The sequence below is a fragment of the Bombus vancouverensis genome, chromosome 16 (genome assembly GCF_051014615.1).
Source record: "Bombus vancouverensis nearcticus chromosome 16, iyBomVanc1_principal, whole genome shotgun sequence".
Lineage (NCBI taxonomy): Eukaryota > Metazoa > Arthropoda > Insecta > Hymenoptera > Apidae > Bombus > Bombus vancouverensis.
Window position 1 is genome coordinate 8912568 of NC_134926.1, and position 230063 is coordinate 9142630.

General features: G+C 35.3%; 18 protein-coding genes, 7 long non-coding RNA genes and 1 other non-coding gene across 67 annotated transcripts; 13 read left to right on the forward strand and 13 right to left on the reverse strand.

Moving 5' to 3' along the window:
• Positions 1–11923: 11923 nt before the first annotated feature.
• Positions 11924–17229, reverse strand: LOC117161508 (uncharacterized). Its single transcript, XM_076625612.1, has 4 exons — positions 16850–17229; positions 16292–16444; positions 14965–15036; positions 11924–12427 (listed from the first exon to the last, which is right to left on the reverse strand). Exons 1-4 carry the CDS (start codon positions 16898–16900, stop codon positions 12092–12094), a joined length of 612 nt encoding a protein of 203 aa, XP_076481727.1. The 5' UTR covers positions 16901–17229; the 3' UTR covers positions 11924–12091.
• Positions 17230–27109: 9880 nt separating this feature from the next.
• On the reverse strand, positions 27110–28605 carry LOC117161514 (uncharacterized). Its single transcript, XM_033343097.2, has 2 exons — positions 27473–28605; positions 27110–27194 (listed from the first exon to the last, which is right to left on the reverse strand). Exons 1-2 carry the CDS (start codon positions 28274–28276, stop codon positions 27189–27191), a joined length of 810 nt encoding a protein of 269 aa, XP_033198988.2. The 5' UTR covers positions 28277–28605; the 3' UTR covers positions 27110–27188.
• Positions 28606–31708: 3103 nt separating this feature from the next.
• On the reverse strand, positions 31709–34674 carry LOC117161511 (uncharacterized). The gene is made up of 2 exons (XM_033343094.2): positions 34346–34674; positions 31709–34007 (listed from the first exon to the last, which is right to left on the reverse strand). The coding sequence occupies exons 1-2, from the start codon at positions 34510–34512 to the stop codon at positions 32021–32023; spliced, it is 2154 nt and encodes a 717-aa protein (XP_033198985.2). The 5' UTR covers positions 34513–34674; the 3' UTR covers positions 31709–32020.
• Positions 34675–34814: 140 nt separating this feature from the next.
• On the forward strand, positions 34815–41009 carry LOC117161513 (uncharacterized). The gene is made up of 5 exons (XM_033343096.2): positions 34815–35841; positions 36508–36705; positions 38573–38781; positions 39687–39827; positions 40698–41009. Exons 1-5 carry the CDS (start codon positions 35724–35726, stop codon positions 40713–40715), a joined length of 684 nt encoding a protein of 227 aa, XP_033198987.1. The 5' UTR covers positions 34815–35723; the 3' UTR covers positions 40716–41009.
• Positions 41010–49609: 8600 nt separating this feature from the next.
• On the reverse strand, positions 49610–51559 carry LOC143303747 (uncharacterized). The gene is made up of 2 exons (XR_013060348.1): positions 51309–51559; positions 49610–51234 (listed from the first exon to the last, which is right to left on the reverse strand). It is a non-coding gene; the product is annotated as an uncharacterized LOC143303747 (long non-coding RNA).
• LOC117161510 (protein maelstrom) lies at positions 50833–54773 on the forward strand. 2 transcript variants are annotated; one of them, XM_076625459.1, is made up of 10 exons: positions 50833–51164; positions 51543–51741; positions 51832–52215; positions 52296–52459; positions 52538–52786; positions 52901–53029; positions 53132–53174; positions 53245–53313; positions 54382–54438; positions 54525–54773. In XM_076625459.1, exons 1-10 carry the CDS (start codon positions 50895–50897, stop codon positions 54539–54541), a joined length of 1581 nt encoding a protein of 526 aa, XP_076481574.1. In that variant the 5' UTR covers positions 50833–50894; the 3' UTR covers positions 54542–54773. The 2 variants fall into 2 exon arrangements, with proteins under 2 accessions (XP_076481574.1, XP_033198984.1); XM_033343093.2 differs by having other exon boundaries at positions 50834–51164; positions 51540–51741.
• On the forward strand, positions 53890–54081 carry LOC117161517 (U2 spliceosomal RNA). The gene has a single exon (XR_004465036.1). It is a non-coding gene; the product is annotated as a U2 spliceosomal RNA (small nuclear RNA).
• Positions 54774–55987: 1214 nt separating the features above from the next.
• On the reverse strand, positions 55988–58562 carry LOC143303793 (uncharacterized). The gene is made up of 3 exons (XR_013060449.1): positions 58007–58562; positions 57880–57949; positions 55988–57809 (listed from the first exon to the last, which is right to left on the reverse strand). It is a non-coding gene; the product is annotated as an uncharacterized LOC143303793 (long non-coding RNA).
• A 945-nt stretch (positions 58563–59507) lies between these two features.
• Positions 59508–67674, forward strand: Pp2C1 (protein phosphatase 2C). Of its 7 annotated transcripts, none has more exons than XR_013060442.1 (8): positions 59508–60132; positions 60502–60852; positions 60934–61154; positions 61226–61372; positions 61504–62888; positions 63016–63389; positions 65448–65505; positions 65603–67674. XR_013060442.1 is itself a non-coding variant. In XM_076625695.1 (7 exons), the coding sequence occupies exons 1-6, from the start codon at positions 59829–59831 to the stop codon at positions 63386–63388; spliced, it is 2781 nt and encodes a 926-aa protein (XP_076481810.1). In that variant the 5' UTR covers positions 59508–59828; the 3' UTR covers position 63389; positions 65448–67674. The 7 variants fall into 7 exon arrangements, 3 of the variants coding, with proteins under 3 accessions (XP_076481810.1, XP_033198991.1, XP_033198990.1); XR_013060441.1 differs by having other exon boundaries at positions 59509–60132; positions 65057–65892; positions 66837–67674; XR_013060443.1 differs by having other exon boundaries at positions 59509–60132; positions 65057–65709; positions 66837–67674.
• Positions 67675–70456: 2782 nt separating this feature from the next.
• Positions 70457–129892, reverse strand: LOC117161516 (beta-1,4-glucuronyltransferase 1). 3 transcript variants are annotated; one of them, XM_033343101.2, is made up of 6 exons: positions 129337–129891; positions 84185–84731; positions 79946–80323; positions 76518–76853; positions 74409–74651; positions 70457–73774 (listed from the first exon to the last, which is right to left on the reverse strand). In XM_033343101.2, the coding sequence occupies exons 2-6, from the start codon at positions 84548–84550 to the stop codon at positions 73577–73579; spliced, it is 1521 nt and encodes a 506-aa protein (XP_033198992.2). In that variant the 5' UTR covers positions 84551–84731; positions 129337–129891; the 3' UTR covers positions 70457–73576. The 3 variants fall into 3 exon arrangements, with proteins under 3 accessions (XP_033198992.2, XP_076481811.1, XP_076481812.1); XM_076625696.1 differs by lacking the exon at positions 129337–129891 and adding an exon at positions 98454–98595; XM_076625697.1 differs by lacking the exon at positions 70457–73774 and adding an exon at positions 73896–74082 and having other exon boundaries at positions 129337–129892.
• LOC143303792 (uncharacterized) lies at positions 80372–84171 on the reverse strand. Its single transcript, XR_013060448.1, has 3 exons — positions 82527–84171; positions 81878–82435; positions 80372–81751 (listed from the first exon to the last, which is right to left on the reverse strand). It is a non-coding gene; the product is annotated as an uncharacterized LOC143303792 (long non-coding RNA).
• Positions 107161–118006, forward strand: LOC143303791 (uncharacterized). 2 transcript variants are annotated; one of them, XR_013060447.1, is made up of 5 exons: positions 107161–107288; positions 107973–108152; positions 108508–108813; positions 108893–109305; positions 117023–118006. It is a non-coding gene; the product is annotated as an uncharacterized LOC143303791 (long non-coding RNA). The 2 variants fall into 2 exon arrangements; XR_013060446.1 differs by lacking the exon at positions 117023–118006 and having other exon boundaries at positions 108893–116470.
• Positions 129893–132043: 2151 nt separating the features above from the next.
• LOC117161506 (carbohydrate sulfotransferase 4) lies at positions 132044–136647 on the forward strand. Of its 4 annotated transcripts, none has more exons than XM_076625698.1 (9): positions 132044–132227; positions 132933–133078; positions 133745–133792; positions 134160–134293; positions 134363–134598; positions 134671–134869; positions 134943–135122; positions 135227–135561; positions 135637–136647. In XM_076625698.1, exons 2-8 carry the CDS (start codon positions 132941–132943, stop codon positions 135546–135548), a joined length of 1257 nt encoding a protein of 418 aa, XP_076481813.1. In that variant the 5' UTR covers positions 132044–132227; positions 132933–132940; the 3' UTR covers positions 135549–135561; positions 135637–136647. The 4 variants fall into 4 exon arrangements, with proteins under 4 accessions (XP_076481813.1, XP_076481814.1, XP_033198981.1 ...); XM_076625699.1 differs by having other exon boundaries at positions 132045–132227; positions 135227–135583; positions 135752–136647; XM_033343087.2 differs by having other exon boundaries at positions 132047–132227; positions 132933–133060; positions 135227–136647.
• LOC117161507 (uncharacterized) lies at positions 136110–139844 on the reverse strand. 4 transcript variants are annotated; one of them, XR_013060444.1, is made up of 9 exons: positions 139722–139844; positions 139316–139407; positions 138898–138956; positions 138535–138682; positions 138278–138338; positions 138044–138092; positions 137808–137864; positions 137477–137630; positions 136110–137307 (listed from the first exon to the last, which is right to left on the reverse strand). It is a non-coding gene; the product is annotated as an uncharacterized LOC117161507 (long non-coding RNA). The 4 variants fall into 4 exon arrangements; XR_004465033.2 differs by having other exon boundaries at positions 137391–137630; XR_013060445.1 differs by having other exon boundaries at positions 137567–137630; positions 139722–139843.
• Positions 139845–140257: 413 nt separating this feature from the next.
• On the forward strand, positions 140258–144020 carry Xpc (DNA repair protein complementing XP-C cells homolog). Its single transcript, XM_033343082.2, has 5 exons — positions 140258–142215; positions 142287–142492; positions 142562–142826; positions 142910–143078; positions 143205–144020. Exons 1-5 carry the CDS (start codon positions 140524–140526, stop codon positions 143555–143557), a joined length of 2685 nt encoding a protein of 894 aa, XP_033198973.2. The 5' UTR covers positions 140258–140523; the 3' UTR covers positions 143558–144020.
• A 343-nt stretch (positions 144021–144363) lies between these two features.
• On the forward strand, positions 144364–146864 carry LOC117161502 (uncharacterized). 3 transcript variants are annotated; one of them, XM_076625218.1, is made up of 5 exons: positions 144364–144752; positions 144968–145016; positions 145110–145773; positions 145844–145974; positions 146055–146864. In XM_076625218.1, exons 2-5 carry the CDS (start codon positions 144982–144984, stop codon positions 146518–146520), a joined length of 1296 nt encoding a protein of 431 aa, XP_076481333.1. In that variant the 5' UTR covers positions 144364–144752; positions 144968–144981; the 3' UTR covers positions 146521–146864. The 3 variants fall into 3 exon arrangements, with proteins under 3 accessions (XP_076481333.1, XP_076481332.1, XP_076481334.1); XM_076625217.1 differs by having other exon boundaries at positions 144365–144752; positions 144828–145016; XM_076625219.1 differs by lacking the exon at positions 144364–144752 and having other exon boundaries at positions 145110–145226; positions 145340–145773.
• Positions 146693–157281, reverse strand: tho2 (THO complex subunit 2-like protein). Of its 3 annotated transcripts, none has more exons than XM_033343081.2 (28): positions 157106–157281; positions 156922–156965; positions 156244–156335; positions 156034–156147; positions 155821–155936; positions 155600–155730; positions 155143–155522; positions 154901–155079; positions 154202–154794; positions 153887–154121; positions 151124–151241; positions 150880–151042; positions 150611–150792; positions 150192–150476; positions 150001–150113; positions 149723–149918; positions 149512–149640; positions 149320–149448; positions 149012–149257; positions 148780–148931; positions 148573–148702; positions 148392–148497; positions 148164–148198; positions 147982–148092; positions 147856–147916; positions 147718–147779; positions 147109–147173; positions 146693–146990 (listed from the first exon to the last, which is right to left on the reverse strand). In XM_033343081.2, exons 1-28 carry the CDS (start codon positions 157168–157170, stop codon positions 146960–146962), a joined length of 4263 nt encoding a protein of 1420 aa, XP_033198972.1. In that variant the 5' UTR covers positions 157171–157281; the 3' UTR covers positions 146693–146959. The 3 variants fall into 3 exon arrangements, with proteins under 3 accessions (XP_033198972.1, XP_033198970.1, XP_033198969.1); XM_033343079.2 differs by having other exon boundaries at positions 149000–149257; positions 150195–150476; positions 157106–157280; XM_033343078.2 differs by having other exon boundaries at positions 149000–149257; positions 157106–157280.
• A 1121-nt stretch (positions 157282–158402) lies between these two features.
• RpL31 (ribosomal protein L31) lies at positions 158403–159413 on the forward strand. Its single transcript, XM_033343077.2, has 3 exons — positions 158403–158510; positions 158890–159116; positions 159230–159413. Exons 2-3 carry the CDS (start codon positions 158896–158898, stop codon positions 159378–159380), a joined length of 372 nt encoding a protein of 123 aa, XP_033198968.1. The 5' UTR covers positions 158403–158510; positions 158890–158895; the 3' UTR covers positions 159381–159413.
• Positions 159414–159816: 403 nt separating this feature from the next.
• On the forward strand, positions 159817–165024 carry LOC117161498 (protein phosphatase 1 regulatory subunit 14B). Of its 2 annotated transcripts, none has more exons than XM_033343075.2 (5): positions 159817–159936; positions 161050–161265; positions 161346–161435; positions 161521–161562; positions 161798–165024. In XM_033343075.2, exons 2-5 carry the CDS (start codon positions 161059–161061, stop codon positions 161837–161839), a joined length of 381 nt encoding a protein of 126 aa, XP_033198966.1. In that variant the 5' UTR covers positions 159817–159936; positions 161050–161058; the 3' UTR covers positions 161840–165024. The 2 variants fall into 2 exon arrangements, with proteins under 2 accessions (XP_033198966.1, XP_033198967.1); XM_033343076.2 differs by having other exon boundaries at positions 162620–165024.
• A 278-nt stretch (positions 165025–165302) lies between these two features.
• Bap60 (Brahma-associated protein 60) lies at positions 165303–172104 on the reverse strand. 9 transcript variants are annotated; one of them, XM_076625208.1, is made up of 8 exons: positions 169782–170331; positions 169150–169261; positions 168421–168555; positions 168173–168348; positions 167486–167831; positions 167203–167400; positions 166741–167003; positions 165303–166444 (listed from the first exon to the last, which is right to left on the reverse strand). In XM_076625208.1, the coding sequence occupies exons 3-8, from the start codon at positions 168532–168534 to the stop codon at positions 166042–166044; spliced, it is 1500 nt and encodes a 499-aa protein (XP_076481323.1). In that variant the 5' UTR covers positions 168535–168555; positions 169150–169261; positions 169782–170331; the 3' UTR covers positions 165303–166041. The 9 variants fall into 9 exon arrangements, with proteins under 9 accessions (XP_076481323.1, XP_076481321.1, XP_076481326.1 ...); XM_076625206.1 differs by having other exon boundaries at positions 168421–168552; positions 169782–170330; XM_076625211.1 differs by lacking the exons at positions 169150–169261; positions 169782–170331 and adding an exon at positions 171984–172104.
• LOC117161497 (uncharacterized) lies at positions 170890–172094 on the forward strand. Its single transcript, XM_033343074.2, has 3 exons — positions 170890–171016; positions 171605–171836; positions 171900–172094. Exons 1-3 carry the CDS (start codon positions 170910–170912, stop codon positions 172092–172094), a joined length of 534 nt encoding a protein of 177 aa, XP_033198965.2. The 5' UTR covers positions 170890–170909.
• A 104-nt stretch (positions 172105–172208) lies between the features above and the next one.
• Mp20 (muscle-specific protein 20 transgelin) lies at positions 172209–174202 on the forward strand. Its single transcript, XM_033343073.2, has 4 exons — positions 172209–172369; positions 173024–173235; positions 173499–173619; positions 173869–174202. Exons 1-4 carry the CDS (start codon positions 172340–172342, stop codon positions 174058–174060), a joined length of 555 nt encoding a protein of 184 aa, XP_033198964.1. The 5' UTR covers positions 172209–172339; the 3' UTR covers positions 174061–174202.
• A 13069-nt stretch (positions 174203–187271) lies between these two features.
• On the reverse strand, positions 187272–190503 carry LOC117161512 (uncharacterized). Of its 2 annotated transcripts, XR_013060435.1 has the most exons (4): positions 190378–190503; positions 189380–190314; positions 188298–189287; positions 187272–187291 (listed from the first exon to the last, which is right to left on the reverse strand). It is a non-coding gene; the product is annotated as an uncharacterized LOC117161512 (long non-coding RNA). The 2 variants fall into 2 exon arrangements; XR_013060434.1 differs by lacking the exon at positions 187272–187291 and having other exon boundaries at positions 187313–189287; positions 190378–190392.
• Positions 189826–205922, forward strand: LOC117160204 (muscle LIM protein 1). Of its 8 annotated transcripts, none has more exons than XM_033340798.2 (9): positions 189826–189960; positions 192901–193025; positions 194936–195098; positions 199129–199255; positions 201123–201219; positions 203151–203238; positions 204240–204536; positions 204902–205222; positions 205567–205922. In XM_033340798.2, exons 2-9 carry the CDS (start codon positions 192911–192913, stop codon positions 205841–205843), a joined length of 1485 nt encoding a protein of 494 aa, XP_033196689.1. In that variant the 5' UTR covers positions 189826–189960; positions 192901–192910; the 3' UTR covers positions 205844–205922. The 8 variants fall into 8 exon arrangements, with proteins under 8 accessions (XP_033196689.1, XP_033196693.1, XP_076481788.1 ...); XM_033340802.2 differs by lacking the exons at positions 201123–201219; positions 203151–203238 and adding exons at positions 202432–202528; positions 202966–203050; XM_033340799.2 differs by having other exon boundaries at positions 189942–190082.
• Positions 205923–206059: 137 nt separating this feature from the next.
• Positions 206060–228194, reverse strand: LOC117160207 (uncharacterized). Of its 5 annotated transcripts, none has more exons than XR_013060430.1 (5): positions 210510–211272; positions 210291–210375; positions 210130–210207; positions 209703–210050; positions 209419–209555 (listed from the first exon to the last, which is right to left on the reverse strand). XR_013060430.1 is itself a non-coding variant. In XM_076625674.1 (3 exons), exons 1-3 carry the CDS (start codon positions 227650–227652, stop codon positions 209160–209162), a joined length of 945 nt encoding a protein of 314 aa, XP_076481789.1. In that variant the 5' UTR covers positions 227653–228194; the 3' UTR covers positions 206060–209159. The 5 variants fall into 5 exon arrangements, 1 of the variants encoding a protein (XP_076481789.1); XR_013060431.1 differs by having other exon boundaries at positions 209429–209555; positions 209923–210050; positions 210510–211265; XR_013060433.1 differs by lacking the exon at positions 209703–210050 and having other exon boundaries at positions 209416–209555; positions 210133–210207; positions 210510–211266.
• A 276-nt stretch (positions 228195–228470) lies between these two features.
• LOC143303787 (uncharacterized) lies at positions 228471–229659 on the reverse strand. Its single transcript, XR_013060436.1, has 3 exons — positions 229451–229659; positions 228819–228894; positions 228471–228755 (listed from the first exon to the last, which is right to left on the reverse strand). It is a non-coding gene; the product is annotated as an uncharacterized LOC143303787 (long non-coding RNA).
• Between the last annotated feature and the right edge of the window lie 404 nt (positions 229660–230063).

Genomic DNA, 230063 nt, shown 5'->3' on the forward strand with positions numbered 1-230063 from the left:
GATCGGCCGCACCGACATAGTTGCCATCTCGATCGGCCGCACCGACATAGTTGCCAGCTCGAGCGGCCTCACTGACATAGTTGTCAGCTCGATCGGCCGCACCGACATAGTTGCCAGCTCGAGCGGCCTCACTGACATAGTTGCCAGCTCGATCGGCCGCACCGACATAGTTGCCAGCTCGATCGGCCGCACCGTCATTGTTGCTATCGTGAGCGGCCGCACCGACTTATTTGCCAGCCCAAAAAATTCGTATTTTCATTAATTTTGTCAAATGGATGATAAATTGGTTTCTAAAGAGATATTACTCTCGTCTAGCAAATGCTCGACGAGTATACTCGACGTATTGCGAATCTTTACGTATCCTCGTACGTCTTTATGTATTTTATGTAAATTTTAAAGAAGCAGAAGGCTGGCAAAGGGCAGCAGAGTCGTAAAGGAAATGGAAAACGCAGAAACGTGACATTACGAAATTAAAAAACTTTCACAATTGGAAAATTGAAAGAGTGGGAATTTCGAAACTGGTGGCAATTCTCGAAACTTTGTTTCGATTTTAGAAAAGAAGCTGCAGGTTTTAAGCAGCGAACGTACGACGATTTCGAAGCTGAAAATTCTTCCGATTTGCTAATTTGAGAATTTCTCAGTCGTTGAATGTTTGAGATTCTGAGAAGTTTATTCTGCAAGGCCGAAATATTCAGGCGGAAATTTCGCGATTTGGAAGCGTAATAGAAATTTGAAAATTGTTGAATCTCAAAATTAATAAATTTTTCTTTCCGCGGGCTTCGAAAATTGAAGAATCTAAAATTCGAGAATTCCATTTCTGTGAAACTTTTGGGGTCTCGTGAAATTGAAAACTTGTCAACCCCAAACTCCCAGTGTCGGAATTTTGAAAATTAAAAACTCCAAGATACGAAAAGATATAAAATCAATGGTTTGAAAAATTGGAACATTCAGAAACTTTAAAAAAACAAAAAAAGAATATTCTAAGTTAAAATTAAATATTATAAAATTATAAAATTCCTCATAGATGTTACTTTCAACCATCAATGTGTTAATCAAATGTTTTATCGAACCTGATTTACCTACATTGTAACGAAACGTAATGATCATTCCAAGGAACAAACCACGATTAACGTGCACCGCAAATTAATAGCTTGTCGTCACGAAACATTCGCGTCGACGATCTTCTCGTCTTTTTCTCTTCTTTTCTTTCCTTCCACCGGAAGAATAGCCTTTTCGTTTTGTCCATCCGACACGTAATACCTCGGACCTGGTTCCGGTTCGTACAATTAGGTTGGCAACTAAGTGATTGCGGATTTTGTCATTAAGTGGTATTGACAAAATCCGCAATCACTTAGTTGCCAACCCCAACCTAACCTCAACCTGATCCCAACCTAACCTCAATACTATTTAAACCAATTAGCGCGAAAAAATTATTCTGCAAAACTTTCTCATATTTGATTGCTTCGCGTAATAAAAGATATTTCCCGAGAATTTCTTCATTCAAACTTTAGACAAATTGATATTTTCTTATCCCGTTATTTAATCGGAACTTAATTTAATTTATTCCCCAAGTAAATCTTCCACTCGTCCGAGTTTATTTTCCAATTACCTAGCACTCTTTACCAGGAATGTTCATTAATTAACGTGAAACTTAATTCCATTTTCCTCACAAGGGAAATCTGAGAAATCTGATCCAAGAAATTCCACTCCAACCTCGCTCGAGCCAACAATATTTTGCTTCTGTATGTGGAACGCAACACTGATGTTACGAATCGTTGGTTTTAAAGCTCGAGTATAGTACCCGGACTGAAAAATATTCGGCCAGAATGACAGATTTTAGTGGTTTTTGAGCTCGTCGAGGCGGAAAATCTGGGTCTTCTCTCACGGAAATGAGACGCAACAAATTTCGTTCAACCTGTTGATGTGTCACATCCTCGTTAATTTTGACCACGTGCTTTTTCTACATTTGCTACTCTTAACCTACTCTGTGGTTTATTCTGTGCACATTTGAATCGCGAGTATCGAATTATTATCGAATAATTTTTATTTTCCGACCGTGATCGTGTACAGTTTCCACAGTTGAAACGTTCGTTGGCCAAACCCTCGTTCTCGAGGCCAAATTTTCAAAATCGTTCGTTTCCGTGAAAAATCGTCCTCTTTAGCTTTCCGTGAAAAATGACACGGCTCAAAAATTTTACAATCCCGATACCTTCTTATCTTGGATTAATTTTTATTTTTTAGTTGTTCCTTTCTTACTTTCTTTTTTCATTTCAATGAAAATCAGTAACTGCAACTCCATTTACTTCGAGATAAGTGCGCTGCTACTAGCACAGTGCTACTTAGCAGCCTATCGAGCGCTCAACTTTGTAGTTCTCCTGTCGTTGGAGTCTTATATGCTTTTAGATCAGACGTTTGAGTGCCTGGGATGGCGAATCGGCCCCTATATTCTTCCCTTAACTGGAAATAATCGCGTCTCTTAAAGGCACTCAAGCTTCCTCAAGTATTGCCCTTAAGTGGCTCCCTCTATTTGGACCATAAAAAACTTCCCGACTATCTGCGTACTGCAATTCTCAGTAAAAAAAAAGCACTCCATTATGGAACTTCCAACTTGTTACTTGTAAATTCTCCTTTATAAGGTGAAGCGATCATTTTCTCTACCTTGCGAAGAGTTACCTTATAAAACTTTCTATATTACGTTCCTTTCCGTCTCTTTCTTTATTTCCGCATTTGCCACGTTATTTCACGCATAGGTAACCATTTCGCAAACTTTTTATATTAACCTTTTATATAATATTTTATAATTTCGATGTTATAACGCAGCCGTTTCACGTCCAGTAAAGTAAAGTACCGTTCGCTGAGTAAATAAATATTGATAACCGTTAATCAGGCATTTATTATATCCTAACCTTAAATCTGTGCGCAGTCGATATTTTAACGCGCAAAGTATTTATTTTGCGCGGCCGGTAATTCAGTATCTTTCAGGGGAACCACAGCCAGTCGTTAGCGATCTACGAATTGCTTTTATCGCTTTTCTTCCAGTTTTGTCACTCTGTCGAGGTGATGAATTAAAATTCCTCTAATGATTGAAGGGCTGAGGTTAAAAAGGTAGCGATTTAAGGGAAAAGCTTGGAATTTTATGTTTCCAGAGTATCTATTAGGTTGGCAACTAAGTGATTGAGGGATTTTGTCAATACCACCTAACGACAAAATCCGCAATCACTTAATTGCCAACCCAATAGAACAACATAGAACTGAACAATCGTCTCGTTAAATTTCACGTATTTACAAAATTTCTATTGTTTCACCAATTTTCCGATTCAGTGGGTTACTTGCAAGGCTGGATGACAGAAAATTTGCCTAATCCGTGAATCATTCGCTAGGAAGCCAGATATTTTTCCAAATGTCGTTACCTCCTTTTCAAGTCCGTGACTCGAGCATTTCATGCAGTCGATGATTCAGAAATTTCCGAATAAACGACCAAATAATCATCTAGGATATGTAGTGACGAAACAACGAAGGAATTTATTCCGGAATCGGCAATTCCATTTACGCGGCTTTTCGTGTTCGTCGATCGGACGAAAAATTCGTGGAATTTCGATACATTCGAAAACGATTAACCAGGCCGAAATTTACATCTTGATGTCTGGGGCTCGCTAATTGAACAACAGGCCGGATTTGTGTTGTGCCGAAGCCTCGAGGCTGCCAAATCATCGAGCTGCCGTTTGCGATCGCGCCGGCAACAGAGAGCCGTGGAAATTAATTTCTAATTAACATTGATTGAACGTGTGACACGCAGGCGTGTGTTCGTACATTCAGACAGAGTATGAAACGGCCAACGATTGGACTGGAAAACTTTTCAAGCATCGAACAATATATTTCGCACCGTACGCATATTATGGAAAATGTAGGAAAATTAGTATAGGAATGGGAAATTGCTTTTCTACGATTGATGACGTACAATTTAGGAAACGTACGGAGCTTAGAGTTTTCCGGGCTTTCGGAATAACTGAGATTTTCCAATCTGTGTATCTTCAAAATCGCCAGATTTTGTATTCTTTTAATTTTGAAAAGCTTCGGCCTAGGAAACATCGCGATTTTCCGAGTCTTTAAATTTGAAAATTCTCCCGCGAGCTGGAAAATCGTCGACTCTCCGGGTCTCGAAATGTCGCATTTTCAAACCACCGATTTCCTCTCAGACTTCTAAAAAACTTGTCCGTACGCGATGTGAAACTTTCGAATTACGAAATTTTAGAAAATTCGAAACTTCTAAAGTCGTCGAATCTCAAGTTTCGCATTCTCGAATTTTCTTTCTAATTCAGAAATTACAGAGTGCAGAAAATTTGCCACTGTTCGAAGTTTCGATTCACTGAATTTTCAAATTCGAAATCGAAAATTTCCTACCATTAAACCACTGAACCGTTAACAGGGAAATTCGTTCGAGGAAATCGTGGACTTTGCTCGAAGGTATTCCTGTTCCTCCAGAATGAGATTAAAATCCTGTTTTTCACGAAGAGCTTTTTATTTCCATCCAGCATCCCTCTGTGAACCACGAATATGCCACACTTAGAGAGAACGAGTAGAAAGAAGATCGTGAAGGCAATTAAAATACCTTCCAACACTGTGTTCTCGTTTTAATGAACGACGCCCCACGAATTGCAACTAATCTGCCTGGGCGCTTTCCTGACAAATGGCTACTGTAACCTTGTGAACAACCGTATTACAAATTCGTCTGGCCACGTGGGATGGGAAAAACCCAATATTGTAGTTAGCCAGATGTATCTTCTCTCGAAAGCTATAGGTGGATTTTCTAAAGCTCTAATTTTCCATCTTTCTTGTTACGTGGATTTTTAAGGATGGAGCTGATTCAGACACAGGATTTATCTTTTATTGAATTTCCCAAGTATGAAGTTTAAATTATCACAATCTTCTGCAATAGTAATTACACCTGTTATCGATGGGTTGTTTTATTTCTTTTCAAATTGTTCAGCTTCGAACAGGTAATCCCCTTTAAAACTGTGATAAGCTTGAATTTTATTTAAATAGCGGGATTTAGTTGTTGTAAACGAACATTAAATTCATTAGTAATAACGAACACATTAATTATTGTTGATTGACTATTAGAATATTTTGATACTGCTAAGTAATTAACGTAAATAATGTTTATATTGTTACATTCAGGGATTTGCACAATTTATAATTTAGAGATATTCGACAAATTCATAATTACCAGATTCATAAACTTCGTTTTGTGGTATATTATTAATATACATGTATTTGGTATGTTTTCTCGATTTGTGGAAAATTTGAATGTTTTTCTTGTTTCTTGGATTACTCTGATAATTATGATGAATAACCCTCTAATACATTTTTTCACTACCTTAACATTTTTGTTTTCCATTATTTTTTCTTTTCATGCATATGAGAGCTTTTTTATTTTGACTTTTATTTTTATTTTAAGACGTACACGCGCATCGTGCAATGGGAAAAGTATTTTTTGACGTTGAAAAAAAACCAGATGGGTGCGTTGGGATTAGAACACGAGCCGTTTGGATGGTAATCGGAGACATTACTCGCATCCCCGTATTTCCTCATGTTTCTGCGTGTTCTATTCCAAGTTTATACCACGTATCGATTTATGATTCAACGTTGAACGTCTCAAATTTCTTTTAACGTAAAAAAAAAAAAAAAAAAATAGAAATACATATCCAATTTTATTTTGTAAATTATTATTACAATTTCTTGACAGAAATGAGTAATTTTCTTTTACAGTCGATTAGTTTTCGACGGATGGAACGATGGAAGGTTTAGATGAAACACAGTTACAAAACGCGCTGCAACTACGACTAAACTCGTAACTGCCGTTGTCAAAATTTGATCAGTCGCGTATTTGCGACAAAATGGTCCGGAACATTTCCAAGAACTCGTTGAAAACGGTTTCCATGCCGGGGATGGTTTGTTTGACGCACCACTTCGCCGTCGTCGGGCAAATCAGGATTATGGCGATGACAGTGATCATGAGGGGCGCGAGGAACACCCAGATAAGCTACAGATAAAGGACTTTTATAATTCCCAATGAAATACAGTATCGTCAAAAATGATCAAATTTTATGAACACTCTTTACAGAAGCATTCGAACCAAGGACCATAATAGTTATAGTCGAGATGAGTAAAGTTGCTGTGTAAGAAGTAGTAGGTTGGTTTAATTGATTTTTTTTTTTTACGAATAACTATTATAGTTTTTTTTCTAATAAATAAATAATCATCGTTCGTGGCAAAATTCTTTTTTGGTCACCAATAACCATTATCTAGAAGGGGTGGAGGGAGGAAGAATGAAAATAAAAGTGGAAAGAAAATAAACAAAAATGAAATGTTTCATAAATAATAAAAAAAAATGTATCATATGCAATGCTTATGGACAATGAAGAACATTCTGATGGTCACTAATGGTAATTCGTAACTAGAGTATTTAAAAATTAATATTTTTCAATTTTTTCTTTAGCAATGACTTTCGTCACCAAGATTTTAGACATAACCGTTATTTTTGATCCCTGACTCGAAAACACTTGTAGAATATATCGTGTGTTTTATAGGAAACATTTTGAGATTTTATTGCCACTAAAACGAAACTCTTTTGAATAATCGATATTCGATAATAAAAGTGAGATTTGGGAAAACTTGGGATCAAATCTTGCGAGACTACATGGTTAATTGAATATTTTCACATTTATGTAAAACACGCTGTCGTTCGGCAGGATTACCACCTAATGGCAAAGCCCGCAATCACTTAGTTGCCAAGCCAATACTTGAAAGAAAATCTCGTGCAATCAAATTCTGATGCAGAATAAAAAATTGTTCTGAATTACTGTTCGAGTAAACGATGACGTTGACATATTTAACGAACGAATGCAAATGTTAAACCGAGTATGTTGTAAATGCGACGATGCGTGAAAGAGCAAACGACGAATGGAAAAATACCACGGATTAATTAACGGTACGAAACAGATTTTCATTTGTTCTGCTTTAATCAGCCGTGTAATTGGAACGTTCGTTGAATAAATGAAAATAAACGAGAAAGTAAGTGAAAATAAAAATGGGCAGAAATTTGGCAGATATTAGGTTGGCAACTAAGTGATTGCGGACTTTGTCATTACCACCTAATGACACAATCCGCAATCACTTAGTTTCCAAGCCAATATATCCCAGGAAAATCGCGAGTAAATATTTGTAAATTGTAAAAGATGTATGAAATTGTGAAAAAGGATAGAACTTACGTAAGAAATCCAAGACACTATCAGCCAACCCAGCAACACTGTACCAGCTGTATTCAAATATGGCGCGTACTCCGGTCGTACAACATATTTTAAGCCGGGGAATTTCGCGCTCAAATCTGTCAGGATAACTTCGAGCTGCGTGAAAAATTGATAGATAATAAATCTGGAAATTTTCCTACGCTCTAATTATTCGCGTTAACGAGGTTACCCGTACGCATTGTTATAATACGATTAGTATGATTTATGAGTATGTTAGCCAGCGAGTACAAATTTTCCAAAGTACGTAAAATACAAACAGATTTACAGTGTCGATCGAGAGTGTCGTAAAATTGAAAAATTGCAAAAAGAAATTGCACGAAGGAGAAGACAGAGAACGTCTAATGAAAAGCAAAATCAAAAATTGATGGTTCTATTCGATTCTTAAGAAGCAGGATCGAAAAATATTGTAAAATACCATCAAACAAGCGTCTAAATAATTATATTAAATAATATCTATAAATAAATAATTGCAAACGCAAATAATTCCTATAATCAGATATTTTGTTGGTGATATTTTGTCATTTTTCACCTTTGCGATAATTAGATAATTATTATTTGCCCATTCGTGTTAATATTCGATCGTGAAACAACTTGCTTTCTCTTGGCTAATAGCACGAATGTAACGTATAATACGAGTATTTATAATGCTGCAGTTGAATATATTAATTTAATTTTTTACACTCAGTAGTCAATGTATATGTGTATATATTATTTATATAATAAATAAACATTTCCTGAAGCAACATGTTTCATATTTAATAGTTTCTTTTTCACTTTTTATGTATTCGAAAACAACTTACGTAAAACTCCAATGTATTTAAATGCATACAGACGTACAATCGACTAGTCAGATATATTTTTCTAACATTTAATAAAATAAAATATAATAAAATAAAATATAATAAAATAATTGTCTACAGACAAATGTTAGAAACTGTCACACGGTTTCCACGATATTCGTCATTAATATTTACTTACGTTCATATTTGTGTATCTCTATTACGAGATTACGAACGCTGAAAATTTACCATAATTCATAAACGAATATTTTCATGCTTTTTTCATCTCGCGTTACATTGCTCACTGTCCGTCGACTCAACTAACCTACGTGAATTTCATCATAATTGACAATCGTTCGATCTCTTTGAATATCGTAAACTTCAATTGAAACGATAATAATAATAAATCTCGAAATATCGAAAGAACTTTTAATGAAATTTTTATTAAATAGAAATAAAATGAAATTGTTTAGAAATTTCTTGGAAAATAATTTTGCCGAATTAACTAGGGGAAAAAATGTCCTTTATGATGTCGAGATTGAAAATTCACGTGATAAAGGAGCATGTTCTTCGATTTCAATATCCTTAGAGGATTTTAACGAAATTCTATGAAAATCTTGTTGCAATGTAGTAAATAATTTTTTAGAGTAACTATTTCCTTTACTCTAAGAATGTTACAATGGAAAAATACTCTGCTGCAATTTCGTTCATTTTCCAAGATCAAAGGGAAAGTTTCTTCGCCCTAAGTTAATATTCTGAGGTACGTTATTTCATGTTCATAACATACTGCTCCTAATTTACTTTGAACACAGCATGGTTCCCATATTTTAAAGCCATCTTCTTCTCTTTGTTGCCAGGCGAAATGAATTTCTCTGCGCGACCTGAACTCGCAGGATGACCTAATGAAAAAGAGAACGCATTTGACAGGAAATGAAAAAAAGGGGGAGGGGACAAAAAAAAAGTAAAATATGGGAAAAGAAACTGACAGAGTCCACGATGAAAATATCTTTTATGCAAAAATGTTCGCGCCTTTTTTCCTCGGCTTCCAGTTTCATTTTAAATCTTCTGGAAAACCGGGGACGAGCATCGGAAAAATAAAACTGTTGAAAATTTTCACATTGTTAAGACGTTTCAAAAAATATCTTCGAAATTTTATTTCAAAATTATATATTTTTTTTTTCTTTAATTTCAACTCAAATAACAGACAGATAGCGTTTTGTGATGTTACAGAAAGAATTTTTTCGCATGCTTTTTGCTTGGCACATTTTCTTCCAACCTAATTATCTGTGGCTCGTTTGATAGAAAATAAAAGTAGCGAAGATATAGGTGAAAAAATTCTCATTCGCGATGGAAAGCCATTAGTCGAGCGTGCAATAAATCTAATTATCCTGACATCAGAATGATGTATTATAATTCGCGAAACTGTGGACCGATCATAAATTAAGCCACTAATTATCGCGAAATCTGAATTCATCCAAAATTCCCTGATTTTCCATGAATATTGAAAATAACGACAAAATATTTGATGCGAAAGTTCTACCAATTTTTCTATAATCAAAATAATAAAATACTAATATTCTTTCTATCTTTCTTGTTTTTCTTTTTCTTTTTTTGCATTTCTAATATTATTCATTAAAGGCTGAGAAGAATTTTTATAGAAGAATTAGATGAGAAATAGGATTTTCCAAACTGCAACGGTGAATTCTTAGAATTAGAATTTTTTTGCAATTCTAATTAAAGTTCTTGGAAATTAGCATTGTTTAATTCCATTCTTCTTACATGTAGAATACATGTTAACGAGATCCCTTGGAAATTAGACGAAAAGAGAAGAAAATGAAGAAAAATGATCAAATTAATGCGATAATTTTTCAAATTTACAATGACGATACACTAAAAAATATACTTTATTGAAAATTTAATTTAATAAATATTGCTCTAATATTTCTTTTTCATAACTGAATATTTAGCTTTTTATATAAGTTTCCATGTTTATAAATAAATTGCAAACATATATTGAAGTATTATATCCATACAATATTTCTTACACCAAATAATGTTTTTTTATATTTATTTATCTGACATTATTATACATGCATTTTTTGCTGTAAATAAGATTTTTATATACTTCTATTTCTACTTAACAAATAAATATTATTACAAGAAATGTTAATACTTTTATGCAGTTATTGACATACAACCAACCAATCTTTTGATGTTTGAAATCTACTATAATGAACTTAAATTCAAATGTAAATGTAATGTTGAAATGCGTGAAATGTAATATATATGAAGTGTAGTGTTGTTGTCCGCGATACTTGTAGATGCTGAGCTGTAGATGTATGTCGGCTGATGGGGTACTGCTATTTTCCTTCTAATTTAGATGCGTGGAAGAAAAATCGGACTACGGGTGACCGGGATTCGAACCCGGGTCCCGAATGTTCGTAACCTAAGGCGCTAACCACTGCGCTGCCGTCGTCCGGTAGAAATTAGCGTCGAGTGGTGGTATTTGTTGTCGAGTGCCGCCATATATATGAATCTTCGATTATAAATATTTATTTGTATTGCAACCAGAATTTTTTCGTATACGTAATCAAATCTTCTGCAAAATAAAAATGAGAAAAGGAAGGGGAAATAGTCGATGTAATATGGAAGTTTCTACTAAAGTGAGTATTTTGCTTCGAATGAAATTTTGCAGTTTTGTTATGAAGATATTTCGCGACTTGGGAAAAACACGAAAAAAAAACGATATTTTGCATTAAATAGTATTTTTGTCACACCGTTACCGTGATCTTTCTCGAATTAGGAAAAGGACAAAGAGAAAACAAAATTCCTAATAAAAGGAATATTTTGCACAAAATACAATTTTCTTGTATTTTTAACCGGATCTTCCAGAAACTATGAAGTGGAAGGAAAACAAAAGTAAAGGGAAGGAGAAAAAAAATGATCGAAGATGTCGAAAAGCAAGTGTAACAATATCCAATTGTGATCGATTATCGCGTGAAACGTATCATCCAACGGTGTAAAGTCGAGTAGACGATGACGTGTTTTTAATTGGAATTTCGTGAGAAAAATGAATTATCGACGGATGACGAGATTTTAAAGACATTTATACGATTACTTCAATTACAGAGAGAATCCGTGATATCAAAGGGACGCTCAATTTTAAAGGCGTAACGTTTGATTCCCTTTGAGAAATTTGTGAGAAAATTGTCCGCGCTTAATTCCCATTGAACGATTTATCACGATTTGTGCAATTTACTTTGGATTTGATTTAGGCATGCGTGAAAATCGGAAAACGGAGGAAAATTTAATTTCACAGGTTTAACGAGAATCGGAAACCAGAGTGTCAAAAGTACTTTAAAAAGCAACCATTGGACAACGTGATATTATAATCTGGAAACCAGACTCGAACAAAATAAATGAACAAGTTTATCGGTGGCAGGAAAAATGTTGGGAATTTGGATTTTCCCAGAATTCAGTCTTATGAATAAAATCTTATAAAACGTTATCGATACGAAAATTGATCTGCTGTCAGATCAGTATCTAGTCTTATAATTTGCAATTAATACCCTAACCTAACCTAAAATTCTAACTTAACCTAAAAAACACTGCTATAACCTGAAAACAAAATGTTTTCCAACAGTGAAAGATCGAAGTTTGTTAGAATATCGGTCGAATTTTATTAAAACATTAATAAAAAAATTTCTTTTGAAGAAGATAAGAGATCAAGTTCTATGAAAAATATAAATAAAATTATGTTCTATTTAATATTGATAAAAATTTCTTACAAAAAGGTAAAAACCAAATTCACTTGCAAACCGAATAACAACACAATTCTTTTAATTCGTCGAAAAGACATGTATATATTTCAAAACAGACTGACGATTTTCATTAAACACCATGGTCGTTATTCACTTCAGAGATTTATTCTCCCATGGACTCTTCAAGCGTTTCGTTTGCTTCCTTGTCGCTGGTCTATCCAATTTCTTCGGAAGCAGATTTTTAAGTTTCACGATCATCATCAGCCTCTTCGATTTCTCGGTCCTCGTCAACCTTCTCGACTTCCACCTCGTTGGGACTGTGAACTTCTATCTCTTGCTCGTCCTGCTCCTCGTCATCCTGACCGACGCTAGCCACTTCTGACATTTGTACGGCCCTGTAGTTATCACCCTCGCGAGGGAACGTTTCTTCCATCAAGCCTGACACCACGTTTCTGTTGTAAAGCACTTCCGGTTGACGTATACCTATCTCTAATTCTAAGACAGGTGCGCGTCCACGATCCATGCGCATCTTATGGTAAGCGTTGGATGTCAGCTTTTTACTCTTCCTCAGCCCAAACTGCGGACAGCCAGGCATTTAACATTAACTGGCCACGAGCTCTCCGGCCCTGCCACTTATTTTCCATTTATCGACGTATTTTAAATATTTCGTTTGATCCACACAGCGGTACAGTAACCACGAGCCTTTGTCCGATAGTCGGACAAAAGGATGTTTCGAACAAAGGTTTTCAGCTGTCGGACGACTACGAATTGAAACATTATGAATATCAAAGAAACTTTTATTTCGATGGAAAAATTAAAGTCGCTGTATTTTTTTTTCAATTATACGATACGACATTTTTTATATGCCAGATAGGTTATGTTTTTTAATTCTTCATAAAAAAAGTGTTAAGGTACTTGGATCGAAGTATGATTAGTTTGAAAGATATTTGAACTTTAATATCGCGAAACTTATCGCATAAAAAATAAGAGAAGATAGTGCGGTGCTGTTTCGGTTTAACGTTTTCCCCCTCCTTCAAGCGATAGGTTTCACGACATTAAAGTTCAAATATCGTTTAAATTAATCATTCTTCGACTCGAGTATTTTCATACTTTTTTCCTAGAGGATTAAGAAATGCATCGGATGGTGTGTTAAAAGATGCAGTGTTCTGTTTAGAAAAATACGTATGACCTTGACTTTTCGTGCAAGTGAAACCTTCTTTGAATTTCTTAACGTTGTAGTCGATCGGAAACTGATTAACTTTTGCTCGAGATATCTTTCTATCCGACTATCGGAAATGCCTGAAAAATCGTAGGAACTGAATTTTGAACTACCCTGTATAATGACTTACGAAAGTATTTCAGCACTTACTATAGGGAACTTTTACGTATACAGTGGGGAACAAGAGAAAGTTTAAAATTGGTAACTATGAATTTTAGTAACTTTTGTATCAAATATTGTTTACTGTTGTTTGGTCATCTACTCCGTGTTGTACACAAATTGTGTAAAATTATAATGTCGTTTTATATTTCTTATTCTATTCTACAAAATTCTTTTTGTTCGCCACTGTATATTATTGGGTTGGCAAATATACGTGTTGTGTAAAACATTTTGGAATTTCGTTAACACTATAACCAAATACATAAATGATTCTTGATTTCGAATTAATTATTACTAATTATTGTTAATTTCGAAAATATTTGGTTATTCTGTCACAGAATAAAGAGAATATGAGGATCCACAGTAGGAAGGTTTCTTCCGTTCTTTGCAAGATAATGACAATAGGCACTAAAGACTAGGGAATTTGCAAAAGTAATATAACTTAGAATCCTACAAATTCACCAGATATCTTCATTCTATACGATAAAACGAATTGAAACAGGAGAAACAATGGAAAAGAAGTAAGAGAATTTACAAGTTTACCAACCAATATTTGCACCTTGTGTAATAGAATAAAAAGAGAAACAGATGAGAGGATCTGAATATTTCAAGAACAGAATATTTCATTGCACGCATCGAAACAAAAGGAAAAGCGATAAAAGAGTCTATAAATCTAAAAAGCAATATTTTCATCTCTTAGAAAGCAATGAAAATAGACGAAGAACGAGAGATAAGAAATAAAAGAATTTATAAACTTGTGCAAGAATATTTCCAACTTTTATAAAAGAACTAATCGAAACAAGGAAAAAAAAGAGGGCAAGAAATAGAACAATGCACGAGTTTGTTTCTTACGATTCGTTTGATTATGATTTGTCAGTTTGGTGACAATGTAGAAAATCTGTATATACCTAGTTGAATCTGGCAAAAAAATATATGATGATTCGTCGGTATAAGAAATTATTAACGGCTGAAAATTCCGGGAGGAGAGCATGAAATGGATGATCTAATTTCCGCGAATAATCCGCACGACGAGGTCCTACGACGACGGTGGTATTACGAAATCGTGTAATAACCTAATATTTTAGCTGGTTTCACACAGTCCTGCAGACAGTTTTCCATTTTCTCTAACGTTGGCAAACTGCACACGACAAACCCTCGTCGACGAATATTCAACGCGACAAACTAATTAATCCGAACGACATTAACGATCCTCTTATCTTACTTTAACGTGATTCTCTTCTGTTTTCCACCACATTCGACCATCACATTCCAAGTTTAAAATCATCTGAAATCTGTTCAATGTAATTAACGATAGACTTAAGTGTTATGTCTATGAAATCTAGGAATTATTACTATACTTTAGTCTAGGGATTTTTTTATACATCAAATCAGATTAAAAAGGAAATCTTTAAATCCAGTCCAATGAGACTAAACCTTTTAAGAACCTTTTCTCTGTGGCAATACTAAATTGAGAGTTTCTATAGATCTTGTAAAAAATTAAATTAATTAATTTAGTTAGAAATTTAGTACGTATCTTAAAAAACGATCAAGAACACTGGCGTTAAATTCACTAGAATATCACAACATAATTCCCTAGATCATTCCACTAATTCTATTATAGATGGACTAAATCCTAACAAGCTTCCTAACAAGTTTCCCAACAAGTTCTCCAAATATTGAAACACAGGATTAGTAAAATAGAAACGAATTTCTCTTCAGTTTTATGTGCTGCTTACTTCTAAAGTTTGATAATATACTTCACAAACAATCGTGTCCCTCGCTTCCTTTATCCAGGCAGATAGATAGATCTGCGCATAGAAACGTGAGCTAACAAATTTTAATAAAGTTCCTTTCGTTAAATTAAAATACAAAATTCCCGTGTACATTGGAAACAAAAAAGTCACTATCCTAACTTCCATCTAAATACAAATTTACTTTGCTCTAAAAAATTTATTTCAAATCAAAAATCTTTCTCCCGATAATTTTCTCTTTTTAAGTATTTAAAATAATTGTCATTTCGGTCTCTGGATTATAGTCTAGTGAAATTGAATGCAAAATTGGGTCGACCTGTCGAATAGCTACCTCCTCACACATTTCGATGCTCTTGAAATATGTTGTCAAGGTCGTCATTCTGAACAACCTTTTCCTACACATATATCGGGTGTTCGGTTTTCAAGTTACAAACACAAGTAATGTTCGTTACCTTCGCATGAATTTTAACAGCGCTCTTTCTAATACCTCTGTGGTGAGGTATTAAAGGAAAAATAATAAAAATTGAATTGCAAATGGAAAGTAGTAGGTGAGGTTAGGTTATTTAAGTGATTGCAGCCCTCGTGAACGGGAACAGTCGCATGGGGGCGGAATTAATGTGCGATTTAAATCCAGTGATGTTAAAAAATAGGGGAAAATACTGACACACACACGCGCGCGCGCAATAGTTCTAACATCTAACGTACAAAATCGTATAAAAAGTAACAAAAACAATATTAGTATAAAATACAGAAATAATACGAATGTGTCTTTTCGTGGATATTTTAGGCGACTCGTTTTTCAGGGAAACGTTTGGTGCAACAATGCCAATACTCGAAATGCCAATTTTCTCGTTTACCATTTTCTATCATATGCGATCATAGCCGGGAAATAAAAAAGAAAACCCCAAATCAAAATGAATACTCGCGATTCAAATGCACACAGCGTAAACCATACGATATGTTTAAGAGTACCAAATCGAGTCCCACGAGGACGTCGCGCATCAACAGGTAAACAAAAATTTGTTGTTTTCCTGAAAAACGTGTCACATTTCCGGCTTCGGCGACCTGCTAAAAAAATGCAATTCTTTCGTGTATAACTCGATAACTATATAAACACTTTATACATGTATAGGAAAGAGCTGTTCAAAATTATGGCCTTGAGCACATATTTCAAGGACACCGAAATCAACGAAGAGTTAGCTGTATACGGCAGGTTCATCCAACGTTGTTACAGTTCCTAATGGTCCAATAATATCAGCCATTGATAAAACAGGTGTCTAAAAGAATTCTATTACCTCGTTTTCATACTCACAATGATTATCTTGCCCGATTGGTGAAGCATAAAAACGGTGAAAGGATTGATCAGGGTGATGGCCAGTTCCACCAATCGCAACACGGCAACGAGGCAGACTAGAACGCCGGTTAATGCCACTAGCCCCACGAACTGGAGCAGACACGTTACCGCCTGAAATATCGGACACCATTTAGCAGAGGCAATGACGGCGAAAAATCTTCCAGAGAAACAGGAAACGCTGGGTCTTTCGAGTTAACGTTTGACGTTTCCGGCATCATTTTTTTTTTTTTTTTTGCTACTAACAAAATTGAAATTGATGACCAAGAAGACAGTAAGCCGATATTAATCGTTAGCTGCTATTGTTGCATTAGAGTATCCCTTTTATCTTATTCAATGTTTTATATTTGACGAAACGGCAATTATAAACGATGATCTTTGTCGTGTGAAGCGTACGATATTGAACGAAAATAAAATATACGTTCTATGTACACCGGCAACCATAATTATCGGGACAGCTTCGTAGTAGCAATGAAATATTTTTCATTATTCTTACTGTTACGCCGGGCGACTCTCTACCTGGACCAGGTCATACACCGCGGGCCGGACGGACACCAGATGCCCGCTCATCCTTACGGCGTACCCTCAATAGCCTTAAGGACCCGTCATAAATCCGAGTAATTCGCTAGCTAAGGTCCTTCAAATCCAACAAATGTCTTTTTCTAAATCACTTTCTAAAGACGATTGTTTACTACGGCTTGACAAGGGAAAGTTGGGTTTTCTCGCGTACGATGCTTCCTAATAACAACTTTCTATCGAGGGCAGCTAAGACCCTTCCTAGTCCACCAACCTTCGTTTAACCAATTAACAACGAAGCCTATTTCCCTCACTCTCTTAGCCAAAATCGTCACCAACAAATCCGATGGCCCCGTGCGCTAGACACGCCCATCGCTAGCTTTCCTACGACACAGCACCTTACCTTACTGCTCCTACGACCTCACGAGAGTCAAGTCAAACGTCTTCTGCAACATCTGGAAGGTCAAGTCAACTACACAGTCTAAATCTAACGCCTAACGGTTAAGTCTAAACACAACGCTAGAGGAGCGTAAGTCACGTAAACTATCTAAGTCGGTTGTATCTAAGTATCGTCGAACATCCATCTCCTCTACCAAGTCTACTATAGTGCTACGTCCACTAATACACTAAATTCAATTATAAGAGACCTGCTCTAGCGTGCATATCTATCTTATCTTCGTGCGATAAGTTGTTATCTATTTATATCTACTCAACAGTGTAATCTAAGTGTTGGAAATATATAACTTATAATTCTGTGAATCACAGTGTTATACTAACTGAATCAGCCCTATTATCTCAACGGAAATCAGGGGATCGATCAATTCGTGGTGTCGATTGCTATAATCGTAACGGGAATTTACGACTCCCGTTGACGTCTCTCCTCGCGATTGCGTCTCCCCGAAACTACACTTACTTTCTAATTGCTTTACTATAGGCCTTATATCTTATTATTAATTATTATTATTACATCTTGTTATTATATAGGCCTTGTAGCTTATGAGCTGAACTATTATGCGAAATAACATTTTTAAAATCTAAAAAAACTGGAGCAGAAAGAAGAAGAGGAATCACTTTCGCTTTTAAAACTTCGATTATCAAGTAAAATCGGTATCAAGCATTTAAAGTTTTCGTCGTTATTGGACGTCGTTATTAGATCGTTAAAAGTTTCGAAGATATCCCATAATCTATATTACGTGCCTGAACCAAAGAGAAACTTAGAAAAAAAAAAGAAGAAAAATGAATCAGTTGGTTTTCGTTTTGAAACTTTCGTTTCAAGTAAAACCGATATTAAAAGTTTTCACTGACATTAAACATCGCTATTAAACATTCAAAGTTTCCCAGATATCGCATAATTGAACGTGCTTTCGAGAAAGCTAATCACATTCATCCCGGAAAATCTTAAGGAAATAACCGGCCAAATTCCTTTTGAAGTCCGTCAATTTTCCTCCATAGTTTCAAATTGTATTAAGTATCGTTGTTAGAGCGCAAATATTTGTACAAATTCATAATTCACTGAATGCAATGGAAGAAATGAAACCGACGCAGAAATTGTTTACCATACTTGGAATATTTTATAGATTTTTGCAATTTGAAATTTCCTTAAAATGTATAAAAATCCACAGTCCAAATAAATATTCCACTTGCGAGGTCTTCTATATTTTCGTATGCTATTTTAAAAATTGTTGAAACTCCTGAAACTTCTCAAAATAACATAAATAATATAGAAATAAATCTGCTGAGAAATGTACGAAGATCTGCAAAAATATTTCTTAATAGTGGTGACATTAAATACCGCTATTGATCATTCGTAACATTTCCCACTTTTCGCGCGAATATAATAAGCGTTGCGTAACTTTTGAGTGCGGGTGTAACTCGTGGCTAGAATTAAAAAATTGTAAAAAGAAACTGCACGAAAGAGAAACTAAAATAAAAATACTGATGTTCTATTAAATTCTTAAAAAGCATCGAAAAATATTGTAAAAGACCAAGAAATACGCGTTTAAATAATTACATTTTATACTATCTATAAATAATTAAAAACACAAATAATTCCTTGAATTTCTAACAAGTTTCAAATCGAACAGATCCTGTTCAGTTTCTATCGAAAAACGTCAGAAATTTGTCATATGAATAATTTTTCACATTTCTAATAATTAGATAACTATTATTTAAATAATGATCAGATTAAAGCAAGAATTTTCGAACAAATATATTCACGAAAATTGATTCAAGATAAGACACCGTATATATGTCGAAGCTTTGCTCGAATCGTCATAACCTCTAAGTGAAAACCTGTCTCCTTGGTCGTACATATTCCAATCCTCATTCGATACGAAAAATCAACACCGGTGTGTGTGTCTATCTGGTAACAGACGATAAAGGGAAAAACGAAGACAGAAGAATTGTCTCACGCAGAGGATCGTCATTTCCGGTGGTACGTGTTTGGCTGGCTGGGAACGCGAGAAGCGAGCGAACTGCTGATTCCTGTCGATTTCATGGATAGAACGTCAATATCCAGCTCATTCCGTAGGTTTGAGCGACGACGAAGCTACATTCTCATCGTCGTCGCTTCCGGTTCGAGCCGCTGCACCAAAGAAAACGATGCGTATCTGAAACTGGAACGAGACTTGCGGAACACGAGACAAGGAATGAGGTGAAATTGTAGAGATTTCAGCGAGATACGTGCATTCGATGGTGGTTCCATCTGGTGATGAAAATGATGGAGAAAGAAGTCGCCAAGTTTAGATGTGAATCGTTATATTTATTGTTTATCGTATGTTATTTATTACTTAGAATTTTATTTATCTACTTGCTTGCTCATTGATTGCGCGGAATAAAAATATATTGCAAATTACTATGGTTGAACGTGGAAATTAAACAACAATAGATCCTCTAAATTATTATTATAATATTAGTGTCACGTCCCAAACTACCAATAGCGCGAGTGAGCGTTTCAATTTGAGACTCAGATAAAATCTAAGAATTTGTATAGAAATCAAATTCGAGCCTCACAACCCCCACGGAATAACCCGTCACATGACGACCCCTCCAAGGTCGTAAGGTAATTATAAATAACCGTAGCGATATAGAAGATAGAGAGATAATTCCTTAGTTCAGAGTAGTTAATTCCTCAGTTGTGTGTGATTAGTTCCTCAGTTCTTGGTGATTAATTCCTTGGTTCTTGGCGATCAGTTCCCCAATTCTTGGCAAGTAATTTCCTTGTTCATAGCGATTAGTTCTCAATTCCTTTAGCTCTCAATTTCTCAGTTCCTTTGTCTTTCAATTCTTTAGTTGCTTAGTTTTTCAGCTCTTAGTTTTTTTGCTCTCAGTTCTTAAGTTCTTTAGTCCTTTAGTTCCTTAGCTTTTAGTTCTTTGTTTCATTAGTTCCCAGTTCTTGTCAGTTTTGTTAATCGACGTGTTTGTATCTGTCAATTTGTAAATTATTGAAAATCAATCAAATTAAAATCTTGTAATTAATAAGAGTGAAAACGCATCGCGAACGATCGCAACTTCGAGTATTCGAAATCTCAACGACAATTCTGTCAATATCCAATTAGAATTAGAATAAACATTTGTTGTAGAGAATATTTGTCTAATAATATAATAGGATTAAGCGAACATTTACTTTCACCAACTTTAATCCTCTCCAGTGCCAGTACTCCTGCGCGTAGCAGGTTAGCCGAAACGTGCAGTTTAATTGCCAAACGCATTAAACATCAGACAGTGCTACCATGTAATCTAAATTGAAAAATTAACGGCAACACAACCAAAACAAACCAAACAAAAACGTAACATTAGACAATCGTACATTCTCTTTGAACAGCATAGAAAAAAGTATTGAAGATGGTAAATTCTTAGATAGAGGAAAAGATTTTTTTTTTATTTATTTATTTAAATTTTACAATTTGTCCAGTAGGACATTTGGTAAAGTATTATAGCGGTATACTAATATATCATGTGGGTGGCTACCCCCAGCGGGGTACCATCATCGTGTTTGTTAGGTTATGTCCTTTGTGAGATCTGGGAGGAAAAGATGGCCAACCAATTGTGATGGTTTAAGGTTAGGTTAGGAAAGTGGGAGAATTCTGAGACATAAAATCCGACATATGAAATATCGAGTATACGTGGCTGAGAAACTTCACAACATAGCGATTCAATGACTCAATACGTATCGTGGTAGTAATAAACGATTATGCCGGAATAACTTTTAATAAATTTCTATTGACATTTACTCGAACAAACGTTCGCTTAACGAATTACCTGAAAAAAAAAGAAACAAATAATGAGATGATTCAGTGATAATAAAATCTGGAAGAAAATTGAAATCTACATTTCACTTTCTTCTGCAAGGTTTTAAAATAGAAAAATATTTGTTCGTTCTTATCCGTTGACGGAACAGGAGAAACGAAAATCCTGGCTGATGTTTCGCTTCTATCCGTAGACTTGGTATCTTCTCGAAACAGGCAATCGAGGTTTTCGAGCCGAACGTAAGTATTTGTGCAGCTAGTCGACAGCAGGAGAAGGAAAACGACAATGACGACGACGACGACGACAGGTTGTTATTGGAACCGCGGGAATAAGATATCTTCCATCGAATAAGAAGAAAGAACACTGCCTGTACGTGCTCTGTACCGAATAGTAGAAAAGTTAACCTCTCTGTAACACCATGTGACTCGAACGTGTTCCCACTATCGATGAAAAGCTTTCGAATCGTCAGCATATTTCTCTAGGTTTTACGTTTCTTTGTGGTCATATGAAAGATTTCTCTCCTAATGATCTTACAACTTAAGATTCTAACCTTACGTCGTTCTATTGCAACCACGTTTCGTACTTTCTTCTATGCGTTTGAATAGGAAATGATATTGCGTACGGAAAAATCAACGCTTAGAAATTAAACGAATATATTACTGTATATGCTTGTAGGAATATACGTTGGATCGTTGGATTTTCATTAGAAATGAAACATTCATAGGTACAAGTAAGGAAGAGTATAATTTCGTAAATTCAGATTTCCTGTAATTATATACTTTTCAATAAATGTTATCAAATTTTAATATCACAAGTTCCAAGACGCTATTGAAAAGAAAAGATTGAACTTCAACTATACGTTTTGCGGTATCTTACTGTCAGATTGTATTATACTGTTAGATCGTCATTGATATTTCAAATTCTACATTAAATTTAGAATTTTATTTAATTTGATTTTAAAAATTAAATTCCAAATTAGATTTACGTAATAAATACCAATCATCGAATCGTCGCATTGGTTTAAAATTCGCCTAAAAGGTTTCCCCAAAATCCATCTAACCCCTCCAAAAATAAAAATTTCCAAATCACGAGAGGTGTCTGTAATTAAAATCCGAAAATTAGAAAAACTGATAAAAATCTTCTTAAAGTACACTCGGTTCCCTCGAAAAGAAAAATGTTAAAATTGCCAAAAGTTTCTGTAATCGGAGGACAAAATGTAAAAGTAGAGGCTTCGATTGTATCGAAACGCAAAGAGATACGATGGATTAGTGAATTTCGCGTTATTCTTTAGCATAGAAACCACGAGAGCGGGACAAAAGACTGCGTTCGCGTGCGTCGCTCGCAGAAAAATATAGACGCGGCACATCGTAACCTTCGTGGCCCGAATGAACGTTTAAAAATTCCACGGTTGACTATCAGACGTCGTGACCAAGCGTAAAACGATATCTTCTTCTCTAAGAATCGGCACGTTGCTCTCAGCCACTGGGAATCGAATTATGGGCATGCAAAATTCCAAGAGGTTAGTGTCTTCTGATTCACAATTTTCATCTGCCACGTACTCGCCAACCCACTCGCCGAAATCTTCTGTATATTTTATAACGAGACTACTTTTTCCGTTAAAATAAATTTCACAGAGACTAAAATATTTTATAAAACACAAGACTACTTTCTGATTAAACTGAATTTTTTACAAATTTTATAAAATACAATTTCGTATACCGTTTGGTTTTTCAATAAAAAAAAAAACCCGTAAAAATTAGCAAATTTTATAAAATACGAGACTATTTTCTCGTTGAACTAAATTTCCTAACAATATCGTAAGATGCGATTTCAATAAACGTGACAGATTTTTCGCAATGTTAGCATGTTTTACGTAAGAAGAGCGATTGTTACGTAAGATTGTTACTTTAAAAGGCAAAACAAGAAGGTGTTCGTGAAATACTAAATATGACCTATAGTCGAAATAACCAGAGTGCACGAACTATTCGAATTAGTACTACGATTAGTCACCCACGAGAGTATACGCATAACCTATAAAAATTTAGTTGTCGACCTTTGACCTGAAATGTGAGTTATAATGGAAATTGCTTCGTGTAATCATTTTGATTGCTTTTGATTTCCCTCTTCAGTCTTGATACTCGGTCATTTTCTACGTTCTCATAATTATAGCTATAATTTTCATTGAAATGATTGAAGCATAGATATTTTTATCTACTCAAGAAATTTTGATTAGGTACGTCGTTTTTTTAGTATACAAAATCTTGAGTAAATAAAATAAAAAAATATTTATTGCATATAGCGAAACTTGAAATTTTGGTAAAACCGTGTCCATCGAAGTAAAAAGATGTTTATTAGCTTTAAATTAATCTTGAAATTTTGATAGGATCGTGTAATAATTCAAAAGATCTTAATTAATAAATTTTCTCTACAAATTTCTCTTGAAATTTTGATAGGATCGTGTAGTAATTCAAAAGATCTTAATTAATAAATATTCTCTACAATTATCTCGAATCGATATTTCTTTTGATAATTCAGTATCAGCTCCCTATGCATGGAATTTTAATAAATCAAATACGTTGATTATTTCATCCTTAGAAAATTATGCATGACATTACTAATTATTCGTTCTTTACATTTCCATGGTAGATGCAGCGCTTCCATGAAATGTAGTAATGAACAAAATTATTAAATACGTGTGACTCGGCGAAACAGTAACATTTATGAAAATCATGCATGAAATGGAGAGGATCGTACGTAGGTAAAATAACTTGCAGCGAGATTCCTTCGCTTATTTAGCAATATAGCTTCGTCCGAAAAAAAAATGTTATCCTACTCTTTCTACTTGTGTCTTCGTGTGCGTACGTGTAACATATGAAGTGTTATTTATACAAAACCTCAATTTACGTAAGATCTCAATTCGTCGATTAACATTAACACTTTGACTACCGCGTGGGTCATATATGACCGGCCAACGGTTTCTCCTGTGACGCCACAGTGGTCATTGATGATCGTAGCGCTCGAACTTCTTACCATTTTAAAAATTGTATGAAAATTGACAGTTAGGACAGTTTTGAATATAACCGATAAATAGAAGATACTTTGAAAAAGAAGTGCCTCATTGAACAATTAAACATTTTTATTAAAACATCACTAAAAAAAAAAAATAATCTACGAATATTATTGCAAACACACCTTAGAAAATAACTGTAAATGCTGCTTTATAATCGTATAATTGAAGTTAGAAATATGCACATACCTTACTATTATATATAGTGTAGGATCTTACTACAATTAGTTTATTTACAATAAATGGATTAAACAGATGTTGGTTAAACAGGAAACGATGGTTGTTTAACGTGAACTAATCACAATAACGTACTATAATTAACACTTTACCGACCGATAGCATATTCGGTTTTTCATGGCCGACGCTTACCGATCGATGGCCTATTAATCATCTTTTTGTCGCCGACGTTTACCGACCGATAGCCTATTAATCGGCTTTTTGTCGCCGACAATCTTTCTCATTATTTGAACAGTAATTCGTTATTTAATACTAAGATACCTTGCTTAATTGCGTCAGTCGCGTTGCTCTGTAAGCTCCCACAGTTTTATACCAATTTGAAAAACTTGCCGTTCGCGATGAACGAAAAGAATGGTATTGGAGAGTCTAAACGGAAACAGAGCCGGCGCCAGGGAGAATCTGCGCCTGAGATGCCAATCGGACATACTGTTGACTCGCTAGCAGTCGGTAAAGTGTTAAGATAACTAGATGGTTAATTTGCAACTCTCGTCACTACGGTTCCAACGCTCTCTCTCTCACGCGGACCACACTCTCTCGACAACGCTAGTAACATTATCTCTCTGACTTCTCGATTTACACTCTCTGGCTTCTCAACTGACACTGACTGTTAATTCGTCTTTGTCCCTTAGCATCCCTTTGCCTTCTGTCTTATCCCCACCACGCACGCGTTCCGTAACCGCTCGTGGCCAGGGTCACGCACACCTTTTCCACGAAACTATCCGATCGAAGGACCGACGATACATCGTTGGGCCTGTCGACACTTCGACTTTCTCGCGACATTGTTTACAGTTCGCCCGATATCTCTTAGGCCTTTCGTCCATGATACTACCACAGAATGAGCAAGTACTGTTTACTAATATCTTCTACACGTTTCAACAATATATTCTGCACGTTCTGCTTACGACGGAATAACGAATGCGAATGGTTTGTTGACATAAACGAAGCCTTGTTATAATATGTCGCTATCGAGTGTTACCAAGGCGCCACCTAACCCCAATAAGATAAATGGTCCATTGGGTAAAAATTTATTATTATTTTGCCATTATATGCTTTGAATAATAAAAATACTGCCGTGGCGTCCTCAGTGAAACATGTGATTTTCGCGTGGCAGTCAAAGTGTTAATGTACAATTTGTACAAAAGAGAAACGATTTAAAGTTGCATTTAAGATAATTTTAAGGACATTTAAGATAGTTTCGCAGAACAAAAAATAGGAAAAATTTGATTGGTCGTTCGATACGTGGCTAGCCGGAGGCGAATACGTTCCATCAAAGCCAAAGTTAAAAATATGGCATCGATTATCCATTATCTGGCGGAATTTATATTGGTAAAGAGCAGATAATGACTCACACCTAGAACACCGCGAATAGTAATGCGTCGGATAATACATATGTATATTAATGGAAATGCATTCGTTCAACTTAATTACTCTTCATCCTCCTCTGCGTTCTATCGATACCCTGAACGATGCTAATCGAGATAATGTACAGAGCATTTCCAAAAAAAAAAAAAAAAAGAAGTATGTTACTAGATATGAAGACAGTGGAGATAATTCATGTACAAAAATCATTTAAGAAACTATCGGGTTGGCAACTAAGTAATTGCGGATTTTGTCATTAGGTGGTATTGACAAAATCAGCAATCACTTAGTTGCCAACACAATATATGAGCCACTTGTTTTCTGATTAAAGTAATTAAGCATGGTTGATATATTGATAAACATAAGATTGGAAAAAGCAAATATAAATGTAAGGGAAGCAGTTGTACAGAATTTGTAAGGAGTCAGGTATAAAACTTGCTTGCCAAATTAATTGATTTCACAAAATGAGAAGCAGAGGAAACTGATGAAATTATATAGAAATTAGGTAAATTGGATAAGTCGATCGATCAATAAACTCGCACACAACACTGTTTTGACTCAAAACTTCAAAAATTTCAGAATGTCATCTACTTTAGTCTATGAAAGGCTTGCATAACTTAAATCATGTAACTTGTTTGTCAAGTGACGAATAAATAAATGTTACATTAAAAATACATTAGTAACTTTAACAGCCTTAAATGTAAATAAAATATTGATTGTGGGATTTTAACTAAGAAAAACAATATAAATATCCTCCACAATTTTTTAACACGCTCTAGATGATGTCATTGGCTCCATTAGCGACCAGTGGCATTCAGGGCACTTTAGCATTCCCTTAGAAGATTCCATAGTCCATTTGCTTGAACGTAACGTGATAAATTGTCGAAGATTCGTTGACGACGATCGATTCTTCGTGTTATAAGTGATTCGAAATATTCTCGAGTTTGGTAAATGAATCTTGCTCGTGGCTGTCATCCTAGCTAATTCTAATTATTATGATTGCCCAGTGAGTGGAAAATCGATCTGTGGCTCGGTTTACGAAGAATTTCATAAGTTAGCTCGTATGAAGGCTGCTGATGATATGATGTCGTTCCTGAATTGGTAGCATGAATTTACAGTAGTTACAAACAGTATTTACACGCTGTTATTTCCATTGGAGACCATTTACATGCTAATTACTTAGGACCAAATGTATTAAAGTTCGTCTCATTTAATGGTACTTTTATGTGACTAAATGTGATTAAATTTGGTGAGGTAAATTTTAGGCAACCGGTAGATCTGGTAGTTATTTGGAAAGAGAAATCAAGACGCGTGTATGTTTCTTCAAATTTTATTCATATTTTTCACAATCGTATATTTTCTCTCATTTTTGATCTTCTTAACTACTCTAGGTCCAGCTCTGGTGGTAACCCCTTCTGCTAGGTGCACACATCACATCTGAAAAAAGGCAAAATTTGACTTAATTGATCACCTCATCCAGAGAAATCGAAAATCCTATCACAAAAATACTGATCAAGCCCTGAATACTTATACAAATTTACGTTTTTATAAACACAGCTGAAGAAATGAACGGGAACCAAAACAAAAGCTTTCTCACTCAGTGGATACCAATAGCACTACATAATATTAAAATAGTTCAATACCGTTAGAGTAATATTGTTTGTACCAACATTGGTAAAACATTGCTAAGAGTATCGCCAAATACTTCAACTTACATGATGATGCATACGATGGGTCATGGGAACCATATGGCGGCCCATACTTCTCTCCTTATAGATCCTCATAGCAGGCTCCATGAAGACAGCCGAGGCCAAAGTAGGAACTTGCTGTTTAGTGCAGCTGCACTGCATAATACTCTGTTGACATTGTTGACACTGAGGTACCTTGACATAAGCGGCCACAGGTTCAGGTTCAGTAATCATCACAACAGGCTTGGGGGGAACCACCATCATTTGTTCCTCGTACGCAGGCCTAACAGGCTCTATTTTAGGGGCCACGATCTTCTCTGGTTTAGGTTCAGGCTTCACAATCTTCTCTTTGATAATAGTTTCAACCACTGGTTTCACAGGTTTCTCTTCTTTTGGTGGTTGAATGATGTTGACGTTGGTTTGAGAAGGTGGACAAGGTTGAGGCTGTTGGATGAATTTCAAGGAAGTTTGAGCAGGAGGTTGAATCACGTTGAGGGTTTGAACTGGCTGAGGAGCAGGTTGGATGCTGAAAGTTTGAACTGCTTGAGGAACAGCTTGGATATTAAGTGTTTGCATTCGTTGGGGTACTTGTTGAATGTTCAACGTTTGAACAGGCTGAGGAGCAGCTTGGATGCTATAAGTTTGTGCTTGAGGTACCATGCTACCTGAATCCAGACAGATGACTGATTTCTTGGATCTAGCCTGGTCGTCTTCTTCTGTCTTGTCGATCTTCAGATTATGGCCTTCGTCCAGTGATTTCTCGTTGATGTTCGTTGGAACTGCCTGGGTCAGACCCAAGAAGAAGAGGAAGAAGACAACTTTGGAATTCATTTTTTTAGTTGGATTGTTCTTCGAAGTCGAACTGTGAGGATCCTGATGAGAAGCTCGGTTTTTATAGGGATTTGGTGAAATACAGTGACCTGGTTTTATTTAGGAAGCACGCGTATATACGCAATGGTGCTGAGTGAGCGTAATTTGAAGGTATTGAGCCACTTTGTTGACGCGATAGTGGATTATTGGTTTGTCGGCGTGTTACCATGCGTGAAACGGTTCCGCGAAACTTTCCAAGATAGAGAATTTCTTGTATTAAGTTGCTTTACAAGCATTTTATAAAGTATGCGGCAATATGCAAATTATACGATATTTTTGGAAATACAAGACACAAAAAAAAGATAATTTCTCCAATTTCTTTAGTTTCTTTAATTCTCTAAATTTCTTTAGAGCTTTTCACTTCCTCAATTTCTTAAATTTATTCAATTACTTTACATTTTGCAATCTTTTTAAATATCTACAGTTTTGTGCAATTTCTCTATTTTTGTAAATTGCATTTTTTTCTAAATTCATAGCTTTAAAATAGCGTTAGTGACCAGCAATGTGTAATAAATGACTCGTGTAAGTGTAAGTAACGGGGTGTCGGTTAATTTTATTCGAAGCAACGCCTATTTGATCGAGGTTAGACCTTCGGGAACAAAAAAATCGAAGTTTTGCTGGAAAGGAGCATTAACTCGGTATCTTTTACGGAATTCTACTTGCAGAAAAAAATTTTTCAAATTTTGAACATAAAAATAACAGTACGTGCGTCAGATCTTGGTACCATTTTAAATTAACGGAACAGTATGTTTGACGATGATAAAATTCATAAATTTATTGTTATGACCGTAGAAGTTTTAAACGATCGACTGTCATTTTGAACGTTAAACGATTGATTGACGTATTTTTACGATTTAAATCAAACGCAAATTAATTAAAAAAAACACAAGTTAATTATTTTATTCATTTTTTATTATATTATTCGCAAACAAAATGGACGATTCTTCGCTAGGCTTTCTCGGTTACTTTATTTCTGTCTGGTTTTGTTAATGCATATAATAGATCAAAGGGTTAATATTCATCGTTGTTGCGTAGCCGTGTGTTTGAGAATAATACGGAAACATCGGATGCAGTGACATTACGTTTTACTGCAAGAACATGTAACTCGATAAATAAACTCGATTAAGAAACACGATTAATAAACTCGATTTCGTCATCGTCATGGTTACGATGATTATTGTTATTATTGCATAATGTTTCCAAAATAAGAATGCATGTTGCATACAGGTTGAACAATATTATTCAGCTGATATTCGTTTCGTAATTGAAAAACAGTAGTGAGATATTTCGTCAAGATCACGCGTTCGTATTTATGATTTAAACAAATAAAATAAAAGGAAGAATATCGGGAGTATATATTATTTCTTTCCATAGCTTATTTACATTTCCCAATTTCATTTATTTCTATTTATTTCCAATGTTATTATTTCATTTATTTACTGATTTTCTTTCTCACATTTCGATATGTTCATCGTACCATAAAATCATCAACAGTTTATTACTGTATTTATTTGTTTATTTATTTCCAATTAAATTTATTTGCAAACGTACCAAAATTCCACCTTGTCATAATTTACATCGTCATAATCCAAAATCGCTCGATAAACTGTTCTATTCTTAAGTCCTCATTTCTATTGGCAACTAAGTGATTGCGGATTTTGTCACTAGATGGCATTGACAAAATCCGCAATCACTTAGTTGCCAACCCAATATACTACAAAAAAAGAAGAAAAAGGAATGAAATTTGCTAGCTTGAAAGAACCCATTCTCTGCCAGTTTATTTTTCACAATACACCGATCCTTCTACGGGAAAGGGGGAAAAACTCATTTCACTGACCATTTTCCTCCGACGTCCAAAGTTGAATCAAACCAAGGTTACACGAAACCCTAACCTGCTTTGTAATTCTCCTCAGGAGTCTCTCTTTTTCCTCTTCAATGATCGAATTGTTTCTTCCCCGTCGGTTTGAAGAGAGAATACGTTTTAATCTCAAAGCAGTGCCTTCTCTCTTCTTCCAAGAATCACTGTGCTTCTTCCTCCTCTTTGATTAGAACACACCATTGTAGGAGAGCTTCATGGAAACTTATATATATATAGTAGAGTGCACGGCGTAACGAGATCGTAAAAATAAAAATCGAGTAAAAGTAATAGTACTTTACTTGCCTGCTTCCGTTTTACGTTGCATTGGTAGATTCCTGTTACTTGTTGTTGTTTTACTACCTTTGGTGCCTTCTTGCAATTTCTTTTCTAATGTGTTCCTTAGCACATTTTTCATTGAATTGTTCCTTTGGATGCCTTTTTATTATCGGGATTCACTTTTTGCTGTTTTCGCACTCCTTTTCCTATTTTATTTCCTAACTACTTTATTTAAAATGATGCTTCAGAATATCGTCTAACTGGAGTTTTCTCAACTGTAGCAGCCTAATTTTTAGGTTAGGTTTTCAAAGAAATGCGTCCTTTTATTATATAATATTCTATAAGAAGAGAGATCTCTTTTGATCTCATTACAAAACGTAATTCTTTTACTTAAAATGATATTTTAGAACATATGTTTTTTTAATTATTTTTAATTATTGTCATTCTAATTTGGAGGTTAGTTCTACAGAAAATGAATCGTTTCTTATCGCGGTGATAAGTAATCTTTTTAAGATTAAAGTGGCTATTCACATCTGATATAGAAAAATTTATTTTCTTGCACTGTTTAAAACGAGCATTGTAACGATCGAATGCCCCAGTCGAATATTTACTGTATCGAGAATTTTTCGCGCATCAGAAAACGCGTACATTAAAATTTCATGAATACGAATATCCCGGAAGATTTTTATTCAAATATCCGGCGAGTTTCACGATGTGGTAGATAAAAAACGATGAAGATATTCTGCAATTTTGTTTACCAAATATTGGCGATACATTTCACTAATTTCCATTTTTAGTCCAACCTTTCAAGCTATTATTCCAAACAATACGTAACACAAAAATAAATAAGAGGATAAATGTTGCAAGAGAAAAACACCTTCTATGAGAATTTATTCCATCAAAAGCGACTCTTCAAATTCCCATCTAACAATCAAATTATTCACTAGCTTCTGTAAAAATAATTCCCTAGAATCTAAACTACATAATGAAGATACGAAGAAGTATACAGGATGTTTCACATATGGTATAATTTAATGGGTAAAATATTCTTATCACAATACAAATTTCATAGAAATATTTTGTACAAAAGTTAGATAGTTTCTAATATTTTTATTCTGCTCGTAAAGCCAGCAATTTGGCATATTTTATTTCGCGTAACAAATAAAATCTCCAGATCAATAACGAATAATGTTTTTATAAACATGGAAACAATTATTCGTCATTTTTAATTAAGTAACTTCGTTTTTTATTCGCAGCTTTTACTCGAACATGACTCGAGTAAAATTGTTTTCAAATAACTTTCAAATAAAGCGCACGAATAAAACGAACTTGCCCAAGAATTATAACTAATTTCTTGAATAAAATTTTATCTAGATGATTGTCAAATAATTAATCACTTTTTATTAAATATTTATATATGGAAAAATTCCTCAAATAAAATTTCATTCGAACCATAGAATTCTTCGAATAAAATTTTATTCGAATTCTGAAAAAATTCTTCGAACAAATTTATTTTTATTCCAGTCTTCTTTAATAATGTTCCATTCTAACTGATTATCGTTTCCAAACTATCAAACACCACTCATAGTCTCTATCGTGCTTTCTTCAGACACATCGTCATCTCCTATCGTCTCCATTTGCATCAATCTAGTCTTCGGGGAATCTTCGCCCAAGGACCTGTTCCCCGAGAATCCATTCTTGTCCCTAGAATTATTATCTTCGCTCGTGATGTCTCCTTTCCTCTTAATCTCTTGCTGCTGCATCGCCTCGCGAGATTCCAGTTGTTCATTACCCTGATAACTGTCATCCATCTGCTCCACCATCTCAGCTCCCATCTGCTCGCCATTTTCATCGATCTCGTAAGACTCCTGATCTTCATGTTTCTCCAATTGCTTCTCCCATCTGCTACTATTAACAATCTCAACGCCATTTCCAACAACCTTCTGCGTCGTCCTGAACACGTTCAACTCCCCTGGAATATCGTAGGAACTGTGTTTTACTTCTGGAGCATACATCTGTCTGCTATCATCTGATGTCTGAGTCCTTTGAGATTGGACAAATTGGGACCGTACTACTTTTGGTTCTCTTTCATAAGGAATTCTAGGATTTCCCATTGCAGATTGTTGGTTGGACTGAATTTTAGGATATTGGGTATGTTCAGCTTTGGAATATTGGTTGGTTTGAGCTTTGGAATATTGGTTGGTTTGAGCTTTGAAATATTGGTTAGATTCAGGTTTGAAATATTGCATAGGTTCAGGTTTGGTATATTGGACAAGTTCAGGTTTGGAATATTGGACAGGTTCAGGTTTGGTATATTGGACAGGTTCAGGTTTGGTATATTGGACAGGTTCAGGTTTGGTATATTGGACAGGTTCAGGTTTGGTATATTGGACAGGTTCAGGTTTGGTATATTGGACAGGTTCAGGTTTGGTATATTGGACAGGTTCAGGTTTGGTATATTGGATAGGTTCAGGTTTTGAATATCGGATAGGTTCAGGCGTGATATATGGGCTAGGTTGAACCTTAGAATACTGGTTAAATTCAGTTTTAGGATACTGGATAGTTTCAGTTTTGAAATGCTGGTTAGGTTGAACTTTGAAATATTGATTAACTTGAGTTTTAGAGCTAGATTGACTCATAGGATTGCCGTGTATAAAGGAATCACTAAAATACCTATCAGACCTAGAGCTCATTCCAAAATCCTTCTTCGATCTAAAATTTCCCAAATCTTCATTATCAGATGACAGGCTGGATGGTCTTCTGATATGATTGAAATAAGGTTCGTTATTGGAACCAGGCAAATATTTACCCATTCCAAAATCCTTCTTCGTCCCAAAATTCCTGAAATATTCTTCATTACTGATTGACAGACCTGAAGGTCTTCTGAAATTATTAGATGAAGGCTCGTTATTGAAGCTCGTCTCAAAGTCCTTCCTCATTCCAAAATTTGAAGGTTTCTTTGGATGACCAAAATCAGACTGACTACTAGACAAGCCATAATCCCCAAAATACTTGTCAGGTCCTGTGCTCACGCTAAACTCCTTCCCCGCTCCAAGGTTCCTCAAATCTTCTTCATCATTAGCTAAGGCACTTGATTGTCTTTTGAAATTATTCATAGAAGACTCACTATTGGTCAGGCCATAATCCGCATACAATTTGCTCGAAGGTACCAAGTCAGATTGGTCTTTGATGAGGTCGTAGAAATTAGGCTTTCTGTATGGTGTTCTATTTGGAGTTCTTGAAACTGGGAAATGAGATTGATACGAGGATGCTGGATTATTTATACTGTGAATAGAGGTGGTTTGCGAAGGAGCCACGTCAAAATCGAAATCTCGTCCGATGGTAAAGGGATTCTCGCGTTTGCAGGTGGCTGTTGATTTAGTGACAGGTGGGGTCCCTCTGCTTCTGATGGCTCTATCATACGAGGCTCTATCGTATGGGTCATTGAATGGAGAATTGTAGGGTTGCTGGAAGATTGGGTTACGTCTAAATGGTTCGCTGCTCTGCCAAGGACTGCTTTCTGGCTCGAGTCCATGATACTCTCTTCTGGACGTGTCCCTAGAAATTTAGGGTCAATTCTAACGTTTCAGCGTCAATTAAAATAAATTGGGAGTTGTAAGGTAAAAAATATCCTTATGATGAAAGGTCTAAATTCTTTCAAATTTTCGTCAATCTCTTGGAATTCAAAATTTAAAGGATTCTTTAAATTTTTGTTAAAAAGAAAATTGTTCTAGATAATTTTTTCATTATTCTAGGTAATTTTCATGGTAGAGTCTATCGCTCATTCATTTTTCGGTAAAATGGAAATGGAATTTCCTAAAATTTTCAAGAATTTCAAACAGTTTGATATTTATAAGCTGATGAAATTAAGAAACGCGAAGAATTCGAATTCTCACCATGAAACCAGGGTGTCTGGTCGTTCTCGACGACACGAGGGGCAGGAAGCATGCCTCAGATTTCTCGTTTGCTCTTCTTCGTCCCACCTTCGTAACTGTGGCGATCCAGAGATCGCATTCAAGAACAGACAAAGTAGAAGAAGTCGTCTAAAAGATCGTTCGAACATGCTTATATGGTTATTAAAGATCAGACCTCGTCGAGACGCTTTTATAAGCTACAAACGCGACGAGGACATATACTTCCTCTTTGTTGCGTCAGAATCTCGTGTTTCCTTTACGTGGCCGGAAATGAAGATGCATTAATGATTTACTGGCTCGGGTTAGCCTTGATCTCCTTTTCCCTGAGTAAGATCAACATTATGATGATGCAATAGCATAAACGTTGAAATACTATTATTATTAAATATTATTATCGTTATTATTATTATTACTATATGTTGTACAAAAAATAAATATTCGTTTTAAAGCTATCGTCTTCCTGCCATAATTAGGATATTTTTTAAACACATTTCGCTCATCGTACGTCAGTTTCTGGACAATTTCTTGTAAATCGTTTAACTTTCTTTCTACGAATTTATTAAAAATACCATAAATTTAACATATTTAACGTTGATAAGAAAAATTATTCCGACGGTATATTACACAATAAATGACAAATATTCTTGCCATTTTCTGAATAAGAATTATAAATATTATGGATTCCCTTAACGTTCGACCGATTTCATTGCAAATTGTAAATTTGAGTAAATATGGAAGAAAGTGGGGGAACTGAAATTCAGTCTGATATATGAGACGTCATCAAAGTGAAATAATAATAAATAATCCGATTATTTATTGTTATGTTACGCGCAATGTTTCCCTGTTGTTGACAAAAGTGATTGGAGTGAAATACGAGCTGCCCCTAGTTCTCGTTCCACGAATATTTGCATATGTATTTCCAACTAATTTCACACGCGTCGTACAAGCTGTACCTTTTCTTCTTATTAAACCGTCTTCCTGTTCCTCTCAATTTTCACTTTGATCAGGTTAGAAAATTCTTCTTTGATTAGAAAACAGTCCGTAACAATGTAATGAGAATAATTTCAAAAATAAATTTACTTTATAATAATTGACAATAATAACTGAAAGTAGATGAAACTCGTCCATACATTCCTCTTTCTATTTTATTTCACTTAGAATATAATCTATAGGGAGAAACGATGCAAAAATAGGAAAATTTTGAAATTGTAATTGTCGGAATTTCTTGGAAAATTATTCTAAAAAAAAAACTCTCGAAATAACGAATCATTACGTTCCCAAATTTTAAGTTCTGGTTTCTCAATCATCGAACTAGTGTTAAGTATCTAGTTACTTTTTCAAGGATCCTTCACAATCGCAGATGGCGCTACGAATGTTCATCCACCGAATGTTTCTTCGCAGACAGGACACAGACGATGACATAATATCGAAGAAATCACTACAATCAGTCAAGCAGATCATCAACTTTCTGAAAGAACGTAAGGAATTGTGAATTTACAAAGCAAATTTACTGCTAATTAAATTGTAATTATTCGAACGATACATCTTTATTCTTTATTTCCAATACTGTTAATTCTACCGTATAAAAGCTAAATACCGTAACTTCTACTATAAAAGTTAAATGCCATAAATTCTACCGTTAAAGCTAAATGCCATAAATTCTATCACAAAGGCTACATAACATTTTCTTGCTGTTATTAACGCACAGAATTTTTTATTAAAATAATGAACACTGTTTTGATACCATAATTGATTAAAAATTATATATACAGGTTGGTTGGTAACTGGTGGTACAAGCGGAAAGGGGGTGATTCTACGCGAAAAAAGAAGTCGAAAATATAGAATAAAAATTTTTTTTTTTTAATTTTTCCATCGAGACAACGATCTACAGTGGGATCCGTTATAACGTACCGCACGCGTACCGAGCGAAAGTTCAAAGTGGATTTTCTCGAGAACAAAGCCTCGAACGAAAAATTGTTATTCTATATTTTCGACTTCTTTTTTCGCCTAGAATCACCCCCTTTCCGCTTGTACCGCCAGTTACCAACCACCCTGTATATTTATTTTCGTTTTCTTCTGTAACGCAGTCTGACGTGATTAGGTTAATTAAAGACTCACAAAACTGCTTTCTGTCTGATTTCAAGATGCTAGAGAGGAAGGGCTATTTCGACGTGCTGGTCGTCGCGATCTTAGAAGACGAATTCTGAACTCGTTGAAGAAAGGCGAGAAACCTCATTTAGGGAACAACGACGCGGCTCTGGAATGCGCAGCCGCGTTGCAACTTTTTTTAAGCCATTTGAAGAAACCTGTGATGCCTCAGCACGTTCAACAACTTCTTCTTGGTAGACAAAAGAGTCCTACGTCTTCTTTTAATTGAAAGGATTACCAGGGGAATTGCGAGTCAAATTAATTTTGCCATTTTTTCTTTCTCTTTTTTTCGTTTATTGTTTTTTAAATAAATTTTAGGAGATTCTGAACATTCCTTCAGTGATTTGGGAAGTTTCGTCTAATTTCGTGAGGTTTCAGTTTCTTTAGAAAAAATCTCTAAAGTGATTGTGATTTTTCGCCTAATTATTAAAGTGAATTAAACAATTGAAGAATTCCGTATAACAGTTCATACAATTATTCACTAACATACAAGATAGAATTTTTGAAAAAGCACTTTGGTATTTTAATTACTGAATGGATTAAAAAAATTGAAAATTCTTTGAATAATAGTAAATGCAACTATACGTTAATTAGTAAAATTTCATAGAATTAACATTTTTATCCTATAGAGAAGAATACTAAATAATTAAAATCTGTTTTTATTCTTCATCAACGAAAATTCTTTAGAGATCTAATCGAAGTAGGATTTACGTTTTATTCTCATAAGCATACAATTTTTTTCTTATATTTGAATTTTCCTTGTGTTTCCTTCCTTCTTTAATTAAAAACCACCCTGGCTTCTAACTGTTACGATCTCTATTTAAGCATCGTAAAAAAGGAGGTTAACTGGTGGGGAATCCTATTACGAAGATCACGAAATCTCAAGCGGCGATTTTTCTCTGAATTCAAAAATTTATTTACTTTATATTTGGACAAACATTTTTATTAAATCCATTGAAAAATAATTAAGAATCTGTTGGAATCTAAAGAAAAATATAAGATCTATAGAAATCTGAAGAAAGATACGAAATCTACCTATCTGTTTGTCCAATAGAAATTAAAATCCCTAGAAATCTAGAGAAGATCGTGTTATCTACGGAAACATAAAGAAAAAATAGAAAATCTAATCATGTCTATGTCGGATAAAAACTAAAATCTCTAATAACTCAATGAATGTTATAATATTTAGTATATCTTCATATCCAATAAAAATTAAAATCCCTAGAAAAAAGGTTTACCAATTTATATATCATATGTTTATGTTCCCTCTCACTTCCACATGAAATTACTCTTACTTAAACAAATCCATGAAACGCGGCATATCTGTTTGCGATCTAGCCAAACGATACGAATCATCGATTAAATTAACGAGTCCAGCCATCATGGCGTTAAGTAATAATTCCTCGCGTTACCTAACCGCAGATATTTGGAAACAATATGCACTCGTGTTCCCCTCCTGACATGGTTTCGAATGACCACGTTTCGACACGATATTCTACGCTATAAAAGATCCTGATACATGATACGTGCTGGTAATTAAAACCGACTGACGCTCGTTATAGAAACAAACGAGAATTACCAAACTGCCTATCCGCGAAATTTTATTGTTATATCACGTTTCATTTCCTCTTCTCTCTTCTGTGTAATTTGTAGCAGTACTTTTATTTACATATAATTGAAATAATGATTTTTGTTTTATTTTTTAGTTTGAGAATTTTACTTTCTTGAAATGTACGATTATCGTATTTTATAGAGAAAGATATTTGTAACTTATAAAATCCATATCTTGGTAATACAAAGATCTAAGTGAATAACTTCAAGCGTACCACCTAACTAATATATAACTAGAATATAACTAGAACGAGCGTTACCAACGTTAGGTACAAATATTTAATTTTTATTTTTCTTAACTTGGTCATTCGCAGATAAAATTTGTCTATTTAAGAAAATAAATAAATAAAAATTCATAATTCCTTTTCTTCGCATATAAAGGTATTTATCTGCATACGAGCATCGAAATAAAAAGAACCAATGACTGAATAATAATTTTTCGTAAAACAGCTGATAATCCCGGAGTGACTGCGCACATGATCGCCAAGGATGCACTAGGATTGATACGACAAGACGTCGGTGGTCGTCACGGAGAGCTTCTAGCCGGCCTTCTTGATTTACTCAGACACTTGACACTCTCTGGCCCTCCATCCGAAAGATCAGAGCTTCGTGGATCACCGCTTCCAATCGCACTTCTTCCAGTCTTTTTTACTTTGACGGTAAATCATTCTCGACACAATCGAATGAATAGAAATCAAAATTGTTATACTACGTAAAGATCAGATTCTATTTTACGATTTCCCTAAATTTGTTAAATTATCGAAACTATGATTTACAAGGTTAGATTCGTTTCCATTGTTTGACTACATTGTTAAGGCTAGACTATGGATGTTCATGCAAATTCATATTTTTTTTTAAATTTAATTATCAACACTAGAACTACTGCACTAAAACACTAGGGAATTCCATGTTATGCAGTGCATTTTTGGTACTATTTACCCAACTAGGACCATGATCCCTAAATGAGCGTTGGCACATTTATAAAATTGTAAACCCAGTCGTTTTCACTGGTGTGATAGGTTCCAGTGTTGAGAACAGACTGTGCATGTTTATGCAAATTCACATTTTTTTTAAATTTAATTATCAACACTAGAACTACTGCACTAAAACACTAGGGAATTCCATGTTATGCAGTACATTTTTGGTACTATTAACCCAACTGGGACCATGATCCCTAAATGAGCGTTGGCACATTTATAAAATTGTAAACCCAGTCGTTTTCACTGGTGTGGTAGGTTCCAGTGTTGAGAGCAGACTGTGCATGTTTATGCACATTTATATTTTTACGGGGCATCTTATGTTACGTATATGACGTTAACTGGCCCAATCGAAACCGGTGTCAGCTTCCTCTTTGTGAATATATATATAGATATACACGTATATAACGCTGCTTTGTTACAGCGTATTCGCAATTTTTTCGAGGCTGTGCAATTCTTGAGATCCCTTCGAGCGGAATGGATCGTTGATTCGGTTTAACCCAAAGAACAGAAACAGCCACGAAACGAATCACGATGCAGATCGACAAGGATTTTAACGCGACTGATCGATCGTTTTGCTGTTACAGCCGGCCGATCTGGTGAAATGGAAGCAAGTGGCCGCCAGATTCAACGAATTAATTACCGAGGCCCCCGAGCAACTGCAGCTGAATGAAAATCGATCGTGCGAAATGGAATCCGCCAGGCTATCCGTCGAGAACACGGACAACGTAAGAAACAGAAACTTTCTTAAGGTTTAGAAAAGATTAATAACGATCTTGCAAGCAATCTCAAACGTGATTCTTCTTCATCTAACGGGAGAATTTATTTTTGATGAGAAATCAAATAGATATATATGAGAGAGGAGAAATTTTCGTGAAGAGATCAGCTTTTCTTTCTTATTTGATGGAAAGAAAATTGTGGTTAAGAATGTGGTAGAGATAAAAGGTTCTTTCAGTAGATTGAAAAGATGGTAATATATTTGAGAGAATCCAAATATAATATTGTGGAGGATTCGAAGCTAACTTAAATTTAAAACGAGTTTTACTGAAACATAGTCTAAGAATAAACTAAATTCAGACCTAACCTAAACCGAGTCGATGCTAAACTTAATTTTAATCTAAGTTAGACGTGAAACATATTCAATGCAAATCTAACCCAAATTTAAATGAAATTCGATTCAAACCTGTCTCTAAGCTAAATCAGTTCAATCCAAAACTAATCTAAATCCAGAATAAATTCAATTTAAAGTTAACCTAAATTATCAAACTAAGTTCGATCGAAATCTAGCGAAAAGTAACTTAAATTATCAAACTTAATCTGAATTAAATTCAATTCGAATTCTACCTTAAATCTGAATTCAGTTGAAACCTAACCTAAACTTAATACAATTATGCTATGTCTATAGTTGAGCGCTTCTTATAACCTAGAAATGGTTAATATAAAGCAGATAAAGGAAAAAGAAGAAGGATAAATAAAAAGTGCCATTATTCCAATATCGTTTCTTTCCTGTATAATAATTTTTTGCGTGAAAGAATTCGCTGAAGCACAGCCACGATTTTAATAACAAATTTACACAAATGTCTCTTTTACCGTTTTAGGTTAGGTTGGGGAGATAACTAGGATTCTTGCTGTGCCGTTGCATGGCCCGCCGGCAAGTAGACTTCATCCAGTAATTTCCAATTCGAATCGAAGCAGCATACAAATGTAATTCTTTCGTATAAATGTAAGAGAATTGTGTAAATTACTCGTACTTCCGTTCAACCGATGACAATCACAGAAACCTACATTTTCACCTAAATTATTTCTTCTTCTTTTTTTTCTTTTTTTTTCGAAAAAAAGCAACTATTATAATTTCATTTTTTTTTTTACCATTTATGGTTTACAGTGAAAAAATCTCTGGTTCATGTGTAATGGGATAAAAATTGAAATACATATACGTTACTTTAAAAATATTGTAACGATTTGGAGGAGTCTTATGTATTTAGATTAGACATTGTTACTTTGTACTTGTTTGTTTAGAAATATACAGAAATATACACACATTGTGCATAGTAGAAGTTTAATTGTAACGTCAGTCTACGTAAAGAAATGCCTTGCCTTGTAATGCTTTTTATAGTTACGCTGCGATTAACAATAACAATCATCAAACTATTGTACGTACTTTCTATCAAACAATATTCACTTTTTATTCCGAAACTAAGAGGAAAAATTAAAATAAGTATTCAATGAGTCATGGTCTGTCTCGTGTTTGAAGAACCATTCAATTTCTAGAATTCAAATGAAATATTCAAATAAATATTCAATGGGTCTTGATCTGAAGAAATCAAAAGAAAGAAAAGATCATACACGCGATCAAAATGATCATTAGCAATGCTTAGGACGTTCTAACGTGTATCTGAACGTCAGCGTGATCGTTAAGGCATTCGAATAATCGTACCTAACCTCTAAACTTAGCAGAAGGATTTCACGAAGCAGTTGACGCGTCTCATACACGCCAGAAGCCCATTGTCTAACCCGCTATTGCTCCTCGATATTCCATTAAGGCGTTCGACAAAGCGTCACGCGAGCTAAACTGAGAAAATGGCCCTCGGAAGCGGGCCATTTACAGGCAACCATATGAGCGTCCTAGAAAGGGATGTGCAAGCCTGAAAACGCGCGATACGCTTTCTATCAGGACGTTTAGTATTCCTCTTAACGACGTTGCTCGAGACGAAAATGCAGATCAGAAATTGGGATCTCGATGGAAGAGCCTGTGCAACGTACGAGGTCTGATGAACGACAGGAAATTTGACACGACCGTAACGACGATCATGTCGAATGAACTTAAATTGTATTCTGATGGCAGGAAGAACATGCAGAAGATGGCGTCGAGAAATTGCGCTCGATGGCATTTTCAGATAAGACGTTCGTTGAGTTGCACGAATTCTGTTGATGGTATTGGGTTCCAGGATGAAGCGAAGGAGGTAAATTAACCTATTGTGCTCTATGGAGGTATACACATTACACAGGGTCGAATTCAAGTTTTCGAGCTCTGGGACTATTGACACAGCGGAGACCTTGGTAGAATTAAGTGGGAAGAAGTTAAAATGAAATTTTACGTAAATGTGAAATAAAACCTATTTTCTGATAAGTTATACTTAAAATTTGTTAAAAGACATTATACACTTTTAAAAGAGAGTTGTTCATTTTTCAATTTTTCCTAAATTAAACGAGTAAATTAATCATTATAGTCGTAATATAAAATGTATTTTTATCGAATAGCGACGCCCGTGGAAAGGCAAGACTTGAAGCTGTAGCTTCCCTGAAGCGACACCTGACATATGCAGAATGTGCCAGTAACCGTGATATAGTCGGCAAGGAAGTAATTCTGTATGAAAAGATAAAGTGGAACAGTTTAACAGTCGATAACAAGAATCTTTTTTATGAGTTTCTAATTGCTTTTTTTGGTTTATGGAAGGAAAAGAAATTGATGTTGTTCTTTTTTATCTTCGATATACGAGTTAATGGTGAAACGAAGATCGGAAATAAGACTCTTAAAAATAATTTTGAATCGCGATATACGCCTTATATAGAATTATACGACTTATCTACTTTACGCTACTTTATCTACTAAAATACCACTCTTAAATTATGCATGCACTTAATTAAATCTTACTTATAACTTATATCTTACTTATATATTAACCGTTGATACAAATAGTAAGCACTTATTTAAAAATACCCTACCTAACCATAAATCTAACTTAAAAGTATCCTACCTACAAATTTCAAAAATCTCTACCTTATCGAAAATCTTATTTCATCTGCATCGTAAAATGTTTTCATGAGCCCTATTTATACAAATATCTAGTTGTAGTGAAGCGATTGGAGGATGGGGAAGGGGCAAGGACTGCTGTACAAAATCTTGGACACTTATCATGCATCTAGAGTCGTTACGGTCGAAAATACTCAAAATAATAGTCAACGCCCCATGGTATATCAGAAACAAGGATATACACAAAGACCTAAAAATACCAAGGGTCAAAGAAGAAATCAACAGATACGCACAAAAATACAAAGAAAGAATGACAACACATTCAAACCAGCTGGCTGTTGAAACGAGCAAAACCCACATAAAAAGAAGACTAAAAAGAAAACACCCCACTGATTTCACTAAAGAAATAAAATAAACAAACTCGAAGATGGTATCCATCCACATGTTATTTAGCAATAAAATTAGAAAAATTTACCAAATGTCCAGCTGGACAAATTGTAAAGTACAAATTAAATAATAAAAAAAACTCTAAATAAAGAACACTGAAAAAGAAATGACTCTACCAGCCAAACGGGCTATCAAAGGGTATCCACTCGATATAAACCCGAGCAAACCGTGAGTGGAACGTGAATTCTATGTATTTCGCAACTCAAATTTATTACACGTAACTTACGAGTGCTTTATTACATTTTCAATGTTAATCAATCTACTATTGACAAAAAAAAAGAAAAAAAGATAGAAGATTCCCGCGTGAATTATTTATTTGCGCAACACTAATAGCTATTAACCTATGCACTCAGGTGTTTAAATATTCGCAACGCTAAAAACGAGACATCCAGTGCAGCCATCTGTAAGACTGCTGGCGTAACTGCATCGGATCATGCAGGATCGTGTTTCCACAGTCCAGTGGAAGAAGATTGGGCATGATACAGGCGCAACACTACTTCGAAGAACGCGGTCATTTGTCAACGCAACTCAAATTAAAAGATTAATCAAAATAATCGCGATGGGAGTCCGCAACACTAATTCTTAAAACAAAAATAAAGTTAATTTCCATACGTGAATGCTACATACTAATTGCAATGCTATAAAATTAATGAGAAGTTAGCGTTTCTAAATTTAGCTTTAAACGACAGGTAACAAGATAAACTCTAACGTATATTACTCTGTAAACAGTTCTAACAACTCAAAATCAAAATTACTAAAGACAATCGCGATGTGATAACCCGCAACACTAAAACAAACACGATTATCGTCATCTCGCAACTCTAATTCAAACCGTAATCAGTCTCTCGTGACGCTAATAGAAAGCCGCGAAACTTTCCCGCAACTCTGACTCAATTGTAATCAATCTCTCGCAACACTAATGAGAAAAGTCACAATTTGCCCAATATGGTGATGGACCGACATGTACATCGGTCAAGAAAGAAAATACTACAACTACAACTACAGATGGTAAAAGCGAGCATAGTGACAAAGTAGTAACATTAATGACTTCCCATGCTCTGGATGACCCAGAGGATGGGAAGCCATTGGTAGTTGCCCTCTTGAGTGGCAGTTTGCCGGGCCTCTTCGGCTTATAGCCTCCTCTTCTTTCTTCGAGCGCAATGCCCGCTGAAACTTAAATCTAAGCTCGAGACTTCTAAATCGCAAACAAAAAAAAACTTATAAAGGTGAAATAAAAATATAAACCGCGGAAGCTGATTGAAGTGCGCATGGACTGGCCAACGATCACGGCCGTGATCGTTGCCCACTCGTATGTGCGTGCTCGAGCGATAAACGTTCGTTTCGAGCCCATTCGCGACCGCGACCGCGAAATTCGAAAAATCGATAGGCAAAACCAGAGACGAGAGCATGCTCTGCTCGTGCCAGTTTCACCGTCGATTCTTCAAATAAATTTCCAGAAACAGGTTGGTCACGCGAAAACGCGCCTACCCGACCAGAGACTGTGCCAACCTGCCCGGCCCTACCTACTTATAGTTATAACAGACACACCAGAAAGTATACTACCTATCCTACCTAGCGCTATATTTAAAAAATGGCAAAACAGGCACACCAACACACACGCTCCACGGTTCTCAGGCAAACGCTCGGGCGCAAAGGTCCTACACTAGAGAGGACGTCCCGGGACGCCTCCGACACCCGAGCTTAACACACACCATGCACACTCTAAGGTACGTACCGTTTTCCTGAAATCGACTGACGAAGGCTAGAGACCATTGCGTGCAAACACAATAAAAATGAAAGAATAAAAAACAAAGAGTGTGTCTATTTCTCAAAAAAATATTAAATGATACGAAATCTGGTATGATTTATTAGAATTTGATGACAAAATTAATAATATTGCTATCTACAGTTCCATATTTAACAGGGAGTCTGTTTCTACAATTTGTGATTGAAATAATATTTGTGTAGATTTATTTTGTTATTATTTAAATTTATAATGTACGAAATAATTGAAACGACGCAATTCCACAGCCTAACAACACACACACAATGTGGAAAGTACGTCGTGCACGATACACTAACGCGTCGTCAGTCGCTCAAACATTATCATTTTATAAATGGTCATCGTACCCATTGCCTTTCTCCCACCCAAGTAGCACCTGGACACGTGAGCGAGATCCTGGCAATGATACGGAAAAGATCAAACCTGAAAATCCTAACTAAAAAAATTATTAGTACGTCTGTTTTGTATTTAACAGGCTAATCTTTCTGCATTCTGCATCTTCGAATTTTATCTCAAGTTACTATCACTGTATTTTCTATTTTGGCCAATTTAATAAATTACAACAATTCTAATACTGAAATTATTTATAGAAAACACAAACAAGACCAATACAACTTAATGATTCACTCAAATAACTGACTTTATATTTTAATTAATTATTAAAATTCTAATTTTCTAATATATTTCTAATAATTCTAATTCGTATTAAAACAAAATATTAACAATAAGAAGTTTGTTTAATAACTGACTCTAAATTACATGTTAATGCAAGCCTCAGGCAGTCCCTTTGTCAAAGCATATTTTCGAAAGCACAAAAGCAATGTTCAGAATTTGTAGCTTTGATTCCGAAATCTGCCAGTCGCGAAGTTTCTTCTTGCACAAGAAATTGAATACATCTTTGTACGGTACGAATTGAACATTAATATCTTTATATTTTTCTAATTAATACTTAAATTCAAATATGAAAGACAAACAATTAAATTCTTTAGAATATTATGTTCAGAGAACACAAGATGAAATGAAAAAAATTTATTATTGTCACTATCATTATGCAATAATTGGAATTTTTCATGCAACGAAATCGGAGGGTATTCGATTTCTCTGCAAGGAAATATTTAACCAAGTCATTTCAATACATATTATTTATTCAAATATTCACATTTCATTTATATATGTATATTTGGCTTTTGCAAATATTTAAATTAATGCTTGATATAATACTGTTTGTATCAATTAATATCATTATATTAATGTTATGTAATAATATAATATTTCAATCGTCAATGACATTATTATTAATATAAAAAAAGCGACGTGCAAGAAGATATATCCTGAACTAATATATAAAACACAGATAAGAAAATGTTACTACTCGCGGGTATAATAAATACCCGTGGTCACTATGCTCGTCAAAAATTCTACGTAATACAACCATTTACCCGTGTCGATTCGGACCTTTCATCCTACGACATGATTGAGTGACTAGAGGAACATAAATACATGCAACTTACAATTACATGCAAAGAATGTTGTCCTTTATATCGTTGTGAACCAAGGAAAGTCATCGTGAAACCACCATTAAATCAAAAAAACGAAATCTGGAAGAAATTTGTAACAAAGTTTTAACAAATATCTGTATTATAATTTCTTCTTAAAGACAGCGTTAATTATTTAAAAAATTTGAAATAATGAATTTCATGAAATTCTAATAACACTATTCCATTCAAGAATGAGTTTAAATTTGTCAAATTTTTGATGAAGTTGTATTTTTTAATTAGTAATAATAAACGCAAGGAATAAAATTAAATTTAAAATACAAAGGTAGATACTTACATTCTCAACTTTTGAAGCACTACTAGGTCCTTTTGATGGAACAAGAAGAGGGAGGAGTGAAAAACCTTTAACAAAAAATGAATTATTATAATTAGTTCTGGAACACACAATGATGATTGTTCAAAAAATTTAAGATAATGAAATGTGGCACTCTATGAAAACTTGAAATTTTAATAATAAAAAATACTCTAATATTAAAATTAAAAATCTGACCTTATCCTTTAATAAATATGTAAATACAGCAAAATACGAAGAATAAAATTAATTGGGATAAAATATACAAAGATTCTTACATGCTTAGTTGCAAAGCACCACTCCATCCTTCCCAATGAACAGGAAAAAGTGAAAAACCTATAACAAAACGCGTGAAAAATTATAGTCTGTTCTGAAATATATACTGCTTATTGTTTAAAAAGTTCAAAATGATGAAAGATAGAACTCTATACAAGTTCTAAGTTCTGATAATAAGAATTGAAATTCTTATAAAGACTGATTACAATTAAAACCTAAATATTGTAAAACTAAAATAAAAATTTAAAATCTAAAAATGATAAGAATCTAATGATTGCTAAACCATGTTAAACAATTCTATTGTATATTTTAATATTGAAACTTTAATATTCTATCTCAACAGAAACTAATAATAAATCAATTAAAATACGAATAATAAAATAAATTAAAGTATAGTATACAAAAATACTTACGTTCTTGGACTCCAAGAGAGGCTTTATCCTCTTACGAGACCAGCCACTCTACCATCGAAAACGAACGTTTGAAAAAAAGGATTCATAAAAAAAAAGAAAAATAAGAAACTACATATTACCGCGCCCGTTCAAATAACAATCGGCGAACACTGACTCTAATTTCTTGTATGATTATTATGATGAAATTTAATGAGAGCTATGTGCTCTAAAGAATATTGAAAATAATATAAGGCAACAAACACTGACTCTAACGACCGCATTGCGCGCGATCACAAAAATTCTCTGAAAGAAAAACTTTATTAACGGGTAGGGGTTAAAGAAAAGAAGCAATATATTTTTTTCATATCTCTTTTTCTTCCAACAACTCCGAGAGTTTGTTCATGAAAATATTACTACTATATTAACAACACCAAATATTTAATTAATACATTAAAAATATTATTAATATTGTTAAATAATTGTTAAATGTTTACGATTTCATAATATAATTGATTTGTAAAAATCATACAGTGAATGTTCGCCATTATAGTTTCGAACATAGTTTATACCGATAAAATATGGCGCGCTCTTTTTTACGGTTAAACAAAGCTGCGTAATACGAAAAAGACGCGATGCGCAAAATATGTCCATCTTAGTATTCGTAATGAACCACAAAATTAATTTAGAATTTCGTTCTATTACGTATCAATTATGTTAAGATTATGAATTGTTCGTTAAAAATGTATACTGATCGAATACTAAATAAACGTTACCAATTGTTCAATAATATTAGAAAGCAAACATGTAAATGACTTTGTCTCTATTAAAATGAATCAAATGTTACCAAATCTCCACGAGAACTTGTTGAATTCATCGCCGATCACCTTCCATCCTTTTTCATTCCGCGCCATGTTTGTTAATTTCGTGGCGTCCTTCTAATGTTTCCTAAGTTTCCTCGTAATCTGCTGGTAATCTCAACAACGAAAGACCAAAACAATAGAATAAATGTATTAAAAGAACAAATTGTATAAAAGTGAAACAATGGTCAAGGTCAAATTGTTTTTTGAAAGTTCATTATACAAGCTACCGGCAAATGTGACAACCAAAAACATGGTAACGCAACAAAGATAATCAAATAATAGGTTACAGAAGATTGTAATAAATTATTGAGTAGAAACGTACGTTAATTAAAAAATAGCGTCGGTTCCAGCACTAAAAAAATGTCTATAACAGTACTACCAGGAAATTCCACTTTGCTATTACATTGCAGAAGACAACACCCATCACGAAGTAATAATAACAAAAACAAACGTCTGGCTGCTTCGAGTTTCGACTCTAAACTGACCCCGGCGCCACAGCTTACGCAGCGAATTTCGGTTTAAGAAAAGTGAGAAGAGAGATCGCCGACAAGTCGAGCGCGCACTGATATGGTAGTCGCCAAATTCCTAGAAAAGATACCTAATATGCTTTCGAGAGTTAGCATACTCTGTTCCAACTAAAGAGATCCATACGTTAGACTGAAATGTAAAGAAAATAAACATGCAGCTAATATAATTTCAACAAAGAAAATTTATCGGTACTGAAGTATTCTCACAAATTTTAAATTCATTTATCTTCGATTTATGTTTCAGTACTCAGTTAATAAATCAGTATATTCTTTTTTTGCTATTTACATACAATGTCGTAAAAGCGTATAACATAAAATATTACGATACAGTTCACAGATATCAGAAATAAAAAATTAGATGATTTGTAATTTATCGAAAATAAAATATTTATTAATTAATTATGTACTATTGCCTGAGCATTACGAGATAAACCGAAGAAAGGCGCATTTTTAATTTGCAAGAATATTGGACATATTGGTATATTGGCAGGAGCAACAATAGACGCTAAAGGGAAATTTCGTATAAATTCATTTAGAGGAGGAAAAAAATGCAGTATCGATTATTAATTAATGTTAGATTTTAATCTTGGGATTAAGATTAATAATCTGTGGAAAACACAATGTTTGTGTTTGAAATAATATAATGTGATATTTATTAAACAATTGTTACACGAATTGTAAATGTGCGTTCTAGAATGTAGACAGTTGGCTAGTTATTCACAGACTAACTGGCTTAGTGACCCATGGCCCTTGAAAAGGTTTAGAGCCCCACTCTCTATGCAGTAATGAGTGTGACCTGTGTGGGTGTCTGTATGGCGTCACATGCGGCACAGAACCTAGTAATAGCTTCTCGACTTGCCCATCTAGAATGTTCCATCCATATCCTCACGTTTCTTCCGGCGTTTTTTGAAAAAGCATGCACTTGGTGCCGTGGTGCATCTCACGAACGCACGCTAGTGGGGATGGCGCTGGGCAACGAACGGAAGAATCCGTACGATCAATCACCTTATCTGCATGCGATTGATATCGTTGTATTCCAACAATTAAACATTAATCTTCAACATATTAAACTGCTTGAGACATATTATTGAACAAATGGGGTATCGGGTAAAACATCAAGTTTTTTAAAAAAATTACCACTTTAGTATTTTTAACAATAATTTATAAGGTGTCCGAATATTTTTGTGGGATGAAAATTCACTTTGTTCTGACATTTCTTCTAATACTTAAATAACGGTTTGTTTGAAGTCAAAAGTTCTTTAGTTTCTGACATCTAAACATACTATACCTCAATAGATTACAAAATATTTTTGTTTTTTATGTGTATTTATTTCAGACATAGAACATAGAAGTCAAAGTTATACTAGTGCCCGAATATTTTCGAGATCGACTGTATGTATACATATACAGTTATATACAGTTATAAGTATATGTAACTCTAACTTCGTTTTTATTACATTATTCACTCATGTAGTTAATTTTCATCAACTATTATTATTTATATGTAATATTTATTTACTGATAGTAATTATTTCTATATATATATTTATACGTTATGAATTGTCGATAGCATAATTCTAATTAATACTATTGTCAATATATTATTGTATAATAACTTAAAAATGAAAGAACTGCTTCATATTCTCACAATAATAAATTAAAATTATCTTTGAAAAAGATTATTATCTAAATCTCAATATATAAGGATTATATATTATAATTTCACTATTAATTCTCAATAAATCTGTATATATTATAATTTCATAACTAATATGTATATTATACAATATATTAATAATATTAATATTTTTCATATTCTTTGCCTCCAACCTGTCAATATATGTCCTATCCAATATTCATATAATATAAAAATTCCATAATTTATAATTAATAATCAAACAACGTGTGATGGTAATTCGTATTTCGAATTATTTTAATTCCTCAGTATTGAAGATGGCACTGCCAACAAATGTCAGCTCTATGCGATGTAAAATCAAACAAAGGAACAGTTCTTCCCGGTTCTCCGTCGAATGTGGATTGTTGAGCATTATATACAATATGTCAAAAAATGCATTTTATTTCTTTGCTCTTGACTGGGCAAAAGAGCAACAGAAGCGTGGCATATCTGTCCCAAGAAATATGAAAGAACTTTCATCGCTTTGTAGCGAAGACTGGAAGGTGATATATTTCATATTTCGGCTATTTATTTAATAATTTATTTCAATAATTTAACTGACCACGTACCATTCTTTGAATAAAAAACATTCCAATTTAATAAATAATTCTAATTTAAAAATATATATCATTATTTAAAATACTTACATAATATGAACATTTAGAAGAATTTGAATGTAAATGTTTGTGTTAACATACAAAGGTCATTTTAACAGTAGAATAACTGACTGAGAAATTTCTCAAACTAATTTTTTTATGTCCCTATGTATAAAGTGATATGCAAGAGAATATGTGATATTAATGATTTTTAATAGTTATTTGTTGATAAAATTTTTTAGTGGAAATTACAGTATTTTGTATAATTCTATGTTATCATAGAAGCTTCCTCCACATGAAAAGGGAATTTATAAGTCTAGAGCAAAAGACAACAAGATTAAAGCTCAAATGACAGTAGGTAACAGAACTACAATTGGTGAAAGTGTAGCTGAGTTAGAGTTAGAGCAAAAGAGACAGGAGGAATTTCATCAAAACATGCTTCAATACATAGAATCTATAGTTGGTGTAGGTGTAAGACATGATAGTAAGTATTCCAAATTAAATCTTCTTTTCTAATAAGAACTTTTAAGATATTGATTAATTATTTAACATTTAATATTGTCATTTGTTACAGACTTGAAAAATTTAAAATTCATATTTATACATGTCAATTGGTTTTATAGAAGAGACATAGGAATTAACAAGTATGACTTTTGTCCTGCAGAATTTGCAATTGCAGAATTTAGTATACTACATGGTATTCAAAACGTATACCATGAAATATTAAAGGTAAAAATACCTTTAGGATGGAAAAGAGATGCACTAGAAACTAGTCAGGAAACACACCAAATCCCTATAGAATTAGATGATGGGGAATATGACTTTGCACTTATGTATGATAAGTTCTCCAAATTTATGGAACGTAATAAGACTGGGAGAAGGTATCCTCCATTGTTCACTCTGAAAAACTCATATCCTATTGTGGAATCACTGCTACAGAGATTGAATGAAGCAAGTGGTAACTATAGATATTTATAACAGCTTACAGAAGATAATACAAAATTTTGGCAACATTTTTAATTAGTAATTGTATTTTAGGTCAATCTGTTGACGACTATCTAATCTATTCAATAGAAGCACTGTTTGGAGAACTACGAAATGCTGCTGTAAAGAGCGTAGACGAACGTGGCATTCCTCTTGTTCTTGCCGAAACGGAATTTGCAAAAGACTACTTATCCACTATGCGTGGCTTCGAGTGTGAAGTATGCATACAAAAAATACTTCTAATCATTAATACTATATAATACCCTTAATAACAGCTTATTTTGATTTCCATATAGTTCCATAAAATTGTAGATGTAGCTCAGTACTGCAGTAAATCCATAATAACAAGATGGGGTATGACGATATGTGATTATTGCTGTGAATACCTGAATGTTAAAATGATCGAAGGTGTGCATTGCCCATACAAGAATTCCTTCGACATTAATAGACAAGATACTGCTAGCGGAAGAACTGATAACATTGATCTGAAGATGAAGACTTTAAAAATACTGGAAAACAGGGTAGTAATTGCTGATATGAATGGAGTGAGTAATAAATTATTGATTTTTAGTATATAAAATTATGTGAGAAAAAGAGAGAGAGAGAGGGTGATATTGTTTCATATTCTGACAAGTATAAAATTTTTTCAATATAATTAGGTATCCAAAGAGTATAGGGATAAGGTATCTACACGATCTTACGAAGAAGAGAAAAATAGACGAATGGAGAATAAAGTGGTCATAGTTGATCATGCTAAAGCTAATACATCCAAATCCAACACTGCAGCTGTAAGTACAAGTGTTTCAAACCGTCACGGCTAAACTTCCAAGCAGTTAATTAGAATGTACAAAGTATACAATTTGAAAATAATTTATTTCTCGAACTTTTAGCTAAATTTGCCAATGCGACCATTGCGTGCACCTAAAACAATGGGTAAGTATATTTTTGTGTCCTACTTACATCGATTTTGTACGATTTAACTAAATATTTTATAATATTTTAGCTAAAGCTCTTAGTGGAACACAGGAAGGCTTCGAGCTTCTTAACGATGTTACCAATTTTCCACCAATTGGTGAGACATTAATTTCTAGAGATTATTTTTTTCTTTTTAAATATATTTTATGAATTTCCAATTACCTATATTTCAAAGAAGAGTTAAAAAGCTATAATGTATACAACAAACAAAAAAATTATAACGAGTATAAAGAAAGTGTCAATGAAAATGTATACTTTGTACACGGTAGCCTTGAGACATCACTTACCCTTAATGGTGAGGTTACAGTTTGGCTAGGGTTAGGTTAGGGTGTCCAACTATTCTACTTTGTGTATAGAGTGTAAGAAAAATATCAGATTATTTCCGTATTACCAGTTTATTCGGTGAAAATTAATTAGATAAAAATACCACATAATTGACTTTCCCTTAAAATTTCCAAAAATTTATGATATGCAATATCTTTATTTACATAATCTCTCTTAAATCAACGACAGAATCAGTTTTATGAACCGTGACGTATGCTTATCTTACACCCTATACATAAATAAAAGTAGTTGAAAACCCCACCGCTAGGTGGTTTCTTTAGAGTACCATTTCTCGCTAGGAAATTTAGGAGATACAGATGTTATATTCGGAAAGAAAATCAGAATTGGTATCGCTTCTCGGCCTTATGGCTAAGATCAAAGTGTAGTATCTGTTCTTATCAGCTTAATATCTGATACACTTCCCATTGGGAAGTCAGAATATTAAACTGATTTTTGGAATCTGACGGAGGGTTGGTGCTTGCTCCACCTCTGTCGTGAGTCAGCCTAGCATTGCAGTGCCGCTAGGATTGGCTTGATAATTTATTTAAAAACATAAAGCGACTTTTGAATTTATTGCTTTGAACGTTATTTTGAACATTATTTTTCTGAGTAAGATATAAGGTAATACTTGTTTAATTGTAGTGCCTTTCTATCTACAAAATGTGAAAGTTAATTATAGTAACTTAAGAAAAATAGTGCACAAATAATTTCAGTAAAATATATTATAATAAAACATATTAATATTTTGTGTAAAAATATTTTTCTTTACTTTTAACGGGTTGTATGGTACAATTTATGTGAAGTATTTCTAATTTTTTAATTTTTATTTGTTTCAATATAGGAGGACGAGGTACAGTTAAAAAAGATACTACAAGGTTCAAGCTGCCTTTGGGCAGAGGTAAAATTTTATATATTAAATTGAATCTTAATATACAATTATGTTTGAAGATTTTATAATAAGTTTTACTTTACATTTGTATGCAGGACGTGGAAATTGTTAGGACAAATAGCTTTTGGTACGAAAGAGATTGGACTTTTTCTGTGACAACAAATTCGTATGGAATCTTTGAAATACACTCTTACAAATAAGACTTACATAACTTGTGTGTAATTTGTTTTATGAAAAAAGAACAATATTTTGTTACAAACTTAGACATAAAAAAAGATGAAAGATAAAGACACGATCTGTTACCAAAGTTCATAAAGAAAATATACGATTAATTTTTAATGAAAGTGAATTTTATTATCTAAACCTTGAATCTCAAAATAATTTGTAATTTTGTTATTACAAGATTTAGAATGCTAAACTGCTTTATAAAAGTTTTTGTGATTTTAATTCTCGTTCTGTTTTCATGCCGTTGTGTTTTGGATATATCTTAGACTATGTATAAATTTTATTCAAGAAAGGTTAAAGTTATCCAAGAATGCGAGGGTTTCCATAAATGATAATATATTTCGTGGAATTAGTCTTACTTCTTACAAGTGGCTGATTCGTACATTCTTTGCGTGCATGGCTGACTCATACATTTCGAATTGGCGACGGCGTGCCGCCGAGTTAGATAACTATCTATGTATATATGTTATTTCGAAACATAATATGTATAAACAAAAATTATTTATTAAAAATAAAATGGATGGAATTCATTTAACAGACCTTAATTTTTAAGTCATCAATATGGTAGTACTCTATGAACATATAGCTTCTTACTAATGGAATTCTTTATTATACGTTATATTTTTATACTTACACTTGAGTAAAACTTTATTATTAAGAAAAATTCATAAAAGAATGGCCTGAAATTATTTATTCATTATCAATTTCATTGGCTAATGGGTCGATATTGTTAGATCGCGAAATATAGATATTCTCCCTTCTATAATTCCGTTTCCTCGTCCGATGCCTCCATAATGTTCCTGTGCCTCTGTTGATAGCAGAGCAAATAAGTAGGATTTCATAATACAAAGATATATGCTTAATTTTCCGTTCTTTTCCCAAGTATATACATATACCCACTTTTCTTGAATATACCTTTACCAATATTTTGATTTTCCGTCAAGTTGCCATCAAGTCTAGCAAGAATCTATAAGACAAAATGACGATCGAAGAGAGATTCTTTTATCCTTTTCTATAGTGCTTTTGATAAAAATACAAAACGTTCAAAATTATGTAAGAGAAATAATTATATATAATTTGTACCAAAATGTTGTTTTTATATGCTTATTAAATTTGTATTAAAATAAACAAAACTGGAGGGGAAATATTGTATATAAAAAAATCAAATTATCAAAATAATTGTAATTACGTATTATTAATATTACATTACGAGAATTTATTACAAGGTTTAGACATATATTTATTTGTATAGATTTTGTTTATATACAAATTTGGTTATATTTACATCGTCTTAAATTTTATTTACAAAATGAGAAATTCTTACAAACACCAACATATAAAACAAAATAAAAATTAAGGAATCAATTTATCCGTAATAATAATTTCACTCATACTTTATTAATAATATAATACAATTACCATCAATGACAAAACATTATGTTATAACACAGACGACTTGTATGTACTTATAACTACATATATTTATTAAATGTAACATCACATTTCAAGTAGGATATTCAGTTTACTTTGATCTGACATACATACTGATATACATAATATGTAAACATAAAGGTTAGTATTAGCATTTAAGAGAAACAAATTTCAATTGCAAAAAGGATACACATTACACATGAGAGAATCAACGCATAAAGCGAAGTGAATGATACTTTTGAAATAAAAGACCGGTATACTGTATCACGAAACAAACGTCATCAAGCAATTTTCTCTGACACAATCGATGCATTCGGCTTGGCTTAGTAACACAACACGTCAGTACTTTGAAGATGTCGTTAGGTCTGCCTGGACAAGACTGAACCTGCACCGACTTGTTCCTAATTCCTGAGAAGGTTCCTGAATCATCCAACCCGTCGCGTTGGAAACAGATTTAAAATTCGCATCCCGTTGTTCCGCGAAAGAATAACTCCACTCATACTAATAGTAAATAAAATAATTTCGTTAGTAATTAATCATACATTGTCTTATACTTACTACATAAAATATGAAATATATCTTAAATTTGTATTTTGCTAACACTTCTCAATAATTGTTCAATTATTTAATTAATTCAGGAAGGATTAATTAAAGATTTACATTCACTCTATTACTTATCTTGAATTATATTAATTATATTCATGAAAATGGTTCATTATCATTATTGTAATTATATACCGAATATTATAAAGATATATATATAATATTATTATAATATTATATATATTATATTATTATAGATAGATTGTGTGTGTGAGCGCACGCGCTTGTGTGTATGTGTATATAAGACAGCGCAATTTTCTGTTTGCAAAGTGTTCTGCATTGAATTAAAATATGCGTCGGTATAATAGAACCATTTGAAAATTTTCATATAGCAAAATTTTGTTCAACAATTGTTATATATACTGTTTTTGCAAACAGATATTAAATAGACTTCAGTGCTTTGCGAAAAGCAGCTTTATTTATTTAGTTACGCGTTTATTTTTGTATCATTTTCTGTTATCTGATCTTTCGGTAATTCTGCCAATTGTCGGTAGATGGTAGCGCGACAACTGTTCTGACAGTTCCAAACTTCATTTACTTTTAAAACTATTACATTTATTAATTTAACAGTACAATCAGTAATCAAGCTTCAACAATAAGGATATTGCAATAGTTATATCTTTGGAAAATTAACAGTCCTAATCACATAACAAATCTAATATTAATAATAAATTCGAAAGAAATAGCTTAATTGCTGATTGCCGTGTTTCCGCATAACTGTTTCCAAGCAGAAAAGAACAGCCATCTTTTCGAAGAGATGATGCAATCGATGACACATATCGACCGTATCTCCGATCGCTTAGCGAATCATAGAAATTGTTAACCGTGGATTTTGGCGAACGAAATCAGAAAACAAAATATGAACGAAAACGGTTCTACTTTAGCGATAAAGTAAAAAACAGTTCTCATCAAACTATAGCCTATCGGATGTTAAGCGAAAGCCGCCAGCTGGGAGTGCTATTTTGAACGAAGTACAACGTTGCCAGTTCGTGAGGCGAACAAGTTCAAACACGTGCCCCGTGTTTTGCTCTTGGAAAGAGATAACTGCACAGCCTGGCAAAACAGAATGTTTGCTTTCCACTTGGTTCGCATTCATTTCCCGTTTACGTCCGCAAAACCACCTAAAAAAACGAAACAATAATTCTACGCTCCTTAACAGCAAATTATATTCTCGACATATCTATATCTTACAAACTTGTGTCACATGTTTACAACATTAAAACATGCAAATATATATTCAAACGAAGAGGGAAACTTAAATCTGGAAACGACCAAAGATATTATGTATTATAGTATTCCATATTTTATTTATCCTTACCCCAATTTGGTTCTCTTTTACAAAAAATTATCATACTTTGATAATTAAGGTGATTGTATGTTATAATGTGCATTTATGTAAAATAATGTTTTAATTTTGGGAAGAATTTTGCAAAAGACATGTTCGAGACTTCGAGAGTCACCAGCTGGACAAGAAAGTTCAGGTTCGTCGGAGAACACATGGCAACGCAGCAACTGCGTGAGCCGAGATGCGCGGCATGAATAGCACCGCGACGTTGATGGGCCGGCCCTATGTCAGGGGAATGGTGGGGGAAGGGAAGGGGTAAAAGTTTCCACGACAGTGGGGATGGGCGGAAACGGTGAAACGAAAGGGGGATGCGATACCGCTCTGCGTGTGGTGGTCGTCGGTGAGGGTAATATAACCGAGGTAATGTTACCAAGTTGCTGTTTACGGAGAGTTTTTGGAAATTTCAAAGGGGCACATCTAGTTTCCCGGTTAAATTCGAAGCGCGGCAAATCGAATCGTCCAATCGTGATTATGGAACCGCTATACGTTAACTTATACGTCGGGGAACATATGCTACATGAGAATCGAACTAACGGGAATAGTTATCTTGGAAATACGTATACATGATGCGTTTTGCAAATTATCGAACGCATTGATAATGTATACATATATCGTATACGCTTCCGCGTGGAACTTTCTGCGCGCCAATCGATTTGAAACCCTGCCACTGCAATTTTTCTGCCTCAGAACGGAAATTCAATATTTTACAAAAATGTTTAACGTAACGAGTGATTTCAGTATTTTCATCAAACTTAAGAAATTTGTTAACAACTGAATCGAAGGACGTAGGACTAAATTAGAAATATAAAATGTTCAGATGCAACCAATATTACGTTGTAATTACAATGTATACTAATATCTCGAAAATGCTTCTATGTAAGTGGCTGATACTTATCTGGTTCAAACTCGAACAATTTACTGAGTCGAAAGCAACTTATAATGAAAGATGTAGTAGGGTTAAGTTCAAAACCTAAAATGTTCAAAAACTATCAATACTATGTATTTACATTATAATTATAGACTACACTAATAATTTAAAGAACTAATTTTGTATAGGTAGTTGATAGTTATAACTCAGACTTAAGAAATTTGTCGTCACGAAAGTAACATGTAATAAAAGACATAGCAGAGTTAAGTTGGAAGTCTAAAATGTTCAGAAATTACTAGTACTATATACATTGTAATTATGAAATAATAATGGTAATAACTTTAAGAATTAGGCTTATATAGGTGGTTAATATTTATAGTTGAAACTTAAGAAATTTATCAAGTCGAAAGTAACTCTTAAGGAAGGGCGTAGTAGGGCTCGGTAGAAAACCTAAAATGTTCGGAAGTTACTACTACATTATAACTACAAACTATACTGTACCAATTTGAAGGATTACTTCTACCTCTTAAGGTATAATAAATAATTTTTCTATAGTTCTAAGATAGACTAATCAAGGTGTGTTTATAGGTTAAGGAAGGTTCCCAGTTAAATAAATTGCGTTGCTCAAAAGCACTCGGTTTGAAGATTCTCGAGAAACGTCGGAGTATAGTGGTAGGCACATTGGTGACGGTGAAATCGTGGAGGGGACGACCCCTCCTGCCCTACTCCGGTGCGCGCAACGTCATTGTGCCGTGTGGGGCCATGATCGTTGGAGTGTGTGTGCGTCCCTCGAGCTACGCGCAGACCTACCCAGTAAATACGAGGCTTCCGTTCCCTGTGCGTGTCGAGTGTTGAAACAGTGCGTAGTTAAAAGAAGTGATAGACTTTCGTCTTCTTGACATCCCGTGGTCACCGGCGTGTTCCATCATGCCGTTGAGTATTGGGGTTAACCTAAGAGTGACCGGACATTGTAATCAGGGCGGTCGTAAGTACATGGAGGACATGTTCAGCGTGGCCTTTCAATCGACACCGGATGACAAAGATCTGGAGTATGCCTTCTTCGGAATATTCGACGGCCACGGAGGCGGCGAAGCTGCCACATTTGCTAAAGAACACCTGATGAACGTTATCGTCAAGCAGAAGAACTTTTGGAGCGATCGGGACGAGGATGTGCTGCGAGCCATCAAAGACGGATACGTGAACACGCACTATGCGATGTGGCGGGAGCTTGGTAGGAATCTTATTTCCGCCATTTGTTCCGTTATTTCTACTACTTCACTCGTTTCCCGCCAAATCTCATCACTTTTCACGCGTATTTACAAAGAAACTTAATGTATCTACTATTTTTTGAAGAATTTCTCTCATTGTCCCGCGTATTTCCCCCACCACCTATGCTCGATTAGGTTAGAATTTAGGTTATGTAATCCGAGCTAACCTGAAAGTTCAAACTCTGAGAAAAAGTAGTTGAAAGAAAATATTCGATATCTTTTGTTTTTCTATGGGCTATTTGTTCGTTATAAAGCAAAGAATCGTAGAATGTGGTTTTCGACAGGAATTCTCAATGAAAATATATGTTGACGAGGATGTATTTTTGTGATAGACAAGTGGCCGAGAACCGCATCCGGATTACCATCTACGGCCGGGACCACGGCTAGTATAGCCTTTATTCGTAAAGGTAAAATTTACCTGGGTCATGTAGGAGATTCTGGCATAATATTGGGATACCAAGCAGATGGTGATCCTCAATGGCGTGCAGAAGCTTTGACCAAAGACCATAAGCCGGAAAGTGGGCCAGAAATGATGAGGATACGTCAGTCTGGTGGTAAAGTTGTTAGCAAGTCTGGGGTTCCAAGAGTTGTTTGGAACAGACCTCGTATTGGGCACAAAGGACCTGTTCGAAGGTCAACTCATATAGATGAAATTCCATTTCTTGCTGTTGCTAGATCCTTAGGTATATTGCTATTAAAATATTAGGGAAAAACCTATAAGAATGTATGGATCATTAGATGATTAACAACTTTGTATTTTATAGGTGATCTTTGGAGTTATAACTCAGAGTTGAACACATTTGTTGTGTCTCCAGAACCAGATGTTAAAGTAGTTGCGATTGATGTGGAATCACATCGTTGCCTTATTTTTGGAACAGATGGTTTGTGGAATATGTTGACACCCCAAGCTGCAGTGGCTATTGTCCAAGCTGCAGATAGACATAATGAGAAACATCTGATTGCTTCTCAACAAACATGTAATGGGGTATGTTTAAAAGGAACTTGAATAAGATATTAAACGTACAGAGACATATTTGTAATTCCTATTTTAAACAGCAAGCTGATAATGTTCAACTGTGGATAAATCCTTCGAAAAGTCTAGTAGATAGAGCTTTGGAAAAATGGTCATTAAAGAGGCTACGTGCAGATAATACAAGCGTGGTTACATTAATGTTAGATCCACCAGGTCCATCTCGTAGTGAGGTATGTATGGTTAAACATTATCCATCCACTCTTTAATAATATCATTAAAAAAAGGAAAAAATGATTTGGAAGATACAAAGAAAGATGTTGGTTATATTGTTAAACAAATTTGTTTTTTTTGGTTCTTCAAGATTATATTGAGCCAGAAAGAGTGTGTTGTAACACATCGTACTATGCACACACCTACAGCTACGCTTGCAGAAGCCCCAACAAGACATACCTGTAATCAAGTCTCTCCAAGTACACCAAGGCCTTCCCCTATAATAAATCATTATGTTGATCTTAACCGGTCTGTACCAGCTTTTTCAGATGAGATTGAGGGGAATCGAAAGGAATCATATGTGGATAATATATGTACACCTCCAGATAAAATTGAAGAAAATCAATATCAAAAAGATGAAAAACATGCAGATATCTCAGAAAATTTGGTCAATGGAAATGTTCAACCTGTAGAATTATCATCCAATGAAATATTAAAGAACAGTATAGAAGTAAATAGTCTCGAATTTGAGGCAGAAGTAGAAAAAACCAAGACCAACGAGGGACAGCCAACAAAGATAACTGAAGATAATACACTAAATGAGCAGAAAAATTCGAGATCATCTCGGCAATCACCTGAGATAGAAATGAAAAACGATCCTGATGTTTCAAATGTGATACACCAAAGTGCATTTTCCAGTGAATGTAATGGTACACATTCTTCCACAGTCGTTACTAATACCACAGAGAGCAATGAAGTAGTTCTAGCGAGTACTAGCTCTAATGAGAATGAAGTAAAAGCTAACATATTAAATGGATCTCGTCACAGACAAACAACATTATTCTCAACCTCAAGAAGAGACGTTCGAAGCACGAGAAGGATCAGCCTAACCACACATCCGCGAAATACTTTGGGGGATGCTAGTTCGTTGGAAACAAAAACATATGTAAATTCTAGACTTAAATCGCGTAGTACGAAAGTGTCAGTATCGGGAAACACGGTGGAGGAAGGTGTGAGAAATTCGACGAGCAAAACGAGCGGTAGTGCTGTTGCTACTAAACGAAGACACAGTGCAATATCACAGAGTGTAGTTAACACGATTGAGGAGTCATGTATGTTACAAGAACCATGCGTTAAAAGGAGGACGCGATCGGAGGATCGTCCGAACCCGGTCGATGAGAACGATCCAGCGAATCAAGCCACAAAGGACGCGAGTAGTAGTATGAGCTGGCCTAGCACGGATTCCAATATTGCTCGTTCTACGGCTGTTGCTACCACTGTACCTGTACACGAAAGGCTACTGTCGCTAAATAGCTTCCAAAGAAATTTGGAGAAAAAAGCTACGCCAGTGAAAGCTATCAGAAGGCCGTCTTTCAAAGGTCTGTTGAAACAATTGTGGGCTGCTAGTCTCAGCGCAAGAGAGTGGGATCAGGGAAGAAGTAATCGATCGAATAATTGTAACGAGCGGAGGATAAAGCGAGCCGTGTCTATTATAGGTCCTTCAGATAATACGACTGTTCCGCAACGTTGGCTCAGGTTAGTTTCCTTATCGTTTGATCTTTTTTTATCGTGTCTACTAACTTGTATTGAAACTAAGCTTGCATTTGCGCGAAGTGATTTTGCAATTCCTTACCTGATATATTTGTATTTGTTTTTATTCCAGGTCAGATACTATCGCAGCGACACCTGTAAAAACACTACGTTCACGTAATGTAGACATAACTGGTCACACGATATCTCCACAATTAGTACATCAGTACGGAATAGTAAAGCAAAGTCGACTCTCTTTACCGTGTAAATTGAAGCATTCTAGTAATAATGGATTTCTACAGTCAAATAGAGTAAGGTCTTCCTCCTTGTCGTCCAGTATAAAGCAAACTAGCAGTAATACTGCGAACGGAGCTTGCTCTACGATTAGTCCTACGAACACCGGATGTAACTCTAGTTCCGGAATGGCTAAGAGAGTCAAATCACCCTATAACCCAAGTGCTAGGTCATTAAGCACGCGATCTCGCATTAAACGTCTTGGAAAATGAGGTAGGGTAACGTATATTAATTACACTGCTTGTTACATTAAACAGGGTATCATTTGTTACCCTCACCAAATTTTTCTTCACTTTGCGTCTTGCTTTTCATCTTCATGGAAAGGTATATCTAACTGAGAGAGATTAACTATTCTCGTTTATACTGTTGCATTTTATCTTGAAACTTGAAGATGCTATAGGCAAGCTCTTGTCTCAATTTTCCAAATGTCTCGATGGAATTGGGTTTGCATTTTATGGACCAATTGTTAAAAAAAGCAAAGAAAAATAAGAATCATCAACGATTTCCATCGTTTCCTATTTTAGAATAGTTCTAACTTCTTCTTAAAACAATTTGCTAGTAATAAGTATATGAGGATACTAAGTAGGATAACAATTTTCTTATCGATACATAGTAAAGTTTTACTACTTCCACGGCACACTACGGGTCAAGAGTTGATCGTATTTTTCATATTTGCATAGTTTCACACGTTGAAAGATATTTAGCAATAATGTAGAATCGATCGAATAGTATAACGTATTTCTTCATGTTCCATTTAGAAAAATGCATACATTAATATGATTATTCAAAACAAGACATGGCACGTCCATACGGATAATTGAGTAACTCTGTTTTTATACGAACGAAGATCATTTAATGTGAAATATTTTGTAGATACATACAGATATATTAGTATTACACAAATACAAAAGCTTTTGAATCAAGATTTAACAATTTTCTTTAGTGTTCATTTTTGTCTCCCAATCTTACTTAGCTGCCAACTGGGCGACTTTTTTCAATGTTATTATTTCAGTAGCCGTACTCTATCTGTCTCTCTTTCTCTATCTCTATCTATATCTATATCTATCTATCTCCCTCTCCCCCCCTCTCTTTCTCTCTCTCTTTGTGCTTTGAACCATCTTAAATTCGTTTTTAAAGCAACGAATGCTTCTGAGTGTGTAGTAAGCAATAAGAACGTTACTAATAGGATCTAATCTATAAATGCTAATAATAACCCAAAGACATCGTACATACCTACATACAATGAATAGTGATTAGAGAGAAAGAGGAAGCATAACCGAAATGAAAACACAACATACATACACGCATTGAACATAAACACATATTTCTCTTGTTTACATCTTAGACAACCCGTTCGAATAATCGAACGTTCCGTTAAATAATCGATGTTCCAATAATCGAATTTTTCGTTAATCGATCGTTCCATTAATCGGGGTTTCGATAACTGAGATTTTAACGTCATGTCAATCATAAATTGCATGTGTATTTCTTTCCAATTGTATATACTATTCCTGCAGATTGTAATTTATACATTGGAATATCTCCACTGTTATCCACGTATGTAATTTCCCGAATGTAGCAATACTTCCTTTTTTTCATGCCGTGGTAATAGTTTCTGAATAGTTTTTGATTTTCAGAAATCAGTGTTATCGGTTTTCAAGTTTGAGTAAAATATTCCTCTTTCTCAAGTAATAGATCACCATGCTACTTCATTTGAACAGATTTTGCCATCAGAAAGCTAACTAGGTACATTTCTATCACTTTTCACTTTCTTAAGAAAGCATAGCACCTTGTAGGATTAAAATGAATACTATAATCTAAACATTTGCTTTATCTAGTAATTATTTCATAATATATTAAGACTTTTATTATTGTTTAAGATTACAAAACCAGTTGGAACCCAGTATTACCAACAATTGGAACAAGAAATTACTATTTTAACATAAGTAAAGTTAGACCTTTTACAATGTAATGTATAACGAATATTAAAATATTAGAGAAATTGTACAATACATTATAGATGATTTTGTAAAGAACAATTTGTAAAAAGTTGAATTTGTTGTATGAATAACTTAAGACCTGCTGGGTACTAGGTCGAAAAGCATAGTTTTAAAACAGGTTCTGTTAAAAAAATTTTTTTTAAATAATTTCCAACTTTTTGAAACCAATAAGACGGCGTATCTCATTAATTGTCAGCTTAATATTAAATGATTCCTTTCTTAATTCTATGCTTTCTAATGTTTGACTAGCTTGTTAAATTGTTAATTATAGAGTTTGAGGAAGCTTGAAACAGAAAAAGATAAAGAACACGAACATGTGTATAAAATATGTGAGTATGAGAGTAAAAGAAGTAAAGGATAACTGTAACTACAAGTGTGTATGTGATTTGTAGAAATTATTTTGAATGATTCCTTTAAATGTTCCAGTGTTTTACGTGGGAGCGACTTTCAAAGAGGACTAACAAGTCATTAAAGAGAAAATGTGATTTGCTTACAGTAAGATTACAAAGAAAATGAAAATATCTAGTACGTAGGTACGTAAAACAGCGATCCGCTTTGGCCAAGCATGGAGGTGACTGTTCAAGATTCGTTCGGTCGACATTAAGGGAAAACCGGCGTGTATAATCATGAAATTTTTATATTTAACTTTATACAATGGCAGCACAAAATCTAAGAAAGTCTTTCGATATAATAAGGAAAAACGAAAAAAGGGACTCGTAAGTAGTTCGATTCTATTGTATTCACTATTGTAAGTATTTAGTCGTTCGCTTAATTACGACGATAATTTTGAATAGCGTCTACCTTGGTACGAAGCGGTACGAAAAATGACTGTCTGTTATACGATACAAAATTTAGATTATATTTATAGCAGCTACAAAAAAGAGAAAACGAACGAGTGAGTGAAAGAATTGAAAAATTTATTTGTTGTATGGATATATAATAATTCTTCAACAAATTTTAACTTTTTCTCAATTTTGCAACAATCAGAAGGTGGTTCATATATATTTTTATGGGCGAAACACGGCAGACTGTGGGTACTGAGAAAGAACGGTTCGCAGAGTCGCGTTTTGCTCGCAAAAATGTACAAGAGTCGCCTTTCGAAGTTCGCAAAATTAGAGATGTGTTGAACAGTGAATCGTTAAAACGATGATTGAGATGCAGATGTTTCGTATAATTATGCGCTTAAATCGTTAAATAGAAATGTATTCTATTGGAGGCTTTTTTTCATTTATTACGAATGCGGTGATTATTTTTAAGTTTATTTAAAATTTGCGAATAGCGTGAAACTTACTTCAGGATAATTTTGAAAGTTTGATTGCATGTGTGCTGAAGTAATAATATGGTCAGAGAGATTGAGATGGTAAATTCTCATCCACATGTTACAATTTTGTTCCATATACATATGTATATCCTCTAGAGTAATGTTTGTTGAAGATTAGAGGGTGTTTTATGTTAAAATAAGATTATTCATAACATGGTTTTTAGTTGACTTCTATCTTTTGGAATATTTTTTATAGAAATAGTACAGTGATCATACTTGATGAAAATTTACCATTTCTCCGGGATTATTTGACCAAGTGAAAAAAGAAAATGAAGACATTCAGAAGCGTAAGCTTGTACGAATTTATTAATATTTTTATATCTTTCTGTTTTATTATAGACAGTGCAGAGAGAGACATAATTATTTCAAAAAACAGAGAGGAAAATAGTATGACAAAGGAAAGAAAATAATGACACGTGCCTACAATAGTTACCATTGAAATTTGTATATATATATGTATAAAGTGTATTCATACATATATCATGAGCCAAGAAGAAAGTAATTTTTTCATTGTTACCCAGTGAAAATATAAACACCAAATGATAAGAAAGAAATATATTACAAGGTAGATAAAATCTGAGATACATAAAATAAGAACATTTCACTATCGCTTCTTGGTGCATGCGATCAAGTAGCACTATCTATACATATAGATATACTGTATATGTATGTAAATATATATAAGTATATAGGCGCATATATATACATACATATTGTAAAATAAAAACGCATATATTTGTAAATCATCTACATGTAGATATAATTAAAAAAAAAAGATTTAGATGATTGTGCTCATAAGAGACATAAAGAAAATCTTCGCTAGCGTTTATTTATATACATGAGAAATTATAATAGTAACGAAGGAAATGAAATGTAGGAGTGGACGAGGAAAAAAGGATCCGTCTAGTTCTGCGTTTGTAGATTTAACATTCGTTACATAGGACGTGAATTAAAAACAAATAAATAGAAAAACTAAGTATTTTCTCTGAGAGTCAAAATAAACGGGAAAAGGAAGAAATAAGATTTAACAGAGGAACACAGAATTGTATAGAGAGTGGAAATTTATAGCGGTTTATCTCAGGTTAAGCATAGGTTGAAGGAGGCATACTCGAACAAATGTGTGATCACGTTTCAAATCTGTATATTTTAATTAAATAAACTGAAATATACAAATGTTTTTAGCAAATATTTTCTTCGCGAATACCAGCATAAGCCTTCGTTGTACTTTGCCTAGAAACTTGAATATAACTCTTGAATTATGGAAAAAATATTTATCTACTTATTTATGTTGTCATAAAAATGTTTAAAAAGTTTACAATTCTTAATAAAGTACAGAATCAAATTAATTCTGTTCTTTCTATTGTTTTAGACTATACTTCTTAGAAGACTGAAATTATGCTTCAATAAAATCAAATAAAATAAAATTCAGCAAACTTATTTGGTACTGAGATGCAAATTGGATATTTCAAAAATAATTTAAACGATTGTTTATATTTCTATGCTGTTATTTGAAAAAATACAATTTTACATATATACAGAGACACAAATAAGTCAGATTTTTCTTTTTCTGATTTCATAATATTATTTATAGGCATTTTCACGAATATGCTTAGCTCATATACACATACATTTAAAGGTATAATGTTAATTTATATATCATACATAACAATGTACATGCTAGATATTCATTTAACTTATATATCAATAATAAATACTTTCCCTTTGTTTTGAAACCATCACTCGCACAAAGATATCCAAATACAGTATTGGTGATGGATTACAATTTAAATAGAAATATAAGAAGCGACAGAATATGATTCCTTAGAAGAATTATCATTCGTACTTGTATATAATCTAACACAAAGTGCATATTTTTTCTTTTTCTTTCTTTTTGTCTTTTTGTAATTAAACTCACAGATAGAATATCCAAAGCTTATAAAAGTTATCTGCAATTTTACAAGATAATACTGAAACTTGTAAACCTAAAATGTATGCTAGAAAGTATGCATTACTATTTTTTTAACATTATATTTATATCTTTTTTAATTATTTTAATATATCTTTCAGAATTCTATGCAAGGAAAACATTCACTTAATAATTAGTGTAAATTTTGAGAATTATATCAAATTCTGATTATTCAAACTTTCATTTTAAGAACACTGAATTACTTAATGCATCTATGCCAAAATGTAAAAACAATTTTTTGATAATAAAATGTATTGACAATGAAAGCAGATTTTATATATTTTTACAAATATGGTAAAAGATAGTGTGATTGCACAATTCTGCTAATTTAATTTTCATGACACGCGGAAATTGTTACAAGTTTTCATCAAATTGAAGATATTTGAATTGCCATAAAGGATCATAGTCTAAAATTATTTAAGAGCAATACATTGTTTTACGAACAACACTGTAACAACACAGAAAATTTGTATCATTAGTATTTGTAATACATATATGTAATTTTATTTATTTTTTCCATAGTTTTATAATGTTTTTGCAGCTTGGTACTCATTTATATAAAAGTGCCTAATTAAAAAAGATTAATTCAGTATACAATCAATGAAGTTTAAAAAAATTGATACAATAACAGACTGAACATCCAATAGAAGGAGAAATATTAATCCTTTTCTTGTTATTACAAAAGGTGTATTGAATTCATCAATGTGTTAGTCATAATAATAAAATGTATCACAAAGTGTTACAAATCATTTGAAAATATTTCATTAAAAAAAAAGAAAAAATGAATTATATACAAAGGAGAACATTTTGTAGAATATTTAATTATATCTTAATGAATCTCTAAAGAATTAATAATCGGAAAATGTTAAAATATTCGATATAACGATGTCGTACAGTAAAATTTACTACGCTATTAGAAGAATTAGTAGCAATAATTAATTATGCATTATCGATTATCAATTATATGTTAAAAATGTAATTCATTTTTCTTTTTGTAGCCATGAATATTTCAAAGATTTATTACACCATGAAACTCATTTATTATTACAATTAACTATCTAGAGTAATTGAATCGGCATTTTAACGTGCTTCAGTTCAAACACACTCTCATGCACCATATGTATACGCATACCCATTAAATGACAAAGACGATAAGGCACAGAATACACGTTATTACTTATGAGCAATCATTATACGTGATTGCAAAGCCCCGATAAATGGAAAAAAAGGCAAGAGGATGAAAGGAACTTGTTTCATAGAATTCTGAGTTTTCAAGAAAATAAAGTAATCACCCTCTTTTCGTATGTGAAAATACCATGTCACCTACAATTTCATTTCTTCCCAAATTATTTATATGAATAGAATATTATAAGAATCGTCTACTAAATTTTCAATAATAAGAAAAAATAATTAAAAAAAAAAATTGTTTAATATTTTCATATATGGATCATGGCAAATGATATTTTATGATTCGTTCAATTGTCATAAGTTATCCTTGCTAGATTCTGATTACGTAATTTCTTGCTAAAGAAATAAAATAATCCATGAGAAGGCTTAGAAATTTAAAAAGAGGACTCAAGTACCGCATGTAGAAATGATATTTTCTTCACTGTTATTAGAAATTAAATAATTTGCTAGAGAATTGAATTTGTTTTTTTACAACCAGTGAAACATAATTACTAAAATAGTAGTCAGTTTGTGCCCTAGGGTTATCACAAAAACACGAGTCAGACTCTCGTTTTCCCTAAAAATTCATCTCAAATATCATTTGAGAAATCTTTCACTAAACTCATTTGCTACATGAGTCTTATTATCATGAAAGATCATATGTACACGTGTATAGCCTTTTTCAGATTATACGGGGCGGTGATAAAAAAAATATTGCAAATATATGTATGTAATGTTATATGTGTGTGTGCACTGCATACGATTACACGCCATTAAGAGTACTCACATTAAAAAAGTTATTTATTCTTTAAAGAACGAGTTACTCTTATGGAAAAGATTCTAAATTTTATTTACAATTCATTACCTAAAAATACATACTTAGTTTTTTCATTAATGAAAATATCCTTAATGATATAGAATATGCACATTTTTCATCGTTATCTCACTCATTTACCGTCATTGTTTGACAATCTTTTCTTTTTTTTTTTGACACGGTATCCATTACGATGGAAATTAATTGCACAATCCGATTAAAATAAAAGTTAAAAATTAAAATTCATCCCTAATCATTATTTTTCCCACCTTTCACAAGAATGTTCTTTTCATATTATACATATAACATTTAAATGGCTAAATAAAAGTATTACATTAAACAATGGCATTCTCTTTTGTTGGCTTTACATGATAAATAAAATAGAAAATGGGAATACTACTTTGTTGATATAAGTAACTAAGCCGTCTCAGATACATACAAAGTTTTGATTATCGAAAATAGCAGACATAAATATGTACCATTATGCTATCTTCTTCGATAATATATTATGATTTATCATCTATAAGGCTTGAAAAATAATGTTACTGAAAATTCACAAATATCTCGATACGTCGAACATTTCATGACAATATATCTTTTTAGAATTCCGAATTCCCATTTAGTGACTAATTAATCGTGTAAAAGTAGTACCGGTTACGTCATACTTATGTACTTATACTTAAACATATAGAGATATTTACATTGTCCTTTCATACACCATTCGACACATTTATAAAGAAAAGTTTTTCAAGTTGATCTCGTATAATGATACACCAAATAGCAATTGCATAAAAATTCTTGCCTTCCTTCTTCAACATATTCCGCACACGTAATCCTCGCCAGTAATTATCGAGTAAAAGTATTAGCACAAATAATGTACAGTTACGAAATAGATCTTGCACGATTTCGTGGGAAATGATACCAAATGATTAGTTAGCTGAGTGAAATTCATCACGAGACTTATTATTACTCTCTTCAATTTCCATTGTATACAAAGTGTCTCATAATCAATGGTAAAATCGATAACAATTCCCTATTCTATAACTAAAAATATATCGAAAATCTGGAATAACATTCTTTAATCGGGGATTTCATTTTTGATAAAAATGGGATTAAAACTTAGTGAGCTATACGTCTAATTAAATTTTGATTGTGTTGAAAGTTGTATTTATCAAGGCCGAAAAAATAATTCCTTGCTTATTAAAAATATTTTACGTTTTTATGAATATTTCTTATTATTTCTTATATATAATGATACAAAATTTAGGTGCGCTTTTACGTGCCAAAAAAAAAAAAAAAATGTTTGAGAGCTTAATTATCGATTTTGTTATTAATTATGAGAAATCTTGTATAACGCAATGCTCGTTTTAATGGTAAAAGCGAATGCAATGTTCGTTTTAATGGCAAAAGCGAATGCAACGTTCCATTCATGATTGCTGTAATTGTTATCTAGCATTGGAAGCACCAATTCATTTTTATCAGACATAGAAGAAAGATATACAAAGAAAGGTTAATATATTAGCCTTAATTGATTATACTATAATAAAAGAATCATTAAATAACTAATGACTTGACGTTCTTTAATTAAAGATCTTTAGGATAAATGTTCTAGTAAACTGTTATCAAATGTTTCTTCAGTCTTGGGAGAGTAAAATATTCGCGAATAGTCCCTGTTTGATTTTTTTTTTACCACGGTATTCGTTCAAGAACGAAACTATATCGTTAATTAAATATAAGGGTAGTTCATATGTGTTGTTCAAGTGCGTAATGGATCATCCTTTTTCATATCTTTTTCGTTCCACTACCTAGTAGTTATATTTGGTTTCGTATGTTTCTATTTTTTAAACAAGATACTTGACTTTAAAAACAATGAAAAACTGCTTCGAATATGTTCGTGTAAATGCATAAAATTAAAACTTAAGTCGACAAAACGTCGGCTTCAGTCGGTTTTGCAGTAAATTGTATAAAACTCTGCACGCTGGTATAACAAATAATTTTCTCATAATTTCCTTTTTTTTTTTTAAGAATAAATTTTCTAGGCAGTTATAGAAACCAAATTTTTGAGTCTAATGCAATTTTCATCCAAATTCGAGCTACAGAGTTTTTGTTTGGTTACTAACATCCACTGCTCCAAATAATAATATTAACAGCAATTAAAAAGGTAAAAATACTTTCTCTCATTATGCGAACACTGTGTTCCTTAGTCGACTTGAGCAGTGTACCTTTTTCTTTTTGGCATGTTTTTATGACCACAGTCGTTCGCGTTAGAAACGGCTTCCGTTTCCTCTTTGGGGAAATCGTGGAATGAGAAAAAAAATGCACGCGTTCACCGACAAACCACACAACACTCTTGTAAATGTACAAGTATATACGAGGCACCGTTTTAAAACGCTAAATATGTACAATTGTTCGCCCTAACGCGTTCTCAAGTGAAAATATGCGCAACAAGATCCTTTCATAACGAAGACGAACTACGTAATATGATCATCGTGAGAAAGCAAAATTTTTTACACCACTCTTTGAGTCTCTCTGAACAAATCGATTTTTCATTAATATTCCCTCTTTTCTGTAATTAATGCTGCCATCACACTTTTGTACTGCAAAGAAGATGAAGAAGTCAGCGATGAGAAACGAGGAACTGCAGGAACTAACGATCATAGGAGAAATTTGAAACCATAAGTTGTGTCCTCGTCGAAGCAATAACAAGAACCTTTTTATCGATGTTCCATGCATTTTGAAGAAATCGTTTGGAACATTCAGCAACAAGGGGAGAAACAAGGTTCGTCGTTGTTGCTTCAACGAGGAGAGAACATTAGCGAGGTTGCGTCCTCGGAACCTAACCTGCGTAACTATTACTTTCGGCACCGTTCAATTGGCATTATTTTCAATCGTGGACATCTGTTAGTCACACTGAACGTTCTTTAACTTAGTTTCGACACCGGAAACGGCCAGAAATGGCTGACGAGCGTGGTCCTTATGGTCACGGGCGATTAAAACGAGTCTTTGAGCGCTATGACCGCCGTTGATCTTCTGCCGAGCTTCGGACATTCTTGGTGTCAAGAATGATCTCAGGTGCTGCCGCTTAATTGGAAAACACCTGTGGAGCACTCGCTGTGCTCGTTTCTCCACGGGCTACACGGCACAGCCTTTTCTCGTTCCATATAGAATTTTTAACTCTGGAACGATGATCTTTCTTATCAAGGCGTTCGTTTTCGCTGTCAGCATCTCCCGGTGAACATCCTTCTTGAAGATCTTAATGCCTGGACGATGGACCAGAAATGCGTTGTCCAAGATGAGGAAATCGTAGTCAAGGACGCACAACGCGTAACCCTAAAACGAAAGTCAAACTGGGTTAATGATTCAGAGAAATCGCATTGGAGAGGTTGTTTTATGAATATTACATGAATCGACGGTTTTTCGGTCATCTTTTATTTTCCCATGCATCACTGTCGATATCTTATTTTAGCAAATCTTGTATGTATTTTTCTTTTCTTTCCCTCTTTTCCTTTTCTTGCCGTTTTTAAGTTTATGAACTTGGCGTATATGACGTGAAATCCCTTTAGAATTGATCAATAAATCTTTCTTACAAATGGCGCCATTTTCGTTTCATAGTCTATGAAACGCATTGGCGGTAATTTCTTTGAAAAAATTCATACTTGTTAGTGCATCAAATGTTGAAATATTTTTTTTATAAACGGTTTACACTTTCACGAATTTAGGGACGAATAGACTCTCTACGTAGATTAACTCTGAGAGTGTCAGATCACTTTCTACATGAAATTATTTCTCACTGATATTGATATATGAACGAATCACTCGATACATGAAAATAAATACACGAATTTTTTGCGAAATATTTATTGCCTGCGATTCTACCGAATATTTTGAAAGTTTCGAGTAAAAATAAAAGTAGGTCGTGACTGTATCGACACAAGTTGTTTTATAAGCCGGAAATCATTTGTACCTGTGTCATTTTGTCGCTTTTTCCTTCCCAGCTAAGCCTCTCATCGTACAGAGGATCATTATTGCTGCCGATGAAAATCGGCTCCCAATGAACGAAACTGCCTGTCCTCTTACCGACGTGAAACACGTGAAGATCCTCCGTTTCCGCAGCTTCTTGCCATTCTTTACTTCGAGGAACGTTATGACAGCCGGAGCACAACTTTTTGTGGAAGGGAATTGCCGTGCCGGCCTTCAGCATCTGAGCCTGAAATGAGAATTATTTGTTAAATTATTTCGTTATTTTTTATACGAAAGGAGAACATTTTTTATTTTTTCAAAATTTCTGAAAACATATTTTTAAGTATATAAAGTAGATATAAATATATATCTACTACTATATATATATACATATGCATATATATGTTGTTCAAGAATACGTAGGAAGTCCACATATATAGAAATATACTTATACCGTTTACTTCAGAAACACGTGGCTATCGCATAATTTATAATTTATTGAAACTTTAGCAAGGAGAAAAGGACTCTTAAGTTGAAAATTGTTTATTATAATTTTCATAATTTTACTAACAAGAAATTGACAATAGATAAATATAATTTACGGTAATATTGAGTATTGAAAATTTGGAAACGAAAAAGTGATTTTTCACATTTGAAACTTTTATCGCAATTCATATAAATTTTTCTCTTTTACAAAGATTAACTTAATTAATCTTTATTATTAATTTAAATGATTTTTAAATATGCTAATATAACTAAATACTAATGTTTAAGAACTTTTGATTTAACTCAGTCGTATACTATTATTTATATAACATCATTTAGTGTGTTATTTTCATTATGTTTAGTTGCACAAGGTAGTTTTCGTTACAATATAATCATAAAATTCTGCCATAAAAATAATTCATCGAAAGGATAACGGTTTTACAACATTTTTTACAAAAGTATCCGGGTTCAACGTCTTCTTACGCGACTATAATTTCACCGTTTCTAATTACAGTTTTACCACCGTTTGAAGAGGCGCAGTTCTCTGCTTATGCTTTGAAAAAAAAGGGGGCAGGAGGCAGCGTGTATCACGGTTAATGAAATAAGGCTTGTTCGACGTTTGAAAAAATGGAATGAAATTGAATAGTGCATAGAAGTGGTGGAATTGAATTGAATGTTTCATAGAAGTGCGGCCAGCGACCAGCTGCACTTCACAGCAACGCTGCTAATTGTACGTATCAAGGTCCACGGTCAAAGGAAGCGCCACTGATTAAACGACCCTCGCGTTCATGCCATTTAACGCATTGTCGGATATTATGCAGCCGTCATTGCTCTCTTCCCTATCCGTTTAATTAGCTCCAAGTTCAGTTTTCAACTAAAATGTCAAATGCGAATGAACCAAGTTCAGCAAAATGTATTTCTCTGATTAAAAAACGTGAAGATCGCTTCTTACTGGTAATTAAATACGTTTCATCGTGCAATTTCACTGCATTCAGCTTAAAAAGAATGATATAAAAATTGTATAACGATGGTGCAGACATTTCGCATTTTTTGCCAATTAAAATGCTAATTAGATTAGGTTAGATTTAGATTATATCTGGAGCGAAATTAAGTTAGGTTAAGTTAGTTTAGGGTAAATGTAATTGAGGTTAACTTGTAACGATGAGTAATTAATAGCTTTAATCGTAAATAAGATTTTAGAATAAAGAATATTAATTATTTAAGTTATTTAATCTTCAGCTTTTTGGATATTTTGCATACTATTGATATACCGTGCGTGGACTGAAATAAAATCCTGTAGTGAACGGTTGCATAGCGGCATTTGGTTGTATGCGAATGTCACAACGTAAAAGGTTAACACAAAATAAAAGTTTTAGATCGAAAGTACAATCCGACATGGTAGTTAAATAGAACAGTGACAATCTAGTAACTTTCTTCTCCAATATTTCAACATCTGATTAAAAGATAAATATGCTTATTTCAAGGCATGCATTGTAATATACATGTATATACTAATACTGAAATACCAGCATTAAAAATATAAAATGTTCTTATATATATATAATAAGAATACTTTCATTTCATTTCTAACATTAAAAATTTGCAAGGTTTTCCAATTCTAACTTACCAAATGTGTTTTATTATTAGGCGGTTGACTCTTCTCGTCCACCTCGAAGATGGACAATACAAAAACTTTGGGGTTAGGTTTGTAGAGGGCGGGCTGATCCCTCTTTCTGATCATCTCGAGGAATTTCGCGGGCAAGTCTGGATTCGGGTAAAGCTCGATATCGCTTGCTAACACGTAGAACGTCGGCGCCGATTCACGGGCTATGTTACGTCCGACGTTCACAGGGTACAGCAGCTTCTTCTCGTTTTTATACATCTTTGAAAGCGTGACATTCACCCACGGTGGTCCCAGCGTGCAGTTATACGAGTCAGACATAACTTTCTCGGTCGGGGGTACCTATTTCAGAAAGCAGATTGTGCCACACATTATAATAACAGCTTACAGACTGGACGGTATATGTATAAGGTTATACTTGATAATTTTATAGCTATTTTATTTTTTGATTATTTTGTAGTTATCTAAATTTTTACTAGAAAATAATTTCCAGTGACCAATATTTTTGAAAATTCGTAATAACGATAATGGTGGTTATTTCTTCAGTGAATATAATAAAACAGATATCTAGTACGTTAGTAAATTCCCTAGAATATATTTTTCTCGAACGTTCATTTTCAAGACTCTAGGCGAAGATAGTAGAAAAGATGAGATGCGTATCGAATAGGCAGAATTGGAAAGACGATGCAATACTTTCTGTCGAGACAGAATAAAAAGTGGAACAAGATGAAAGGTCGGGAAAGTGGTAATTAAACCGTGGAACCAATCAGCGGCCGATAGGGAATGCCTGTTTATTTCTTTCCGCAGTGCATGCATAATACGACAGTAAGAGAGTCGTCCTGGAAACAAAGTAGAGCCTTCACACGTGTAATTGGTACACGTATTTCGAGGTACTAGGAGTCGCAATCGTGATTTCGCGTTCTAATTAATTACGTGCACGTGTATCGACGTTACGTCGTGATACAGAAGGAATTAATAACAGAGTTTCGCCACAGAAAAGTACAGCCGCAGGAAGTGCTTCTCTTGCCAATCTATTTTCTCATGCCGCCTGTCTCCAAGTCATTTCACTTTTGCAAAATATTATCCACTTACCTTACTTAATTCGTTCAATTCTATTTCTGTAACTTATTACCAAAGATTTGACGTGTTATTAACGGTAGTGAAAGGACAGAACGATTTTGAAAATTTTTTAATTTTTTTTAAACATGTTACAGTAAAATGTTTGATTGCAAAGAGGTAGAAATAGACCTGAGCTCTTGTTGTTAGTCCCATCTTCTTAAGACTAAGACTGTCGAAAAGTGAGTTATATAACTATCTTTTTATATTCTTTTTGGATCCTTAGGAAAAAGTAGGCCAATTTTTTAGATTATTATTTTCTGTAATTTTTAAAATATTTCTGGGATGTTGTTCTATTGATAAGTTTTTAGAGTTTTGATTTTTAATTTAGTCTTCATTACATTACACGATCAATTTTTAAGTCAAATGTTCAACAAAAATGTTTATTTATTCGAAAATTTTTATTATTTAGAAAAAATAAAAGTTTGCTGTGAAAAAGTTTACAACCGAAACTTGACGAAATACAAACGACACTGCGATCCCTATCTGAAGACTTGAATACTGGACCTGGTATCACAAGTAACATCGTCATAACATACGTCTAAATACAATGAACAACATGAAAATAAAAAGCAAAATAGCGGAAGATGCGTGAATGTCACGCAGTGGAAACTCGACCGAACTGAATACACCGGCAAGCGTCAACAAGTGACCCGATAGCATCGAAATTCTGCACGATCAGCACAGTCTCGTGTTTTCAAAACGTGAGTGGTTTCCATATCAAACGTGCCGAGAAAATCTCGTGGATTCCTTTAAAAACCAGCCTCATCTCCAGAATCTTCACAGTTTCACGGAGAAATACATCAAAAATTCAACAAAATGTATTTTAACACGTATTTCGTGCTTTCACTACTTGGTTTGACGATATGTCAAGCAGTTCCAGCGGAGAAGAAAGAAGAAATCAAAGAAGAATTAAACAAGAAGGAGCTAGAGATAGAACAGACTGGAGAAGACACCGAGAGATCAAAAAAATCGGTATTCTTAATGGACCAAGCATTGGGAGAAGCTCAGAGTTTCGGTATTCAAACTTCTTCACAACATATTCAGAGTCTGAATATCAAACAAGCTCCAGGAGTTTCTGAGACTGTCAGCATCCAGAATCCACAATCTGTTCAAACTCTCAATATTCAAACTTCACAACCTGCTCAAACATTCAGCATCAAAGATCAATCTAGTCCAACCTTGAGTATCAATCAGGATTCAGGAGTTTCTGAGACTATTAGTATCCAGGATTCACAATCTGCTCAAACTGTCAGCATTCAAACTCCACAATCTGTTCAAACACTTAACATTCAAGGTTCGCAACCTGTTCAAACGTTGAACATCAAGCCAGGTTCTCCGGGAGTTCAAACACTAAGCATCAAAGGTCCACAAGCTCTTCAAGCCTTCAGCATCAAACCAGGTTCTCAAGTCCAAACCTTCACCATCCAAGGGTCACAACCTCTTCAAACATTCAGCATCCAGGCTCCAAACTCTGTTCAAACTCTCAGTATCCAGCCAGGTTCGCAAGGAGTTCAGACTTTGAACGTGATTCAGCCTCAACGCGATCAAACTTCTGCAAACGTGATAATGGGTCCTCAGCACACCAAGACTGTCCAGGTGATCCACCCTGGCCAAGGTGGTTCTCAAACCAACGTAAACATCGTCCAACCTTCACCGAAAGAGATTGACGTACCTGTTGTTGAGAAGATTACTCGTACGGAGAAAATTGTGGAGCCTATACCGCAAAGAGTGGTTGTTTCTGAAATGGAAGAGGAGATCGTGGCTCCTGTGGTGCCTATTTTTAGGGAACAGATGGTTTTTGATCCAGAGTGTTCTTGTTTAGTAATAGAACCAGAAACCTTGCCAACCTTTTTTAAGTACTTTCATTTTAAGTATGGGAAACCAAAATTCTACTCAGCTGTGAAACCTAAGATGTTGATCAAGCAACCTATGAAGGTTTTGGAGGTTAGGGAACGCGCCTTGATAGGTGTATAGAAAGCAGCAGTCGATGTAAGAGAATATTTATTTATTTATTTATTTATTTATGTAAATTGAAATCTCTAAGGATTGTGTGAAGTAGAATAATTTATTTGCTCTTTCTAAGATCTTTAAGAGCAGTTGAGAGAAACCCATTGTAATTGGAGAAATAAAGTTGAAATAGCACCTAAATTCGATTATACTTATTACTTTTCCAATATCTCAAACCGTACACTTCCATAATAACGATCTACCGAGGATAGATACGATAAAGTAATTTAAAGTAGATGCAACACTAATCGGTCCAACAAATAGGACATAAATAAGGTACAGAGAGGAAGGAAGTCATTAATACTCACCATTTTTGGCACGTGTTTGCTGCTGAAGAATACATGAAAGGTGACCAGCTGGGAGACCAGAGAGCTGCCACAGTTTCTCGAGTACTTGATGGCGTCGAGGGTCGCCGCGAAGTCTGTGCCAGGGGCGTGCATTGCAATCGATATCGGCGCTCTCCATCGCTCCAGCAACGGCTCCAGATTGTCCAGGAACGTGTAATCCGCGTGCGTGGTGTACGTCACGCTTTCCCAACATCTCACCGTTATGCTCATCGGCACGTAATTATAGAGGACCCAGTAATCACCTCGCTGCGCCCTCCTCGGTTCCAAGGATTTTTCGTTGCACTGCACCGCTTCGTTTAGGCTCATCGCTGATTGAACGACCGGCAAACCGCTCTTTGCCTGTAACAGGAATGCCAAATTGGTTAATTGGCGGAACCGAGACGAGGCCTTCTGACCCTGGCAAAGAATATCGGTCTTCAAATCTGACTCAAGCGAGAGGTAAGACATCGCTTGAAACTTATTGCAAACCAAAGTCAATTAGAAAATCTAATCTAACTTAAAACGTGATTCCAATTGAAAGGAAAATGTTTGTCAATTATAGGGATCCCTAGACAAACTCCTAGGGAATAATGGTTCCTTTACATCGAGATATAGGAAACAAATACGATTTCAAATACAATGTAACAGTATATAAGCAGGTCACACGATGCAATTTCACTCTTGAACCTATTCTCGATAAAACATAATACCACAACGGTTGCCTCGCTTACTTCCTCACAATCTTCTATACTGAATTTTGCGCGTGACATTACCGGCATTCCCCTTTATTACTAAATTATTGTTAGATACAGTTTCTTGCAGCAGTATCCATCAGAAAGGTCGTAGAAGGAGATGGTAAAAGCTTTCGCTCCAATTTTGCAGAGTGACGGGATGGGGAAAGGCGAAAGGGGGCGGGCGGAGATACACGTTGAAGTTTTCCCTTTTGAAATATTGAACTGCAAAGCGGTAGGAGGCGGCTTCCGAGCCCGGTTTTACGCGACTTAATTCCTCTACGCTCCCCTAGGAAACTGCGAGAAACTTGATTCGCGAAAAAAGGGAACCTAACCTAACCTAACCTTAAACGACTAACCTTAGACCTACGTATATCGAACAATTGGTGAATTATACAGACATTACAGACATACAGTAATTTCAAGTGTCTCGAAATTGGACACGAATATTACTTATTTTAAATTTCGTCTCTTTTTATATTTTTACCGATGGAAATTTTCCAGTCATTGCCGTTCCCATTATCAACGAGCTAAGCGAACTAAAGTTCTTCTCGAAACGTTCGAAGGTAAATAGTGTAACTTGATACTTCAGATATTCATGGTAGATTAAACAATTTCAACGCGGTTACTAGAATGATGTTGAACTGTTATGCATGTGAATGGGTAATCAGGTAACGTACAGTTAATGTTAAAAATGGTTACACTGGTCGCAGCTAGTATCTGGAATCTCAGTTCACGAACGTTATCGTGACTACCGTGCATGTAATACGACAATGTAAGAGCGACCACTTCTGAACCTGACGTAGTTTCTTGAAAGGGTCGACAGGTCTTATCCAATGATCAGGATTTTGAACGAGGTCGAGTCGCTTCTCATCCAGCGGCGAGAACAGTTGAATTTTGGATGAAAGTCGATCGTTTCGGGCAGAATACACTTTTTTGCGCGATAAGATCTGGCGAGATAAGGCCGGGACAGAAAATATCCACGGCGATGGACACTCTGTAATCCAAGAACCCTCTACTTGGCTCATATTCCTGTCATATACAGCTTGCACCGACCCTGTCGAAACGTAATTTCTTCGATGTCACGAAATCAAAGGATTCACGATTAATTTTGAACTTTACTAATTTTATGAAAATCCAAAATATTTAATAAGTAATTATAATTATAAATAATATTACATACTATAATTTCTTTAGTATTATCATCGTCAGTAGCTTCTTGCGAAAGATATATTTTCCATATCCAATTATCGAATTTTCTAAAAAACGATTCCATATTTTCCATTTACTATTAAAGTCGTTTTTCTACGATCAATTCCATATTTTCCATATATAATTGCATATAGAATTTTCCACCAACGATTTCATACTTCCCATTTCCCGTGTGAATGGATTTTCTTCCATCAATTGCACATTCGATTTTCCATATCTGATTACAATCGATTTTCCAGGCTCGGTTCCACATCTTCGACATTCAATCGGAATCAATTTTCCGCGTGTAATTAGATTCAATTTTCCGGAATCAATTGCACATTTTCTACATTCAATCAGAATCAATTATCTCGGTTCAACTTCAAATTCAATTTCCACCTTTTCCATATCCAATGTGCAATCCATTTTCCGCCATCAGTCTCGCATTTCCCACGTGCAATTGGAATCAATTTTCCAAGGCCAATTGCACACTTTCTACGCTCAATTAGTATCACTTTCCTGGCATCAATTTCACATTTTCCACGTGCAACTGAAATCAATTTTCCACGACCAATACCACGCTCAATTAAAACCAACTGCACAATCAACCATAATGGCATCTATTTTCCTTCGATAATTACCTCGGAAGTGGTGTTCACACGACAATGTTAAACTTCACCCAGAAACACAAGACGTAGAACGATGTCGTAGAACGGATTAGTCATCCGAGATCCGAGCGAGTGGTTTGATGGAAAGTCCGATAGGACGAGATTTCTCTCGTCGTTTTTTGCTCAATTATCGCTGCAACGCGCGCGATTCACGTTACTTGCATGGCATCGAACGTGATTATCGATCGAAGCCGGGGTAATCTGTTGAAGATTGTGATGCTAGCAAATGGTACGCGGAGAGCTGTTGATCGAAACAACGATCGATCCGTGAAATTGGTTATGGTTGACGGTATAAATAGCCAACCTGTGAATAATTCATTGATACTTAATGTTTATAATCTATGGTCTAAGACCGTAATCGATTTCAGTCGATTTCGTTTGATCTGGTTTGATCAAGGCCTACCTACTACCATTGACTATTCAGTATCCTATCCAGTATCCAGACGTGTTTCCTTCTGGAATCAGAATTAGTCGTTTTATGGTATAGAATCGAAGTGCAATTTACCTCGCTAAATAGTCATCAACAGTGCTACAAGTCACAACATTACATCGTCATAACGTCGTCTCTATAGTGAAAAATAGAAATACCAACAGATATTGGTTAATTATTTCCCGGCCTTTGTTCATGCTAGCTACCTAGATGAACAGAACACTGAGTTTTTTTCACAACTAGCAGCTGACGCGTACCGGGTTTTCCACAAGTACACTTTGTTTTTTTATGAATTTGTACTACGCTGTGATGCACAAGTTCTTTTTTCTTGGTCAAAGAAAACTTGTTTCTTGCAACTTGTTGGCAATATTTTCTACCACCTCTCTTCGATTATGCTATACGTGTACGTGTAAGCAGCTTGATATAGGAATATATGGAAAAACGAATATGGTATTGTTTGTGGAAAATCGAGTATACCGCTAACAACGAGTTTGTTGAAATTTTGAGGCACAGGATACATTAGCCTTCTAAATTCTCAATTATATTGTATCATCGTTATATTTATTTAGCTCGTCCAGACGATCTCAAAAAATCCACTTTTAGCTCCTCTGTGTTCTATTTGGTTCGTGGCATTATCTTAAATATGGGCGATACTACCAAGAACCGCTAGAAAGATGGCTGAATAGCTTGCGTTAGATTATTCTTTTCAAAATAATGCACACATTGTTCCATGGTAATTTTACTTAGAAGCTGAATTATTTGAGTCTCAATGCGCGTATTGTTTGCACATCGTAACGTTCCTCTTTGAACAACTTATGGCGCGTTCGCACTAAGCGAGCGAATGTTCCCCCACTTTTCCATCGTATCGTATTGTATTGGGTTTTCCCTTACTCGTCTGAAAGCAAGGCGTTATTGCGAGCTATTTTTCTGTTTCTCGTTTGCCATGAGTCCAGTCTTTGACCTTTCCATCCTTCTGTCTCTTTCCATGCCTCAGCCTCTCGACACGGCTCGAATAGCTTCGAGTCCAACTTTTACAAACTTAGTCCCCTTCAAAGCGTCAGCTAAGTGTTTAAAGCGTGTATTCCCCTTTAAGGCGTAAAGTGTGTACGAATACAGCGTTGCATCTGACCGTATGTACGCGCTTGAACTTTACTTTTGCTCGCTACAGCGTAGCCAAAAACTCTGAAGGAATTCCACTCACCGTCTGATTATGCCTGTGCTCTGGCCCGTCGCCGTTCTTGTTATCAACCTTGGCCTCGTTGGTCGTTGGCCTCGTGGTGAGCAACCTCGCCCTGGCTAGACTGGTCGTGTTACCGCGTGCGCTCTTGTTCGAGGCATCCTTGATGGCAGGCACAGCTGACGACGTGGCGCCCTTTTGAGTACCATTTACGAGGTCCACGGCGCCAAAGGTCTCGGATTGCAACGGCGCCGCCCAATTTGTCGGCGGTTCCTCGATCCAGGGCCCGGAGGAGCCGAAGTGGGCGCACACGTAGAGCAACACGCAGATGTTGAGCACCACCGACACCCGAAGTGCCCAATTTCTACGTAGTATGCTCAACATGCTCATCGCCAGCCTCCTCCAGGACCACGAACCGGTTACCGTCCTATGGAGATCGTAACCAAGCGCGGATGGATGCGTTTGCTGTTCTCTTCCACCACCTCCCCACCCCTATGGGGCCCCTGATGCTCCGCGATCAGGATCTGAGCATTGTTGGCCACAGCTTCGACCTCCTCCCTCTGGTTAGCCTCTGAAACACGAATTAGACTTCGTTTAGGGCCGATTTCCTCGTCATTCGATTTTTCTTTTATACAGTGTGGTTGGTAACTGGTGGTACAAGCGGAAAGGGGGTGATTCTAGGCGAAAAAAGAAGTCGAAAATATAGAATAAACATTTTTCGTTCGAAGCTTTGTTTTCGAGAAAATCGACTTTGAATTTGGGCTCGGTACGCGTCCGGTACGTTATAACGGATCTCGCTGTAGATCGTTGTCTTTCCGTTTGTACCACCAGTTACCAACCACCCTGTATGTCGCACTTTCATCAGCGATCTGAACGCAGCGTATTCTACGGGTTGAAGGTGTTTTAAGAAATTGCTACTCTGAGATCTCGTGACGAGCACTCTTCTAGTGACAAGTACTCTTTAGCCTTGCTTCGAGCTTGCTGGACAGTCTCGTTCAAATTGGCAACAAATTCTCTGGATTCTAATGGCAACTACTCGGTGATCTCCGTGATTCTATCTTGATGCAGTTGATTGTGGCTTGATCGCGCCTTCATATAGCGATCTTTACGTCACAAAATATATACGAATATTTACCTACTTCGCAAATACATTGTATGAGCTTACAGATACGTAGATAGTAAACTCATTGTAGCATGTTTATCATTTATATTCGTTTATTATATTGGTGGAATTACAATTTCCATTCAAGATTTAACGGGTTATCGGTTTGCTCGTGGCAGTGTCAAACGATCTGACTAAAATTAACTCGTCTTTATTGATTTACCAACTCCGTGACCAAAGCAGTCCCTGATTAACAAACGACCCCGTCTATAACAGGTTTAATAATTTCTACCGGGCCTACGTGGATTTCACTGGCCATTGCACAAACCCGGATCGTGATCCCAGGGCGATGCATTCTGAAACAGAATCTCTCTGCCCAGAGAATCGTTAACGACTTGTTAGTAACTCAGTTACCTAATTCCATCCATCGGTGATAATGACACTCTGCGGTTGGCATCGATTCTTTTTGCCACTTTTACTACGCATCGATGACTGCCAACGAGCAATGCCGATGCTTTCATTGTAAGATCCCGGGCCATTAAATGCTCGACACGGTTCATTATCAGAGATAGGAAAAATAGCCGTAAAATTAACGTTTCGTTTTACGAGCGTCAAATTAGTATCGGTATCGAGTTATTGCGATTCGCAAAGTAAGTGAGTTTTAGTGCAGCTGCCAGCTTCTCAGAGGCCGTATTCAACGACCTCGTTGATCGTAAATTAGAGAAAAGTGCGTCGAATAGGAATCACGAAAGCGTAGAATCGCACGTAACGCAGAAAATGCACAAAAATATATGAAATGTCTGAAGTATAACGATCGTTATGATATCTTGCGGATGAAGCAAATTCCTACTGGTTAGTTACTGTACCCGGTGCGTGCATCTGATACATCCTGTGCCTCAGAGATCATAGATAAGCGGCGACGGAAACAATCGAAATTAATCCACGTAAAACAGCTGATTTCATAGAAATTGGAAAAAAAGAAATGTGATTATTGGGTTGGCAACTAAGTGATCGCGGATTTTCTCGATACTACCTAATGGCAAAACCCGCATTCGCTTAGTTGCCATATAGGAACAGCAATTCGACAGCTGCCTGATACATTAACAGCAGACCGATGCAAAGTTCAGGAGTACTGTAACTCCTGAAACTCTAACGGCAACACATGCACAACGCGTCCGCCGTTTAGTCCCCTTTGCTTTCGGCTGGCATTATCCGAGAGCGTGCTCTTTGTCGTTCCTACCCTTGTATCGCTGCCAGGCAACTGTACAAAGGCCTGTTCCAGTCGTCGAACGATTCTTGGGCACAGTTATTAGCAACGAACGACGACAGGGTGGAAATTGGCGCGGCACTTTGTATCGCGACTTAATACAATATATGTACAGCAGACAGCAGTTTCTGAAGTTGAATTGCACGTCGGTGGAAGAAGTTAGGCAACGTCGTACTGGGAGCCACGCGAAACGACGTATTGCTTCCGACGATTATTGCCCGAGAATGGATCCAACGGAGGGGAACCCGATTTACGCTAAGCTTCGTGATTGCCTTTGCAATTTTTTACGCCACAATGTGCAGGTATGTGGTTTTTGTTAGACGAGGACGTGACGGAAGATCTGTCCGCAGAGATTCTTTGGTATATTTACGCGTGCCGATAGGTTAGGGTAGGTATTGGGTATTTAGGTTAGGTTAGTTTCTTGATTCGTGTCATTAGAATGCGAACATTTACAAACATTTAGATTTTGACGAATACGATTAAACGGGTGAAATCTAGTTATGCGTATAGTCGAAACTTGAAGTCTTTTGGGTGAAAGTCTATTTACCATTTATACAAGTAAAAGTTTCTTTTAATTCTTATTTATCTCGAGACACACTATATACCGAATATTTACAAAACTATAGACGATAAATCGTGGCTTATTAAAAAGGGTATTTTATGTCTAATAAACATATATCCAAAGTCATTCCATTTTTGAGTAACCAATATTTAAAAATTTAGCAGTTAGGCGCCTGGCGTCAGGCAATCTGCCATGCGTCGTTCCTATTGACGCGCTCGTACGAAACTTTTAAACAGCAAATTATGTGGCACCCTTTCTAACCTAAAATAATTTATGAAATTATTCCTTTATCTAAATGCAAACGAACTCGTAATAAATTACTCGCAGTCAATGCTCTGATACCGTTAATGCAAATGTATTTAAACGTAAGAAGCGAGGAAGTCGAACCCTTCGAGCTCGATGTTACAGTTTATCGTGGCAAATTCTACGTCGACTCGATCGCCACGTATAACATTACTAGAAATAATGTGTGCGTAATAACACGGTAGAAACTCGATTATCTGATGGCAGACTGAAGACTGGATTAATCGAAATTCCGACGGGACTCGCAACCTCTAAGAAAAACTTGAATATAATTGCCAACTGTGTTGCATTAAAAAGTACATAATTAATGGCTGGGAATACAATTTCTCGATCTTTAAGCATGATATTTAAACTGATTATGTAAAACATTCTGTAAATTGAGGGGAAAAGAAAGGGAAAAAGTATTCGCGTGTTGGAAGACGTTTCCGAGACCGATTTTAGAGCTTGGTATGCACTTCATTAGGATAATGAATCAACCGGTAATGGGACAGTCCTAGTTTCGTCATTCTTTTTTCCATAACTTTCCAATCTTCTTAACTCTCTAGAGAATAATACACGATTTGAAAAAAGTGTTTTTAAAAGTTTTTTTTTTTTTAGAATTTTATGTGATAAGCGATTGCTCGAATATGCTTTTTAATGTTTTAGGTTATGAAGCAACCTGTAACTCGAGAAATTGTCATCTGTTTGTTGTTACAAGTTCCTTTATTACTTTGTTGCGACGATAGATAATTGTTCGAGCATTGTTTTTCAATTGTTTAGGTTAGGTTCGATATAGATTTTGATTGAACGTTAGGATAAGGCTAAATTTAGGTTAGGGTTTCAGGCTCCGGCAATGTGCTTGGATTACGTTCACAGCTACGTTCTGATTAGATTTTGGTCAGGCTTGGGTTACGTTCTAATTATGCTTAGGTTATGACAGCGCTAAATTTTCAATAGATTTAAATTACGTCTCCACTATATTTTAATTACTCTTTGAATTAGATATCCGTTCCGTTGGACAGAGTTACGAGGTATTATATTTAGATCCAAATTTAACTTAACCTATATTCTGATTTTATAATTTAATGTTTAGGCTATAATCAAGATTTAAATTTCGTTGGATTTCATCTACGTTGCTTTTAATCTCAATTCAAATTCACATTAACCACTTACTTTGGTCTATTTGGAACTACTGGTTCGACTTAATTATTAATCCAATCATTTTTGAGAGGTTATGGCAATATGTAATTCTATTTTAAATTAAATCGAACGTACGTCGTCTTTAATCTCAATTTAAATTCATATTTGTATAATACATTTTTTATCTACGAAACGATCTAGCGTTGTATAAGAAGTTGATTAGCTTTCGAAAGTAGCGAGAATGGGACACCGTTTCGCGAGTTTCGACGAACGATTACGCCAGCCTGTATAGTTAATCGCTCGACGCGAACAGAAGACACGAGACGAACGAACGGTCGACGAACTTGTCGTATTGCAAAGTCATCGCGGTGTAACGCAGCCGAGGGGCAAGAAAATCGATGCAACTGTTAATACGAATGATTCATCAGCACTCAATTACCGTGCAAACGCACGAGATGTTACGTAGTCGTGACTCGTACACGTCGAGGGCACAACATTGAAACCATTTGTCGTCACATCGTGGCAATAGCTTTCAGTAGCCGTTATATCTCCCTTTACGCCATGGAAAAACATGCTGTCAGGTTGAATCACGATGGTGAGACACCATGCTTATCTATGTCTTTTATTCATCTTGTATCATAGTAGGTTCGTTCACATAGAACGATTTAATTTGTGGGTTCAACTAGAAATCACGTTTCCTATACATATACGCAAGGTTAAGTTTATAGGTTAAATTTTAGGTTAGGTTAGAATTGGTTTAAATTTCCATTAGATTTCGGCGCATCTTTTTACACTCTTGCGTTAGATTCGAATTACGTTTGGGTAAAAGTTTCTCCACTTGAATCAGATTTGTCTGTCCTTAGGACCAGTTCCGCGTTTGGCTATTCACATTTAGATAAGTTTGGGTTAAATTTCCTGTACAGTTTGTTTTACCTAAACATCTCTGTTCGAAGATATAAGTTCGACTTGAATTAAACCATTCATCTCTTTCCTTTTCTCTGTTACACAGTTAAATGTAGGCTAAGTTTGGGATAATCATTCATCCGTTATCATACAGAATGAAATCCGAGTTAGATAAGTAATCCAATTTTACCGAAACATGGGATCAATTAGATTTTCCAAGTTACAAACAACAATTCCTTTATAAATAGTCATTGTTCGTTCCATTTGAGGTTATGGTACGGGTAGGGGGGAATGGGAAGAAAATTGGAAAGGATTTAGAGGTTATTATCAGGCCATAACGATAAGAAATATATTTAAAGGAATTTAGATGAAAATAAATTATTATTCTCAATGCTATTTCGTGTTATTCTGGTGATGATCTGACAAGGTATCGGCCTGAAAATGTATTTTTCGAACGTTCCAAGAATCGTAAATCGTAACTCGTTTCCCACAAACCATTACGATTGGTTCCGGCGATAAAGCCCGGCGGGTTGTTTAAAAACAATTTCGCTTGTCGCGCGCAGCCAACGTGATGCACAACATTAATATGCACTTCCGCAGAGGATGCGCCGCTCTAAGTACACGATGTGTACTAGCGTGTATTTATGTTGATAAGAATGAGAGGATGATGAGAGGAGGGGAGAGAGAATCGCGTCTGCGTTCTAAACTGATGGCGTAGAAAGCGAATAAAGTAGAAAGAAATTGTTTCTACGCTCTACTGGCTATGTTGGCAAGATCTTGGAAACCTGATGCGTAAGAGACGAACGAATACAGCGAGGTTATAAAATAAGTAGACTGTAAGTACGAATAAGACGAACAATATTGGTCGTTTAAAATTGTATGTTTTATATATTGTAGAACGAATAAATTGCAAATGCCGAAACAAACACCGGTAAACAGCGTTGGTCGTTAAAAATTTGTATATTTTATTTATTCTTGTATTTAAAACAGGAAACACGAGGACCGTGTAAGAATACGGTGAATAACATACGTAACATCGTAACGTTCCGTACATTTCGTCGCTTTGTTTTATCTTCTCCTGCGATTAATTTAATTAGGAAAGTTAATTTTAAACATTGTTTATCTACAGGGTGGTTGGTAACTGGTGGTTAATAAAAAAAATTTCTTTTTTAATTTTTCTATCGAGACAACGATCTACAGCGAGATCCGTTATAACGAGACGGGATAAAGTGGACGCGTACCGAGCCCAAATTCAAAGTCGATTTTCTCGAAAACAAAGCCTCGAACGAAAAATTGTTATTCTATATTTTCGACTTCTTTTTTCGCGTAGAATCACCCCCTTTCCGCTTGTACCACCAGTTACCAACCACACTGTATAATAGAACGATATAAATATAAATAAACCGTGAATGTTTATTGCAAATTCGCAAATATCGGACGAAACATTTTTTTAAACAGAATCGGAGTTTACAGAAATTTGACGAAAATATTCGACGAAATATTTTTTCGAATAGCGAAGCTGGTTTTTCTTTTTCAAAGCGGCTGTATGCCTCGGTCAGCTTGGAATATTGGAATTATTTTTTTTTTTTCGCTGATTGGTACACCGTCGAGTATATGAAAGCGAAGTTGGCGAAGAATTTTTGCAACTTCAAAAATTCAAAGAGATTTTTACGCCTTTTCGTGGAATTCGATCGATTCTCTTCCTTCTCGTCAAAATTAATTAATTTGGAATATTGGAATTATTTTTCTCTTTCACCGATTGCTCGTAAATGTACGACAAAAGATTCCCAAAGATATTTTGGAATTTTGAAAATTGAAAAACACTTGCACATGTTCGCGTGGAATTTCATAAATTTTCCTTCCCTTCGTCAAAATGAATTAATTCGCAACGTTGGAATTATTTTTCTCACCGATCGGTAGCTTCGAGCGTTTAATAGAAAATTTCCAAAAATTTGTCCTAAGACTTCAAAAACCGACATAAATATTACATATTTATACTCTTATCATCGTTTATTCGGAAATTGTCTGATTAATTTTGTGAAAATGATATTTACACGCAAACATGGCAAAACTTGTAAACCCGTGGATGAAAAGGCTGTTTTTCGGGTTGAAAGGCCGCGGCTATCCCGCTTCCGGTGAAATTTCGCGCATCGCCCCTAATGGTTTCCTATGCAGGCGCACACGATAACCACATTATCTGCCACGATCAAACTCCCCGCGAGTGTTGCGAGCTTTCAGCGGCAATGAATCCCTCCCCCGTCTCTTCCCCTGCAAATAAAATTTTCTCTCTCTTTCTTCCATGTACATTCCGCGTATAAGTGAATCAAGTCAGAGCTGTTGTAAAATTAACGAAGTAAAGATGAAACAAATATCGTAGTTATCGGTCTACTGCTGCCGGTGGTAATTACAGCGACGAAGCTACTTAAAATAACATTTTTATAAATATTACGATAACAGCAACAGTTAGGTGGAAATTACCTTTTTATACGATACATTAATAGGGATATTTTTTATAAAAATATTTGAAGCCAAGTTTCAGGAAAATTTCACGTTACACTGTACACGCAAATGTTTCAGCTAATTTCTATAGAAATTATTTATTTCGTGTCTTTTAATCGTACAATGTATCGTCATTGTTTGGCAAAATAAAAATGAGACACCCTGTATATAGAGAGGGGAGAAATTTTAGATACAAAGAAACTTGCAAAGTTTCTATCGAAACGGTTGCCGAGATACTACCAGTAGAGATATTTCTATCGCGTAATATGAAATTTTTCGTCTATCAAAAAACGAGCAGCTTTCTCGCTAAGGCGTCTATCTCCACTGTACCGTGACGCGCGTCCATCGTGCGTCAGAACGTACGTGTATCTACTTTACTATCGAACGAAAACCGATAACATTGTTTCGTAGTACGCGAAACGACGTTTTGCCTCTGAACATAGCAGCGATAGGACACGTAAACGACAACGAGGTAACCGAGAACTTCTGGATTCGTGTTCCTTCGTATCAATTTCGGTCACCTACGCCTACTTCCGGAAGCAGCCGGATGGACGGCCGGACGTCGTGGGCGTTTCGAATCGCGATCAAGATCGATACGTGGAAAGCAGAATTCATTAACGAAATTAGAACGAGATGCATACCGGGTGGATCGCTGATAGAATTGCGATTTTGAAATTGCCTCTAATTGGAATTTCATACGATTTGGATGAAAATCTGCTTTGCGCCGAATGGTAGCCGGCTTACGTTCGTTTAGATAGCTTTCCTGGATTAGTTGTCAAATATATTGGAATTATCGAGCGCTGCGTCGAACGAGCAGCCCTCTCCGATTAACGTGCAACGATGGAAATAATTTTTTAACTAATTGGTAGCTTGAAGCGTACGATAGAAGGTTTCTAATGACCTTTTTGAAATTTTGAAAGTTTAGAAAGATCTTTATCTAAATTCCACAAAAATGACGAATCTGCTTTTTCTTCGTCAAGCGAGTGGTTTTCCTGTATCGCTGTAAAACGATGTAATTGTATCTTCAACGAATTGCTAGTTTCGAGCGTATGATAAAAGACACCGATTTTTGAAACCTCGAAACTCGAGGAAGATTTTGATGACATTTGGAGGTTATATTCTAATCAGGTTTTAGGTTATTCAGGGTTAGGTTGGGGTTAGGTGATTTTGAACGACAAATGTAAAGCTGGTAAGTAATAAAATTGTCCTTTTAAAATCGTGCTTAATCGTAATTCTGCTTTAATTACTCTAAATATTTACTTTAATTGTATTCTATGTTATTGTAAAATATTGGAATTATTTTTTGTCTAATCGACAGCGTGAAGCGCGTGACGGAAGATTTCAAGGATTTTGTCGAAACTCCGAACGTTGAAGAATATTAGCATTCGGACCGCGTCTGATTAAAAATTACAATTATTTAAACGACTCTAATTATAGAATAAAATAAAACTCTCTCTCAATGCCACACGCGAACTACAGAAACGAAACAGGAACTCTCTCTTCATCGCCATATTTCTCGATGTATAACCTCACAAACTCTGTCTAATCCTACGTTTATCCCCAACCTAACCTAACATCATCGCCGTTCGAATCACATTATCCACCAGAAGAGAATTATCTACTAGTCGTTCGACCTCTCCGAAGAAAGTTTCATTAAATTTTCTCTAGGTTGGTACTTTTGTTCTGGTATTTCCACTCTTCCATCTGCCTCTGTGTTTCGCTATGCAAAGAATATTAGTATTACTCTGGATGCCTGGTAATAGACTTGTTATCATATTGAAAGCTATCTCGTGCATCGACCAGCAATTCAATTAGAAATATAATAGCGGAACGGTTTTTTTCCCGCGGAATTAGGAATTCCCTAGTGCCGTTTGATCTCCGCAAGAAATCGATACCGGGAGCTTCTGGTTTACTCGACGCCTGGTTCTTTTTCCTATCCGGACTATCGGCTTTTCAGACCAATTGGAACGATCGAGTTATTTTCGTCCTAATGAAGTGTGAAATATCATTGCCACGTTGTCTACAGATATTAATGTATTATTCGTAGATTATTTATACGAAGGTTATTTTTTTAGATATTATTATCATTGACACTAACCTTAGCAGACCTTAATTTAAAATTCTACGTTCATTGCTATTTCTTTTGTTCCTCTGACTTTAGGTAAATTCTTATGTTACCTGATCGATCAGTTTCTCAATTTTTGTTAATATAACGATTTACATAAAATTTTTTACTTTAGTTTTTAATTATAGATGAAATTTTGAAACCGGTCATCTGACCGAGTAAGGTTAGTGTTACATGATAACATTGTAATATCGTGAAATATTAACCACGAATTTAATTCGAGGTTATCTTCTTAGTCTAAAACAATTTGTAGGTTATTTGTGGACAATATCGACATTGACGCGTGCGTGTAAAATTCTAAAATGAAAATATTTCCAATCTCAAAGAAGTGGAAAAGTAGAATACAGGTCTATTATTACTTTGAAATTGATTTCAACGTACTAAAATAATTTTACGCCAGTAATACGATTATTTTTCCATTTAACGCTACAAGTCATTATAACAACGTAGCATACCAACCTATCGTTTGTAGCGTGAATCAGAGATGATCGATTCTACAAGGTAACATTAGGTACGTATCAACGTGTCCACGAGCAGACACGCGTCTTTGACTTCGAATTTAGGCCATCGAATTGCCACTTCTAGTGTCTATCGGCAGCTAGGGAATTGGACCAGCTGTGATCGTTAGTGACTATTGAACATTTCCTTTCGAACAGTGGCTATTTCGTTAACGAGCCGTTGGTACCAGTGCTGATTTAGGCCTGCGACGAAGCCCATCGCGAAAAACGAATGTCGTTTTCACCCGGAAGCAACGATAGCTCTAAGAAGCCAAACTACGAAGGTCTGGAAAGTGATTAGTTGGGTCGATTCTTAGCTCAGAAATAAATATCTAGCTCCTTCTGACATCTTTTCTTAGTTATTTCTTGGTTGCAATTCTTATATGGCTGGGGATTTATTCGAAAATATATAGGGTGTCGCTTGATTCTCTCATTCTCAATATTTATGCCTATTTTTAAGACACAAAATCATGACAAGCGTATCTACTGTTAGTAAAACTGGACTTACGTATCGTTATCTTCTCTTTTGCGGAAACAGCAAAGAAACGTGAACGTTTCGTACTGAAATATTGCCTTTCCGAATCACGATGTCCCGGGTAATAACCAAACAACCTACGACCCAATTCAAATATTTTTCATCGACCGGAAACATGGCAACGTGGCGACATCAAAATAAACAAACGTTAAAATAAAGATCTAGTATGGTCTAGTGAAAACACGCGACGCGCAAGGTGCGTTATTAGTTCGAGATCTACTAAAGTCGTTCGCCTATTAGATCTACATGCTATTCGTCTAATTTATCTACTAAAAAAGCTTTAAGAAAGTAATTCTACGGTACAATGGGTTGTTCCATCTAGCACGCAATTCTAAACCATTCGTGCCACTCGAACGCAATTAACTTTGATAGAGGAGTATCATCATACGCTTCCCTTAGTGCTTGGGCATCCATTGTGAGATAAAGGCGCGTTTCTAAACTGATATTAAGGAAATTGCGATAGTCAACGCGTACGATATAAAGCAAGGTCAGTTGATAGGACCGAATGAATACAGGTCATCCCACCCATCTCTAAATTAGAAGTGGTGCTAGGGGCGCGTAACAGGCTGCACTCTTGCGAGAGTTCAAACGTCTCATCGGTTCGCTTTCTTAATAATAGCACCGCCCCGAATTAGGCAAGTTTTATCGATAAAGGAAAGAGGGCGACGACGTCCGCCTGGACGGTGACAGCCTTGTCACCGTTGTTACCGAAACACGAATATCGAATATATTTTATGGCTCCTAACCAATTCTATCAAATGCAGGGCGAAGATTGGCCCAGTTCCAAATCTTCCCAAATTTTTTCCAAACCAACTACTACGTACACTGACGTAAAATTTTGCTGAGATATTTACCACAAGTTCACCTATCAAACCTCGAGAAAAACTGAAGACTATACCTAGTCGCGGAAGACAGTTACAGCGTTATACAGTTACGGAGGACCTACGAGATAGGTCCAGGTCTAAATCTTCTCGAATTTTTTCCAAAGAAACTGCTGCGTATTCCGGCCTAAAATTTTGCAGAGATATCAACCACTATTGGAGGGAGGTACACCAATTTTTTAGCGAAGAAATCTGGAGGAGACTGTCTTTTAACGACATTCGTACGTTTCGACGATCGTCTTGAACGAACAAAAGATCTCAATCGATTTGTACTCTACGTCGGTGTGTTTGTCATGCAGATTCGAATAAAATATCCAGGTTATTTTCTAACTCGAATAACGAACAACAGATAAAGCTTAAGAAGACGATAGAATGAATTATAACGACGATTTCTGATCGAAACAAAACGAAACGCAAAAATCTTCCAAGTTATTTCTTATAGTCAGTTTAGTGTGATGGGAATTTTTCTAATTCCTCGCTACGATCTTTACTCGTGAAATAATAAAAAAGCACGCAAGGTAGTTTGAAAGTTGTCTAGGGCCATTTTCCTATCTACGTTTTTTCCATTCGATCGTCGCGGGATCGATGCACGCTTTGGTGTCGCGTACCATGAAAAAGCACGTGTACATGTCGGTCGTGTAACGATGAAATGAATTATGGAGCAGGGATACGGCTACTATACGAGTGTCCGTGTAAGACCACGTGATAACTGAGAGGAACGATTCAATTTGTATTATTTGTCGCTTAGATTTCTGACAATAACTAACGATAAGAGCCGTGATTTCTTGACTTCGTAAGATACAAAGGATGTTAAAAATGGATTGTCATTGGCATTTCAAAATTAATGGCAGCTAAAGGAAATGAAAGATCAACAAATCCTTCTGATACCGAGCATATTGGATGTCAGAAATGTTTAAACGAAAATTCAATTCTAAATGCAATATATCTGTATCTGCTGACACGCATTGAATAAAATTAACTGAAATTAACAATACAATTTAATTTATAAAGTTTCAGAGTAAAATCGAAACGAAAGATCTGTTCGATTGCTCCAGCGTTATTCAGACTTTTACGCTCGCTTGTCCTCTGAGCAAAAATCGAACACACCGAGTCGAGGACGAGGCTAGTGTTAAACGACTGACTCACCGCCTCATTATCGAGGCAACGGCCAAGAAATTACAGAGTTGTTCGCATCCTGACCGTTTCGCCTGGAAAGAGGCAACGAGTCAAGAAATCGAATCTTTTCTCCCGTACGATCGACAGACCGACGATGCTTTAACCGTCCGGGTCCACTCTGACCCAGTCGTTCCGTAACGTCTGTTTCAAAGTGCTGAACGTTCGATGGAAATCGGATACGTCATTTATTTTGAAAACTCGAATTCCAACTTCTTTCTCATTTCAATTCGACAAGATTCAAAGAAGCGGACAGAACTTCGCTGGAGGTCCGTTCTGACCCGGTGCGCGAAGAAAGAAGAAATTTGTCAAAGTTAAAAATCAAAGTCATAACAATAAAAAAAAAAAAAGAAGGAAAGAAAACGATTCTTGTACCGTCAAGGTTGCATTTAACGCGATAATTTTTATACTTTACGCAAAGCAGCTTAGGCTACCTTTTCGAGCGTCTAATTAATTCTAATTTGAAGTACGAACAGAGTTGAGTTCAGTTGGAGAGGAGGAGCAGGAGGTAAGAGACCGAAAGAAGGTTAAACTCGGGCTTTTATTATGATGGGAAGTGGTAATTGCTATGAATAGAATGTTGGCTGACAGTGTAATGAAACGATGATAGAATACAATGGCAGAGCGATGAGGAAACCAGGTGAAACTTGGGAAACACATTGGAACTTGCGAGCCACGTGGCATTTTGGCACGTTAATCGATTTTTTATGCCATAACATCGTACATACAGGGTGGTTGGTAACTGGTGGTACAAGCGGAAAGGGGGTGATTCTAGGCGAAAAAAGAAGTCGAAAATATAGAATAACAATTTTTCGTTCGAGGCTTTGTTTTCGAGAAAATCGACTTTGAATTTGGGCTCGGTACGCGTGCACTTTATCGCGTCTCGTTATAACGGATCTCACTGTAGATCGTTGTCTCGATGGAAAAATTAAAAATTTCATTTTTCTATGAACACGACTAGAGAAATAGATTCTGTAATAATTTCTAATTATATTCGTGAAATATAATATATAACGATATATACAGGGTGTGTCGACGGTACAACCTGGAGGGGGTATGGAATATGAAATACATTTTTTTCGCTCGAACCTCTGCTTTCGAGAAAATCGACTTTGAGTCGAAGGCACTAAGAAAAATGTATTATTTTATCAAATTCGTTAAAAGTCGCGACCAACTTACCGACCGATCAGTATCGTAATATATCGATAACGGTTTCGTATTATTCGAGCGTGTAACGTAAAGGCACATTCGTAACATTTCCCTTACAGCATCCATTGCTTTCTTTTTTTTTTTCTTTCTTTCTTTATTATTGTTTTATTTAACTTACTGTTTTAGTTCAGATTTTTATCGGATGCCGCGTGAAGCCCGTTAGAAAGAAGCGAATTCGCGTCTCCAGTCCGCAAAACGTTAAGAAAATCTTCTTCGAATATAAGCTAGATTAATAACACTGAATGAAAAGATCGATCGAACACATCCTTCGACTAATTCGTTCCACACTGGTTCTAAGACGAAGAAGATAGTAATATCTCTATCAATTTTATATTCGATTTCTAGCAAAACATTATACCGATAGTGTATCGTTTGCTATTTATCTTTTGCTATTTATCTTTTGCTTGCCATTTATTTTTTGTCCCCCTCTTACGTCTCGTTTTATACTTTAGGGGAGGAGTTTCTACGAATATTATTTTTCGTTTCTCGGAAGCATTCTATTTCTGTTTTATTAATTCTTTACTATTTCCTCTTACGATAAGATAAAGAATGTTCCAGTAATTCTTTCTCACCGAGTCTTCGATCCAACGATTCCCTTCAAGTTAGAGTTACTGGCTTGGCAACTAAGTGATTGCGGATTTTGTCATTAGGTGTAGTTGACAAAATCCGCAATCACTTAGTTGCCAACTCGATAGAATAGATATCAATTAACCTTGAGTTAAGGTGGAATTACACTTTGAAAGAACTCTGTTACTTTGCGCAAACTCTTTTCCTTAACGAATCAGTTTACATCGCGTAATTAGCCAGTTGTTCATAAATTATACCGTGCATTTGTTCCTTAATTAAATACAATGCTGTGATGTTCAAGTTAACAGAAAAGCTTAAATTTAATTATCCAAGGATAAACGAAACAATTCGACCTTCTTCGTCCTAATTACATTTCTTCTTTTAAACTAATAATTTAAATATCCTGTCAGAGTTTGAATTAATTGCGAATTACAAGACAACCATCTCTATGATATTCAGTAGAAAATAAATTGCACGCAGCAATTACACCGTGATGTACGTGCACGTGGGCAAATGCACGCGACTAGTGCACGCGATGGAAATTACAACGAAAAACATTTCTTTCTGTGAAATGTAATAATTGGCATCGATCGCGGATAATTACGAGCATAATAAATACCATGTTCAATATTTAGAATTGGTGGCCGGCTGTCGGAAATTGCGATTAATTAACGTCCATAAACATGGATGCGACTGGTTGTTTTTAGTTTGGAAATTTCTGTTAATTACACCGTGCAATTTGCCTTCGGCTGTTTAGTCACGGAATAAGCGCGAACAAGGCAACCGCGGCTTGAAATTTACGATATAAAGTGTAACTGTAAAAACTGGACGATATCTTTCTTTATCGTTTCTCCGTGTTCCGTAACATCGTAACGTTCCGTATATTTCGTCGCTTTATTTTATCTTCTCCTGCGATTAATTTAATTAGGAAAGTTAATTTTAAACATTGTTTATCTACAGGGTGGTTGGTAATCGGTGATTAATACAAATTTTTTTTCTTTTTTAATTTTTCCATCGAGACAACGATCTACAGTGAGATCCGTTATAACGAGACGCGATAAAGTGGACGCGTACCGAGCCCAAATTCAAAGTCGATTTTCTCGGAAACAAAGCCTCGAACGAAAAATTGTTATTCTATATTTTCGACTTCTTTTTTCACCTAGAATCATCCCCTTGCCGCTTGTACCACCAGTTACCAACCACTCTGTATAACTAACGACGTTTTAAGATTGAAAAAGTTGGTTGTTCCAGTCTCAAATTTAATCTGGTTCAAACGTGGGGTAGATTCGAGTTGAATTTCAGGCAAGTTTGGGTTAGTCGCATCGGGTTTTGAAACTAAATCGAGCTTCGATCAGCATTCGCTGACAGTTTATTGTTCCGTGAAGTATCTTTATTTTTTCACGTAGATTTACGTGCACTTTGAATCAGCTTGCATTGAAAAACCAAGTTTGAAGTGGTCTAACCCCAAACTTTGCTAAACTAATAGCATCAGCCACGGTCGCTTTCAATTATTTATCTATATTTTCTTTTTACACCATGAGAGTATCGACATGACAGCAAACAGATTTGGAATGCACCTTGACACGAAACATTCTTCGCTGCACGATTTCATAAAAACAAAGAGGTGTAGAACAAGACACGGATAAACGATGCATCGTTCTCAAGGATACATTTTCATTATCGAATTATTACCGCGCGACGAAGGACTCACGTTTGTCCGAGGAATAAAAAGGCCGATCGTTAACACGCGTTTCGGGTCGTCGATGACTTGGAGCATTGTGTAATACAGTATTATGTACATCAGGATTGCGCATAAACACTGTTTCATTACATAGTTGACGAGATCGTTCCTTTCGAATTTTCAAACCGGTCCTTCAAGTATGTTTTTACCACTCGGTATGTTTATACTCGGCGATCAAATTTTTTACTTTCAAACGCTGATTAGTCAGTACCGGTGCTCGAGAGTCTAACAAAAAGTAAAACTGCGCTAAAGTAGAAATAGCCAGGAAAGCCAAAATTGATGCAAACATAAAGGGAAACATTTGTTCGTTGGAGAATAAAATAAAATTGCTTTTTCTCAAAAAAAAAAAAAAAAAAAAAAGAAGAAGAAGAAGAAAGAGAAGAAGAAACCTCGAAAGGACCATTCGTCGTTATTCTTCGTTTTTGTCGACTCTTTTATGCTTCTACGATAACCTCTTGTTACTCTTATCCCTAAATCGACGGGGTGCGCGCATAGCCCACAAACTTTCAAGTTGAATTCTTTCGAAAACAAAGCGTCGTAGGAACAAATTTTATTCTATATTTTCCACTTGTTTTTTCACCTAGAATCAAACTGTCGTCGATCGTACCATGGTTATACTGACACGCCATATTCCTCTATGGGGAATCATGGAATCATCGAGAGTCGGGGAAATAGTTCGGAGCACGTGGTCGAGCCGTTCATATTACATGATTGCAGCTCGGGGGACGCGAGAGAGCAGTCGAATCGAGTTCATGGACGTAAAGCAGAGCAGAGAATGGCCCGATTGAAAGGTAGGATGGATCTACAGAGCATACGTGACATAGATGCGCATACTTGAAATGATCGACGTTAATGGGCAAACAACGTGAGTTACGCACTTAGTGCGGCGGTCATGGGGCAATTTAAACAGAGTCTGGCCGAGTAATTTGTCAGCTACCTGCGTGTACCGGCTCTGTACTGGTCCCCATAACGTTAGAGAGGGTCGTAAGTGGACCATGGTCGTTCTACGTGTCTTTGAACATTTGGACGGCGTAATCGAATGACAAAACATACAGTACGATGATTTAAAGAATATAATTGCATTTGCGTGGTCAAGCAACGAATAGTTTGTATTCGAGAGAAAATTGGTGAGATCCTATTACACACCAACTCCAATTATACAAACTATCTTGTGCACTGACCAGTTTCTTGGACAAATATTATACTTGTTTCCAGTCAACGAATAAATACAAGCTATTTGTCTGTCAAGAAACAACTATTTGTTTCTTGACCACGACAAATAGTTCATTCTTCCGTGACTACAATAAAGAATTTACAATTGTTCCTGGGACAGACAAATTGTTTGTTTCTTGTATCGCACGAATTCTAATTATACAAACTATTTTGTTCGCTGACCAGTTTCTTGGACAAATATTATACTTGCTTCCAGTCAACGAGCAAATAGTTGGTACTTGTTGCTCGACAGACAAATTGTTCATATTTGTACTACCACACGAACTGCGATTATACAAAATATTTTGTCCCCTGACCAGTTTTATATTTGATCTCAGTCAGATATTGTGATATATTCGTTAGCATTAAACTATTTGCTCCTCTGTGTGTTCATGTTACAGACAAATATTTTACAGACTAGGACCAAGTATAATATCTGACCGAGCAACTGATCAAGGGACAATTTTGTCCATTTCCAATAAACCATTTGGTTTACATATTTAAATATTAATATTTAAAAGAAAGTAATTACAACGATTAATATAAAATTCTATAGGATCTTATCGTCCCATAAAATTATTTCAGCATTTTTACTAAAAGTTTCATTTAATTACATATACAGGGTGGTTGGTAACTGGTGGTACAAGCGGAAAGGGGGCGATTCTAGGCGAAAAAAGAAGTCGAAAATATAGAATAACAATTTTTCGTTCGAGGCTTTGTTTTCGAGAAAATCGACTTTGAATTTGGGCTCGGTACGCGTGCACTTTATCGCATCTCGTTATAACGGATCTCACTGTAGATCGTTGTCTCGATGGAAAAATTAAAAAAAAAAAATTAAAAAAAATTTTTATTCTATATTTTCGACTTCTTTTTTCACCCCCTTTCCGCTTGTACCGCCAGTTACCAACCACCCTGTATATATGAGACAGTATATATCTTTTTAATCAATTTTAATAAATTTTTAATTAAAAAACAATTGTTTATGCTACAGTTAATTATACTACAGCCGTTTAATTCTTATCATTGGACAGATGGACCTAAAATTCAATTCATTAAGCCATGTTTTTGTTACACAGCTGAACACGTTTAATTCGCCTAATAATTACAGTTGCAGCAGCTCGACAATTTTTCTACCTATTATTTTTTCTTCACATAATAGCAGCTTACGTTCACATAGTTCATCTGCCATTGAATAAAATTTCGTTGCAATAAATCAAGGTCAAATAAATACACCACTACCATGATTATCCCTTTGTCCTACATGTTTCCTGCATTTACGGCATTCAAGGTCAAACGTATGTACTCTCAACTTTTTACAGGACGTAAGTAATTATTAACTCACTATGTTACGTACCATGAATTATCACTGATGACATTTCACATGTGAAATATATACGAACGCTATATTTGGCTGCTTGCCTAAGTCTCTCCCGGACTGCACCATTTTAAAGGTCAACCCGATTGCTGTTCTCCCCACTGTCCTCTTTATCAAAAGGTCCTATCCACCACCCTGAAACCTGAAGGCTGAAGAGTTCTGGTTTTCTGAGTTTTTATCGCCATCACTCTATGCAATCGAATTTTCTTCCAACAAGTGGAAATTTATTTTAGAAAACATCACGAGATCCCAGAGCCTCGTCACGGCGAACGTAGGATGAGGACAGACCAATGGAACTTTGACGGAACGTTGAAATAGATGAAAAGTTCATGGAGCATTGCAAGGATAAAAAAAAAGGCAGAAAAAGTACAGGCTTTTACCATATTCCAAGAAGAAAACACTTAATTCTATTATAGGAAGAATTACGATACTCGTGTCCCACTGCTTCTTAACAGTCGAAGCCTTCAAGATAGAGATAATGAGTCATAAGCCTGCTAACAATATCCTGATGACACGTAAATAGCATAATCGTTGGCTTCATTAGCGTAAGCAGCAAGATGAAGACAGTAAACGTTTGACAAGTTAATTTGTACACATCGTACATTACGATCAATCATGATCATTCGACCACATACGAACGTAAAATTCTTACAAGGGTTGTAAACGTCCGAGCAAACGTGATTTCTCCGAACAGTCGTGTCAATGCCACGTGTTACGAGAAAAATGTGGTTTAACAACCGAGTCATCGGTTTTTATTGGAGAGAAAAACGATGGAATCGATGTGGACGATTGTTGATGGGAGAACACGTGACGGAAAACGCATACAAACAGCTGGCTTCTCTCTGTTGAAACGTCCATTTAAACGAGAGGTTCATTGCACAATGAATCAGCTGTAATTTATTACAGGAATGGAGAATGCTCGTTACCGCGTGTCTGGAAAATACAACATGGATGGAAAGGAAAGTTGTTTCGCGCTTCCACCTAATTACCTTAATTCAACTATTTAATTATCCTCTTCTCTCGTTATACCAAATCAGATACAAAGTATCGCGTAAATGACTTAAACGAAGTTTAAAAGGATTACTCGCTTTCTACAAGAAATCTCATAGCAGATGGTTAGACGAATCTGTTAAACAGCATTTGTATGGTTTCATTAAAAAGCTGACCTCTGTTCGGAGCCGCGATACTTGGCAAGTCGCAAGCGGAAAATAGTCCTTCGAGCGACTGACTATCCATTTGCCAAACATTCACTCGACCAGTCTGCCGGGGTCCTTGCTGAACCCTATGAGCGTGTTCATAAATTACGACCAGGCTAAACAGCTGCGGGTTAGCCATTGCTAAAAAAAGTGTGTAATCGCCAACAATCGATCGTAATTATCACGATCGTGTAAGTATCGTTATTTACGAGACCTTACACAACCTAATAGGTCCTAATGGTACTAGAGAAAATTAGCCTAATCCAGCAGTAGACCTAAAGACGTCGTGTTTGTACGTGTCGTATTGTTAGTTTCGCAAGCTTTCATTCTGACCCTTTTTTCACCTGGGCTGCATCGCCGATGTGTTCGAAGAGAGGTGGTGCGTTCAGAGGGCAAGAGGTAGCAGGTGAGCGACCGGTCAAAAAGCCACTCTAACGTTGGGACACGTAACAAAGGGCGACACAGAGAGGGAGAGCCTCGACGTAATCGATAAAGTCAGAAAGGAAAATAAAAGGTGACGTTGCAAACGGCCGAACGACTATAGCGATATTCGTTGGATGAGCGTCGTATTAAACATTTATTTCCTGATAATCTGGGTCGATTTGTCGGCCAACTTGTGTCGCCTATAGTGCAGCCAAATACGAACATTTCGTGACATCTGACTCCAAATACATTTCGGTATCTCAATTTCTATTATTCAACATTTGTTCCACAGTTTCACCGTTTATTTCGCTCCTTTATCCTTTTGTCGTCCTATTTATCCGGTTCTGCTCCACTCTGACCAAGTCTACGAAGTTCTTCGGGCTATCTCAGATATCCGGACACGATCTGAGCACGCAATACGCTCCTTGGTGTCTGTAGGGTTCGAATAAGAGGAAGCTGGGCTAGAACCCAGGTCCTGAGGTAGCATCCAGGTTCAGGATCCGGAGGAAATGAAGAAGAAGAAGCAGGTTCTGAGGTACCTGGATTCTGAGGTACCTGGATTCTGAGGTACCTGGATTCTAAGGTACCTGGGTTCCGAGGTACCTGGGTTCCGAGGTACCTGGGTTCCGATGTACCTGGGTTCCGATGTACCTGGGTTCCGATGTACCTGGGTTCCGATGTACCTGGGTTCCGATGTACCTGGGTTCCGATGTACCTGGGTTCCGAGGTACATGGGTTGTGAGGTACCTGGGTTCTGCCCAGGCTTCTTTATCCTTCGATTTCCCGTGTGCTCCGGGCCTTCTTCGTGCTCCTTTCTGATCTCACTGCATTTGCTCGTTCGTCCCTAGCTTCTGTTCGATCCGATGAAACAATATCAGCCATAGTCGTTTACCAAACGCGAATCTTTCACGATGCTCTCGGACAAATTGCGGAGAGACAAGAAAATAAAGAAAAAGCTTACTTTCCGAGCGTAGTCGACACGAATTCCCTTTAAAAGCGCACGTGGTGCGTCGCTAATTGGATTACGCTCGATAAGCGTAGGACTCGCTGTGACACGGGCTTCGAACATGTTAAGAAAATCAGATTTTGCAATCGGTTACGTACGTATCCTCTGCTATCGACTACCAGCGATCTCGAACGCTCGCGTAAGCCACAGAAAAATTTCGTTCTTCGAATCTTCCCTTTCCACTGTGCATTCTACCGAGAATCACCTAGCCCACCATTTATTCCACCTGTTGCAGCACATATAAATCCATATAAATATGATAAATTCCCCTTTGGATGTTTTATAAATTACGTGCTGTCGCTTGACCAAGTGAATTCTAAAGCGGACAATTTATCAAATTTTTGTTCGAAAAGAATATTAGAAATCATAGACGGAGAATACCGATGAATACTTGTTCCTTCCTTTGTGGAAGGAACAAGCTGTGAACTGCGTCTCGCCAATACAATTTTTCAATTAGCTATCGATATGATTCGCGAGTAAAAATTTACGGGAACGATAACTTTATCTTTTCTTATTTTATGAATTTGTCATCGATCCACTTTACTGGCTGATAGGAAATATTTTATAAATAAATCGCAGGCATAGTATCCTAATGCCCGATCACGCTGTCGAACCTGAATTACCTGAATTATGTTTCGGCTAACGATACGCTGGAAACTGCTAAAACAAATAAAGATCGGTATTACTTTGAAAAAAGACCAGATTGAAGATTGAAAAATAGACGGATCGACTACTTGCAGAGGAAATATTAATATTACAAATCGCCAAGAAAATGTTACTTCACGGTATTGCGTTACTATCTATTGGGTTGACAACTAAGTGATTGCGGATTTGTCAATACCGCCTAATGACAAAATCCGCAACCACTTAGTTGCCAAGCCATCCTATTTTATTTTCCATGTCTTGTGTGTTTTTGCGTATCGTGAGCTTTTCTGCGTCCTTAATTTTCCCACAGACGCATTAGTGTGATCACCGTTGCTTATCCATCTAGACAAGATCGTACTAGCAAATGTAATAATTAAAATTTCGCGTCACGACCACGCCTCGCCTTCTCGCGTGTTAACGAGCGAATGATTGGTATTGCAGGAGTTTCGTTACGTTTGTGTGAAAAGGCATTCTAAACGAGGCTTCCATGGCATTCAACGAAAGCACGGCTTAATCTTCGTGCGAATCTAATTGCGCCAGTCGATTGCAAACTCGTTCATTATCCTCACCTCGCGTCGTACGTCACGGTTCGATGACTAATACGCGTTATCGCCTAGCCTGGTTTATAAACGAATCGCGAGGCGTGCAATAATACATGTCGTAAAAATGACGAACATAAAATAGACGAGTGACGTATGACGCGTACGCTAGCTTGCGATTAATGATCAAACGTATCCCGATTTAGACTGCACGCCTCTCGCGTTTTGCTTTTAATAAGACAATTTTGCGTAAGTATTTTTAATAACCACGTGTCTTTTAAATCTTTTGCAGAATGTCTCGTAGAACTTTTGTTTCGATTATGCGAGTCATGCGACTGTAATTTTACCAGGCCTGGTCAGACGACCGGTTTCAAAGTTTCATCTAATATTGCACGTTCGTTGCTATTTATTTAATTTAATTTACAGAAAGTTATTTAAGTAAAGTTAAGTAAAGTAGGATTTTTAATTAGATTTTGAAATCGTTTGACCGGGTACTGGTGAGGTTCGCGTTAATTAATCTTCCGATCAACTTGCAGAATCGCTCCTTCCTCATTGATCTCGATGATTTTTTGATATATTATACAAATCGATAATTTGAGCAACTTTCCTCTCTGCATGATACCTTAATTTCCGCTTAATTTCCGAGATATTCGCAAGGAACTATAGGTGCTGCTTGCGCACGAGGCCTTTAAGATGGCGACCGACTCTCGTTTATGAACAGGAGATAAATAATATACGGTATATAATAATAAATAATGTAATAATATAAATAGTAAGATACATAATATATAATATAAACAGAACCAATACCACAGGCGCACAATTATGGACAGAAGTGAACCCTAGACGTACCTGCAGCTTTTCGCGAATATCTCGAAAACTAAGCGCGATCGATGGTTGTAAGTATAATGAAAACTTGTTCAAAATTTCCAGCTCTACGACATATTCAAAAATTATCAGAATCGGAGAAGACGGATCTATAAGTTTTATAAGTTCACCGGGTTTCCTCCAGACTAGATAATATAGCATTTTCTTGATAGATGAATACTATAGATCAATTACAGTGTTCATAAAAAAAAAAATGATCATAAAACCAAGCAAATCAGTCTTTTCGTAAGTACCAATTTCATACTTCGATCACAGTATTCACCAAATAACGCAAAAATCATAAAATCGACAAGAACGATCTTCTTTATAGCACCCAATATATATTCCAATTGCGGTAACCATGGCAAGTCACAAAAATCATAAAATCAAGCAGAATAGTCTTCCCTTTAGTATCCATTTTATACTACAATCACAGGGCTCAGCAAAAAATCCCAGAGGTCGTAAGATAACCGAAAACGAGCTTCTCGTGTTTCCTCCCTATATATATGTACATAGTTGCCAATTTAAATCGCGATTGGCACAGTAGACCAAACAGTCGTTCTTTCAACTCCTGTGTTGCCATCGATCCCGATTTTTTCAGGGTAAAAAACAAAAACGGTCGAACGTGGCCGTGCGTGAAAGTTTTTCGATGTATCGGGTGCACGAAATCCGAGAGCGACCCAGGTGCACGCACCAGTGCACCAGAGTACCCGATATCCCGTGGGCAATTTCCATTTGGTCTGGCGATTTTCACAACGACCGAGTCCCTTTAATACGCGATCGAAGCCTCACCGGCAATTTATTAAATTATTCGAGATTATATAAATCAGGCTAATGCCTATTGGCACATCTTCCGAGGCTTACGTAAGAAGCACGCTCAGCTGGAATCTGTCAGGTGTCCGCCTTCGTAACTATCGAGATTCCTAAGCGATCCAGCCTGCCACTGGATCGATCATTAAATTAATTTGATTCTTTTTTTTTTCTAGGAAATTTTTCATAGCGTTTAAAATACCGATCTATCGATAACGATTCTTTCGTTATGTAAGGTGATCGTTTCCCTTACCGACTGTACCTGTGGCGGCACATGAGTTAGAGGTCAATTCAAATCATGTTGTTGTTTTGCCTCGGAGTATCAAGATCGTTAGGATACACGTAATGTAAGAATAAATAAACTCTGAGCAAAACAATGTCGTCGTTACGTGCAACCGTCGAACAAAGACGAATTTGAATTTTTCGACTCTGCCTCGATCGGTATAAATAAACGGGCGCGATCGCGAGGAAATTAGTTACAGTCAGTCGTCGATCAGTTATCAACCAGTTATCAACGAATTATCAGCGATCTAATTAAGGAGTCATTAGCGATCCGATTTTACGACTTATACACTTTCTTAGCGAATCGGTTAGTACGAGCGTTATCTGTATACTAATTTATCATTTTAAATATATTCGACGGTTTCAACAACGAGCAATCTCGTCCATTAAACCTCACCGGCCAACCATCCTCTAAACATAACCTCTACTCGTAGTAGTTCTCGTAATAGTACTCGTAAATAGTTCTTTCTTTTGCGATTCTTTCGAATCATTTAAAAATCATCGAAATGTTGAAAATCCTCGACATGTGAAATATAAAAAATCGGCAAACTGAAAATGCAAAAAGCTCGGATGATAAAAAATTCTTCAGTAGTTATTACCAACTACTAACAAACTTTTCCTACGCTGGTTTTTCGTATCATCAAAAAATCATCGAAATATATGCAACGCACGTCGAAAATTCGTACCAGAGGATTAAAAAACGCTTCGTATTAAAGTCTCGGCGCATGCTACGGTTCAAAGGCAGACAATTTCGACCTTAACGACGTGCTGGACGATGTACAACGAACGGACGTGCAGGTAGATTCAGCGGGTCCAGGTAGTGTAATTTTTTTTTAATTATTTTTTTTTATACTTCCGTTTTCATTTTCTTTTTTCCCCTCTGCCGACCATAAATTATTCAATGCTGGGCTACGGGCGGACATTCGAGCTTTATTAATCCGCCATGCTGCTTTTTTGCTAATAAATCCTCCCCCGTTTTCCCTCCCGCCGGTATTTTTTTCTTTTTTCTTTCGCTTAATTAACGCTCCGAGGAACGTGTTTCATTTGAACCCTCTCTTTCTACTTTCATCGTTGAAAACTCGCGATAAAATTGTTTCCTTCGGATGGACAGTCGTGACGAAAAAAGCTTCACGTACCCCTTCCACGATTAAATAGAAACGTTCTCCAATGACCGAAGAAAATACCACTTTAATAATAAATTTTAACGAATACCATGCGACATAGCGTAATGCAATATTTCATCCAGAATATAAATTAACAAAAAGTACGGTATAACGTGTTTCTGATATTTTTCATATTTTTTAATATTAATTTTTAATATTTTTGTATATGCTATATATAATATCTTATATTTAATTAACTCGAACAAGGAGAACGTCACCCATATTTGGGTTACGGGGCCCCCACGGAACCATAGCCGTCATATAGATATGGGTGACACGGCGACCAACGTGTTAAAATTAATAGCAACTTTTGAAATACTAACTGCAACAAAATATAATTATCCACATTATGTGAACCAGTCTGAAGCTTTTCTCTTTCGAAAATCCATCCGATCTATAAATATTCTACCGATCTATAAATATCGAATCGAGTCTAGTTACTGCCCACGGCAGACTAAAATAGCGAAACAAAGCAAAGCCGATGAAAATTTTTTAAATACACCGACAAACAGTCCCGAAATAGGATCAGCGCCAGCTGATTCGAAGAACGCCATATTGTCAGCCTGTTAGGTACTTCCCAAGCACCCCACTACTGTGTCGGGTAGCAACAACTCTGGTCTCGGTACTTTTAGAGAACAGGTACGCAACTGGGTACCACAGATTTTTCTCGCGTCCGGTTCTTACGACTGCTCGTCAGGCTAAACATCACTTTGTCCATGGCAACGCATTAAACGTTGTAGCAGGAAACGAGTCCGCGCGATTATTTATAGTACGTTGGCATGCGCTGGTTACCCGTTATTTCATCAGCCAGCAACGCGACGTAATGAATAATACGATTTTCAAGGGCCGCCTCTCGCTCTGCTTGACGTTATCGAGGACGCTTTATCGATGTCCGATCGCCACACCCTCTACGCCTCCTTCCATCCTGCAATTGTCCCTAGCTTCCGCCGGTAAATGCCGCATGGAGCTATACTTCTTTATTCGTCGATCCAAATTACCATTACCATCGTTTCTTGTTACTGGACTCTGGTGTTTTCTGTGTTTGCCGTATGGCAAATTTCCCACAGCTTCGTACGTCGATCTTCGTTCGCCTCACAGGTCCAAGCGTCTGGGCCCTTTCTTTTTCGACGTTTCTCTAGACTTTGCCGCGCGATCTATGGTTCCCTACGCCTAACCTGTAAAGTTGGCAACTAAGTGATCGCGGATTTTGCCATTAGTTGCTGTTGAAAAAATATTTTGTCAATGCAACCAATGCAACAAGCGAATCGCATCTCCATCGAAAAATGCCATATTTACAAATTTGTATTCGCACCTATAGACGAAACTCGTTACATCGTGTTGGAAACTATACCCTTTTTTCATATTTTCACTTCGACTTCAAACAAGATTCGTCTCTTCGTTGATTTACTCGATCGCCACTTTGTATACGACGGTTGAATACGTAGAGCAACGATTGTCCTATCTAACGGTGGAGGTAGTTCGCGATGGGAAAAGTTGATGAGAAATGGTGGATCGCTGGAGGGTGTAGTTGAAAAAACGTATAGGCGATCGTAAACTCGTCCCATGTGGACTATCGCTGGTGGTAACGGACTGAGGAACCGTGAACTTGCCCATTAGAATTTGTAAGGCTTCCCCACCGCGGTGAAAACGTGGTCTGCCTCGGCTTGGCCTGTACGAGACTTCTGCTCAAGGTTGTCGCGGGAGTTTAACCGGTTCTGAAACTATACACTCGCGCCTATTCCTTGTGCCTCGTTCCACGTATTACAACGCGAGTCATTAATGTCTGTCTGCTCGTTCTTCGTCCGTCCCATCTGTTCCCCTCTTTCTTACTTTCGAAGAAAGTGTCATGGCAAGTGACTTCTGAACGCCATCTACCAATTTAATCTTAGTGAATTAACAGACCGATCGAGAAACGATCGATAACAAATTTTCTCTTCGGGGCATCTACTTTTTCGTTTCTCCACAGTTTACGTCTTCGCTCTTCTCTCTGCCCTCGCTGTCTTTGCTCGCTCGCTCCTACATTTTCGCCTGCTTTGAATAGGCCAATACGAACTCGACACCAAATTTCCTATTTAGTTGATCTACGTTTCTCTGTATTCTTCGTATTCTATCGCGTATCTTGCTTCAGCTGTGCGCATTTGCCGAGTGCAGCTTCCTGCTTTTCGATGGAACAATTTAGTAATAATTGTAACGATCGAGCGAACTAATTTTCTTAACTAAAGCTAGCAAGAAATTCGACCATCTGACGATTCGTTGCTTTGCTGTTTCCATCGAAGTGGCGACGGAGAGTGGCTATCTCAGGCAACTAAGCGATTGCCTGCCACCTAATGACAAAATCCGCAATCGGTGGAAGGGATAAAATTGGCGAAAGATATAGCGATCTGACGTGACTCGTTTTATTATCCTTCTTAGGATGACGTTTCTGGGTTTTCCTTGATTAATTATTTTTTCCTCGTTCGAGGTCTCGCAAACACGCGACGTGAATAAACTTGTTATTCCTGAAAAGATCCCGCGTCCTCGTTTCGTTAATCTAGCTTCTGTTTACCCCTGGCAAACATTAATTATCCATTTTTAGTCTGCTCGACGAATTTGTCGTAAGAGCCGAGGAATCGAGTAAATTCGATCAGAAATATCAGCATCCGCTTCGCAGTGGTTTTCTACTATTGGGCTGGCAACTAAGTGATTGCGGATTTTGTCATTACCACCTAATAAAAAAAGCCGCAGTCACTTAGTTGCCGACCCATATAGCTTTTTTACCCTGTAAGAATTATTCTAACACTTTACCGGCCGATAACCGATTGACCGATTTTTATCGTCGACGCTTACCGACTGATAATCTATTATTTGGTTTTTTGTCGCCGACGCTTACCGACCGATAGCCTATTAATCGGCTGTTTCTTGTCGACAATCTTTCTCATTAAGCGAGCAGTGATTTGTTATTTAGTACCCTGGTCAGTTGCGTCAGTCGCGTTGCTCCGTAAGCTCCCACAGTTTTATACCAATTTGAAAAACTTACCGTTCGCGAGGAACGAAAAGAATGGTATTGGAGAGTCTAAACGGAAACAGAGCCAGCGCTAGGGAGAATCTGCGCCTGAGCTACCGGTCGGACGTGCGTATGCTGTTGAACCGCTAACGGTCGGTAAAGTGTTAATTGCCTGTTCGATAAATTTTTTAGAACAGCTATAGAATCGAATAATTTTAGCAAAAGGTCTGCAATTCGATACGGTTAACTTTATGATTCATTTTAACGTGGCTTTCTCAATATCTCGTTTGATTATCATTTATTTCGCGTATAATGGAAGTTTCTAATTTCGAAGGACACACGAAAGTAAACGAGGAATTTTTTTTTTTTTTTTTCGTCAAAAAAGCTAGTCGATCGACTACATTATGTTGAAGGAGATCGAGTCACACATTTTCTACTCTCTGCCTTTCTTGTTTTCTCTCGTTAAATGAAGTCACGCTAATTACGCAATGATTAATAACGCGTGTGTCACTTACACGTTAGAAACTTCGCGTGTCACGTGAACTATGATGAAACCGAATCGTTGACACAAGTAAGCCGGATTCGGTCCAATTGACGTCTGAAATTTAACAAACAGGTATAACACGTCACTAGCGTGATCATCACGATCCATCAATTTACATTAACCGATAAACGTTTGCTCTCTGCAAATTTTCCGCTTCGATTTCCACGGAAACGAGACACATGTTATTTAACTAAACAACCAAAGGCGAACGATTGCGTCAATTTACTTAATATCGCACGTTTGTTCAAGCATGAAAAAAACGCGTGATTTTGATAGAAAAGAGAAATTATAACGCTGGAAAAAATTCACATTTTCGATGTGTGTATTACCTTATTTTATCACATCGTGTAAATGTCTTCGTAAATATCTCCACTCTTAGAGTGAATTTTTGAAAATATCTCAGTTTACGCTAGTTTTTCGAAGATACTTTGCCCTTAACAATTTTTCAGCCACACGCTCTTGAAAAATTATCAGAAAATTTTTCAGAAATTAACAAACTCAAATCAAATGAACAAACACCTTCTTATCTTTTCGTAAAAACTTGTTCTTATCAAAAAGTTCCCATATAAGAAAAAAATTTTTTACGAAAAGGTACGAAGGTATCTGTTAGATTCTGGAAAATTTTCTGATAATTTTTCAAGAGTGTGTAGCTCGATATAGATATATATACTGCTTTGATTCTGATTGTCTTTGATTCTCTCCTTTCGAATTGGAAAAGAATTTCAAAACAGCAGAAAAATTATTTCAACGTGAAATTTTTGACGCATTTTCAACTGCTGATATCTCACTTGTATATTGATTTTGTCAATACCACCTAACCACAATATTAGCAATCACTTAATTGGCAACCCAATATTATTTGAGAAACTTTTCGTCGGTAAGCGAGAATTTTTAATGAGACAGAGATAAAGATAAATTTCTTGCAAAATTTGTACAGCCGTTCTGAATTTTAATGTTGGAATACATTAATCGTGTTCCTCTATATTCGAACGTTAGAATTCAGTATCACTGTACAAATGTTAGAATATTTCATTAAAAATTTTCGCATGTTAATTACTGATCAAATGTTTGCCAAATTATCCAAAGTCAATTAATATATGGTAATTGTTGAAAATGACAAGGTGAGTTCGTGCTCGCCATCCATATGCAGATGCGTTAGTTATAAGAAATAGTAACTAGAAGATGGTCCTAGTTACAATCGATAGATTTAATCGATAGGCTCAAGATGCTTTCTTATTTTTATCCCTAGTTTTAGTAAGCACGTGCAATAAAGGTTCTTTTGGCTCGCAACGGTGTGATAGATTTATCCATTCAATAAAATAATCAATAATAATTGTGATCCTACCTCTGAGTATAGAAATAACAACAGTGATATTAGAAATCATAGGAATTGTGCAACTTTTTCAAGCAAATACTTTTCTCTTTGTATCATTGGGAATTTTTCAATCTAACATAACCTGTATGAAATTGCTAACAACTACATGCGCGTACAGCTCTGGTTCGTATAGCTTTCTGCAAGTTTCCGAGCTGCGTGCCCGACGTTTATATTTCACATTTGTTAACCGTACGTTGCTAGGCGAGGAGAACGTGGCTGCAGCCTCTGATCGTTTCGAGATAATTATATTCGAGATAATATCCAGAGCGATATACACAACGTGCAGACACTGTACAAACTCGTTCCTACCATTCTTACTACATATGTGCGTATGTACTTTGCAATTCGATACAACGATGTATTCGTATTATATCATTCAATTAAAAAATATTTCCAATCAGACAAGCGACTTCTACTAATTTTTTTTATTTATTATTATTATTTATTATTATTTATTTATTTATTTACTACTTCTTGTTCGTGTTAACTATATTTGTAGGAATTATATTTATCGTTTGTTAATTTATTAATTATTACTTAATTTATTTATTTCTATCTTTTTATTACGTTTCTTTATTATTATTATTTATTTGCTTATTACCATTGTACATTATTTGTTACATTTATCATTCACTTATCTCTTGCTATTTATCGAAATACTATTTATCGTTTCTGAAAACGGAGGATCGTAGAAAATTGCTATTACGTTTCGTAAAATTATTATTCATAAATAACATGTGCGGTAGCGCGATACCTGTACTTTTCCAATAGATCCAAGTGTTTTAGTATTATGTACACAGTTCAACCATTTGTACTATCTTAGATCGAAGAAAAAAGAGGATACGTGCAGGAAATTGAAGGTTGTTTAAGTTGATTTACGTTGTCGATAAGTAGAGTTAAAAATCTTGTTGATCGTATCACGTCAGTTTCCGTATCATTAATTATCTCCTACCTTCTCCTGTGCTTCCTCCGTGCTAATCGTTAAAATTCTTTTTCCCCCTCTTCTTCTTCTTTTTCTTTTTTCTTTCTTTTTTTTTCTATTTGGAACTGTACCAGCAATTTCTGCCTCATTATACGGAATAATTAATACAGACGTTCCTTCGTGCGATAAACAGGACGTTAAAATATCTATTGCAATCCTAGAGATTCCTTTGTGGATGACTATACTCGTTACTTAGTTACCCACTGCAAATAGATTCGACTCATTAAATCGGTGGGGCCATTAATTGGATTTGATTGCTTCATAGGACATTAATCTTTCAATGTATGACTGTTTTTCAGACGAGAGAACGTTTTCCACCGATTCTTTCAAATATTTTCTTTGCTCGAGAAATATCTTTATCAAAGATATATCTTTCTCTTTCTAGATGTATATCGGTTGGCAACTAAGTGATTGCGGATTTTGTCATTACCACCTTTATTCATTATTACCATTTTGTCATTACCACCTAATGGTAATAATGAATAAAGGCGGTAATGACAAAATCCGCAATCACTTAGTTGCCGACCCAATAGCATAGCATTGTGTATATTTTCAAACTGAGAATTTTCACTTCCACGTGTGATTTTGAATATTTTAATGTTCATGCAGAGCAAGAATACCATCGTATTACACATATTATAAGTATTCCATATTTATTATTTCTTCACAAAAAAAAAAGAAGAAAAATCTACATAACCTTCTTCAATGTTGAATCTTTTAATGTTCATGCAGAACAAAAATACAATCGTATTACACATATTATAAGTATTCCATATTTATTATTTCTTCACAAAAGAAAAGAAAAGAAAAATCTACATAACCTTCTTCAATGTTGGACGAATATATGATTCAAATTTTTAATTGAAATATCTTCTAATTTCTTTGTGAAAATACCATAAGAATTGAATTAATATCTTCGTGAAATCTATACTTCTCTAAAATTCAAGCATTGATATAATGTTTTATATTTGTCGAAGATATGCTGCAAAGAATATAAGAGGGATTCGCGTTATGGAAATTCGTGGAAATAGCCATTGAAGTATCTATACAATAAATGTTCAAAGGCACTGAAACGAGAAGGGAAAAAATAGAAATAGACTTTTAATGTTGCGAAATCGTTTGCTCTGATATATCTTTCAATTGGAAAGTCAAATACGGATTCTAATTGGAAACTCAAACATTGCGTTTAATAATTGGATTGGAAAGTCGAGCTGCGCACTACTACCTTCTGCAAACAATAGGACACGTATTATACTTCTTGCATCTTCTACGAGCTTTTAGTCGTAGTGTGTATTTGTGAACGAAGATTTCAACTATTCACAGGTAAACTCTATTATTTGTCGAAGCATCGACGATGCTTCGCGAAGAGAAATTTTCATACAAAATTTTGTATAAAATCGTCTCTTATATTTATGACTGTTGTTCGTATCAATTTCAATATCGATGAATTTACTAATTTTTTTAATGGAATTATACAGAGCGATTCATATAACTCGAATAGGTCAAATTTACATTGTAATTGAAATTAGGAATATCTTGCAAATTAACCATTTCCCAACCACTGTATTTTTTTTATATAAAATATTAAAGGAATTCGAACAATATATTATAAAAACAATTACATTTAAATTAACGATGTAAAATTAACGTACCATACGACATGTCCAATTTTGTCACAATAGTTTTCGAAATTATGAAGGAGAAAATTCTCAGCTTTAAAACGTCCGAAAAATTGCAAACATCCTGTATAATAGTATGCAAATACATTGACTGATAAAGCAAGTTTAAAATTCATGTTTATGTATAATAGCTATTATACTGCATTAATAGTACCTTATTGTAGTGGACATCTTTTAGAATATTGATAACACTTAGGATAACAGTTAAGATAAGTTTAGAATATTGTTAACACTTAAGTTAAGATATATTACCTACCTAATTTAATTGTTTCTGTCAAATATAATTCTGTTTTCTCAAATTTTTGTGTCTTTTATACTACTTATCCTCAGAGTCTCATTTATATCTTTTTTAGAGGACCTAGACGCAACATAATTACGAGGCGTAATTAAGTTTTGATAAGGCCACCTAACCTTAAAATGTTCTTTTATCCTTCGCTGTATCCGCTGATTCAGAACCACAAATAGTCACCAAATAACCACCGTGAAGATATCAAATCTAAAAAATATCATAAACCTCACGAAATTTCCGAAAAATATCCCTATATCGAGTCACCAAGTAGCAAGAAAGTCCCAAGAAGGTGCGCTGCAGTTTCTCTGCGAAGGATTCTTACCCTATCGGCCTGTTAGCCGAGTTCAGAACCGCAAATATGTGATCTAGTAACCATTGTGAAAGTTTACAATCTAAAAAGAATTCCAGTCCTACAAAATCGTCAAAAGGTATTTCAATATCGGATCACCAAGTAGCAAGAAAGGCCCAAGAAGGTGCGTTGTAGTTTCTCTGCGAGAGATTCTTACTATTGCAGGCTGTTAGCCGAGTGTAGCGGGAAAGTGTGCTGTGGAATCCCAGGGAACCGTGAAAATGGGGAAAGTCTAAGAGGTCTGGCCACTTTCTTCGTCTTTAAGGCGGCCGTGCATTCTTTTCCAGTAGTCGAAAGTAAAACTGGCCGGGCCTGTGGGTGTCAGTAGGTCGGATGAAAGTGTTACATAATCGTTACATCAGGCCAGCCTATCGTGCGAATGTATACACACGTGTTATCTTCGAATCAGGATCACACAGATGGCATTATCTCGTTATATCCAAGAAACGAGAATAGCAGAGAGAGAAAGAGAGTAGCAGAGGAAAAAGATAGGGAAAGGCGAAGAAGAGTCGTGAAAGTAATCACGCACTTATGTACATACTTGGGAAGCTTGTTGATACGCTTCCTAGGAAAGGAAGCTGTTACTGGGCCAAAGGAAAATAAAAAAAAATAGCTAATTGAATTGTTCTAGAAAGATATTTAATTCACTTTTCTTTTTTTTTTTTTTTGTTACGAAACTAGACATTTTTTTGGAGCCAATAATTTCTCTATGAAGAAGTTCTTCTTAGAACTAATTTTCATTCTCCATGAAGGTGGAAGATTGTTTGGAAAATTAGTTTGGGAAACATATGAACTTGTGACACATCAGTTTCATAAAATTGGAAAAGTATTTTTAAAACTATTCAATTTTCAACCCAAGTACCTTGATGCCTTTTTTTATAGAGAATAAAAAGACGCGGCCAGTAGTGTGTAACAAAATATATAGTACCATTTGGAGCCATTAAGGTCCCTATAAAACCTTTGAAACTCCTGCACGTCCCTGACGGACGTACAGTGGCTGGCGAACGTATTCGTACAATTTGCTACAGAAAACTTTTATGCGTATAATTGTACATGTTAGATGAAATATTTTGAAATTTCATTAGCGTTATAAGGAAACTCGATTGCCATTATTACATTCAGTTTGAACCCAATCTAAAAATATATACACACGAGTACTACCTCATTTGATAATTTTGCAGTTCCAGTTCTCGTAAAGAAAATGTGTTGTAAAAAAGAAAAATTCCTAGTTTTCTTTTTTTAATTTTTTTTTTTAATTTTTCCATCGAGACAACGATCTACAGTGAGATCCGTTATAACGTACCGCACGCGTACCGAACGAAAATTCAAAGTCGATTTTCTCGAAAACGAAGTCTCGAACGAAAAATCTTTATTCTATATTTTCGACTTCTTTTTTCGCGTAGAATCACCCCCTTTCCGCTTGTACCACCCTGTATATATACTTGTGAGTAATACTGAATTATCTAGAAACATTTAATGGGTATTCAGCGACTAACTGACATTGAACATATTTGGTAAATCTACTGTTAAAGTAGCATGATCTCTTAAGGATTTAACGATGCTCTGGAATAGGGAATCGGTGCGGTAAACCAGTGTCGAACAGATAAAAACGGCGTCCCTGAGCGTCATCATCATTATCGTCCGCTCAACTTTGCGTCGACGTAAGACAGAAGGCCGAGCTTTCACCTTAGTCCCCGTTTCTAGTTTCCCCTTCCGACGTGTTGGACGTCAAGGTCGTTTCGAGGATGTTAGTCGACCTCTGCGTCATTCCGGATGGAATATGCATGCCTGCCCGCTACCAGCCAACGGATAGCGTATATACTCGGCTCCGGTAAATATTTAATAATCTGCCAGCACGCTCCAAGAGACGCGCAGAGTTCTTTGTACTTATGTAGGTAACTCGTTAGCCGTGAGAAAAAAGAAGTATCGCGTATCTGTCGTGCTGGATGAATCAGACGATGAAGTACGTTGTGTGCGGTAATCGAGAACGTTTTATAAGGGTAGTGAATAATCTTCTAGATATTTATTCATAGGCGTATCTACATATTTTGTAGGGTATCACGAGATACGCGTTATAATGGGGCAGGATGGTATTCTACGCATAAAAATACGTCAGAAATCTAGAATAATGTTTTTTCGTTTGACGTCTCGTTTCCGCGAAAATCGAGTTGGAAAACTTGTCGGGTATGTACGCGTTTGGTCAACTTTGAATTGGATAGGATAATTTGATGGGGGGTTATTCTACGTACAAAAATAAGCAGGAAATGTGGAATAATGATTTTTCGTTCGAAGCTTCGTTTTCGAAAAAATCGAGTTTGAAAGTTAGTCGGATATGTGTGCGCTTAAGTAATTCCGAATTGAATAGAGACAATACGATAAACGGTTATTCCATGCGTAAAAATAAGTCGAATAGAGCTTTTTCATTTGAAATTTCCATTTCCAAAAAGCTCACTTTTTCATTCTCAATTACGTTCTCTAGACTCCAAGATCCTGCATTATCTTCCTGAATACAAAACTTTTTTAATTTATTTTACTTTTGTATGAAACCTCTCTCGTCAGTTTACTTCATCCTCGAGTGCTGAATTAGTTGAAGATTCGATAATTTGCTCGTGGCCACGAGTATAGGGATTCACAGACGAAGGAACTTTGAAGGATTCCCTAAGGATCCTATCAAGCTTCCTCTGCTACTTCGTTGTTTCTTTAAGTACTGATTAGCGAAGATGCTCCACTTGATTTCTTTTCTAAGTGTTCTGATGTATTCATGACCCATGGCTACTTGATAGTTAACGCGCCCCAAGGTGGTCGTATTAGGAAACGAAATATAACAACATGGTAATTAATGATGTGAGAACCACAGAGACCATGCGGTTGATTTTATCAAAGTTCCCTTCCTTCCTGCTCGTTTCTTTGAATATTGATCAACTTGGTCGCAGTTGCACGCCACAGCGTATTTCCTTTGGGGATTTATTTTATTCAAAAAGCTCTTAAATTCAATTTTCATCTTTACCCGGTCTTTACATTTTTCTTATTTTTACGCTGAGATAAAATTTTTCGATAAAGTTTACTTCCATTTCGAAGAGTTAAAAATTTTGAAGCATTGAATTTCATATCTTTTAGTAATAGCTGACATATCGATTTTTAAGAGATATCAGTTTCGAATTTTAAAAATATTCGCAAACGAGCGTTAATTTTGTTTCAAAAATTATTTCGAACAAGAATCTATTCGCGGTGAAAATAATAATTATTATAGGCCAATTCCAATTTGAATTTGGCATTAGATATTACTTAAATTATGCTTATTCTGAATATCTGATGTAAATAAATATATTCGCAGTGAAAATAGTACAAGTATTAAATCAGTGTCGTGGTCGTAAGTTAGGTTGGGTTTGACATTAGAGTATTAGAGTTTCAGGCTAGGTTAAGTTTGGATCAAATTTGGGTTAAGTTTCGGTGGATCTTCGGCTAGGTTAGGTTAAATTCCTCCTTCGCTATAATATTGCTCTAATGCTGCTCGAGAAGGTAATTTCTTCGAAAAAAAAAATTATGTCCAAATTAAAATTGAAATAAACTACGATCAAACTTAAATTTTTTCAAATTCAAAGCTGGTATTTTTTAATTCAAATGGTCGAATATTATAAAAAGAAACGTAAAAATATGTAAAACTCAAAATATGTAAAAATATGTAAAATTCAAAAATTTGTAAAACTAAGTTTAATAATGGACTAATAATTCGCTAGGCTGAGTATCTATCCTTATATACATGAAAGAAGCGTCTTTAGATCAAATCTTCTACGGTGAAAGACGTGCGATATCAAATTAGCAATTTTTTTATCCATAATTACTGTAGCAAGACTAGACAAATATCTCATATAGGTTATACAGTTACATTTGACTTCAATTAAGAGTAAATAGTTCAGTTTACACTGGATTTAGATTCGATTCGAATTAGATCTAAACTTAATTTAGATTAAGCTTAAATTCGAAGTAAATTAAGTCTAAATTTACTTTGGTTTTGATTTAAATTTAGTTTGATTAAATTTGATTCAAACTAAATCTAAATTTGAATTAGATTCATCTTATATATTCAAAGTTAGGTTAGGTTTAACGAAGAAGATATTACTCGTGATTAAGATCTAATTTTCGACACTGTCATTTATCGAACACTTATGTATAACCCAATTTATCTAATTTCAATTATACGTTAAACATTTCCTTACAAAATTAAAAATTCATTTTTATGGTATAATATATGACTATGGAAGTGACCTACGTCATATATTTTTCGTTTCGAGATATTTAAAGTTTCGCGTTTGATGCATGAGCTGAATTCTATTTAGCGAAGCAACAACCAACTCAATTAAACGCTTCAATTTCCACTACATAGCGAAAATGATTTCAGGTTACTGTAATGAAAATAGATGCAACGCAAAATAACTGATAAACTCATTATTTTTAGATTCTCGACTTAGGTCACTTTCATAATCACCGGCGCATGCATATTAAATACAGTATAGTACACTATACCATACTATATTAAGCATAGTAAGTAAGTACTAGGAACTAAAACAGTCTGCAATAAAAGTTAATTTTATATCCAATTCGTGTCGACGTTCATATTTTAAAACAATATTTTTCCATCTTTTTACCTTTCCAATCACCTGTTCCGATAAAACCAATGAATAACTGGACACACTATAATAGTCTACTCTACTTTTAAAAGCTAAAATTACTTCCAATAAGTTAAGTTTACATTCAGTCTGTACTAAATATAAGATTCAACTTCGAAGTAATTTATTTTCAGACTTTCTTCAATTTTATCTTTCCATACATCTCAGTTAGGAAACCGGAATCTCTATATAAAGATCAAGATTAAAGATTATTTTTCTGACACTTTCCAATAAAATCGGTCAGGTTCTCTGGTTTTAGGGGAGCTATGAAAAGTAGACTGGAAACGATCTACTTTTACGGCAATTGGTCGACGCTAACCCCAATTTCACGTATCACGGACAACGATGGTGTCAAATTACAAACACCGTATGGCACACACGTGTCGTAGCCCCGGTTAACCACTGTGCTTCAATATTTTAACTCTTTTTGACTGAAAAACAATCTCCCTATGAGGACGCCATTTTACGTAAAACATGCACTGCGTACACAGCCGTATATTTACGGGTTCTTGCATATACTTTATTTGCTTTTGGCGCTGGCCAACGAACAGTTGCTGGCAACCTGGACTTGGTGAGTAATCCGACTCCCCAAAGAAGGTAAAGTATTTCACTAAATTCCCGGGTAATATTTTTACCAGGAAATGTTTGACAAAGGAAAATTTAAACTCTGATAAAATGAAATTTTATGCAAGTATGGTCAACACTTACATTGGGACGTAAAATTTGGAAATTAGAAAATTAGAAACTTAAATGGTTTAACGTTAGAAATACTGTAAAGCTAAAAACATAAAATTAGGGAAATGACCAAGTTCGGAATTTTAAATTAGAAAAATTGCCACCTGAAATTTGAGAAACTCGATAGTTTTGAATTTAAAAATTCCAAGTTAAAAGATTTTAGATTAAGAGCTTACAAATTGAAATATCTAGAATTAAAACCTTGTAAATTTTACTATTTAAGATCGATAGATCCCAAATGAAAAAACGTTTAATCGACAAAATTTGAATTACAGAATTGCAAATCTAAAAATTTTCGATCAAAGGATGTCAGATCCAAAGATTAAAAATTAAAGTATTCCAAATTAAAACTTTCAAAGCGATGCAATTAAAATTGTTAAAAACCCTAGAAATTTGAAGAACTACAGATACCGGAAGTTCAAGTATCGATCTAACCTCTAACGAATAGAATATACGTACAGCGTAACCTTATTCCCCTGAATTACGTAAATCAATTTTTCAGCGTCAGAAAAGAGTCTGTTAAAGCAAAATTATTTCGTTTCATTGCATTGTGCAGCTCGCCGGTGTTTGTTTGGTAAAAGGAGCCGACGATAATCTTATCCCGGTTGCATTTCTGGTTACTGTATCAGGAATCTGCGATTCTCCTGCTAGGAATTTTGCGTGCTTTGAGGAAATAAATGAAGATAAGCCAGAAACGCAGAAATATATGCGGCAACTCGGTAATCCACTCGATAGGGTCAGTTCGCTTCTATAAGAGAGAAAGACACGGATAATGTCCAACGCCGCGAATATCAATAACTGAGCGGCATTTAGTATTGCGTATGCCATATTGATTGTGAGTCATTTTAGCTGGCTAGGGAAAAAACCAAGGAGAGTCAATGGACAAAACGCGGCTAACAGAACTTCAACGAACCGGTTAAAAATAATTCTCGTTCTAAACATTTCCATTCCACTGCTTATTATTTATTATTCGTAGTCCTCTCGCTGTGCGAGTTACGGATGACTTCCGGTTACTTCTTACAATAATCACTTAAATCTTATTTCCTTTCCATTGTAGATGTAAATCCCGAGGAACCATTGTTGAAAGATGTTTTTCTGAAACTTCTCTTTCTTGACCCTGAAACTTGCTTCCCGATTTGTTTAACTTTCTGTGTCAATAGCTGTGTCAGCTAAATTAAATTACAAATATTGCCGTTCCATTATAAATGTAAACTCCACACGATGATCAATAAATGATCATTTTTTGTAAAGTGAATTCCTTTCTCTGTAATTTATTTACCCTCTAAGGTTTTACCTTACGTGTCAGTAATCAATATTTATCCATGCTATTTTTGACAAAGAAAAATACCAAGCGTATCGTTGGATCTCTTCTCATAACATCTCATATTGGGAAATAGAACTCGATGCTTGGTGAAAAATGATTAAAAAACAAATTGCAAATGAAAATACGCCAATACAACAATGGCCCTTGATGGATTAAAATATGAGAAAATAAAATTACATGGTCTTTGAATGTTAAATAAACACAATTCACTAGAATGTTATTTACAATAAACAAATTAAATAAGTTCTATTTGCAATCGACGAAAAACAAATTAATTGAACTGTAAGTACCGAGGAAGAAGTACATCGGTAAAAAAGCGTATTTTTATTTGACGATGCATGGAAAAAGTGGAATTATAATCGTCGTCAGAAATAATGCATACAGTGCGTGGATGAATCAACGGACGAGTGCGCTCTCTATCGATTACAATACTCCCATTTCCCCCCGAACTTATTCAACAAAGCGAGCCAGACGGCACGCAAGCTTCGCATTTGAGTATTTTTCTACACAGTTCATTCACTAATGCTTCTCACGGGGTCGACTTATGCGCGTTGCCTGTCGAGGACAATTACCTTCCTTAAATCACGAACATTCTCAGCGTATTTCGAGTAAAAGTTGCTATAATTCCGGTTATTAAACTTCCCCGCCTACCAGAAAAATTAAGCAACGCGAATAAACCGGAGGATAAAGGGACACTGCAAAAACATGACGTAACCTAACCTGCGTTACACACCGTTCTCGATGCAACGAAAAAATATAGTGAGTTTTCGTCGGTAATTTATCGTCAGGATCCTCTTGCACAAGAATTTATCAACTATTAATATGAGTAATTTAATATTTTGTAAAGTAACATCAGTAATTTTATAATTCTACGTTAAATCAGATAATCAGTTGATTTATAATTTGTACGATTTGTTTGTAAAATTTTGTTACTATTGAATTTGTTACTATTATAGAAGATAGTGGTAAGTTAGTTGTAACTCGTGTCTTGTACAATTTCATTAATAATTGTTTAAGTGTACAATAACTGCTCGCTGTTAACAGTTTGATTGTATAAGAAGGTCCTAAGTGGTACAGTGACGTTTAGTTATTAAATAAGAGATAACTATTCTATTTAGGTATACCACATATAGGTATTTCTCCCTAGATAACATCTTGTGGTTTTTTAAAAATCACTAAAGTCAATATCGCGCAAGTTGTTTTGTAGACTCGAATTTCAGAATTATTTGCAGTTGAAGTTACAGAGTTACATGTTTAAAATTAGCAAGTTCTACTTTCAGTTTCATGGATTGCGGTAGTAATGCTTTAAATCAATATAGTTAGCAAGTTACCAGCCTGTTTGCGTATGAAACAATTTTTAATTGGCGATAAAAAAATATTATCGAACTTATTTGGATTTTGTAAACTTCAATATTACTATTACAATATCATTAATATTAATATTAAAATTGAGTTGTTGTAATAATACAGAGACGATTCCATTTCGTATTATTCTTAGTTATTTTCCTTTCACTTGGTGAAAAGGGGGCTAGTACAGAGTGATAGTTACTAAAATTATAAAATTATTATACAATCATATAAATTATAAAACTATAAATCCGCATATTGTAAAATTACATAAAATGACATAATCTTATAATGCAACTTGATATTAGATTTTACCCTATAGAGCTTTATTTCACTATATCATTATAATCTAAAAAAAATTGTGCTTCGCATTATTTTTTGCTAATAATAAATAATTAAAGTGAATTTATTCTACTAATTTTGCATATTTAGCATATAATAAAAAACTTTGTTGCTACTACCATATATATAAAAGGATTTTGAATTTGAAATAGATACAAATCACTAGAAAGAGAATTTTTTAATAAACCTTTCAATTACTTAATGTCATAAATGTGATATTTAACTTAGTCCCTTATCTATACCATGTGCAAGTATATTCCCAATTCTTGTCACGTACGGTATTACGTCCGCGAATTTCGCATGCATAAGATGCTATTCTTATTTAACTTTGCGCAACGATAAAAAAAGAATGATAGTCTAAATATTTATTAGAGACTCGAAATAGCGTCATCGACGATAACCTCACTATAAAACCTTAACCTTAGTAAGTGTGTATGTTTAAACAACATGTACATAAAACAAACCGGTTTCAATTCATTTTAATTGTAGAACGCCATAATGTAAGCAGGATATTAAATTCCCTATGTTTTCAAATTGTAGATATATATTCCATATTTTTATTTTAGCTATTTTTAAAACACACTAGCTCTTTATTGTTTATATTTAGTATTATTCTAGCATCGATAGACTTGAAGTATGCTTGACAATTTTTCTTCCCGAAAACCAAGCAAATACATGTAGAACCGTCCCCTTACCGATTGTACCATGTTACTAGAATACCCCATATATTTTGTCAGTATGGTGATTGCGTATAGGGTTAAACGGAATCCATCAAAAACTTTTCATTTCCACTTCTATTTACTGCCTGGCACGATTGCACGGAATTTCATAGTACATTTTCCGTCATATCGTTTCTCCTGCACCGCATTGCGAGTCCCGATTCACCGGCAGTTTTCGTTTTTGCCGTTTGGACTGCGGCCAAAAAGTGGAGACACGCAATTAAATTTCGGACGAATAATCCCTGGCAAGAAAATTCCAGAGAACCGAATAAGGAGACGAGAAGAGGGATATCCTGTCGCCTTATGATTTTACTTCGTCACTTCTACCATTTTTTTATCATACGTACATATCTTCGTCAGAAAAATTACGTTACTAAGGAAAATTGAAATTTAACCTCAATCTCACAATTCTCGCGTGTTAAATTAAAGTTGATCCCACGCTATCGATACTTATCGATTTACGAGCTCGATATACGTATGAATTTATCAAGGTTATCTCATCTGCGAAATATATTTTTTCCCTCCTTCTTTAGAAATAGTAAATTCAATAAAGATAATATTATATCGATTTATGAGCTGATATGTAAATTTGTTAAGTTTACCCTCTTTTCTCTCTTTTTTTAAACTTAGTTTATATTACATCAGATTATTATAATGTTTATAACATTAAAGTTATTAGTAAAGTAGTAAATTTTCTAGATAATTAATAATGCCAACTTATTAAATTAAAATTTTGTAGATATTTTTGAACGAAATTAGCTGGAATTTTCAAACCGTTATTAGAACCGATTTTACGCGTGTCAAATCTTCCGATGAATCGCGTGGTGACCGTTATACCTTGAAAATCGAACATACATACGAGTGAAGTATGAGTTTAACGACCGAGTATTCGCTTCTCTCATTCGAAAAATGTAACAACTTCTCAAATCCTATTTTTTTAAAAAGGTAAAAATATTTCAAACCCCTTTTATTGACGTATTTGAGGCTATAAAAAAATCTACAACGCCAGATATTAGAATATTTAAAGCATAAGAAATTAATATTTATTTGATTAAAACAACAGAAAATCTATAATGTTAAGAATCCGGATTTTTATTAACAGTATTGCGAATGTAAATTTCCTAATCGTAAATACAAATTTTTACAAAAAGTGTTAATTACTCGTCATAATATTCATTATAATAAATTCCTATTCGACATACGGAACCTACATTTTACTATTAATACCAGAATGTAACAATTAATTATTATTATTATCAGATAATTATCAATGATTTTCATAAAAATTGTCAATAATCGAAAGTAATGAAAAGAAAGTTTCTGACATCAAAAGTAGTTAACGGCAACTAAAAACTATTTTCGCAGTTCACAATGATTATCGGTAACCAGCAAAATTTTCATCTTTTATATTGTATAATAATTATTCATAACCAAAATGATATAAATTCAAATATGAATTCTTATACCATAATTATGTAAACTACAGATGTTCATACAAATTTCAAATTTTATAAACACAAGTACAAAAATACAATATGACTTAAGGAGATATTATGCCCATAAATGCATAAAAATCCACAGTCTAACCATACATCTTAAATTTTTGCTATAACGATTATAGTTTTGATTCATATTTGCTGATCTATTAAATATGGGGCCAACCCCTACACCAACAAGTATTAGATACATTCTGACCCATCCTAATTTACCCGGTACAAACAGCGCCACGACCGATCCTCATCAAAACACTGGGTGCCTTGCTCCGAAAAAAGTGGTCAAACCAGTTGCACCGCTAAAATTCCATCTGAATTCAGATCCAAAGTGAAGCGAAGGAACTCACCGTAGGTCTCTTCAGCGTGACATCTCCGTGGCCGAGTGCTTGGTAAAAATGTCGCGCACGATTTTTCGACCCTGTCGTCGACGCAGCAGAGCCTAGCACAGTGGAGTGCCACCAAGAATTATCCCAATCACGTCCAGTCACAAAAAGCGGGGAACAACGTGCATACTGATGATGCACGGTGCTCGCGTTCCACGTCTCTTTCACCGGCGGACGATCAGTGCCCGCTAGCCGAAACTCGCGTGGATTCACGTTTATTCCACGCACGACGATCACGAGGTCTATGCAATTCGAGAATATACCCCACGACGTTGCAGAGTGCGTATGTTCGGGCTGCTCCGTAAGGGAGAAATACGCCAGCATATAGAGACGAACAGATACGACGCGTGTGAAGACGCAACCAAGACCTTAACGATGCGAGGACTCCGAAAAATCCGAGTCTAAAAGCGTGACATCGGATCAAAAGAGAAAGGGAGACGAGAGAAACATGCGATTCAAAAGCGTTACACCCCTCACAGCGACCGCACTGCTCGAGCAACAGCATCCGACTGCCTTGCTGGGCCCATCAACACCATGGCCAACCCCCAGGCAGCTGTGGCGACGTCTGGCGTACTTCCGTGAATTTCACTGATAGTCGACAAACTCCTCATCTTCCTCCAGTTTCTTGACGAAATTACAGTCTTCCGATTTGGTTGATATTTTGAAAATAAATTCTTTGGAGATAAAAGAAGTGTTTAAGAGAAGAATCCTCGGGGATCCAAATATTGAGATAACTTTTCAGTTTTCCAAACTGAAACCAAATTTCCTCTTGTTTCGTCGTAAATCACTTTTCCTTATATATATGGTTTTGCACATCATTTTTTATTTGGAATTTATTATATTTCTCTAAACCTATTTCTTTAAATCTATTTCTCTAAACTGGAATGTTGTTTGATGATCGATTTTTTAGCAAAAAAAAACATTGTTTTTGTTTAAAGGAAATCTATTTTGGAGCATAAACTTTTCCGAAAGAACAGCCATTTACCTTTTATACGATTTGTTGTGCACGGTGAAACTTTGTTTATATGAATTTTTCGAGATACATATAATTCGCTTATTTTCCTCGCTATGATTTTTCAGATATGTCGATTCAATCTGTAAGAGATAATTCAATTGGGCTCAATCAATCATTCAATCAACTTAATACGTGTAAAATTTCATTCGAACAAATGAAGTTTATATAAACGGAGTTCCACTGTAATTGGAAATTTCTTTAGAGATTTGGTTACAGATGTTTGCTGATAAAGTTGAGTGGATTATGTATATTTAGCGCTGAATAAAATTAGGACTGAACTCCATTTTGGGGAACTCGGAATTTGTGACCTTTTTTATTACATATGATAAATTTTGACGAGTGGAGTCAAAGAATACTAGTTTTAAAACACAGAGATATTTTAATAGTTATGAATATCATAAGTTTACACAAGTTGGACGCCATATTGATTTTGATCGGTAAGGTCATCATCGTAATACCGACCTCTCCCGCACAGCAGATTTTTATCTTATCCACTATCAGTATAAAATCTCATTCACTTATCTAAATTATTTTTTAATGCAATTTTCAACTTGACATTAATAGCAAATTAACTGTGTGTAATCACCTACCATAAAATACATATCACGTCTATCTTTATTCCGTCTGCGCTCTCACGACTCAATTGGTACTTGAAGGAATATCGATTCATTCTAATATTGAAATATGTACATAATACTATTCTAACAAAGATTTTTTAAACCTACAAGTATTTATTCGTTCCGAAGTTCGGAAATAGCTTGCAGAAATCGCAGGTACATACAATATAGACGGACCATTATATATTATGAGATTTGTACGCATTTATGGGAAATTGAAAAATATAAAAATACACAGAAAGTTCATAATATGCAAAGATATATAAAACGCCCAAGGTATAGTACTTTTTACAATATTTAGTGAATAAAACAATCTCCTACCTAAATTCCATTTATTTAATTATATTCATAAAAATAATTATTTGCATAAAAATTTACAGTTATGAAATAAAACTTGTGTATTGAATTTCATTCGGATTTAAAAATACACGAATTCACAAAGTTTTCGAATACTTGTAGATGTCTGTTATGGATATAATTACATATGTGTATTATAGGAAAGTTTAAAATGTCATTAAAACTATTATAAGATCCAGCTATCATGATTATATTAGTAAAATTTGAAATCAATCTGAAAATATACGGAGAAATTACAAGATATTCAGAAAATTGTGCTTTAATAAATTTCAGTATTTATTAGGACTATTTATCTTAAATGTATTTATCTTACCATGTGCGTAAGGTGGCTGCTCGTACTGTTATATATTAATTTTTTACTAATTGAATAATGCAGTAGATAATCTTGTAATTTCTATATACACTCTCAGACTAGCTTCAAATTTGTACAATATAATCACAACAGTTTTATCTCATTAGTGTTAATGGTTTCAAATTTCAAAATATTTTATATAGCGTTTTACGTTAAATAACATAATATTTTATATTTTTATGTAACACGTACAATATGGACATAAAAGTATTGTGTAGTAAATGTTCAAATATTTTCATAAACCAGTGTAAGTATATATTTATATATTGAACTCGACGCTATCGCTATCTGCCTCTACTAGATCCTACATACACGTGAACCCGTGGATCATGTGGTTACCTTATGCTAGCCGCAATACGGGCCTTTTTGCGTCAGTGGACCACGATGAACGTTACACGTTGGTCGTGTGCTTCCCGTCGCTACTTTAAGATGTTAAGAAAAACGTGAGGTCTTTCGACAGTCACATAACTCACAGCTGGAAGTGTCCAAATGCAACGAACTGTTTGATCCCGAGGTGAGATCTCGCTGTTGTTAGAACCATTTTGACCGTGCAGCAAATCATTAACATGTCTGGCGTTTTATTTCGGTGCTGATATTTGTTTGGAATTTATTCTACATCAGCTGTTTATATCACAACATCGTTCGACGGAGTAGTCATTCTCTGCCATAGAATATTAATAAAAATATTACCACGGATTTGGAACTTTTGTTAATGAAATACGACTTGATAACAAATCATCCGAATCATTTACGCGACGTTAATTAGCCTTTTAATGCGATTTAATGATCTTTAACCATGTAGGTGAAATTTCTACTTAACATAATTCTCGTATAGATATTAGCTCCACTTTGTTTTGCTTCTTATTGTTGCTATTAGTTTTAAGATAAGATATAATTGTTTATGAAAATATTTAAACAGTTGTAGAAGTCTCTTATGAATATCTTATTTGTGTTATAGAAGCCATTTTAAAATTTCATTAACACTGTAATAAGATTCAACTATCATAATTGTACTGGAAATAAAAGATAAAAGTATAACTTATACATGTACATTTGTGCTTAGAATTTAAGTGTGTATGACATATGAAATACTAGTGTTTATATCTATAAATATAAGATAACAGCTTGTGATATCATTAATGAGCAGAAGTTGTAATCAAGAAACATTAAATGTTCCATTCGTACTACAGTGCTACAAAGATATTTGTGATTTCCATAGGACCAAGGATGTCAAAACGACTGAGCTTCTATGGTCTAATAGGCCTGGCGTCCATTTGCATCTTCCTCTTAGCATTTAATCAACGCTACAGCAGCTACCTTGAGCATCGACTGCAGCCGGTGATATCGGTCAGTAAAAAATCGGAGGTGGGGATTGCTCTAAATTGAGTCACGCCAAACACGCTCTTTCTGACGGTAAAGTCTAACTTTTGCACCTAACTTTTTTCCACTCGTACACTAACAATGAGCTGTCAAACCATTGCAAACAGTTACCAGCTCTCTTTCTCCCTGTTTCCACCATTTCCTTCCCTCTTTTTTTGGTTCAAGCAGTATTAGATAAGATACACACTGAAAATATTCTGCTTAATAAATCATTAGGGTAATGTGATATTAATCTTGTACAAAAAATTAATAAAAACACTGTAAATATTTTAATATTCTACAGTCATTATATATTAATGCACAATTTCTTTTATACCAAAGTAATACAAGTTTGGAATGATTACTTATGGAAAAATGGCTATAAGGAAAATATGTGTATATATGAGTAATGAAGCTTTCTATTCTTTTATGATTTTTTTATGTCTTGCATGTTTCGCACAAATTGACATCCTTCTTTGCACTTTTAATTTTCTTTTTACAATGTACATGGAACTCTGTTCACGCTACTAGCATATTTTGGATACTAATGCACTACCTATATAATGAAAGAGGGAGAAAGATATTGTCCTGGTTACATCAGCAGCATTATCGTGTTCACAATATACTATGCACTTTCAGTATGCTAAACTATCAATATTTTCTTCAATATAGGATGTGGAAATAAGGCCACGCATCATCAAAATTCAAGATCCAGTAACGGTAAGCAGAATGCACGTAGATTTACATAAACTGTCAGTTTTGTTCAGTAGAATATGTATTACAAGCTGATTTCCATTGTATAAAATAAAAGGACATTTAAAGCAAAATGTCAAAAATGATAAATAGAATTTAAAGTAATTGTTATTTTTTTCTTTTCTTTCTTTTATGTTTGATATGTTCAGGTAAGTGAATATTTATCTTGAGATTAATCCTTTCAGTCACAATAAGAGATTAACAATTAACACATTTAATATGGTAACGGGGACAGAAATTACAAAAAATACCCTATTATTTTTGTTTGCATTGTGTGGATGTAAAGTGTATAAACGGAAAAAAACTTTAATTATAAATTATGTGTGCTTTATAGGCATATTTTAGAGGGTCCATTGAAAATGTTACACTTTCTGAAATACAAGAAGTTGTTGATCAACAAAGAAAAGCAATTGAAAGAGAGATGGAAGGGTACAAATATCCCAATGGAAAATATGGAGTTAATGTTAGGTACATTGATTTTCATATCTAGAGTTAATATACGAAACTTTCCCTGTGATTATATAATAATTCTTGTAGTAAGCTAGAAGACTTAGTATTAGAAAAAGGAGGGAGACCCATGAGAAGTGTGATTTTAACAAGCTGGAGAAGTGGTAGTACGTTTTTTGGAGATGTGATCAACGCACATCCGGCCAATTTTTACCACTATGAACCTCTTCTTGATTTTGGAATTGTACAAATTAGGGGGCCACCACTTGCTGACGAAGCTCTTAGCAACCTGGAAGCATTATTAAGATGTGACTTTAGTAATCTTGGTAGGTATTTAAGTTAATACATAATACAGATAAGTATTTTCTCAGTATAATTATCTAAAAAAATATTCTTAGATCGATACTTGGATTATGGTAAAACGCATCCTTGGGTCTTCAATCATAATACTCATCTATGGAAACAGTGTCAGATTCACAAAAAAATTTGTTGGGACCCACGATTCGTTTCGAAATTTTGTAAATTATTCCCCTTTCAATCGATGAAAATTGTCCGTTTAAGATTGCGCGCTGCAGAAAAACTCCTGGAGCAAGAAGAGTAAGAACGCAGCTCAATTTCTTTTCAATTAATAGTATAAATGCGACAAACCTCAAAACAATAATTTGTTCAGTTTAGGAATACGTTTAGTTCTATTGATTCGCGATCCAAGAGGAATTTTACAATCGAGAAAGCATCGAGAATGGTGCCCGACCGAACCAGATTGTTCTAACCCTGCATTAGTATGTGCAGACATGGTTTCAGACTTCAGTGCAGCTGTTCGACTAATAAAAAAATATCCACGTACCTTTAGGTATACTTCTCTTTTGCAATGAATATTATCTACGTTAATTAACTACATTCACAATGACAAATATTCTACAAATATTCCAAAATAACATTTTTTTTATTTAACAGGGTGGTGCGTTACGAAGACTTATCTGTAGACCCCTATAGACACGTGAAGGAACTGTACAATTTCTACGGCTTGGACTTTCACGTGAACGTGAAGAAGTTTTTAGATACTCATACAAAGAACGACGTGGGTGGTGTCTCGAGCACTTTTCGAAATTCGAAAGTGGCACCCTTTCATTGGCGAACAGACCTTGATTTCGAGGAAGTCGACGAGATACAAAGAGTGTGTGCGGCTGCAATGCGTTTGTGGGGATACGTTATGGCATCAAACTCCAGCCACCAAAAGGATTTCGATCCTCTCACCGACTACCAACTACAATTATGACATGTGGCATAGTGTACGATAAATGTCTAGTATCTGTACGTAACTATTACTGTGTAGAGTGGTTATAATTCTTAGCTTATTTGCACAGATTACCGAAATTATCACAAGTGCCCTCATTCACATTGAAAACGTGGTGCTGATAGCTTGTCTAGACAAGCGCTTATGAACTCTTATGATCAATTGCCTTTACTGATCTGTTTTAGATTAGTAAAAACAAAAAGAAAGAACAATGAAAAAATAGCAAATTATTGGACCTCATAAGACCAATGGTGAAACTTGTTCCTTAAAAAATTTAAGAGATGCATAAGTGCTCTTCAGAAAGAACAGTCTCAATCTAGAATCTTAGACCAGTGTATTAGGTGCGAGGATTAGAGGTTCCTAAAACCCTGGTACACAACAAGGAAACATCCATATCAACGCAAATATTAAACGAACCTAAATAATAATCTTTTCTAGAATTCAAACTTTAAACGTCGCGATCTTGATATTAATGTAACCGTAACACATTAGGATTTTCCACTGAGATATTAAAGAAAGAAAAAAATATCAAAATATCAAGCATTTGCATAAAACGTTACTTTTTATTGGGTCTTCGATAAAAGTCTTACTTTAATACATTATTTTACTGCGCAATTTTAGTTCTTTCGAGAATGCATATACGCAATTGTTTTACTTGCAATACCGGTTATGTAAATGGGCCAAATTTTAATACTCTCGATTCATAATTGTTATTGCTTCTGTCTTACACTCTGATATTGTTATTGTTTCTTAAAAAAGTGTGTAAGATCGAAATTTCGAAAACAAGATAAATCTGTAAATAATCAGCACTAGTTAAATATTGGTGTGTCCATTGTTTTATTATGCCTGAAATATTTTTCTTTGAGAATAGTTTCCACGTAACCGGCCTTGAAGCCAAAAATAGATGGTAGTGTTATATTTGCATTAGTTAATTACCTATAATTTCGTAAAAAATTGTGAAATCACAAACTTTTATTCGAATCGCTATCAGATTATATTTACTATCTTATCAATTGTATATTTTTTACTCAATGTATTATATAGCTATTAACATGAATTTTTAATAAATGTGTACATTATACTTGTTTATCTTTGAATATGTAAATTCTGCAATAATTATGTTTGCAAAGTAAGCAATTTACAAAAGCAATTGCCCATTAGCGTTAGTTAAGTACAAGTGCTCAACATAAAATATATGAACAAATGATTACTTTGTAATTATAGGCGCACTTAAACTCACGTTTAAATTAACAAATACTCATTATGTAAATTCCCTCGAATTATATATTGGATCATTCAATATTTCTTCAGTTTTAATCATCTTACTTTCTACCATAATTATCTTACTAGCATTTAATTGAATTTACAGCAGCAGTGGCTTTTTGTGAATTTGTGTTTAACAATAAAATAATTCATCTAGTCCGAACTATATTTGTTTTACTTTACAATATCATTCACATATGACATATATCATACATCTTTTATTAATGAAACAGGAAATCTTAATCAGCCTACCCAACTTTATTTCAAGACGTTTTATATAACACGTACAATGTATGCATAAAAGGTTTTTGTGGTAAGCGTACAAATATTTTTATAAGGTAATGTACATATACATACAGCTATCTCCACTGTGATAATCGCCAATATAGTGATATCAGCCTTCTGGTCAGTGTAATAACTGATGTACCAACAACACTATGTTATCCCAGTGTAATCGACAACCTTGTCTTTTAATGGCCTGTATTCCATAATAGAGAGTTAATCACTATCCTTGGCACACATGCCTACGCATAGCTGTCTAATATAAGAGTATCAATTTACATGTTTATTGATATGAAGGAAAACTAATAATAAACTATGGTGAAAGTAAGTAGTGGAAAATATATCTATCCTTCTATCTTTCTTACTGTATTGTATAAATTGTAGAGAAATATATACATATAAGAACAAAAGTTTTTAGTTAGAAAATCGTATATATTCATAAAAGGTATATATACATGTGACTTAATTAGTTTAAGAACAAATCTGTATTGGTATTCAATTCCCGTTTTCCAAGTTTATCTAAAACAAAAATTAATAATACATTAGGTTTTATATCATTAAATAATTTAAAATATATATATAGTTCAAATTCAGTGGAAAAAACTAATTATCACTAAAGCTCATAGCGTATATTAAAAGCATCACTATAGTAACTGAATTTGAATTTTTTTTGTTTAATTATTTAACATACTGTACCTTTTTATTATTTGTCTTCTGGTATTAAACTTTGTAATTAATATATGTGCAAAACACCTATGGACAAAAAATAAGTTTTTTAAAATCAACATATTTATATTAAAATTGCATAAATTAAAGTTGCAATTCAGTGAGGGCAAGATGTAGTCATTTTATAATAAATCATATTAGCGTATACTATTAAATCATCATCTTAATTCCTAATAAAATTATGTTCTTTTTATACGGTTACTCACCTGTTTGAAAAAGTAATGATACACATCATGCTCAAGTAAATTATAAAATCTGGTAAAAAAACAGATGTTAGACTTTTTAAATTAAAAAATATATATTTTACAACTTAATTGCAATAATAAATTGTAATCAGCAAAAAAAGTAACATCAAATTTACTCAGACATATGCTTGTCAAATATCATCATAAAGAAACTATTGCAATTTGGAAATATTTATTAATAAAAAAATTATTTACCTTCCTATCTTTAAAAAAAAGGTTCCATGGTTTAATTATTGTTTTCATGAATACATCTTTCCTGCAAAGTAATAATTCGAATTAATCATAATTAAAATACATTACTAGCAAAACTTCATAATATTAAATTCTTATATCAGTGAAAGAATATCTCCATATTTACATGTAAGACAGGGATAACTTTTAAATTACTCATCATAGAACATTTTTGTAATACTTTTATGCCTATGTTGTAAAATAAACTGCTTTTAAATTACCTTCCTAATATCTTTCTTTTCTTTTTCAAAGTTTAAATTTTTTCCTATTTCATGTTATATATCTTCTTTATCCCATAGTTATTTATATACTATACATATTATATTATTATAGGTGTGATACATATTCAACCATTTTCATTGTTTGCATCTGAAATAAGTAAACAGATATTGTTATATATTTCTTATTAAAGATTACGAGTAAAAATCATATTCGATATAATAAATATTCAGATTCATAATATCTACATTATATTTCTGCTTGACCGGGGCGGTCTATATAAATCATCATATTTTATTCAAATAAATCATAAAAAAAAAGATTTAATTTAAAATTATATTTTACTCTATTTAAGAAAAACTTACCAAGATTATCAATGGAATTTATTCCAATGTATTGCAACTCTATTTCTTGCATTTTTTCCCTAGAAAGAAAAACAAACTCAACTTACATACTTCTCAATTAAATAAATTGAATACATATTTTTATAAATCTCTTCAGGAAACTGAATCGCTCATATAATACTCAGACTGGGGCAGTATCATGTCATCATATAAAATACTAATTTTTAATGAAATTCGCGTTTGAAAAATTAATCTGGGATGATCTAACGTGAGAATAAAAATATGAAATTCAGAAAATTACTGAAAAATAACTAGAGAAGAATGAAGTGAAAATTGAAAATCACAGCAGACACCAAGCTAATGTAATAAAATTAAAAATAGATATTCTATTTTTGAAATAAATACTTTGTTAAACTTGTTTTAAAGAAATAATACTCACCAGAAAACTTGCAAACAAGCCGAAACTAAAGTTGATCAGCAAGAGGACATCCAAAGCACGTTTCTGACTAATTTTAACGTTTTAAACTAACTCTAGAAGAAAAAATAAATCGAATTCCAAATGATTCATTAAATTAAATCAGGAAAATCAATCGAATACAGGTTAAAATATTCAGAGTCGTATTTCTAGGTTGTAATCAAGAAATACTCATACGAACGAGACTATTTACGTATCATCACATAAAATATAAAATCAAAATTCTGAGGAAGCAATAGCAAATTAAAGAAAATATAATGGTAAATGATATGCTGAAATATCTGTTGCTTGAAAAATGTCGTATTTGTATGATATTTCGTAACGATGCACGTGATGACTGTGGATTATATAAAATATAAAATACTCTTACCTCACCATTATCGACGAAATCTAAAATGAAGGAGAAGCGTTCCTTCGACAGAGTTTAAATAGAATTTATGGTCTAGGTTCACTTATTTTGAAGAGTGACCTATCGATATATCAAAAATGCCCTCTGATGGAAATATAGTAAACCGTTACAGATATTTTTTGAATCTTATATACACATACAAAATAGATAGGAAATTTTTGAATTAATAAAAATATGTTTAATATTGTTCTTTTTTAATAACCAGATTTTCGATTTATGTGATTGACTAACTATTCTCAGATTTTGTACATTTATTTAAGTCGAGGAAATCTAACAAAATACAATAGTTTTCTCAATTCTTTTACCGAAATCTACTGAATACCTTTTTGAAAAGAAATTAATAAATTTTAATTTATTCATTACTAGTAAATAATGATAATGAATTTGCAAAAAGGGATAGGGTCTCAAGGATAGAAAATGTATTTCATATAATACTAGATACGGACACAAGTTTTTCTCAAACTTTGTTGGGCTTGTGTGCATATACGTATATGCGCATATGAGTTAGGTACATACGCATTTATCTGTAATCTTTTATGTACTCAGATAACATTTCAATAAATAAAAATAATTTCACAATATAAAAGCATGATATCACTGTTGGTACTGAAAATTCTATTTATAATTGTGATTTCAGTAAATATAATAAACAAGACATGATTTCGTACATTTTGGAACGAAGAAACTGTTGCAATGTGATACAAGACGTTGGCAAGAAATTAATTCGTAACAAGGAAAATTTTTGCTTTAAAGCGTTTTTGAAATGAATGGTTTATCAGAAGACGACAGTTCTGATAGCAGTAATGAGTTTCTGGTTGATCCACGGAAAATTAATTTGAATTCTAGTTTCTTCGCGAAAAAGAAGCTTGATGCTGCGAAGGTTAAGGATCGGATTGACACTGAAGATGAGAGCACCGATGACGAGGATCTCGAGGATGTCAGTCAAACAGACAATATCGAACTTTTCACTCAGGTCTTGAAAAACTTAGAATATTCGCAAAAATTTAAACAGAACGATGAGAACATTGAAAAGAAAGAATCACATTCAGACCATTCCATATTACAAGAAAAAGAGGAAAAAGGACAAAAAGTAAAAAAAGAGGTAAAAGATACTACATCGTCTAATGAAATAAATGAACTTTTGCTCCAAGGTGAGTGTAGTATAGGTTCACTCTTCAAAAAAGGCTCCGAAGATGCAATAATAAAGAACGAGGAAGACACTGAGCCTCCTAATGAATACACTATTCCAAAAGATGGTGTCAAGATTGTTTTACCAGGTACTTGTTTAATGATTAACAGAAAGAAGAAGGGGAAGCCAGATTTGAAAGCAATCTTGAAGAAACGATTAAGAGATGCTCAGGTATTAGTAGAGAAAGTAGGATTGCTTTGTTGGTTGGCTTATGGCTTTCGTTTAAATGACCAGATAAATCAGCCTGAAATAATGGCTGGTGTATTATCATTGATTTCTACTTCAAATTATCCAAAAGATAGAATTGATCTCATATATCTAGAAAAGTTTACAAAGTGGTTTATACATGTATTTACATTTGAGCCTGTTGTAAGTAATGGTAATAAACAAATAGATAAAGAAACTTTATTGAAAATATTGAAAGACAAGAAAGTTTCTAACTATAAAGAATTGATATTATTATACGTTGCTACATTGAGAGCATTGGGGTTAAATTGTAGATTGGTTATCTCTCTTTGTCCTCCTCATCGGATATATAGTAATAACCCACTTTTTAAATTAGATAAAGAGCCGGAAACTGCAGGGAAAGATAAATCTAATGTAACTAAAAAGAGAAGTTCAAAGAAAAAGGAAGAAAAAGAGGTAGCTTCTGATAAAACAAATGTGATTCAAAATAGTTCTGAGGCCAAAAAAAATGCTAATGCAGAAGCCAAAAAAAGAGCAGCTAAAATTTTACATTCGAAATTGCAGACTTATAAGGGCAAAAACAAATCTGATACTAGTAAAGACTCTAACAGTGAAAGCAAAGCAACTAAAAAATCAAATACTAAAAGTACTGAAAAAAAAGATGAATCTAGATCTGCAGAACAGGAAAAGAGTATGTCTAGTTTAAGACAATTAAGATCTCGGAAAGTTAATATCAATTCTGAAGATAATAAAACAAGAAAGTCTACAGACTTGTCTTCAAAGGTTGATGGCACAAAATCAAAATATTATATAGAAAAAGATTCAACAGATTCTGAAGCAGAATTTCAGCCAAAACCAAAACGTTCAATGAGGAAGAGTAATGATAAAGAAGAGGCATCACAAAGTTCTAAGAACACTATTAAAAAAAACAGAAAATTAGTATCCTCTGATAGTGAAGATCAAACAAACAAAACAAAGGAAAGGCAAGATATTTGGGCTGAAATATATTTAGAATCAGAAGAAAGTTGGATTTGTACAAGTGTATTGGATGAAAAAATCCATTGCGTATCTGAAATATATGTAAGTAATTTATGAACCAATTCATATTATATCTACTGAAGTATGGTAATAACAATTGCACTCTGTTATAGAAAAAAGCAACAAAGCCTGTATTGTATGTAGTAGCTTGGAATTCTGAAGGTTTAATAAAAGACGTGACTAGACGCTATTGTGCACAATGGCTTACAGTCACACGTAAGCAACGAGTTGATGAAAAATGGTGGCTTGAAACCTTGTCTTATTGGAAAGAAAAAAATACTGCTATTTCTAGAGCTGAAGATGAAATGCTATTACAAAGGTATTTTATATATTTAAATATTTTTACTTATCACAATACTTCTTTATCTGACAGTTTCATTTATTCTAGGGAGTTGGAGCAGCCTTTGCCTAGAACGCTTAGCGAGATCAAAGGTCATCCATTGTATGTTATTCAAAGACATTTACTCAAATTTGAAGCATTGTATCCTCCGGATTGTGTGCCCTTAGGACATACTTCTACTGGTGAAGCCATTTACTCTCGCCACTGTGTACATACTATTCGTTCAAGAGAAACTTGGCTAAAAGAAGCCAGAGTCGTGAAACCAAATCAAGAGGCCTATAAAATAGTCAAAGCTCGTCCAAAATACGATAAAGTATCTATAACTATTTCAATCTCTTCATTCGTAAATATTTATTCTGTAATAATCAAATTTGTAAAATAATTTAATTACAATAGCTTTCGGGAATGAAAATTAAGGACTCACCACTGGAATTATTTGGTGAATGGCAAACTATGGAATATGAACCACCAGTAGCCAAGGATGGTATTGTTCCACGAAATGAGTATGGAAATGTTGATTTATTTAAACAACGTATGCTTCCAAAAGGCACCGTTCATATAAATCGTAAGTTCTTAAGGAATTAATTGATACATATTACGTACCATATGTATAAAAATGTACCAGCAAATGTATGATTGAAATGATTGATAAACATGGAAAACTAAGACTAATATGTGTATCATGATGTAGTTCCAGGATTGAATCGAATAGCACGGAAGCTTAACATTGATTGTGCACCAGCTGTAGTAGGCTTTAATTTTGGAAGTATGGGTGCAGTTCCTGCACTCGAAGGTTACGTCGTTTGTTCTGAATACGAAGATATTTTACGAGAAGCTTGGGAAGCTGAACAAGTTGAAGCAATTAAACGAACTAAAGAAAAGCAAGAGAAACGAGTTTACGGAAATTGGAAGAGGCTGATTCAAGGTTTGCTTATAAGAGAGCGACTAGCAACGAGATACGAGTTTACGGAAGAAACAAAATCGGCAACTAATAAACGGGCGAAACATAAGAAAACAGAAGTAAAGAAGACTAAAATATTTTAATCCGTAAAACGAAATTATAAATCATTTTGTAAAAAACCTTAATAATGTATACATCACAGGAATGATGCAACTTATTATTTCGTTACTACTTATAATTTCAAGTAAGAACATAATCTTTTCTGAATACGAAGATGTTTTACGAGAAGCTTGGGAAGTTGAACAAGTTGAGGCAATTAAGCGAACTAAAGAAATCAAGAGAAATCAAGAAATTAAGAGAGTTTATGGAAATTGGAAGAGACTGATTCAAGGTTTGCCCATAAGAAAGCGATTACCAATGAGATACGAGTTTATGGAAAAAACAAAATCAGCAACTAATATTAATAATAATAAATTAATGATAATAAACTAATAATAAGGCAGCTATTACTATTATATTTATTTCAGTATTATAAACAATCGTGCGAGATAGATTTTTGTAAATGAAACTTGTACAAAATTTTAATATATATGTCTTTCAAATGTACTTTCGTTTGATATTTTTCAGATTGTATTTTGCTATAATATATGCAGCTAGTGTTTCTATATTTTTTTAAGATATTGTTAACCCCTTGGCATACAATGACGTCTGAGAGACGTCATCCATTTCATGTGCCATTGTAGACTTTGACATCGAGACGTCAAGAACTTTTTCCGACGAACGCCGAAAATCAGGCGTTTTATTTAATATTGATTTAATTTAATAAAAAATGTCTAGTTTCTTTACATGTTTTGAAATGTATCATACTTTATAGAATTATTAATTTATTATTTTATAATGTTACTTAATTACTGTCCATTAACATTATATATCAACCTTGCATGTAACCTTTCTAAGCTTGCATGTAACAGTTCAGTTAAGCCAGATTAAATAGTATTCTTCGGACGCATCAAATTCCATTTTATTTGTACGCTAAGGATCATTTTGCGGGTTGTTTTACTGGTTGAATATACATAAATATCCATTTAATTTAGTGTATTAATGATAATTATGATTAGATTGCAGATTTGTATGCATCTGTAAGAAATTTACATCTATAGGAAATCTGTAAGAAATATTTGAAAGTACAAAATTGCGCAGAATGCACATAGTATGAACGTTTCCAACGAGGTTCTACTTTTATAATTATATTCTCAAAAATACGAATTTGCATAAAAATCCGCTGTATAATTATGATACTTAATTTATATAGGATATTCCTATAGAATGTACATAAATGTAAGCAATTTTTGAAGAACTATATGCGTAATAAATTAATATATATTTATATAAATGTTGTATTTATCGCTTTAGAACCGTTATTATTTGAATATTATCGACAGATCGATATATAACATATGGGATATAAACTTTGTATACATATACAACAGTGTTTACTAAATAATAAATAAATTGAGTCTTTTATAGAGAAGCTTTTATAATAATTATTTCAGATTTTTAATGTAATATGGACCCAGAATATTATTCTACTTTGTACAAATGGTAAGTTTTATAAAATTTGAAAATTACTACGAAGAAATTTTAAGGTTAAATAAATAATAACTCGTATTTTATTATTTGGTTTTATGTTTCAAGGTTTGAAAAATGTGGGATAATATCAAACATAAGAACGCATCTTCGTCAAAATTTAATAAATGCATTAAAAAACAAAGATGTTGTTTTAAAAAATGATGAGCCCAAATCTGCGAAACAGTACGTTTATGATTTACTAGTAGCAGAATATTTATTTAATCACAATTACGCATATACACTATCTGTATTTGCTAGTGAAGCACCTCTGTTAATTAACTTTTCTACTAAGACAGTTCAAAAAACCGATGGCAGCAAGGAGGAGAGTAATGAAAAATTGCAAAGTGATTATATATTGCATGTTTTGGAAACATTAGGTATCAATCCGCATGATCCTAAAGGACAGTATGTTATATCGCAGTACATAGAAAATGATATGCCTTTGCTTTTATGCATATTAAAGTGTATAACTATGTTTTCCTATAACATACACAATGATGTGCCTATAAGAGAAAATATATCTCTTTGTAATGAGTCCACGCAAACTGAATTTTCTTGGCAAGCTCACAATTTATATGTAGAAAAATTAGTTGCACTGAAAAGGAAAATATCCATGCACAAACAAATAGTCGACAATAAGCTGCGCAAGAGAGAAATGATGTTAAAAGAACAGGCAATGTTCATTGAGCAACAACTTGCAACATTAAATATAAAATTGCATCAAGTTCAGGTAATACAAATTTTTATTCTATAATTAGTTCAACTGAAATAAAATAACAAAATATAAATCTTTTTTATAGAATATTATGCATAATATGAGTTTGAAAGAAAAACAACTAAAAGAAAGAAGGCAAAATAATGAACGACAAGTTTTGCAAAAAGAAATGGAATTAACATCAAAGGAAAGATTGTTGTTACAAGAAGCAGATAGGTATAATATATGATTTATAACATTAATATTCATAAAATTAACAATTTCTTTTTTGTTATTACACATTCTGATTTACATAGATTGCAAAGGGAGCAAGATGACCATAAAAAATTAGAAGAACAATTAAAAAAAACATGTGATCAGAAAGGTGTGCAAACTGAAGATCTGGTAGAATCATCTAATCATTATTTACGAAACATTGAAATACAAACAGATATTGTAAACGATATAAAACAAGAGGATAAAATTGAGGTTCTTACTAGAGAAAAGGAAGAATTAAATGCTCTTATCCAAGATCAACAATTAAGAATAGAACAGATAACACAACGGGCTCTTCAGTTGTCTCAACAAGTAGAAGGAATACGTTCATTAAGACCCATTAACATAGAAGTTCCAACTCAAACTGTTAATACAAATACAGTTATTAGCGAAAGTAGTTCAACGGAAGATATTCTCCAGGATGCGAAGATGAGACTTAAACGTCTAGAGGAAGAAAGTTTGAAAGCGGATCAGTATTATTATAATTTCATCAACAACTCTCCATGATATTATAATTACAGTAATCTAATAGAAGTAAAATGAAAAAAACTGAAAAAAAGATATATGAATGTAATTTGTATAATAAAATATTTATGCTGATTTTTTTTATACAGAAAGAAACGTAATATTTCTTCTCGATTATTAAGGAAGAATCGGGAACAATAATGAATGAAACAAGTGCCGCATCAATGAATTTTTATTGCGGTGATCGATAAGTCCTATTATAAATTATATAAAATTCGAATCGTATGTACAAATTTAAGACTGAATAGAACATGTACCAAAGTGCTTTTGTTACCTACTTTATTTTATAAAATTGGACGTTAATATAATATACAATTTATTCGCTATCTTTTTTCTTTATTATTTGAATTCTACCTTAATTACATGCAACACCAAACGTAGTATATAAAATGTTAAGTCAAATTTTTTCCATTGTTGTACATCATCTTCGTTTGGGATCCGAACTTCTCCTAGTACTCAAAATTAAGGATCATATTTCTCTATTTTTTTAAATAATTGAAAATGGAAATTTTCTTATGTTATTAACTGCGACATTTTCTCTGCCTATTAATATGTATTGTCAAAGGATATTGTTTGTCCCGGCTTTCGCGGCCCTCCCGTTCATGAGTACGTTCCTTTGTGTAGGGTGACTTTTCCTGAAAATACATTCTCATATGAATCTTCTGAATGCCATGCTATCCTGCAATTGGCGTTTGGGTATTTGATAGTATCACCTAGTTTTTCTGGTCTTTGCTATTGTCTCCCATTTCGTCTTTTCAATGTACTCGAAGCGGACGTCTTTATCAACTAAGGGGTCAAGGAATAGTGTTAGAAAAATGATTAAAAAGTTAATTTATGGGCAGAAATGTTTAGGACAAAATGTAAGACTGATGTAACGGGATTTACGAAAAAAAAGTGTGGCACGTTCTTTACGAAATGTGTTATCTTCTACGTTTCTATCAATAGGATTGTTACACGCAAGTCTCTTTCAAGTTCTTTATGTTTTCTGTACATATGGGAAAGACAAGTAATGACCTACTTATGACCATTTCAACAATACGCAAATACCTTAGAAAATCTATTCAATCGAATATAATACGAATGAAGTATTCGAAATTATTCGAATGTATCTTAATAAAGATACAATTTCTTATATCTTCGATACATGAATAGTGAAAAATTTCAATTAGAATTACTAACCTTGTTATAATGATGTTTTTCCCTATGCTCCGGGATATCACCATTTTGATGTGTTCCTTTTGCTGAAAACCATCCTCATTATTTATATAAAGAGATTGATGTTAGAACAGATTTTATATTATTTGAAAAAATGTTTACCTTTCTCATCATCTTTTCTTCTTTTCTGTTCGGTCGTGACTGCTGATTCGTCTGTCCTATCCTGCAAGATACGAAAAAACTAGAATATGTTATTAATGTGTCATTTATTAAAAATTTGAGGCATACCCTTTTTCGTGCAAATTTCTTTTCTCTGCGCAATTCTTTCTGTTCGTCCCTTATTTTGCCTTTACTCGAGCGCTCTTTTTTGTCAAGACTTCCCTCAGCACGTCTACCCTCCTGTTAACATTAAAAATCAAATTACACAAATATATAGGAAAAATATTATTGTAAAATTTAATAATTCTCACCTTTTGTACATTCTCAACTTTTCTTCTTTTGGCATCTGAAATTAAAGATTATCGGTTTTGTAATTTGGAATAAATTGGAATATATATATATATATGTAATACACGTATTTTTTGCCTAAGTACTTTCTTTTATTGTGTCAGCAGTTGACACAACTTTATATTCTCTAAAAGATATTATAAGAAACTGTGATTATGTAATGGCAATATTTAGAACTTTTTAATGCAAACCTCTATCTGATCCATCTTGTGTGGGTCCAGAACTAGCACTACTATTTGATACACTAGAAAGGTCACGGTCTAAATTATCTACACCACTGCCGTAATAGTGTTCCTCCTGTAATTAAATTAATGACATGACAATGCACTTATTATACTATATAGAATAATTTTTCAACCAATTTATAGTTACTTTATAGTATTTTCGGTCTTTTTTATCTATTGTGTCCTCTTCCTTAATCTCGTCCTTTTTTAAATGTTTATCTTTTCCTTCAGAACTTTCCTTGCTTTCTTCTTTTTTTCTAATTTTTTCCGAGCTGTCACTATATTTAATAAAAGCTCGGTAAAATCTTCTGATTATTTTCGAAGTAAAAATTGAAATATGTGTCGCTCGACTTACTGATGCAATTGATTCGATGCACTTCGTTTTTCTCGTTGATCCTTACTCTCTTTCTCTATCCTAGAGTCGCCGTTTGTAATTTCTTTACTCGATATTCCATCGCCAGCTTTATCCGAATTATCACTATTTGAAGTATCTTGTGCTTTCCCAGTCTATTAGATAAATATAAAAATTGATTTTTAAGTAAGGAAAATAAAAATGAAATAAAAATAAGGCAGACCTTATCCCCTACGTGATGAAAATCTGCTTCGCGAATCATGTTTGGAGTTTTGGCTTTTAATTGGCCACTGTACGACGTTGCTAGTACGTGCAAATCTTGGCGTTGTCCACGTTCCTCCTCTCTCACTTTTTCTACTTTACGTTCAAGAATTTGAGATAATTTTGCCAGAACAGGGAAATGTGGTAATATTTTTATTAATATTATCAAGGAATTTCTTATTTGTACGTAGTCCTTAGAATCCAAACAAACTACAATCGCCTGTATAAATGATGCATATTAATCTACAGTTAAAAAAGAGTTTTATCACATAAAACCATTACCTTTGTAATTTTGTAATGCCATTTGTGACACACGTGTCTGTAATTTTCAAATCCTACCATATCATTGGCTTCAGAGAATTGATTGCTAACTCGAAATTTTGTTACAAATCCCGGATAATTGCTACATTCCTAAAAGAAAGATAAACATATAAAATCATCTGGATTTATTGAGTATGTTATAAAATAATATACCTTATCGAATATGGCTTTCTCAGAGTGCCACCTCATTACCGTTTCCAGCATGGCGCATAAAAATCTTCCATAACGATTCGCTTCGTTTTCGGTACATGAGGTAACTGAATATGTTATATCACAGAAAAGCTATAAGATTAAATATTACGTGATAAATAATGCAATATGTAATACATAAAGTGAGTAAATTTCTAATAAAGTATACACTTACTCTGTCATAGCAAAGAAGGGTTGAAAAATTCGCAGTCTTTAAAGAATGTATAGTATGAACGAATTTGGCGCAATACATGGCATCCACGGTTGTAAATGTACATCGAGGAAACAGACACAGTTGTAGAAATTGCGTTATCGTTTCATTTTTCGCTGATTTTGCGCTTCGAGATAAAAACCATGTATCTTTCTCTTGTCTAATAAAGTGATATTAATAAAACAATATTATTAAAAAGTTTTTCCACAGAGCATATAAATATTAAATTGAACAAATTTTACCTTAGATATGCAAATACTTTTTCAACGTGCTCTTCCTGTTTTCTCCTTTCATCTTGTAGTTTCTCAATTAGAGTTGTATATCTTTCTTGCTCTTTCTTTCCCTTGCTAACATTCTGAAAAAAAGAAAAAGGTATATTAATTTAAAAGCGAACTATAAAAATCGCTGTTAGAATGAAAAGGTATTAACACACCACATCTTTGGAATCGGCGCTTTGTGCCGCGAGTTGCTTTAATTTGTTAATTTCTCTCTGGTAACTCTCCACAGGAACATACAAATCGTACATAGATAAGGACCAAAATGTCACCAGGAACTGTGGCGAGATATCCTCCCATACTTTCAATGGATGTAAAGGTCTGACTGACTGAGCAACAGGTGCCATAACTGCTTGTGCAGCTTCTGCGTACTTTGCTTGCTTCATAGCAGTTGACATCTTTTTGTAATTTGGATCAGCTTTACGTAGGGCATCATACTTAATCTGAGAACAACATGTAAAATTAGATCTGTTCAATAACAATACTTCCTAAATTGGTAATTATATCTTTATCGATTAATGTAATCACTATTTTCTCATATACAATTGTAATATTTATTATGCAAGAAGAAACTTACATTAATGGCATGTGCAAACATTGGTCTTGCAAGAAAAAATGCGACATCAGAATGTATATGATTGTCCTGGAGCATAGAATGTATGGAGGGAAGTCTTTCTACATATTCATCTACTGTCATAGTGGATCCCAAGAAAGTACCAAATTGAACTAATGTATCTTGACACTGATCATATAGTTTTCCTATGATTTTAAGTACACAATTTGCAAATAAATTTTTTTGTAAATATTAAGAGAATAAAATATTAAAAATATTATTATAATGCTTACCCACGAGTTTAAGATGAGATTTATCTGTTTCCCTATACACAACACAGTGTTTTTGCTGTGCCATTAAAAGACATAGTGCTACAGCAAGATCATGTTCAGCTAGAGCTTCTTTTAAACGTTGCGATGATTTCTTTGTATTGCGTACTTGACTGAAGTAGCCAGCCTGGAACATTTTGTATAATTGTAAAACATCTTTATAATAGATATTTATGTATAGTGTAATTAAATATATTAATGAAATTACTTCATTTTTTAATAAGTCTCCACCTGCCATGGCATCTAACTGATCCGAAGTCATCTCCTCAGCGGCTTCGATACCCGCCATCTTTTGTACTATTTCTTTCAATATTAATAAATCTAGGCTGAAAATAAAAGTGAGCAATAAGATAACTATTATTTATCTCAAGTTTATTATTCCCATTGCGCAATATTACGTGGTTTTCGTAGGCATTATTATGCAAGATACTTTAGGAATACTACTATCGATACTTTACGAATAAAAATGATTGCTAACGAATACTTTTAAATAACTTTAAAAATAAAAATTGGAATATGATAAATGAAAACATAAGAAATGAGATTATTGCGTAAGAGAATATATGCGTAATTTTAACAGTTATGAGATTTTTATATAATGTTATAATATAAATGAACTTATATATCTAAAAATTATCAAATAATTTTTCTCTTTTTCCTTCATTTTTAAATCTATAGCGATAAGACTTAAATCCTGTCTCCGTATTTTCTACAAAATACAAATCTACTAATAATGCTATTTTTTAATGTATGACAGATTTATAATCTGTGTTAATTCTTTCTTTTTTTAATATATCTAGTGTTGTATTTTGCAATAAACATCTCTACTGTTCCTTTGAAAACTATTATAAGGAATCCTCATTTCATACTTTTTATTGCAGAGATTCATACATTTGCTTAGCCTTTATCACCTTTTGTTCTATATCTGTTCCGTTCAAATTATATTATCCAAAGCCTTTTGTCCATTAATTAAAATTTTAATATTTCTCTCTTTTTTTACAAACTTTTTAATACCTAGGAAGAAAAAGTACAATTCGAAATATTTTAATATGTTTGCAACATGCTTTATCAATATTAAAATCTCTTAAATAAATACCAAAGCAAGTTTTACTACAACAAATATTCAGTATTTACCTTGTCCTTCTAGGCTTTCATAGCATTAGTGGCAATATTTCTCACTAATTGTATTCTTTAAGTCTGAACTCAGTAGCTTTTTCAGCTCTTGTTCTACTTAGATATCTTTGATCAAACATTTCTATCAAATACTATTATTCCATGTTGTTGACATCTTAAGATAATTGATATTTTTAGGATGTATAGCTCTCTTTTTATCAGTAATAGAATTTTAAATTATTGTATTTAATATATTATAAATGCGAGTTTCTCTATGATCTTTATATTTGCTTGCAAATTATAATGTTCGATGCTAAGGTGTTTCATTTTCCTATCCATTTATCTTTTACTTACACAGGTTGATTCAGTATTCAGTATCTATGTTTCCCTTTCCCACAACTGTTTTTAGTCATTTTTTCAGTTTCCTTTATCAATAAAATGTATATGAACGTATATGCCAAAAACCATTTATATCTTATTATACCAAAATAGAAAATTCGCATTTCGTAAAAATATTGCAATAATGGATTGTTAATACAGAAGTGCAGAATAAAATCCATAAAATTTATTCCACTGTTCTTCAATTATTTGTATTTTTATTGAATTTTAAGTAGCTCAATATATAAAAAACGAAAATATATTACAACCAAAGATACGTTTTAAAAAAATGAAGAGAGAATCTTATATTGCCACACGTTTGGAATCATCATTGGTAAAGTTCCATTGCAATGAAAAGTTTGTAAATTTTATTTACTCAGTGATACTAGATGTTTCCATTTAGGAACTATTATGGCAGAATGATAGTGTATGTATGTTCACTGCAATTAAAAAGTCTTCATAGTATATTTGTTACAATTCGATTGAATTTTTTTCATGTTTTGTGAGCAATAATTATTCTGAAATTACAAACAGTGCATCAAAATTCGTATCTAAATCTTTTTGGTTTCTTTCGAATATCTCTATTGCCATATTACACGTGGTACTAAATCACACATGTTTAAAGAAACTCTCTATTTAAGAAATACACTGTTTGTCTGGATAAATCTTAAGCAGAATTGAAATACAATTGATAATTTCTATGTATTCAAGTGTATGAGCCGTAAGAGCATAACATATATTTAGTAAAAGCTTTCTGTTGTTAACGGAAAAAAGCTCGTAATTTATTAATGTAGTATCGTGGATGAGAGGCCTAAGAGATATCAGGCAAACCATAAACAATGTCGCGAGAAAACCTAAGTGCCGACAGGCTCATCAATGTATCGCCGGTCCGTCAATCGAATAGTTACGGGGGCATGACCCTGGTCACGAGCGGTTACAGAACACGTGCGTAGTGGGGCTTAGAGAAAAGACAAAGGGATGCTAAGGGAGAAAGACGAATTAACAGTCAGTGTTAGTTGAGAAGTCAGAGAATGTGAATCGAAAAGTCAGAGAGTGCGAATTGCGTTGTCGAGATAGTGTTGCTAGCGTTGTCGAAAGAGTGTAGTCCGCGTGAGAGAGAGCGTTGGAACCGTGCTGACGAGAGTTGCAAATTAACTATTTAGTTGTCTTAATTATAGTACGTTATTGTATTTAGTTCACGTTAAACAAGTATTGTTTCCTGTTTAACCAATATCTGTTTAATCCATTTTAAATAAACTAATTGTAGTAAGATCCTACACTAGGAAAAATCAAAAAGGGATTAAGAATATCACATTAATGATAATTATTCTTAATTAGCTTAAAAATTTCTGAACTTCTCGCATTATACTCAATATTCAATTAAGTAATTATTACATCATAAAAATGAACGAGAACTTGTACAAAATCTAGACAGTTACAAACTAACTGAAAAGAAATTAGTTTCTTATATACAACGTACCTTTTTTGTGCTTTAAGTTGATTAGCTACATACTGCAGCAAACCAGTAAGTTCAATATTATACTTCTTAAATATGGCTCCACAAAACGAAGCAAGGGATTGGAGCCAAAGAGATATGCTGGTGCCATCATGTTTAAACCTATCTCTGTCAGCACCAGCTAAAGCTTCCACAAGACAGTAACCAAGTACATCATAAGAAATGTTAGTCAAATATTTTAGGGAATCTACAACAGGTCCTGTAATACACGAAATAGTAAAAATTATTTAAAATGAAAATCTCCAAGTTTACGAATGTATCATAAAATTATTTACATACCTATAAGATTATCATACAATTGGATTTGTATAAGAATATAATCGAACAATACACCGGGCGAAGAATGTGTAAGTTTGCCTATTGACCTCCCTACGGGCTTTATGGTTTCCTTACTCACTCTTTTCATGATAGACTTAATTTTCTTTTGCGCATCTGCTCGTTTTCTTAAAAGAGCAGCATGTTGCAAAGGTGTATCGTTTTTCCATCGAGCGTACAAACAATATCGATTTTGATATGGATAGTATTTTAAGATATTCCACAATTCTTCAGCAACGCAACAGTTACAGTCCATAAACGATAACGATGGCAGTAACGCCACATCGAGAATAGTCAACACGTCGTAATACAAATTGTTATTTTTATCAATTGGTTGCTTATTGGAATCTAACGGACACTGTTTTATGGCCGCATGACACAATCGCATGATTTTGTACATTAGAACAGGATCATGATGTAGATTGGGACCAAGGACTATAAGCATTGGTAATAATTGATCGTGGATCTCCTCGAGACTCTCGATTAGTTTCGGAGCAAGAGAGCTCTTTAATTGTGGAACTCTCCTACCTTGTAATTTTGGCGATATTATACAATTTCTGAAATATAATGTAGCAGGTACAGTAACAGAATTTAACTATAAAAACATACTCTAAATTTGTTTAATTGAATTCTCTGTAACGAAAGTATTAGAATGGAATTTACTTGCGATAAACGGGTTCGATAAGAGATTGAATCATTTTGCACAGCGCTAATGCAATTGGACGTTGATCGGTGAAACTGTGTTCGGGTAATCGATTGAATAAATTTTGTGCTACTTCCCAAGCTCCTGTCTCTAAAAGTGCTTCGCATAACCCGAACTTCTGATTACTTGTGTATTTATCCTTTTAAAAAATAATGGCGTTAATAAGATCTTTAATAAAATATAATTATACCTGTTTAGATACCTGTGGAGTTTCTTTCTCCTCTGGTACGTCCTCTTTGTCTTTCGTAGAGATTACGCTTAATTTGCGAACATAATCTTTCGCCTGTTTCATTGCCTGTTCGTGTTCTTTAATAATAGTTTTATCATCTGGCACCAACCAAGGCAATATATCATCTAATTTAATAACACCATGTTGTAACATGAGTGCAGTGACTTTTTGCAATGAAAATGGAGTAGCATTGACGGTTGAACAATATTTAAATCCTAAAACTTCGCAGAGTACCTGTTGGTCACTCATATATGACCGAATTAAAGGGATAAAAAGCGCATCATCTTGAGGTCGATTCTCAAAAGTTTCTAATAAAATATCGAGTACCCTATTAGGGTCAAGATTAAAATATCCTAAAAGAACGATATACATATAGTTCCATACATTTAAAATATACAATTCAGAATATATCGGAACAAAATTTTTTTACCGATAAGAGACTTAACAATTTCCAATATTGATGCTACTTCACTTTCTGGACGTTCCTGATTCAATTCCACTATAAGTTTAGAATATCCTTCGCTTTCCTCCCGAAATAAATTAAATTTCCGTTGTTTATAACTGTAAATAAATATTTTATATAGATTTCGCTTCATTAGCTTAATTTTTATATTGAATATTTTACTTAAACAAATAGGAAAAAATACATACTACAATTTTGTTTTCACTTTAATAAATTTGATTTGGAAATTCTTGTTTTTTAAAGTTCCTACATCTTGCAATGTATCAATTTCTAAACGTTCCTTCAATATTCTATCTGTGAGAAACTATATAGAAAGCAAATGACAAATTAATTATGTCATTAGAAATATCTTAATATGTAGCCAGTAGTTCAGTCACTTTTGTTATCCTATAAAATGATACCTTTTCTGATTCTTTTACAAGATAATAAAAATTATTCCTTTCTTCATTATGTGCTTCCGCATCTATCAGTGTAAATATATCCACTATTGCAGATGGTATTGCTCCATCAATATTCTGCAAATAAATATGTTTTAAATAAAAGAGAACTAAAATAGACTAATAGTTGTAAAAATGAATTATTGTAATATTGTCATTGACCATTGATCTTACCGTTAGTTCACCTAATGTCTGAACAACATTGTCCTTTTTTATGTTCCCACGGATTCCATTTGAAATTAATTCGTATAATCCTCTTCTCCATTCTAAAATTAAAGATAACACCGCATAAATATGTTAAAAATATAGAACTATCAAATAATAATTATATATTGTAAAATGTATCTCAAAAATGCAATTCCTCATAATTTATAATTTACAGTTACATATATCAAAATTAAAAATAATGCAAAATTAACAAAGAACTTGAGAATCAACTTTTTATTAATTTGATTGAAATACAAAATGGTTCAAAATTATATTTTATTCACATATATAAACTCTTTTACTTTTTACAATATTCAATGCGTAAAACAATTTTCCACTGAGGTTTTTCATTAAGATATGTATTTGCATAAAAATCCACACTCTAATTATTTACATTCATAGATAAAAGAATATAAGGAAACGTTGGCGCTTAAATACATTTCATAAATTTTTACTTTTTGGAATATATTTCTCAGATAACAAACAGGGAGAAATATTTTCTATGTGAACATCGTTTATTTCATAAACAGATGGAAACGTTGATGATATGATAAGCGTAACATTGATAGATTTCAGCGCGCGTAAAATTGTCACTTTGTGTGGAAACATGGCTCAAGCTGTTAAGAGAAATTCTTATAATCTCACCTGCAGTGTTGCCTTCCTTAAATTTGTGCTTGATTAACTTGAGGCTGCAAACAGTTGTTAATTGACAATTAACTCTTCAGAAGAGCGAGAAACAGGAGAGATAAGTTGCAACCATCAATTGCACAGAAGTATGCAATATCAATTCAATATTAATCGAACGCACTTTCGGACGTTAACCACTTACAAATCATTTTTTCCATGTTTATCCCATGCTTTCCATATATCTGTATTCCACACTTTACCAGCCATTTTAATTCCATGAAAAGCTTTTTTATAATTAAAAACAATTGTATCAACATCACAGGTTAATAGACTCCATTTTGCACCATTGCAAGCGTCCTCGAAGCTATCGTGGCGCGATCTTTCTTACGCCATATATTATATCTAGACTGGTATCCTTATTGTTAAAATCTTCCTTCTACGTTTCCAGACCCAGTTTCTGTTAAGTACAAAGAGATTGTTGTGTTCTTATTTCCAGCTTCTTATATTGGGTTTTTATTCCTTATACTATATTATATAGATATATTATATATATTCTACAAATGCATATAATATGTAAAAATATCCATAATATGCAATAGATGAAACAAATTTCCATTTATATTTCTATTTCTTTATTTATGCCCACAAAAATATAAAAATGCATTAAAATCCACAGTTTATTAATAAAGTATCAATTGTAAAGAAATAAATATGCCATTAATTATATACATTTATTAGTTTATAAAGTTATCTTTGCTATTCTTTCAAACTTAATTTTAATAAAAAGTTTTTATAAATGTTTCACTTAATAAAAAGCAAAATTAATAATAGGTCACTTTATCTACTTTTCATTTATGAAAAGATTGTATCATTGAAATAAAGTATATATATATATATATATATATATATATATATATATTAGAATTATATATATGTATATAAGGAAGAAATATAGTTATAAAATATTAATTTATTTATTGGTTAAATTTATATTTTATGTAATTCAGGAAACCATACTCTGCCCAACGAGTAGAGTCGCCCAGTACTCATAATAAAAATCTGAGGAGCACTAAATTCTAATATCTGATTTATAATACATTAGAACATAGTAAGCTACGTTTTCGAATATTAATAAAGTATTAGTTAAAGATATAGTATTGATTAAAGAGACATTTAGCGAAAAAGTGTAATCGAATTTCACTGAAAATGTTTTATGAACTACTGAAACTACTAAATCAGTATATTATCCTATTTACTTTTGATTTATGAAAAATATGTTGTTTATCTTATGACAGTATATATATAGGATATAAATATAATTATAGAATATTGATTTTCTCTGAAGATTAAATTTATACTTTACGTAATACAAGAAACGAACATACGCGCTTTAAATGGCTTCATGGGAAAAATGTAAAAACAGTACTAAATACGAATAATTTTTATTTATATATCAAATACATAATATCATAAGTTACTAGCAAATTCATTTGCCTTACAAATACATTTTATAGGTTAGGTTTTATCAAAATATTACCGTTAGAAATTGATGGGTTTAGGAACGCGAAGAACTTCAGTTCTTTTACGTTCAGCCATAGAACAGAAAGGTATTGTCATTTTTACTTCAAATAAAATCAGAGAACATCCGGCTGTTTATTATTAATAGTAAATAAGTTTCGGTATAATTATATCGATTAATTACTGCACAATAACACGAGTTTAATATTATCGTCGATAATATAACATGCTTTATAATTAGAATATACGAGTGTAACGCTGTTTTGTTTACTACTCTTCCTGTATATAAAATAATTTAGACAACTGTAAAACTTAATATTTTATTATATATATTAGTGCTGTAAGAATGTATGTTTTGTATTTAGTTTCTTTTTAATTAAAAATTATTTTATATATTCCTCTTTTCTTACTATGATAAATTTGGTTATGTCACGTTGTAACTGTAAATTTGACAATTTTTATTTTCAGTACAAAATGGCCAAATCTAAGGAGAAGAAAAGCAAAAGTGCTATTAACGAGGTTGTCACTCGTGAATATACAGTGAATCTCCACAAACGTCTCCACGGAGTTGGATTTAAAAAACGTGCTCCACGAGCTATCAAAGAAATTCGCAAATTTGCTGAAAAACAAATGGGAACTCCAGATGTGAGGATTGATACACGACTCAACAAACAACTGTGGTCTAAGGGAATCAGGTAAATTTTATATATTTCTGAGTTTGATTTAATTTATAACTATTTATGATTGAACTGTCACTGTCTGAATTTTTTGGTATTTTATATTATTAATTTGCATTGTATATTTCTAGAAATGTACCATTCAGAGTTCGTGTACGATTGAGCAGAAGAAGGAATGATGATGAAGATTCTGCAAACAAATTGTACACCCTTGTTACGTACATACCAGTTGCTTCTTTCAAAGGTTTACAGACAGAAAATGTTGATGCAAGCCAAGATTGATTTGTTTCTGATTAATAAATAAGTTTTCATCAATCTTTGACTTTATAATTATTTCAATATTCCCTTGTTTATTTCACACTCAATAGTTTTTATTATTTTTTAACGTTCAACTTCTTTAATATACTTAGGATATTAATATTAGAAATGATACTACTCACTTACCCAATCTAGCACATTTTACAAAGTCTATATTTAACATCAGAATCAGAGATATTAAAGATAAATTAATTTTAAAATCCTACGTTAAATTAGAACAATTTAAAATTTTAAATGGTTCAAATATAAAAATTTTCTGCGATCTGATATTGTCGATTATCGATACATATCGACAACAATGTCACTATATATGCTTCCCACGCTGTAATGTTCCTAGCCAATTCTTACTGTAATTTGCTATAAGATAGTGATATTTCGAGCATCCTATGGTAATCATAGTTAGTGTAAGTTTTATCATAGTCGAGGAACTTCAGGAAAGTTTATTATTCGTATGGATTCTGGCATTACGATACTGTATTACGGCTCGAATAGTGTACGTTCTGAAATAGGAGCAGTGAGTGTAAGTAATATCAAGTGATCATACGAAGGCGCGCTAACAATATTTCTTTCTCTCTCGTTTCTCTATTAATTTTATTGAGTCCTAGGTAGATAATTGACTTGATCTTTGTTTATACTTATGCTGACATGAGTCGGTGATCATTTATTAAAATGCAAAGTACGAATCCACTAATGTCGCTTTATTTACAAGAGTGTCGGCACCTTTTTTTTTTCTTTCATTTTAATTCGCCGGCTCACAGTTTTATCAAAGTATTCTTAGTAGTTTTATTTCGATGCTCTCGAGCTGTTTGTGTAATCAAAGCGTCGCGTCTCATCGAGGCTGCATTTGCATTCAATAACTTCAGATAATAAGCCTATTGTTTATTGTAGCATGCAAAACGCAGCCAACATGTGCGTAAACGCATATAGTTAAAGAGAAATAAATTTTTGTATGCTTATGATTTACGACTTGGTTTGGGCGCTATAATTATTCGCTCCGATTAATTCGATTCGGTTTGTCAATGATCGATCACGCGGCTACTTTTTATCAAATAAATCGCGCACATAATTAAGTCTGTGGGAACGGATGTGACTCCGTGAAGAAAGAATTTCGTTCCCACATTTCTTTTTTACTTTTACCGTACATTATTATCGTATGATCCTTCCTCTAACCGGTACACCTTAGTTATAAGTTATAATTTTTCTATAAAAGAAAGAAAAAAATTGTATTAAGAAATAAAAAAACAAAATTTCTATTTAGCTTTTATTCATTTTTTTTATAAATTTTTTTCCGCAAAATAATATAAATATAGATTGAAACTTATTATATACTAATATTTTATGCAATTATTTTTTGTATAAGCATATTCTATGCTATATACAATATTAAAAATTTGTGTATTTTCTATATACTATTTCTTTTTCTTGTTTTTTATCCTTTCCTCTATTATTCTAACTGTTTTATTAACATATCCCATTAAACACATATATCATACATAATACAATGTTTAAATAAATTCTTTAAGAATACTATACTAACAAATGTATCTTGCATTTTTTATTTTCTTTCTTCATACAATTTTTTATTGCACAATTTTTTATATATTTTTTAATTTTTCTTTTTCTAATTATTCAGTAGTTTATAATGGAAGGAGGTGGAGTACTTACAGCAGAACGCAGTCCTGCACGTGCGAATCTGCATGTAGCTTTCAGTGAAAAGGGTGAGGTAAAGGAACGCAGGGAAAAATTCTTAACAGCCAAGTATGGCTCTCATCAGATGTCTCTTATCCGTAAAAGACTTGCAGTTGAAATGTGGCTCTTTGATGAGCTAGAAAAACTATATGAATCAGTTGTAAGTTTAAAATTAATCTCTTTGTAACTAGAAGTTATTACATAGATATAAATTATTTATCAATTTTCGTTCATTGACAGAATGAAAATGGTAAAAATCGGGAAGTTGAAATAGATATAGATGAACTTCTTGATATGGACAGTGATGATCATAGACGAAGATTTTTGCAGGTATGTATTTGTACATTAGATTAGATGGTTGTTATCAAAGCTGATATACATTAATTATTGCTATTGTTTTATTTTGTTGTTATAGGAGTTACTGGTTGATACAAAGAAACCACCACATGATGTAAATGTAAGTGCAGCTCCTAAGTTTGTCTTGATAAATTTGCAATTATTTGTTGTAACAATATTCTTTCTCCTAAAATTTAATACTTTGTGACTAATATATACCTGAAAATAATATCTAGTATTTTTAATGAATTAATAAGCTCGATTATAGTGTACCTATGGTTCTAGAGGAATAATTTGATTGATAAACTGGGGCCTTGTCACTAACGGAAGTTCATCTCTTTATTTATATGTTTCAGAAATTCATTAACGATTTACTTGAAAAAGCTAAAACACTTTGAAGAACTTCCATGTTCTTCTTAACACTTACGTGTTTGCAAGGACTTTTTTGAAGCATGAACAAATTTGCTCAGATTTTGGGACGAGTCAAAGACATATTCAAGCCTTAAATGAGTCGCGCGCATACGTGACTTAAATGCCAATTTATCATTATACTTGGATCGAACATAATGGGGAAAAGAAAATGAAAAAAAATCTAATCCATCAAATGACTCTGCACATTTTTATTCTAGCGTATATTATTTCATATTGAAATCGTAAGCATTAGTATCTGACTTATCTCAGTACAACGGCTAACTTTGTTAGTTATTTATGTGCGCATCGCATATCAAGTAATAAATCTCACAGTACACGGAACTGCCTTGCTGTACGATCCATCCAGTGTGATGTATAGTAGAAAACGTTTGTTCTTCTACACTCTAGTTTTGTATGCATTCTATACTCCATTGTTCGTAGTAATATTTATGTTATTAGGGGATAATTAACTAACAAAGATACTTCCAAAACACTGTAACTATATGAAATAATTTCTATGCATATCCTAAGTTCATTGAATTGTCACAACTGAGGATATGATTGGGTTTGAAACGATTAATATTTTTTATGTTGTAGCAAATTAATACAAACTTTTTTTTATTTATTGTAGAAGATACTTTAAGGGGGCAGATATGCAAAATTTCGCATCGAATGCTTGTATGAATTTAAAGGGGAAAAAAAGAAAGAAACGAAAAAAAAAATGATGGAATTTGTTTGATAATATAATAAAAGCGTGTATGTTTCAGATGATATTATCACTGGCATAGTAATAATTAAAACGTGGAAATGACACCTATCGTTGCTCCAGTACCGAATCAGTATTGAAAATTATCGTGAAGCAGAAATTAACTCTGCCGTAAGTTTGTCATTTTCCTCCTCTTTTCTTTTGGATAATTGTTGATTGAAATTTTTCAAAGTTCTTGTTAAGTCGTTAATAAAAAAAAGGAAAAAAATGAAGGGAAAACCATAAAAACATTCCTACATTTAGAAAGATATTAAATTCTTTATATTGTAACGACGATGTAGTGATGATTTTTTTAAATTACTTTGTTACTTATATAATCATGTTGTTAATTTTCAAGATTTTAAATTTCTATTTATAGATGTGTTATACTCGTTTAAATGATCGGTCGATCATCTTTAATGAATCTTTAATAGATCAATTCGCGTATTTGTCTCGAAAAAGAAAGAACAAATGGAACGAATGTACAAGTCCTCTGTTCTGACGGCCTCGTTTGGATAAAATAATTGTAAATGCGTAGAATTATTCGTGTATATCTATATGTAGTACAAATTAGCGTTTGTGTTATGAAAAAAGAAAAAAAAATAATTCACCGTCGCAACAGAGTGCAATCATAGGTGACATTTATACGATTTACCGACAGTCATTTAACATACGAGCTATTGTGTAAAATGTATCCACAGTTACTGTAAAAGAGGAAGGGAGTGAATTTAACGCAAACTTCCGGATAACCCAAAGGATCTCTTGCACCGATGTATCTCGCATTAATTACTTAAAACCAAAAATGAAAAAAAAAGACTGCACAAGTGGAATTTACCTTCCTCTTAGACACCATATATTATAATATAGATGCGTACAGAAATCACAGTAAGTGGCAAAACAGGATGGATAAGATGGATATATTATTGAAGATCGAATACACAGTATCGGATGTTGAACGGGGAACCAAAAAGTTTTCTGTTTATGCTGGACAAAAACATAAAAAGCAATACCTATATGATGTGATTACTTAAAAATATATATTCGTGTGAAAGAAAAAGGAAAGAAATGGCTAGAAGAACTTTGTGGCTACCTCGTACGCCATATTTCTAGTGCTATTAATCCCCATTCAAAGAACAGAAAAAAAGAAGAAAACGTGGAGAAACAAGAATGATTTTATCCAAGCAAAGACTTAGTAAATCACTATCATTTTACGAGATATATTTGAGTGTACAGAGATTCACAACTGCCATTTGTTTTTTGGCAAAAATGTGATCTTTGTAGACTTGATCTGAGGGCATAGAGAAATGTGTTTAGAATATCTTTCTACTCACCCATCCTTCAAACAAAAAAAATATACTTCCATTTAGGTGAATAACGTGTAATTAAAGGAGAAAAAAAGGTCTTGTCACTCAATTATATATATTTAAAACTTTATACGACAAAATATATGTGAATGTGTAATTAAGATTAGGGAAGTAAAAAACAAAAGTACTATACAATAAACCTTGATCTCATAATAAAACGGTGCAATCGTGACGTGTTCGTTCACTTTTGATCAAGTGGAGTCATATGACTATATGACACACATTTTAGCGATTGATTTTTATGTCGAACGAAGACGTCAGAATCCAATCAGAGTTTATTGTACTAGAAACGATACAATCAATTGGTGCACTTGTGATTTAGTGTTGTACAACGGTATGCGACCTTCGATAGAATTATGTTCATCGAATCGGCACGTAAAACGGAGAAGAGGAAAAAATACAAGAAGATTATGAAGTTTTTAAATTTTATCACCAGAAAACAATGTCGCTGTAGAAACCGGCTCCTTTGTTCTTTCGTCCTGCGTTATAAAATAAAAACGTGGATCAAGTGCTTTGCGTGTAATGCTCGTTGGCATGTGAAGAATGTTTCGTAATATATATGTATCGTTCCGGCTTCGTGTCTTTAAAAAAAGAAAGGCGTAGGGAACTCGTGTGTAATTGGTATGATGCGATTTCAACGTTATTTTCTCGGTGAGTCGTTTTTTGCAAGAAATGCGTGGAATACATTAATGTCTCGAAGAAAAAGAAGAAAACACGATGAAAGACGAAAATTTATATCCGTAAAATGGCACTGGAATTTCTCATCCTCGTGTGAATGTCTTGGAATGTTAATATTGTAATACTGAATCAAATTAATCCATAATACTCTTAAGTAAGAGGGGAAAGCACTTTTACACTGACGAAATAAAATTGAAACTTCCGCGATGAAAAAAAAAAAAAAAATAGCTAAAGAATAAGAAATTTAGGACTCTTGTTCCTTACGTTTTAAATTGGCGATATTGCCGTTTCCACGAGGAAACCATATTTTGCATCAACATGTACTGATTATGTAAGAGATTGTATTTACTTGCACAAACAAAATAAGAATTGGATAACAGAAAAATTTATGGCTCGCTTCTTTCCTTTTCTTTCACCCAATGAACTAATTACAGTATTCAATATTAATAAATTGGAAATTTATTACTTCACAATTATAAGCGCAGGTTACACTAAAAAGACTAATTCCTTTTTGTAGTGAGGTGCGAAAGAATAGTTAATATCTTTTTAACCTTTCATTAAAAATTAAAAAAAATCAAGAAAAGAAATGAAATCTTAACTGCAGTAATTACATTATTGTACTGAAAATATTTATTCATCAATATGGAATTCAGTTTAAAATGGTTTCAGCGAGTTATATCAAAGGTTTATTCGTTATATTATACAGAAGTTTCTCGCATTTATAGTGTGTGGTAGCTGATTGCGATACACATCCTCATAGAAAAGACTTCTGAAAAACTAGCTTGAATAAAGATATACGAGATCGATATACGTATTCGTACTAAATAAATTTGTTATCCATGAGATTCCTCTATGATTACTATACATCATTTCTTATTCGTAAAAATATGTCACTCGTACTATAATGTCACAGCGACACTGCATTGTGAATGAAGCGTAAGACACGTTAATCGATCGATTTTGTAATTGGAACAAGAGAAAAATTTATATAAATACTTTACATACAGTATGCGAAGTAATTATGTTAAAAGGACAATCTATGGAGGATGGGAATAAATTCACATATCTGTTTTCAAATCCTTCAACATCTCATCGCTTAATTGGAATAAATTACTAACAAAGATTTTAAGCAATGATCATTATGAGATAAGATATATGTTAATCAATCTTTTACTTTGTCTGCTATAATTACTTTATTCATTGTTCTAAAATATTCAGCTTTTGATTAAGATAAAATTGAAATAATTAACTGAAGTGATATTATCAGTTTCATATTTTGTAATACGAATTTAATAAATAAGAAATTTTGTCTAAACAAATACTTTATTAATAACTTATTTAATAATTTCTTTTGTTCGATATAATTACTTCGTACACTGTAGCGAAGCCTCTTCGATTATACTTATGAATTTCTTATACCGAGCGCCTGTTCCAATTCTGCGCGTTTCTGTTGAACCTTCGTGTAGAAATATCTACACACTGCTTCCTGCGCCCATGGTTGATAATAGAATTCTGCTCTGCGTTCTTCTTCTGGGTTGCCAACAACGTCTATCATGGTCTTCAAATCCCTCGTTTGCGAGATAATCCATTTGTTGATGAACTGCTGAGGATCTTTAGCGAAACTCAAGAAGAACTCTCGGTTCGTTTTTAACTGGTTGATCGTTTCGACCGTTTCATGGATTTTATTGTCGAGGCTCTGGATTTCTTGTTGACTTGCAGTCGATAACAGGAAGTTGTTCATCTGTGTTTTTAACGTATCGTCAACTTCCACGTCTATGTCGTAACACGCAGTCTGTTTCGTTTCTGTACCTAATTTAGAACGTGATAGAACAAATGGTTATTTTTTGTTTTTGCAAATCTTGGAATATGGTGTGCACTTCTTAATTATTATTGGAGGATCCTTTTGCAAACTCATATTTTTGAGAATATAATTACAAAATACAGGCTCGGCAGAAAATTGTTTTGCCTACCAAGTATTATAGAAAGCACCATACTTTGGATATATTATACATTTTCTCACACTATGTGCATTCTGTGCAATTTCACACTTTCAAGTTTCCTATAGATGCATACAAATCCGCACTCTAATTATTATTGATAGGTACCTTCGACGCTAATAACGTGATTGATCACGATCGGGTCTGGAGGATGGAGCAGCGGATTTAAACGCTGTGGTATTTCCGCGAATTTCATCCTTGAGCAGGCAAATATTTGTTCGAGATATTTATCACAGTTTATGAATTCCCTCTCATGACTGTCTTGAAGCTTGTGTGTCTTTATGTACTGCCAAAGAGCAGAGATGATAACAGGTCGCGTTTGGGTATGTACACCTAGAAGTCGGGCTAATCTAGGATCTAGCTTAAACTGCAACCAAAAAATTTCTGTTAAATTCTAACTTAGCTTACATTTATTTTATTCATTAATAAGAATGTATAAGAACCAGAGGATGTCAAACTGGGAAAATTTAATTAACTTAAATTAAAGTAGTCAGAGCAATTAGAATGTTAAGCATTTTTAATTTTACAAATTTTAGTACATCCCTTTTATTTAAAAGAAATGTTACCTGTAAGGGTTGATAGTCGAGAAGCAAGAGAATAGTGCATCGAACATTTTTATCTCCAGGTCTTTTCACTTGGAAACCATCAGTTTCTTGTGTTGTCAATGTACGGTGCCATTCAACCAAGTGATTGTCAGGCCCATATAGATCTTTATCCAATTCTATAACTAGACTTTTAAAAAAGGAAGAGAATTTCCTTTTTACCTAAAAATCGTTGTAATATAAATGAATTATCCTTTGTTTTCAGATGATCTATTGTTTTCTTTTCTAAGAATAAACTGATTTTTACTTTATTAGGATCATTTTTCGTATCGTCTAACAGTCGTCCCTCGACTCTAAGTTCCCAGGATGCAACTGAACCTTCTTCACCCTCGCCAGCCTCTTTCGCCGGGTAGAACGTATTTGAAATAAATATTCGCAATTTTCTTTTCTGTTTCATTGGGCGTTTCAGTGCTTCTTGTATATCAAGTCGCTTTCTCATTATGGTCGCGTCTAATTTCCTCTCAAATGCAAGTAAGTCCATATAAGCCTGAGATTCAGGCACTAAATCGCGCACTTTTTGTGGCAATATCTTGTCTGCTAGCTTTTTCTTCTTCTTGGACGTGGAATGTGAAAAATCACTGTTCCAAAAATACCTATATGAGTTTGTGTAAAAATCATAGATTCAAAAATCAATAAACCAATTTTTAAGCTTATGAAATGCAGTGAAGTTCCTGGTGAATTCAGTGAATGGTTTCTTTTTAACATTTTGACGATGACAAATAAATTAATAATTTAATAATCAAGTAACCAAATTGATAAAAAATTAATTGACATATTGCTTTTTGAAATGTGCAAAATCATAGATATTAAAAGCTAGTTTATTCCAACAAAAACAATTAGTTAATACATTGTATAATGCAATGAGTTAATGAGCAAAGTAATACAAAATATGGATGCAAAATTAAATAAAAGCATGCAGTGTTAGTGTACTTACGGTTTCTGTTGTGACATAGGAATACGTTGATCTGCGCTCCTTTTTCCAACAGGTGGAGTCGGCATAGGCCCTTGACGCATGTTCGAATATGGTTGATTGGCTCTTATTATACTGGCTGGTCCGGGACCTGCATTAGCCATTTGTGGAGGAGGAGTAAATCCGGATCTCTGCTGCATCTATATAAAAATTAACTTAGAAGTTCCTTACTGTTCCAGTTAATTCAGTTATCTTAATTCTTATATACTTACAGGAAAATTTGGGCTAGAATACTGCCGTAAATTAGGAGGTACAGATGATGCAGCATACCTTTGTGGTGGAGGGCCATTATTTCCTGTATTTGGTACAGGAAACCTTTGTGCCATGTTTCTTTGGTGATAATCCTACTGATTGAAATCAACAAACGTTTCACTCATACAAATATTGTTGTACGGTTTACAATAAACAAAAGAATTTAAATGAAACTTTATCAAACTTTATTCTACAGCAAAGTCACACAAATTGCTATCAAAATATACAATATTTTATTACATAAGAAAGTTTATTTATGTCCCTTGTACATAAAATTACTTATTTTTATACACAGAAATAAAAAGACAATGCTTTTTCAATAAACACTCCGGCTTTTCTGTCAAACTAGTGCAACTAGAAAACAAAAACATAACCTGAAACAGCGTACCTAATTACAACTCTACTTAAGTCGCAATTAATCGTGTTATTTTTCTAAGTATCGTAACATTGTTAACAAAATGGTAAATTTCATAAAACAATCGGTAAAAAGATAAAGAAGATGAATATCGAAAAGCTGAATTAGAACTTTTCCGTCAGAATTGAGTGCATTTTTGCATCACAACACAGTTGCACTTGGAACGTTTCAAACTGCAATGTTCTATGGCTTGATGTGAATCAAAGTATGAAAAGAGAAAAAAGAACGACGAACAAGTGAAACGAATTTGGCAAATAATTGAAAAACAACCTACGCCTTCAAAATTTCTTTCCGCTTTCCTCCAGGTTTAATAAGTTCTCGAAAAGCGGCAGATTATGGGGGAATAATTTTTCTGATTCATGAGAGGGCGCCACCATCTGTACAGTCTGCAGGGATTTTTTAAACTTAATTTTTAATTTGCTAAGGACCTGTTTTTGTATTATAACGTAACTTAGTTTAAAATATTGTAGAATTACGCTAAAAGCATTTTTTTAAATTTTTCATGACTTTGTTTATTTCCTCTAATTGTTTACTAAAGACTTTCTAATTTCCAATACAGAATTATAGAATAATGAAACTATAATATGAACTTTAAAGCATTTCAAGTATTATTAACAACTTACTTTACAAAATTCTGTCAAAAAAGTACTTAATTATTGCATTATTCATTGTTTTCATGTAAGCTAAAGTAGTTAGATGAGAATATATTTCTACGTGATAAAATATCGATTATTAGTTTTGTTCTTTTGTATGAATTTTTAGAATAAAATAATAGTAAATTTCTTTAAAAAGTAATTTAATAAATTTCCTATATATAAAATTTCCAAATCCTTTAACTGTGTAATAACATTCTGAATTTCTTGTAACATTGAATAAGTCAATTAAAAGATAGTAATAATAGAATACCTTGAATACCACCTGCGCACGCGGATTCTCATGAAAACAATAATTAATCATGAGACGCGTGGGGATTTAATCCCGGATGATTCCGCGTTTAAATCGTAAAACGCGCTCAAATTAAAGTGGGATTAGGTGTCGACAATTATGGCACGGCCACTCAAGTTACAAAATGGTCGTTAGGAACGATAATGATTTTCGATTTGATCACGTGTTCGAAATAACCGAAATTATCAGATTTCGACGAAAATTTTGCTCGTTGACAACGAAGAGGGGAAATGGAAATACGCAAGATGCCGCGATTATATTTAAATCTGAGTCAGTAGCCAGCGATTTCGCCAGTGAAGAATCTTCCATATCGTTGGAATAAGAGTTACGTTGATTACGCAATTCTCCGTTATCGCGAATAAAAATCCCCATAGGAAACAGCTTTAGGAATATATTTAAGCTTAGACTAGAAATGGCAATGTCTCGTGATTTTTTTTTCTTGAAAACTACAGATACTGGCTACATTAAATTTTGTGCATTCATTCACACGTATTTCAAGATATATATATATATATTTCTTTTATTGAGATAATAATTTCAAATTTCAAATGATGATTTAAAAAATACATAAAATATAAAACATTCTGTAATTATGTTAGTTTGAGATAAATGACGTAGCTTGTTTCTATTTACATACTTACACTATGTTTGTTATTTTTTTTTAAAAAGAATGGATTTCTTTTTAGGTTTGAATTTTAAATAATTCTTTTATAAGAGCGCCATCTTAAATAAGAATTTTTAAATTGCCCGTCTTTTGGCGGGCTTTCATCCTCAATCTGTTGGCTCTTCACGTGAATTCAAAAAGTGGATCAACGTAATAATAACTCGACCCATATAACGGCTGGTTATTTAAAGAAAAAACCTCTGATACTCTTTGCGCAATCGAATTTCCTTTTTCCCGTTTTTTCTCGAATATTTGGAGCGTAGAATGCAGCGATGGAGTGCGTTTGAGTAACAATATGGCGACTTATAGACGAAAGTCGAGGAACAGAATATGGAACGAAGTAAAGATCGTATTTTTCGTTAAAATGACAAGTTTATAAATTAGTTAATAGGAAATTTGAAATAATTGCGGCTTTTATTATCGAAATGAAAGATGATAAAGTCTTAAATCTTTTACTTTCCAGCGCAACATTAACGAAAATAAAGCTCGGCTTCAACTTTAATTTAATTCTATATTGGAATTTTCATTTGCGGTATGTAACAGTTTTTTAATTTAATTTGGAATTGAAATTCTGTATAGTATCTTTCTTAGAAATTAATTTAAGTTTAGATTTATTTACAAAATTTGCATCTATTGGCAACTATAATCTACCTACTATGTTTCATATGTAGTTACTTATTTATTATAGTATCAAGTAGCTAAGTTTAATAAGAGTAGCTATTAAAATCGTGGAAAGGAAGCAACACAGTGAATAAGTAATACGACCAAGAAAGCGGAAGGAGAACTGTCTAGAATTAGTCAGCCTCTCAATCCATCACCACCCACCGCAGTCCACAGTGCGCTCCCACCGAAATGGAGCAAATAAAATACATCAGCAATAAGAGAAACATTATTACGATCTAGTGGAGAATTTTACAAGCAACAAAATTTCAGCACTTTCGACAAATTAGTTATATTATGTTTGGTTAATTATTATAACACTTTCTGATATCGTACAGTATGCATAATTTCAGAATTTATGACACACCAATCTTGAAAGTTAGACTACTAAAAAGCTACAATTTATTTCAGTTCACCCAATGCTCAATTTCAAAGTTATTTATAATTTATTCCAATTCAGAAGCAGGTACACAAGCATACAGTTCACCTATCTCCAAATTCCTAAAGCTCTTTCCCAAGTTGCTAAACCACCTTTAATCGCCTACGTGATACAAATGCCTGAATTTGCGTCGCGCAAATCTCGAAATCTACTCTACGGAAATTCCAAAATTCGCGACGAATCAGCAAATATGAAACCACGAAAAGGACTACAATTTATAGAAACTCCGATTCACGACCAAGTACACAAACGAGTAGGTAATCCCATCTGCACTTGCACAAGTTGCAAAACCATCCTAATCTTCTGCCTCTTGCAGCTTCCAGCGCGTGATCACTTGCTGCGACCTCACCTACTCCACTGTAATACAACGACTATATACAAATTACTGGATCAAATTTACCTAACTCGAACGCATGATTTTTCCAATGCTGTCGCACGTGGAACAACTATCGCGTGTATCGTGGAGTCGCAGCTTGGCAGTGGCGATTTTGGAAATTCTACGTCCGAGTGAATAAGCCGCTAATATTAGATCGTCGAAAACTGCGGAAAGCACGTACTCCTACACTGGTAAACATAGATACATGGACACGTACGTGGCGTCGTCATTTTCGAAACACACGAGGTCTGCAGCCGAGGTGTTGGACAGTTTCCTCCAAAGCGTGGGCCGTGTTCCCGCCATCTTCGTCCACTATAAGAGGGATCGGCTCTAGGACCAAGCATTTCAGTCCTCTTCGACAAGCACCGCAAAGCACGAGGATGGCTCTCGAACGACAAGTGCGCGCCAAGGTATGAGCTCGAGGATTTTCGTGCATCGTACGTTCGTTTCGTGAAGAATCCGGAAACATTTTGCCTTGTGCGAGATCGTTGCAACTTTATTTCGCTCAGTCGCATCCTGCCAATTCTGCTGTGAATCCATCCATCGTGAATATTCCGCTCGTCCCTGCTACCCTTTCCAACAATCCTTGCGTGTCTTGTAAATCTTCCGACTCGTACGAGACAAATTCTTTAATTCGTGCGATGCAAATGTGTAAAATCGTTTCACGCAAGCCTATGAATTTGTCTCGTGCGAGCTTCTGCGTTTCAAAGGGTTGCGCTGAGCTTTGGAGCTTTGTGAATCTCGTAATCGATATCGGTGACCACAGATGCGAAGATTCATGGGTTTCGATGTTTAAAATTGCTCGTTCTTTGCATTTGACAAGTGTTCTCCAGAAAATTCTTTTTCCGCGAAATTTCGAAGGATTTCACGTGGATGGTTCGTCAGTGATCTGTATAAGTTTCGAGAAAGATATCCTCGCGGTATTTATCGGAACTTTTCGGGAATTATACAGCCGATCTATTTTAGGGGAAATTCCCAGTTCGAAGATGATTTATTTTTTAACTCTGTACTTGTTTAACGATAGTTCGCGAAAACAGTGATTTCACCCGATTGTCTCGTTGCAGATCGCTGCAAAGCGTAACCCAGAGCAGGAAAAAGAGGCCCAAGAATGGATCGAGTCGATTTTGGGCAAGAAATTCCCACCAGGTGAAGCCTTCGAAGATGTCCTCAAGGATGGACAGGTGTTGTGCCATCTGATGAACAAGATCTCCCCTGGATCCGTCGCCAAGATCAATAGCAGCGGTGGTCAATTCAAAATGATGGAAAATATCAACTCGTAAGTCTATTTTGCAAATCACCTAAAAGTGAACCTAGAATAAGTTTGAATCTTTGAAGATGCAAGAACACATACGCAGGAGAATTGATAAAATATCCAAAGTACGATGCTGTTTGCGATATTTAATAGACAAAACATTTTGCCTCTGCTGTAAGTTCCTCTTTCTTTTGAATGATATTGACAAAAGTACTAATTTGTATAAATATCTGCAGTTTGAACTGTATCAATAAAACGAGATGAAACTATCAGCTTCTTACTATCAGGTTCCAGAAAGCTTTGAAAGAGTACGGCGTGAACGACGTTGACGTGTTCCAAACGGTCGACTTGTGGGAGAAGAAAGACATCGCACAGGTGGTGACGACCCTCTTTGCTCTTGGCCGTACGGTAAGTTTAATGAAAAAACCGGATCAGTGGTATTGAATAGGCGCGTAGCCTAATTATGCAATCGAATGGATTATTTAGTTTAATTCCATGCCACCTACAATCTCTAATTTCCAATCGTCCCAGTGTCTAACTTCCGTAACGAAATACAATATTTTAGCTTGACCTCGATAATCGGTTTCCACGTTACTTTCATCCTTTGATTATTCCACGAAAAGTTTCGCTAAATTGCAAATAAAATCTTCCCCACAGACGTACAAGCATCCAGAATGGAAAGGACCATACCTGGGACCTAAACCTGCTGAGGAATGCAAACGCGAGTTCACGGAGGAACAATTGCGCGCCGGTGAGACGATGATCGGTCTGCAGGCCGGGTCCAACAAAGGTGCCACCCAATCTGGCCAAAGTATCGGTGCCACCCGCAAGATCCTCTTAGGAAAGTGAATCAACGCGATATCAACAGGTTTAGATTAAAGAAAATTTATACTTTGTATGTACCATGTATATAAATATATATATTATGTATTTATTTTGTATTTTGTAATTAAATAATATATATAATATATATTTGTTATTTAACAAAGAACTGGTTGTATCTATCCTCGCCCTTATTAGGTCATTGCCGCGTGTCGTTTCGTCATTCGAAATTTTCCAAGGTTTCTAGAGTATTCTCGAGGCTGGTGTAAAAATACTACAAACGTGACGGTGGCCGTTGCGGATCGACGTTAACAGCGTTTTTAAAGCGGCTGCCAGTGTTTTATAGAAACATCAACGTCCAGATCCTCGTCTTTTTCGTCTCTGAATACCGCCAATTCCCGAATTATCGCGATTATTTTCGAAACTTCAACTTCACTGGGACCTCGTTCTTCCGAGTCTCTACGTTCGTCCTTGTCTTTGTCGTCACTGGCGCGTTTCAATTTCATTTCGATCGATGATTCGATTCGATCGATGTTGCGTCGATCGCGCGAAATAAAAGATAAAAAAAGGGGGGAAAAAGGACGAAGGATAAAAATTTTCAGACAACGGGGACCTCGTTCCTCCGAGTGTCTACGTTCGTCCTTGTCTTTGTCGTCACTGACTCGTTTCAATTTCATTTCGATCGATGATTCGATTCGATCGATGTTGCGTCGATCGCGCGAAATAAAAGATAAAAAAAGGGGAAAAGGTAGGACGAAGGATAGAAATTTTCAGACGACAGAAATCACAGAGACCTCGTGCTCCAGCATTTCTAGATTCGTTTCTGTCGTCACTGGTGCGTTTAATCGATGATTAAATTCGATCAACGTTAAGTTGAATGAGAAACAACGTCGGAAAAAAGAAACAAAGGGAAGATAGAAGGAATTTTGAAGAATAGTGGAGAAACGAGAGAATTCTGGCAAATCGCGTGACCACATTCTCACAGTATAATTAGAACGCTGGAAATAAAAATACACCGGTGCTCGAAGGTTACGATGATTTACAGAAAGTCTAGACTCTTGTGTTCCTAATAGAAAGAGAGGCAAATAAACGAACGACTGCATTCTATTGGGGTTAAGTCAGAACATTCATATAGGAGTTTGTTAATGGGCAGAAACAATGAGATTTATTAAAAACGTCGTATTATCTGTTGAAGTGTAGATGCATCTTGTAGTTGGCGAATTTGTAAGAAATTTCTCTGTTGTCATTTCGATTCTGAATGGCTGGCGCGTGTGTACACCGAATGTTTGACCAGAAACAATGTTTAACAGTGTTTGAACTGGTTTCATACATCCGTTGTTCTGGCAAATGCAGCCACAATCCTTGTTTTACAGATGCAATTAGACTCAGGCTATCGTATTCGATAAAAACTTTGCTTCTACTCGATAGAAGCTAAACTCGTTACGAGCAACTGAATTTTTGAAGAATTTATGTAGTTTGTATTAGGTTGGCAACTAAGTGATTGCGGATCTTCTCATTAGGTGGTAATGACAAAATCCGCAATCACTTAGTTGCCAACACATGATATTGGAAATTAGACATTTCGAGGTTAGGGGATAACTGAAAGTTTCAGATATCGATTTCGAGTATCGAGAAATTCTCCTATTCGGAAGATTTCGAAATATTCAAAATGTCTTTAATTTAAAAATCGCGAAAGTTTCCGAGTAGAAATTTAAAAGTTCGAGATCTCGTAAAAATGTCTAGTTTGAAATTTGTAAATACAATTTTCGAACCTAAATACCTAGAAACTTTCGTTTCGAAACTGAAAGGTTGGAAGAATCGGTGGATCGCAGGTCTAAAATTTACGACGATATTCGTTCGGGCAAATCTTCGCTACCAAGACAAACTATTTCCAACTTAATCCCAAAACACCCACGTATTACGAGAATAATAATAATAATGAAAAAGATTTTCTGACGATAAACAACAGGTGGAAGTAAATTGAAATCACAACGAGACGTGTTGGCTTTCGACTTCGAGACGACACGAAAATAGTGATATTGTAATTAGCATTGTGTATAGCGGTTGTAGACACATCTGCCGCGAGATTCGAGAGTTTGCCACGGCCTTCGACGTAACAGGCCGGTCTAAAATTATTTTCGTTTATTCCAGATGCGCGAATCTACGCCGCACAATTCTGGAAAAGCGGCGAAGGAACGTCTTCCATCATCGTTTCTAATATCCTTTGACAGTCTCGACCATTTTGCGTACAGCGACAGCTTTAACGATTCAATCACGAATAATTAAACGTATCGGTTATGAAATGAGCACTCGAGATTGGCGACATCTATGTATCCGCTGCACCAAACTCCGTGGGTATAGCGGTGTTATTTACAGAAGGAAAAATTATTGTTCACTGCCAACTATAAACGTTTGAAAATCTGTTGCATAATTCGTTTCTCAGGTAAAAATCGTGGTGTGTTTTTAATTTTCTAAACGATAGACGAAGAATGATTTGGTGTCTTCCGTATTAATTTTACAGGACTTCTCGAGCGATAGAAATTAATTAGAACTTAATTTTTAGCTTAGGATGCGAAATTTGAAATTTGAAAAAGCCCGCGCGCGCTATTCCACTTGTATTATAAAAATGTATAGAGCATTCCTCGCAAGCGGAACTTAATTATTCTTCACTATGGTTTAGGTTAGGATTACGAATTTTAGTGTAGACAGATTGTAGAAAATTTGACGCAGCAGATATTTTGTTTGAAAGAATTTTTTAGATTCGGTGTCGTATAGAATTCTATAGAGGATTCCTTGCAAAGAGAATTTAATTCTCTTTGGCTGTAGCTTAGGTTAGGTTTTGAAATCTCGTTGTAGGAAATTCCAGGAATTTTAAAACCACCATTTCGGCGCTCTTAAAAATTGTATAGAGCATTTTTCTTGGAAGGGGAATTTCATTTCTTTTGGTCAGTTTTTGGTTGGAATTATAAAGTTTCAGAATAAAGGATTCCAGAAGATTCAAAATTAAAAGCTCTTGATTTAAAATTCAGAATCTAATTTTAGATCGATTGAAGGGGGATGACTGTTGGAATTGAATTGGAATTTTGGAGGCGGGAAAATGTAATATTCTGGTGAATTATGCAGACAAATTGACGTGGATAAGTATAATAAATCTTGTGGATAAAGATAGGAATCGTATCATGGTTAGGTGCGAATGTAATCACATGTATTTATAACAGACACCTTTAAAGGACTTTCATTTGGTCCATTTGTTGCATTTCTAAATTTAAATTGTAAAATCATAAAGAGGAAATAAAAGAAAAAAAAATAAAAATGATGTACAACATTTTAAATAAGATATAAAACAAGTTGACGTGGTCTTATTTTATCTTAGCATGCCCCTCTACTTGTTTATCATATTATTATTGTTACTATTGCTACAGTTATATACAAGAAGCGTATTTTTCCACAAGTAAACAACTTTATTTGCTATAATCTTGATTGTCGTCACAGATTCTAGCATCATAGAAAATTTGGAAACTGTTTTCTCCTGTAAATTAATTTTTTCATTAAAAATTAATTTTGTGTAAAAATCTAATCTTTATAATTACATACAAAAAGAAAAAGACGACGAATATTGCTTTTTGTGCAAAACATCAGGCGAATATCAATAGTATAAAATTACATTAGTAATTTAATTGGAGTGTATGTTTAATTGCAATGGTAATATTATTTTTACCATCGTATGGTCTATGAAAGTGTTTACATTCGTTTCAAGAAGATGGCACTACGTAGCGGGTAGCGGAGTTGCAAAAATATCGTAGTTCAGGCGTAATTGCAAGTAGATGACTCTACATCAACTATATGTGTATTTCATATTCTGATATTGAAATTACAACAATAAAAAGCATTCCCAGATAAAAAGTACAAAGACGAATGACTTGAAACGACGTGTTTGCAAAAATTGTATCTTTTAATTGTTCTGTAGTTAAAAATTTTTATTTTTTGATTAACAAGATACTGAAATTAATAATTGCTGAAATGTTTTTCCAAATAAACTGTACAACAAAGAATTAACCATTGAACAACACATTTTAAAAAATTTTACCTGTTCAATTAAAAAAAGCGCTACTGGCGGCAGTACAGTAGTATTTATTGCACCATCCGTACATTTCAATGTTTTTGAGTGTAACACATAGACATAGATGCTAGTAATTTTCAATTATTAATTTTATTAATTGATAATCCAGGTTTGAAAAAGAAATCTAAATTAAATTAACCTGGCATTCTGATTCAGTTGGCCTCCATATTGAAAGAAAAGAAACGGAAGGGACCTACAAATGGCGCGATTTTACTTTCAAATATCAAGACACCGTCTTAAATCTTTCATCTTTGAAACTCATCTCATTTCCTGGAACGATATACAAACACGAGAACGTTTCAAGCGTTCCTGAACGTTTCGAGTGGTATGCACGAAGTTGACAGGAGAGGGTAAACAGGTTTGATTGAAAAATGGCCAACTAACCTCGAAATGAGACTGTCGCGACTTGTAACTTTTTCTTGGTGGTGAACGTGAAATAAAATGAAACGAAGTTGAGCAGGGTAGGAAACTTGGACTCAGGAATAGACATGATCGAGGTAGTCGTTCTCATTTCTTACATACTTGGCGTGAGAAGCAACTGTGCCTTTTGATATGGCGCCAGCCATAGTCGTAGCATCCGGCACCAGGATTTAATTTAAAACCCTTTCCTACCGGTATTCTTCAAGATGCAGAGAGTTAATTTGAGTGATTTCGTATTAAATTTCTACAACTCGTCTCTTACTAAATTTCCCAATTTACAAATCTTGGCACCGATTGGTTACGCGATGCGCGATTTAAATATTGTAGTGATCTAAGGAGATTGTAAACAATGTACCAACAATATATTTAGCTACTACGTTTAAATAAAACGATGCGATGGTGAGACAATTTTGGATGCTGTCGAAAAAAATTGCGGGAAATTTTAATTAGTTGGATGTCGGTTCGTTTAATTCTACCAGGGGAGGAAAATTTCTCCTCGATCGCAACAGAGTTATTGCGAAAAATCTAGATCGTCAAACTTGAAAATTTGAGCTTTTGGATTCGTGGTTTTGGAAATTCGAAATTTCCTGGACCTTAATTTGAAAATTTGAAAGTTTGATAATTTGAAATTTGGATTAAAATTTGAGAACTGGAATTTTTCGATTTAGAGTTTGAAAATTTGAGAAAAATATTTATGTTTAAAAATAACGAATTATTGCTTATCGAGATGTTTAACTCTCGCGTTATTAATTCAAAGTTACTTTAAAATAATGGTTGCTGTAGTTGAGGTTTTTGACGTGCAAGATAGTAGTTAACGAGGATCACCTCGCTCGTTTTTCATGCCAACTATGGTACATTATTCCTGAATTCATGTTACACCGCGTATGCAATTCCTGGCATTTGCAGGACGTTCAGAAACTGCATATGACATTCGAATCTCTCGGATGACATATTCATATTTCAACAGGCGAAATGGCGGGCCAACTTCTCGGTTTCTTTGTTTCTCGAAATTTCTTTGAATCGAAACTACGTTCTAGTTTCGACAAATCATTATATAAACTTACTTGATATTAGTAAACAAATGGCTACAGTACTCTTCAAAATTGAAAAATCGCAAAAGTCCATGGTTAAAAATGCATCTTCCAAGGAGCCAAATATTCTTTATTCTAACATCATAAAGACTGTTTGTGTAACAGAAACCTAACCTCAATCTAATCTGTCACTGATATTAATTAAGATTTGCTCCAGAAACGTTACAATAGTCTTAAAAGTCCTGAAACTCTAACAGCAAATATTAAAAAATCATTTCCAAGGAACAACCCTATATTTCCAGCAAAGTTAAGTCCACGCAACCGAGGTCGCGGTGTTATTTCGTCACGCGACCGCGGCTTGCGTAACGCGTTCGCGAGAGTGTCCAGAGCGATTCGCGTGCGACCGAGTCATTATGTCACTCTAATGTAACAAGTGAGCGGACTTGGAATTGGCAGCCAGAGGGGGGAATTATTAAATCGGCTATGCAGAGGAGTCGAGGTGGTATATTTCAGCTTAGGTTACCTTGAAAAATATTTGTCAGCGTGAGCCCGTGCGTTCGCGCGCTCGTTGTTACGGCTACATGAAAAACTGGGCCGGCTGCCTAACTTCTAGTCTGCCTTTCTATTATCGGATCCCTATCAGATATCATCATTATTGAGGAAACTTTATTGGCCACCGAAATATCCGCGGCCGCGAAATAAATTGTCGCACGTGCGACAAGGGCCGACTAATCTGTTTTGTCACGTTTAACGAATGCGTTAATGAGCGATTAACGAGCGGTGAGTCGGTTGAGGAATCGACCCTAGACGTTAAGAGATTAACACAGAGATCTGTGTTGTGTCTTCGATTAGGATAGATTACTGAACATGAATGGAGGTTAGGAATAAAAGTATATTAAGATAGATTTTAAACGCTGCTTTGTAAAAATTCTTAACATACTTTTATTTACTATTTACTATTGTTTACCTTTTTTTATTATTATTTTTTTTGCGTTGAGTCAGGAATTATGACGAGGTTAGGTTAGGTTCGGATTACAAAAGTTTCGGATAAAGTCTCATTGAAGATGTCATATCGAGTCTGGGTTGGGAGAAAAAATAGGTTAAGTTAGATTTTAAATGCTGCTTTCTGGAGAATTTCATTAAATAGGAATCATGCTGTGGTTAAGTTAGGTTAGGATTAAAAAGGTTCGGGAAGAATTCTTATCGGAAATATCACACTGCAGTAGATTTGGGCTAACGAAAAGGGTGAGGGAATATCTTTCTTTATGTCCTAACGATCAATAATTAATATTTCCAAAATAGAGTATCATTTAATAGAACATGGCTACATCAATTCGAATTAACGATTCATATGTGAAACCGAGCGATTAATTCGGCGAACGTTACATCGCAAAAGCTGATGAACAATGGCAGGTAATTAAGCTAGATGTTCGACGTGTGGCGGCCGCAACAAAGTGTGCGAAATTGCATCAAAATTAGGATGCTGACTGTGTCATTGGAAAATGGAATTGAAGATTATCCAAGTAATATTGGCAGAGTAGTTTCTAGTGAATAATGAATCTCTATATTTAACTACGTACGAGTAAGCGCGTAAACATAAGGAATAGAGCTTTCTTTGATGACAATTATCTCGACAAATAATGCGTCATTTTTTTCCTTTCAAGGAAGTACCGAGACGTATAAAATGATCGATATTATGGAAATTACAGTAACAGTTCAGTGGCACATTGCAGCCAAATTTCTTACATAAATTCTCCAGCGCGATAAATTCGATCAGCCAAAATTCGATGGCGAATGGGTCGCATATTTCACTGTGATTGATAGGCAACGGGCTACCGGAAACTGCGTCGTAAATCTTCCAATAATTAACTCCCGTGAGCTGTACCAGATTTCTTGTCGCCCTGCAAAGTGTTTCCACGATTCGATCCTTTTTTTTTTTTTTATATCGTAACTATTACATCGAATTTCTGGATTCCTAGATTTTTGACGAATTAAGTAATAATAATTTTGATTTCGTTAATTGACACTGAGACAATTTTTTAAAGGTATTCTGACAAGATTTGAGATTTCCATTTTTTGGAATATGCTGGATTAAAGTATTTTGATATGACATTGTTGCAGCGAACAAACAGGAAGAAAGCGAAATCTTAAGGATTTAAGAAAATTGTTTACGTGGAATGCACGAGAATACTGTGGCCAACTATCTTGTTCTAGCCAAGATAGAGTTCGTGAATCACCAGTTTGCGAAATGTATAATTCGTCACTAATCATTGTGTCTCGATTCTACTTTTAACAACCGCGAAGTAACACTTCGCCTTCGCAGACTCTTGGGTGTTTGAAACTGTGCATCTACTTTAAACTTATCTCGAGTTACTATTATTATAGTTATTCGAACCTAATCTATATCCACCTCTGTTCAAACTTACGCAAATCTACCTTAAATCTAATTCAAACTTTGCCAAATTTTGGGTATATGTGCACCAAAATTTATACAAATTCGAAAGAATTCAAACCTAGTTCAAACTCGATCAAACCACATTCAAACGTGGCCATGGTGGAAGTTTTCATTTTAAATGAAATGCAAACTTAGCGAAACCTAATCCAAATTTTATTCAAACCTGATCAAACCAAATTCAAACGTAGTCACAGTAACTACCTGTTTTAAACGTGTAACCTAAATCTGCAATGTTGCAAGAATCGAAATAATATTTGTATTCATTTAAAATGGGAGTAATCGTTAAATCCATTTAATTATTAATCCGCTGTTAGAGTAGCATATCTTATAATGAAAATTCCTTGTGATCAATCTCTTTCAATGAGAGCCATTGTGTTTGTGCCAAACTGCAACATTTTGTAAGTAGGTCGTTCACTTAAGTAAAGCCATGACATTAATCAGGGTATTACGCTTGTAAAACTGTAAACCACGAGACAAACTTCTTACAAATTTCTATCAAATAAAAAAAAAATCCTATTAAAATTGCCAAATTAAAAAAGAAAGAAAAATGATCATAATTTTGTCCCGAACTAAACATTGACAAATGAACAATAAGTATCGTGATTCAAACTCCAACAAAACATTGCATTAGTGGTACGTCACATGACATTTTTAGTATCCCAAAAAAAGAAAGAAAAGAAAAAATGAATAGAAACAAAGAGATACAGACACAGAAATAAAAATGTTCAGCGTGATCAATGGAATATTTCTGTTTATCCAACAAGTTCAACCGAAATTCCACTTATACCGATCTATTTGAGCTTAACGTGGCTCTAAAACGAATATAATCCTCAATTTATTTCGGACAAAGTATATCCAAACGACGAAAACTTTAAAACGACTGCCGGAGTTAAGTTATAATAAACTTGAACTTCGTTTAGGAACAACATTATGGTCGGACTAAATTTAGACTGGACCAAGGATTATTGGAAAAAATACCCTAAGTACTCGAGATTTACATCGAGAACCTGCTGTCAGACTTTATTTACCTCTAATTCCGATCCAACCCTGACCTAACCACGACCGGACCAAGGACTATTGCAAAAGATAGTCTAGATTAAACGCAGGCTTAACTTAGACCCGACACGAGGCTAACTTAGACTGGAATCCAATCATGGTGAAGTCCGAATTCGGATCATAGATCGGAAATTTGCTTCACTGTGGATATAAGTTAAGATGTACTAAGTTGGAACTTAGTACGCGAAAGACAGCTGGGATACTTAAACCCGGCACGATGCTAACTTAAATTGGAGTCCAATCTTAGTGGACTCATAACTCGAATAAGTTAGGGAATTTGGTTCATCATGGATATAAGTTAAGGAGTATTAAGTTTGGAATTTTAAATCGGGCTCTAGTTATCAAAATTATGTCATGATAAATTTGAATTACCAAACTTAATGCAAACTACGAATAAAGTAATCCAAAACGAATTAACCTCCATTCAGATTGTTGCAAACCTAACCTTAACAAGTTGGACTCAATTTCGGTGTAATATCGAATACAGTGCGAGAGACATTTCAAACTTAACATAACTTACCCTTAACTCAACACATTCGGAAAAGAATCATAATTCATATCCCTAAATGACTAAAGTCTTATTAAACTAAAATGTAGATCCAAAAATCAAATTATCAAATGAGAAGAAACTTTGTAATGAAAAATTAATCCTTCCCACCATTGTTTCTCAATCCTACCAACATAATAGGCTACCTTAGAGAATTCATAACCAAACCAGGCATCCCAAAAATCAGTCGAAGTCTCTTGTGCAATGAAGACCACTAGCAATTATTTTTTCTCTGCAGTTAGTTCCCCTACCCAGTCAGTTTTACCCCTTCGTCTTCTTCCTTCGATTCCGTTCTCCTCTGTTCAGGCTGAGTCATCGTGCGTGCAAGTGTCTCGAGGGCGTCTGCTAAGTCACATGCTAAATTTGGTTACCTTACCAACGGGATTGTATTACGCGCGTGGGCTTATTCTAATATTTCGGATGGCCGCGATGGCAACTAGGCCGTCCTCTTTCTATACTTATATCTGCTTTCCTGAGCTTCGTGTTCTGAACCAGTTGTGATAACGAGGAAGTAAGTCTTACAAACTCGCCATCCAAAGAACCGACGTTCTTATTTCTCAAGAAATCCCCATGAACTTCGCATCGTCGGGGCATTAACGATTTGAAAAGAATCCAAGATTTAGGGAAAGTGTGCCGATTATTCTTTTTATTTATATCGCTTCGTGTTTGTAAACACGCGGTATTTTTACATGGTTTCTACTTTATCTTCCGCGAGACAAATGGGCCTGCGAGGTCTGGTCGCGATTTCGCGTGGAAAAATGAATCTTTGGTTAGAGAAACGCGTAGAAGTCGAAGGGCAATTGTGTAAATGTTTCAGTGTTTTCTTAGGTTTAGAGGTTGGTACGATAATGGTGTATTTTGTGGTAGGTTTCTTACTGGCTTATCAAAGAATTAAGGTTAGGTTTGAGGGAAAGCTGATGTCCAAATTGATATACCAAGTTTAGTTTAAACACAGTCGAACCAAGTTAAATGTAGCAAAAGATCAGCATTTTTCTAGGTTTATATAACGATGGGGTAATGTAGAAAATTTTGTTTCGTAATATTCCTTGGATTACGAAAGAAAATAAGGTTAGATTGGAAGAGAAATGGCGCGGGTTTCTATGAACTAGGGAACTGAATGGATGATATTCGAGGGATGGGCTCCAAGTCAGCTCTTCCGTGATCATGTAACACCCGCAGTGGGACGGAAATAATTTCAGCCTGTGGAGAGGAGCGAAGGAGAGAGACGGTCAAGTGGAACAAGTCAAGAATTTCTGCATTATGTGCACTGGCTCAATTTAATAGCTGCTAATAGGGCCCTTTCTGATGTTGTGCAAAATCTCTCCTGTTATCAGCCGAGTTTCATCGCCTGAAGAGATTTGCTTCGAGCAGCGATAACAGCTTGGCTTTGACTTTACCCATTACTCAAAGTACTATGAAAATTTATTGCACAAGTTTTTAGGTTGTATCTTTTCGGCGCAAAAAAATTCAGGATAATTAGAAATTAGCATATCACGCTATGTTATTCGTTTAAAGCGAAAACAATGGAGAATTTTGTTATTAATTAATTATTTCGAATTCCTTCCTATGACAGAATTAAAACAACAAAATAATAAAAATAGGAATACCGAAAAGAGATTCATTCGTAGAAATTATTAGGAATTGAGTATTTTAATACATCATGCTGTATGATTATCTACTTGATTTTTCTAAGCTTTTTATTGAACATCTCATGAATTTTCTCTGCAGTCGCGTTGCATAATGGATACACGACGAGATCGTTGCACCTCTCGGTTAAATATATATAAAGCGAGCACTTTTCGTGTAGCGATGAATTTTTAAGCACTTCCTCTTTGCTGTGGTTTCCGCTATTTTTGACGCGATTGAACGGACATCCATTCTCAGGCGCATAATCGAATTTCGTTGTCAATCAGCGAGACAACGCTCCGCGGTGACGTGTCACGTGTCTCCGGACAACGTTCTAATTATATACGTGTACTTATACATTTTTTATTGTCCACGCGTTAAAATAGCAACGGAGAACGTTAGGGTTGAATGTTTCATAAGGGATCACCCGTGATATATCTAAATAGTCGTGTGATTTTCTTCCTATAGAATAAAAAATTAAAAAAAAAAAAAAACACTTAAAAAGATAAAATCCAATTGAAAGAAACGAAAGAGAAGCGAGATCATAAACTGGCCTAAGTAAAAATTGAGACTCAACTTTCTATCTAAAATAAAATACTACGGTTTATTTCCAATTCGAAAATCGTGACGGCGAATTTTCCATCACGTATTTTTACTTAATTACCTATATTTATTTAACGACTATCTAAACTCGAGCAAAATCGTAAATCCAATTCGAGCGAAGAATAAATCTGTAACTCTTCATCCTTCTGGTAATATCAAAAATATCTCGAGTCGTTTACGAAAAAAAAAAAAATATTTTTCCTGTCACTTTTTCGACTTCAACAAATATTATTCTTGTCTTCAACTATCGAGTAACGGAACATCATCGGAACATCGATCGAACATCAGAAAAATCTATGAAAATTCGACGTTTACGTTTATCATCCGCGATGTTCACATCGAAAGGATCAAATTTATAATTTTGGTGTCTCATAACGATGAAACGAGGAACAAGGTCGAAACTATAGGAGGAAGGCTAGTTGGACTTTTATCTCGGCGCGAAAATGGGCTAGTGGTAGCTAAGGATCGAATTGCGTTTTTCTTTCATTTGGTTAGGGGCGGTCTTTCCGAAAAGCTGGTCGGTAACGAGCAGCGAGCGAAACCGAGTGAGAGCCACGCACACATCCACTGTGGCAACACACTCATCCACTATTAATAGTATCTTGCTCAAATTTCTATTTTTAGAAAGACTTATATGCGTGCACGTGGCTTTATGTAAAAAGCTCGCCGAGTATATGATCGCACCGCGGTTACGCCCACGCAAGCTCAGCATTCAGGAAGCCATTGTGCTGGACTCTTTTCGTCCAACTGTCTCAGCCCTTGGAATTTCTCCTCTTCAAAATTTATATAATTATGCACTCTTAATGTACGCACTTATCTGTCTGGAAGCTTTCTTTTAAAATTTATCGTTTGAGCTGGTTGGTTCATACTTTGATGTTGCTCCTTGAAAGTTCTCCTCTTCAGGATTAATTTAAATTGTCATCTCTATGTGGAATTTATATTATTATTATTGGATTGGTAACTAAGTGATTGCGGATTTTGTCAATACAACCCAATGACAACTGAATAGACTGTGGATTTTTAAGTAAATTCGTATCTTTACGAACAGGTGTAGAGTAATGGAACCAAAGTAGAATTTTGTATTCGTATCATTTAAATAATACGAGAGCTACTTCGCTTTTGGTATTTTGAGCATGCTTCTCGATATTTCCGCACAGTATATGTACTTTGTATACTTTTGCATATTGAAATTTTTTATAAATGTGTAGTTATCAAGTTATCTCTTGAAACGTCATTTTTCTTCGTTTCCAAGTGGCTAGTTAGTTCTTCCATGTTGTCCTATGCTGACTGTGTGTTGGATTTTCTTCCTTCAATTGGAATTTCTTGGCCTTAAGATTTTTCTGAATTATAGTCTCTTAATATATGTAGTTACTTCCCTGAAAGATTTCTTCGTTTTCATTCTAGAATAAAAATCATAATTAATGATATGATGATAGAGGAGAAAGTTTACTTTTGGAGGAAAAAGTTGGGGGAAAGATTTTGTTAAAAATTGAACTAGTGCCAATTCGACTGGTGTTAATTTAAAAATTATGGTATCGCGTTGCTGTAATTCGCGAATGCCATTAGGGCCCGGGAATTAGTCCAAAACGTATGAGTAATAAATTTATTTTGGTATTTCTCTCGCTGGTTCATCGCTCAGAAAACATATTTTCCTGTGTAGCACAATGTAAACGAATACCAAAATACGTGGCGCATTGTCATCGACATGATTCAGACCGCTATTGACAAATTTTTAGCTCCTTATTCAAACACTCCTAAATTTTCATCCAAAATTATACCCATCAAACTTTCAATCAGGTTAAAAGAGTATATCAATTTTAAGAGATAGCGATCAACAGTTAGGCTAAGTTTGACGAAGTTTGATACGGTTTGAAGTAAACCAATTCAAGTTTGAGTTAAGTAAAAAAATATGGAAGCATGATTCAAACGCTGCATTTTGAAAAAGCTAGCGAATCATCAACTGAAATAAACCAACGCTAACAATATCATGACAAATAGCTTGGTTTAATTTAGTTTGGGCTTAGGTTTGATACCAAATTTTCAACATCTGAAAAACATTCTTGACAATAAATGTAGAAGGGTAAAAAGTTGATGTGGACGAAATTGAAATATTATTAAACAATTCCAACGATATTACAACGAATAGCTTAATTCAGGTTTGATTATGCTTGAGTAAAAATCGAGATTGGATTTAGACCATGTAAACTTGAATATTTAGAAAAAAAAAATAATAAGATGGAGCAGATTTAGATGAAAGTGAAACGAACCAACTCTAACAACATGATAAATAATAGCGTTAATTTATGTTTGATTAAGTTTGAGCCACATAAAAATTGGAATATTTATAAAGGCGTTAATAAAACAAACAGAGTGGATTTAAAGATTGAACGAGAAAGATCCTTGAACCTCCTCCAAGGCCTGTATTTCACGTTCCATGAAATAAAATCTCGCGTAGAGAGTTCTCAGGTTTCTCTGAAATTTCTTACAGGCTTCGACTTTCATTGCTCTCTCGGCTCGTTTATAGATATATTCTCGCTGCGTTCCGGTTTCTTTCTAAAAATCCACGCCGTTACTACGGTGTTACAAAATCGTGGCCCATCTTATTGTATATTTCTCTAACGTTCCCGTGGCGAATATCTCTCTTTCTCCTGCCGTAAATATTACGTTTCCGAAGTATGCCGATTGTTATCTCAATGTTTGCAGTATCTTTTACACACCATCTATCGTTACACATCAAATTATTCCTAGCAAAATGGATATTTGCAGAAAAAGATGGTTCTTTAAAGAAAAAGGAATTTGCTCTTTTTCCTTGTCACTTGTGTTACAACTTTTTCAATGTAACTGACCTAGATTTTAGATAGAGACGATGATCTTAGTGAGCACCAGGTACGAAAATCAAGACTGTTCGAAATTTGTGTTTCTTTCATATCGTTTGTTCCTATAAAATTCTTTTACATTGTTCTTCTTCGTATAGCATCAAGTTTCGTTTTAATTTCCTTATTAGTATTTTCTTGTCAGATTACGGTAGAAATAGTCATAGAATAAGATCTATTAGACTACTTATCAGGCGGTAACAAAAGCAGCCATAAAACAAGGGTTCTACTACCTCACATCCAATGTTCTTACGACTCATTGATAGAAGCGACACTGATGACGTTAATATTCTCAACTTGTCAAAAGTTGCACAGCAATAAGCAGCAACAGACTAATGTCCAATATCCTCTACCAACTTCCATATCTCTTAATTACTTCAATTTCCTGAAAATTCGCACTAACATCTCCAGTTTGTGAAATATTCAACAACGCAAAGCAGCCACACCAAATATCATGTAACTTGGATTCTAAAATTCCAAACGTGTCCTGATCGTCGCAACTTCTTCCAAACCCCATTATCCTCTACAAGAAACATACCGATATGAGCAGTAGCGAGCACCAACGTTACTCGATTATATCCAAAAAGCAAAATTCTACTGCAACTGAATACTCACAATTTGTGGAACATTCCATAGCAAAAAGGAGCTACAGTCGTGTTCCCATGTAATTTGGACTCTATGCGACATTTAAAGATGCAAAGCTGCACAGAATTCTCGCAACGTGCAAAATTGTATAAAACATGGAAATAAAACAAATAGGAGCTGATGTGCTGTTCCTCCGATTGTGTCTATAGAGATAGAAATTCAGATAAATAAGTAGGATCGCTTGGAATTCTTATGGAATCAAGCGACAGTGAGTCAGGATAAGGTGCGAAGAAAAGAAAAGCGAGTTAACGAGTAGCGGCCGTTTCGGTATCCCAAAGTATAGTGTAACACCCCCGCTAGATGGAAGGCGGCTAGTGTAACTCCCTCTTGCCGCCGCGATGCTGTCGTCAACAGCACTGACGTTCCGATGCACACGTGCCGTGTGCAAAGGTCTGGCTATGACTAGGACGGGCACGACGCGAGAACAGCCATTCGAATCCAGTATTAGTGCGGTGTAGAGTGCTACTCGGTGTTTTTTCATCTTTCACGCCTGTCTTCCTCCCCGAGTTTACCGATTTTCATTTTCGTGACTTCGAACCCGACATCCGGTGGTGAGTAGTAGAGTACACGCAGCGAGCAAGTAAGCAACAGTGTTCCACGGCCATCCAGACATCATCGTACAACCTACAACACACCCATTTTCAGGATTCTCCCAAGAAAACGTTAGAGAGTGGTTGGTTTTCGATGTCGATCGAATTGTCGATTGGAAGTGAGATCTTTGGAGTTATATCCCTCTTCTATTAAGTTTGGATAATTTTACGCTTGGAGATTCCAACTCGTAGTTAGTTGCTTTCTATAATAAGGATCATATTGGAAGTGAGAATTTTGCAGTTATCCCTCTTCTATTATGTTGGTATTCAAAGTGAAGATCGCAGGAGGTAAAATTGTTACGTTTCCCGACCGACCTACGAAAGACTCCAATTTTGTTATTTCAGACAATGGCATTTGGTGGAAGATAAGCTTAGTACCTTGCAAGCATTGCAAACATTTTCAGCGGTTAATTGGCTTACGAGGAGATTATTTTGTCGCCTTAGATCATTAGGTCCTACAGCATCGAATTTGAATAGTATCTTTGAATTCTTTCGTGTGACAGAATATACCCTTGGCTCTTTGAATACGCTGCAGTTTGTAGCTTCACCCCATTTTTCTCTGCAACTGACAACGTTATATTAGAATATTCTCTTTTGGCAAACAAACGACGCAAAAGTCAGAAAATTGACAAAACTGTTGATCTTGTCATATTTTTCTTCTTATGGTCGTTGAGCGAATAATTTTTCAGGCAAAGCTCGAGTATCATTTCGATTCTCATCTCTCGCTACCAAAGTATATTTTATATTGGACAAAGAATTGTTGGAATGGCAATTAAAAGAAGAATTCAGGCGTATCGGAGGATGGAGAATCTGGCTTTCGTAATCTTCGGTGTTAGGCCAGAGGATCGGAAAATTTGATGAGAATGTTTGTCCGAGTGGAAAGCTACATTTAGTCAGACGCGTCTTACACAGCAGAATTACGCGGGCCGTAAAGTTAAAACGCGTGACGGGTTCGCTAAAACGCGATGAAATTTGAGATCGTCCGGATTTAGTATACACGGGGGTGGAGAAGACATTCTTCGGCTCTTATGATGTAACATAGACGGAGATATGTATGTACAAACAACCGCGTACAAAGTATCGTCGTTACTTTTTCCTGATGACTCACCCGATAGAATACTTGGAAGTTAAGTTACCAAGTTTCTCAATCGAATTCACCAGAAGAGACGGGATCCGAATTTCGAATTCACGTTAGGGTCATCATAGATCTTATAATCCACTATTATCTCGTTTCAATATTTCTAAAATTTATTTCCTTTCTCGATCAGAGATTTTTATTTAAGATCGAAATATTGACAAGACTTTCAAACTCGATCGGTTATCGAAATTACGAGAAAATATTTCTGTTGTTTTAGATATTGAGAGAAAATGAAATACAGATTAGGAAATCAATGAAACTTTTTATCAGTTAGCCGAATTACGATGAAATAATTTGATCGTCCTTGATCATGATGGAAAAGTACCGAGGCAAATGGAAGAAAATGAAGTATAGGTTAGGAAGATTTGCAAATACCGAATAGGCATTGAAATATTTCGTCAGCTAGTCGAGTCACAAATTAAATAATTTTGTTATCTTAGACAATATTGAAAGAGTAGATATAGACAACATGAAAAACGATGTATAGGTTAGGAAGGACCAACTGGACGCGAAGGTAGGGGTAATGGCGACCGCGTTGTGGAGAATCTAGCACCTTCCCTAATACGGCCTCGCGATCCGGCTTGCGTCTGCACGGATATAGAATCCTCTGTCTCTCTTCCTGATCTCTCGTGGTCTCTCTAGCGTTTCTACTAATACCGTGGTCAGTATACTCGTCACCAGAGCCGCTTCCAAAAGTCACATCGTCGAAACTTCCACATTTGCAACTTTGCATTTCGAATAGCATGTTTATCTCTGCAATACGTCTTCTGATATTTGGCACACGAATGATTTATTCGTCGTCATGTTTATTTTACTCCTCAGCCTTTTACACCTATGTTTATTTTAGGTTATGTTAAGCCACGTGGCGGGAAATTTAAAAATTTCCAATCTTTCAAAGCTCGTCTGACATTTTATCATTGACTGACGAAGAATAGCACTTAGAAATCTTTTTCCTTGCAATATTTAAGTATCGAATTCCCATTCTAGAGTAATTTTATTATCATTTCTATTAAGAGCTCCTTGCGACGTATGAATGATGATTAACGAAACTTTAAGCGAACCGTGTGGCCTTTTCTTAGAATGGATTATTGCAATTTTCATCATTCCATTACGTTCTTCGTCCCGTTTCTATGAATACAGATCGTTCGACGAAGAATTGAGATTAATTTTATCAATGGGTTAACATACAGTATGTTAATCGACAATATCATTGTCAATCAAGTTAATTCCAATGTTTCATAAGATGGTATGTTGTGATCGTAATAAATTCCTGAAGAAACTCAATTTCTTCGTTTTTGTTCTTTTGTCCGTATTTTTCGCGGATATTAGCCACCGAGAATACACGTTGCGATTCGAACTTGGTAAAAATAGATTCGTTCTCCGGCAGTAGGGCGGAGATTGAAACTGTTTATGTTCCTCTTGCGGGATTAGGTAATCGGTGGCTGAGTTACCGGTGTTATTGTTATTCGTTGTTTATGCACAGTAAAATATACGAAAAATACGAGACTTACTCTCCACATTTCAATTCCAATCTTCTTGCCTCGATCTTCTTCGAAAACTTTCGTAAAATATTCCATCACAGCACACAATAGGATAAATTTGATCTTTAATTATTTGGAAAATAATCTGAAAAATGTGAAAATAAATAAAATGTTCATACCTATAGAAGAGTGGTAAACATATGGGAAAATAAATAAATGAAATATTTTAGAACAGTCGATAATAATCGAGATAATAATCGAAGATTTTTCTTTGTTTTTCAGTACAGACAAAATGCCTTTTAAGCCAGTAGAACACCCCAAGTGTCCCAAATGCGGCAAATCCGTATACGCCGCGGAAGAACGCGTCGCCGGAGGACTCAAATGGCACAAGATGTGCTTCAAGTGTGGTAAGTGCTTGTATCGCATGTTACTATTCCGAGAGTATGCTACGTATTTCCCTTTAGCCAATGGTTCAAGACTCAACTTCGACAAACACGATTCTTCAAACATTCTCAAGCTTCTTTTATTCAATTAAATAATATGTTGATATAACGTGTTCGTAAAATTTCTCGTTCTATCAAATTTCACCGGTTTCGACAAACGTATCACGTCACAGATTCTCAAACTATTTTTCCCGCTAAACTTAGGATAAAAAGATTCGATTAAATTCTATACAAAAGCGTTTAACTTATCTACCTGAAAATACAAATTCGCTGAAATTTTTATTGCTTCAAAAACGTAAAATTTCTTTGAAATGTATTTCTATAAATTAACCGATCGATACAGGGGCATAATCTGAGTTGCAGAATTTCTTAATCGAACGACGAATTATCGGGGGTCTTGGGGGCTGAGGCACCCCATTGCGCAAAAACACCATCGGCTGTTTTTAAAATTAGCCACCTCTATAAATAAGTTTTATCCCAGTCCCGGATGGTTTGTCTTGGCCTTAATTAGTTTTGTATCCTAGCCAGAAATCAAATAGAACCGCCACCCAACGTCAAGCCGAGGGTGCAACGACCCGCGCGAACTCGCCGAGAAAAATCCGGACTTCGTGATCCTACTCGAAATAGCAACCCCCATTGAATATTCATTCGCGGCTTTAGGTACCAGCGGAAATAAGCTGCATAGAAAATTTCAGCCGCTACTGTCACTTATTCGTGAATATTTTAAATTTAAACAAATTTTTTCCTATAAAATCAGGCCATTTTTTGAATAATTAATAATTACATAAATAATTATTATGGGCCTGTTGGTTAATGGTCGAAGTAGGGCTAGTAATTGGTGGCTATAGTAATTAATAAATAAATAACTATGGATTTTTTATTTCTCTTATTACCAAACAAGGCTAAGTTTTGGCTGAATGCTTATGGATTATTATATTATGGGGTTGTTGATTAGCGTCGTAGGGCCATCTAGACTATAGCGACTGGTAGACTATGGCTGATCATACATCTGTGGAAAATTTACAATTAGAATTTTTAGAATAGTCAAAGCGATCAGTTTGGAACTTTGTATAAAAATTTGGTGGTTTTACAAGAACGTATTTTTGAGTATTTCAACGATCTGGGTCAGGTTTGGATTTTGGAACAAATTCGTGATTTTTACTGTGGACTGTTCGTGTGATTTTTACAAGAAAATCTTGATAAATTTAACTCTCAACTGGGTTAGGTTGTTCTGTAATTAGCAAGATGCAGCCAGTGAAGAAAGTAGGTGAAGCATTCTGTCTATCTAATTATATTAGTTGAATTACAAGTCTGTAAACTGTCAACTCGATCCACTGACAAATATTGCCAGGCATAATTCTGTATTCTCTCAATTTGTATCAAAAATGGCTTTTTAAATCTTTCTTAGCCAGTAATTCCAATAGGGTCATGAACTTTTCTTTCGTTATCATCATATTCATTACTTTTCCATCAAAAGGTTCCTGAAGCTGCTTCAAACCTAGATAAACACATCAACAAGCTTATGGTATGAAATAGCGTATAGTTTCTTAAAAAAAAAGAAAGAAAAAAAGATCACAAAAGCTCACCACCCTTTCTCCCCATCAAGTTCCATTCAACGCTTTCCTATCCTCACAAAGACAACCCTTTGGCTACTGTTTCTCACAATTTCAAATATCCCACAATTTCTTGAAACAATTTCCCATTCAAATTCCACCGAGCACGTATCTAATTTGAAGAAGGGATTCTTAAAGATTCTCGCATTACAGATGCTTTAAGTATAGTCTGGTCATGAATGGGCGAATCCACTTATTCGAGTGGAATATCAGGATGATGGATTAGGTGGAAGCCAAACGAACTATGCCTGTGTGTTGCAGGTCTGTGCGGCAAATTGCTCGACTCGACAAACTGCTCCGAGCACGAGGGTGAGCTATTTTGCAAAGTGTGCCACGGACGCAAGTTCGGTCCTAAAGGATACGGCTTCGGTGGAGGCGCTGGTTGCCTGTCCATGGATCAGGGCGAACATTTGAAGAGTAGCGAGTGAGTGCACCTGCCCGTCGTCCAACCTCTCCTCACCCTTTTGACCTAGCCTTAACTCCTATTTTCTCCCAAAGCAAGAAAAAAACAACAACAAGATTCTCCCCTCAGTCGTTTGTACGATCAGACCACCTCCCATTCAGAGCCATACACGTGCCGTTAACTAAAAAGAAAAAAAAAAAATAATTACCGTAAATCGAATGAATACGACCGACTCAACCATCATCGACAGCCCAATGATCCAACAGCATGATCCTCTTCTTGGTACAATAAACCGTATCCGGAAGAAACGAAATTGGAAGAAGCAAAGGCAGCCTACTAAGAACCCAAGGACCGAGAGCATGCGTCTGCGTTTATGTGTATACAGCATCACGACTGTGTCGAACTACGTGGTCCATTTAAATTTTGGCCTGTTCCAGAGTCCCTGTAACCACTTCTCCCTCTCTGTCTCAACAAAATTTCTCTTTTAGCCTCACCTTATTTTTATTCTCATTCGGAACTTCTAACTTTAATTCTTCGTTTTCACCTTCCTACCTTCTAATTGCCATCTTCTTTTTTTCTTCTTCTTGTCTTATCGTCCTTGATCCTGACTGCTCCCTGGAAACGCCTTAACTTCGGTTCCTCACTTTCCTTATGATTCTCTCGTCGTGCATCGGCACCGACAGCGATTATGGTGATAATGGTGATGGTGATGGTGATGCTAAGACGACGACAACGACGACAACGTTATAATTAATTGATAATTAACTGTGTTTTAATCTAGTCGACTATTCTCTCTTTGTCACGTTTAACTACCCGTACTTTTTCTTGTCTTCGCTCTTTTCGTTTCTTTTGTTCTTTTTTTTTTCTTTTTCTCTCTATATCACCTGTTTTCTCTGTCCCCCCTGTCTTACTTCATTGTTGTCTTCTCTCTCCGTCAGTTTCCTTTTCTTTTATTTTCTTTCGTCTTCTTTCTTTTCGTTGTTGTCTCGCGTTTTCTCTCTGTCCGTGTGAACGACTGGATCAAGAACGGTCGTTTTTTTCTTTTTTTTTCTTTTTTTCGAGCCGTATCTATATACATACAGATATATATTACTATATATATATATATATACTCTTTCTCGTTTCTTTTATGCGATTACTACACTACATTACGCTAGTTTATAGAATCATTTGTACCATCTGTAATAAGTGCCATTAAAAGACTTAAAAAGGGAAAGAAAAAAAAAACAGAAGAATCTGGTGTTCTTCATTGACACTTGCTTCGAGTGTTTTTTCAAACGCATTGACGGTCGGACAAAAATGTTCTTGCCATGAAACAAATGGATCTCTCTAACGACAGAGTTCGAAGATAGGAAAATTTCAAGTAGAAAATAGGATTACTGTGGTACAGATGGAGAAAGAAATCGAAGCTATAAATCTAGTACATGTCGAAAACATTTTTGACCCACTGTACGTGCCTACACACCTACTTAGCTCTATACATATATATATATACATACATAGTTAAACATTTAGACATATAAAAAAGTGCTGAAAAATATCCACCTGGCATCATCGATGCAACAACGGAGAACGAACCGAGCAAACACGGTTCGAGGACGAAAAATCTGTGTGTACACAGGAGCCAGGCCCGTCCAATTTTCTTTTAACCGTTCTAGCAAACCCCAATTTCACCTTTCGCCACCCCCAACTTCGAGTGCCCCGTCTCTCTTTGTTTTCTTCTGTCTAAAGAAAGAAAGGAAAGAAAGTACGACAGCGCGAACGAAAAGTAAACGACCGACTGAAAAAGTCAAGTAAAAGAAAAAAAAAAACAAAGAAAAATGTAAAAAAAGCAAAAAGATACCCTGCTACCCCCGCCAGCCCCGCCGAGTGCGAGCCAACCGGAGGCCCATGATCGAACGATATATGTCGCTTTATCACGAGCCTGCCCTCGAAAATCCTCGTGATAAAGGGAACTAGCGAGTAACAAAAGAAAAAAATGGTGAGCACCGAGTCAGATTCCGCCTCTCTCTTCTCTATCTTATCTCTTGACTCTCTCTTTGCCTTTTCTCTTTCTTACCGCCTCACAGGGAAACCAATCGCTTGAAACTTTTCAGAGAAACGTCTTTTTTTTTTCTTTTTTTCTGTGATTTTTTTTCCCCCTACGACTATTATCATCCACAGATAACGACAAACGTATCTCGGTTGATCGATCCATGGTACACACCTGCACGGCCTCTCGTACCTCTTTTTTCAAACACACGTAACCCCGTAACCCTGCTAACACGTCTAACTCTATGGGTGCTTCTGTTTATAGACGCGATTTTCCATACATACATACACAGGTACACGCGCATACATATACGTAAATAGGCATCCAAATAATGCACGCTTACAGAGACACACGCATACAGATGTTATACGTAGATGAACGCTTTTTCGGTTTCCTCCTTCAGCTACTTCCTAAAAAAAAAAAAAAACAAACAATGTAAAAGAATTCTTTAGAACTGCTTCAGTTTATTTAATTATTTCAATTGATTTAATCAAGAACCTTCTTCAGCTTTCTCTATGATCCTATTTTTTTGGTTTCCTCTGGATCCCTTTTTTTGATCTCCCTTTTTACTTCTATCTATTTCTTTCTTTCTTTCTTTTCATTCTTGTGCCACTTGCTCTGTCCTCACTTCTTTCTTTTTTCTCAATAAAACGTATTATCATTTGGTTTCTTGTTATCACACGATCCGCTTCTTGGCTCTCCTCTCGGGGCTCGGCGGAAGCCACTTTTGCGTGGTTGCGAAGGGGAAACGGGTCACTAACCGATTACTAACATGTGCCTAACACTCTAACAGCCGGGTTGTTATTCTTTCACCGGTTTCTGGTAATCAGTTGTTCACCTAGAGTCTTGTGCGTCGACCCGTAGACGACGGAAACTGCCATCGAATCTCGAAGGGAAATCTGGGAAATTCGTTGCTCACGTTCTCTCACCGAGCCAGTTTCAGATTCGAAGTTTCGTCATTTTACTGGTCGACTCTCCCTCTTCTGCTTTTTGCAGTGGTGTTTTCTTGTACTGTCTGCTTGTCCCTGGTGATTCCCCAACCCCCGGTGTTCCAACGCCCCCCAATAATATAATACCCCCATAAGTCATTTTATAACCAGATATAAAAAAAAGAAGAAAGATTCGAAGAATTTATTGAAATTAATTCAGGTGTCCTATGGCGAATTAACATTTTCGCAGCCGGTGACGCGCAGTTACGTTTCCTTTTTGTTTTTATTTGCAGCTGGTTGGAATTTTTCTAAAATTATCCTCCAACGTAAATAGCTAAAAGCGAACATTTCAGAATTTTCTGGCATACCCTGTGTTCATTTAAATGTCGCAAATGGCGATGAAAAATTCAGAAATAACGAGAGAAATTATCTTGTCTAATTATTATCCGTATTAATGAAACTTGGAAAATACAGCAGCTTGTATTTTTGATAATTCTTCGTTGCCTACTCATAGATTCTCGAGTCTTGTGTTTTCAATAATTCTTGGTTACTTACTGAAAGATTCTTATATTTTTAATATTCCTCGATTGCCTATTGACAAATGCTGCAGAAAGCTTTTGTATTCTTGTTACACACGACTGTGAAGTGTATCAGAATGACAGGTAATCGACTAGAAATGTTGAAACACCTTATAGGTCTAATAAATATTCGTACGTTCACAAGTATTAACTATTTTCACTAATAATTTCAATATCTCCTATTAAATGTGCAGAGTACAGATAACGAACAAGTTTCAAACAAGCAGTTGCAAACAGAATACTTCCAACGTTTTCTATTATTTTATCCTCATGGCATTAAGGAACCCTGCTGTAAACAGCTTCAGTTCTTATCTCAATCGTACAAGATCTTTGGAAGAGACAAAACACAAAAGAAAAAAATCGGCTGTGAAACAAGTTAATTCCAATCTGCTCAGAATGAATAATTTTTGGTGGAAATGTGGGGCGCTGGCACGCCAATTGGAAATCACAGCTTGACCTTATGACACCAGCCAGGAGTGACAATCTGATCTCTACAAGGGACACGTTTTTAGGGAGCTCGCGAGGGGATCGAACGCCGTTCTGGAACCGAGAGCCATCGCGAAGGCGCCTGAAGGGGAAGGTTGTCCCCGATGTGGAGGATACGTGTACGCCGCCGAGCAGATGCTAGCTCGAGGAAGGGTGAGTTTCCACAGAATTGCTCACCCCATTCACTTTCGAGACATTGTGCTATACCTTGGTACCGCGACTCGTCAAAGCCGCCGTCAAGCTCCACGAAAAATCCACAAAAAGTCTACGTTGCAAAATATTTCAGCCATAGAAAAAAATATTCCAGTTTTGAACTCGAATCGAATTTGTTAAAGTTGCTGACAGTATCGAATGCTGCCAAAAGTCCACGTTTGTTCTCAGGGTGCTCCACTCGAGTCGTACAAATGTTCTGCTACAAAAATTCTTCGAATGATAATAGAGTAGCTTAGACAAAATGGTAATTTCTTGGTTGGGAGATGTTTCGGTATTCCTTGCAACCGTACTAAATAGATTACAATAGCTGTAGCTGAGTCGCAAAGATCGAACTATTTGACTAGAAAACACACAGGCTGCCTAAATATACCATAGAGCTCTAGAGCCCTTTCTAAAAAAACTCCACAATTCCACAAGTTATGTCTCGCTGGTAGAAGAAACCAAAGGAAGAAGTCTTACTAACAAAGTATTCTTAGCCCGCGACCGCTTTATTTTTGTTCAGGCAACCCGATACCGTGTGATCCAAATAGAGGGGAGTTGTAAACAGTTCATGAAATCCGGAGTTATTAATCGAGCCGCCAATTGGACTGAACGAATTCCTCTTAGAATCTCGTTGCCGACGATTAGTCACTTCTAATCTTACTCCGTTGAACGTTCTGGAAGGACCAGTGTCGAAACACGGTAGCCTCGATCTTGCGCAGACCTAGACTGTAAAACACTGGTTTTCGATCATTTAGAAAACGCAAGATAAAATTGATCGAATTTTGTGGCGTATGCAGAGCATTCGAGAGCGGCCTCGCGTTATGCGATGCTAAAATTGACTAGATCACTGGCTGACAAGGTGCCAGGTAGTTGGTGGAGCGTGACGGGCCTCCGTAATCTTCTCGTCTGACGAAACGCGTAATTTCATAACAATGAAGGAAAAAATAAGAGCGGAAAGAGAATTTGGAGGATGAGTCGACGGCAGCTTGTTGCCGTTGGTGCTGGCCCAAGAGCTTTTCCTGTCTTCGTCGGACTTGGCAGTGAACCAACTGGCCCTTGCCGCGTTCGATGTTGGAAAATAACTTGGAACAATCCGCGGATTAAGTCGATGCAGGCTAATTTCTCTGCTTAGGACACTGTCCGGCCTTTTTACCTTCGATATGGTGTCACCGTACGTCGGTCAGGTAGAATCTTAAGCGGCCTTGATCGATCATGGAGCTTAAAAGTTTCACAATGTGATCGTCCACGGGCTTTTCGTGTCAAGGTCTCTTATTGAGAATAAATTTTCATAGTTATCTTAATCTCGGTATATAAGTGACAAGATTTATGGAGGTGTTTGGTAAAAAGGAACTGGGCAAGATAGACCACTGACTATAGCTGTTGAGCTGCTCCTCTATGTGTCAATTTTCTTTTCTTTCCTCGATATTTTTCAATTCTTTTTAAAGTCATTTGATATAACGAGCGAATCGAAGAACAGATAAACGTTCATCCTCAGAATTCTCAAACGATACTTTGTCACAGATCAAATTTCAGAATGTTCAAGAGAAAGCTCGATTAGTCTCATCTTTCTAGTCTATTGTTAACCGTGTATGACGACATTCGGGGACGTTAGCCAATTGGAGGTACATCAAGTGCTTGCAAGCAACTTTTACGAACGTATACCATACAAATCGATAGTATCTTGTGTTTGCAAGTTCAAGCTAGGATATTAACCCTTTCGTTACGTACGGCTCGTCGCGGTACCAAGACCAATATTCTATCGAATCGATCATGAGAAGAAACTTGTCCCTGAGATACCATGGTTATTCCTACTTCTTGTGATTAGGCTTACCATAAGCAATGCTACAAGTGCAAAACCTGTCAACGGTCTCTGGACTCGACGCTTCATTGCGATGGTCCTGATCGCGAGATATATTGTCGAGGTATCTGTTGCAATCCAACAAATCTGTATTTTTTCTTTTCTCTCACTGCTCGTTTCTTTATCTCAGTTGCACACACTGTCCAAATGTGTATCGAAGATACTTAGGTCAGTCAATGAGTATGTTACTCTCTCTCTAAAAACAATATAAATGATAATAACAGATAATAAGAAATATTGAACGAAACGAACATTTTTTGATTAGATAATATTTTTAATAATATTTCGCTTTCTGCAAGCTTTCATTTTTCACTTTTTAGATAATAATCCTAGTAACCAGAAATGGATAGAATATAATGAAAGGAATATAGTAAAAAATAATTTATATCTTATGTTCTGTTTACTCAACAAAAATTAATCGTTTCTATAAAAATTATTGCGAGATCCACAACTTTATAATTGAATTAAATACGATTCTTTTGTCTTGCTTATTACTTTCTTAAGGATAACAGATACTCTACAGAAGCTCAGTAAACAAATCAGAAGCACAACGACAAAATTTCCATGATTTAAGAAAGATATTTATCACAGTGCAGAGATAAACTTCGTAAAGTCGTAGTATTTAGATAAAAGAAGAAATGATGGGGAAAAATACCAAGAAAATTCCTATAGTTCCTATGTACAATGACGATGTGAAGAACCAGAGTCCAATTTCGATGAAATATCTTTGTTGAAACAAAAGTTAGAGAGAGGATGTAATGTAGTCGCTGGTGGACCTAAGTAACGATTTGCATCCTCTGTCTTTGGTCGATCCTCTGTATCCTTTTTAGCGATGATCCATAGTTAAAACTAAGATCCGTGGTATACACTGGCGCAAAGTGTTCCATAAATAGTCACACAAAACGAGCTCCAACGTGAAGAAGACTTAGTCCACGTGTTTTCCTCTGGAAAACGGGAGAGAGACCTCGTTTCTAGGAGCGAGGTTCAACGTGTTGTCCTGAGATGCCCCCGGAAGTGTTCTGACCTTTGTTTCCTTTTGTTTCACTTTCACTCACAACTTCTGTTACGACTTTCAAGACGCTGGTTGGAAAGTAACAGCAGCAAGAACGCCTCAGTCTCTGTTTCGATAGAAATAGGCACTATGATTTTCCAACTAAATTTATTAGAGAATAACGATTGCAAAAATTGGGAATAACTATGTGTAATAGAACGTAAGACACGTTGCGGTCCCTCCCAGTTTCAGTGACTAACACACGTCCCTTTGTGTGCCATGCAGCAATGGCACAAGGAATGCTTTAAATGTGCCAACTGCTCCAAGAGATTAGACTCGGTCAACTGTTGCGAAGGTCCTGATAAGGACATCTACTGCAAAGGTGAGTACGTTACGCTTTTCTAAGATCCGCAGGTGTGAAGTACTGGATGTGTTCATTCAAAGATGGTAACAATCATTGTCGGTACCCAATCTAGTCTGCTTCGGTTCAACTTGTGTCCTCCTATAATTCATGACTCATCAATTCACACTGTTCTTATATTCTGGTCTACTACCGATCTAGTCTACTTTTACCTACATTTACCAGAAACTCTATAAATTGCCTGGTGTTAGAATAATGTAAACGGAAAATCCATGTTGAATATTCGTACCTATTAAAGACGAGTATCGACCGCTAATGAACAATCTGTAAAATTGACGAAGATTAAGAGAAGAAAATGTACAAGGCTATATAGAACACATCCAAGTATGCCATACTCTGAGGACGACAGGCAACTAGGTCAAGAACGAGCAGATACCTTTAACACGTGTTCTCTGCAGTATGCTATGGAAAGAGATTCGGACCGAAGGGTTATGGCTATGGTCAGGGTGGTGGCGCCCTACAAAGCGACTGCTACGCCAATGGGTGGGTTTTCAGAGCCGAGACTGAGACGGGAATAAACGAAAGATATCCCGCCTCGGCTTCTACACTCTCACTATATATGATGCGCTTGTCTGCTTAACAGCTTGCTATCCGAAGAAATTCGGTCCGCGAGGCATTGGCCATGCTGGGGTTATGTGGATCGGGCTGCAGTGCGATATTGAGGACGAGGGGTACGCGCCCCCATAGTTATGCTATTCCATTATCAGCTACTCCATCTCTCCATGTGTGTGTGTGTGTCTGTCCGCCTGACCGCCCAATTTTCAGGGTGCGCCGTTTTTCTTTCAACTAATTCTCACGCCAAATGTAGTTTTCCAAATTCTTCCTTCAAGTGGAGAAAATTCAAATTCTCCTTCGCATATAACGAGTAGATTCAAATTTAACAGTAATGGAGTAATTTGTGTTTCGATTAAAGTTTGATCGTACGAGAAGAGTTAACTCGAGGAGCCGGTCGAGCTCCATTTACCTGTCAAAGTTGAAGAAATCCGGACGAGTGAAAGATGGAATGAACGGACGTTTGCATGTGTCTTCACGGATATACGTGTACATACATACATACACAGGAATCGACGCCTTAACGCTTTGCGCTATTACTCACCTTCACCGTTGTCTTATTTTTCAGCCGCTAAATTTGCTTCCGAGTGTTGACTATACTAATTCTTAAAACACCATCGTAAATAACACCTCTGGTACATTTAATTCAGCATCGTGCACTAAACGCATGCTCCTCCTCGTATATTCCAAACGTGATAGTACTATAAAGAAAAAGAAAAAAAAAAAAAAGAAAGAATGAAATAAAATTCCGAGAAAATATACCATTCGTATCTGACGTTACCAACTTGCATTCTAAACCTCTTCAGTAGTGTTTTTCATTAGCATTGAGAATTTTGAATGTTAATTGCCGATCGGTATGGACTAGCCGGTCATTTGCATGGATTGCTTTTTTCTTTTCGTCACTTGCCAGTATTCAAACCAGAGTCGAGTCGCTTGAACGAGAATAAATTTGAATTTCATCATCGAGCCTCTCAATAAAGATGAGCTTCTCCTGTAAAATGGAAAAAAAAGAAACATTCGACTTTTAAACAATTTATTTTGTCATTCGTGCAACTCGATGCTTTAATATCGGTGACTGAAAGGGTCGATGGTAAAAGTTGGTCAAATTTTTGTAATACAGCGATGCTGCTCCTCGTACAACCGTGGTCGACACCGCCGTAATCAAGGCCCCACCTGGCAAAGGTTGTCCACGTTGTGGTGGCGTTGTATTCGCTGCTGAACAGGTGCTTGCAAAGGGCCGCGAATGGCACAGGAAATGCTACAAGTGTCACGACTGCAGCAAAACTCTCGACTCTATCATCGCCTGTGACGGGCCCGACAAAGACGTCTACTGCAAGACTTGCTACGGAAAGAAATGGGGACCGCACGGATACGGATTCGCATGTGGATCGGGATTCTTACAAACCGATGGCCTAACGTGAGCAACTCTTTCCTTTCGTTAGTTATTCCTAAAATGTTTAGGTATCTAGAACTTGAAACGCTTGGCTCACGAGAGTCCTAAATTCTTGGGTCTGCAAAATTTCAAACGTTTGGGTCTTTAGAGTTCTAAACACTTGGATTTCTAGAATTCTAAAGATTTGGATGTCAAATCGTTCAAGCATCTAGGGTTCCAAAAGAACAAAAATTGTCTTCTGGCTTCCCAAGTGTATCGAGATGTTTAGAGTCTGAGATGTTCGAGCTTGCAGGGTCTCAGGCATTCAAACAAAGTACCATAGAACAACGACGAACGAGAAAGGGAATATTCTGGAAAGAGCAGGATGTGAAAGAGAATTTTTCTTCCAGGGAGGAAGAAATATCAGCCTCTCGCCCATTTTACAATCCTGATACGACGGCTATCAAGGCACCAGCTGGTCAGGGATGCCCCCGCTGTGGTGGCATGGTATTTGCCGCCGAACAACAGCTCGCCAAAGGTACTATGTGGCACAAGAAATGCTTCAACTGTGCCGAATGCCATCGACCTCTGGACTCCATGCTAGCCTGTGATGGACCTGACAAGGAAATCCACTGCCGATCTTGCTACAGTAAACTGTTCGGACCCAAAGGATTTGGGTTCGGACATACCCCGACTCTCGTTTCAACCAATGGAGATCACGCTCCCTCATAGTAAGTTTCTAACGCTTAATAGCTCGGTTAATGTGAACTGAACCGTCTTGAATCCGAGTATCTTGACTCTAATCCGAAGAAGATTCAAACAGTAGTTCTCCCCGTAGAGATAATCAACTTCGGATTCTAAAGTTTAACGACGAATAGATGACATATTCGTGATCCTCCCGGTTTCCAGTTCTTCATGGCAGGTCTGAGAATCTGCATCAATAACGTGATTAGAATCCAAAGAGAGAATTACAGATACTTCAAGTTTTAAACAGTCACTGATCGCAGACCAATTATTCGACAGATTTGAAACACTCGTCCCTAGCTTTTTCTGACGCTTTCATAAATCGTTGCAGCATCGATGCCAAGCCTCAGGTGGGTCAGAAGCGAAACGACGGTCACGGGTGCGCGCGTTGCGGCTACCCAGTGTACGCTGCGGAGCAGATGATCTCGAAGAACCGCGTGTGGCACAAGCGCTGCTTCAGCTGTGCCGAGTGCCACCGTTCGTTAGACTCTACGAATCTGAACGATGCCCCGGACGGGGACATTTACTGCCGTGGCTGTTACAACCGGAATTTCGGGCCGAAGGGTGTAGGCTTCGGCATGGGGGCGGGTACCCTGACGATGGCCTAACTTCTTCAGGAACGTCGAAACGCTGGAAACCAGTCTCATATATATATATATATAAATATAAATATACACATAAATATAATTATATCCGCCATATACAGCCGAATAAACGACCAGAACCGTGGCAAGCGATACTGCACTGGGCTCTTCGTTTATTCGTGTGTATAGGAATATGTATATGTATAGACGCCTGACTCCTCGACTAACTCCGACGAAGTGACGAAAAACACGCTGCTCCAGAAATCAAACAGAAAGCCAAGAAATTTGTTCGCTAAACGACGACACACCGATTATTCGATCGTAACGAAGACTGCACGCACGTTTCGTCGATGCTCTTCGGCGACGTGGCGCACGAACGACCGAGATACCACGATTAATCGAACCACATGTAAACGAGCAAGCTTTTATTACTTTTGTATGGCGAAAATTCGCGGGATCGAAGCTCGGTGCTCTCCTTTTTTCTTCGAAAGCAGACTCAGCATCCTGTCCACTTCCGTTAGGGACCAATGTTGGGCCAAATTTCCACTCCATCTACTTTCTCCAGTTAGGGTCTGCTGTCTGAGGGAAAAGGCGTGACGAGCATGACACAGAGAGTACAAAGGACAAATACCTGGACCGCAATCAGCAGCAACAATTGTAGTTAACGACAGAAATGACGAGCGAAAAAGAACAGATGCAAAATATGATTATTTTCAATAAATGTATATTTCGAGAAAAAAAGAATAAGAGAACCAAAAAAAAAAAAAAGATAAAAACAAACCAGAGGGTTGGCTTGTGTTTTCGTGGAAAGGGAAGCGGCGAAACGTCGTTTCCACGGCATTCTCGACATTCCAATTGTGTCTGATCGAAGACCTCGTCGAAGGAAAAGTCATCGTTTCAAGTAAGCCTCGGCGCATCCTTACCGATAATTCTTCTAGACGATAGATCCGAAGCATTTACTATATAAAAATATGTTTGAACGTCGAGAGAGTAACGACACGTTCCTCCAACTGCGAGGGTCTCGTAGGAATTTGCGTTTCCTAGGGATGCTGGAAATCATCAATGATTTAATCTTTAAGTAGCCGCAAATAGACACAAGGCCTGAACACAGATCGGACAGAGATCGGTGGATCACGTTTAGCTAGTTGTTCGTGTAAAATAAATACCTTTTCTTCTCTCGGCTTGATAAATCACCAGGCTGTTGGTTACCAGGCTACGGATTTTCCTGCGAATTTATTATCTTCACAAACTCGACCGAGAGACCTGGATTTTATCAAAGTAATTAGAATTTAGATTCGTTTTATCCATTAATTCTTTATGCGCAACCTGAAACATTCACGTCTGTGTCTAATTCCTTTTATCCTTTTAGACTTTCAAAAGATCTAAGAAAATCGTGGTACTCTTATCGAAGTACCAGCTACATCAGGCAATTTAATTTCGCATAAAAATCCGTAGTCTATCGATTAACGATCTCTATCGCGGTACTTAAAGATTAAACGCGCTTCATGGGACGTGCGTCGTTTCTCTTCGACCGAAGGATTTAATTCCCGCGAAACGAACAGCGATAAGTTTTCCTTCGACCATTTCGGGAACTGGCTGCCTTTCCTTCTTCTCTCCTACCTTTCGCTCTATCTCACTCTTTCTCTCGATCGCTTTCACTCAGAAAGGTTCTCGTATCGTCAGGGACATGGACTAACATACACCTTATTACGAATGGACCTTAATAAATCTTATTACGCTAATGTATAATTCTTGTGGATGTATATTGAATGGCCAATGATACACACGTCGGTGGAGCTACAATCTAGCTTTCGCTCTTATTTCTTTTTTTTTTTTTCTTTTTCTTTTCTTAAACATGCGTTTTCTTCTTCTCTTTGTTCACCATGAAGGGAAAAGAATCCTTGCTCCCTGTTCGATGGACCAGTAAGTATGAGTTTACGGTGTAAAACACTAATCTTCTATATTTATAGCAACAACTGTACAAGTGCCGGCCACATCGATATTCCCCATAACGTGTCGCTTATTTTTACTTTGACAAAAGTGGTGGAGAGAACGCTGTTCAGATCTTTTCTTTGTTCACGGTCTTTCCTCGTTGCTTTTAAGACGTCTAAAGTCAAAACATTCATCTTGATAGTCGAATGAAATTCTCTATCTTGCTAGCTTCAAGTTACATTTCAAATTTCTTTTAGATTCTTTGGAAAATTTTGCTGGCTTCTTTCTTCACAAACTTGCTCCGGATTGGTTTTGTTTTTAGACATCTTTGCGTGCGATTTATCCACATAAATGCTACCCATTCATTGACTAATCAACGAGGAATGTAGGACGGTACTTAGATATCGGTATCACTAGGTTTTCCAGCGAGAATCTTTTCGAATCATCGTAAATATCTTCCATCGAGGTCGTTTCTCATGATCTCACTTTATACACGCCAGTAAAAAGAGAATTAAAAGTTATATTTGCCTAAACGAGACTAGATTTACGGAAAATTAAAGCAATCGGCGACAAATGCACACGGTTACCACTGAAAGAAATTATAAAACGAAAGGTGAATAGAAATAAAAAGCAGATGTAATTAGCAATGCATCTCATCAAATGTCTAAAAACCAAAGATTCCTGTAAATCACGAAAAAAAGAGAATAAAAACATTAAAGAATCCAATTTATCTAAATAAACTCCCCAAATTAATGAAAAATTAAAGCAACAAGCAACGAATACAGACAGCGATGAAAAATAATGAAAAAATTGTAAAGGTAAACGATCAAACGTAGCTAAAAACAATTCTCATTAGAGAAATCCAGAAAAAGAATGTAGATATCTAGAGCACCAAAATTTACAATTAAACATCTGAAGTTCCAAGTATTCAAGTAGCTAGAAAATTTCAAACGTTTGGCTTTCCAGAGCTACAGATATTTAGGCGGCTAAAATATCAAACCCTGAAGTTTCTAGAATTTTAAATACCTGAATTTCGCAACTCCACAATATCCTCGAATATCTAGTCTTTCAAATACTTGGCTTCTTCAAATTTCAAACTCTTAGGTATCTACAGTTGCAAATATTTCAATATTTAGACCTCCAAGTTCACTGTTTGATCGTTTAAAGTTCCAGAAGACTAGAATTAACTGAAAATAAATCTCACCGAAAGGATCCAAAAGCAAAAAGTTCCTGTTCCCTTCGATTGCTTCCTTGACGAGGAAAGCTTGAAAGCTTGACTGCGTCCAACGAACCAATGAAAACGACCTTGCGACGGAAGAGCCTGAACAGCATCCGTATTTCGCTCTGGCGTGCGATATTTTCTATATTTACATAATTTCGCCGAGATGGAGCGGTTTCGTCGCCACGATTAGTAGAGATTCGCGGTTTTCAGAGGCAGCGGGTCCAATAGATACGGAGGTAGCGCTGCAGAGAAGGGCCTGGGGCTACAGGAGCCCCATGTTCCTCCGCCGCTGTTACTTCCTCGCGTGTTGGGCGAGTTTCCTTCCGTAGCCGTGTCGCTGCTGTGTTTCACGCTCACGAGATTCGGATTCGGAATTGGTTTCGCCTCGTTCGTAGACATCACGCTGTTCGAGTTGCCTGGTGGCGTCGCTGGACTTCTTGGAGAACGACCTTCTGCTTTCACGTTGCCTCCTACGGGACTGGAAGCTCCGCTGTCTACTCCTATACCGCTTTGGGACGTGGATTTCTGCTGGGCCAGCCTCTCCTGCTTCCGGAATTTCGCACGCCGATTTTGGAACCATACCTGCAATTATAGGACACAGATTTTGATGATTTTGTTTAGATGAGAGGCGGATGTATGAGAGAGGGAACGTTGGATGGTTTGACGCGAGTACTTGATTTTGAAGAGACAAATGTTTTCGGTTAAATCGTAAAGGAATTAAACGTGGACCTTCAAGAGTCCTTATAGCTATAGGGTATTAACCCTTTGCATTCGAGAGGCTATTTTCCGCGACCACGGCGTTCCGCGTGGCCACTAGAGAGGGGAATGAGAGGCGATAGTCCCTGTTTATGCTAAATTTCCACCTCTCCAGTTGATGAGAGCGCAGTATTGGTTCGTAAATAGATTCCTTGGCTCTTTATATTGTTTGTTATGAAGTGTGAAGTGTTACACTTTAAGCTGCAGATGAAATATTTCTGCTGAAATTCATCCGGAACTATGGTTCTGGCAACGTCTCCGACGCTAGTTCACATTCGATGATGGTGGCAGAAGTATTACAGTTTCGTAAATTTAGAAACTCTAAAAAAATGGATTTGGAAATTTGTTTAATTAATTCTTATATTCTGTAAAAAAGCAAAAGAACGAAAGTCTACTTAACCACGATTTATAAGAACTTTAGTAGACCAGTTGAGAGGAGATATTCGACAACCGCGAGATCCAGCTTCGACGTCGACTGCTAATTGTGATGGAATTCGGTTAAATGTAAAGCTCCATGTAATTTTAACGAGAACAAAAAAGGATTGTAAGGTGTGTTCTTACCGAAACGAAGCAGGAGAAAGACACAAAACAACTTATTATTTCAATACTTGTCCCGACAAGCCAAGGATGCATCTTGGCAGATGTTCTAAAATTATCGTAAAAAAAAAAAAATACAGAAAAGATATTAAAAAATGATATGTTCGAAGATGTAAATATATATAGATTATTAAAATATAATGTTTTTTAAGTTAATTTTTTTATAAAATCATTTTATATTACCTACAAGACACTCGTCACGTATGCGCAAAATCACCTCTAGTTGTTGCTACGCCCGACCGAGAAGGCCATCTAGTGCAAAGGGTTAGTTTTGTAGCGACACACGAGTCAATGGAAGATTTGAATCGGCAGAAACTCATATTATTGTGCCTTGGAATACCAACGTTGTTTTGTTTTGCAAGGTCTAAAGACAAACGAACTGTAGACAAAATATTATTGTCGTTACTGGTAATCGTCAACCGGAGTTACGTATGAACAACTTCGAACTTTTTATAATAACACCTGTCGATGTAAATATACGAACGTGGTCTCTTGGACAGTCGAATAGCCAGTCGAATAATCGAATAGGTAGCAAGTTGAAGAGTTATTAGGTTGGCAATACCACCTAATGACAAAATCCGCAATCACTTAGTTGCTAACCTAATAAATTGTTATCGACTTACGAGCATTGAACGAGCGACGATTACGATCAGCGTACATACACTATCTCTGTATTTGTACTTACAGTGTTTTTAATATAATTGATTATTACGATTTTATCATTCGTCTCTTTAGAAAACAAACCAACACGTTTAACCCTTTGCACTCCGAAGTTTATTTCAATTTCGTTACCAGCAGCTCCTAAGGCTTAGCGACTATATACTCAAGATCTATTTCTTGCATAGTCATCACTATCACTACTGTCAAAGTCCTTATTTATTTCGCTGCTTTCACTCATTGTAAATATTTACAGGACGACAGGTATACAATTTTCAAACTCTGAGCGGACTGATATAAGTTAGGTAAATAAGCCAGTTTGGTAAGAGCGTCGATAATGTGCGCGCGACATCTATTGATTTGGACAGGAAAGAATGTCGAATGGGACACGACAAAGGAGCTCCTGAGATAAAAACTGATGTCGAATCACACTCCACATGGGAGTGCAAAGGGTAAATATCCAACTCAATTTAATCTTACGTGTAATTAGATCTTTACGAAGAAATGTGAAGGAAGGGAACCTATGTACGTAAAAATTTGTTTCGTCTCCCAAGTATTTTAACTGCTTGAATTACATATCAGGTATGTACTTGACTATTCTTCAATTATCGTGTTCCTTCGTCCGTTTAAATTATCATTCTGAATTTCACTTCGGAATATTCCAATTCTCACGTATAAAATAACTTTCTACAAAAGTGAATTTTCGAATCAAAATCCGCCATCTAATTAACGTATCATTTCCATTTCATCGTTGCACGCATTGTTTTCTTTTACTACAGAAAATCTACAGTATAATAGCGAAAACTCTGCAACTCGACACATTTGCCTACTACGCTGCTATATCCACTTCGAGTTGAAAAAATTCCAGCGACCATGTACGATGATGAAAAACCGACCAAAAACGTCTATGGATTCACGGAGACAAAGAGGAAGAGGGGATTGGATGGCGTAAAAGCGCGTCATGTCCGTGTCCAGCTCGTCAGAGCGAAACGTCGGCGCAGGCAACGCTCGTAATTGGCTCTAGTTGGCCAAATGAAATATTTAACGAATAAAATAAACGGAAAGCGGCGGTGACCTGCATGTTAAAGTAGCGGATTTATTTGCTTTACCGTTTATCTGACCAGTAAAGCTGCCCTCCCTCTTCCCGCCATCGTTCGTCTCTCTTCATCTTCTCTCTCTCTCTCTCTCTCTCTCTCTCTCTGTATCCCCTTTCGTTCGTTCCTCGGCATGAGCGCACGTGGATCCCACCCCTAGATTTTCCAGGTGCGGCTGCGTTGTAGGAGCAGGCTGAGTGGTAGAAGCCGGGAAAGAGGGGGAAAGGGGTGGATTCAGAGAGTCAGGGGCGCGGAACACCATGATGAACGTGATTGCCCTTTCCGGACGGCAAACACTGCTATTGGATTTTATCAGCTGCTGCTGCTGCTGCTGCTGTTGGCTGCTACTGCTTCTGCTCAACAGCCGCGCTTTCTCCGTTCCAGAAATTCGTGTAAACTTTGAGAAGAACGTGGAGCGTGTTGTAGTGTCTTCCACTGTTCGATTAACCGAATGATGATTTCATGATCCCTATTTGACGCACAGCAGCGTTAGGCTTGGATTTTGCAGGCTTCTGGAATTAAGGAGACTGTCATTTGGAATTTTTTGCAAGGTACCTTTTTTTTGGAACAGATTGCGTAAAGAATGGAAATTTTGAGGTTCTTGGGGTTAACGTTATTCATCCTTTGTCTTCTCATTTCTGATATTGTGATTATTAGAATTTTTATAGCGATGAACCAGAGGATGATTTTACAAATTCCTGGCAGTCGATAGCCAGTCGGAGGTCAGGTTTCTTTAGGTTTATACCGTTGATCCTTCTTGATTTTATAATTCCCACGTAGCAAGATTTCAAATATCGAGCATGTAGACAGATATTTGAGACTTTTGCGTGAAATTCAACGGAGGAGCTGCCAGCCAGTCGCAAAAGTCTGCGGCGAGAACTTGAAGAAGGATGAAGGTAGCCGAAACGGCTGAGAGAAAAATTTGCAAAGACAAGCGAGGGCTGTTTGACAGCAGAGGAAAGCAGCGAAGCAGAGACAACGGGGCGCGTAAAGCGAGGCTTAAATATTTATCCAAAACGAGGTGGACATCTGTCGGTGCGGCTCGTTGCATTTTATTTAGGCGTACCGTATTTATTTAACATTAACGCCGGCACGTAGTCTCCCTAATTCACGCTGTCGTCGTCGTCCGTTCGGCAAACAACGGCACACATGCTCTACGGTCTCTTCGGGGTTTGGTCGGTGGCCAAATACGAATTATTAGTGTTGTCACTGGCACGTACCCGCGGCTTTCTGCGTGTGTCACATAGTTTTTGCCCGACGGTGACGTAATTTCATCAGGCTACAGTCAGCAACGACGTTACATTCGTTGAACCATCCGTGTCTCTCCCAACCAAAAATACCTCAGAACTAACGAGAACTTGGAAATCTCGTCGAATATTAATGCCATTTTTCATGCTACTGTTCTGGTAAGGTTAAAGCGGTTGAAAGATTCTGTTCATTTATTAAACGGTTATTAAAAATTGCCAGTGATCCTCAGTTTAATTTAAACGTTCGACAGTGCGAGAGAATAACAATGGCAGGGGATTTTCATTCGGATTTATGACATTCCTCATCTTGGCGATTATAATAAAACGTAGGATGACGATCCCATTGAAAAATATTTCCTCGGAAATTTTCTTCTTCTTCGTATGATCAACCCTCTACACTTCTATCACTAATTTCTCAACCTCTGAATCCTGAATTATGGATTTTGAAGAACCTGTAACAGGTATTTTGATAGATTTCAGAGAGAATTAAAGGAAAAATGGAATCGACGAAAGCATTAAAATGGACGAATTAAAAAATTATTGTTGTAAGGTTGTTGTTGATTGTAAGCTGTACAAAGTAATGGAGAAATAGACGATGGCAATGAAAGTAATGTCTATAGGATAAGGAGTAGCGACGGATCCGTCGAGGCAACTTTCCTCGGTTATTAGAACTTTGACTCGTAACGCTAATGAAAATTACTATTTCTCTGCGATATTCCTTACTATAATTTAGCCAGTCTACTACGAAGATTGCTTCAACCAAATAGATTCCAAGCAAGAGAAGACGACCAAACCACAAATGATCTTACCTAGAAAAATAAATGAAATTGAATTCACCGATTGAACGAGAATGAATTGATTCAAATTTATAGATTAAAAAAAAAAAAAAAAAGAAAAGAACAGTAACCAAAAAGAAAAATGATTTTATCCATAAAAATAAATGCAATTAAATTCACCGATTAAACGAAGACCTAGAAAATGACGAAGTTAGAAGTTCTGGCAGCAACTGGAACATCCAAAGTATTCGAGGTTATCTCAGTCACAAACAGAGAGTCATTAAATCTATGCTCTATTCGATCTTCTTCTTCTTCCAAATAGTACGTCCTTTTCAACTGAAATATGAATACGATTGGATTTTGTAATTTAAGTGGAAAGGAGGACAGATATTTCGAAAGCAAGCGTAAACAGTTTGGTAGGGAGAGGGTGGAAGCTTATGGACGGACCATTAGGGATTCTGTGTCGATAGAAACAAGTTTGCGGCGTATTTGTTCATTAGATTAACCCTAACGATTGTGAGTCGTAGTGATTTCCTGCTTCTGGATAGGTTAGCAGAGGATTTTGCTCGGTTGCCGCCCTGAGGGGCTGATCCCAACTTACCGATGGAGATCCTAACCGGAAAACAAGAATATTTCAGGATTGAAAGACGTGGCAACGTGGTGGGATGTCGTGAGACGAGTAAAGAATATTTGATCGAACCATTGAAACAGATATACGACAGATCAAAAATTTGACATCACTTTATACCATCTACGTATTGTTATCTGGTCTATGATTCTTTCTTTTAGTCTTGTAAAAACGTGGCATAACAAAAATGTAAGTAGAGACACTGATTAATATCCCAGAATCTTTTCACCTGTTTTGAGAAGATTCAAATTACTATGAAATAATTAAAAAGCATAAAGCTTCACAAACCTAAAACCTATAAACCAACGTAATTATAAATACAACTTCAGGAAAAGAAAATCTCAGGAATATGGAAATAATCGAATTAGCAGACGGAATAACCTCAAAATAAATATTAAAATGCTGGAACGCGAGAAATTGCCGACGGATGGTAAGGTTCCGGCGGGAACAATAGGAGTTTGGAAATCTTTCGAATTTTAAAGAACTTGCTCGACACTGTTAAGAATTTGTACAAGAAGCGAAGTGAAAGTTAGAAAAGTACGATAACAAGATTAGAAAAAAGAACAAGCTGCCTGGAACTAAGTTCGTTTACGTAGGAAAGCGACGAGAAGGGATCATGCGCAACGATCGGAAACGCGTCTCTCAGATTTCAAATTCACCACTTCCCATCCGTCTATAACGTAATTTTTGCTTATTTGATTTTCACGTTAATTTCAATTTTGACCGTCGTTCGATGAATTTTTAAGATCTCGTCACGCGGACGTTGAAAGTGAAAGATGTGACGCCCGATCAGACCAAAGGATTCGCTTTTCATACCGGAGGATGCTGAAGCTCGTGAAAGATTCACGGCACGTCCAAGATTCTCTCGATGCGTCACATTAAGCGAGTTATAAGGATATATCCGAAGCGGTGCTATCAATATCACGACGGCAGGAAGTCAGGAGAAGTCACTGTTACGCCTGATCACTTCCGCTTTGACGATAAATCAGAAAACGCGCAATTTTCACGTTCCATTGAATAATACAAACGAAGTAATTCGAACATACGATCGTTTAAACCTAAGCTTTGGAAGCAGATTACTATCTGCTGTTTCTTATTCTTATCTTCTTTTTTTTTTTTTATTCACAGATGGAGAGATAGATTTGTTATGCAGAGAAGCAATATTTCATCTAGAAATTGCGAAAGTAGCGGAATTTCTATATTTAATCGATGATCAATAAAAAATTAGGACATGCAACTTTTTAATTTCAAGCTTCGAAAGATCATTAGACATTCTTTGTTAATCTTGCTAAATGAAATTGGCAAATAGAATTACCGCGAGACGAAGCAAAATTTTACCTGGCGTGTTACAAAGTAGCGAAATGTAATATCCAATCAACTTGAAAGTTTATTTAATAACTGAACGTTCAATTTTAGTTCTAAGCTTTGAGAGATCATTGGACTCTAGGATCACTGACTTTGTCTTTATTCTTCTTAAACAAACGACGAATAGAATTGTGGCAGAGCAAAATTGTATTCAGAACCTCAAACTAGAATCTCAAATTTTGGAAATATCATTCTCGATAATAGACCTTACAAAATAGATTAATATAATTGATCTACAAATATTCATACAATAACGATATTTATCTATGCTTGAATAGGAAACAATTTCTCTTACCGTGACTCCTTTATTGATCTTCCTTTATTAATTTATTAATATAAAACTAATTCCAATTTTGCTCGTCTAAAGATTAAGTAATAAAGCCGGAGCGGTTAAGGATTCGTTAAGGGTACTAAATCAGACGTTCGATAATAGAATTGCAGTTGATGGTGATTGCTACACTCTCAGCCGTCAGAAATTACCTTCTTCAATTAACCAAATAAGTTCGGGACGGAAACGCATGGCTCTGCAGAGACAAAATCTTGATTAAGAGATGCATCGGACAGGCCGATGCCATCCGGCTTGATGAATAAATCGCTATAGACAGATCTCATTAACTGTGTATCCACTTTCGTGTCTGACCACAACCGTCACGGTTCGCTGTCACTGCTGTGTTTCACTACTTAAGTCAAGCGAAACAGTATTTTCGACTCTAGTCATAGTAACTTAGATATGAGGAGTACTGTAAGATCGATTAAGTAATGCAATTAATAGTTGATTCACGTATGAGAACAGTAGAATCCCAGAAATCTTGGTCAGGATCGTATCTCGGCTGTAATTGTTCTTCAATTCCTACTGTCTCTGTGAGATTTTTTATTATTGGAATTTTCTTTTTTATTATCGTTTCATTCAATTATCGAGTTTTCCTTCTATTGTCTTTGTAAGTTCTTTTTTTGTTAAAGCTTGTGCGTCCTGGTTCTTTCCTATTATTACAAGCGTCTTCTTAAAGTTCCTGTACTTTCTTATCGTTGGAATTTCTTTCCAGTATCTTGCACTGCTATTTTTCATCCCAGCAATTCTCTTTTATCTTTCCTTTTGACTTTCAAGTTCTCTTTTACACGGAGTAGAATTCGTTTCTTGTTCTCCCCAAACTGCTTTTTTCACTGCTGGAGTCTTCTTCTTGATTGTTTCTTGATACCCTTGCACGTTTCCTTTTAAATTATTACAATCTCTCTTGATGCTCTTTACTAGTTTTTTTTTTTAATTAGAATCTCTTTTTTGATGTCCTTACCACCTTATTCGTTTCTCAAATATTCTGACATCTAACACAGAAGAAATAATAACACTTACCAATTTCTAATTGCAAATAGCTGCTATGGGAGCGTTATACCAAAAATCCTCACTCTAACTCAAGAAAACTTCCTCAGAATACCTCTCGACCAATTAATTCTTCTTCCAAATACTCTGACCTGTCCTCGCAGCAAGAAATAAGGAAGAAAACTTCACTCTGTAATTCGAACAAAAATAAAAGATCCCATGCTACCCACATATATTCGCATTAACTAAATTCCTCTACTACCTCCTTGACGGTTCTCCAACTGGCAACTAAATACCAGTCCCTGTATTCCGCACTCAGACCATTCTTAACACCAATTACCCAGCTTAATCTGAACTATCAGCGCGATAACGCGCAGGCCAGCGTCGAAGGAGTTCCGTGGAAAACGGCGAATACCGTCGTGCACCGGTGTGTTTGCAACAGTCGACGTCGTTCTCCGTAGATGATACCCAGCAGGACAGTTTTTAATCACCGTAAGTGGATCTACATAGAGCTCGCAATTACCAGGGCACACTCCGGCCATGGGCCCCTTGTGTATCAGCCACCCTCGGCCTACCAGAGTCGAGCCAGCTCCAATGTTTTCCCCATTTCATCCCTCGACGCCAGCGATCCCCCTTCTCTCCTCTTTCCTTGCCTCTTCCCCAACGAGGATCCTTTCGTTGGAAGCGTTATTGCCTATCTCGTCGTTGCTTTTTGATCTTTCTACATCTTCCCTGTTCATTTATCATTCATTCTTCTACGCCGGATATGTTTTTCTGCTTCTCCTCCTGGCTTTCTCCTTTTGGATGCAAACTGTATTCTGCTATTTTCTGTTGCTTTGGAATACCATCAGTGGACCTTTTTCCTATATATCATAGACAGAATCATTGGCTGTGTTTTCTCTATTATCAGAAGAGAATTGTTAACAGTAGAATTATTAATACCATTGATTGTTACGCTATGTATATCTTTTCTCATTTTAGTCATGAATATTTCATTCACAAATTATCTTCTCATTCTATTTTGTATATTCTATCATTTTATACTGTAGTTAGTTATGACACAAAATACTAACGTCTAATTAATATAGATGGGAGATGAGGATATTTATTGCTCCCAGGGGAGGACGCCTTTATTTTTCTTCTATGTCTGCGTTTTAGTGGAATACATCTTTGTATTTCTTCTCTGCTTCGACTTTTTCCAAGTGTGTTTTTCTCCTCTTTTTTGAGTACACTGCCTCTTCTTACCGGCGAAGACCCTTCGTCAGAGACTGCTCCCCGATCACCCTCCAACTTCCCGTGACGGTGCTCGACTGTGTCCCACCGGGGAAAAGAAATTCATGTTGATTTTCCAGGACTCTCCCAAGGCTGTCTATCTCTAAATTACTCGATTCTCCTCTAGTTCCCTTTGTGTTCCTTTGTTATATCTCTGCCACAGTTTTTGATAACGCCTGGAAGCTTGTTATTTCGTGGAAGTAAAATTTCATCAAAATTTGGATTTTATTGGAATATATAAACCTGATGATAACATGCCAGAAATATATTTAGAAGGGAGATTTCCTCTAAATGCCTCCATAGTGTTCCATAGTGTAAAAATGTACTGCTTTCAGATATCCATTATGTATTATCTTAATATTACTTTATTAATATCTTATCATCTTAATGCAATTTCCATAGTTTCCCAACACGACAATTCTCCTTTGTAATATCTTCTGATCTCATATCACAAATAACTATTGTAATACCTAGGACATAAAATCCAAGGTAACAGTCTACCATAATAGTTCTTATAGTTTTAGGAGCGACGTTCCATATCTTCCATATCTTATCTATATCAAATATATCAAATATCTTCCATAATATTATATTACATAAATTTTACAAAATTTTCTTCTCTAAATTCACGCATGAACAAGCGAATATAGTATTCGAAGCAGAGAATTCAAAGTTGTTAACGCAAACTCTACAATTCTTTTCTGATTTCAATCAATAAATTGATGTAGCATTCTGAACGAAAGATCTAAGCTTGCAACTTCTGTTACAGATGTCACAATTGCTTCAACTTCAAGAAGACCAACCGATCTCCATGTTCCGCCAAACCATACAAGTTTCAAGCGATAGAAAATGATTTCACCATGGAATTAATCGAGCTGGCTAGATCGTTCCACTTTGTTCAATTGAATGTAGACCCTCAGGAGCTGGTAAGAGCAACGGTTGTTGGTCCAGCAGAGCAACACCAGCCTGTTCACCCTCTGGTAGCTTCTATTCTGTGCTACATCCCATTGATGACACCATGGACAGGGGTGGCAGAATGTCGCGTGGCGACACGTTTCACTGTTCTGAGTCACATGTCATTCCGTATGAATTACAACTCCATTAACGTTCCAGACAACCTGCGAGCATACATAATGCTGGCGAATTGAGCGGATCAGCTCCTCGGCCAAGATGTTGATTTATGGGGAACGATGGAGGTGCCCTGGTCCTTGGACGAACGGAGCCAATCATAAAGTGATTGAATTTTTAATCTGTTACTTGGAGATCTTGTTTTCCGTTCCATTTTAAGGTAACTTGTTTTTAAGAGAACTGCAGATCCTTTTCTTCTCTTTGTTTTTAGCTCTATTCATTTTTCATCTTTTCCTCTTCTTCATCATGTTTCTCCTTCTTTTAAATTTTAATGAAATCCATTGTGCGTTGTTTCACGGTTATCCCTCTGTTCATCCTCTCCTTTCGCTTCTTTCAGAGTCCAGTTTCAGTTTCATACAATACAATACAATATAATTTTCTTGTCTTTTTTTTCTCGCGTCGTGCGACACTGTTAATTCACAATTAATCAAACGATGGACGTTGCAAAGAGTACAAAATACCAAGTTGCTCAAACGATCTACAAAGAACGAAGAAAATGTCTCAAAGTTAATTTGACGATCGTACGTAATTGCAGGTGAATATTGGTAAAGTATCTTACAATAAAATAAACGAGAATCTGTGATGTAAATCGATAAAGTTTCCAGATGTCTTAAGGGTGGACCTTAGGCTAAGGAATTAGGGAAGATTCGAAGCGACTACCCTACGTCAGGGAAAACCTCTCTAGAAATGGCGGTCGGCCCGTGATGCCGCAAACTAATAGAAAATTGATAGTAACTTCGTGCTTAATTATCATGCGTGCGTAGTACGTTCACGTTTACGGTTTCCAGATGAGCTAAGCAGAACGTTCGGTTACAGCTAAACAATTCTAATTCCTTGTGCCATTGATTTCTCAAATTCTCTATGTAATTAATAGGAATGCGAAAATAATTTATTATTCTTCAATAACGTAATTTCATCAAGCGATGAAATTATATATAAAAGTATGGAAATTAGAAAAAGTTAAAACAAAATTAGAAATTTGATTAATGGAAAAATTCATTGCCTTGATTCCATTACGATTGAAAAATAGTACAATGACAGAATTAGAAATTCTATTTCCACGATAAATAGATTACACTGCCTTCATTGTTAATAATAGAATAATTAATTTTTCGTTATTGTTATCAACGAACTAATAGAATAGAAATTATAGGATTATCAAATTGGGAATTCTACTTTCATAATGGATAGCTGAACATATTCTAAGCTGCTTATTAATAATAGAATAATTCGTGTTTTTAGTTATTAATACTATCGTTAGAGGATCAATTATTAATACTATAGTTAGAGGACTCATGACATTTACGTCACAAACAACTGTCGCGGATGATATCGTAATCCGAAACACCTAAGCTCGTTTGTTTCCAATATATTTTTGCACCGTTGCCATCGACGAGATTACATTTTCCCTGATAATGTAATTTCTGAACATGTTTTCAGAATATGTTTCTGGGACATCGGTGATTAGTGCTAGCAGCAATAAAGTTCCTAGCTAACTGAATTTACCGGCTGGCAATAAGTGTCAAAAGTGAACAGCCTGTTTCGCAATTAGGCAAAATACAGATTTTATGACATTAAACTTGTTGGCGCAACTGCAATTTTCGCTCTTAAAATATTACACTAGCCACGGTACATCGTGGCTTTCAGAATTACACATCAATCAAATACAGAACAGAGGACAATAAGAGGAACATTTATTAAATCAATAAATGATTCCTTGATAGTGCAACTTTGAAAACGTTGGATTTAATGCTTATACATATTCTATATTTATATATATATTTATTGTTTGTAGTAGTTATTTATCAGTGAATTAATTTTCTATTAAATTAATTGATAAACGTATACACGTTTTTTATATTTGAAACAGCAACCATGCTTTGCTACTGTATTTTACAGCGAACGATGTCTTTTCTTCAAATTTTTCTGTAATCCCACGGATAGGTGTAATGTACATACAAAACTCTATTATTGATATTGAAGCAATAGCACATCAATAGCATTGATATTGATCAAGTGATGAAAATGACTGTAATTTTTTACAAGCTTTACGCTTCAGTTATCAGTAGTTCTAGTGTCAATAAAATGAAATCTACTATATGTTTATTACATATTATTATTTATTTTTGTAAAGAAATGTTCCTTTTATCTCCTATTACGCTCTTCTTTTGCAATTGATTTGATATAATTTTCCATTGCTATAAATCCTTCTTATTCATAGAACGATTCACAGAAATTTGTCCATAACGAGAGACAACTAATAACGAAGAGCTCGGCAACAAAAATCCCAAAGTTTCACTGTTCTAACAGAAATCAAAAAAATCTATTTATCCGGAAATTTTCACCTGCTCCTGTAAATTATCTTCTTCACTATGATTATACCAACGTTCAATTATAATAATTCTGTTTAACAAGCTATATCGCAGTTCCATTCACATTGGCGTGACGACGATGATCGTCGCACGAGCAATTCCCGTCACTTGGACGATGTGATAAATTTAATCCGACGCAAGAGTTCGGCGTACTATAGCACACTGTGACTACCATTTTCTCAGGTCGCTAACGTGCAGCCTCTGTGATTGGCAAGCACGATTATTATTATTATAGAAGGATCAAGATTAAGGGAGACGTTGGTTCTTCACACAATCCTTGTCTATCGAAAGCCATCTATTCTTGGAACGAGACCAGACATCTGCCTAAAATGTAGAGACATCGTCAAAGGTATCCTTATATTCATGAAGTTCAATTGAGAAATAGAAAGTAAGAAGATAGACGAAAGAGTCATACACTTTGGATTCATCAATCCCCAGGATGAAAATTACTGAAATAATCCTCTTTTCCTTCAGGGAGACGCTGAAGATTAAAAATTATGAGGGTGAGATTGATTGATGTCAGAAGGGCTGATTAAATGGGATAATACGAGAAATACAGTTATTTGTGATGTAAAAAGATATAGGTGTGAATAGTCATTCAGATAGAATTCATTCATCTCGCATCAAATTTTATTGAAAGTGCGAATTTTGTTAGGTAGAATGGAGGATCAAATTCAAGTTACTACCAGGTCAATTAGAGGAACAGAAGCCGAGCTGGAATTTGTTTCACCTATTAAATGTTCTAATAACTCTGCTTCGTAACTTTCCTGACACTTTGGTAGATTTGTGATAAGAGTGTATGAATTTTATCCAATTTCCAAATTCATCACCAATCATTGCTAACACCAATACTCGATAAGCTGAGCAATTCGCAGCCTGAAATAGACACGAGTACGGAACAGTCAGTGCAATGGATGTTGTTTGGACCCGATTTGGGAAAAATGAATACATTTATGAGAAATTTAAGAATTCAGGCACAGAATTCAAAAATGCATAGAATGTATATAACACAGAAAAATGTAATTAGACGTAATATAACTCACATGAATGCCAATGAATATTAATAAGAAACATGGAATACTATTAATATGTTGACATTTTTTTTATATAAATTCTATTGTCTAGTATATAGATTTAAGAAACAGCAGTTGTACAATTTAGTGTACAAATGCAAAACACCATCAATGAATTCTTTCAAGATTATGAATATCTCATATTTCAATGTTTCCTATATCACACGAGGAAATTCTATTCGTGAGCACATCACGTATCGGATAATAATTGAAATAATTGAAAATAAATCTTATTATTTGATTATTTAATGTTGATCTATTGCTGAGCAATTAATTATCAAGATATTCGACAACGACAGATCATTGTAATTTACGTTACTCTTCAATCAGTTTCCCTTCTTGTAGATGAACGTGCGATCATACTCTTCTTTTATGGCAATTAAAAGCCAAAAACGAAGAGAATACAAATTTATCATAAAATATTCGAGGCAGAGTATCCGTTATAATTTTAAATAGAACAGTACAAATTTCCATTTCTTCAGATGCGTTCATAAAAGTATCAGTTTACATAAAAATCCTCGCTCAATCTATAAACCTACATTCGCAGAAAAAATGTGGCTTAGCTCTTTCGATCTTAATGCCTCATATGGGTCGCTCTATCTAAATAATACAGAACTACAAAGAAGGCGAGCACCGCTAAAATTTATGATTAAAGAGCCAAAAAGGAAAACGTAAGAAAAGCGAAGAGAATGGATATCGACGCATTTGAGATTAAGAGAGAACTGGTCTATCCACAAGAGCTGGTGAGAGCCGCCAAAATGCAAAACACATTAATTTGATCATAAATAACGCGTGTTCGATTGTGCGTCATGGGAAGACACGAGGATCTCCCTGCAGAATCTTCAGTGTGTAAGAAGTCCAAGTTAATCCGTCACATGTATTAGAAGGTATAATCCATCAAGCAGCAACTTGCAGGTAACCGTGAAAACGAAAATGGGGCTTGTAATGCAATTACATAGCGTCCGGGTTCCACCATCGCCCTTGTCCCTCCGTTTCCGGCGCTTCATTTTAGGTGATGCCAGAGGGAGGACCTCCGAGTAAAAGTCAACGAAAGAATAATCTATTGTCCAGCTTATTTCTTCCAGCTTTTCTTGATTGGGATCTTTGCAATCAGACTGGAACGCTCTTTTGAGGAAAATCGTCAAATTCGTTAGAGTTTTTACACTTGTTTCAAAGAATAGTATCAATTTTATTATTGCGACAGTCGCTGGGTTAATTGAATTCTCCATTTAAGTTTTAAAAGTTATACGAGAAAATCTTTCTTGAGGATTTCTTTAGGATAATCATATAGTATATAAGATTTTTATAATCCTATTGGCTATCATGACAGTCACTAAGTTAAGTGACTTGCAATACATTCTTTATATAAATACAATAATTCTGAGATATACTTTTCACGAGGATAGTATAATTTTACCATTATTAACTAGTTGAGTTTCGTTGTGTTCAATTATAATTGTATTTCAAAACGCAATTTGCAATCATAAAAAAGCACACAAATTCAAACAGCAATTAGAGCTATGACTATTATACACATGAGAGTAAAAGAAAATGATAGTGAATTGTACAACATTGAGTCATTCAGAAGCTACACTGATCAACGTTATAAATTGTGAAATATAATAAAATAATGATGTTAGAAATATTAATTTCGTAAAGGCATCTATAAATTTACTATTATTCGTGCTAATTTTATAATGAATGAATTTGTAGAAATAAATCACCTGTTTCTTGGATATTAAAAGATAGAATTTATAACATATTTGAGTTTACAGAAAATGAAGCTGATCAGTTCATTGTAGGTTTCACTATCTTCTTTCTTTGAGTTAAAACACCACTTACTTGGACTCTAGCTTCCGTCAGGTCGATCTTCATGGCAATTTCTTCTCTAGTGTAGATATCCGGATAGTGGGTCTCCTGGAAGGCACGCTCCAATTCTTTAAGCTGAGCCGATGTGAACGTCGTTCGTATCCGACGTTGTTTTCTCTTCTCTGCTAAACCATCGTGTCCTGAGTAAGCCTTATATCCTAATCCACCTGAAAATAAGAAAAGAAAGATATTTGAATTAGTGAAAATGATTTGTATTTTATTAAAACGGTGTTACGAAATTGTTCAGAGCAAGAATTCAATTTAATATTCTTCGATTCTAATCGCAAACGCTACGGTTATTGGACAATTTGCAATTTAGCTATGTACCTTTTGTACATGTATTTCTAGAATCTTTAACCAAATCCACGATTCATAATTCTAACTGCAAACAGAACAATTACCTAATCTTCAATTTTCAGAGTTATTTCTTGGTACACTTTTCCAACTACCTTTTGTTCTATGTTTCTACGACTAAACCCATGCATCACAAAATCCACAAAATGTTAACCAAAACCTGATGAACCTCTTTAAAAAGTTTCCAAAATCTCAGAACCAAATCCATGGTACGTAAAATGTAGGAAATGAATTGATCAATCCGACATAAACCTTGCTAAGACGAACTTACATTAGCATAAAACTTTCACCTACTGCACCAACTCTCTAAATCAACTTATCCCAACTTTCTCTTAATCAGTAGTCAGAGACGGAACTTCCAGGGTTCCTCTAAATCAGCCACACATTGGCGAGGCTGATAAAATATGAAGAAAATCAGTGTGGTCGAATTACTTGGTCCAAGGTGCAACGTTTGCACGAAGAGCTCTGTGTCTGTGAGCACGAGGTAGCTTATAGATTATAGAATATAGGTGAGGATGGCTGGGATAGCGAGCAACGTAACCATAGCAATGAGTGACTGAAGAGGGAGAGGGCGAGAAAGAGTGAGCCAGGGGTGAAGGAAACGTGGGATGAGACAGTGCAGAGCTGGTACCAGATGAACGAACCGGTAAATGAGGGAGAGACGAAGAAAGAGAAGCAAGAATACGAAAGAGAGGGAAAGAGGGGACGAGACACATCCATTGATTTTCAGTGCCATCTTGTCGTCGTTTCCAGAGGAAATACCACAGTGGTAGGTTCGAGCATGGAGACCATGCCATGGCAACTTTCCCTTGAGAAAAGAAGGACCACCCTCTTCTTTTTTTCTGCGGGAAAGACCGTCTTCTTCGCCCCGCCTGCGCCTTTCAGAGCTGCCTTCCTGCACCTCTAATTGATTGTTCCTTTGTAAATTCTATCGTTTTAACGACGTAGCGTGTTTGATTTGTTCGCTTGTCCTCGAGGAACGGCAGTTTGCTGGATCGAAGAGAGAATTTCATTAAATTCTCTCTGCAGCATTTATTTACAATTAATACGGACTTTGGTGCTTTGGAATTGCTTTGGAATTTTCCGGATCTAGTGTTTCATGGTTATGTCCTAAAATATATTTATTGGAAATTGTGTAAATAATAGAGATAAACAAGAAGATACTATTTATAAAGATAGCGACGAGGGTTTTAAATCTCTGAATAAACAGCGATGTTAACTTTTTATCTTCCTACTAAAGAGACCGGATAGAAGCGAAGTACATAAACTCACTGTGAAGTCTTATTATGATATCTTTTAGATAAATTAAATTTTAGTGAAAGAGAAATTGTACCCATCTATGGAAAAAGGAAATTACTTATGAATTTGGTTAATTTTTTTAGTGGATAACACAAGCTGGGTTACAGAATTAAAGGATATTGATGGAGGAATATGAAAGACTTATGGAATAGAATTATTATAGAATAACAGAAGAGAGTGGCCACTGTCAAACCAAATTCTTCTTTTTGAAGAAATTTACAAACAAATATTCCCTGTCGCTTAAACGATCTTAGGAATACTCTACGATACAATCCCTTCAAGTACTAACTAAATTATGTTAAACTAAAAGCTACCAAAATCCTAAACAATCTCTGACATATTAAAACAAGAATTAAATTAAAATGATTATAAAATTATAAAATATAATACAAAATAAAATCATCATAGAATCATAAAATATAATGTAGGACAAAAGTAAAATAGAAAAGCACATTTCTCGTCCAGAGAAAGCTCAACACAATCTATTCCCCTCTTCCCAAAAGAACAGATAAAAGCACTCACTCTGTAGATTAATGGCCGACGGGAAGATCGAGGCGGCGTGTCTGTGGACCTCTTGAGATCTGGCGGCCATTACCGAGCAGGGGGTTGCATGGGCCCCGTGGTGCGCGTGGGCATGAGAGTGGGTGGTGTGATGGGCCCCCAGCGGCGTGGTGCTTCCTGTACTCGTAGTTCCCGCGTTGCCTGGATAACCAGCAGCCCTCGCAGCTGTGTAACGATAAGCAGCTTGGCTCATCTGTGAGCAAGAACTCAAGTCCCCGTATCCACATTGCATTTCACTGGCAGCCAGAGCACAGCTAGAAGCCTCGAAACCGGCGGCCGCAGCGGCAGCCGCCTGGTTCAAGTACGAATAATCCATGGTTCACTCGAAGCACCGAAATTCCAAGACAAAAGTGCAGAGTTCCTTCGTCACAGGCGTGTCTGACTTTGTCAGAGGCGAATAGACGAGGGCACTGAGCGCGGAACACCTGGACAGTTCATCGAATTCTCTTATCTCTTCCTCATCTTGATTCTTCACTCAATCAGAATCCCATAAAACTGAATCCTTCTGGTTGTTGGTAGATCCTGGCTGATCTGAGTAGCACCGGGTCGTTGGCTGGCTTGATCCTGATAGTTCCACGACTTTAAATAGGATCAGCTGGGTCTTCCATTCACTGCAGCATGCAGATTCAAGGGATCTGAGCGTAGACAGGATTAAAAAGAAGATGAGAGTGTCGCGAGAAAAGAAACTGAGGGCCCCAGCCGGGCCTTGGCCGCGGCGTTGCTTTTGGCCCTAGCAGCGGCGTGTTTCTTCCGTCGTGGAAATCTCGGTTAATCAGCAGGCCAGGGTGTACAAGTAACGGTGGCAGCGTCACGTAATTCTCTCTGATCGCGGACAAGAGCTAAGGGACGCGGGCGGCAGCCGGTTGCTCGATAGCAGCTTATGACGCGTAATCGGATCAGCGATATCAAATTATTGCGATTATAGCCGCGGATAGAAAGAAGTTTTTCGGCCCGCTTAAGAGAGCCCGAGACGACCGACTGGTGGGTCTCCTCAAAATCAAATGATAAGCTTAATTCAATAACGGACGGAGAGGGTGCACGCTGGGGGTGTGGCCGCCGGTCGGTTACGGAGAAACGGGTTTGGTCACTGTCTGACGTTCTCTGGGCGCTGATTCGTCGATCCATGGTGCCACCCCTCGGCTGGATGAGAGAACAGTCGCCGCCCTCCGAATCTCTGTGTTCATCCCCGTCGGTGTGCCACCCCCGGTTCGTCGGGCGACCTCTCCCTAACAGCCATCAGCCCGAATGAACGCTATCATTCGATGATGCCAGCCCTCTCCCCTGGTCTCGATTTTACGATCGATTCCGGAGCAGGCCGTTTCCGCTGGACACCAGAGCCACGCTTCTCTTCAGCCATCCTACGTATGTTTACGCCTGGCTCCTTCTGCGGCTGCCTTGGTACAATGAGTGCCTCGCTTCCTGGATGATAGTGCTGATGTTAGGCATCGTTAGTCTTTACATGAATTGAGCATGATGGATTACCTTGGTGAGGGGTGAGTAGGCTGAGCTTGAGTCGTTTCTTAATTACAGGTTTTTGGTGGCTACAATGAAGATAGGGCTGCTTGAAACAGATTTTGTACGTTTAGTTTTGTAGATCTATTGTGAAATATTTCTGAATGTAGCTGTAAATAAATTTTGAGAAAGAATCAGTTTAAAAATATGTGGCTGTAAATGAAACTGAAATGGAATAATTATTTGAAAAATCATAGAAATTGAAAAGTTACAATTTCTCAAATGAACTACAAATAAAATCCAAATACAAATAGTTATTTCAAAAACATAAGAGAACTGTAAAACATAGATTTTGGACCTGAAAAATAAAATTCTTAAAAAATGGGCTGTAAATAAAATTACTATTTTAAGCAGGATAAAACACAAATAATCTTTCATTGTGCTTAGACCTATTAAACGATTATTAGACAATAACCGTTGATAAACGAAATTCACGATAATATTCCTATGGAATTACCATGCTTTTACATCTCTTAACCATTTACATAAGGCAGTAGAAACATCAAATATCGTATACATAAAGGCCAAGGGACTAGAGAGCATGAAATATGATTTATCTGCAGATAGAGAAATTACATGACTAAACATGACACGGGACCGACCTTAGATAGGTGGTAGGAACCTGTGCGACACTTGTTTCGCACTTGTTCTCACGAAAGGGCCACGATGAGAGCAGTCCTGGTGCGCGACCCTCTTCCCCGTGTCTCGTCTCAGGGGAATTCTCTTCCAGGGTACGCGAACGTAGTACGTCGTGCAACACCAAATCGTCCATAGTGTATATACCGAGAACACACAGGAACGAACTCATCCATTGGCGTAGACCTTCCCACAACTTCTCCATGCTTCTCCAATAGAAACTCGAACTTGCACGTACCTTATATAAGAAATTATGTTAGTGTAAGCTACAATAATATGAACTTTTTGTTGCACTGTTGCATCTGTTTACGTGTATGCGTTATGAAGATACCTCTTTATCTTTATCTTCTTCGTCGATTATTATAAACTAGATTTCTGTGATAATATTTTTTCAAATAGAGGTAAATTTGATTGGTGGAAAATGTTACAAGAAATTTACAATGATACAAATAACTTTTGTACATAATTTAATTTTATCGTATAATAATGAACAAACTTGTGTAATTCAAAGCGAAAAATTATAGATAAAAAATCGACGACCTATTCATGTAAATTAAATATAAATAAAGGGAAAGTGAA

Bases quoted from the DNA above. Each gene is read 5' to 3' on its own strand.
- LOC117161508 (XM_076625612.1), bottom strand. From the start codon at position 16,900: ATGAGCGGGCATCTGGTGTCCGTCCGGCCCGCGGTGTATGACCTGGTC. The intron at 16,445-16,849 runs GTAGAGAGTCGC...CCGATATTTCAG, and splicing joins CGGTGTATGACCTGGTCCAG to GCGGTAACGTGTCTGCTCCA. The intron at 15,037-16,291 runs GTGAGTATGAAA...TTCTATGCGCAG, and splicing joins AATCGGGCAAGATAATCATT to ATCTATCTATCTGCCTGGAT.
- LOC117161514 (XM_033343097.2), bottom strand. From the start codon at position 28,276: ATGAATTCCAAAGTTGTCTTCTTCCTCTTCTTCTTGGGTCTGACCCAG.
- LOC117161511 (XM_033343094.2), bottom strand. From the start codon at position 34,512: ATGTTCGAACGATCTTTTAGACGACTTCTTCTACTTTGTCTGTTCTTG. The intron at 34,008-34,345 runs GTGAGAATTCGA...CTAAATTTCTAG, and splicing joins CCAGACACCCTGGTTTCATG to GGACACGTCCAGAAGAGAGT.
- LOC117161513 (XM_033343096.2), top strand. From the start codon at position 35,724: ATGGCGCTACGAATGTTCATCCACCGAATGTTTCTTCGCAGACAGGAC. The intron at 35,842-36,507 runs GTAAGGAATTGT...TCTGATTTCAAG, and splicing joins CATCAACTTTCTGAAAGAAC to ATGCTAGAGAGGAAGGGCTA. The intron at 36,706-38,572 runs GTAGACAAAAGA...TTCGTAAAACAG, and splicing joins CGTTCAACAACTTCTTCTTG to CTGATAATCCCGGAGTGACT.
- LOC117161510 (XM_033343093.2), top strand. From the start codon at position 50,895: ATGGTAATTCGTATTTCGAATTATTTTAATTCCTCAGTATTGAAGATG. The intron at 52,460-52,537 runs GTATGCATACAA...ATTTCCATATAG, and splicing joins TGCGTGGCTTCGAGTGTGAA to TTCCATAAAATTGTAGATGT. The intron at 53,030-53,131 runs GTAAGTACAAGT...TCGAACTTTTAG, and splicing joins CCAAATCCAACACTGCAGCT to CTAAATTTGCCAATGCGACC.
- Pp2C1 (XM_076625695.1), top strand. From the start codon at position 59,829: ATGCCGTTGAGTATTGGGGTTAACCTAAGAGTGACCGGACATTGTAAT. The intron at 60,133-60,501 runs GTAGGAATCTTA...TTTTTGTGATAG, and splicing joins TGCGATGTGGCGGGAGCTTG to ACAAGTGGCCGAGAACCGCA. The intron at 60,853-60,933 runs GTATATTGCTAT...TGTATTTTATAG, and splicing joins TGCTGTTGCTAGATCCTTAG to GTGATCTTTGGAGTTATAAC.
- LOC117161516 (XM_033343101.2), bottom strand. From the start codon at position 84,550: ATGAGCATGTTGAGCATACTACGTAGAAATTGGGCACTTCGGGTGTCG. The intron at 80,324-84,184 runs GTGAGTGGAATT...TTCCTGTTACAG, and splicing joins AGCACAGGCATAATCAGACG to GCAAAGAGCGGTTTGCCGGT. The intron at 74,652-76,517 runs GTAAGTTAGAAT...TTCTCATTTCAG, and splicing joins CTAATAATAAAACACATTTG to GCTCAGATGCTGAAGGCCGG.
- LOC117161506 (XM_076625698.1), top strand. From the start codon at position 132,941: ATGTCAAAACGACTGAGCTTCTATGGTCTAATAGGCCTGGCGTCCATT. The intron at 134,599-134,670 runs GTAGGTATTTAA...AAATATTCTTAG, and splicing joins ATGTGACTTTAGTAATCTTG to ATCGATACTTGGATTATGGT. The intron at 135,123-135,226 runs GTATACTTCTCT...TTTATTTAACAG, and splicing joins AAATATCCACGTACCTTTAG to GGTGGTGCGTTACGAAGACT.
- Xpc (XM_033343082.2), top strand. From the start codon at position 140,524: ATGAATGGTTTATCAGAAGACGACAGTTCTGATAGCAGTAATGAGTTT. The intron at 142,216-142,286 runs GTAAGTAATTTA...ACTCTGTTATAG, and splicing joins ATTGCGTATCTGAAATATAT to AAAAAAGCAACAAAGCCTGT. The intron at 143,079-143,204 runs GTAAGTTCTTAA...ATCATGATGTAG, and splicing joins AGGCACCGTTCATATAAATC to TTCCAGGATTGAATCGAATA.
- LOC117161502 (XM_076625218.1), top strand. From the start codon at position 144,982: ATGGACCCAGAATATTATTCTACTTTGTACAAATG. The intron at 145,774-145,843 runs GTAATACAAATT...TCTTTTTTATAG, and splicing joins TAAAATTGCATCAAGTTCAG to AATATTATGCATAATATGAG. The intron at 145,975-146,054 runs GTATAATATATG...TGATTTACATAG, and splicing joins TTGTTACAAGAAGCAGATAG to ATTGCAAAGGGAGCAAGATG.
- tho2 (XM_033343078.2), bottom strand. From the start codon at position 157,170: ATGGCTGGTAAAGTGTGGAATACAGATATATGGAAAGCATGGGATAAA. The intron at 156,336-156,921 runs GTGAGATTATAA...CTTTAATTTTAG, and splicing joins TAAGGAAGGCAACACTGCAG to AATGGAGAAGAGGATTATAC. The intron at 148,932-148,999 runs GTCTGCCTTATT...TTTATCTAATAG, and splicing joins TTCATCACGTAGGGGATAAG to ACTGGGAAAGCACAAGATAC.
- RpL31 (XM_033343077.2), top strand. From the start codon at position 158,896: ATGGCCAAATCTAAGGAGAAGAAAAGCAAAAGTGCTATTAACGAGGTT. The intron at 159,117-159,229 runs GTAAATTTTATA...GTATATTTCTAG, and splicing joins CTGTGGTCTAAGGGAATCAG to AAATGTACCATTCAGAGTTC.
- LOC117161498 (XM_033343075.2), top strand. From the start codon at position 161,059: ATGGAAGGAGGTGGAGTACTTACAGCAGAACGCAGTCCTGCACGTGCG. The intron at 161,436-161,520 runs GTATGTATTTGT...TTGTTGTTATAG, and splicing joins ATAGACGAAGATTTTTGCAG to GAGTTACTGGTTGATACAAA. The intron at 161,563-161,797 runs GTAAGTGCAGCT...TATATGTTTCAG, and splicing joins AACCACCACATGATGTAAAT to AAATTCATTAACGATTTACT.
- Bap60 (XM_076625204.1), bottom strand. From the start codon at position 169,832: ATGATTAATTATTGTTTTCATGAGAATCCGCGTGCGCAGGTGGTATTC. The intron at 168,349-168,420 runs GTAAGTATATAA...ATTTTTATATAG, and splicing joins ATTCTAGCCCAAATTTTCCT to ATGCAGCAGAGATCCGGATT. The intron at 166,445-166,740 runs CTATCAATAATA...TAAATTAGGTAC, and splicing joins GTTATTAGCGTCGAAGGTAC to AGAAACGAAACAGACTGCGT.
- LOC117161497 (XM_033343074.2), top strand. From the start codon at position 170,910: ATGAAAGATGATAAAGTCTTAAATCTTTTACTTTCCAGCGCAACATTA. The intron at 171,017-171,604 runs GTATGTAACAGT...ATTCCAATTCAG, and splicing joins TATTGGAATTTTCATTTGCG to AAGCAGGTACACAAGCATAC. The intron at 171,837-171,899 runs GTAGGTAATCCC...TGCCTCTTGCAG, and splicing joins ACGACCAAGTACACAAACGA to CTTCCAGCGCGTGATCACTT.
- Mp20 (XM_033343073.2), top strand. From the start codon at position 172,340: ATGGCTCTCGAACGACAAGTGCGCGCCAAG. The intron at 172,370-173,023 runs GTATGAGCTCGA...GTCTCGTTGCAG, and splicing joins AACGACAAGTGCGCGCCAAG to ATCGCTGCAAAGCGTAACCC. The intron at 173,620-173,868 runs GTAAGTTTAATG...TCTTCCCCACAG, and splicing joins TCTTTGCTCTTGGCCGTACG to ACGTACAAGCATCCAGAATG.
- LOC117160204 (XM_033340798.2), top strand. From the start codon at position 192,911: ATGCCTTTTAAGCCAGTAGAACACCCCAAGTGTCCCAAATGCGGCAAA. The intron at 201,220-203,150 runs GTATCTGTTGCA...TCTGCTTAACAG, and splicing joins TCGCGAGATATATTGTCGAG to CTTGCTATCCGAAGAAATTC. The intron at 204,537-204,901 runs GTGAGCAACTCT...TTTTTCTTCCAG, and splicing joins TTACAAACCGATGGCCTAAC to GGAGGAAGAAATATCAGCCT.
- LOC117160207 (XM_076625674.1), bottom strand. From the start codon at position 227,652: ATGGATTATTCGTACTTGAACCAGGCGGCTGCCGCTGCGGCCGCCGGT. The intron at 225,290-227,297 runs GTGAGTGCTTTT...TCTTATTTTCAG, and splicing joins GTCGGCCATTAATCTACAGA to GTGGATTAGGATATAAGGCT. The intron at 209,556-225,095 runs GTAAGTGGTGTT...CTATAATTGCAG, and splicing joins TGACGGAAGCTAGAGTCCAA to GTATGGTTCCAAAATCGGCG.